Source organism: Pinus tabuliformis, chromosome J, assembly GCF_031772625.1.
Source record: "Pinus tabuliformis cultivar Carrire ecotype Pingquan chromosome J, CPIR1, whole genome shotgun sequence".
Lineage (NCBI taxonomy): Eukaryota > Viridiplantae > Streptophyta > Pinopsida > Pinales > Pinaceae > Pinus > Pinus tabuliformis.
In genome coordinates, this window is record NC_142295.1 from 1,367,242,490 (window position 1) to 1,367,530,847 (window position 288,358).

Sequence of the window (288,358 nt, forward strand, 5' to 3'; positions counted from 1 at the left end):
CACGTTGGTGTGATATTTCCTTTTCTACAGTTCTTTTTGGTTGGTTTTCTCCGCGTAGTCGAAGCAGGAGAAATGAACCTGCACCAGTGCACGCTGGTGTGATGCAGCAAGCTTTTCTAGTTTACTTCCTGCAATTTTATTTCTTTCATTAAACACTTTATGACAGGATAAATATATATGGATTGTTTCTTTATTTCTGCACTCTGTCAAGATTAGAAACATTCAAATTTTATGTGTGAAATTTGATTTAATAGTATAATAGCACTTGCAGTAACTAAGCACTCATTTTAAGAATTAAATGTTAAGTGAAAGAATCTCTGATCCGGTACAAGAACTAGTTTCTTGCCAGGGGATATGAGTGCTTTGAACCTGGAAAAGTTCAAGCCCTTGCAGGAAGTAAAACACCTTTAGTAAAGACACTATTTATACCCTCTGCATAAATCTCTGTTCTTGCACTAGTGCAAGAAGACTATGATAGTGCAAGACAAATTAGTGCAAGAAGGAAATCTCTAAAGGAGCAGGTTTAAAGGGCCCATCTAATGAGACTGCTAAGTGTCTCTGCTAAAGAAAAACAAACACTTAGTAGTTAAACAATAGTTAGCTAGAGTGATTGCCCTTTTATTTCTAAATCCCTTTTGCAAATGCATTCTTCCTTGTTCTAGTCTTAGATTATTTTGATGGTTCAAGTTTCCTTTTTCTTTTTAGTTTTCTTCTGCAATCTTTCCTTTAAAGAAAGTAGGGATTTACATTAGAAATATTCGTACCATCTTTGGCATTGCCTGTGCTTCGTCTCTAAGTTTACAGATCCCCCGGGTTGACAATTGAAGTGTTTGGGAGTTTTCTTAAGTGTAATTCCTTCACCCAACAATATGAAACCCTTGGTCTTGTGGAGTGATCTCCTTCCTTAAGGAGTAACTGTATGGTGTTTCCCTACCTGAAGGGTTTGATATTAATAAATCTTTGAAGTTCTATCATCTATTGTGTTATTTCTTGGTCGTATTTTCCCTTGTTTTATATTTTAAGGTCATATCTATTATGAATGCCCTTTGTTTCTCTACACCAATAAAACATCTCAATGTGTATAGACATTTTCAAGGCATATGCAAAATTCTTCAAAGTGTCCACCTTTACCAACAACACCTTTTTTCTTCAACCATATCCCTCATAAAGTGATACTAAATGTCAATGTTCTTTGTCTTCAAATGATAAACATGATTCTTTGCTAGGAAAATTACACTTTGGATATCATTGTTTATTCTTATAACAAGTTGTACCAACCCCATACCTAAACATAATCTTTGTAACTAAACTACTTCCTTGCCTAAATGGGTGGTTTCGATGTATTTATCCTCTGTAGTTGAAAGTTTTTCTATAAACTATCCCTTTCTCCTCCAACTAACTTCTCCTCCAAATAGGTTAAGCACATATCCACTTGTATATTTTTTCTGATCCATAACTCTAGCCCAGTCTACATCAACAAAGCCATGTACATCGAAAACATTGTCCAATTTTTGTCTTCCTTGGTAGAGAAACCCATAATTATCACTAGTGCCATGCAAATACCTTAAAACCCGCTTCACTGTTATCTAATGATCCTTCCCTACTTTTGACATAAACCTGCTCAATACTCCTACTACATGTGCAATGTATGGTCGACTATTTATCATTGCATACATCATTCTACCAAAGAACTTTCATATGGAACATAGGATATGCCCTCTTCCTCATCTTGTGCCTTGGGACATTCTTAAATAGGTAACTTTGCACCTACAAGAATGGGAACCATCATCAATTTACTATGCTGCATATTAAACCTATGCAATATTGTCTCAAAATAATTCCTATGGTTTAAATAGAGCTTTCTCTTTACCTTACCTTGTTTAATTTCCATGCCCAAAATATAGTTTGTAGGACCAAGTTCCTTCATGTCAAATTTATAGGACAACTGGGTCTTCAAATCATGGATAATTTCTTTGTCATTTCCAATCAGCAACATATCATCCACATATAAGAACAAATAAATAACACATTCAGCAATTAATTTAAAATACACACAACTGTTATCCATGAAAAAATTTCCTCATCAACTCAGAGGAGATTGCTATGATTTTGGTTGAAATACACCCCTCTACACCACTTTTTTCTAGCAATGGGCCATTCCCTTGATTTTACATGGTTTATCATCACCCAAATGAACATGTCCAAAATCTCCTTGACCATAGCCATGGAAATGTTTCCTATCAAGTGTAGCATGCAATGAAGACCCTAAATCAACCACCCAGGCATCAATAATATTTTCTAATGAAAGAATCAAAGCATATTACAACACATCACTTGTGACATTTGCTTCATGATTTTTCTCTTGTTTTCGTTCTTCTTCTTTTCCTCTCCAAGATTTGTAGTATTTCTTCAGGTGGCCTTTCTTCCTGCATTTATAGCACACTATCCTTGATCTCAATTTGGATCTATATTTTCTTGAATTACTGTGATTTCATGGGCTCCTTTCTCTTTCCATTTCTCTTCCCTTAGTCTCTCCAGTCAAATAATTACCTAATCTCTCACCTGGTATTTTTTGTCGAATTTCCTCGCAAATGATAGCACCAACAACATCATCAAACTTTAAAGTACTAGATCCAGAGATAGAGTTACTGATAGCCATAACTAAGACATTCCAAATTTCTGGCAATGAGCACAGAAACAATAGAGCCCTAACTTCATGATCAAAATTTAGCCCTACATAAATTAACTGACTGGTAACCATTTTAAATTCATTTAAATATTATGTTGGAAATAATACTAAGAGGCAAGGGGTGAATCAATATTAGCAACTTAACAATATTTCATTTCCATAAACAGATTTATATACGCTACTTCTATTAATGCAACTTGCATATATACGCAACTGCGTTTAGAGCAACCAACGTATACCTTGTAAACTTATTATTTAGTCAATTGATTCTTAATATGTTGTATTAGAACCATATAATCAGTAATAGGTACAGTAAAAACAGAGCAGACAATCACACACAAGAACACAAGATATAAGGTGGAAACCCAATGTGGGTGAAAACTACCTGTTGCAATTTGTCTCTATCTTCTTTAAATAAGAAACTTCCTTTTACAGTATTTTTGTACTTTTGCAGTCTTATGCCAATACACAAGTTTCTACCTGCAAGGCTACAACCTTCTCTCATTCTCCAGCTTCTCCTAGAAGGGAGCTACAACCCCCTTAGCTCTTGTACTAGCTGATGTACTAATACGTAGGTGTTGACCTACAAAAGGCTACAACCTTCTCTTTTCTTCCAGGGACCGCGTTTCATAAATTTTTAGACTGGATCCATCAATAGCATCAAAATATATCTGCATCAATCAATCTCCCTTGCACTTAACCAAAACTGAATCAAAAAATCACTTCTCTGAATGTTGTAACCAGAATACAGTAACAGTACCAAAACCTAGAACACTACAACAGTAAACAGAAGTAGCTAAAACATATTATATGAGATGTATGCTACTTCAATGTGCCTAACCTATGTGCATACATTGTGATATGAAGGCAAACCTATGTATACGCTATTTTGAATTGCCAAACTAGCGTGTATACGTGCTTTTGCTATACCGAACCTGCATACAGATCTGTAAAAGATGATTTAACCTTTACAACTATTCAAACATTAGTTATACCCAGATCATCAGGTTTACAGATTACGACATGCACCAATTATTCAGATAAAAGATCAAAAATACGTAAAGGTACTTGTCTTCGCGCTTTAAGATCTTGACCCATCAATAGAACTTATCCTTCTTCAAGCGCTTAGGTTCCTCCTTGATTCAGATCCAGCGATGCACCATAACCCAATGACTAGTGTTCTAGATCTTCTTCTTCATAAGATATTCAATACTTCAGTACCTTTGCCTAATGATCTCCTCCTCCTTTTATAATCTTAGGCCTTAATACCATGGTCCAAAACCACTTAGAAGCAATACCTTAGACCAAATACCTAGGGTCGACACTTTGGTCAAGATACCTTGAATCAATACCACGGGTCAAAATACTAGGGACCAAATACCATGGACCAAAACCAAGTTTTCCCACATGTATGTGCTTTTCCTTGCATGAAAGTGTGTGCATATGCATACGCGCCTTTGGGTCGGCGATCTCACGTGTATATGTGGCTTGGTTAAGTGGAACCTGTGTATATCTCTTTTTCTTTCATTCTAAGAGCCTGAACTGTGATATGTCATCTGAGTGAGTTTCCATCAAGGACAACACCTGTGTCATAGTGCCTAACCTATGTCATAATGCCGACAATCTCCCCTTTTGGACTTGATGGCAACCCCAAGTCACTCTCCCCCTTTGTCATCAAGGGTAAATGGTTATGCTCCCCCTGAGTACATGCTGAAATCTCTGATCTGCTGAAGATTGTTGTCCATGCTCCCCCCGACTGTAAGGAAGGTCTGCAAAAAGATGTTCTACAAGAAGAACATGACTCTTTACATCATAAATGACCTTTCTATCACCAAGGATTCATACATACATCCATCTCCCAACCAAGTGGGGCTATACCAAGATTGAATCATCCACCCAACCAAGTGGGGATATACCAAAATTTTATACATGATAAAATAAGAACATTACATCATCCATCCCAGGCATAGTGGGGAAACAAAATAGGTCGTTACATGACCTCGATAATAAAATATATACATGACATAGAGACAAAATATCTAAAACAAGACTATGATAGTCATCAACAACTATCATTAGCAGCATATGTCAATCATCATCCAGACCAACAACCATGATCTCCCTCTGCACCTATTCCACCTAAAAAAAAAATAGTTGTGAAATTGTACCAAGATCTTCTAAGATAATGCCAACAATGCATTATTAGAAGTATATGTTCCCCCTGAACCTGTGCCAGATGGTCTCTGTCAGACCCATATCAGACTCTTTTCATCCTGAGTCTGGCTCACTATTTTTTTTCTTCAAACCAACATATATGCAACTGTATCCACCAAAACCAGCGTATGTACACAGATTCTCTTCATGAAACTCGCGTACAACCACTTTCCTCTTAAACAGATAAGTGTCAACAACAAGATGATGCACCAACTACTCCCCGCTTCTGTCTGAGGTATTCAAATGTCTCCCTGGGTAGTGGTTTAGTGAATATATCAACAACCTATTCCTTGGAGGGAACATACTCCAATTTGACCTTTTGTTCAAGCACTTGTTCTCGGAGAAAATGATATTTGATAGGTATGTGTTGGATCTTTGAATGCATGGTTGGATTCTTTAAAATACTAATTGCACTTATATTATCACATAGAATGGAGATAGGTGGAGTGCATGTGATCTGAATGTCTTGCAATGTTTGCATCATCCAAACGAGTTGTTTGCAGCGAGATGCAACAACCACATATTCTGCTTTAGCTATAGATAATGCAATTGAACTTTTTTTCTTACTGAACCAAGATACTAATCTGGAACCCATATAAAATGCACCACCACTAGTGCTTTTTCTTCCATCCACACTTCCTGCCCAATCTGCATTTGTATGTGCATGAAGTGTAAGATCTGTATCCCTAGGATACCATAAACCAAAATTTTGAGTTCCTTGAAGATATTTGAAGATCCTTTTGACTGCCTGAAGGTGTGCTTCATTTGGATTTGCTTGGAATCTTCCAACTATTCCTACTGCATGCATGATGTCTGGTCGGGTACCTGTTAGATAGAGCAGACTACCAATCATGGATCTGTAGGTTGGTTGATGTACAACTGCTAATTCATCATTTGTGCTGAGGCCGCATCCTGTTACCATAGGAGTACATACTAGTTTAGATTCTTCCATGCCATATTTCTTCAAGATCTAATTGAGGTACTTGGTTTGTGATAGAAAAATGCTATCTTTATTTTGTTGAACTTGTAAACCAAGAAAATATGTGAGCTCACCAAGAAGGGACATTTCAAATTCTTTTTGCATTACCAAAGCAAAGTTTTGACTCATGGCTTTTTCATTACTACCAAAAATGATATCGTCAACATACACAACAAGTATTAGCAATTTATCATTGTCAATTTTTATATATAGATTGATATCAACTGTTCCTTTTGAAAACCTTGTTGATGAAGGTATTTGTCAAGACGATAATACCAGGCCCTTGGAGCTTCTTTTAGACCATAGAGAGCTTTTCTGAGTCTGCATACAAGTTTTGGATCATTTCCAAGGATGAATCCATCTGGTTGCTCAATATAAACTTCTTCTTCTAGATCTCCATTAAGAAAGGCAAATTTCACATCCATTTGATATACTTTCAACTTCTGAAAGCTAGAAAGAGCAAGGAACATTCTTATGGCTTCTAGTCTAGAAACAGGTGCAAAAGTTTCTTCAAAGTCTATACCTTCTTGTTGAGCATACCCTTTACAAACAAGTCTAACCTTGTTTCTAATAACTTCTCCATTTTAATTCAGCTTATTTTTGAATATCTATTTGGTTCCTATGACATTCTTATCATGAGGTCTAGGAGCTAATTCCCAAGTATTATTCTTTTCAATTTGCTCAAGCTCTTCATTCATGGCCTTGACCAAGCATTCATCTTTGCATGCTTCATGTACATTTTTCAGTTCGATGGAGGAAAGAAATGTTAGATAGCTTGAAGGTTCTGTGATAGTTCATATTGTCTTTACACCTACCTCTTTCTGTCCCAAAATTTGAGTCTCTAGATGATTTTTCTGAACATATCTGGATAGAGTCTTTTCTTCTACCATTATCTGCTTTTCTAGTGCTTCATTGGTTTCTTCTTCTTCAACATTAATCCGAGTTGATGTGGAAGGATAATCCTCATCTTCTTCCCACTCTTCAGTTTTTACCTGCTTTGAATTCTCACCTGCTTCATCAACCACAATATCAATACTTTCAACAATTTTCCTTAGTTTTTTATTATAACACTTGTATCCTTTACTTCAAGCAGAGTAACCAAGGAGAATGCCTTCATCTACTCTAGGTTCAAACTTGCCAAGTTTTTCATCAGTCCTTTTGATGTAACACTTACTTCCAAAAACTTTGAAGTATTTTACAGTAGGAGTCTTACCATACCAAAGTTCATGAGGGGTTTGAGTGCTATTTAGTCGGACATTTGTTTCATTGAGAATAGTGATGGAAACAAATGTAGCTTCTTCCTAGAAGGTTGCAGGAGTTCCAGACTCATCTAGCGCAGCACGAGCCATTTTTTGAATAGTTCTATTCATCCTTTCTACCACTCCATTTTGTTGAGGAGTCCTTGTGGTAGAGAATTCCCTTCTTCTTCCATGTTCTTCACAGAAGTCGAAGAATTCATCTGAGGTAAATTCCCCTCCTCGATCAGACTTGAGGCATTTGATTTTGCGATCTGATTCATTTTCAACCAAAGTTTTGAAGGCTTTGAAATTTTCAAATGCTTCATCTTTATGCTTTAGAAGTCCTATCCAACACATTTTGGAAAAGTCGTCAATGAACAATATAAAGTATTCTTTTCCAGGAGGTGACTTTTTCCTCGATGGACCACATAAATCAGTGTGGACAAGTTCAAGAGGCTTACTAGTTGATCCTTCCTTCTTAGGAAAATGTGCTCTGGTTTTCTTACCAAAATGACATGATTTTCATATTGTATTTTCTGGAATTCTGATGTCAGGAAGATCACGAATAGCCTGCAATTTGCATGCTTTCCTTATCTGAGGGAAACTTAGATGCCCCAATATTCTGTGCCATAGCCAATGTTCATCATTTTTGCTAAGATAGCACTATTGTTGTCCTCCCTTGAGTTATAAATTATTTGGAGTTCATCTGCCTTTGATCAATGTTTCTCCTGTATCAAGCTCACGAACAACATATCCATTTGATCGAAATACTACCTCATTTCCTTGATCACACATTTGACTGACACTCAATAGATTATGCTTTAAACCATCAACATACATAAAATTCCCAACTTTAACCTTTTATTTTAAGAGAACAGAGCCTTTAACTTTTATGACTGCAGGGGTATCATTTCCAAATGAGACCTTCCTTTCCTTTTCTAAGGCACTGTATGACTGAAGTTTTTCTTTATCACCTGTCATGTGTTTCGAGCATCCACTTTCGATATACCATTGATTTTCTTGTCCTTCTACATATAGGGCTATACCACATCTTTCAATTTCAAGTTCTTTATTTTTCCATGTTTTGGGACCCAATGAAGCTCGCTCCTTCTGAGATGTTTGCCGAAATTTACTCATGCATTCAGAGTCTTCATGACCGAAGTTGTTACAGATAGTGCATTATATTTCATTTTCAAGAGTAGAGAAGTTATTGTAGGTCCTTTTCATGATCCCAGTCACATTCCTTTGATTTCGTGCTTCTCTAGTCATGATGGTCTTGTAAGCAACACATTGAGTAGCTTTGTGTCCAAAGTTATGACAACAAAAACATTGGCCATTAAAGAAATTCCTACGATTATCGAATCTACTCACCTGATGATTGTAGTTTCCATTGACATTCATTCTTGAAGCAAATTGAGAATTATTTAACTATGGTTGGTTATAGCTTATGTTCATCCTTGAAGTAGATTGAACTCGATTTACCTGGTGATCTACTTTAAGTCTCTGCTGACAATTGTCAATCTGTTCATTTCTCCTTGCTGCATCAAGATAGCTTTTGGAGTTTGATGGCTTCTATGCTTGAGATGGTTCTTTAGTATATCCAAGAACTGTGTTTATTAGAGGATAATGCTGCACTTTGATGATTTCATCTAAAGTTTCTGATCCTTTAGCAAACCTAAGATTGAGAGCTTTTGTTTTCTCAATTTCTTTTTTTAGACCCACAATTTCACATTCTAACTTTTCATTGTGTTTTTCCATTTCAGCAAGTTGGAATGTTAGAGTATCTATAATCATACTCTTTTCTTCTAAACAAATTTTAAGTTTAGATATTTATTCATAGAGACCATCTTCATCTAAATCATCCAAAAAATCATCATCTTCAAAAGCCACCAGAAGTCTATAATCATTACTATTTTCATCTTCATCACTATTTGATAAACCATCACTATCTTCATGTGTATAGTAGCTCTTCTTATTTACACTTTGTTTTCTATTCCATTTTGTTGATTCCTTACCTTTATCAATCTTATCTTTGTGAGGACATTTGGCAGCATAATGACCTACTCTTCTACAAGCAAAACATTTGAAAGGTAGCTTACCTCTGAATCTTCCAGAACCTTGTTGAAGGTTCTTGACAAAGTTTGATTCTTCCTCTCCTTCTGACATATGTCCTGACTCATTGAGTTGTCCTCTTCCTGAAGCTTTGAATGTAGCTTCTCTCATAGTTGATGGACCCCCTTTTATCATGTCATAAGCAGTTAGGATTCCATGCAGTTGTGACATAGTAATACTCTGAAGATCCTGCTTCTCTTCTTTGGTAGAAACTTTTGATTCAAACTTAGAAGACAAGGATCTTAAAACCTTTTTAACTAAAGTAGCTTCTTTTATCTCTTCGCCCAAGTTTTTCATGTGATTAACAATCTCATCTATACGTAAGAAATAATTAGCTACACTTTCATCATTGTGCACTCTGAGAGTTTCATATTGAATTATGAGAGATTGTAGTTTTGCATGTTTTACCTGATCGTCTCCTTCATAGCTTAGAATGATCTTGTCCCATATTCCTTTGGTGGTTTTGAGCTGCATAACCTTGATGAATTTTGATTGTGACAGACTCCCCAATAGAGTATTGACAGCCTTTGCATTTGTTTCATACTGCCTTTTACCTACCATATCTGTAGGAGTTGTTGATGTAGATGTGTATCCTCCTTCCATGATATCCCAAACTTTTGTTCCAAGAGATTGAAGATAGGTTGTGGTTCTTACCTTCCAATAGATGAAGTTGCTCCCATCAAATATTGGTGGCCTGATGGATGCCTCTCTTTCGTAGTTGTTCATGATGATAGATCTTCCTTTAAGCGATCAAGCTTCTTCTGAAGGACCTGCTCTGATACCAATTGTTGGAAATAATACTTGGGGGAGGGTGAATCAGTATTAGCAACTTAACAATATTTCATTTCCATAAACATATTTATATATGCTACTTCTGTTAATGTAACTTGCGTATATACACAACTGTGTTTAGAGCAACCAACGTATACCTTGTAAACTTATTATTTAGTCAGTTGATTCTTAATCTGTGTATTAGAACCATATAAGCAGTAACAAGTACAGTAAAAACAGAGCAGACAATCACACACAAGAACACAATATATAAGGTGGAAACCCAATGTGAGTGAAAACCACCTGTTGCAATTTGTCTCTATCTTGTTTAAATAAGAAATTGCTTTTTACAGTATTTCTGTACTGGTGCAATCTTATACCAGTATGCAGGCTTCTACCTATAGAAGGTTACAACCTTCTCTCATTATCCAGCTTCTCCTAGAAGGGAGCTACAACCCCCTTAGCTCTTGTACTAGCTGATGTACTAGTACATAGGTGCTGACCTACAAAAGGCTACAACCTTCTCTTTTCTTCCAGGGACCACGTTTCATAAATTTTCAAACTGGATCCATCAATAGCATCAAAATAAATCTGCATCAATCAATCTCCCTTGTGCTTAACCAAAACTGAATCAAACAATCACTTCTCTGAATGGTGTAACCAGAATAAAGTAACAGTACCAGAACCCAACCAAAACCCAGAACACTGCAACAATAAACAAAAGTAGCTAAAACATATTATATGAGACATATGCTACTTCAATGTGCCTAACCTGCATGCATACACTATTATATGAAGGCAAACTTGTGTATAAGTTGTTTTGAATTGTTGAACCAGCGTGTATATGCGCTTTTGCTATACTGAACCTGCGTACAGATCTGTAAAAGATAATTTAAGCTTTACAAATCTTCAGACATCAGTTATACCCATATCATCAGATTTAAAGATTATGACATGCGCCAATTATTTAGATAAAATATGAAAACCACATAAATATACTTCTCTTTAAGCTTTAAGATCTTTACCCATCAATAGAACTTATCCTCCTTCAAGCGCTCAGGTTCCTCCTTGATTCAGATCTAGCAGTGCACCATAACCCAATAACCAGTGTTCTAGATCTTCTTCTTCATAAGATATTCAATACTTCAGTACCTTTGCCTAATGATCTCCTCCTCCTTCTATAGTCTTAGGCCTTACTAAATACCATGGTCCAAAGTCACATAGAATCAATACTGTGGACCAAATACCTGGGGTCAACACTTCGGTCAAGATACCTTGAATCAATACCATACGTCAAAATACTAGGGACGAAATACCATGGACCAAAACAAAGTTTTCCCACATGTACGCACTTTTCCTTGTGTGAAAGTGCATGCATACGTATATGCACCTTTAGGTCGGTGATCCTGCGTGTATACGCGGCTTGGTTAAGTGGAACCTGCATATATCTCTTTTTCTTTCATTCTGAGAGCTTGAACTATGATTTGTCATCTGAGTGAGTTGCCATCAAGGACAACACCTGTGTCATAGTGCCAAACCTGTGTCATAATGCCAACATATTCAACAACAAATCCACCTTCTGACATCTTCATATTAAATAGACATTTCATAAGAAATACCTTATTTGAGGCCAAGGGATTTTCATATAGTTTTTTCAATGTCATCATTAAACTTTCTATTGTCATTTCCTTTGAAATGTTGAATGCCATCGATACTGCCATGCACAACCATAATTTTCCTAGTGCCTTTCTATTGAGAATGTCCCTTTCTATGTTCGTCACACTCATCGACTTCTTTGCTTTTCCTCTCAATGGCAGTAAAAATATTTTTGATACAAATAATTTTCCATCTGCATCTTCCATAGCTGGTAGTTTTGGCTGTTCAATTTCTCAACTCTAAACCTACCATATTCTGCCATTAATCCCACTCGAAATAGGAACTCTTATCTCCTGAGAGTTTATTAGCCAAATAGAACTTCATATCTAATACCAATTGTTAGAAACTAATTTACAGACCAATGAAATACAAAACATATTGTGGAAACACAAATAGAGAAACACATAAAACAAGAGAGACACAAATATACGTGGTTCACCAAATTTGGGCTGCGTACACAGAGAAACAACTAGTCCTTCCTTTTATATAATCTAGAAAAATGAAGATATATAACCTAGAGCACATCCGCTATAATTTCCTCTTCACTCTCACATAATGTCATCTCTCTCTCTCTCTCTTAGAATAATCATACACAACCGCAATACAATTCCCTCATATAAATAAAAGGTTTCCTTCTAGGAAAAAAACCTAAATTAACATAACTTCTACCAGCATATCATTCACCTAATGAACGACACAGATTGACTACAAAATTACAATATTTTACAAGGAAATTTTTCATCTATTTTTGGCTTCGGTGGCACTACCCGTAAACCCCTATTGGGTGGCAAGGGGGCTCTTTTAAACTAGTTACTACCCCCCTGGTAACATTGCCACCTCATTTAAGAATTGGGATCCAATGCGGCTAATACCTTTGAATTAAGAAGATACTCATGCTCCACACCCAAGACCTTTAGCGCACAAATAGTGATGATTGTGGTTGGATTTTGTCAACTTCCTGCACCTTTGATCCTAATACAAAACTATAATTCACCCTACATGTTTTGTATTTCACATTTTTGAGTTAGTTGAAGGCTCCATAGAGAAGGAATGCATAAGAATTAGTTGAGAATGTAGAAATTTCAATATATAAGGGAAAATTGTTGCATAGTGAGTAGATCTGAAGCATGACGTAGAATAGATGAGATTTCAGTATGTTGTAGTAGAGTTTTGTTTGGAGGATTGGAGTAAATATTATGCTACTAGATGACCATAGTATTACATTTTTTATGCATAGATGTGAGCCACTATTTTTCTTACATTGAGGGCATGTTTATGGTGGTATTTTATTTGGTTTATTGATAGTGTCTTGCTGCTGAGACTCGGATTGCAGAGCTGAATTCTTGTTAAGTAGAGCATCTTGGATCAAGTTTGAAAATAGATGAAATGAGGTCCACATAGAGTAGAGGAGAGGTGACTTCATGGGTTTGGAGTAGTGATTGAAAAGTTTCAGTGAAAGGAACACTTTCTCAATCCAATGGTTTTTGGATAGTCCAATCAGAGTTGGGAAAGGATGGTTGATCATAGTGGTTTCCAGTGGATGGTAGTTCATAGATCCATTTAAGAACATAGTCTTCCAAGATGATCAGTCCGATAAAGTCTGCTGGATAATGGGAGTCAGTTGATTGTATATGAGGTCAAGTCTCCTAGCTCATCGGAGTTATCAATCTATGTAAAACACAAATTGCTTGACATAATAGAGATTCAGAGTAGAGAAGCAACAGTAAGGGTTTCCACTAGAAATCTTATGTCTCATGTGTGATGATGTGATTATGTGTATTTCTTATTGTTTATTTTTCAGCTTATGGTTTCTAGTTTCTGCTTATATGGTGCACATGTTATAATTTTTATTGGCTATTGGTTAACATATGTATGATTTAGTAACATAAATTTAATTTGGTAAATATCATATATAGATCACACTATTGATTAACCTACCCCCATCTAAATAGTTCTCAAAGGTTTCCAATAATTGGTGTCAAAGTAGGGTTGTAGGTGTTACACAAAAATATCGTCACCATGATTATTTGCAGTCAGTATGGGTCTATCATCACTTGTATTGTCCTCCTAAGAAAGTCTAACACCTCAGCTCTTCAAATCAAGCTTTAGAAGTGGGAGAAAGACATTAAATATCAATGTAACTCTGGTTTCGCACTTTCTCTCATGGTCACCTGTGGTCCCGCACCTTCTGTGTACAAAAGCTGTGTACCTACCTGCTATGTTCCTAACGGTGTAGGTGCAGACCCCTGTGAAAGTCAAAAGGCACAAATTTTATCTTAAAAAACTCACTTTGGGTTAATTCTAGAGTTTTCTAGAAGGAATTTTGACGTGGATTGTTCGCTCTGAGGTGGTTCATGCATCCCAAAAGAGAAGGAGCTAATCCCTTGACTAAAGGCTATCCCTTTGCTATCCCTTTGAAGGAGGACCTAGTAAATTCCCTCCATTGCACTATAAATACAGGCATTGGGGTGAGGACTAGAGAGGTTAGAAGCTGAACATTTTGAGGGTAAATGCTGGTGAAATTGAGACTCTTTGATTGAGCTTGAGAGGAGAGATCACATACCTCTTGGTTCCATTGGAGAGTGAGTGAAACTTGTCAAAGTAGAGGAGACATCTTGTTGGACCCTGGGAGGAGCTTGTACAGCGTCAAGGCAAAGGTTGTAAGGTTCTTCTTCTTTTGAATTAATACATTCAAACTCATTTTTCTCAACAAGTATCTTATGTTATTTATTTCATGGACTCCTTGACTTTCATGTTAAATATGTTTTATGCAATTGGTTTTTCAGGTGCTATTTAATTTATTTGCCTTGTTTGTGTTTGCAGATTCGCGAAAAGGAGCCCATTTGGATCAAAAGAGCGAGGGCATCCACAAGCTTGCGTTGGACCAAAGGTAGGCCTTAAAAACACTTGTTTGCTATTGTTTATTAAAGCATATTTAGAGAAAGATAGTGTCTGGTTGGTTTTCCCGTCATTAGGTCTTCTTTAGATTCTAGGAAGGTCTATCTTGTCCGCAAGATCGACACTTTCCGTGCGACAAAATGGCGACTCCGCTGGGGACTTGATTGTTTTCTTTGTCTATACTTTGACCTGAGAAACTGTATTTTCTGTTTCTGTTTTTGACTTGATGATTGTGGGATTGGGTGAATTTAGTTAATTTTGAGTTAGTTTTCATTTTTCATAGCTTTGGGAGAGGTACGCACCCTCTGAGTTAAGCACAGTGCGTACTTGTATGCACTTTTGCTTTGTGCACAGAGCGTAGACGCACCTGTGTAAACAGGTTGCCTGCGTACCCTGTCAAAAATTTGAAAAATTTTAAATTTCTCTTTTTTATCAGTTTAGAATTTGTTTATAGGTTTTAGCCATTGCCCAGACCTGCTTGTTCCCTGTCAAAAACTTTCCTTGGTTTAATTTCATTAGCATTAGGGTTTTAGGTGGAATTCCTAGGAATTTTGCTTGTTGGGTTTGTTTTTCGTTTTTGGTTGTGTAGTGGCTCTGAGCTTAGAAGCCGTAGGGACCTCAGATTGCCTTGGTGTCTACCAGTCTTCTTATGAGTCTGACCATTGATGAAATCTCCCCTTGTTGAGGAATCCGCTTTGAGTTTTCTCATTTCAAAATTTCGAAAAGCTTGTAGTTGAAAGTTTGGAATTTTCATTTAAAAAAAAAAGAAAACGAAAGATTGGTTGTTTTTTGACTAATTGTGATTCTGCATAAATTAGTCCTTAGCTCACATTTAGCTAAGTAAAACATCCTCAAAAAGACTCTTAGTAAGCTTTAACTTCAAGTAGCTTTTTATATATAGTTTGTAGCTCTCAAAGTTAGTCGTTTTCATTAGTTTTGAGTGTTTTATTTACAAAATATAAAAAGAAATCTCTTTTGAAAAGTTTGTTTTTTGTAGTGATTGAGTGCTTTGAAAAGAAACGGGAAATTGTGTGAAATAGCTAGTTGTCTCGTTTTGAGTGCTTTGGAAAGGAAAAGCTCTTCTTTAAATTTGTTTAATTGAGAAAGATTTGTGTTTAGAAAGTATTTGCATTCTCAAACTCTTTCTTAGTTGAGAAGTTCATCGAAGAGAAAAGATTGTTTAAATCATCTTAGGTGCATCTTTTTAGTGATTTCGAGTCGAGTCTTTACACCACGAGTTTCATCTCTGCCACCTCTTGACTTAAACAACAACCACTAAAATTAACGCTTAAAGTAAAATTCACCTAGTAACATTTTATTTCTAGGGCTCTGATACACCAACTTAGCTTAGGCTAGTGTCTTGGAGTAGGAGAGTAATTAACTCTCCAAGACAGTAAAAACAAACAAGTAGTTGTATCTTGTGGTAGGAAGAAATCTAATTGTTGCATTTATGCTCTGGGAAAGCTCCTCTTAAAGGAGAAGCACGAGATTGTGTCTGAACCAGTGTGGGAATCAATCCTTCCTCATTGGGAACGACGCTAGATATTCACGTATTAAAAACGGTAAACCTCGAATTAACCATTGTCGAGGAGCCTGGGGTCACTTGTTGGTAAACCTTGGATTATGTCAAGGAGCCTTCAAGGGGATTGAGCTTGCTACTCTACCCTTGCGTGCGTATCGGATCGTAGACTGTTCCCCCAGGTGTATTTATCTCAGTTGGTAACCTTAGTGGCCATATTCTTTAGGATTCTTCCAAAGGTGACAGTGGTGGGAAGATCCCACTGTACCTGGAGCAGACGTCGGCTAGACTCACTTGGATTTTCTGGGGGGTTCACTTCACTCGAGACGGTTAAGTGGAGGAACTTGGTCCAGTCTATTCATTAAGCAGGTTGCCGGGGTAACTGTTCCAACCGCCATTTCTGTACTAGATTCTGCGACGTTGGATTTCATCACCAACTAGTGTTTTCGGTTTGGAAAGTTACTGTTTGTGTGTGTTTGATCTCTAGATTCTTTAGGCATGTGATTCAAATTTGTTTGGTTCTTTAGAGGCTTTAGGTGTTTTTCATTGAGATTTTACTTTATTTGCGTGTGAAGTAGTTAAAAGTTTTTAACTGTGGTTGAATTACCAAGACAGTCCCGTAGACTTCGGGGCCAGTCTCCTGAGTTTGTAACCGTGGCTGATTTATTGAGGAAGTCCCGTAGACTTCGGGGCCAACCTCCTAAAGAAGTCCCGAGCCATCTTGAAGTCTTGAAAGTCCTCGTAACTCCTAGTGGTAGTAAAGTTGGGTCACCTGAAGAAGGAGAGTCTTTGTTGGTTGTACATCCTGATTACCAAACTCTAGAAACAGGTTATAATCCTGAATATATTTCGGTTTCCGAACTTGCTGGTAGCTTTTCATCTACTAGTGATATAGGTGAAGAACCTGAGATATCTGAACCTGTTACTCCAACATCGGGGTTTGTCTCTCCAACTTCTAGTGGTCCTAATTCACCTAGGGTAGAAAGAGTAATCACCGAAAATCTTCCTTCTGGTTTGATAGCTATTGAAGAACTTGCTCCAGAATAAGAAGTAGGCATCCCTATCCCTGAAAATCAACCGGTTATTGATCTAAGGGAGCGTGAATCAATTTTTTACAGTCCACCTAGAAGTACTACTTGGTATCTTTCTTTGACTAATTATTTGGAAAACCCAGTGTTAAGTTTTTCACCACCTCGTGCTCCTTATCACCCTAGAGGTTTTTATACTCCCGTAAATATGTCAGGTCAATCGTCCATGTTTACTCAATCGCCTGAATCTTTTTTGTACGGCGGTCCTTCTATTCCCTCTGGGTATCAGTCACTTTTTGGTACTTTTTTGGGAGCATCTCCTCAACCCATTGAACAAGGGTTATTCACTAGAAACAATGGTGCAAAGCCATTGAGCGTAGAAGACATTCTTATGATGTCAGGTTCTATTCCCAATTCTCAACCTCAAGGTGGCCAGTTACCGCCTGGGGGGCAGCCTCAATTAACGCCTGGGGGGCAACCTCAAGGTACACAATTTGCATCTGGGGGGCAACCTCAAGGACAGTACGTACCTACGGTACAATACGTTCCTCAAGGTCAACCCCAGACTCAATATGTACCCCAAGGTCAACCCCAGTATCAATTTATACCTCAAGGTCAACCCCAGTATCAGTACGTGTCTCAGGGGTATCTACCCCAAGGTCAATCTTATGTTCAAGGAACAGGAAATGTACCTTTCAATTATCAATCATACCCTCAACCTGGTTATGGTCCTCAATATTCTCAACCTGTTATGGGTCAGTACCCCAGAATGAACATAGTGTGGGATCCATTGCAAACTCAACAGGTGTTGCAGCCAAATGTACAGTTGTCATCTCAAACTGGACAACCCTTAGTTTCTGGTTCACCCCAGCAACCAGTCCAGTCTAATATTCAAACTTCTGTACCTTCGGTAGTTTCTCAGTCTGGGCCTACTGCGCCTCGTACTCCATCTCAAATGACTGCTGCAACTACCACAACATCTGTTCAATCTACCCCACCTACTTCTGGAGTATCGACAGCTCTGGTTTCTACTGTTCCTGTATCTACTCCTCAGACATCTGTACCACCTTCTGGATCCACGATTCAAACTACGGTTCAGATGCCTGTAGGACAACCTGGTTTAAGTACGGTTGTCACAAGTCAACCACAATTCACCTATCAACCGTACCAGGGACAGTACCAATTCGGTTCTGCTGTCCAGCAGCCAGTTTATCAGTATCAACCGTATCCTGGGTACACTTATCAACAACCTCAACAACCCCAGTACGGTCCGGTTAATCCTGGTTTTCCGGGAGGATACAATATCCCGAACGTGATTCCTATTCCTAGTTATCCTGGATATCCTCCTCCTGGGGCTGGTCTCATGACCCAGAGTTTTAGGGATCCTAATCGTTAGTTACCGTTTATCGCAACTTTGGACTTACTAGACTTGTCGCACCTAACGAACGATCCGATTAATTATCTTCCATTTTGGCCGCCAATGCCAAATAAGTTGCCCAGTGACATTCCCAAGTTCGAAGGTAAATCTGGTGAGGACTCGTCGAACCATGTGATGACTTACCACCTCTGGTGTGCGTCTAACTCCATCACAGATGATTCATCCGTCTTAGACTTTTCCAGCGCACTCTAATTGGTCTCGCGGCCAAGTGGTACATTGAGTTACCGCGAGGCACTTTTTATAATTTTAGTCAGTTAGCTACCTCGTTTTTAACTCATTTCCAGTTGCCAGTTCGATATGACAATGGCACGGAATTGTTAACTTCGCTAAAACAATCAACATCCACGTAAATTTCAGATCATATTCATGAGTGGAGACGTCGACGACGTTTAGTGAAGGTATTTATTCCAGATCAAATCTTGGCTGAGTGGTTTGTAAAATCTTTGTTGCCAAGGATCACTGAAGATGTTGCTAAAGCCGGAGTTGTTACTGAGGAGCAAGTGATTGCTCAAGCACAGTACCTTGACTTGGTCTATACTCAGTCAGGTACGTTACATGAAAAGATCCTCGATCTTCCCAAGTCAAATCAAATCACTGCAGCTCCTTCGGGATCTCATGCCGCAAATGGTATGATTGGTACGGTTAACACTAAAAGTAAGAAGAAGTCTTCCAAGAATTCTTCTCCTATCATAACCTTGCCTGATTCCCCGACAGGAGATTCTTCTGCAGAGGTTTCTAGCCGATATTCACGTTGTAGAGTCATCTACGGCTAAATCAAAATCCGATGGGAAGAAGAAAGGAAAGAAGAAGAATAAAACGGACAAAAGTTCAAAGGAGAAATCTGAAAAGGTGGAATCCAATGATGAAAAGCGTAAATGTCATTATCCATGTCTCATTTGTGACGAAGAACATTTTACAAGAGACTTCCCTCATCGAGTAGAGGTTGCAAAGATTGTCAAAGGTTCCCAAACTCCTGCTGTCTTGAAGGATCCATTTCCAAGTCAAGACAGTAAGATGATAGGTTCTTCCTCGAGTGCCAATGAAGAACCCATATTGATGATGTCCCATGGAAGGATTGCGACTCGATCGCAAGATTATGGTAGTAAAAGTCCTGTTGATGGCAAAGAAGCAGAATCTTCTCATTCTAATCCATCAACCTCAGCTCTCGGTTCCGATCCACTACAGATCGAGAAACCTAATCCAGACTTAGTAATCAAACCGCCCGCCAAGGGTATACTTCGAAAGTCAGCTTTCAATCCACATGCGAGAGCGGCTCAGAATTATAACATTGTTGAGGATTTAGCTGTTTCACCCTCAGCAATGTCGGCTTTGGAAGTGCTGCAATCATGCCCAGCACAGCGTAAATTACTTTTGTCGGCTATAGGAGCTATTGATGTTCAGGACCCGAACCTAATAATCTTTGATCATGAAAATAGTACACCGTGTTTGCCTCATCAAATGGCTTTCCAGATCCCAGTGATAGTAAAAAACAGGCCTATTCATCGGACTGTAATTGATGAGGGAGCCTCAACGTGTATTATGTCGATACAGTGTTGGAGATCGCTTGGTTCTCCTTCACTAAATCAATCCCCGACAATTCTTAAGGCCTTTGATGGCCGTGGGTTTCATCCTTTTGGCATTCTACAAGATTTGCCTATAGGGGTTGAAGGAAAAGCCGTTAGTCTAGATGTGGAGGTGGTTGATGCCCCTCTAGACTACAACCTTCTCTTGGGTCGAAGTTGGTCATACGCTATGACAGCGGTCGTTTCATTGGTCTTTAGAGTCATAAAGTTTCCACATAATGGAAAGATCGTAACAATAGACCAGCTGGCTTACTTTTCATCCGACCCAGCCTCTTCGGAGAGTATTCAGCATGTCGGTAAAACGACTATCCCATATAAGGATGTTGGAGTAGGATTAGTTAAGGATGTCAGTTTACTGGGAACTTTTCCTTTTCCTCCAATCAATGCATCATCTTCATTTGCAACAATTCATATGATTACATCAGACACTATTTTTTATGACGATCCTTGGATCGTTCCTTCTGAATCTGAAATAGACTCATTTGGTAATTCCATGCCTTTGAGTCCATATGAAATTGCTTATGAAGCCGTGCAGTCTTTTGCTGACCCGTGTTCAACCGAAAATGACTTAATGAATGTGGTCCGTGAGGAATCACTTTTCACATCAACCTCAGATTTAACTACGTTTTCTGAATTTGTTCACTCTGATGAGCAAATTTCTGAAATCCTATGTGTAGATGAGTTACCATGGGAAGATCTCCATCACAGATCTTCGTTTCTACTTGAGGATGATCGTTTTGAAAATGATTTCTCATCAATCTTTACGACTGAATATGTCAAGGAACCTCAGAATCCAATGAAACATCCCGATTCAGAGTTAAATTTGGGAAACATCTCTCGAACTATTCCCATTGACATTTCGGTTAAGCCCGGAATTGTTGAGAACATTCATATAGGTGCCTCGTGTACAGATGATGAAATTCAATTATATAAGGCCCTATTTCAAGAATTCCGCGACGTGTTTGCCTGGTCCGATGAGGAAATGCCAGGAATTGATCCCGCGATTGTTGTTCATGAGATCAAGACTTACCCGGACGCTAAACCCATCCAGCAACGTTTGCTTCAAATTCACCCACGAAAAGCTGCTGCAATTAAAGCAGAAGTTGAAAAACTGTTGAAAGCAGGTTTCATTTATCCAATCCCGTTAACGGATTGGGTATCGAATATTGTTCCGGTTAACAAAAAACAGGGGACAATAAGAATATGCATCGATTATAGGGACATTAATCGAGCCTATCCAAAGGACAATTACCCAACTCCCTATATCGATCAAATCATTGATGATTGTGCCGCCAGCGAAATATTTTCCTTCATGGACGGTTTTTCTAGATACAATCAAATCAACATTCTACCTGCCGATCAACCAAAAACGGCTTTCATTTGTCCATGGGGGACGTTTTCTTATTGCAAATTACCTTTTGGGCTTAAGAATGCCGGAGAAACTTTTTAGAGTGCGATGTCTTATGCGTTTCATGACATTAAGCACATTATGCAACCTTATCTCGATGACTTGCCTGCTCATTCATTACATCGAGCTGATCACCTCGTCCATTTACGAGCAATCTTTATGAGGTGTAAGCATTATCGTATTCGGTTGAACCCACACAAATGTGTCTTCTGTATAGAAACGGGTCGATTGGGGATTTGTAGTTTCGAAAGCCGGAATTCGTGTTGATCCCTCGAAGGTCGAAGCTATCATCAATTTGCCTCCTCCTTCGAGTCTTCGCCAACTCCAAAGTTTGCAGGGGAAAGCAAACTTTTTACGACGATTCATTCCTGACTACGCCGAGGTTACAAAGGGTTTTACACGGTTGTTAAAACAGAACACTCAATTCTCTTGGGATGAGATAGCTCAGAAATCCTTTGATGCACTCAAACACGCGTTGACCCATGCATCGTTGTTGCATCCTCCCAACTACAACCAAGATTACTTTTTGTATCTCGCCGCCTCCCATTCCACTATTGGAATGGTCTTAGTTTAGGAAGATGAATTCAGAATGGAACATGTGATATGTTACCTTAGTCGAACATTAAATCCAACTGAGCTAAAATACTCACATGTGGAGAAATTGGCATTGGCAGCCGTTCAAGCTGTCCAACGTTTTCGTCACTACATTTTACTACGTAAAACTACGGTAATTTCAGATTGCAACCTGTTACACTAAAATTTGTCACCGTGACTATTTGCAGTTAGTATGGCTCCATCAACTGTCATACTATCCTCCTTGGCAAGTATCATACCTCTGCTCCTCATGTCAAACTCCAAGAAAGAGAGAAAGTCCTTAAAAAGTCAATTAACTCTGGTTATGCAGTTTCTCTTGGCCTCACCTGCGTGTACGCACCCCAAGTTCACAATACCTGCGTACTTGTACGCTCTGTCTATAAAGGGGTGGGTGTGTACTCCTGTGAAGGTCAAAACGCGCAAGTTTCACTTCAAAAAAGTTACTTGTGGTCATTTCTAGAGCATTCTAGAAGATGGTTTGACGTGAATTGAGCACCTCCAGATGGTTCATGCATCCCAATGAAAGAGGAACTTATCCCATGAAGAGGGGAGCTATCCCATTGAAAGAGGGGCTTATCCCATTCATGGTGGACCTGATTAACTTCCTCCAAAGCACTATAAATACAGGCATTGGGCCAGAGGGAGGAGAGGTTGAAAGCTGAACATTCCTAAGGGTAGTTGCTGCTGAAATTAGGACTCCCTTATAGAGCTTGAGAGGAGAGATCCCAATCCTTTCTTAGCTTCATTTGGAAGTGGGTGAGCTGATCAAAGTAGAGGAGAACTCTTGCTGGACCCTGGGAGGGACCTGCACAACACCAAGGCACTGGTTGTAATGGTTTCTTTTGTTTCCACTTAATACAATTAAGTTCATTTTTCTCAACAAGTTGTTATATATAATTTGTTTCATATACTCCTTGGTCTTTATGATGAATATGTTTTATTTTATGAGTTATTCAGGTGCTATGTAATCGTTTGCTTGTTAGTGAATGCAGGTTTCAGAGAGAAGGAGGAGCTCATCTGGATCGGAGAGGCTGGACTACTACAAACAGCGTTGGACTAAAGGTATGTTTTAAACACCTGATTTCTTGTATTCTAAATGCATATTTAGGTAAAGATAGTACTTAATTGTCTTGTTTGTCACAAGAAAGCCTTAGCTTCTAGGGAGGTCGGTTTTGTCCGCAAAATTGACTCTTTCCGCATGACACAACTCTATGATCTACATTTTGACCAAACAATTGCTAGGGGGCAAGTACTCTAAATGGATCGTTATCCTACAGGAGTTCGACTTGGAGTTTGAGAAATCTAAGTCTAAGAAATCTTTAGTTTTTGCAGAGTTAATGTGTGACTTCCCGCGTGCTGACACAGAAACTGTGGTAGAGGAGCCCATTGCGGACGAATCTTTGTTTCTAATCAGCACTTTAGATCCATGGTATGGGGATATCATCGTCTATCTCCAAACCCAATCCTTTTGGCCAGAAATTTCAAGGTCGGAACGTCGGAAAATTCGCTTCCAGTCCCAACAATTCAAACTTATTGGAGATACTCTTTATCATCGTGGGGCGGACTCTATTTTTCGACATTGCTTAACTCATGAAGAAGCTAAAAGGGTTCTAAATGACTGTCACTCTGGAGCATGTGGCGGTCATATGTCTTGGTATGCCACAGCCCAAAAGATATTGCGCGCTGGCTATTTCTGGCCATCCTTGTTTAAAGATTGTATTACGGTGGTCTGAAAATGCCACAACTGCCAGATTTTTGATCGTAAGATGCGCGCTCCACCTGCTCCTCTCCACCCTATAATTGTCGTTGGTCCTTTTGCGAAATGGGGTATCGATTTTATTACATGTAACCCTCACTCGGCCGGGGGGCATGCGTATATCATCCTTGCGATAGATTATTTTACTAAGTGGGTCGAGGCGATGCCTACATTCGAGGCAGACGACAAACTTACAGGCCAGCTTGGTTTACGTCACGATAGTTCAACTCCTTATTATCCACAAGCGAATGGTCTGGTTGAATCCATCAACAAAGTTTTAGTTATCATGATCCAACAAATCATTGGGATTCATCGGTTGAATTGGCACAACATGCTATTTTCAGCGCTTTGGGCGTACCGAACTTCAGTAAAAATATCAACAGGGTTCACTCCTTTCCAACTAGTCTATGGTTTGGAAGTTGTGTTACCCATTGAGTGCGAAATCCCGTCACTGCAAATGGCCATCGAGTTACTTCCAGCTACTTCCAAAGAGGAAAAGTGTTTGTTATACTTAGCTCAATTAGATGAGAATCAACGTGATGCTGCATTGGCAATCGAGACTCACACAAAATGTATGAAAGCTCAGTATGATCGGAATGTGACCCCTCGAAATTTTTCGGAAGGAGACCTAGTGTTATTGTATGATCAAGCTAATGATAAATTAGGCGCTGGTAAATTCGTTCCTATGTGGCATGGTCCCTATATTGTTAAGCGAAAGCTAGCAAAAGGGGCCTATGAATTGGTAGACTTTGATGGGGACTCTTTGGGTAAACCCAGAAATGGCCTTTACTTGAAGAGGTACTATGCTTAAAAGAATGGGGTATGGAGATTTTTAGTTAGGATAGTTTTTCTTTCTAGCTGGTGTGTTTTAGTTTACAAAGTGTGCTTAGTTTAGAGAGTGTTTTTCGGTCATTATTCCTACTTATCTTGGTTTTACTCTGGATATTGCAGATGTTGATGCCTCTCCAAACATACATTGGATTTGCTGATGGTGCTTATCGTAATACACAGAACATCTCTTCTGCAGCTTGGGTTATCTATTCGCCCTCTGACGAGTTAGTTTCTATGCATGGGGTAAGCCTCGGTCAAACAACAAACAACATTGCAGAGTACAGTGCAATGATTGAGTTATTGTCTGAATCTATTTCATTTGGGATTCAGAGTTTGATAGTGAGGTTGGATTCTGAACTCGTTGTATTATAGCTTAATAGAGTGTATGCCATTAGAAATCCAGTGTTATTAAGATTATTTTTGAGAGTGCGTCTCTTGGAATGTGAGTTTGATTACATTGAATATCAGCATATTCCAAGGTCTTTAAATACATTAGCAGATGCAATTGCTTCTCGAATGTTAAATAGACATTTGCAATAATCATACATGTAAATTTAAAACCATTCCATAACATGATTTACAAGATAAGTCGGTAATAGTGATATATATATATATATAGGAGTGTGTCAAAAAATACATCGTCTTCGATCATAGGTTGAAAAACACCTTATGATCGGCAAAAATGATAAGTACAAAAACAAAAATGTCACATGTGCCCACAAAAGGCGATCATCCTATCACTGGTGATGATCTCTATAAGAAACCACTGCCCGGGCCACCTTGCAAAGGAACCTCCTAAAAGGTCCTGGGACTCCAATCACATAGTGCTGAAGTCGATGAGGAATGTCATCTATAGTGGTCTCAGGAATATCCCCTGTCAAGCGCTCAAGATGACCCTCCAACTAGGCCAAAACCTCTACTCATTCGTCCTGTGGGGCTGGCGTGGGAGCAACTGGTTGCCTCCTCTCGAAAGGCCGGAGAGCGGCTGGTCGGTGTGGACCCACATCTGCATTTGAAATTTTTACTATCAGTTTTGAGACGATGAAAAATAAAAAAAATAAAAATAGGAAAAGTTGAAAAGGATTTTACCTGACTTGTCCCACTGCTCTCCTGGTGGAAGAGCCATGTCTGGGTCACCACAGAAATCTATCCCAGCATAAGGGAAATCCTGAATGGAAAAGAACTGGTTTTCCAACCATTGGAAATACTCAGGTTTGAATCGAGCAACTTCTGTCCTCTCGTCCGGGTGACGGACCATGACTGCGACCCATCGCATCAGTTTGGGCTCTCGAGGAAGCCCAGTTCCAAGAGTAAGGTGCTGTGGGATCAGCATAGGAACCCTCTCCAGGCCAAAACTCACGACCAAAGCCCCATAACCAAAGGTCTTTAGTCGTCCGCTCTTGGCCCTGGTCAGTTGGCCTTTCACATTGGCCAACACAGCATTGCACCAGTTGAAGATGGTGCCTCGAAAGCAATCAACTGCCATACGCATCTGGGATCCGGTGGCAACATGTAATGCGGCAGCTCCGCAAAGTCTGGTGACGGTAAACGCAACCACGATGAGCTCAGGACGGATATGGTCTTTATGTCTATCCCTTTGTCTTTAGCCTGGCTGTTGCAATACTCTAGCCGAAGGCTATTGACAGACTGGCCACCTGGCCTAGTCCTGAATAGAGTCAAGTCTTTGCCTCTCTTAGGCAAACCAGTCAAGAAACAAATGTCCTTCGGCTCGATTTCGAGCCGGTGCCCGCCAATGAAGAAGCACTGGTCCTGTATGCTCCATCTGTCAACCAGCCACTGCAAAAAATCTACCTGAGCCCTCATGCCAGGAATGGTCCAGAATTTGTACAATCTGCATGCCCTCAAAGCATCAAGTGAAGGCTGATGATTCCATGTGGCAGTATCCACGTCCTCATGCTCTCGTTCACGCCAATCTAGCATGATATACTCTCTGCATCAAGTATAAAGATTAATTAAATTGCTAGAAAACATTTTGATTGGTCCATTTTTGAGAAATTTTGGGTTCAAAACCCTTACTACGGGGTACGCACCCTCCACGTTAGACACAGTGCGTGGGTCCGCACTTTGTCTACACGGAAGGTGCGGATCCTGAGCTTTTTCCCAATGGAGAAAAAGTCAGGGTCCGCGGGTCCGCAATGGTAAACCTGCGGACCCCCGCGCGCGGGTTTTGCGCCTAAAAACCCTCCCAAAAAATGAAATGAGGGACTAAATCAAAAAAACTAAACGGTTGAAAATGAAGAGTAGGATGATGTGGATTACTTGGAGAAGACGGCACTCGATTCCGACGGTTGGATTTTCCACAATCTTCATGGGAAGTTTTCTAAGCAAAAGCACTATTTTCTCACCCAAACTCGAACGGTAAAAATGAATTGACAAAGGCCCTTTTTATAAGTTTTTTGAGTAAATAAATCGCAAATTTGTTTATGTTTCACTTTGAAAAGGTATTTTGCAATGCTTTTATCCATTTCAAATAAGTATGAGTAATGTTTGTGTTTCTGTGCAGAATAAAGGATTATTCAGGCGAAATCTATTATTTTCAACGATAAAACAAGTAGAGTCATCTTTAAGCCCTTTTCTGACTCCTAAAATATGAAAAGATTGCCGAGCGTTTCTTTTACACTCGTTAAAACGGAATTAAAAGACGGTCCACTTACAGCTCTTTTCCGACTGTAAAAACATGAAAAGATTGCCGGATTTTTGTCGTTTCGAATTCGATATTGGTTATAAAACAACATGTCATTGATCACTTTTTTACTTTTTCGGATCAGTGACACTAATAACGAAAAATACTCCTTGGTCGTAAAAGATCAAGCGGTTCTCTCAAGTATTATTTTATACTTTTTGGGCTTGGGAGACACAAATTTACGAAAAAGGTCAACCCTGGAGTCTTCTTAAGTTTTTTCAGACTCTCTAAAATTGAAAAACGCCGAGTTTCTCCTATACTGGACTCGTTAAAATTTCACAGTAAAGGACCTGTTCAATTACAAACAAGAACGAACCACTCCTTCTTAGGGTTTGAATCTAAACTAAGTTGGACTCATCCGAAGGATGAGCTTATAATCAAGCAAATGTTATCCTCCTCAAGCTTGTCAAAAATAAAGAGGTACTTGCCAGAAATGGTGGGGGAAAGGAGAGAAAAATAAGTCTGTTTGTCATACCTTGTAACCACTCTTGAACACGACATTTCTATTCACCTGGGTTGGGAAATCCTTTGCCTAACAGTTGATCAAACCACATTGAAAGTCTTCAGCCAGTTTCTGGGTATTAACTTTGGGTCAATTGTCACCAATCCATCTGTCGTGTCGTTATGTGTTCAAGAGGTCACTACCAATAAGCCATTCATCTGCAAAATATCTGTCATCCATCTTGACCATCCCTGAGTCAGTCCTTGCAACTAAATTTCTTCAACTTGATCTATGATTTTGTGTTGTGGGCTTGCCTACGACGGATCGCTTTCTATCGACATCAGCTCATTATCTAGAAAGATGATCTAGAGATCGTCAGTACCTTGAGATCTGCATGCCTCAATGGCAGGTTTCTCGCCTTTGACGACAGTTTACATCATTGAATTTCGATCGAAGGATTCCGTGATATGTTCGACATCAACACATTTACTCACATCTCATGGATTGTACTAGGTACTTTGAGAGCCATTGACATCACTGGTGGTTTCTCTCACACTTGTTAACAGTTTACATCATTGACTGGTAGTCAAGTGGTTTCTACCATGTTCGACATCAACACATTTATTCGCATGGATAGAATCGTACTATTTCGGGAAGTAGAAATGAAGACCCTAGATCTAGTTTCCACCATCCAGGCTGCGAGGAATTTTGTATTCATTATGTTGTGGACTATTCATAAACAGATGGTTGCGTCCATACTGTCTTCACACGAGTCTATACTTATGATGTTACAAGATAATTCCTATATCAGAGCAGTAGATAGTTTTCTAGTTAGTTTTGATCTGAGTATGGGAATGCCTACCTCAGCGATGATATGATCTCATATATATATCTTGCATTGAATGTTTTTACAGGTTCCGACCAGGCTCTCCACAAGATGATCCTCGAAATGATAAAGTACTTCACTCTTCCTATATGATAAATGAAATCCTCATCTACTACAGACTTCGCACTTTAGGGGGCAATCTGTTACACAAAAATATCGTCACCATGATTATTTGCAGTCAGTATGGGTCTATCATCACTTGTACTGTCCTCCTAAGCAAGTCTAAGACCTCAGCTCTTCAAATCAAGCTTTAGAAGTGGGAGAAAGACATTAAATATCAATGTAACTCTGGTTCCGCACTTTCTCTCATGGTCACCTGCGGTCCCGCACCTTCTGTGTACAAAAGCTGCGTACCTACCCGCTTTGTTCCTAACGGTGTAGGTGCGGACCCCTGTGAAAGTCAAAAGGCGCAAGTTTTATCTTAAAAAACTCACTTTGGCTTAATTCTAGAGTTTTCTAGAAGGAATTTTGACGTGGATTGTTCGCTCTGAGGTGGTTCATGCATCCCAAAAGAGAAGGAGCTAATCCCTTGACTAAAGGAGCTATCCCTTTGAAGGAGGGCTTTATCCCTTTGAAGGGGACCTAGTAACTTCCCTCCATTGCACTATAAATACAGGCATTGGGGTGAGGACTAGAGAGTTTAGAAGCTGAACATTTTGAGGGTAAATGCTGGTGAAATTGAGACTCTTTGATTGAGCTTGAGAGGAGAGATCACATACCTCTTGGTTCCATTGGAGAGTGAGTGAAACTTGTCAAAGTAGAGGAGACATCTTGTTGGACCCTGGGAGGAGCTTGTACAGCGTCAAGGCAAAGGTTGTAAGGTTCTTCTTCTTTTGAATTAATACAATCAAACTCATTTTTCTCAACAAGTATCTTATGTTATTTGTTTCATGGACTCCTTGACTTTCATGTTAAATATGTTTTATGCAATTGGTTTTTCAGGTGCTATTTAATTTGTTTGCCTTGTTTGTGTTTGCAGATTCGCGAAAAGGAGCTCATTTGGATCAAAAGAGCGAGGGCATCCACAAGCTTGTGTTGGACCAAAGGTAGGCCCTAAAAACACTTGTTTGCTATTGTTTATTAAAGAATATTTAGAGAAAGATACTGTCTGGTTGGTTTGCTTGTCGTTAGGTCTTCTTTAGATTCTAGGAAGGTCTATCTTGTCCACAAGATCGACACTTTTTGTGCGACAGTAGGTTTCATTTTGATTGATGGAGAGTAGATATGGGGTTTGCTAGCAAAAATTGAAAAACAAAAATTGGAATGACTTCTCAAGGAAAGATTGTCCTCACGATTGAAAATTTCAAGGTATGGAGCAAAAATGTTAAATCTCATATTTTGTCTTGTGGATCGAACATTTGGAGATTAGTATGTGAATTTTGAGGCAAGGATCCAATTGTAGATGAAGTTTTGCAGTAGGATGCGCAAGCTAGATGCATAATCTACAAGAATCTTCATGATGATGATTTGAAGAAGCTAATAGGTTTGAAATATGGCAAGGAAATGTGGGACAAGCTAGAATCCATAGTTGGATATGGTACCAACAACAATAAGGAGTTTGACAAAGAGAGAAATCAAAACAAGAACAAGAAGAAGGGCCTTCAAAAGAAAGAATCTCAACCATAAGAGTCTCACTCCTCTAGTGCACATGATTCAGTTGATGATGTGCATAAATAAAAAGATTAGAAACAAAAGGTATTGCAACAAGATGAATCCAAAACTATAGATTCTAATGAGTTTCTTTTGAGATACAATTTTGAGGATTCAAAGTTTAATGATGATGAATTTTCTAGAGGAGATGAGAATGATATTAAGGGTCTTAGAGCTGGGATTTGTAGGCTAACAACTGCATGCAATGATCAAGAAAAATTATTGCAAATTTGTGACCATAAGGAGGCCAAAATCAAGTAGGAGATCATTAGCTTAAAGGTTAAGTTGGAAAAATCAGAAAGAGTTGAGGAAGGTATGAGTAAGGAACACCAAGAGAAGGAAAATCAGTGTGTGAGATTAGAAGTTGAAGTGGTGTCCTTCATAAAGCAGCGGAAGATGAAAAAGAGCATTCTGGCCTTGGATAGTTTTCTTGAGATCCAAATATCACCATTGGATAAATATGGTCATGGATTTCAAAAGGGTGAGTCTAGTTTACATGCAGGAAAAAACACCAAAGTAGAACCAAAAGAACCTATAGAAAATGACACCAACAACAAGATTAGCAAACAAAGAAACTAACAACAAGTCAACTAGTAGATCCAATAGAAGTAGAAAAGAAAACCTCAAGGAGAAAGTACATTTTAAAAGATCTTTTTCTCCTAGAAGGGATCATGGAAGATCTGTAAGAATTCATAGGAATGAAATCCCCTTCATTGCTTTGATGAGAAATGTTGATTGTTACAACTACCAAATGTTTGGACATGTTGCAACTAACTATAGGGGCAGAGTGTACAGATCACATCAGCATAGATTGCAACAATATCAACATCCAAGGAGATTTTCCATCAGGTATAATCATGGTTTTTATGTTTATTGCTTTTCATGTAACATGTTTGGCCATTAGGAATCTGATTGTAGATCTAACAAATGGAGGAGAAGAAAATTGCATGAAAGGTATAAATTTGGCATGACCAACATGATCTTTGGTCCTCTTGCTTAATATCTTGGCCATGTGGAGTGATATAGATGTCATAACTTTTTCGATATGGAAAGAGACTATTTTCTACCCCGTTATTCAAAGAAAAATAATCCGAAGTAGCAAAAGCAAGATAACCTAGCTAAAAAGTAGTGAAGGAAGAACAGAAGTAGCCAAAAACCATGTGGAGGAAGAAGGAGCAACAACTCTTCAAGTAGTGAAGGGCATCCCCTCTTGTAGTCCAGGATTATTTCTTGGATACTCATAGAGAATTGTAGACTTCATGATACATGAATAACCTCAATGTGAGCATATGATAGAAGCATGATATTTTCACGAGTACAAGTTGGTGCAGCATATTATGAGTTCAGTCAACCTCATGCATATTTAGATCCATAGGATCAAATTGCCTATTAGAGTTACATTAATCTTAGGGGGAGTTATGCCTTGTATGATATTTTCATGGACGTTTTGACTTTGTTCATCACTTTCACTTAGTTATTTTCAGTAGTTATATACATGTTTTCCTAAGTGAAATGGATACATTTTTCAGCCACCTATATGTTCTTGGATTCCACTAACATTTGGTTGAAAAGATGTACAACCATGCATATAATGGGATCATTGCTTCAACCATGTATAGATATGACATGAGATGTGGACACACCATGTAAAGGTTGTTATATGCAGTTTATTATAGCAATGTATTTACCATTGTTTCATCATTATGTATTGGTTGAGCTTCCAATCATTAATAATTTGAATAATCATGGTGACAGGTAAATTATCAAGGAGTCTTATCGAGTAATTTTTCATCCACATCTATCAGCTAATGTTGATGTAACAATCATGATGTATCATGTTTTTGGTCATTGGTCCACAGGATATTTTATAGCAACTATCTATTTCATTGATATATTCATGTAAAATGCTCATGGAGCCATGTACTTTTATTGTATGTATCATTGGGTCTTATAGTCATGAGTCATGAGATCATGTTATGGTCATATTTTTTTCATGTATGAAGTCTTCTCTTGCTGCTACAGCCATTTATGTACAATGTTAGATGTCATATATTCATGGTATTATGAAGTCTTGGTCCATTTGGTTCTTCTATTTGTGGCAAGGAAGCATTATTTGCAGCGAAAGAAGTTCATTGTAGGTTGAAGCTAATTTTAGAAATGGCATATGTTTAGGGGAAGCATTATTTGTTCCTATTCACTTCAGCCATCCATTGTTGTCATTTTTATTCACATGGAGGTATTCATGGTGTGCCTCATGCTATGATCATTATTTTTGGGTTTTGGCCTCATGTTATGAGAAAAGAGGTTAATGATGGCCATTGATTTTGTTGGTATGTGTATGCTATGTTGAGGAGTGTTTGTTGGTGTCTCTTGTGCATATTTTTCTATTGCTAGAGGTTGTTGGTTGGTGTGTTGCTCTGAATTTTTCTTGTTGTTGATTTGAGAGAGTTTAGATATATATCATTCTTCAGCCATAGACATAGAGATCGGTTTCTCCAGTGTTTATGCTTCCATTTTTACTTCCTTATCAAATGGAATTGACAATTTTCCATTAATTTAAAAGGGGGGTGATAGAGGATGATTGGTTTGGATTTTGTGTGTGGCTTCCATAAATTCCAAACGGGGATATTGTTTCCATTATGGTGTGCATGGTTCCAGCTAGTTGATGTTGGCATTGGCTCATGATGGAAGCTAGCTCATGTTGGCATTGATGTCAACTCTATGTAGACTAGCTGATGTTTGGATTCCTTCCTTGTAGCATGGTTGAAATTAGTTGAGTTAACATTGATATGGTTGTGTTGACATTGATGTCAACCATATGATGTCACATTGATGATGTTTAGATGATGGCATTTGTGTAGTTTACAGTTCCTCATGCGCTAGTGATGTCCATGGAGGTGTTTCCTTGTGTTTCCTTGTTATGCATTGATTGGAGGAATTAGAGATGCTACTATAGGGGAATGATGTAGATCTACAGGTGTTGGAGATAATGGATCAAATGGCATTCACGTTGTTCAACTAACACACTAGTTGAGTTGGCATACTAGGTCTTCATCTATGCTCATTAAGATGACTTGTTGCAGAAGTATGTTGGCTTGACGATGATATTACAGAGGTTCTACATAGTTTGTTTAGATGTGTTGTATCTTATGGAGGTGGTTGAGGAAAGTAGTAGACTTGTTAACACTCATGTCAACCTTATTTTTGTGGCTTCTAGGTTTACTTAGTGATGAAACTTGTTCATCATGTTTACCGTTGTTATAGAGTTGTCAAAAAGCTTGGAAGAGGTGTGGATGCTTGTATACATGCTTAGAGAAGAAGAGGATCAGTTTCAAGAATTTTGGAGCCAAGTAGAGTTAAAAACTTGTAGTTTTAATGGCATACACAGGTCTTGTGAAGGAAACTTGAGTATAGATAGATTTTATGAAGGAAAGTCACGTATACATCCTGGAAGTGAATTTCTTTCCATTCTTTGTACACATTGGGATAAATTCGACATATTGATTCGTGAAATATTCTAAATTAATTAGTTAATGTCGGAAATGGTTGAATAAGTCCTCCATTGGGTGTGAAAACCTTTAGTGCACAAGTAGTGATGATTATGTTTGGATTTTCTCAACTTTGTGCACCTTTGATCCCAATCCAAAAGTGCAATTCGCCCTACATGTTTTATATTATACATTTTGGAGTTGGTTGATGATTGGTTGGGTGTGAGAGTGAATGAGTGAAGGCTGCCTAGAGAAGGAATGCTTCAAAATTAGTTGAAAGTGTAGAAACTATTTTCACTCAAATAAAACCGTATTTTTGGTAAAAAACCTAACGTAACCTCTAACCTCTTTGGGATTGAAGCTATCCCTTCAACATAAAGGGGGATCTCTCCTCTAACTCAACCACCCTAGGTCATAAGGGTATAAGGTTTATTAAAATATGGTCAGATTAATGTGAAAAATTATTGATGTTGGTTGGAATCTAGAGAAAAAACCACACCATTTGGAAATGAGTTTCATTTGGATTGATGTAAGATCACACTAAAATATCTAGCAAAGGCAAGGTAGCTAAGAAAATTTGAACCATTGATTTACTGCGATGAAAGGAAAAATATAAGAAAAATATTCCACTCAGAAGCAACATCAAACAGATGAATTCGAACACTATCTTTAGAAAGAAGAGTGCAAACAATTAAATATATGAATAGAGCATCACAATGAATGAATTCTATTTATTATCTCTCTTTTAATCGTTAGAAGATGAGACGTGATGGAAATAAGAAGCACATTAAACTAGAGAAAACATATTCATATCACTTATCACATGAATAATTGTTATAGTTTTCAATTCTCTTTATTAAAAATATACCAAAATATACATAGCACAAAGTTTCTTCAACAAAAGCCGAACCCATCTGCATTCTAAAAACTTTATCTTTATAAGAAAAATTACAAACTAAAAATAGGTTTCCCATATGTTCTTAATTAAAAAAATTTAAACATAAAGAGTATGTATAGAATACATGAATATAATACCTAAACTCAAACATATTTATATTAAAAATATAATATTCTACAAAAAATATCAATTAAAAATGGTATTCGTTATGCAGCTCCTCCTTTTGAGATTTCTCGATCTGATAGTGATGACCAATCCACTGATGCTATTTCAAAACTTGATAAGGGTGAGGATATCTAATGAGTTGGTTATCAGTGCTTTTATAAAAATCCAGGAAAAATTACACTAACACTGAAACTGTCAGCACTTATAAAAAATTCACAGTGCAAATCACTGACATGTTAGTTATCTATCTTCAGTCAAAAATCCATCTGAAAAGTTGGTAATCAAAATTGTGTTGTGAAAATAACTAGCTGATTTTGCCAGATACCTCTAGTAGGATGTCTACATTAGTTTTTATTTTTTTCTTAGTACTTTGGGCCTCTATAGCAACCCATTTCCTTGTGCCTTCAGTCTTCCTGGTTTTCTTTGAGCTTGTGGACTCTTACTTGTTTATGATTAAGTCCTTTTGAGGGGTTCTATCTACATCAATGACTTCATTTTCCAACTCACTATTCAGCTTCAACTTAATGTTCAATCTTATCTTATTCCATGGTCTTGTATGTGGCCTCTTTCCACCTTTGAACATTTCTTCTATGGAGGGTTCTTCGTTAATTTGTGTCTGCTCTATCTCGAGATCAATCATTTTTCCCTTGCATTTCTCTGTTTGTTTAGTGACATTTTTTATGTTGGTAAAAGTAAACTAGGAGAAGGGGCGTCTTTTATTTTTCTCAACCTCTTACTTTGCCTTATATAAACCTTTGGTAACTTGGGAACTAAAGGAGGAACCGTTTCCACTTTCTGTTGACTCCTGGTTTGCATTGATGAGGTCTCCTGTTCTAGGTTTTTGGGTTGTTTTATTTTAGCATCCTTTTTTTCTGCCCTTTTTGGTTTTACATTTTCTTCAAACCCTCCCAGAAATAGAAAATATTCCCAAGTCCTACCTACCTTTCTCGAGTGGATTTCAATCAATAGCTTAATAAGAGCATTGTGATATATGAAATGAGAAGAGAGATTGGGTTTTACCCTAACCCTAACATACATATGTTTCAAACTCATGAACATAAAATAGGGAGTGTTCATTGTGATCTGACCTATGATGTGGGAAAGAACTCGAAATAGTATGAATTCACCCAGTTGAAGTTTCCCTCACATGTGAAACAATATTTTGTGATATGTAGGAGGCCATGCCATTCATCCTTTAACCAAGACCTCTGGATTTTTGAATACTAGCACCTATTCGTATATTTATCCTTAAGGAAAAAATCGCACATCAATTACAGCCAAAACATGAATCTTAAAGGCTCTTTCTCCATCTGCAGGGAGACACATGACTCTTGCAATTACCTCCTTAGTAACAAGAAAATAGATTCCCCCCACATTAACTTACTAACAATCAAAACCCTTCGCAAAATCTTGGAAACTCCTTTGTGATAACCTATATAGCGGAAGAAGAATTGTTCCCACTCTACCTCTCAAAAATGTTGATGAATCTCTAGGTATATTTCAAGTAGGTCATGTCCTTTGGGCTTGTCTTTGTGTAGTTTTCCACTCTTTCCCATAGCTTTATTCGTCAAACACTAGCACCAGAAGCAGGAGTGGGATTCGATCTGTGGTTTTCGGGATAGCTTAGCAACTTGTCCGCTTTTGGCATAAAACATACAACATGTTAATTGTGCATTATATATGTTTTACCATTTGAAGAAAATTATTTCATAACATGGCAACTGGTAAATCGTATAATGAACCTGACATGTGATTACAAAAGGGCTTTACATGTAATCATGACTTTTTAATAGAAAATTACCTCTCGATGTCGAAACCCTAACACCCATAACATCACATAACCGTCTGACTTATGAATGCTCGATTGATAGATTATTGCTCATTTTCTTCTGTGTGCTCCATCAACGCATTATTTTGGACATAAAACAAAATTTGAATTTTTTCTTTGGCACTAATACTCCAACTGTTAGCATTTAATTGGCTATTTTTACAAATATGGGCTGCTATTATGAATGCCAATGCTTTTCTATTTTCAAAACATACAATAAAACTGATATTCTATCTGTCAGCGCTTTAACCCTATTTTTTGCAAGTTGGTGCTGACACTGAAACTGTCACCACTTTTAAATTATTTTTTATAGATTGACGCTCACTAGAACTGTCATCGTTTTAAAGCTATTGACTAAAATTGTGATAACAGAACCTTCAATTTATGAGCGCAAATTGTTGCATAGTGAGTAGATCTAAAGAATGTTGCAAAATAGATTACATTTTAGTCTATTGTAGTAGAGTTTTGTTTGGAGGATTGGAGCAGAATTATGCTACTGGAAGGCCACGACATTATAGTTTTGATGCATGGATGTGAAACGCTATTTTTCTTATATTGAGATCATTTTTGTGGTGGTATTTTGTTTGGTTTATTGATATTGTCTTGCTATTGAGACGGATTGCGGAGCTGAAATTATTGTTGAGAAGAGTGTCTTGGATCCAATTTGAAAATAGATGAAACGAGTTCCACATAAAGTAGAGGAGAGGTGACTTCATAGGTGTGGAGTACTAATTGAAAAGTTTTAGCGAAAGGAATAGTTTGTCAATCCATTTGTTGTTGGATAGCCCAATCAGAGTGGGGAGAGGATCATTGAGCATGGTTCCCTTCAACAGATGGTAGTTTGTAGATCCTAATGAGAACATAGTCTTCCGAGCTGATCAGTAGAATCAATTCTCCTCGCTGATGGGATTCAACTGATTGTATATGACGTCAAGTCTCCTAGTTGATCAAAGTCAGTAATCTATGCACAAAATAATTCACTTGACAATATAGAGATTCAGAGTAGAGCAATAACATTAAGGGTAGTTTTTCTCCTAGAAGGGTTTCCATAAGAAATATTGTGTCTCATGTGCGATGATGTGATTGTGTGAATTTCTTATTTTTTATGTTGTTGCTTAGGTTTTTTAGTTTCCACTTATATCGTGTACATGCTATAATTTTTATTAGTTTTTGGTTAACATATGTGTGATTCAGTAAATGAAATTTAATTTGGTAAAAATAATATATAGTTCACACTAATTATTCACCCCTCCACCCTACAATAGTTCTCAAAGGTTTCCAACAATTGGAATCAGAGCGGGGATCTTGGTTGTAGCTTGATCACTAGAGAGTAGATCTAGGTTTTGTTCGTGAAAATTTGAAAACAAAATTTGGAATTACTTATCAAGGAATTACTATCCTCAGGGATGCAAATTTCAAGGTATGGAGAAAAAATATTAAATCTCAAATTTTGTCTTGTCGATCTAACAATTGGAGATTATTATGTGAAGTTAGTGGAAATGATCCAATTGCAAATGATGTTTTGCAGCAAGATGCACAAACTAGATGTGTAATCTACAAGCATATTCATGATGATGATTTGAATAAGGTAATAGGTTTGAAATATGCAAAGGAAATGTGGGAAAAGATGGAATCCATATGTGGAGATGGTATCAAGAGCAATAAGGAGTTTGAGAAAAATAGTAACGAAAATAAGAACACGTAGTAGAACAAGAAGAAGGGCCTTCAAAAACAATAATCTTAGCCACAAGAGTCCCACTCCTCTAGTGTACATGATTCAACTGATGATGTGCAGAAATCAAAAGATCAAAAACCAAAGGTATTGTAATGAAATTAATCAAAAGGTATAAATGCTAATGACTTTCTTTGAGCTACAATTTGGAGGATTCAAATTTTGATCATGATGAATTGCCTAGTTGAGATGAGAATGATATTAAGGGTCTTAGCGATGACATTTCTAGACTAAAAAATGCATCCAAGGATCAATAAAAAATATTACATATCTACAATGATAAGGAGGCCAAACTTAAGGAGGAGATCATCAGCTTAAAGATTAAGTTGGAAGAATCAAAAAGAGTTGAGAAATGTATGAGGAAGAAGCACCAGGAAAGGGAAAATGGGTGTGAGAGATTAGAAGTTGAAGTGGTGTCCTTTAGAAATCAACAAAAGATGGAGGCAAGAATTGTGGCCTTGGACAATTTTCTTGAGATCCATATATCCCCATTACATAAATTTGGTCTTGGATTTCAAAAGGGTGAGTCTAGTTTGCATGCAGGAAAAAATACCAAAGTAGAACCAAAATAACTTGTAGCAAACAATACCATAAACAAGTGTAGAAAATAAAGAAACCAACCAAAGATAAACCAGCAAATCCAACAACAATAGAAAATAAAACCTCAAGGAGCACCTACATTTAGAAGATCTTTTTCTCCAAGAGGACATCATGGAAGATCTGTAAGATTTCAAAGGAATGAAAGACCCTTCATTCCTTTTATGAGAAATGTTGAGTGTTATAAGTGCCACAAGTTTGGGCATGTTGCAGCTAATTATAGGATAAAAGTGTACAAACCACATCAATAGAGCTTGCAACAATATCAACATCCAAGGAAATTGGTCATCAAGTATAGTCATGGTTCTTATTGTTGTTGTTACTCATGTAACCTTTTTGGCCAGAAGGCATCTCCTTGTAGATCTAACCAATGGAGCAGAAGCACATTGCATGCAAGGTATACATCTGGCATGAGAAGCAGGATATGTGATCCTGTTTCTTCATATATTGGTCACGTGGAGTGCTACACATGTCATAAATTTGGCCATATGGAAAGAGACAATTTCTTGCCACGTTATTCAAGGCAAAATCGACCAAATAAATAAAGAAAAAGAGAACCTAAAAGAAAACTAGTGAAGGAAGAAACGAAGTAGTAAAAGACTATGTGGAGAAAGAAGGAGCAACAATTCTTCAAGTAGTGAATAACATCCCCTCCTACAATCCATGATTATTTCTTGTATGCTCTTAGACAACTACAGAGTTCATGAGAGGTGCATAACCTTGGGGGGAGCATATGAAATAAGTATGTTATTTTGATGACTACAAGTTGGTGCAATAACATATTATGAGTTCATTCAACCTCATGCACATTCGTGTCCACATGATCAACCTATTTATTGGAGGTATATTGAGCTCAGGGGGAGCTATGCATGGTATGATATTTGCATGGAATTTTTTACTTATGTTCATCACTTTGACTTAGTTAATTACAGTAGTTATATACATGTTTTCCGAGGTGAAATGGATACGTTTTTCAACCACATATGTTCTTTCTTTCCACTAATAGGTGGTTCAAAAGATGAGCAACCATGCATATAATGTGATCATTACTTCAATCATGTATAGAGATGACATGAGACATGGACCAGGCATGTAGAGGTTGTTATATGTAGTTTATTACTACCATGTATTTATCATTTTTTCATCATTATGTATTGGTTGAGTGCCCAATAATTAGTAATTTGAGTCATCATTGCAATAGGCATGTTATCAAGGAGTCTTATAGAGTCATTTTGCAACCACATCTATTGGCTAAGTTTCAGTGCAGTGAATTCATCGGTGTGGAGTAGTGATTGTGAAGTTTCAGTGAAAGGAACAATTTCTCAATCCAATGGTTATTGGATAGTTGAATAAGATTTAGGCAAGGATCGTTGATCATGGTGGCTTTCAGTGGATGGTAGTCTGTACATTCATGTGAGAACATAGTCTTCTAATCTGATCACAAGAATCAAGTTTCCTGTTTGATGGGAGTTAGATGATTGTATATGAGGCTAAGTCTCCTAGATAATCCAAGTTAGTAATCTATGTTAAAGGAAAATTTCTTGACATAATATAGATTTAGAGCTGAGCAGCAACAACAAGAAGGATGGTTTTTCTCCCGAAAGGGTTTCCACCAAAAATCTTGTGTCTCATGTGTGATGATGTGATTATGTGTATTTCTTATTTTTTATGTTGTTGCTTATGGTTTTTAGTTTTTTTTTATATGCCACACATGCTACAATTTTTATTAGATGTTTGTTAACACATGTTTGATTCTGTAAGTGACATTTAATTTGGTAGAAATCATATATATATATCTATATATATATATATATATATATATATATATATATATATATATATATATATATATATATATATATATATATCACACTACTTATTAAAACCCCCTCCTAAGTGGTGCTCAAATGTTTCCAACAGATGTTATCAATATAAAATAATAAAATAGAGATTATATGGAATTTAATTGAATTTAAATAAATTGCACACTTTTAAAGCAATAACCTATTACCATTTATCAATCGCTTAATTTGTTTCTATGCTAATTTTAACTTATCACACTGCAATGGCCTCCCAAGTTCAGCGATCATAGTGAGTCATCTACATCTAGAAGGCATATTAATGATGATCAATGTTATTGAGTAATGGTGTCAAACAGAAATTCCATTTATTAAAACATTAAAATATTCCAATTCTAATGAATATCCATGTTGAACTCAACTCCTTGCAAATATGGAAAGTTATTTACCAATAGATAGTTTTCATAATAGTATATTGCATCGATTTTGAACACTTGGTTACCCTCTTGTTTTGTAATCAATTTTTTACTTTTATTATATTTTTCATACAATAATTATCAAGGTTGTACAATGTGATTTCAATGGCTAATTCTATGTTTCCCTAACAATTAAAATGTAATGGACAACCCAAAGGAAAAGTTAATTGTAATTATCTATGTCAACGTAGTCATCCTTATTTCGAGTCTGGAATTTGAAGGCAAGAGAGAAGTTAATCTGTTTAACTGTACTTTGATGAAAAATGTTGTTATCAGTGTCTAAGGTAGTCCAAATGGAAGGGTAAATTTTATAAATAGATTGTTGACACCTAATCTTTGGGATTAGGTAAAACCATGTAAATATTGTAAATAGCAAAATAAAGAGAATTGGAAGACAAAGAGACATTGGGAAATGAAAGCGAATAGTCTCCCTATCCATGTATATATCCATGTTCCATCTCAATGCATAACAAATTTCAATCCGTGGAGTTACCTCTTGGCTGGACATGGTATCAGAGCCAACCCCTATTTTTATCATTTTCTTCCCTATAACGAATATCTACTTCCACTATTATCTGTCATATATTTTTCCACTTTCTATCATTATACTATATCCCTATGTGTTCCATCTATCTATGTGCTAATTCCAAAATATGCATTAAGGGTGGTATGTGTTGATTCTCTGCGTTGTTTTTGCTGAATGCATTGGTTGTTTTAATTCTGGTCAAAACCCCTATGAGCTTATGTATACTAGTGTTGAACCCGACGCGAAATGGAAATGTGGTGAAGCTAACTTGTGAAGTATACCTACGAATAATCGTTGAGGTGTCCTAGCATGTGCTGAGGGTAGCTATTTAAATCTTGAAGCCGTTGAAGCTGTAGAAACCTGCATCAATTTTGGAAGTTGTCGAATGATTGCATTCACTTATCTCTATAGTCAGAGTGGTTTTCTCTGGAAAAAATAACTCTTCTGAGTGGTCTTGGAAGATAAAACATGCCCCCATTTCTAATGAGTTATGGAAATGGGTTTGTGAAGGAGAAGGAGAAAATGCACCTCAAAAGTCCACTTCAAATAAGGAGTTTTCCATTTGGGAAAACAAGAACAAAAAGTCCTATGCCTCAATTGGAGTGCCAGTAAATGAAGAGGTGAGTCACCATATTTCCCCATTTTCAAATATCATTTAAGCTTTAAAGAAGTTGAAGGAATGGTATAACTAACACTCTGAACTTGAATTTTTTCAATTGATGATTAAGTTATTCAGTGTTGAGTTGAAAAATGATGTGTAGGTTTTAATCCCATACAGAAATTACCTACATACAAATTCTAAAACACATAAAATAAACAATGCGAGAGCATAACACATAAAACACATATACACAGAGATTTTCCCCGGATCCCAAAACCGGGACTACCATCTTGATTTTTCATTATATTCCTTTCAATGTCACAATACATATTTATACATGCCGAAGCATCCAATACCATGGACCGAAAACCATCGCGTCCAAAACCATGGACCAAAAACCATCGAGTCCAAAACAATGTGCGAAAATGATGCACAAAACCATAGGTAGGTCCACCCAACCTAACATAGGGTCCGAAACCATAATTTTCCAGGGCGCTACCCCAGACCCCACAGATTGGGGTTACCTGCACCCCTCAAACCCCCTGTGACTCCCACTACTACGCAATCGGTGCAACGAACGGGGGGCTCCGCCCCCCTTCTAACCCCCCGGTTAACTACGTGGGCTAGTCATGGAAAGAATATAGCACAACCCAACATTATCCCACTTGTCTTTTTCTTTCTATAAGGGGCCACAAGAGAGCTTAGTCATTTATCTAGCCCTGCAACACCCATTGTTTCTCTACACCAAGAGAACTTCTCAAAGCTCACAGATTTTGTCAATGCATCTGCAGTATTCTTCAAAGTGTCCACCTTTACCAGCAACATATTTTTGTCTTCTACCATATCCCTCACAAAGTGATACTGAACATCAATGTGCTTTGTCTTTGAATCATATGCAGGGTTCTTTGCCAGCAAAATTGCACTTTGGCTGTCACAGTCTATCCTTATAGCTCCCTGTACTAACGCCATATTTGAACACAATCTCTGCAACCAAACTGCTTCCTTCATTGCATGAGTGGCTTCCATGTATTCTGCCTCTGTATTTGATAGTGCCACTACAAATTGTTTCTTACTCATCTAACTGACTGCACCTCCAAATAGGTTAAACACATACCCACTTGTAGATATTCTTTGATCCAAATCTCCAGCCTAGTCGATATCAACAAAGCCACGAATATCCAACACTCTATCCAATCCTAGTCTTCCTTGGTAGCACAAACCATAATCACTAGTGCCACACAAATACCTGAAAACTCGCTTCACTGCTGTCCAGTGCTCCTTCCCTGGTTTTGACATAAACCTGCTCAATACTCCCACTACATGTGCAATGTCTGGTCTAGTACAGACCATCGCATACATCAAGCTATCGACTGCACTTGCATATGGAACATAGGACATGTCCTCTTCCTCTTCTTGTGTCTTGGGACACTGTTCAACAGATAACTTTACACCTATAGGAATAGGAACCTTCACTAGTTTACTATCCTGCATACTAAATCTCTACAATATTGTCTCGACATACTTCCTCTAGTTTAACCAGAGCTTCCTCTTTGCCTGATCTCTTTTAATTTCCATGCCAAAAATATAGTTTACAGCACCAAGATCTTTCATGTTGAATTTGGAGGACAATTGGGTCTTCAAATCTTGGATAATTTCTTTGTCATTTCCAACTAGCAACATATCATCCACAGACAAGACCAAATAAGTAACACAGTCACCAATTAATTTAAAATACACACAGTGATCTGCTTTGCTTTTGGTGAAGCCAAGTCCCCGTATAAATGTATAAAATTTTTGATACCGCATCCTTAGTGATTTTTTTAACCCATATAGAGACTTCTTTAACTTGCATACCAGTTCTTTCTTACCCTTCACTGCAAAGCATTCAGGTTGCTTCATGTAGATTTCCTCTTCCAGATCCCCGTGAAGAAATTTTGTCTTCACATCCATCTGTTCTACCTCAAAATCAAAAGTAGCAGCAACAAATAAAAGTAATCTAATAGAAGTTACCTTGGCAACAGGAGAAAAAATATCACCAAAATCAATTCTTGGCACCTGGGAATAGCCTTTTGCTACCAACCGAGCTTGGTATTTCTCCACCTTCCCTTCTACATTTGTCTTCTTCTTGAACACCCATTTGCTGCCAATGGGTTTCCTTCCAGTCGGCAACTCCACCAGATCCCAAGCCTCATTTTTGTGCAAAGATGCCATTTCATCAACCATGGCCTCTTTCTAGAGTTTTCTATCCTCTGAATCTACTGCTTCCTTCACAATTTTGGGATCGTCATCAATAATAGATAAAGCAAAATTTGAACAGAAAGCAGATGGACTATACCTTTCTGGATGCCTTCTTTCTCAAACTGATCTTCTTACACCCAGTGTTTGTGGCTCTTCATCTTCTGATTCTTCCTCTACTGTAGAGTCTGATTCTTCCTCCTTTAGCTCAAACTCTATGTTCTCAGGTTCCTTTAGTTGGAATTCATGTTTAATAACATATTTCACCTCTCTAAACACCACATCTTAGTTGTACACAACCTTCCTTGCTACTGGGTTCCAAAGCTTATAACCCTTTAAACCATCCTTATACCCAATAAAGATGCATTTTTTAGATTTACTATCCAACTTGGTTCGTTTCTCCTTTGAAACATGTACATATGCATCACATCCAAATACCCTCAGATGTGAAAGAGAGGGTTTCTTACCAGTCCATACCTCTTGTGGAGTTTTATCCTCCAACGCTGATGAAGGTGATCTATTGACCATGTAACATGTTGTCTCCACTGCCTCTGCCCAGAATTAGTGTCCTAACCCAGCACCACTGAGCATGCTTCTTGCCCTTTCCATCAACGTCTTGTTCATTATTTCTGCAACTCCATTTTGCTGAGGTGTATATGAAGTAGTGTTCTGCCATGCTATACCACACTTCTTACAGAATTCTTCAAATTCCTTATTACAAAACTCTCCACTGTTATCTATCCTCAACATCTTTATCTTCTTCTCTGTCTGGTTTTCCACCAGAGCCTTGAATTCTTTAAACCTGTCAAAGACTTCAGATTTCTTCTTATGGAAATATATCCATGTATTCCTTGTGAAGTCATCTATAAATGATACATAGTATGCAGACTTACCCAGTGATGGAACCTTCACAGGTCCAAACACATCACTATGCACAAGCTCTAATATATGTTTTGCCCTCTTACCACTAAAGGGGAAACTCACCCGGTTCTGCTTCCCATATACACAATTTTCATAGAATTCAAAATCCAGAGAGCTATTACTCATACCTTCTACCATACCTTTACCATGAAGTATTCAAAGGCCCTTCTCTCCAATATGTCCAAGCCTTTGATGCCACAACATAGTTTTCTCTCCAAAGACCACTAGATTTTCTGCTCCACTTTCAAAAACCACAGAACTGTTGCACCCATCAACAGCTGTGCTACCTTGTAGCTTGTACAGAGTTCCAATCCGAACTCCCCGCATCAATACCAGTGCTCCCCGAACTATCTTGCAGGTATCCTTCTCGAACACTATTTTTACACCTGCATCATCCAACTTGCTAATAGAAATCAGATTTCTGGACAATGCAAGAATATGCAGAACACCCGGAAGTGTTCTAACCCTTCCACCTTGCAACTTCAACTTTACTTTTCTGTGACCAACGATTCTAGCCTTCCTATCATCCGCTAAGAAGACATCACCACCATCATATTTCTAATACTTGCATAACCACTCTCTATGGGGAGTGAAGTGAAAGGATGCACCTGAGTCATTCAACCATGCCTCATGATCTACATTTGTACTTGAAGAAGCCATGTACACATCCCCACCTTCATCTGAGGTGGTTTTCGCCTCTACAGAAGGAGCATCATCAGATCCTTTTCCTTTATTAGGAGCTTTAGGTTTACAGTCCCTTTTGTAGTTCCCTTCCTTTCCACGTTTCCAGCACACCATCTTTACAGGTTTTCCTGGAGATTTAGATCTCCCACTCGATGACTTATTTTTGTTTCTGTTCTGGGACCGTCCTCGTACATACAAGGCATCACCATTCTAGCTCTCCGTATTTTTCTGTCTCATCTCCTTCATCAATAATGATGAGACTATTTCATCAAACTGCAAGGTAGTTGCATTTCTACCTATTGCAATAACTGGACTTTCCAACGAATCTGGTAGAGAACACAACAAACTGATGCACTTATCTTCATCTGAAATTTTAACATCAACAGATGCTAACTGACTTACCACAATATTAAATGCATTCAGATGCTCTATCACTGAGTCTCCATCTTTCATCCTCAAGTTATACAACATTTTTAGCAGGAACAGTTTATTCACCAGAGACTTAGATTGGTACAAAGTCCCTAACTTGTCCCACAAAGCCTTCGCCGTAGCTTCCCCTGATACATTCAGCAATACTAAATCTGAGACACACAATCGTATTGTGCTCTTTGCCTTCTGATCCAACTTCTTCCATTCTTCATCGAACACTCCCGTTGGTTTAGTACTTGGATCTACCGTGATCCACTGATCTTTATCCACCAACTAGCCCTCCATCTTGAGTTTCCACAACTCAAAAGTCAGACCATTAAATTTCTCAATCTCTATCTTTCCACTACTCGCCATCTTCTTTCACCACCATAATCGATCTCGTAGATCTCCCACTGAACAAGGTCTACCATAGGCCTGAGCAAAACCCCTCAGCAACAAAGGTGTCCCCTTGAAGCCAAAACAACTATGATACCAAATGTAGGTTTTAACCCTATACAGAAATTACCTGCATGCGAATTCTAAAACACATAAAATAAACAATGTGAGAGCATAACACATAAAACACATATACGCAGAGATTTTCCCCTGGATCCCAAAATCGAGACTACCAGCTTGATTTTTCATTATATTCCTTTCAATGTTACAATACATATTTATACATGCCGAAGCATCCAATACCATAGACTGAAAACCATCGCATCTAAAACCATGGACCGAAAACCATCGCGTCCAAAACCATGTGTGAAAATCATGCACAAAACCATAGGTAGGTCCACCCAACCTAACATAGGGTCCAAAACCAAAATTTTCTAGGGCGCTGCCACAGACCCCATAGAGTGGGGTTACCTGCACCCCTCAAACCCCCTATGACTCCCCCTGCTATGCAATCGACGCAACGAAGGGGAGGCTCCACCCCCCTTCTAACCCCCTGGTTAACTACGTGGGCTAGCCGTGGAAAGAATATAACACAACCCAACATGATGACCCTCTTACCTTAGCATCAGAAGTAAGATCCACATGACATTAAAGTCAATGGTGTTGAAATATATATTGTTCTCATAGATTATGTCAAGGCTCTATATCCCACCTATGCACATTATCTTGAGTCATGGAAAGCAAGTGGAAACCTTAAGGAGATTAAATTTGACTCTGTTGAGAAGAAGTTTGTTGAGAGAGAGAATCCTTTTGGGAAGAAAAAATCTCCTTAGTCTTCTAAAGAATTTGTGTACCTTGAAAATAAACAGAAGAATCGTGCACAAGGTTCTTCGAGAGGAAGAGGTGGCCAAAGAGGAAGAGGTAGTAGGAATTTTAGAGGAAGGCGGGTATACAATTATAAGGAGAAAATTTTGATCTCCATTTCATCTGATGCAATAGAGACAGACATGATGCTTCTACATGTAAGTTCCCTTGGGACAAAATTGAGTAGGAAAGGAATGAAGGAAATGGTAAAACAATTGACAAGGTGAAAGTTAAAGCACCTAAATATGCACATTATGTTGTGGCAGATTGCAACATTGGAGTAACTAAAGACTTATTTAGTGCTTGACTTGCTTCATCGAAATATGATTGGTTGCTTGATTCAAGAGTAACTTGCCACATGAATTTCAAGAGAGATTTCTTTGAAGAATTCACTAACAATGTTGATGGAGCAGTACACTTTGTAGACAAATCCAATCTCAAGCGATTATGGATTGGCACCATCAGGCTCAAACTTCCTGGTCTTCCAGACTTTCTTCTACATGATGTTATATACTTCCTGCAGCTGAGGAGAAATTTTTTGTCTTTGGTCCACATTCGCCAACAAGGACACTCCATTCATATATTTTATGGAAAGGTTTAGGTCATAAAAGAATGAGATCACTCACTTGTCATGATGGGGATAACAGAAGAAATACTTCTGAAGCTGCAGGGAACCTCTTCGCATGCACATAACTTTCCATACAGTTCTCACTATGATGAAGGTTCTTTTCCATCAAGTCTTTTATGACATGCTATATTTGGACACTTGAGTGATTAAAACCTTTTTTTGTTGAATAAAAATGGTGTTATTGGTTTTCCTACAATTCCTAGGAAAATTAAGCAGTGATGCTTGTATTCTAGGAAAGCACAACAAACAGTCTTTTCATGATTCTCATTCTAGAGGACATAGAAAAATTGAACTCATTCATTCTGATTTATGTGGACGAATCCTTGTTCCTTTTGCAAATGGTAGTAAATATATGATTACATTTATTGATGACTACAACATAATGCGATGGGTTTATTTATTGAAGAAAAAATCTGAAGCTTTTGAAACATTTAGGAAATTTCATGCATGGATTGAAAATGATGCACAATCTCATATTATCTCTATTTGTACTAATAATGGAAAAGAATAAACTTTAAATGAATTTGAAAACTATGTTCGCTAGAATGGGATCAAACATCAAACAATTGTACTCTATAATCCCTAACATAACGAAGTAGCTTAAAGAATGAATAGGACAATCTTAAATATGGTGCATTCCATGATGTTTTTCAATAATGTTAAACTGATGTTTTGGGTTGACGCAGTGCTATGTGTTGTGTATATAAATAATATGTGTCCATATAATGCTATAAAAAAAGAGACTCCCTATGAAATGTGGTATGGACACATTCCTTTGGTGAGGCATCTCATGATATTGAGTTCCACCTGCTATGCCTTGAAATCTAAGGAAAAAGGAAACAAACTCGGTGTGAGGTGCCGCAAGTGAGTCTTCTTGGGGTACTCAAATACCTCCAAGCCATACCATATCTATGATGAAGTCAATAAGAAGTTTATAATATCTAGAGATGTGATCTTTCTTGAATATTCTAAGGTTGGCAATGTTGTTGAGCAACAAATTGATCGCTTGGATATATTCCGAAATGCAAAATATTTTCAATACTTTAATAATGAGATTCCACATGTTGAAGCGAGGATTCCTATACTAGATCAATCTATGGAATCTTCTTATGAAGCACTCTTTCCCCCACATGAAGCTCCAACCACTAATGACACTTTGAGTGATGTGATTGACATAATTGGGAGACCAAATATTGATTCAGCCCCATCTCAGTCAACTGAGCAACTTGTGCCATCTCAAAAAGGTCCTCCAAAATGGCTAGAAAAGAAAATTCAAAGTGTTCATCCTGATTAGGTTGGAAATATAGGAAAAAAGAAACTCAACCAGATAGAATGGAGGTGATGTAGACAATCTTGATTCACTAGTTGATATCAATGTTTCTTATGATTATGAACTAAAATTTTCCACATATTTCGAACCAACTTCCTTTGAATAATTCACTTCTCATGATAAATGGAAAGAAGAGATGCATAAATAATATGATTCTTTGATAAAGAATTGAACTTGGAAGCTATTTGATCCTCCATTTCGAACCAAACCAATTGGCTGCAAGTAAGTCTTCAAAAACAATTATAAAGCATATGGCTCACTTGATCAGCATAAAGCCAAGCTTGTGGAAAAAGGTTTTTCAAAAAAGGAAGGGGTCGACTATGAGCATACTGTTTCTGCCACAGTAAAATGGACTACCATCCAAACATTCTTTTCCTTGGCATCTCATAATGGCTGGAAAGTCCATCAAATGGATGTAAAAGCTACTTTCTTGAATGGATATCTAAAAGAGAATTTTTTTATGTCACAACAAGAAGGATTTGTAGTGAAGGGTTAGGAACACAAAGTATGAAAACTTGTAAAATCCTTGTATGGCCTGAAGCAGGAACCACGATCCTGCTACGAGAAGTTAATTGACCATCATCTGAAAATCAACTTCAAACATTATGATCTTGATGATGCATCCTTTTCTTTCAAGAAAGTTGGAAAAATAATTGTATATCATGTGGTGTAGGTAGATGATCTTCTGATGATAGGGAAGAATGAGAGCTACATTGCATCCATAAAGAAGGAATTTAGAAAAGGTTTTGAAATGACATATTTGGGCTATGTTCAATACTATATTGGTATCAAAGTAACTCAACATTCAAAGTTTATATTTGTCTCTCAAAAGAAGTACATTGGAGATATGTTGAACAAGTTTGACATGGCTACATGCAAACATTTGACTCTTCCAATGGAAGAAAACTTAAAGCTTACATCCACTGAAGGAATTTTTTTTAGTATGCAACGTAGTATAGAAAGCTCATAGAAAGTCTCAACCACCTAACTACTACCATACCATACATTTCTTTTTTTTTTTGGGAATTCTCTCCAGGTTTATGAAAAACCCTTGTGAGGGTCATTGGTCTGCTGCAAAAAGAGTTCTAAATTACTTGAAGGGAACTCAAGACTTCAAACTTAAGTATACATAGGTGAGTGACTTAAACTTGATTGGATGCTCAGATTCAGACTCCGATGGAGATAAAGAAACTAGGATATCTACTTCAGGTTATGTTATGAGTCTTAGATTGGGAGTTGTCCCCTGGAGTTCATGCAAACAATAAGCTTGAAAAGATTCCACAACTGAAGTGGAATATGTGGCAATAGCTGAAGCAACAAAGAAAATTGTGTGGCTTAGGAAAATTCTCAAACATTTGTTGTAGAAAAAAAATTGCATTCAAATCCTATTTTGATTGATAACACTTCTGCAATAATGTTGGCCAAGAACCCAAAGTTCCATGATCGAGCAAAACACATCACTACAAAATACCATATGATTTGACATCATGTTTAGAACAACACAATCCACCTACACCATTGTTCGGCCAATGAACAGACTGTAGACATCTTCACCAAAGCACTTGGAAGAGAAAAGTTTGAAAGATTTAGAATGATATTGCTTGGACTCACCAACATCCCTTTAGATTAAGGTGGGGAATGTTGACACCTAATCTTTGGGATTAGGTAAAACCTTGTAAATATTGTAAATAGAAAAATAAAGAGAATTGGAAGATGAAGATACATTAGCAGATGAAACCCAATAGTCTCCCTCTCCCTATATATATCCATGTTCCATCTTAATGCAAAACACAATTGATTTCGTGGAGTTACCTCCTCACTTGACAGATATGTCCAATTAAAATACCTTTCTAATGATAGGCTTCATGCTTCTTAACTCTTCACAGTTAAAGAGAGATGAATTTTTTAAATATTTACATGTATAAACTAAATTAAACCTCAAGTTTACCCCTATCATAAAGCCTAACCAATTCAAATTTCAAGGTAATTGTTAGGGGACAAGTCAACCCCTAGATCCCCTACCCCCCAATTTAGTATATATAGGCCACTCATATGGCTGATGTGATCAAGGAATTCGAAATTTTGTAAAATGATTAAGGTTTAATGTGACCATAGGGGTGCGTTGAAGAATACAGGGCCGAGTTGGGGAAGAAAATGGATGAGCTAAAGAAGACAGGGCTAAGCTAAGAGAGATAAAGCTGAGTTGAGGGAGACATGTTGAAATTGAGGAATAGAAAGCAAGGGGGGATTGCAAAGATGAATTTTCTAGTTATTCTTTTGTGGTATTCTTCATTTTACCCATGTTGTTCTTAGAGGAGGATGAGACCCAGTTTATCTAGGTTGTATGCCTACAGGGCATCTTAGATTGAAGTAACAACAAACTTGTGAAGTTTGTAATAGCTAACTATGTGTTGGTACAACAAAGAAAACGACACAATTTTGGGTAGAAGCTTCTAAGTGGGAAGATATTCCATTTTAAGCTAGAAATTGACACATGAATAGTGAAAAACAAAGTGTTATGTAGAGTTAAATTGTATATGTCATTTATATAGGAATTGCGATCCTAAGAAACTATCAGTTGGTGCTTACAAAGGATTGGTGTCCTCATCTTCATGATAGGTTGGAGCCCACAATATTGTAAGTTGGTGCTTACACAGGATCGGTGTTCCCATAGGTGGTTTCTTGTAGCATTCTAATAAATTGAATATAGTTAGAAAAGCATTCTAGTGGTTTTCTCCCAGTGTGGCGTTCCACTTTAATCATTGTGTTCATGCGTTATGTTAATAATTGATTATGTAATGTGGCTATTTTTTTAATATTAATAAAGTCAAAAGGATCTAAATTAATGTAATATTGATTAACCTGCCCTCAGTATCAATGTATATTGTAATAATTGCTATCAAAGCTAGTGCCTTCAAGAACATGCAATCACTAGAAGGGAGATCCTAGTAAGTAGGCATGGATAGTTTCTCTTAAAAAAGATCTCCAATTTTTTATGGAAGGAATTACCCATTCTAGTAAGAAAGAATGAAAACCTATATAACATCTCTTGGATTTGACATTTACATAAATGTGTTTAATTGTTATAAAGATCCATCGACACCCCCAAAAAATGATTTTGTGATAAGGGCTAGTGAACTTAACGAAAAAAATTGTTATGAAGGAGGTTCTCATCAAACTTCTAGAAGTAAGCTTGTAGAAAATAGAATCATAGATATCAATGGATCTTTTAACAGAAATCATAATTCATTTTCATCATTATCAAGTATAGCATAGAGTGTTACAAATGCAAATTGTTTTGGCATATATCATGAGACTATCATACAAAATCAAGAAAATGGTTTTAAAGAAAAATTAGGAAGAACCACCAGTAGAAAAATAAAAAATAGTTATGTATGATCAAATCAATGAAAGCTAATTGTACATTGATAGTGGATGCTTTAGACATATGATGGGATATCAAAATAAATCCATTAATCTAAAAGAATAAAAACAAGGAAATGTGACTTTCAGAGAAATTAATCTTCAAGAAGCACCCAAAATGGTACAGTGACCCTTGAAAATGGTAGGAATAAAGAAAAAAAAAAATTATACATTGAATGACTCAAAATTAATATGTTAAGTGTCATCTAGATGTGTGATCAAGGTTATCACCTCACTTTCTATGTTAAAGAATGTGAAATAAGGATCCCTGATTCAAGAAGATTAGTGGGCAAAGCGATAAGGACCCTAGGCAATGTATATATTCTTGATGAAACTCAAAGAGAAAAATACTACATTAGACATACAAATGAAAATTGGTTATGGCATAAAAGTTTTAAAAACTTTATCTTTGACACTCTCGTAAAAATCAATAGAACACAAGTAGCGAGAGACATGCCCAAAATCTCAAATCCAACAAGCATTATCTATGAATCTTGCATACACTGAAAACAAACAAGAGTGAGACTCACGTCAAAATAATGCTCAACATCAAGATCACTAGAGCTTATTCACACAGATATATGCAAAACAACAAGAACACAAACTATACAAGGTGAAAGGTACTTTATGTTATTTATTGATGATTGTGCTAGAAATATATGGGTTACATTTATTAGCCTAAAATCAAAAGCACTAGATACTTTCAAATAATTCAATACCTTAGTTAAAAATGAAAGATATTAAGAATCAAATGTTTAAGATGAGATAGAGGAGGCAAATTTATGTAAAATAACTTTAATGAATTCTTTGAGAAATATGGAATTAAGAGACAAATTTTTGTTGCAACAACTCCACAACAAAATGGATTCATAGAAATAAAGAAGAAAGATCAATACAAGAAACAATAAGAATAATGTTGTTAGAAGCCAAATTACTAGATAATTTTTGGAAAGAAGCAGTTGGCTTGGTAGTTTACATCATAAATAGAGCACAACTCCTACTTAAGGGTTATAAGACACCATATGAGCTATGGAAAGGAAAGGTAGATTTAGTCAGGTACTTCAGAAATTTTAGAATTAAGTGTTACATGAAGATAAATGATGATAAATTGAGCAAATTTGACTCTAGAGTAGATGGGGGAATCTTTATGTGATATTTAACAAGAAGTAAATATTACAAATTGTAGGCTTTAACCATATATAGATAATACCTACAAATGAATTCTTTAAAAAAAACAAAAAAACAAAAAATATACAATGAAGAGAACAAAAAATAAACATAGATGTTTTTCTCCAAGAACCTAAAACCAAGAAAACTAGATTGATTTTTCATTATATTCATTTCAATGTTACAATACATTATGTACATGTCAAAGAATTCATAAACCCCCAGTACACTAACCTTATATTATAACATAACTATAATTCATTTGACCGGATCTACAAAACGATGTGCAAAACCATCATGCAGAAGAGAATGCACAAAACCATGGGTGGGTCCACCCAAATCGTTCTTTATGGATGCTTCCCCAAACCCCATGTAGAGGGGGCAGGGTGGGGGCGGCATAACCCTCACTGTGACCCCACTGTCGCATGTGACACAACATAACATGCATGGCATTAGTCATGAAAATAATATAACACATATCGAACACATATGTTATATTAAAAGATTACACAAAGTTGTAGAATATATTGATGTGGGAGTACATGAACTATGGCTAGAGAAAGAAGTTGAATGAAAAAATGAGAATTCAGAAGACACCATCTACGTAGACCAAGAACAAAATACTACAAATAAAGAGCAAGAAGAAGAAGAATAGTTTTAATCGAAGAGAACATTTAAATTTGTGCAAAAATGTCACCTAGAAAACCAAATTATTCGATATGTTGATGCAGATATACAAACTTGGAGAAGAATTACCAGTATCCGCAGAAAACTAGTTTTTCCTCTCTATCCAAAATATAGCCAGTATGGACTAGCATTGGGTGAATGTTATGGAAGAAGAATTGAATCAAATTGAGAAAAATGAACTTGTGTCCTAATTGAAAAAAAAAAGCATGATAGGGACTAAATGGGTATTAAAAAATATGAATGAAGATGGGAAAATTACTAGAAATAAGGAAGGACTTGTCTATACGGGATATGAAAAAATTGAAGGAATTAACTTCAAAGAAACATTTTCTCCAATTTCCAGGTTAGAAGCAGTAAGAATGTTTTTGGCATTTGCTTGTTATAAAGGCTTCAAATTCTATTGTGTGAATGTCAAATAACCCTTTCTAAATAGAGATTTAAAGTACCAAGTAAACATTGAACAACCATAAGGTTTTAACTTGTGTGAAAATAAATATTCTGTGTGTGAATTGAAGAAATCCCTTGATGGGTTAAAACAAGCTCCAAGAGTTTGGTATGCCAAGATTGATCATTATGTTCAACAAAAAGAATTCAAAAGAGGACTTACTAACACCAATTTATACATCAAGATGGAGTTGGACAATTTACTAATTATAATAGTACGTGTAGATGATCTCATTTTTGGAAGCAATAATGATGGTAATAGTCATGGATTAAGGAATTTCAAATGTTAATTACTCGATAATTTTCTTTCTTCCTTATACTACATGTTTCTCTAACCAGTGAAGGAATATTTATTGCCCAAACTAATACCTCAGGGATCTACTCAAACAGTTTGGAATGGCATAATGTGCATGAGTTACTACCCTATGATTACTCGATGCAAGTTAAATAAAGGTGATGAATCTGCTGGATTCAATTCAACACTTTATAGGTCTATGATTGGGAGTCTAATATACTTTATAGCTTCACAATTAGATATTATGTAGGTAGTAGTAATGACTACAAGATTTCAATTAGCACCAAAAGAATGAGATATGCAGCGAGTAAAGTTAGTATTTCGATACGTGAAGGGAACATTTCATTTTTGTCTTTGGTATGCTAAGAGTACATAATTTACATTGGCATTATACATAGATGTAGACTGGGAAGGAAGTATTCATCATAAAATCAACAATGGAAGTGCATTTTTTCTAGAAGAGTGTCATGTGTCTTGGTTAAGTAGAAAGAAACCATCAGTTCCTCTTTCTACAGTTGAAGCTGAATACAAAGAAACAACAAATTGTTGTACCCAAGTCCACTAAATGAAACAAACTTTGTAGGAATTCAAAGTGGAGTATGGTCAGCCAATTTCAATTTTCTATGACAACACTAGTGCAGTCAATATCTCAAAAAACCATGTCATTCACTGAAAATAAAATCACCATTCAAATAAAGTATCATTCCTTAGAGAACAATTCGTCGAGAAAAAATTCAATATGGAATATATTGACACCAAGAACAAAGTGTTGACGTATTTGTCAAACGTCTACCCAGAAAATTTTTTGAATAGCTCGAATATAAGTTGGGAGTGATCTCTCCTATATCTTAATAAAGAAATCACAAACTCAAGGGAATCGTCTCTTTACTATTGACGTCAAAGGGGTGTCAGAATGTAGACAGGGGCATAAAAAATCAATAAAATTTGATATTGAAGAGCTTCCATCAATAAAAAAGGAGGATATTGTTGAAAAATGTTGTTATTGATGTCAAAGAAATTCCGAATGGAAGGATGAATTTCATAAATACATGGTCCAATAAAAGACATTTCTGGTGATGCCTTGCATGTCTCCTAACTCTTCATAGTTGAAGAGAAATTAGTTTTTTAAATATTTACATGTATAAACTCATGTTGGCTTGAAGTAAGCCCCTATGATAAAGCCTAACTGATTCCAATTTTTAAGGTGACTGTTAGGGGACAAGTCAACCTATAAACCCCCCAATTTTAGTGTATATATGCCACTCAGGTGGACCACTTTAACAAGTAATTTAGATTTTTATGAAAGGAATAAGTTTTTAGGTGGCCATGACGCTGAGATGAAGGGGACAAGGCCAAGTTGAGGGAGAATATGGTCAAGTTTAAGAAGAAAAGGTTGAGCTAAGGGAGACAGAGCTATGATGAGGGAGTTAAGATTGGATAAGGATTAAAGAGCAAGAGAGTATTACAAAGGTAAATTTCCTAGTTATTATTTTGTGGTACTCTATATATTTACCCTTATTGATCATGGAGGAGGTTGAGCCCTAGTTTATCTAGGTTGAAATCATGTAGGGAATCTTAATGTGAAGTAACAACATACTTGTGAAGGTTGGAACAACAAAGAAAAAGGTGCAATGTTGTGTACAAGTTTCTAGGTGGGATTATGTTTCTTTTTAAGCCTAAAACTTAACACATGAATAGTGAACAGCAAATTTCTAGGCTAAGTTAAATTGTAGTTTCCATCTATACAATAGGTTGGAGCCTAAGTGGTTGTAAGTTAGTGCTTACATAGGATTGTTATCCTTATCAACTTAATAGGTTAGAGCCTACAATATTGTAGGTTTGTGCTTATAGAGGATTATTTTCCTCATAGGTGCTTCCTTATAACATTGTAATAAATTGAAGACATTTAGAAAAACATTTAAGTGTTTTTCTCCCCATTTAGATTTCCAATTTAATCTTTGGGTCTATGCATTATGTTAATGGTTGATTGTGTATTGTGACTTTCGTTTTAATATTATTATAGTGAAAATGATCTAAATTTATGTGATACCAATTCACACCCGTCACACTATCACTGTGTATTTAGAACACCCTCCAATCCATCTAAATCCAAAATATTCTTGAAACTAAAACTCAAATTCAATTGAAAGTGTTAAAATAGGGTATAACGAGAATTATTGATAATCCCGAGAGAAAAAAGAAATGAACATGAACCCAAGTTTTATCATGCTTATGCAAAAGTTATTTTCATATCAAGGATATTTCAATCAACATATTTAATACTATCTTCACATTTTTTCCCTTTTAGGATAAACGTTTTAGGCACCTTTTCCTGAAATTCGATGAAAAGTGAGAAAATTTTAGTTTTAAACATGTACGATGAAATTATTTTATAGGGCTTTAACGTTATTCTATGTCATTTTTAAAATTTTAAGAATTTCTTGGTATGTTGAACCCACAAGAATGCAACTCAATTAACGTAACATAATTTTATGATCTCACTACAAAATTGTGTATCCGAAAATCCATTGCATTATGATTCCTTTCAAAAGAAGATTGACAAGCTGACATATACAAGGTTAAATATTATGGTGTTTACTAGTATTTCATTTGCTTATTCTTCAAATATTGATTATTTTAAAATTATGTACGTAAATGATGACATTAATGTAATATTTATATATATATATATATATATATATATAAAAGAGCAATATTATATAGGATTGCAGAAAAGAGCCATAGATCATATTAACTGAAACTCGAAGATAATTATCAAACCATGAGGATCTAGTAGGATTTCAAGATTAGACTCCCTCCATAGTGTTATTACTCCAAGATAAGCATAAAATGTAGAAATTGTAGCAAGAAAGGCTACATTTGACTTCTGCCATAGTTAAATTTAGTAATTCGATTTTCCACATCTGTAGGATGACTTAGATTGTAGTTAACTTGTGTGGCATGGCCTTGTCTACTAGTTAGATCAACAAATTTGAGTTTCTAGGCTTGGAGTAGAGTTGTGCATGTGATGATTGCCAAAATTTAGTAATCTAGTTCAGTGGTTTTCAGTTGAACTGAGTTAACTAAGCTCAATCCATTAGTCGAGTCAGTTGATGGTCAATTGAGTAGTAGAACTATTGTTACCTTAGTGATCTCTTAGTTAAACTAGTTAATCAGCTAAAAATAGCCCAAATATGCAAGGAATTCAAATTGCCTATCTGGAGTCGAGAAAAACGAACATTGTAATTGTCAATTGTATACTAGTTGAGTGTACAGGATTGACAGTCAAGCAGGTGAATCATTACCTGGGAATTGGGTAAGAAAATAGGAGGAAATTCCTATCTTTTAGGAGCTAAATTCCTCAAGGATTGAGTAAGGAAATAGGAGGAAGTTGGGGCCTTAAATTGGCTATGTTTTGGCCAAAGCAGGAAAATTAGCAGGAGAACAAGTTTATAATGCATGGTGTTCTTGAGATCCGAAGCAAGACATTGTAATATTTAATCATTCTCATATGATTAATGAAAAGAAGTGAAGGGATTCGTCTTGATTGGGTTCCCCTATAAATCATTTCGTTCTTGCAATTTTAATGGTTGCATGTCATGCATTTGTTTCCAAATTGTGATTTCCATTCCGTAGAAGAGTAAAAGAAATATTTAATTTCTTGATTTTAGTTTGATTTCATTAGCAGTAATAAATTTATATTAATTTCTACATGCTGTTAGAGCATAAATCATAGTAAAAGATAGTCAATAGAACTTCTCCTTTAGAGCTTTCAAATTGCATATTTAGTGAAGAAACTTTCTTCCATGCGGGAAAATGTCTTTCAACAGATTGAGATTGGACCATGCAATGGAGGGAACCTCTAATTTCATAGATTTGAAGGACATGATTAAAGATATACTCAACGATAATGGAGTGATGGAGTATACAAAAACTGACATGCCAAAACCGACAACATCATATGTGCAATAGTTAGCTTAGTGGAAGAAAGATACTGCAAAATCCATGAGGATTATCCTAAAGGATGTAAGAGACCACATAGTCTCGAATTTACGTGGCAAGGAAAATCGATATGCTATGTGGAACACCCTCACTTCGCTATTAGAAAATGGCAGTGATTCCAAGAAATTGGCATTAAGGGACCAACTCAGAAACATTCGGTTCTAGAAAAATGAAACTGTTCCACATCACCTCTCCAAATTAACTTAGGTTTGAGATGAACTTGGAGTAGTAAGAGAAAATTCTCCCTCAATCAGGCTAGTGAGCCTCGCTCTCCTAGACCTTCCAAAATCCTAGCACAACTACTAGGACTCTATGAATCGAAGGGACAAATTTCCAAATTGGGAAAGGCTTTGGTCCGATTTGCTGCAGGAAGAAATTCAAAAGGACACCAGAAATGGAGTAACATCCCATGTTAAGGAGGAAGAAAATTTTTCCTTGCTAGGAAAGGGAAAGAATGCCCAAGGAAAGTGTGAATCCATCTAGAAAACTAGCAAGAAGAAGGACCTCAACAAGATAAAAAACTTTCACTGCCATGAATATGGTCATTATGCTACAAAGTTTCTGCACAAGAAGTCTAAGAAGAAGCCTTTAGGAGGAGCAAGAGATGAGGCACTTGCCTCACAATTCGAATTAGACTTCACCCTGATTGCTTGCATGGAAAGCACATTAAGAAGGACTCAGTGGTACCTAGATTCTATTGCCTGATATCATATGACAGGAAACAAGGAATTCTTTAGTGGCGTAGAGTAGAATGATCTCAAATTGCACATAGAATTTGGATATGATGGGAGATATAGGTAGAAAAGGAATTGTTATTATCACCTTTAAGAGGGAGTTAGACTCCGATATTCACTTGAAAAATATAATGTATGTACCCAGGTTCAAGAAATTTTTGTTTTTTGTAGCTATATTGGAGGACAGAGGTTATGATATTGTGTCCAGCAATGAAAAATATTTTTTGAATCTTGTTGCTACTACAAAAGTGAAATAGATTTGAGTTAGAGTGATAAATATCTACAAGCTAGATGTATATTTTGCCATTAATGCACCATGCCTCTAGGAGTGAGGTGGGGAAATGTAGAGCCTTAGTACTATAGTTGGAAATATTTGGGCAAGGTCCATATGAGAGGAGTAGCAGTTGCAATATACTCTTCTTATGGATAATTAGCATTGCTACAGGGGCCCACAATATTTAGTAGCAGGAGGATCAGTGTTAGTTGGAGAAAATATATATTGATGAGCACATAGTAGTGTTGACAACAGAGGAGGAGGCTCAGTATCAAAGTCAGCAGCAACGCAAATTTCCCAGTAGATAATAGAGAGACTATTCATAATCTAATGCTCAAGAGATAGTTATAGCTTTGAGACACAATTGATTCGGTATTTTGGATGCTTCTTAGTTCCAGTTGTTGGAGTAGAAACAACAATAGTGAGAGGGAGTGTTAATTGCGTTATAGTACATTCCACTGAAGCGAGATTGGGGTTGTGAAGAATAATTTTCTTGCTAAGAGGGAGTGTAGAGGTTGTAGCAAGAAAGGATAAATTTGAGTTGTGGCTTAGTCAAATTTAGTAATTCAATTTTCCGCATCAACATGATGACTCGGATTGTAGTTAACCTGTATGACATGGCCTTATATACTGGTTAGATCAAAAAATTCATGTTTGTAGGCTTTGAGTATAGTTGTGCATGTGATGATTGGTAACATTTAGTAATCTAGTTCAGTTATTTTTAGTTGAACTTAGTTAACTGAGCTTAAGTCATTAGTTGAGTTATTTGAAGGTTGTTTGAGTAGTATAACTATTATTAACTCAATGATATCTTAGTTAAACTAGCCAATCAGTTAAAAATATGCCAGGCATGCATGGAGTTTGAATTGCCTAGCTGGAGTGGAGGAAAAGGGACATTGTAATTATCAATTATATACTAGTTGAGTGTATAGGGTTAACAATTAAGCAGATGAATCATTCCTTAGGAATTGCACAAGAAATTTGAATAATTTCAAAAAGGATTGTACAAAGAAATTAGAGCAATTTGGGTCCTTTAATTAGCTAAGTTCTTGCAAGAGTAGGACAGTTAGTAGGAGACAGGTTTATATTGCAGGGTGTGCTTTAGATTCGAAGCAAGACATTGTAATAGTTTATAGTTATCTTATTAATGAAAAGTGGTGGAGGGGTTTTTCCCAGTTGGGTTCCCTTGTAAATCATTGTGTTCTTGTGGTTTTGATGGTTGTATGTCATTGTACATGTTTCTAAATTGTGATTTCCATTCCACAAAATAGTAGAGGAAATTTGTAATCTCCTAATTTCAGTTCGATTTGTTCAGTAGTATCAATTTTCTATTAGTATCCACATAAAATACTTCACAATGGGTCTTTGGATCTATTAGAAAAATCTCATCTCCCTTTCCTTTCACATCATAAATTTTACACTAAGAACTCTTATCTCGAAAGGATGAACACTAAAGTTAAAGGTTCATACACATCTTAGATTCCCACACCCATCGGCCATTGGTATACTATAGAAAACACTAACTATGGGGATTATAGAGTAACCAAGTTGAAGGGATTTTTATTTATCCAATAAAAATAATAAAAGTTATATTTATTGCTTATTTGGGTGAAATAGTGCCTTCATTTGATATTTAGAGTTTTAATGTAATTTTTAAATTGTTGATAAGCTATTAATAGATCTAGGATTTAATAAAATCGGTTTATTTATTACTTTACTTGGAAAATGGATTTGTTTGGTGGGTTGTATTAACATCAAAAAATGATCACCTAGCCATGTCTAACTAGGTGGATCATAATACACCATGTAGGATTAATTTTACCATAGTAAAATCGCTTTCACCATGGGAAATAATTTAGTAGACCATTTTTATTAAATTATTTTCTGATTAAAAAAAAATTGACAATAATTAGATAAATCATTGTTTATTTAATTTTCTCTAGGAGTAATTATTAAATCATTATATGATAATTATTCCTTGTCACATTTGACTAAATCCCCTAGGAATAATTAAATAAATGATCATTTATTTATTATTCCTTAATTATATTATAGGAATAATTGTTAAATCACTATTTAATAATTATTTCAATTTCACACCATTCTTAATCCTCATGAAATAATTGATAAATCATTTTGTTTATTAATCATTTCTAAATAAAGGTATTTGGCCATGTTGAATATCTTTTCCCTATCCAAAAAATATAATAAATTATTCCTAAGGATTAGAACTTGATTTGGTCAACATTATTTTATTATTCTCCATTTTCGAGATTAACTTGATACTTTGTTATAAATAGGATGGTTTTCCATGCATTATTCACCATGATCATTATCATCATCATAATTATTGTCCCTTTTCAGTTGAGATCCCATTTGAGTTCTCCACATTTTTTGGGGGGTTTTCACACATTGAGAGAGAGCACCGATTACTACATCATCAAGGACATCAAAGGACCCATCCCATAGAGTGGGATTTGCAAACCATTTTTGTAGATCTCCTTCACCATGTGTTATCAATAAAAGATTTATTTATTTTATAAGTCCTTCCATTTTGGTTATTACATTGGATATATGCATGGTTGTTTGTTGTTTTGGATTGTATATGTTGTTTTATTGCAAATATGAAATGTAAGCAGCCACAAATTGTTGTTAGGGTAATGTGTCACATAGTGACTTAAGTGGAACTTTTTTGGTACTCCTTCCAAGAAATTTCATAGTAATAGGTTGATGTGGAAATATTAACTTTGTGGTTACCATGGCTCTGATGAGTTTGATATATTCATAGTTGAATTCCAATGCAACTAGGTTTGAACCTTCCAAGAGTTCACACATTGGGCACCAAAGCTCTATCCTTTTTACTTATTAGACAATTAGGATATCTTATAAATTCATGCCCTACATTTCATGTTATATACCTTCCATATTTAAAAGTGGGTGTAAACTTGTTTTATTATTTATAATATCTTTCTTCAATATAATGGTTCTGTGCAAACTATTGAATAATTTTTCGAAATGTTAGGGCGGTTCAAGTAATCTAGATTTGGCCACATTACAGTGGTTTTGGGCTCTAGTTTTATGAGAAAGCTTGGTTTCTTCAATGATATTCATCTCCAATGTAGCCTATTCAAAGGCCCAAAAACTCCATGTTAATTTGTCCTAGTTGCCATTAGGGTCCAATCAATGTTGTCTTTAGAAACCACCACTTCTCTTAGTGGTTTTTGATCCTAACATTTAGTATTATAGCTTCATGAATATTTGAGCTAGAGGCAAGCATGAAGCGTGAATGGTCTGATAGAGTATATATGAAAAAAATCATGCAAAGGTCAAGGAATAAGCCAACCAATGTTAAAGTTTTGTAGTTTTTGTTTGAGTAGGTGCAACCAAAGTAGAGTGGAGTGGTTAGATATAGAGCTAGAGTGATTTTCAAGTAAGGAAATAGTGGCTACATTACAAGGTCAGTGTCAATTGATAACATGAACATGGTTTGCATGAAGAAGCTAGTGGTGAGTGTAAGTAGTTGGTGGAGATGTCATGGATACAATAGGTCTCATTAAGGGATCTAGAATAATGCATGACAACATTATTAAAGATAAGATAAGGCCAAGAATTAGTAGAGTGCTATTTCAATTAGTCAAAACTATAGAAAAAAACCTAACCCCATTGAAGTGTAAGAAACAAGGTCAGGAATTTGATGCTGCAATTGATGCCTCATAATGTAATTAGAAAGACATGGATTGCATTCTCTTCAAAAGATAATTCTACATAACAGAAATTAGAGCTTAGTGAACCCATAATTTTTTTTATTGTTTGAGGGCAAGCTCATGGTCATGTGAGGCACACATGATTTTTGACCCTATGTCATGAGGAGTGCCACCATGCAAAGAATAATGTGGATTCTCTTATAGCTATTTCAAAGTAGTGGTGTGGAGGCATGAATTTACCAAAAACCCCAAGGTTATCTGTTTGAATCTTTAAGGTCTATTTTGGCTCCATGGTTGATACAAAGAAAACATTTCATATCTCTGTTGGATGAAAGGCTCCCGGGAAGTAGCACACCATCAAGGTTGCTCATAAGTCTGCTACAACCATCAGTGGAGTGAAGCTCAAATACATAGATACCATCTTAGAAGTATTTCTCTTCATGAAATTAAAAAATATTAGAAAGGTACCAAGTTTCTTATTTGAAAGCTTCCTTTTTACAGACTAGTTCAAGAAATAACCTAATATTTTAAGAAGTATTTGGATTTCCCTAGCCATGCCATTTTATCTTTACACGAGGTTGTTGAGGCTTAACCCATGGGTCTATTCAAGGATATAAACTTATGTTCTATTCATGCTAATAGGTTGGCTATTAATCCAAAGAATATACAATTTCCCTGAAGGATTCATGCAAATTTGGGCCAATGAGAGACCATTGAGGTGAATGGAATTGTAAATTAATGGAGTTACTAAATGATGGATGAATATGGTTAAGTGGATGGAGAATGAAATTCATGTTAAAATTCTAGGTTAAAATATGGAATGGCACAAATATATAAATGTAGTGAAAGAGTGGCTGTATGGATGAAAAAATGAAGATGGATTCAATGATGTTTAAGAATAGTGAAGGATCTAGTGTGTGATGGAAGTACTAGTGTGATAACACCCTAAGGGTTTGGTCCAAGGCATTTATATTTCCCTAAGAAGTTGTAAGACATGGTTTTTAGGCTTACACGTTGCATAACATCACACATTGTTGTAAGGCCTTAAGACTTTGATCAGGCATGCATGTAGTGCAATGGTGCATGGAGTCATCAAGTTGCAAAATTGACCACTTGGATAAGTACCCATGCGGTAGGTGTACTTCTATCCTAGATTGAGGGGCGGAATGTAAGATCTCAAGTAAGAGGGTTGATAAACCATGTGTATATAAATGTGTCCTAGATATTTGGTGGATACAGTGGCTAGTTACCCATGTAATATGGTAGATGGACGTCTTTTTATATGGAATTCAATAGAATGCGAGTGGGACCATGTTAATCTCCTTGAGTCAAGTTTAAGGGGGGATTGTTAGAGTGGTTCAAGTAAACTTGACTTTGTCAAGTTATCAATGGTTTTTAGGCTCCACGTTTATTAGAATCTGTGGTTTTGTCAATGGTATTCATCTCCAATGCAACCTATTTAAAAGCATAAAATCTCCATGTTAATGCGTCTTAGCGACCATTAGGACCCAAGCAACGTAGTCTTTAGACATCGCCACTTCTTTGTGTGGTCATTCAACATGATTTTTATTTTTTTTTAAATTACATAAATGATCACAATACATAATTACACAGAAAACCATTCTCTAGTGTATATGTTCCATTTTTATAAAATAATATAAAAAATGTACATTCACCATATTACTTGATTGAATATTGTTTTATGGTCAAATTAGAAATAAAAACATTCCAAATAAAATAAGAGCACAATTTTTTTTATTATAAAAAATATTATATTCACAACAATTTTTTTTTAACAAAAACACAAATAATATATAACATTTAATTTATGAGTAACTCACCTAGCCCCTAGGGATCAGACCTCTTGAGGTGCAAAACCTGAATAAATATTTGCACCTTGAGTGATTTGATTCCTCTCGGAGCTTGATATATCTCGAGTTAAGATGTATCTAGGTTGGTTCAATCATTAGTTTTGGTTTTTATTTTTCATTTACTTTTTAGTTTTTTGTAATTTCACTATGCCAAAGTGTTTTAATTAATAATTTTCTTTTTATGTAATTTGAGTGGATCAAAGTCTTTAGATAACATAATAGAATAAACATTAAAGCATCTCTTCTGTACTAAGATGGAGAGTGTCTCTAGGCCCAAAAATGTAATAAAATTAAAATTAAAAAATATATATATTTATAAAATATTTTGATTGTGTAATGAGAGGTGTTTTTTTGGTATTTTGTATTGATGAGACATTGTTTTGGCCTATGGAATGGTGTGGTCAATAATATCCATAGTAAAGGGGGGTGAGTATCCATGGTTAAAATTCTTTTTATATTGTAAGTATTATTTTGATTGTGAAATACAAGACATTTTTTGGGCATGTGGTATTAATGGGCCATCATATTAGCCCATGGTATGGTATGGTTAATAATATCCATGGTAAAGTTGGGGTGAATATCCATGGTTAAAAATATTGGTATATTGTTTTTCTTTTAACTAAAACGGTTATATGATTTTTATTTATCTGGAAACAAATGGGACTTTTTCTTGTTGTCCTCCATTACATTGCATTTCTCTGGATACTGCCTTTTTTCCTCTATTACAAAATTCAGGGCATTTGCATAAAACTATTTTCGTTAACGAAGATAAGCCCTTTCATGATTGCACTTCCTTTGTTTGCCATTTTGTCCGCTTCACTGTTTAAATTTCTGAGAATATGATAGAATTTGCAATTGTCAAAGAATTGGAGTACTCTTTTCAGTCTTTCCAGCATTTTGTTGAGGCTAGGATTGTTGAATCGATCCCCCATATTTAAATTTTTTATTATCAATTCTGAGTCTCCGAAGACTTGCAGCTTTTTCACTCCTTTATCTCTTGCAATTTGACAGGCTTTGAGAAGTCCTAATAGCTCAGCCTGGTTATTGGACTTCTGTCCTAATCCCCAGTAAAAGATGTCTTTTGAGTCACCGTTCGGAGAGTAGATGACTCCCCCTACTCCAGCTGTCCCTGGATTCCCTTTTGACGCCCCATCAAAGAAGGCTGTGTGTATTTTTTGTGATCTCCACCAATTCTGAAAGTAGTCCTCTTTATCTCTTAATCGCCATTCCTGATTGTTACTTTGTGGTTTAGGATGGTTTCTGCTCGGATAAGGCACTAGAGAGCCTAACCACCTCTTTTCTTCTGGCAGAAGCAAGGAATCTTCTTTTATATACTATTGTTGGGCTGCTTCCATCAAAAAGGCCTTAGCTTTTGCAGCTATTTGCAGCGATGTGTGTCTCACCTCATTGAAAATCTATTGATTGCGTGCCAACCAGATCTGCCAGCAAACGTATTTGGGAATCGCTGTCCAGATTCTGTTCCAGAAGGATTTTTGGGGAATTTGATGTGGGTAATGATGCTTCCATGAGGCAAACAGGTCAGTTGCGGAGTTAAAAGAAGGAACAGTTGTCTGCAAATCCATTAATATGAGTTCCCAAACTTCTTGAGCTATGTTGCATTCCATAAAAAGATGATGGGCAGTTTCTGAGTTGTTTTTGCACATAGCACACCTATGAGGCCCTGCTATTTTCCGCTTCTCCAGGTTATCTCCCGTGAGAATTTTGTTATGGATCAGAGTCCAGCAAAAGAAATTTACCTTTGGAGTGGCAAACGAATCCCATACGCTTTTCCAGAAAGTTGAAGAATGATTGCTATTTCTTATCCCCTGCAGAATGCTATAGCCATCTGTTGTGGAGTAAACTCCAGTTTGACCCCACCCCCAGCAGTCTTTTGCGGCTCTATGAACAGGGGCGGCGTCCTCCAGGTATTCTTCCAGCAGTGTTTGTTGATTTTTCAACCTGTTCGGGACTCCAAAGAGGTCCCAGCCCTCCCACTCGCCTCGCTGATTCCACTTCGATAGATCGTAGAGTCGATTGACTCCCGCGCGCTCTAACCAGGTTCTCAGCTCTGTTATATCCACTCTATCTGCTAAGGGGGCGTTCCTCATTATACTATCCGTCCATATATTGATATGCTTGCCACTTCCAGGGATACGATACAGGTGATTTTTGAAGTGTTGACTGCTTTTACAGCACAGGTTCCAGAGTTGCGTGCTTTTAGCTATGGATATATGAGTTACGTTGCTGAGGTCTTTGCTTATTCCATACTTTGACCGCAGAGTGCTACTGACAGGATGGGTGGGATCATGGATCAATTTCCACAGGATTTTTCCTCCCAGGGCCAGGTTCACAAGATGAGGGTCTCTTATCTGTAATCCCCCCTCTTCCTTCGTTCTCTTTACAACATCCCAATTCACCAGATGAAATCTTTTTTCACTGCCTTTCCCTCCTTGCCACAAAAATTCTCTGAGTAGTTTGGAGATCTGCTCCATAACATTGCGAGGGGCCAAGAGGAAAGCTGCCTGGAAGATTGGGTACGCTGACAGCACCGATTTGATCAAGACAACTTTGCCACCCTTATTCAACCAGTAACCCCCCCATGCTGCGATCTTGTTTTTCATTTTTGAGATTATTCCACTCCATAAGGCTCTTTTATTGATTCCAGAGATAATAGGCAGGCCAAGGTAGGTGAATCTATCCCATTCTGTGTGTCCTTTGAACCCAAGAATGGATGTTATACCAGCTAGTTCATGCTGATTTATATTCCAACTAAAAACTTCGCTCTTGTTGTTGTTAACTGTCGCTCCAGTGACTCTGCAATAGCTTCTAAGGACCGAGTCAAATTCTCGGGCTATTCTTGTGGATGCTCCACCTAGGAGGAGTGAATCATCTGCAAAAAGTGCATGGTTCGAAGGCTCAGTTCCTATTGTTGTTTTGAGGCCTGGTAAGATACCTGTATCTCTTTCTGCATTGAGCTTTCTGCTTAGAGAGTCTGCCATAAGAATGTACAGATAAGGGGAGAGTGGGCATCCCTGTCGTATGCCTCTCTTAGCTTTAAAAAAGTTTGTTGGTCGACCATTAACAAGGGGCGCGATCCATGGATTGTCAATGCAGGCTTTGATGAGTTGAACAAAAGTAGGCGAGAAGCCAAATGTGAGAAGCACTTTGCTAAGGAAATTCTGGTTTACTCTATCAAACGCATTTGCCATGTCTAATTTTATCACCATTCCTTTCTCTTTCCTCTGTTTGCTGGAGTGGATTGTCTCTTGAACCTGGATTACATTATCTAGAATATGTCGACCTTCAACAAAGCCACTTTGGGAGTTGGATATCACCCTTTTTAGCAGTGGCTTAATTCTGTTTGCTAACAATTTGGCCAATATTTTGTAAGATGCATTACACAACGATATTGGTCGAAATCTGGAAAAAGTTTCTGGATTGGAGTCTTTGGGGATTAAAGCTAGGTAAGTAGAGTTGGTACCTCCACCTATCTTGGCTTTTGCCATAAACCCTCTTATCATTTTCTGCAGGTCTTCCTTGATAATATGCCAGCATGTTTTATAGAAGTGGATTGTAAATCCATCGGGCCCCGGTGCCTTGTCCGCTTCCATGGCCCAAATTACATTTATGATTTCCTTTTCTGTTATGGGTCTGCAGAGGGTTGCATTTTCTTCAGGGTTGATGAGTGTGGGGATATTTGAAAGAAATGCAGCAGTTTCCTCTTCGTTATTTTGAGCATCTGAATTGTAGAGATTCTGGAAGTGTGCTTCAGCAGCTGCCTTGACTTGATTGTATCCTTTACAGACTTGCCCATCTGCTGTTTTAATTTCTGCTATATAATTTCTTGACAGTCTTGCTCTATATTGCCTGTGGAAGTAAGCAGTATTCCGATCTCCCGCCTTTAACCACAGGCTTCTAGATTTTATTCTCCAGTATTCTTCCTCCTTTCGGAATGACTGATGTACTGATCGTTGTGCTTGAGTTTCTGTTTCCAACACTTCTGTTGTGATCTCTTTAATTTCCATGTCAGTTTGCAGTGCTTGTAATGATTGAACTGCTTCTTTTCTTTGTTCTGTTGGCGTATGGATTGGTTTCTTAATCCAGTCTTTCAAGGCTTGTTTGGTAGCTTTTAACTTTTGTTCCCAAACATAACTAGTTGATCCATTGATGGGTTTGGACCAAGCTTCTTTTACCGTGTCTAAGAAACCCTCTCTCTCAATCCACTGGGGACTGAAGCGAAATGGGATTGGTCCCAGATCTTCTTCTTCTTCTAGGAGGAGCTGAACTGGCTTATGATCTGATGTAAGTTTAGGTAAAATTTTTGTGATGATGATTTTTTTCGCCATCATTATGGAGCTTTGCACTAGAAAGCGGTCAAGTCTTGCAGATATGTGATCTGAGCCAGTCCGGTTATTGGACCAGGTATATATACCCCGTACTGGATTGAAATCCAATAGGTCCCAGGTTTGGGTGAGTTCCTCAACCATGGGTAGCAAGGGGTCCCTGCTGTCTATTCCTCCTCTCTTCTCTTTTGCTTTCATAATAATATTTAGATCGCTTGCTATAATGATATTGTTGGGAGATGATAATTCTAAAAAGGCAGAGAGGCTGTTCCAGCATTCTCTTTTTTCAGTATAAGAAACTGGCACATAAAGATTAAATAGAGATATAGTTAACTTACTTGCTTTGTGTTTCAATTCCGTGAAGATCCAGTGCTGGGTTGCTTGGAAGTTATTCAGTTGGAAGAGCTCTTCAGACCAAAGGGTTGCCAAGCCCCCGGAGGTGCCTCTTGCACTGACTGCTTTACCTGCTTTTTTATTCCAGTTTGATTTACTGATCTCTAAAAGGGCTTGCCCTTCTAGTTTTGTCTCTTGGAGCATGAGAATTTCTGAGGGTTCATCTTTCAATAGGTCTTTGACGGCCTCGATTTTGGAGGGATTCCCCAGTCCTCTACAATTCCAAGAGACTAATTTCATTATTTACTATTTTGATTGATGATTCCTCCCTTGGAGGGCTTGGGCCTGGTGTTTCGCCCTATAGACATTTCTATTGTGGGCTGACTTCCTTGTGTTTTGTGTCTTTCTGCCTCCTCCTCCCTTTTTTCCTTTTGGGATTTCCTTCCTGCTTTTTTTGATGGGCGCTCGTAGATTTCATCTTCCGAAGAATCCGAGCTCTCCCTTGGTTTTTTCTTTGCCATATCAGCATATGATAGGTTGGTGGGACTGCCCTGATTGGGTTCGCTCAGTTCTGCTTCCTCTCCCTCTTTGTGCAATGGAGTATTATTTTCCTGCTCCTCGTGCTCCTTTGTTGGGTTCACTTGGTGGCTCTGCTGTTCGCCTTCTATCCCTTTTGATCTTGCTTCTGTTTCTTGGTTTATTTTGGGTCTGCTAGTTTCTCCATTCCTATGCTGTTCACTTTGTGTCTCATTTGGATTTTCTTCCTCCTCTTGATTTATTTTGGATCTGCTGGTTTCTCCATTCCTATTGCCTTTTCCTGTGCCTTTTTTTGCATTTGCATTTTTCTGCACTAGGGTCCACTGATCCCCGTTTTGTTTTCCCATTTGATCCTCAGTCTTTTTCTTGCAGTGCTTTGCGAAATGACCATGACCATGGCAATGTCTGCATTTAAACGGCAACTGCTCATAGTCTAGCTCCTGTACATACGTCCACCCAGCTACTGTAAGTTTGATGGCTTCTGGGAGCCCTTCTTCCAGGTCCACTTCGACACAGATGCGTGCACAGGAATATTGGTCCTTCCTTGCTGCTTGATCTATGTATTTTCCCAAGGCATTCCCTATGATCTGGAGGTGATTCCAACAGTGGAGGGGCAGATGGGGAAGCCTGACCCAAACCGGGACAGCTGAAGGAACGTCTTGAGTAGGATCAAAGTCAGGCGACCATTTGTTTAGGTAAAGGCCCTGAGGGCCCATGAAGTAAGGTCCATTTCTGAAGATTAATCCTTTATCATCAGGGCTTTCGAATACAAAAACAAAGAATCCCTTACCCACGAAGTAGCTTTTGACACCCTCTTTAATGAGAGGCTTCCAATTCCTTTGAGTCCACTCCTCTACCGTTTTTGGCGATGGCCAGAGGCCTGTGAACTGGCCTATGAGGCCTTTTTCAGCCAGATTCAAGGCAGCTTTGCAAGTATCTTCTTCCGATAGAGCCACTGATGGGATAGTGTCCATCTTTTTGACAAACTTCTGCATGGTCGCAGAAGGAGGACGCTTGGGGCCAGAAGCCGCTAACGACTTGAAGGCCAGGACCTCCGATGGCAGGGGATCCATGATCCACCCGTATCAGACCAAACACAGCTGTGTTACACTGGTACTATCATCCTTTCTCACCGCTGTAGATGGCAGAGACGCAAAGAAGTGGGGGCAGAGGGCCACCCCCGATCAGATCGGGAAGAACTCCAACAACACCGACCAGAGCAGCTGAGCACCTGCAGCGCAGACAACCTCAGGCCCGGGCCTAAGCGCCTCTCCGGCAACCCTGATCGCAGTCTGACCTAGCTCGTTTCGCAGAGCTCTTCCGCGCGCGTCTTGCGAATGCAACTGGTCATTGGTCAGTGAAGATCCTTTTTATTGGTATATTGTAACTATTATGTTTTTATGTGTTTATTAATGAAATTTAAGCATGTCTACAGAAATAGTATTTTTATTTATATGGTAAAATCAATCTTAATTTAAATATACAATTTATATCTTATATATTTTAATGCGATAGAGGTGTAGATGTATCCCAAAAGTAATTATAATCCTTTTACTTTTAGATTCAAATAAAATATTCAGATTGTGAAATGAGAGATGGTTTTTGGGCATGTTGTCTTGATGAGCCATCGGCCCATAGTATTGTAACAAAGTCTATTTACAATTTAATAACATCTATGGCAAAGTGGATTTGAATATCCATGGTTAAACATATTGCTATATTATAATTATTAAAGTTTTTATGTGCTTATTAATTAATTTTAAATATGGTTAGAGAATGATTATTTTAGTTTATAAGATAAAATGGATTTTAACTTATTGTTGTTACTTATAAGTTATATGTTTTAATGTAATATGTATATTATGATTTTCTTTTATCTAAAAAATATTGTTCGTAATTTTATTAATAACAACAAAATTAGAATGTAACAAATTGAATTTTAATATTTTTATTATTTTTAATAGGACATATTAATATAAATTCAATATATTAAACTGAAATGTAAAAATATTTACAAACTTTTTTACATTACAGCGACACATCACTCTCAATACATAATAATATTAAAAATAATAAAAAATACCATTATTAAAAAGAAACCTACCGTAGCCATCAAAATGTATATGCACCTAGTGTATTAACGTAGCTGTCATGTACTGATTGCAAATGTGCAAAAAGCACCCAAATGAAAAGACTGGTCTATAATATTAAAAGGTCATGAGAAATCCATTAGTAAAAAGGAACATCAAGTGTATGTCAATTTTATGCATCTAGTGTATGTACGTAGCTGTCATATACTCATTGCGAATGTGCAAAAAGCACCCAAATGAAGAGATTTGTCTACAAATAGTAAGAAAATATCGAACCAAGCTTATGAATATCCCAAAACACTACGAGAAAGAATAAGCGAGTTTGTTATGAATAACCAAAAACATTTCTGTTGAGAAAAAAATTTGAAGAACAAAAGAATATGTTTTTCGTTACTTGAAAAATTCCTATTGATAATAGGGAAAAAGCTTTTAACAATAAAATCGCTCTCTAAATTTTTGAATACTCTTTTATCAAGAAAGTATAATTTTATCATTTAAAAAGCATAAAAGCTGTTTATAGTTTTTTCTTCTCTTCAGTGAGCCCGGAGTTTTTAATGTGATCCAACTTCTTACGGTTAAACAGAAAACTGAAAGTTGTCTAGGATGGTGGCTTCTAGTGACCTAATCGCCATTAATCATATTGGTTCTCTAACTTCTAGGTGCATGCAATTTGTAAAGGTCCTTCACTCTAATGCACATCTATCCAGTTTATTTATTTTCAGGTCGATCTTGCCTTGGTAATTACTATATTATTGTATGAAAAATATAAAATTTAGTCACATATTTATAAAAATATAAGAATTTATTAAAATAAAATTAATATGGGTAAATATTGCAAAAACTAAATTAGCAAAAATAAGTTTTTTGAAATTTATCTTATAATGTATTAAAATACTACTTTGTAATACCTCTTATATGCTATTTTGTAATATTTTTTATATAGTTAATATTAAAAATATGGTAATAATTAAAATTAATATGTGTTAAACGTATATAAATATATAAAGTTGTAAATAGCTTTCTAAATTATAAATTCACTCTATTTTACTTAAGAAATTGATACCACATTTTTATAATAATCAATCTAATTAAAATGGTAAAAATGATATAACTCTTTTTCAGTTAAATATTGACCTGTAATTTATGACTACTATTAAGAATATTCTAAAATATTTTATGAAAGTGATATTCCACTGAATAATTATGAATAATTAAATTAAAATTCTAGAAGTTTTATTCCAAAGCTATCAAACTAATCAAAATGGTAAAAATGATATAGCTATTTTTCAGATAAATATTGAACTGTAATTTATGACTACTATTAAAAATATTCTAAAATATTTTATGGAAGTGATATTCCACCTAATAATTATGGATAATTAAATTAAAATTCTAAAAGTTTTATTCGAAAGCAAACACATCTATCAACGTAAGATCATTTTGAATAGTCATTAAATTTGATAATATTTCTTTATTTTATTTTATTTAATAATTCATTGTAAATCATTTTAAATCTCTATTTAATTTTTAGTTAAGTATATTAACCAGCTTAGATCCACCTTAATTTCGGATCTACCAAGTGCCTGAGAGGGATCAAATACTTTGACATGCAAACATTTCCTCAAGTTTTGGATTAAAAAATAGGTTTGCTTATTAAAATATTTGATCCCTCTCATCCTTTGGTAGATCCGGAGTTCAAATGGATCTATGCTGATTTATTTTTTTACTTTGAGAAAATTTAACTCACACAAAGACGTTTTTAACTATGATATGCTAATTATTATTTACTTTGATAAAATTTACCTCACACCAACATAATACAATTTCACTTAAAATTTTACATGCAATAAGAGTTGACTTGTGATTTATTAGTTTCACTTTTTGATAAATAATCTTAAATTGATTTTTTGCATTACAGACAAAATCTGATCTGATCTGATTGGAATGCGGAACGGGGAGTTGGTAAGATTTACAGTTTGCTGAGTTTCTTGTCCCAATGTGAAGCAAAGCAAAATTTACAAATAAATAATATCATTTCATTACTATAGGTTACACATTATATAGGTTAAGAATTTTTGAAGATAAAACATACCTTAAATGAAATTGAACATACCTTAACAATATATTTTATATATGCACTTTTTCTTAAAAAAAATAGTTCAGCAACATATTCATTATTATTCTTTATTTTGCATTACTTAGCTGACATATGTGTTCAGTTTTTAACATCAAATTATGCGACAACATCTCTCTCATATTTTTTATTTTTTATCAATTAGTGGACATAAATTTTTTATTTTTTTTAACATAATGGTATGACAACATGTCACTCATATTATTTATTTTTCATTAATTAACTCACATATATTTTATTTTTATTTTTTTAACATAACGTTACATGACAATATCTACCTCATATTCTTAAGTTTTGATTATCATTAATTAACCGACATATAATTTTAAATCTTTTTAATGTAACGTTACATAACAACATCTCTTCCTTAACGCAATAAACAGTTACCCATATAAATTCTATATAATATAACCTAACTTAATAGAGCTTTGACTCGTATTAGAACAACGGTAAACAATCTCCATATTTGGATAATCGATCAGCCCCGTAGATAACTATGGGGTATGTATAAACGTATGCTTTTAAGGTAACCAACATGGCTCCAATAATGTGGTCTTTCTTTTCACGTTGAAACAATAATGGGTAACTTCATAATAAACCACAGCAACCTGGTTCTTCATGATATTCTATGGTTACACGTTGGCTTATGATGATGCTCATTAGGGCAGGTCTGGATTCGGACTCTCCTCTCTCCCACCCGAAAGGGACTGTTTGTGCTAGAGGAGAGAGGAAATTTATTCGTATCCATAAATTAGAATATATGATGATAAGTTCTATGTAATCTGCGAAACATATCATAATTAATTAGAATACCCTCCATTAATAAAAACATGATGAAATTACCAAAAGTAATTTAAACTTTAAGTAAACAGGCTGTATATAATAAATGACTATTACGTGATTAGCTAAAAAACAATATAGAATATTTTTTGATGAGGGTCTTAATGATGATTTAATGGGGCTTGGAAGCAGTGCTAACCACTCCGTAGTATGTCTTTAGCATTAAAAGAGGGGGACATGGCCTCTCGTCTCATGCATGTGTGTACAATGTTCTAGTTGGTTGGGATTTTATAAAATGGCTTTGGAGGATGATGCAGCAGTCCATGGTAGGTTGATTGGAGCCAAGGAAAGGTCTTTAGCCTCCTAAATCTAAAGCTTTATTCAAGTTGAGTGTGCATGTTTCTCTGTATTGTGGGTAGCTTCGAGAATTCAAACGTTGTGAAGGGGTTATCCTAGCCAACAAAAGTGGTGGTTAATTGTTTTGGGTTTCCTAGTGGCATGGTATTTTGCATGATCGCTTGGAATTTGTTTCTCAAAAGGGTTTCAAAAGATGCCAAGTATCACAAAATGTGAGTTCATTGGTTTTTTCTTTCTTATGTTTGGTCTCCTTCTTTTGTTCTTTTGTCATGTTTGGGTCTGAGGTGTTAGGGCTTCAGTATGTGTGTCTTAATTTTGAACTTCAGTTTATCGTCTCACCTTGGCTTGCTTGTCAATTTTGTAGGCTTTATACTTGTAGAAAAGTTACTTGCAAACGAATTTTTAAAACAGAAAAATACATAATGACGAGAAGATAAAACAAATATACACAGAGATTTTTCTCTAGATTCGAAAACCATGACTACCAAATTGATTTTTCATTATATTCCTTTCAATGTTACAATACATATATATACATGCTAAAGCATTCATAAACCTCAATCCACTAACCCTGGATTAAAAAATAACTGTATTTCCCTTGACTGGATCTACAAAAAATACCATGGAGAGAAAACTATCATGCACAGAACCATCTGCAAAATCCATGCACAAATCGATGGGTAGGTCCTCCCACTATCTTAGGGTCCACATAAAAAAAAAATCATGGGGTGCTTCCCCGGATCTTTTGTAGGGGGCAGTATATGGCAGGGGCGAAAACCCCACCTATAACCGCCCCGCTGCACTCGATGCAACCTATAACACATGTAAGGATTAGTTTGGGAATGACAATCTAGTATGGCTTGAATTATGGGGGTGTTGTAGTGTTAGGTCATGTCCCTAGTCGAACAAGCTCTTGTCGATCCAGTATTGTGGTGGTTCATGTAATTCTGGTGCTCGAAGTCATTTATTCCTTTTGTTTATGTTATCCCATTCAATGGTCAATGTTGAAGGGGTCTTGGTCAAGGATGGTGTATCCTCTATCTCCTTTGAAGGGGCATATGTAGAGTCCAAGGCATGTTCTTGGATTTTTGTGATGACATCGCTTGTTCGTACCTTGGTATTGTAGGGGGTGGGTCTCATTTGTTCTCTTGTTTCTTCACAAGTAGATGTATACACAATAGTTGTGACAAGTGTGCCCCCCGAGTCTTATATCTGTTGCTAAGGTAGAGAATGAGGTGTAGGCATGTGGGACGTGGTAGATCCGAGTTGGGGAAGCGAGGCACAAGATTCTTTACCCATGATTCAACTGCCACTTATTTCAATGTTGTTTCACTATACAATATGAAGGAAAGTCGCAAGCTTGAGACCCACGGGGGATTTGAAAGAAAACTCATTCGAATTCAGAGATCATGGAGGACATGTCAGCATGGGTTCCTAATCTGGAGGATACTAGGGGCATGAGGAAGTAGTACTTAAACTTTGCGGCTCTTCATTAGCAAATGAAGACCTTGTTAGGTATGCTCTTGAAGGATAACCAAGTGGGGAATTATAATGTCTTCATGTCTTCACCTTCCCGGAGGACATGAAGAGGATGGCTAGAAATCAATGGTTTTGCCTGGACAAAATTAACTCTCACATGGCGCACGTGGAGAGCCATATAACCTAAGAATTGGATAATGGGGACCTAATGAATCCTCCAGGTTCTAGTACAAGCGCTCCAACAACCATTTCATCCTTAGATAATGATCAATGAGTTCGGTGGGTTGGTGGGGCAATTCGACAAATTTTTCATGGTGGTTCCTAGCCAGCAGTGAATTTGGTTTTTTCTCTTGTCTCCTCGTTTGCTTAAATGTTGATTGCAACTCTATAGCATTACTTTTGTTGTCCGTGCAGCGTCAATGATAATTTTGTATGGTTTTATGTTGGTACACTATTATGATCCTTTAAGCGAGTTTCAACATTTGTTTATGGTTATTTTGGTTGATGGGGCAATTTGACAACTTTTTTGTGGTGGTTCCTAGCCTAGCAGTGAATTTGGTTTTTTCTCTTGTCTCCTTCTCATTTGTTTAAATGTTGGTTGAGACTCTATAGGATTACTTTTGTTGTTCGTGCACTACGAATGATCATTTTGTATGGTTTTATGTTGGTACATTGTTAAGATCTTTTAAGCAAGTTTAAACATTTGTGTATGGTTATTTTGGTATAAAATGTTGTCTAGGACTGCATGGTAATGGGTAAGGCTAGTTATGGCCTTGGCCTTAATGTAATTTAGGTTATGAGAATCATCAACACTTTGGGTGTAAATGGGAATTTTCGCATTCTGACCATCAATTGTAATATGTTAGAGAGACGCAGAATCCTCCGTGGTCATTTTTCGAAATCCATGTAAATATGTTTTTTTTATTAGTATACAACCTTAGTTCACACACAAAAAAAATATAGAATGTTAAGAGATGAGATGGATAGTGTTAAGGAGGCATATAATTCTATTACTCTTGTGCATATGGACAATGGGTTGTCGTGATGGATGGCCCACATATGAAAATGTAAGTTTCCACTCAAACTAAAATGTGTTGGTTGGTTAATGTGGAAAAATAAAATCCTAACATGTGATAATTTATGCAAAAGAGGTCATAATGGCCCAAGCTAATGTGTGATGTGTGCCTCATCTAATGAGGATGTGGAACATCTTTTTTTACCATGCCCTTTTGTGATTTCCATCTAGAATGGTTTTTTGGATTTATTAAAGGTATTTGTCATTTGGAATTGCGGCTCCATGGAAAATTGTCGAAGGGACTAGTTCTCGAACTGTAAGGTTTGGTGAACACTCCCTTTTTATATTTTCTAGGGTATTTTGCATGAATGATTGTCTAAGAGACTAGTTCTTGAAGGGTAATGTTTGGTGCACACTCCCTTTTTATATTTTTGGGGTATCTAACATAATACGAATGTCTTTTTTTTAGGCTACCCTCCTGGACGTCTATAGTACTTGGTTACAGATTGCTCCATATTTCAATGAGATACAGCCTATAGTGGAGAGCATTATAGTGGAGGGCATTAGTGATAGACAGATTCAGCACATCCAATTTTGGGATAGGTTTTTGAGATAGGTTTCTTTTAGGTTTTTTTGATGGGGCACCATGAAATGGGTTTTATGGGACCGTGGCTTATATCGTCATTGAGCCTCGTGCTTTCTATCACTTTTCATGCAATATTGGAATTAGCAGAAATACTCGTGCTGAAATATTTGTTCTATGGGGAGTTCTCTTTTGTGTGAAATGGCTTCACATTAAGCATATGATAGTTTTTGGCGACTCCTCTATGGGGAGTTCTCTTTTGTGCAAAGTGGCTTTACATTAAGCCTATGATGGTTTTTCGTGACTCCAAAGTGCTTCTGGATTAGGTATAGATGCAGTTTACTTTCCAGCAATATAGATTCATTAACTGGATGAAAAAAGTCAAGGTTCCCCGTCAATGTTATACAGGGAACGTTTAGGGGATTAACTTTCTCACATATATACAGGGCTTAGAATTCAATTGCTTACCCATTATCTAAGGAGGGCGTACACAAACCACCTTGGGAGATACATTATATGGCTACACATCGGGAAATTTCACATGCCATAGTAAATGGTCGTTATGTGGTAAAGCAATAGAGTAGTATGTTTATTTTGAGAGCTTTCAAATCACTGTTTCAGTTACATATATAGATTTTTTCCCAATTTAGAACTATAATACTCTGGCTATATAATTTGGATGTAATGTTTTGCACTATATGATGTAGTGATAAATCACACAAGGGTGGATGTAATGTTTTGCACAATAAGATGCAGTGATGAAAGTGGTTCTTTACAGTTTTACACTGTAATATTTTTTTATATAATAGAAAGATGTGAATTTTTTTTATTAGTAATATTTTTCTTTTTTTTCCCTAGTCACAAAATAAGGGTCCTAACTGCCATATGCAGAGGCTTGGGCCCATAAGTCATGCGGTTCAATCCTAACCAGAATATATATGCCTGAGAGCTGTTTCAATTTCTTCAATGGAAAGGAATGGTCCCATTTCTTCAATTGGGAAAAAATTCGCAACGGCAATTACCATCATAATCACGAGGGGTATGGCCGAGTCGGTTCCCTGAATTCGTGTAACTAGCAAACATGTGGAGAAGTACAGCGGGCGACTCGGTTTTTCAAACAACGGGAAAATATGGACAGGTTTCTCCCATAAAGTTTTCCAAGTTGATTAAACAACCGGAAAATATCCACAGAGTTGGTACCTACTGAAAACATGTATCCGGCTTATTAAATCACGTGGTTACGGTGTAACAGGGAAAGCCGCCAAATTTGAATCTAGAAACCAAGAAATGCTGAATGACGCGTTTTTGATAATGTTTGATGCCTTCTAGATAATACTTTATTGTGCCAGTACAATGCATGGGCATGGGAAAGGTCATTATTGTGTACGCAAAAAGGGTAATTGTTATTATTGTACACATAAAAATATGTTGGCCAGTAAACTTTATGCAGTTACATTCAGCATCTTCTCCGCTTTGATTCATTTTATTGACATGATGCGATCGCTTGACAAAAATTTGATGAGGCCCTATGAGCACTACTCAGTGGGGCTCTCTCTGCCTGACGACAAACTCTGAGCGCCCACTATGCTCACTGTTTGCTCGGTGTTCTCGGGTCCCCAGCATATATTTAACATTCTCAGATACATTAATGTCATGTCATGCTGAGTTGCAGAGCAGATTTTCAAAAGTTAATAAAGGCCCCGCCAGAGTCTGAACCCGAAGAGAGAGAGCACTTCCTTTCCTGTTAAACCTGCAAGGATCCATCTCACATGTTTGTAGTGGAGAAGAGGAGGTGCTCTCTCCCTTCAAGCTTAGGCGCTTCCGGCGATATTTACGATGCTGGATTGTTTGTTCAGCCTCTTCCACAATTTCTTTGGCCTGGGTGAAGGAGTTTCGATTATGTTAAAGGTATTTTTACGTCCATTGTAGATTTTGGAGATATTTTTACTAAATTTTTATAATGTTTACAGTTATATGTTAAAGCTCAGTTATGAAGTTGGGCCATATCACAAAAAATTAGGAAATACATTAATTGTGTTTAATAAAAAATTACTAAATTTTTATAATGTTTACAGTTATATGTTAAAGCTTAGTTATGAAGTTGGGCCATATCACAAAAAATTAGGAAATACATTAATTGTGTTTAATAAAAAATTTAATTTGAAAATAGCAAGTTTTGTATTATGGAGCTATAAGGAAGGAGATAGCAGGTCAAAAAACAGTCAGTTCCATATATAACATGAGAATTTTTAAATTAGAAATGTTGAAACATAATTTTCTTATTTTTTATAGTTTTTTTTGGGAAGATCGTAATTATAATGTTGGATTATATGGCAGTTTGCTGTAAAATGAGGATTATTGCTGTGGAATTTTATTTGATAAATTTATTTTGTGTTATTCATCACAATGATTAGTTTGCATAAATTTATTGTTGAATAAATCTAGATAAGATAAAATAGCTATCGAGAAATAAATTTTTTGGTATGTAGATATCTATTGAAGCCTATTATTAATATTTAATATCTTATTTTTTTGTATTGGACTAGGTTTTGAGTTTTTGTTACTTATATTATTAGATTTTGCTTATATATTTTCTCACACTATAATTCAAATAAATTTGATGTATTTTGTATCTTAATATTTCTAAATCATCTTAAGTAAACAAAAATAATTAATATTAAACCTAAATAAACAGAAATTTTGAAGAAAAATGTAATGGTTTTTTTTTTAATGTTTTTGAGTATAATATTCGCTTCATTTGCATTTTTAAATTATATCTAATTTTTCCCGTTGGATTTTATAATATTGATTTTTTGGGTATGGAATTCAAGTTACATAACTATGCATTATAGACATCTTTATGTTAATTGAAAATTCCAGAAATAAAAGTTAGAGCACATATGTACTGCAGATCAATTTGGGGTATTGAAAAGCTACATCCAGTGTGTATTTATGTTTGGGTATTATTATATTGATTACATAGTCATATTCCGTCCATTTAACAGGTATGAAACAAAGTTAATCCATATCTGTTGGATGTCGGAGTATACAACACAGATAAAGTTGAACTTTGGGTTTATGTTATATAATACATATAAACCCTAAGTTTATGCTATATAATTACAGAGTGCTATATAATTACAGAGTCATCATGTGCATCCCATGTCAGGATCATCATGTGTATTCTATCTCAGTAAACCAAATTACTAACAAGTCCCAGCAAGATGTGTTGAAATTATATTTTCTGGTTACAGTTAAGTATCATCTTGTGTGCGCCATCTCATTAAACCAAATTAGTAAAAGTCCCACTAATATGTGTTGAAACTATATTTTCTGGTTTTAGTTAGCCATAGTAAAATCCTATTGATGAGTAAAACGCTCAATCTGTTGTTCTTCTAAGCAATCTCCTTTCTGTTTGAGTATAAGCTAAAACTGCAAACGTTGAGAATTATCTTAAGCATCATACATATGCAGTATTTTAAGACTGATACAAATCAAGTTGAATGCAAAGTGTATTTTAGGTTCCATGCATATAAATACGAAGATTGGTTTTCTTGAAATTGAATGAAAGTCTGGGTAAGTTTTTTAAACGTATAAAGCTGAATGGTCGGTATGTTTTGGGTTTCAAACATATAAAGTTGAAGGTTCGGTGTGGTTGAAATAGAATAGAATGTTCTTTTCAATAGGTTTGTTTTTTTTTAAGATATTAGGAAAGGGTGGGTTGAAAATTTTAATTGATATGGAAGTATGATTTAAATTTAGGTTAAATAATTAAGTTTTAATATATATAATAGTGTTATTATATATACTGATTTAGAAATTATATTAACAAAAAATTAATTTATAATTATAAATATTAAAAAGGGAAAATGTGTTTTTAACTTATTTTATAGGAGTTGGAATTTTTTTTCAAAAAAATCTTGTAGAAACAATGTTTAAATCGTGTTTTTGATGGTGGAAATGGATTCAGCACCATCAAAAACATATAAGGCACTAAAATTATGAATTTTAACCACTTTTATTGGATTTACAAAATCCCTCCCGGGTTTTTTTTCAAAATATCGCTGAAATTTCCATAACTTTCAGAGCAAAAAAGCATAATTGTTAGGCTATGGCTATTTGGCATATCTATTTTAATTTATATCATAATCGTTGGAAATGTTAATGTTGATACAGAATGAAGATTGCTTAAAATATAGAAAAATGTCATTTATTATTTACTTTTTAAAATGTATATATATATATATATATATATAAACTATGTATAATTTTATTTTATTGGATCATAAAATCTTATTTTTGATTTAATTTTGTAAAATTTAGGGGGGGAATATATGATGGAAAAGCTAAGTTTAATATTTTATTTATTATTATTATTATTATTATTATTGTCGTTGTGGATTGTATAAAGAGGGTGTACATCATACTGTGTTTAACATTGAGATGCAAACATGTATATTATAACATTTGTGTACATAGGGATGAAAATGGACTTACCTATAGCATCTAGAGGTTCTATACAATTTGGAATCTAAAATTTATTGTAATGTCGGATCCTATTTTGTTAAACATTTTGACTTGACTAAAGTACATAAAAATAAAAATAGAATAATATTTAAAAAAAGAAAAGAAAACAAAAAAAAAGTAATTATTATTATAATTATTAAGAAAACATTCTTAATCGGTCAACTTACATAAAAAGAAAAGAAAAGAAAGAAAAATAATAATTATATTGATAATTAATTATAGAAAAATAATTAAATTAGTTTGGATTCATCGTAACTCTTCATCTACCAAGTCCCAAGAGATCAAATCTCTTAGCTGTAAAACTCTTTTACAGTGAAAAGGTCCGAAATTTAGATAAATTTAGGCTAGTTTATTATAGTGGTTACTTTTTTAGAGCGAAAAAGGATTTAGAATTAAAATGCATCTAGGCTAGTTTATTATAATGGCTTGTATAGATAATGTATACAAGATATTGTAATTTTTGCATTTAACATGTATATTATAATAATGATTTTAATTTATTATATAAAAAAAATAATCTTTATCAGTTATTTATCACAATTGAATCAATATCATTATCTGTTTTCTTTACTTATTAAAGCTATAAAGATATTTTAATACTTTTAAAAATACTTTTAATACTTTGCGTTATTTAAAGAATAAAATTTTATTTGTGATATATGGTTTTTTGTCTTAAGATATTAATATAAAATAATAATGTCAAAAATTATCTAAAAATATCTCTAGATGAGATATTATTGAGACAAAATCGGGAGTGGGTTGGCACCATCCTACTTGACCAAAGAACCCAATGACATGGTAAGACGCCCCCATGATAGTTTTAATATCCTTGCACTCGATCATGCCAACCATCATTCAACATAACATGCACCTAAAATTTGGCATAATTCCAATTGCCTCAATGATGCATTTCTCTAGTGAAGGATGCATTTCTCTAGGCCTTGGGGTATGCACTCTAGACTATCACTAGCTTTATTATGCTCGGCAGTGTCTGTAAATGGCTTTTTGAAACTATCGATTCTGGTATCAGTTCTACTAGCATCTTATCTCTACTTGGAACTTTGGTGCTTTAGTTGGGGAAAAACACTCTCTTCAACTAGAATTTCATTATTGCCAAGATGGTGTTGAGTCTCACTTTTGTTTACAGTGCAAGGAGGATGGTATCATTCCTTTCGATCACCATTTGCTTCCTTTTTTCCAGTCATCTTCATCTTACAAGTTGATCAAGTCTCGAGTTGCTACTAGGCTCAAATCCTTATGTTCGCTATGGCTTCCTTTATGAAATATTATTTGGTCCTCAAGATTCTTCATGCCCACCTCCTCTTCACAACTCGGCCTCCTCTCTGGCTAGGTTCTCCTTCTTTCTTCCTTACAATTCTCTTTGACCTCTCTTCCTTCTCGCTTCCACATACCACCTTTGGGCTCCAGTGGTGATTCATTCCTTATCCCTTCGCAGCTAGCATTTTCCTTTTCCCTACCATTAGTCCCCTTATCATTGTTGGGCATGAGTAGAAGCTTCTTATGGAAATCATTCCTTTTATAATTTTCTTCCTTCCCTTTTTTGTGTGACGTGGAGCCTCCTTGAAGCTAGCTTAGCCTCCTTTCCATCCTCTCTATTTCATATTTCTCTAGCTTCTCAAATTCTATTTCCATGCCTCCTCAATCAACCCATGTGCAAAACAGGGTAGTCGATTATCAAGAGAGGGCCCAAAGGGGAAACATGTATATGCATCATCATTTGGAGGAAGTAGCCACCCAATATCAAGACCTCACTGAAGGCCTATCTAGGAAGAACTCACCTATGTCGAGGGACAAGGCTCCTCTTCTAGACTTCACCTCTTAGACAAAATTTCTTGTAGAGTTGGTAGATTGAGTTCCCAATACTAGTCACACTCAGGGAAGGTATAATTAATACATCAAAATACTTTATCTCTATTGGCATATGAAATTCTTGTTAGGTAGAGTTCTTTTGGACTAGCATGACCATCAAGCGAACATTCTCCACTCTCTTGAGCCCCTACATTGGCATATGAAAGCCCTATACTGATGGATGAAGTTCATAAAGAAGCATTTCAGAATCCCACCCTCAATGGGGAGTATAGCTAGGGAAAAGAAAGATCTCATCCAAGTTGTTGTTATGGACATAGAGCCACCTTCTTGATTGTAAGTCATGATCTCATCATATTGGTTATTTTGTCCTAATGTTTTCTTTTGGCTAGTTAGGCTCGATATTATCTATTGTGTTCTTAAGACTCAACTACTTAGTATCCTATACCTCTCTATGAAGAATTTTTTTTGGCTATGGTTGGGCCTCCCCTACCAGATACTAACATAAGATTTTTAGTAATTCTGAATAGCTTCTAATACAATTCACCATAAAAAAAAATTCATGTAAAAATATATAATAAATATATTATTATAATATTTAATTGTTTTTACACATTTAAGTATAATCACAAAGTTGCATTGAAATTTATGAAAACATTATATTTTTAGTATTAAAGCTATTCCTTTCTTTCTCTGTATATATAAAATATAATATTTTATAAATGAGATGTAATGTTATTAATAGCCTATATTTTATTTGATATTTTATGATGATTTTTTAATAAAATAATTCTAGAGTTTAAAAATTGGTTTGTTAAATGACTTTAAAATAAAAAAATAAAAAATTCCATATTTAATTGTTAAACTAAAAAGCTTAGGAATTTTTACATTAAAAATATCTACATTTATAACTAGCATTTGCATCTAATGTTGCAAAGGAAACGTCGTAAGGCGTAAAGTATGGAAGAATAGTGACATTTGAATGGGCATTGTTGAAATCAAGGGTCGATGGTAATGAGTTTCAATTGAAATTGTTAGTTATGTGTATGCTGAATATGGATATTTTGTAAATAAAATTAATGTGTAGAAGTATAGTGACATATGAATGGACATTGTTTAAAGCAAGGGTTGGATCATATTGAGTTACAGTGGGAAGTATTAGTTATGTGTGTTTTGAATATGGATATTTTGTAAGTAATAGTAGTGTTTGGAAGAATAGAAACCTCTGAATGGACATTCTTGAAAGAAATGGTGCATGATGATGAGTTATAGTTAATGTCATGTAGAGGTTACCCATTATCCATGTAGTAGTTGTTGTTTATGTGAACATGTATTTGTTCATTATTTTAAGGTTTTTTTTTCGTATTTGGAGACTATGTTTTTCCATATGTTACATATTTATGGTGTTAAAAACTACTAGTGGATTGTAATAGAAGAGTTGAAATAAACAATATGACATTGCGAACAACCTCATGGTTGTTATTCTATAGTTGATTTTTTTTTTAAGTGATGTAGAAGTATTATTAATATTTGAAATATGTAAATTAATTTTGGAAGTTCGTTAGTAGTAGTTTACATGGGAAAGGTTATTGATAATAATACTTAATAAACAAGATTTCATGTAACGGTGGAAGATGAAGAAAAGTGATATACATTAGGTGGAATTTACAGAAAGTGCAATGTTTGTAACGATGAATGATTGTTGATCTTCAAAGATCCTTTTTAAAGTTTCAATTGAAAAACACAGGTAGTAGATTGTAATGGATGAGGTGAGAAAAGAAATACATTATAGTGAAGAACATTGTGGTTGTCATTCCATATTTGAAGATGCAGTGAAATTTGTTGGAGGCATCGAACACCTGAAGAAGTAGAAATGCACCAGGAAAATGAATATTTTGTTAAAATCTCTAATATCTAAATTAATTGTGGATATTTATTAGTAATAGTTTGCATGTGAGTTGTGTTAAAATAAAGTTGGGATGAATGGAAAGGAGCTTCCCTTTGTCATGGGGATTTAAATATTGTTAGTTGAATATGCAAGGTGAACAATGGCATATCAAACACCATTGGAGATTTATGCATAATTGGAGATGCATATTTCTTGATTGTCATTATGCCTGTATTTTTTGCATTCTATCACGTTGATGAATGTAGTTTATGCATTTCACGGTAGATTTAATTTGTAGTAATAATTGTATAGTTGGATGGAGGCGGTATAATGGTAATGTTGGATTCAGTATCGGAAGAAATATGTTTTATATATCTTGCAATGTAAGTATTGATGCTTCAATTTCATCATAATAGTTATATAGTTGTGTTATTTCTGAGTCCATATGCCCTGTTGCAAAAGAAAGAAAATGTGCGAATCAAGTGTATAGAAAATATAATGAAAATGTAATATTTGCAACCATGTATTAATAATGATTAGATTTGATTAGTGTTGAAAGATATGAAAGGCATGCTATGAAATATATTGAGCTTAATAAATAAAGGAAACATTTTGGTCATGTTAACGTATAGATTGGAGCAGATTGTTTGGAGGTGGCATCGAATGGAGAATTTCCTCTGTGTATTTTCTGCGAGCAATGTTTTTTTTGTCCTTCATTTTATTGTAACGATCAAAATTGAATGCGGGGAAAATATGGAGATCTTGTAGAGAAGGTACTCTTGAAATTTCTATGAATGTGAGACCTTGGTGTTCAGGTTTCCCAATGTCAATTATTACTTTTGGTTGTGTCATACTTTGAGATTTATATATGGTTAATGCCCAAGTCATCTTTAGGGGAATTTATGTACGTCCATTTATTTTTATTGTTGGAACAAGCAAGTGAGTGGGATTTGTTTCATCACAGGGAGGACTGATGTATTTTGGAAAAGTTACGACAACAAATGTTGGAAGTTGTGGAGGTGCGTTTAATTCTTTGTAAAAGATGGTTATAATTTCTTTGAGGGAACCATTAATAAGTCCTGCTGAAACCCAAAAGTTGGAAGTTAGCATCACTTTTTGGCCATTGCATAGTAACATAATTCGCTCAAGCTCCTTGCCCTCTGAGGAAATGTTGGAATATGTGTTGTTATCTATAGAAATGGGTCTTGTGACTAGAGTGTTTTGAGATTTTATCATTTGTTTATTATGGACCGTTGTTTGAGCATTTATTGGAAATAGATGCATGAAATCATGGAAGGAATGTATTTCATCTTCTGATAAGAAGGAATCTATGTGTGACATGAGTATGTTGTAGTCGTCAATTGTTGGATTTGCATTTCTAATGTTCTGGATGATGTTCACAAAAGTAACATGGGCGATGTTGTCACCTTGTTGACGAAATATTGTGTCTAATGTGATGATTGTGTTGAATGTGTTGCACAATGCACTTCCATGGCTTGTGCCTACATATAGAGGTCTGTCTTTAATGGGCAGTAACTGGCCAAGCTCACCAACCAATATAATGGAATAACCATTGAAAGGAGTGTTTCTATACAATGGAAATGCCTCTCAAAGACATTCGTCAATATGTCTTAGAAGCTTTGGCCCAATGAAGCCCATTTCATCGATTAGTATGTACCTTATATGCTTGAGTTCTTGGAATTTTGCAATAGCATTGCCTTCTAAGGGCGTAAGATCCTTTATAGGAAGGTGGAGGGCAGAATGGATTGTCTATGCTTGTATGTTGAAGGCGGCAACGCCTGTAGGGGCAAGGAGCATGATCGGTGCAGGTTCTGGGCTTCTAAGGGTTATGAGCATATCTTTGATGCAACTCATAAGGAGGGATTTTCCTATACCAACAGTGCCCTGCATTATCATTTTGAGAGTAGTTACAATATCCTTCTTAGAAAAATGATTAGAAATAATATTTAGAGCTTTTCTTTGCATTGGAGATAATGTACTAAGGGTCATGAGGATATGTTATTGTGTTTGAAGAATGTGTTGGATGGAGTGGCTATTCTCAATCAATTGTATGGCATTATTTTGTAGATCTAATGGGATAGTAGTATGATTCCAGTTATGATTTTCATCAAAGTGACGAAGGCCAAGCATGTCAAGGTCATTTATGAGGAGCTCGTTTGTAGGGTATAATTGGGAGAGTAATTCCCATTCATTTATTTCCATGGTGTCTGGACGATTGGCTTCATGAATAGTTGAGTTATCATTTGAAATAGATTTAATATTAGATAGTGTGTGGTGTTGATGTCGAGGTTCGTAGAAGGGATGAAATGTTTTCCAGTTTGTGATGAATTTTGCAGCAGAATATCATATATCTTGTTCGATATGGTGAAAGGGTTTGTATAGAATAAGTTCAAATCTGCAAAAGTCAACATAGAAAGGTTCTGTTGTGGATGGTATAGAGGAGTAGCATGGTATGACTTGAATAATTGCTTATGTAGGTCGAAGTTTCCATTTGTTTGTTTTCGACAAGGATCATATGACCAAGATCTTGCTACTTCTATAAGTGATGTGCATTCTAGGGTAGATGGGCATTAGATATATGTATCTATGATGTGTGGGGATGTAGAAGAGGTGGTGTTAGTTTTTGGAAGGCACATATAAATTTTTTGGCTTACATTTAAAGAAAATAATGATCAACTACACAGTGTTAATGGTAATTTTTATAGCATATGGCAGGTTTCTTGTGCTCCAATATCACAATCAACAAGGGTTTCTGCAAGGAATTTTCGAAATGCATATGTTGCTGGGTCAGTAATGGGTGAAGTGAGGACAATTCTACGTAGCATGTGGTTGAAGCTTTCAGATTTTTTTCCTGCTTTGGATGCATATTTTGCGATATATTTTTGTACAACATGTATGGAGAGCACTGGGTTAGTAGTCAACATCTGCGTACGAAATAGATAGGATGGTAGGGTTATGGGTATTGAGTCGATCATTTTTGTGAGTAGGGTGTATATTTTTTGGCAATTGGAGCGAATGAATAAGGATGATTTTGGATGTAATTCCCATGGTGCTTTATACCGACATTCAAGTGAGGATCCTTTCTTTCTTAGGCATGTGCTTTCAGTTCATTTTGTGTGACGTTCAACGGAATTGATGAGTTTTTCATAATCATTGAAAGGATTGATTCTGAAAATTTTTGGCGTGGAAAATAGATAAGGGTCTTCTGGATTTGTCTGAGCAATTGGTTGGTTTGAAAGCAAAGGAATATGAGGGTTCCAAGATGAAATATACTTGTCGAAGAATTTCCTAGCAATATCAAGTGCTTTGTGTCTTCCCAATTGAGGCTTTCCATATCAGGTGCATTTTCTATCCCAAGGAAACCATGGATGTGTGGAGATCCTCTATGTTTCCATTCATACCTGTCAAGTATGCATTTGTGTAAGATAATTTTGTAGTAGATGAGTTATGATTGATTTGGAATTGATCTAAGACAAACAATTAAGGTATTACATACTCATGTGCATGGATGTGCCTATGTTATTTTATGCGACAGATCAATAAGATTGTGAAATACATAGACACTGAAGCAGTTAGAGAAACATAACAGGAAAATATGTAAACATAACAAGTTTACTAAGGAGTTCACCCAATACTCCTGGGATACATCTCCCAGTCTAGCCTTCAATGGTGGCCTCTCTATTATGTTTTCAAAATTAGAGTTTTTACAACAGTGAGCTCAATTTGAGTCTCACATAGTAGCTATGAATCAAAAAGGTTGTACTTGGATCCCCCAAGTCTCTAGAGTACACAGAATCTACTTACTAAAACTCGACCTCTATTGGTCACAGTAGTATGAGCCCAATCTGAGACTCATACATGACAAGCATATACAAAGGAGTTCACTTGAACCTCTCAAGCCTTCTCTAGAGTACACAGACCCTCTAACTCTATCTGGATCTATCTGGCTCGATGCTACCTTTGCTTCTGTAGGTCAACTTGGCTCCTTCTCTCTACTCTTAGCTTTCCGTGTCTAACTAACTCTCTCTCTTTCTCTATCATTTCGTGGCCTTAAAGCTAATCTGCTTTCTGACTATTCATTTTCACTTCCTAGCTTTCAGGCTTCCCTACCTCTGTCCATCTAAATCTCTCTGTTCGGTGTAATCATTACTATATAATGCCTCACAGGGAGGTGGCTACCTATTATGTAATAGATAAGTGTGTCAGGTTCACTAGAAATGTTTGAATGATTGTTTTATCCATTAACTCCAAGAATGCCTGCGAAATATGAATCTCCACCAATGCACCATCCATATCGGACTTCAAATCTTTTATGATCCTGCCTGTTGACCACGTCAAATCCAGTCATCCATCAGAATGTGTCTCTGCCATTGATATGGGGCCTCAAAATCCAACTGTCATCGTTCATATCGGGCGGATAGGTAAGATGACGTTTACCCATTCAATGTGAGCAGTTTTCTCTCTCTTCTGCCAAACGCGTGGCACCCCTTGTGTGGCATCAGGCAGGACTCGGTTGAAACTACATACTGCTCGAAACCCTTCTGATATTCTGTCGATTTTTTGTGGGACCCTGCCTCTAATGGAATTGACTCGATATCCGTTGCATTTTATAACTTTTTGGGTCCAGGCGCTTAGGGCTTTTCCTTCTTTGAGGGGTTTTCCCAGTGATATGTCAGAAACTACCCACGTTTCTTAATTTTACCTCTGGTTTTGCTAATTTGTGGCAGCACGCATTACCATGGGCTGATGGTTTGCGCGCTTGACTGAGGGTCCTTGTTGCTCTATGCTGTTCACAAATTGCAACTGTTTCGAGGATATATCTGATAAGCTTGATCTTTATAAGACTTTGAAACTTTGGCATGATTTTTAAGAGTTCACAAAAACTTAGAGAGTGTTCTAGGATCCAATTCGAATCACAGCCTTCCCACTGAGAAAGCTTTTGGAACACCAAAAGTTGGTTTTTAAGCATCAATCAAGTGAGGATATAGATTCCTCGCTTGCCCAATTTCTATCCATTTCTCACTACTTGGTTTTGAACCTTTGAGTCCAATCTTGAGGTACTCAACATCCCCTCTATGCATAGTTCTCACCTTCCTGTCCAACGCTGTATCTTCTTATAATTCATTGAGATATTCAGGAAACAGATCATCAATAGAACGAAATTGGCTCTACTCTTTGGGATCTTCAATCAATGAAGGTTCAAATAGTCTCAAGCTTTCTGCATTAACTATGGAATAGATGTGCATGTAAGCTGGCAAATCAAGGTGAAAAGCATTTTCACCAATTTTCTCAAGTATCCTGAAAGGTCCATACCTTATTGGCTTCAGCTTCTTACCTTTACCTTGCATTCTGTCTTTGCTGATATACAGCCAGACTTGATCACCAACTTGGAATCTATGCTCAATCCGATGCTTATAATGCCTTTCCTTGTACTTGGCTTGGCTCTTTTCCAGTTGTTCCTATACTGCCTAGTGAATATCTTGGATTTGTTCAATGAACATGGTTTCTGTGTCCACATCACTGTGTCCATCAACTATTATGTCTTTACCAAAGTCAAAATCCAAGGGAGACCTTGGTGTGAAACCAAAACAGGTCTCAAAAGGAGATCTTTGTGTAGAAGCATGTTTAGCTCAGTTGTAAGCATGCTGCACATAGCATAGGTGTTCATCCCAAAGCTTGGGATGCTTGTTGCAATAACCTCTGATCAACTAGATCACTGTCCTGTTGATCACTTCTGTTTGGCCATCTGTTTGTGGATGAAAGGTTGTGCTCTTCTTTAGTCTGGTGTCCATCAATTCCCACAGACTCGACCAAATTTCCAAACAAATTGGGAATCTCGATCAAATACAATGGAAGTGGGTAATCCAAAATGAACCCATACATGTTGAAAGAACAACTTTGTTGTTTGTTCAGCTGTAATATGTTTGTTACAAGGTATTAATATACACATTTTTCTAAACCTATCCACAACAACATATAAATAGTCATGACCTTTTCTAGATTTAAGCAGTCCCCCAACAAAGTCCATGGAAACACTTTCCCAAGGATGAGAAGGAACTGGTAGTGGAGTGTACAAGCCTATTTTTCTATTGTTGGGCTTGCTTTTAGCACAAATGGTACACCCTCTTACATATCTAGAAACTGTTTCATGCATTTCTTGCCAATAACAAAATCTTTGCAACGGTGCAACTGTTTTACTTACACCAAAGTGACCTAATATTAAAGAAGTGTGTGCTTCTAGAATTATCTTTACTCTTTCGGTTTGAGGAATGCATAACTTTCCAAAATGATACAAGAGTTGGTCCTTAACATGATAATCAAATTCTTCTACTTGTTTTCTATGACTTAAAGTTGCATATACATCTTTAAAATCTATATCTTGAGCATACTGTTCAATGTAGCTTCCATGCAATACTTAATTATGCTTAAGTATAGTAGATGCATTTATGATTGGTCTGGACAACATATCTACAACTTTATTATGTATGCCATTTTTATATCTGATGACAAGATGAAACTGTTGTAGAACACCCATCCACCTATAGTGTCTCGATTGCTGCAACTTAGTTTGTGAATGTAAATATTGAAGTGGTTGATGATCAATATGTATAACTGTCTCTTTGCCCATTAGATAATGTTTCCACTTTTTCACACTCTATACTAATGCATATAGTTCCTTATCATATGTGGGATAATTAACTACTGCAAAATTAAATGTCTCAGAATGATAACAAATGGGTTTACCATGCTGCATCAACACTGCTCCCATGGCATAGTCACTTGCATCGGTTTCAATGTCAAATGGTATTTGAAGATCAGGCAATGCTAGTACTGGTGCTGTACTAATATTTTCTTTTAAGGTATCGAAGACTTTCTACTATTTTTCTCCCCACTGAAACACCTTGTTCAATCCTGTTAAAGCATGTAAGGCAGCTGCAATCAAGGAAAGGTTAGAAATAAACTTTCTCCAATATTGCGCTACTCCTAGGAAGATTCTAACTTTAGTAGCAGATTTGGGTTTAGGTCAATTTACAATGACTGCAACCTTAGAGGGATCTATCTTCAATTCACCACCCCCTACAATATGACCCGAATAATTCAAGGATGTTTTGACAAATTCACATTTTTGAGAGCTTAACATAAAGATTTTCTCTTTTCAAAACATCTAGAGTCTGCTTTACATGCTTCAAGTGTTCTTCCCATGTTTTATTAAATATAAGAATGTCATCTAAATACAAAATGAAAAAATCATCAATAAAAGGCCTGAGTACATCATTCATTACTCTCATGAAAGTAGCAAGAGAATTAATTAAGCCAAGACGCATAACTAACCACTCATACAATCCCTACTTTGTCTTGAATGCAGTCTTTCATGCATCTTTCTCTGCGACTCTGACCTGATCGTAGCCACTATTATTATAGACATTTTTGGGCACTGCAACCCCAATCATATATGTCAATAAAACAAGGGCTCTTAAGTCCCTAAAATTGTTGTTCCGACCCCTAAAAGAACAAGGTCAATTGATTACATCTTCTCCCAGAGGTTCTCCATGAAAAACTACTCAGAACTGGTAAAAACTAGACCATTTCACCTCCTCCATAGGCAAAGTGTGTTTCATCCCACCTGAATACACATAGTAGGTACGATGCATGTCAAAAATCCCTTCTATGGGGTGGGATGGGTGAGAAGGGACAAATGGCAGGGTCAATCGGCAAGGTGGAGGAGCATGGAATCTTCCAGAAACTTCTCCTGTGACACTTGCCTCTCTACATTCAACCAGGGATGAGTAAGAGATCATCAATCTCCAAGTGGAATCAAGAACTATCAGAGAGAAGACACTAATCAAATCTCAAAAGCTGAATCACCCTCCTTGCAAACATCTATATATGGATCCCTCATCCCAGAGATCCAGAGGCTGGAATTTTGCATCTTGTAAGGAAGTGCTATTGGTTTCTTGGTGCAATATCATAGTGTTGGGGGATCTAAGCTTTTCATGAGGTGAAGAAGGGCTTCTTGCTGAGAGGATGATGTTGGGTTAGAACAATTGGTTGTAATTCTCTTGGCTCCTTCTTGATTATCAATAAATCTATTCAAGTTTTCCTCCACATGTTTGTATGATTAATGTTTTATGCATTTGCGTGGTCAATGTACATCTGATCCTATATTTTTTATGATAATAGATCTATGTTCTTGGATAGTATTATGCTGCTTTGATTCTATAGGTACCCTGTGAAGCTAGCTGGACAAGGAAGCGAGTAGCAAGAGATCTATCAGAAGGGAGAGGAATCGAACAAGGAACCAAGCGTAAGACAGAGGTTGGTCTCCTTTATTCTTCTCTCATCTATCTCTCATAAAGGAAAATGAAACTAGTTTTAGTTTGTTTGTTTCTAAGGTAGCTACCAGTCTCAGTGGGATTAGCATCTCTGCATAGACACTATTCCCGATAACAAAATGGTGACTCCACTGGGGAGTGAGTAGATTGCTTGTTCATCTACATTTGTTTACTTTATAAACTTACAGACGGAGCCTGAAGTCAAGCCAGCTAGCCTTCAAACTGCATTTGCTATGCAAATGCAAAGTAGATCAACGCTTCTTCAGTCAATCTCTAGGTTTTGTTTATGAATTAAACAATTGATTTACAAGCTCTCTAATTGCCCTTTTGGTGGCTCTAGTAACCTCCTTAGATCTACCCCTGTGATTGATTTACTGATTACCACTTGCTCGGCCAAAATCCCTGAACTGAACTACGAACTATGACCCGGAACCCAATCAAAGTCTCGTCCCTGGTCCAATGCACTTTATGTTCTGTTAACTTCAAATGCAGCACACTTCCTGAGTGTACTAGGTGCGTTGCATTTCAGTTTCGCTGTGTTACAGGTGCACTGATCAGACAAGGCCTTGTTCCTAAATTTTGGTTTCTGTGTTCATTCTTTTCAGCTCTATTCAGGAGTTTTGTTGTCTGTAGTCAGTACACCTCTGTTTGAAACCCCTTTCCTTGCTGTTATTCCGCCTCCATTGTGCAAAGAACTGTAAATGTTTTTATGTATTTTTTGAGTCATTTTCAGTTCTCCTTTACAAAGAAGTAGCATAATTGTACTGTCGTTTCTTGATTTGAAAGTGTTGCAAGTGTCGTTTTCAGTCATAGAAGAGAATCTTATTGTTCTTGATAGTCGATTACACTGTTACTCTTGTATTTGATCTGAATTAGTAGTTTTTTCTAGTGTCGAAAGAAAGTTTTCTATTCCAAATCGCAAAGTGTTGTCATTGTCCTCATTTTGTCTTGAAAAGAAACTTGTTAGTAATTGTCGCTTTGAAAAAATAATTCAGATTTGCACTTAGCTTTCTTTTTATCATTTACACATTAAGAAGGTTGAAAACAAATACATGCATGTGCATTTGCATTTAGACTGTTTGTTGGTTTGATTTAGGACAGTGCATATAGTGTGTCCTCTTTGCTCTTTGTTGAAAGAACACCATTTCTCTTTCCTTAGTAGCTAAGATTTTCATTTGCAAAAAGAAGACTAAACGATTGTTTATCATCTTAGAGTGCATTTCAGGAATTGTACATCTACATCACGTGGTGAACCTGAAAGGAAAATTTCTTAAGCAAGATCAACTATAAAATAAATTTAATGAATCTAAAAACGCTTTGGAACGTAACGCACAACATCTAGAAGTCTAGGTTAGAGACGTATTCCGGTGTCGTAAATCCTGGTAACTGTTGTTTTCACTATTGGTTGGTTGATTCCTCCACTTTGAGATAATAAGTTCTAGTACGGCCTTGTGTTCCCACGTACCGTCGAGTATATTTTTGGAGACCACAATAGGCTTAATACTTTATCCATAGGAAGTCGTGTCTACTACCATATCGATCGCAATGCACTGAACATAGCATTCGGCAAGATTGACTGCCATACCGTAAAAAGTATTCTGTAGTTTTGCGATTGGTTTGGTAATCCCTCTGTCTAGATTTCCAAAGCAGTCCCTTTCGTTCCTTTTCAGACTCCTTAACGGAAAAGGTCCATCTAAGCACTTGTCACTTTAGGCTCATTAAAAATTGAAGGCAACTAGAGTCATCTTTTGTTTTTTCTCGACTCTTAAAAATTGAAAAAACAAGTTGTGTCAGTGTCTAAAATTGATTTTAAACGGAATAATCATCACCTTTCCTACGTTGGTCTTAGGTTGAAGAAAATGGAGTCCACCAACCAAGGTGTTCCCCTTGGAGGAAATCCTAGTCCCTTCTCCTCTTTGGGAGATGTTGGTGTGCCCCATATGGCCACATTATCACTTCCAAAATTGACAATTGGCTTACCCGTATGGCTTTTCTCAACCTCTATTGTTCAGAACACCGTGATTCCTAAACAATTGAGTTAGCAACTAAACGATTCCAGAGTTACCCCCCAACCCTCTACTTCGTCCAATTCTTCCTCTCCTCCTTCCTCTTCACTTGATGAAGCTGGTAAAGCCAAAAATCAAGTACCTGAGAAGAAGAAGGAAAAGAAGAAGAAAGAAAAGAAGAAGAAGGAGCCAAAGGCGAAAAGGGGAAACCAAGCATCGTCTAGCGAAAAACCACACACTGCACTGACCAGGCCTAAATCGCCATGTGTCATTTGTAAAGGAGACCACTATCATTGAGATTATCCTTGCATCCCTCGGATCTTAAGGGACTGATCTCCTCGTTTGCACAATCTGGTGTCATCAACCTCTGACGATCATGTTGAGCATACACCGTCAACTAGTGAAAGTGAAGCCCTTGGACAAAAAGGAAAATATAAATTTCCTTGTAAATTGTGTGAAGGCGATCATTCTGTCCACCATTTTCCCTTCTTAGATGAGGCTAAAAGATTTTTTGATGACCGTCTGGTTATACCGTTAGGGGTTCCTCCTGGATATAAGAAACTCTTGCCGAGTCCATCACTAGTTGAAAATCTGGCTGACACGCCCTTGTGGTCAGCTGAAGCATCTATCATTGAAGATAAACCATCTGAATCCACAGCAGACGAAAGTCAAAAGGTTGAGGCAGCAGTTGACCCGGTCTTGCCTTCAGAGGTTCCATCTTCAGATGATACAATCATCGAAGAGAACAAGGATGACGCCGTCCAAATTCTTTTCGTAAGATAGACTCCAATAAACATGGGGGCAACTTACCCGTTCCTTTACCACAGGAAGGAAGTTCATCAGAGTCGTACCCGTCTGTCTATTCGGTCCCACCTCCAAGCAACCTGGTTGTTTCCTTTGACTGGAATCTATTAGGCATACCCCATTTATTGGCTAGTGTACCATTCCGAATCATCACTCAAGTATATAGAATGGTTATGGCCGGTACCATTCATAGATGAAGGGGCTTCTGTGAGTATCCTTTCCTCAACTGCTTGGAAAGTGCTTGGTTCGCCATCGCTTTTGCCTGAAATGAGAAATCTAATAGGCTTTGACAAAGGAACCAGTCGACCGTTAGGGATCCTTCCCAATGTGCCCATAACATTGAGAGGGAAAACCGTTCACATGAACGTAATGGTAGTCCAAGGACCCCTGGATTATAATCTACTCCTTGGACGAGACTATATTTATTGCATGGGAGCCATTGTCTCATCACTCTTTAGAGTAATGTGTTTTCCGCACGAAGGAAGAGTGGTCAAGCTCGTAGACCAACTTTCATTTCCCGGTTCACACATAGCAAATAGTCATATACCAACCCTGAATGGTCTTTTCACGCAGATAATGTCTCATCAATCCCCAGTCCATCCTCCTGATGAGTGCGAGTGATTCGAAGGATATGACTGAAACCCAAGGGGCATGCACCGTGGTCTGCTTCGACAGGAAAACTTCAGGTATAGGGTAGGTTTCCGCGAGGGATATATTACTAGTCTGACACACCCGTCCATTTTGGAAAAGGGGATTAGACTAGAATAATATTCCCTCGTCAAAGTTATGTGAGTGGAGGCGTCTGCGCCACTCGCCTTTGTCTATTTCGGTAGACATTGCCGAAGAAGTGTTTTGTTTGTAACACAGATAGAACAATCTTTGGTAACCTGAAAAAGGTAGGCCTTCCCTGATAAAACAAACGTTTTGTCTACAAATTGAGGGGTAACCTCGAAACTCTATTTCTCTATACCTGGGGGCATGCAAACCTTTTGGCGTGCAAGCGAAGAGCGACTATTTATTTTTTAAATTTGTAGGTCCTCTAACCCTCTAAACTCGTAGGATTGGTCGTTTCCTAACTTGCATAAAGAAAGGATGTGGGGAAAAGCTTTGAAAAAATGCCATTTTTAGATGAGACATTCTTATTATACAACTGGATCGAGCAGTTTTAACGCAGACTTCAAGCTCGTTAAAAAATAAACATAAGCAATGAGCAAGTGTTTCCCCCAGCGTTTAAGCTCATTTTAAAATTAAAAAATGAACCAATTTCCGGTAAATAACCATCGTGAATGTAGTACTTCAGCCTTTGAAGCCTTGGTCGTGTTCTCATCATCACCTCCACTCTGTATTGGCCGATTATTCACCTCCACTTGATTGTTTACCCCTTTTGAGGAACAGCTACAAAGATTGATCCTGTTAGCCGTCCTTGTAACACTGCCGTGATTGGAAAATTCCAAACCTTACTTGGAATCAACTGCTACCCGAATTTATCACTCGTTCCTCAAAGACGAGTCTCCTTTAAGCTCTTTTCAACTGAATCGTAAAATATGAAAAGATTGCCGAGCCATTGGCCTCTGCAGCTCGTTAAAGTGACCGGAAGTGCTGTCCCTCCTTTAGATTTTAATCTTTTTGGACTTGAGGGATTATTACACAAAAAGATCAAGCACTTGTTTTGTTCGACTCGTTAAAAATACTGAAAATCCATCGCTTTTGTATTATTTTATACTTTTTCGGACTTAAGGGATTAGATGACGAAAAAGGATTTTTGGAGTTTCCTTTACGTCCCTTTTCAGACTCTCTAAAATTGAAAAGGACCGAGTTATCTTTGTCCTTAAACTCGTTAAAACCTAATAGCGATAACTTGTCCATAACAGACAAGAACGAGTTTCACTATCGCTAGGCTCGTTAAAACATAGCGATGGGTTTGCCCGAAGGGCAAATTATAGAACAAGCATATGTTATCCTCCTCAAGCTTGACAAAAATAAAGAGGTATTGGTCAGCAATGACTGGGGAAAAATTGGGAAGAAAACTTGAAGAAACTTTGTCGGTACCAAGTCGCTCTTGAACATGACACTTTCACTCTGCATCCGAGTCGGGTTGGGTTGTTCCATTCACTGGTCACATCACCATGGTTCCATCACACCATCCATGTTTGGGGTTATTGCTACCAATCCATCATGTCAGTGTTGCTGATATGTTCAAGAGAAGTCACTCAGAGAATTCACCTGTGTCTCACCCACTATAATACATTTTCGCTCCATTCTTTCATGACCGCCACCCTGAACCGTATATCACTATATCGTTTTCACCTCCATTAAAATCATTTGCTCTGTTCCGTGTCATTGATGTGGAATTCACTAAGGCCCTCCTATGATAGATCGCTTCTTGTCGACATCAGCTCATTATCCAAGAAGTCGATCTAGGAACAACCCTTTCAGTACTTTGAAGCTTGCATGCCTCAATGGCAAGATTCTCACTTCCGGTGACAGGTTTACATCAATGGCCTTCGACCGAAAGATTTTGTGTGGTGTTCGACGCCAAGTCCTTTATTCACACCACATGAATTGTACTGTAGTATCTTGAGGGTCATCATCATTATCAGTGATTCCTCTCGCACCTGTTAATGGCTTACATCATTGGTTGGTAATCAGGTGATGTCTTTCCATGTTCGACTCCAGAACATCTCTCACATGGATCGACTTGTACTTTGAGTGAAGATCGAACGAGATTGAAGACCCCGGATCTAGTTTCATCCATCCGGGCTGCGATATATATTCAGGAAAATAAGGACATCAAATGTACATCATTGCTGCACAGATAATCATCCAATCTAAGGGGTGATGGCTCTACCAGAATCATCAGTCTACACTCAGACAATTGTCTGTCTCATGTACATGAAAATGAATTTATAAATTTCAGCATGGGAATGCCCACCTCAGCTAGATCATGAAAATATTATGAAGATAATGTATTGTATTGTATCTTATTACAGGTCTCCTTCCAGCTTGAAAGAACTTCAGATCCTCATGATAAAGCATTTCACCCGACATTGACAAATTAACGACCTCATGCTTTAGGGGGCAACTGTTATAGACATTTTTGGGCACTGCAACCCCAATCATAAATGTCAATAAAAAAAGGGCCATTAAGTCCCTAAAAGTGTTGTTCTGACCCCTAAAAGAACAAGGTCAACTGATTACATCTTCTCCCAGAAGTTCTCCATACTCAGAACTGGTCAAAACTGGACCATTTCACCTACTCCATAGGCAAAGTGCGTTGCATCCCACCTGAATACACATAGTAGGTGCGATGCATGTCAAAAAGCCCTTCTATGTGGTGTGATGGGCGAGAAGGGACAAATGGCAGGGTCAATCCACAAGGTGGAGGAGCATGGAATCTTCCAGAAACTTCTCCTGTGACACTTGCCTCTCTACATTCGACCAGGGATGAGTAAGAGATCATCAATCTCCAAGTGGAATCAAGAACAATCAGAGAGGAGAAACTAATCAAATCTCAAAAGCTGACTCACCCTTCTTGCAAACATCTATATATGGATCCCTCATCCCAGAGATCCAGAGGCTGGAATTTTGCATCTTGTAAGGAAGTGTTGCTGGTTTCTTGGTGCAATATCATAGTGTTGGGTGATCTAAGCTTTTCATGAGGTGAAGAAGGGCTTCTTGCTAAGAGGATGATGCTGAGTCAGAAAAATTGGTTGTAATTCTCTTGGCTCTTTCTTGATTATCAATAAAGCTATTCAAGTTTTCCTCCACATGTTTGTATGATTAATGTTTTATGCATTTGTGTGGTCAATGTACATCTAATCCTATATTTTTTATGATAATAGATCTATGTTCGTGGGTAGTATTATGCTGCTTTGATTCTACAGGTACCCCGTGAAGCTGGGTGGATAAGGAAGCGAGTAGCAAAAGATCTATCATAAGGGAGAGGAATCAAACAAGGAACCAAGCGCAAGACAGAGGTTGGTCTCCTTTATTCTTCTCTCATCTATCTCTCATAAAGGAAAACGAAACTAGTTTTAGTTTGTTTGTTTCTAAGGTAGCTACCAGCCTTAGTGGGATTAGCAGCTCTACATAGACACTATTCCCGATAACAACTATGCAAGTCCAACTTGGAAAAGTAAATAGCTTCTTTCAACTGATCTAATAGATCATCTATGTGAGGAAGAGGATAACGATTTTTTATTGTTATCCTATTCAGTGCTTGGTAAGCAATGCACATTCTCCATGAGCCATCTTTCTTTGTCACCAAGATAATTGGAGATCCACATGGTGATGTGCTAGGTCTTATGAACCCTTTCTCGAGCAGCTCCTATACTTGCTTCTTGATTTCTACATTCTCTAAAGCATACAACCTGTACATTCCGATGTTAGGCAATTGAGCATCTTGCTGCAAATTAATATCATGTACTATTTCCTTTTTGGGTGGTAGACCTTTAGGTTCTTGAAATAGTATATCATATTCTGAAATGACTTTTTCCAAATCAGCTTGTTGTTTAGCATTAAAACCCTCAAATACATTGGTTTTGTTAGCCCTGAAGTGCAGTGCTGACTTTTTGGAGGTCAACGGAAAGATTCGGTCAGTTTTTCTATTCTTAAAGGGGTCCCACATGGGCCATTTTCCCCTTCTTCCCTTATCCTGCTCACACTTTACCTTTCCCGCTTCCTTTATTAACCTTGTAATCCCGATAAAACACCCCTTTGGCCTTAGCCCCAAGCATGAAAGCCAAAAATACCCATAAAACCTTACCCATATGTCTTACGCACTTATAACACATTCCCTGAAGACATCTCGTACCTTCACCGCATCCCCGTCGTCAGATGAATTCCCGCCAATCCTACGGCCCACGTTCCTCCTAATCAATGGATCATGCCTGACCATTCCCCACCATTAGATCAACTCCACTAGATCTAACGGTCAAGGCCCATATCTCACAGACAACAATCGCGAAAAGTACCCGCTCGATGAGGGCATTTCTTCTCTTTCCCCGCTGCTACGTGTCATCCATTGAATGGCATCGAGCGAGTTCTGACATTTTCCTCTTACCGCCCGATGCCCGCCCGATAAAAGTTGTTTCCACTTAAACTAAACCACCCCGAGTGTTACCGTCCGTGCATCTCCACTGCTCGATAATGGTCCGATGTGCCTACTGGAAGATCCAATGGCTTGGACATGTTCCACTCCCACCATGACCATTAGCCTCCAAAAAAGCGATCCCTAGCACACATCTCCCTTGATCCGATGGCCACCATTCATGATCACTCACAACCATTCATCTACCCATGCACTCCATACCCCACATCTTGTCTGTTATGCTAAGAAGAAGATGGTTGACTCTGTCAATCTGGCAACAGTCTGACCATGAAACTGAATTAAAAGAAGAGCATGGCCAAAAGAGAAAGGGGCATAGCACGACTCAGCAACCAAATTAAACAGTCATGGAACTCCACTTCCATGATCAATCTAACCACCTGGAGGACAGCACGGTACCATAATTGATCAGGTTTTCATAGTGGAAAAAGCAACTACATTCAAAGACGCCATCAGATAGTTAATGGTGGTTGGTGGTCAATTAAGACCCCTCCATACATAAACGGCTAAAATCCATTGTAATGATAGATTATAAATAGCTGGAAGAAATATGTAATCATGGTTGGCAATTATGCTTTGGTTCAACTTCTGGGGACTGTAGATATTCTGTAACTTGCAGCGTCTCATCTTCATTTTTAGCAGTGAAAGCTTCTTTTGCTGTTAATTGCTTAATGCCCATTTCTCCTCTGTTCTAAGCTTGATTTCTTCTACATATAATGCTAGATAAATGTCATCTTATCTCTGGATTGGACCATTGAATGTATCAGTGAGTAGGTCACTTAGGTTTCTTTTGTATCTAATGCAAGATAATTGTCATCTTATCTCTGCATTGATAGATTAGATTTGCAAGTTTCTTTACTAGTTGCAGTTGGCCATCATACATTCTGTATGCATCTACTGGTGTGTTAGCTTTCTTCAACTATTCACCTAATTCCCAAATTGTTAAGCATTGGTGGTCCAAAGCCTTGTAGTCTGAGGGTGTTCATGCATGTCTGGAGTGAAAAAAGAGTAGAAGTGGTTATCTGGCTTGAAGCAAACCATCACCCATCCCAATAAGTTCCTAGAACCATATTGAAGATTATATGTTACTAGGCATCTCCGAGCTACAACTTAGGAGAGTTTCATGGAGTGTTAACATAATTAGCGCTGTTGCCGGGGAGAGGAGATTGAAGCTCAGCTTCCCTGGGAGAATGACACAGATCCAGCTTTGATGATAGACAAAGTCTGCACACATTTTTGGTTGTAATCATCTATCTAGAAACTATACTGAAGGACGAACCTCTTGGTGACTCCACATCATAGTTCTAGCTCATTTTGTGAGGCATACTTGGAGAAATCCTCAAAAATCACCAGTTGACCCAGTACCTGACCCTGAGAAGATTATCAAGGAACGAAAGACATTAAAAAATGGAGCATCAGGATCAGGTAAGCCTAAACAATCCTCTATACCTCTGCAAGAAAAGCCAGTAATGAAACAAATACATGTTGAGAGTATAGCCTCTAACACTAGAAGTGAAGGAAAACTTTCAGAGATTCATCAAGATCCTTATTCTTTAGGTTCTCCTCTTGCTTTAAGCCTGAAGAAAACCTCGCCTCCTATTCCTCATATTCCTTTAGTCCTGTCAGTCACCCCTTAGATTTCTATCATCTAGACTGCTAGCACTCTTCTGTCCACCATAGCCATGGCGGGTCCACAAGCACTCACCAAAATGGAAAGAATCACAGCTGCTAGGTATGGACCTCTAGTACTACCCACTCCTTTGAATGGAATGCCTATTGGAGAATACAAGAAATACATGCCTAAGTTCACCAGGACTGAAGGAATTACAACTGAAGGACATCTTGAGTCCTTTTATAGCTACGTTGATAATCTAGACATTAGTGAAGATGATGTGTGGATGAGAGTATTTGTCTAAAGCCTAGATGGAGAGGCAAGAAATTGGTTCAGAGAATTGACCCCTAGATCTATAATAGATATTAGGGCCCTAGATGATGTGTTCCTAAAGCATTGGGGTGATAAGAAAGATCTGCTCTACTATCATACTGAGTTTGGGAACCTAAGAAGGGAAAATGGGGAGTCATTGTCTGATTTCAATAAAAGGTTCAACCACATGTACAGCAAGATACCAGCTGAAGTGAAACCTACTCCCACCTCTGCCAAGCTCACCTATGCCAATGTTTTTCATTCTGGCTTCTGCCTGCTATTGAGAGAAAATATATGTGCTTCTCTAGCTGAGATGCAGGATGCAGCCTTGGAGGTAGAATCTAATATTATTGTTGTAGAGAAACTCAAAGGACATGTTGATCAAAGGAGACAGAGGGGTGAATCTTCTTCATTTTCAGTCCCCAAAATAGATAAAATGACCAAGATGATAGAGTCATTGTCCTCTGAAATCTCCAAGCTGAAGGTTGAGAATCATTCAGGGAATGGAAGCGTTCCTAATACATTTGCTTCTAGGCACTCTAATCCATATAGAAGAGAAAATGAGCAATTGTAGATCATGCAAAGGAGCAAATATGTGAATGAATACCAAAGAGTGAAGCCCCCTTTCCAGAATGTAATCATGGAAGAAGAGCAATTTGAAGAAGATGATGAGATCCATTGCATGGAAGACAAATGCAATGCTCCCTTTTTGACCTTGGTTGCCTATGAAGAGTCATTATTCAGGGGCCAGACCAGCCAAGGTGGGATGGTGAAGCTGTTCCATGAATAGAAGATAAATGAAGATATAATCTGAGGTCAAATATGAATAGTGCCAAGGAGACCCCTATCCAAAAGGCTATTGTTCCTACAGAGTAGCAAGTTAACAAGCTAAAGTGACCATCAGCTGACCCAACATCCTCAAAACTCTAGCTCGAGAGGTGAGAGGCCCTGACAAGTTCCCTTCTCCTTTTAGTTTTGAATCAGAAATCCAAAAGCTAAAAATATCTATACCTCTGATGGAACTAGTAAAAAATGAATCCTTTAAGAGACCTATCCTTGAAGCCCTTGAGCTTAAGGTCACACAAGCATCAAATGACTATGTTAATTTACAAGATGACAAGCCTACAATTGTGCTTAGCCCAATCATTGAGCCTTCTGATGACAATTCCCCATCATTCTATGTCTCCTTGAATATTCATGACAGAACCCTTCACAACTATCTACTAGACACAGGTGCCAGCCATAATCTAATGCCAAAGGCTATCATGGATGAGTTGGCCTTGACATCACCAGGCCTTATCACGACTTGTTTTCTTTTGAATCCAAAAAGGTGAAATGTCTGGGGTTAATCATAGACTTGGCCATCACCTTATCTCAGCTGCCCATGAAGAGAATGATGATGGATATTGTAGTAGCAGATGTCCACCCTAAGTTTGGCATGCTACTTTCCAGAGAATGGATTAAGAGGTTGGGTGAAACATTGCGAAATGACCTGTCCTATGCCATTGTTCCGATTTTTGGGGGAGAAAGTAGAAGGCTATATAGGGAAGCCCAGTTGGCATATATCATCAGTGGTGAAAAGAATCCCACTAATCATGTCGTTTATGCCATGGACATTAATTTTGGAGCATGTATTCTCCAAATTGAAGAATCCTAGCTAGCCTTAGTGTAACTCAAGAAACCAGTATGCTAGGTCACGGATGAATAAGGGCCACAGATTTGGGACATGTTCTTTGATGGAGCTTGCTCTAGGGAAACTGCAGGAGTAGGTGTAGTTCTGATATCCCCAACACAGGAATGCATACATCTGTCTTTCAAGCTGACTTTTCAGGTCACCAACAATATAGCACAGTATGAGGCTTTGATATTGGGCTTAAATTCTGCTAAAGAAATGGGCATCAAACATCTGAAGCTATTTGGAGATGCAGACCTTATTATTCAATAGGTGAACCAGACTTTGTAGGCAAAGCACCCCATGCTGAAAGCATACAAAGATGAGGTATGGAGGCTCAAAGATTCTTTCAATAGCTTTTCTATTTCATACATTCCTAGAGTCAAGAATCAACTTCCTGATTCCCTTGCCATGTCTTCTAGTATGTTTGTTCCTCCATTACCCCCGAGATTGGCTTATGAAATCCAAGTGAAATACAGACCAACATTGCCTGATAATGTCAAGTATTGGAAAGTCTTTGAGGATGATGATGAAGTCAATAGGTTTCTACAAGTCATTGATGAATTCTCTGAAATGCAAATTGGTCAAGATAATGAAACCATGGAGGAAAGCAATCAATCCCAGCTGAGAAACAAAATTGGTCATGACATCATAGTACAATTGCCTAGTAACCATATACCTAAATGGTCGGTGCCTCTAGAGAAGTTGTTTGACCATAGTGATGTACCCTATAAGACTACCCAAAAAGAAAATGAGTCTGCTATCCTTAGACATAACATAGGGAGTCTAGACCACCCAAAGTGCGTAAATCTGTCCACCTACTTGTCTATTGCCCAAAGTTCTGAATACTGCACCCTAGTGAAGCAATTTGCCGACATCTTTGCTTGGGAGTACAGTGACCTTAAGACTTATGAAAAAACATCATTCAGCATAAGATCCCACTGGAGAAAGATACCATCCCTTTCAAGTAGAAGCTGAGACCAATAAGCCCTCTTCTACTCCCTTTGGTTGAAAAGGAAATTAAGAAATTGTTAGTTGTCAAGATCATACTTCCCCTGAGGTATTCAAAATGGATAGCTAACTTGGTGGTAGTAAGAAAGAAAAATGGAGAAATAAGGCTTTGAGTTGACTTCAGAGATCTGAACAAGTGCTCTAAGAAAGACAACTACCCTTTGCCTAAGATGGAACATTCGCTGTAAAAAGTTTTAGGGGCTAAAGTCATGTATTTCTTAGATGGATTTTCAAGTTACAATCAAGTTGTTGTACATCCAGAGGACCAAGAAAAGACTACCTTCACTACTCCTTGGGGCACTTTCGTGTACTCCAAGATGCCTTTTGGACTAATGAATGTCGGGGCTACCTTTCAGAGGGCCATGGATATAGCTTTTGTGGGAGAGAAGGTCAAGTTTGTTCTATTTTACCTTGATGATATAACAATTTTTTCCAGCAGTCACTAGGATCAATTGTAGCATTTGAGGAAGGTGTTTCTAAAGTGCAGAAAGTTTTGGATTTTAGTAAATCCTAAGAAGTCACAGTTTTCTCTAGAAGAAGGCAAGCTTTTAGGACATATTGTTTCTACTACAGGTGTCAAAATTGATCCAGAAAGGGTTCAGGCCATACAAACATTGTCCATCCCAAGATCGAAAAAGGACATTCAATCTTTTCTAAGAAAGATTAACTTTGTGAGGAGGTTCATTCCAAATTTTGCAGAACTAGTGAAGCACATCACCTCCATGTTAAAGAAGGGGTCAGAGATTAAATGGACAGAAGCTGCAAGAAGATATTTTGAAACCATCAAAAGAGCTATCATGGAAGATCCCACTTTAGTTAGCCCATACTACACTGAGGACTTTTGAATTTTCTCTCTTTCTTCTTATGATACTCTTGCAGCAATCTTGTTGCAAAAAAATGATGATGGTATAGAACACCCAGTGGCCTTCTTCAGGAAGACTTTGAGAGATGCCGAATTAAGGTATGACCTCATTGAAAAGAAAGCCTATGCTCTCATAAAGTCTTTAAAGGCATTCCAAATTTACATTCTGCACTCCAAGGTAGTTTCCTATGTACCTTCAACTTCAATAAAGGATATCTTAACGCAGCTAGATGTTGATGGAAGAAGGGCCAAATGGATTGCAAAACTCATAGAGTTCAGCATAGAGGTAAAGCCCACCATGCTTGTCAAAGGCCAAGGCCTGGCTAGGATTATGGCTGAGGAAAATTGCAGTCTACTAGACATAAACTACATAGGTGCAGATCCAGAGGTTGAACAAGCAGAGGAGGCAACAGAAGAATGAAGGCATAACCAGTCATTAGCCAAGAATTTGGCTTCTTGTGATTGGTATTCTAGTATAGCTTATTTCCTTTTGAAGCTAGAAGTCCCTCCAGGGCTTAGCTCAAGTCAAGCCAGAACCATCAAGCTCAGAGTAGCCAAATTTTGTATTAGTAAGAACCTGCTTTATTGGAAAGACCCAGCTATAATCCTCTTAAGATGTCTAGACAAAGAGCAATCTGTGGAAGTCATGCACTAGTTTCATTCCAGTATCTGTTGAGGGCATCGTTATTGGAAAACCACAGCCCACAAGATCCTGAGAGCTGGATATTATTGGCCCACTCTATTCTCTGATGTGTTTTCATTTGTGAAGTCTTGTGACAAATGCTAGAGGTTTGCAGGAAGACAGGAGTTGAAATATTTGCCCCTGAAACCAATACACACTAGTGGCCCTTTCCAGCAGTGGGCTTTGGATTTCATATGGGAGACTAATCCACATTCCAATGGCTAGCATAGATGGATTTTAGTAGCCACTGATTATTTTACCAAATGGATCAAGGCCATCCCCACTAAGAAAGCTAATCACCAAGTTTTCATGAAATTTTTGATAGAAAACATTTTCACCGAGTTTGGCTGCCCAAACAAATTGGTTACAGACAATGCAACAGCTTTCAGGGCGAAAGAATTGGTGGACATGTGTGACTCAATGGGCATTAAAATAGTGCATTCCACCTCATGTTATCCTCAAGGTAATGGCCTAGCGGAATCATCCAATAAAAGCCTAGTAAGGATAATCAAAAAGCTGTTGGAAGACAACAAGCGGAGCTGTGATTCCAAGCTAAAGTTTGCATTGTTGGCTAACAGGGTCACCACCAAGAAGTCCATAGGGAATTCTCCATTCAAGTTGGTATATGGAACTGAGGCTATTTTCCCAATCCAATTTATCCTCCCTGTGGCCAAATTATTGCAAGAAGAGTGGAACGAGGAAAGTGACATGGCAAGGAGGATGAGTGACTTGGCTGAAGTTCATCAGATCAGAGATCAGCTGATTGAGAGATCTGCAATACATCAAAGGAAAATCAAGGAAGCCTTTGACAAAGAGGCAAAGATGGACATTTTTTAGGTTGGTGACTAGGTCCTCAAATGGGATGCACTGAAGGAAAAGAAAGGCAATCATGGTAAATTTGATGCTCTATGGACATGACCATTTGTCATCTCTCAGGACCGGGGAAACAATACTTTCATATTGCAAAGTTTGGAGGGAGAAACTGTTTTTGATGGCCCAATCAATGGGCGGTTTTTGAAAGTTTATTTTGTTTAAGGCTTTCAGGCCTCAGTATTGTAAATATGTTATTTTTCAAAGTTTTAGTGTAGGCTTAGATAGACTCCATGCCCAATGGAATACTAGGTAATATTTCTGATCTTGTTTCTTATGTAAAAGGCCATGGTCTACAGTTCTTGAAACCTCACAGGGAGGATTTCATCCCTAGAAGGAGCTAGTGTTAGCCCTGAAGTGTAGTGCTAACTTTTTGGAGGTCAACCGAAAAATTCAGTCAGTTTTCCTATTCTTAAAGGGGTCCCACATGGGCCATTTTCCCCTTCTTCCCTTATCTCGCTCACACTTTACTTTTCCTGCTTCCTTTATTAGCCTTCTAATTCTGACAAAACACCCCTTTGGCCTTAGCCCTAAGTGCAAAAGCTGAAAATACCCATAAAACCTTACCCATATTTCTTACGCGCTTATAACACATTCGCCAAAGACATCTCGTACCTTCACTGAATCTCTACTATTAGATCAATTCCCGCCAATCCTACAACCTATGTTCCTCCCAATCAATGCATCATGCCTGATCATTCCCCACCGTTAGATCAACCCTACCAGATCTAACGGTTAGCGTCCATATCATGCAGACAACAAGTGCAAGAATTACCCGCCCGATGAGGGCGATTTTTCTCTTTCCCCGCCGCTACGTGTCATCCATTGAATGGCATCGAGCGAGTTCTAACATTTTCTGCTTACCACCTGATGCTCGCCTGATAAAAGCTATTTCCACTTAAACTAAACCACCCCACATGTTACCATTCGTGCATCTCCACCACCCGATAACCGTCGGATGTACCTATCGGAAGATCCAACGACCCGGACATGTTCCGCTCCCGCCATGACTGCTAGCCTCCAAAAACGCTATCCTCACCACACATTTCCCTTGATCCTACAGCCACCATTCACGATCACTGATAACCGCTCATGTGCCCATGCACTCCATACCCCACGTATTGTTTGTTATGCTAAGAAGAAGATGGCCGACTTTGTCAGTCTGGCAACAGTCTGACCATGAAATTGAATTAAAAGAAGAGCATGGCCAGAAGAGAAAAGGACACAACACAACTCAGTAACCAAATTAAACAGTCATGGAACTCCACTTCCATGATCAATCTGACCACCTGGAGGACAGCATGGTACCAGAACTGATCAGGTTTTAGTAGTGGAAAAAGCAACTACGTTCAAAGACGATATCAGACAGTTAATGGTAGTTGGTGGTCAATTAAGACCCCTCCATACCTAAATAGCTAAAGGCCATTGTAATGATAGATTATAAATAGCTAGAAGAAAGATGTAATCACGATTGGTAATTATGCTTTGGTTCAACTTCTGGAGATTGTAGATATTTTGTAACTTGTAGCGTCTCATCTTCATTTTCAGCAATGCAAGCTTCTTTTGCTATTAGTTGCTCAATGCCCATTTCTCCTCTGTTCTAAGCTTGTGCTTGAAGTGTTCTATTCATGATTTCTTCTATGTCTAATGCTAGATAACTGTCATCTTATCTCTGGATTGGACCATTGAATGTATCAGTGAATAGGTCACTTATGTTTCTTCTGTATCTAATGCAAGATAACTATCATCTTATCTCTGCATTGATAGATTAGATTTGCAAGTTTCTTTACTAGTTTTAGCTAGCCATCATACATTCTGTATGCATCTACTGGTGTGGTTAGCATTCTTCATCTATTCGCCTAATTCTCAAATTGTTGAGAATTGGTGGTCTAAAGCCTTGTAGTCTGAGGGTGTTCATGCATGTCTTGAGTGAAAACAAAGTAAAAATGGTTATCTGGCTTGAACCAAACCATCACCCATCCAAATAAGTTCCTAGAACCGTATTGAAGATTATATGTTACCAGGCATCTTCAATTTACAACCTAGGAGAGTTTCCTAGAGTGTTAACAGGTTTTATCAAGTTTCTTTTCCTTTACAACCATGAGTAAAAATTATTTCCATGAATTTACAATTCTTTTCATCTGCCCTGAGTTTATGAGGATATAATTATCCTTGAGTTTATAAGCTCTTACAATATATTCAATTCCATCTTTAATGAGTTGATACTTGTTTTTTTCCCTATAGAAAATGGATTTTCTATCATACAAGTAAGGACTTTTAAAAACAATTCCACATATACCCAAGGGAACAATATCTAACTCAAGCTCATCTACAAATGTTGACCTAAAAGAAAACCTAAGTTTACATTGTCTAGTCACTTGTAGCTTTTCTTTATCACATAACCAACCTAGTGGATATGGTTTCTTGTGAGGCGTGGTTAGTAATCCCAACTTCTTTACAATTGCTTTAGAAATTAAATTTACTTTTGAGCCACTATCAAACAAAGTATCAATCTTTTGATGCTTGGAAATAACTCTAATATGAAAAAGCTCATGTCTTTTCCTCTCATTTTTTCATTATCAGTAGATTGTGCAGAATTACTAGTAGATGCTTCAGAATTTTTACCTCTTATACATATGGCTGTGATTGTTGTTTCGTCATCATGCCCATCCTTCTTGCAATGAGTGCACGAAGTTTTGGTCTTTTGTACAGCATTTTCCTTCCTCTCTTTCCATTTCTGCTTTTTCTTTTCCTTATTCTTGCTTGTAGTGGGTTTTAATGATCCCCCAACTTCTGGGTTCACATTCTTGCCTCTAGCCTCTAGATGTGTAGCCTGAATAGATACCTCATCTATGCTAGTGGGATTAAACATGAGAATGGTGTGCTTTAAATAGCTATGTAGACCACCTATATACTTCAGCAAAGTTTCAGGTGAGTCTAAAGAAATTCCTAGAATCAAAGCTCTTTTCCTAAATTCTTGGGTGTGACTTTGTACACTTTGCCCTTTCAATTGTTGAAGAGTTTGCCAACTCATCATGGCTTGTTGCATATAAGCTAGTGGATAGAACTGTTTTTTAATTGCAGAAACAAATTCACTCTAGACAGAAAGAATTTTACCATGCTTCTTCATGTCAGCTTATGTCCTGCCTTCCCACCATACCAAGGCAGTGTCTCCAACGCATAGGCTGGCCAGCTGAATCTTACTACTATCTGAATCAATGCTCTGCACCCTGCAATACACATCAATCTGTCTAATCCAATTATCTAGCTTCTCTACATTCAACTCTCCATCATATATTGGTAAATCAAATTTAACATCTAATTTAATCAAAAATGCCTTCTTTTTATTTTCAGGGCTATTAGGAGGTGTGGGAAGCTTTTCTTCTTTCCCTTTTCCTTTAGAATGGTCATTGAGGAGAGATTATTCTGCTCCTTTGTCTTGATTTGAGTTTGATGAATCTTCATCTCTACCTTTCTTAAATTCTCTATACATTTCCTCTACCATGGCTCTCATTGTCATGAAACTATCCATGAACTGAGGGTCTGATTCCAAGGGAATTTCTTCTGCCATTTTCCTCTTAGGATAGACTCTTCCAATTTCTGGGTTAGCTTCAACCAATTCTCCTTCTCCTAATTTGAGCTTTGTCCTAGTTACAATTGAACAACAAAATCTAGCACAAGATTTTCTAACCTCAGTAACCTAGTGCTCTGATACCACTTGATCTTTAATTGATCTAAGACAAACAATTAAGGTATTACAGACTTGTGCATGGATGTGCCTATGTTATTTAATGCAATGGATTGATAAGATTGAAAAATACACATACACTGAAGCAGCTAGAGAAACATAAAAGGAAAACATGTAAACACAACAAGTTTAATAAGGAGTTCACCCAATACTCTTGGGCTACATCTCCTGGTCTAGCCTTCAGTGGTGGCCTCTATATTATGTTTTCAAAAGCAAAGCTTTTACAACAGTGAGCTCAATTTGAGTCTCACACAGTAGATATGAATCAACAATACTGTACTTAGATCCCCCAAGTCTCTGGAGTACACAAACTCTACTTACTGAAACTCGACCTCTATTGGTCACAGTAGTATGAGCCGAATCTGAGACTCATACATCACAGGCCTATACAGAGGAGTTCGCTTGAACCTCTTAAACCTTCTCTAGAGTACACAGACTCTCTGACTCTCTTTGGCTCTATCTGGCTCGATGCTGCCTTTGCTTCTGTAGGTCAGCTCAACTCCTTCTCTCTGCTCTTAGCTTTCCGCGTCTAACTAGCTCTCTCTCTTTCTCTATCAGTTTGTGGCTTTAAAGCCAATCTGCTTTCTGACTATTCATTTCCACTTCGTAGCTTTTAGGTTCCCTACCTCTGTCCATTTGAATCCCTATGTTCGATGTAATCATTACTGTATAATGCCTCACAGGGAGGTGGACACCTATTCTGTAACGGATGAGTGTGTTAGGTTCACTGGAAATGTTTGAACAACCGCTTTGTCTGTTAACTCCAAGAATTCCCGCGAAATACTAATCTCCACCAATGCATCGTCCATATTGGACTTTAAATCATTTATGATCCTACCTGTTGACCCCGTCAAATCTAGTCATCCATCGGAACGCGTCTCTGCCGTTGATCTGGGGCCTCTAGATCCAATGGTCATCGTACATATTGAGCGGATAAGTAATATGATGTTTACTCGTCTGATGTGAGCGATTTTCTCTCTCTTCCACCGGATGTGTGGTACCCCTTATGTGGCATCGGGTGGGACTTGGTTAAAACCGCTTACCGCTCGAAGCCCTTCTAATATTCTGCCAGTTTTTTGTGGGACCTCGCCTCTGACGGAATCAACATGATATATGTTGCATTTTATAACTTTTCAGGTTCGGTCGCTCAGGGCTTTTCCTTCTTTGAGGGGTTTACTTGGTGATATGTCGCTAATATCATATCAGAAACTACCCCTGTTTCTTAATTTGACCTCTGGTTTTGCCAATTTGTGGTAGCACACATTACCATGGGCCAACAGTCTGCGCGCTTGACCGAGGGTCCTCATTGCTCCAGGCTATTCACAAATTGCAACTGTTTTGAGGATATCCCTAATAAGCTTTATCTTTATAAGACATTGAAACTTTGGAATGATTTTTAAGAATTCATGAAAATTTAGAGAGTGTTCTAGGATCCAATTCGGATCAATGATGTTTAGAGAGTTATGAACGTAATGTGGTAGAATGCAAACCTATACCAATAGTCTTTTGTCTGCAAGTGTTTCTCTAAGATAACTTCACGAAATGTTGTGAATCTAGAGTGCATATATAGTGATGTTAAATGTGAGTTAGAGATAATGTTATTTTTTCTCCATTTTTGTGTTTTGCAATATTAGAAGGTTGAAATCTGGGCATGACTACATGAAGATCAGGCCATTTAGTATCATCTACACTTAATGTGAAGAAGAACACTGAACGACCGAGTTGAGATATCATGTCCGTTAGTTCATTTTTAGCTTTGTGCCAAAAATATCTTGTTCCACGTAAAGAGAAATCGAATCACATGACTTGCTTGCTCTACCAATTGCTTGTCTAGAAATTGTTCTAATCGGATGTTCAGATCTTGAATAGATGTTGGAAAGTTATCTGCAATGCTCTTTTTCAGAAAAAATGGAGGTTGTTTCTTGACTGTAATGTCGCATCATGAGATTATATATGTAATAACGAAAGCGTGGGTGTTTGCCGAAACTATTATCGTAGTAACATATGAGATAAAGTGTGTATTCATGTAACTACACTACTTTCATTCTTGGTTGATTTGACATTGCACCTCTTATGGGGAAAAGGGTGGGGAAATCCATAGAGTAGACCTTATGTGTTGTATTCATTGATTGGGGATAAGCCAATTAGTGGCCATTCAATTATAGTATTAGAATGGTGGTTGTAAGGATGTAAATAATGTCGTATTTCTTGGATTTATGTATTTATATTGGGAATAATGGGTATGAATGATGATGTTTGGTGTAGGGATGAGTTTGCAGAATCTTTGGTGGGCTCAAGTGGTGGTTAAGGTGAAAGGTGGATAGTTGTTTATGTGGTATTGGAATGGCAAAGGGACGAGGAGACATCAGTGGGGATTGCTAGTAAGGATGCTAGTGCATTGTTATCAATAAGAGCATTTTTATAGTATGGATAATTTGTCAATTTGTATTCTAATGCATCGAGAACACGGTGTCTACTGACATGCAATCATAAGCATGATGGTCATTACTATGATGGGTGACAATTAGAATGTCCAAGTCTTCAACACGTCATGGCGACATTCTTGCAATTTTTGTAATGTCTTGTGGAAAACAAATTGTGTGGCCATTGTATTTATATTGACCACCACGTGTATGTGTTAACTAGAGTATAGGGTTAACCATAGCAATGAGAATTTCTTCTATTTTTGAAAGAGATGTAAGGACAACTAGTTGAGGATTAGGGTCCATGTTGTCTGATAATGAGAAGTGATGACACTTTGTTTCAGATATGCAACTAAAGTAGCAATACATTTGGTTCGAATTGCAAATATGTATTCTAGGATATGATTCAAGACAAATGGAGAATGGTAATTTAGGTGCAATTTTATCAATCTTTGCATGGAATGCTCAATGCGCTTCAATAGTGTAAATGTTGCTGAAAGCATGTGCAAAGGAACGGTTAGGGCAATGAGGTATGGATATATTTGTTTAAGAGGTTTGATGAAAAGATGGGAGTTTGATAATTGCAAAAGAGGATTGCTTTCAGGATGGAATTGGGAAATACGGAGAAGTTTGATCGAAAATGTGAATGTTCACCATACGTTTCGGATGATGAATGTCGGCTTTCCTTCTGCCTTTTTCTTTTTTGACATTCTATGATGCCTTTTTTGCTTGATAAAGCTCACGTCGACGTGGATTTATTCGTTCTTTATTTTCTGCATGGTATCTTTGAGTGCATTCATCATTACAAAAAGAAGACATTTGCAAAATTTATGGTACATATAGGCAAGAGAGGGGAAACCATCAATGTTATTTGGAGAGAACAACCATGTTATTTTATAAAAGTGAAATAGGAGAAAGAAATTGAAGTTTTGAATAGTTTTTTGTGAATTTTTTATTTCAATAATGTGTTTAAAAGAACATTTAAGTCATTTTCATTTATACATGTAGATAGTTGCATGTGTAATGCAGCAAGTTACATCATTTGTTAAAAGAAAGAAGATGAAAAGAATGTGAATATGTGTACATACACAATGCTAGATACAATGGAGGACAAATATTTATTTCAATACTAAATAAGAGAATTTGGCAAGAAGGCATGCAATAGTATATGGTGCAAAATTGTATTTATAAAATAAGATAATAGAAACTGTCAGAAAGTGAGAAATACATCTTACAATATCTATATACGATATCGACATCTTATCAATTGCTCGAAGGATGTTGTTTCATTATGTTGTGAAATACAAGATTTCTTCTTTCATGATAACACATTTCAACCGTGGTATTCCTTTAAATGTTTCTATCTTCACTGATAGAGTGAAGATATGATTTGTCCATAGTTGTTTGGATACAATTTCCTTGATTAGATCTCGATCTAAGGATAACAAATAGAAGTCTTTGGAATTATTCCCAAGAATTGTAGATCCCACATCTTCAAAAGACATAGTTGAAGCTAATTCACTAGTGTGATCTTGTATGTCGATCTTAAGTAAGTATCTGTAATCATAGTTAGTTACTTTAGTGTTGCATTTTGGCCAAAACCACATATCCGTATTTTGTGGAATAAGCTTTTTCATGCCTTTTTTTCTCATTAATGATCGACGGGAAATAAATCTAGTAAAAACTGTCCATCCCAATTTTGTTATTGTGCCCTTCAATTGGAATAATGCTAGTTTCTTTGAGGAATCCATACTGTAAATATCAACAATTGTTATTTTTTTTCGTTGATTGCCAAAAGGAGATGAATATCTTGTTGTCAAGGAGGTATAGCAGGACTGAAAATTTGCACGTGAAGAAACTGTAACTTTCTTTATTTAAGATGGATCTATATTGGTCCTAAACCAATCAAAAAAACTTATGAAACTATTATAGATAGACCTATTGACATCGCATTTCCACTAAACATCCAAAATAAGATAGTGACTATGTAAAAATGTCCTGGGACAGAGTAGGAAAAAAATTCAAAAAGAACTCAAGTTTGTCCGGAGCCATAGAAAAACTTAGGCATAATAGGACTACATTGGAGCTTTGTCCCGAGGTATAGGTTCTTTCCACTCAAGCTGCAAATTATACTTTGTGAAAATTTTCAAATCAATATATATATAGTGGAAAAATTAATTTCTTACTAACGTGTAAAGACTTGCATAAATAATGGTGGGTAGTAACTATAGGTAACTATGGTTTAATGTTGTAATGATGGGCACTCAGTAAGTATATTGTACAATAGCATTAGGCATTTTGTAGAAATACCTCGATAGATCAGTGGAAAATTCTATAGGTTCGATAAAGCAACCTATAAATACCTAATTAACTTTCCAATTCCTAATACACTTGTGAAGATATTTTTTGAAAATAGGAAAACTCGTTGTATTTAACCATTTATATTAAAATTACAATCATCACACAAATAGAAATATTTAAATAAAATAAGAGGTACTTATCACAATGTAGAAATATACTCTCGCATTAGAGTCATAGATGTATCATCTTTCTTTTTTTATAGTTACATACCATTAACATTATAACAAAGATACGACAGAGAGCACTCTGAACATGGCTATCTAGTGTTTACCCAAACTCTACAATGGAGCTCTACTCTGAGCACGACGCCCCTAAATCATTACCCTGCAACTCTTGGCGGCTACACATGCCAGCTAATAGTATAGCCTCAATGGCAACCCTGACAGGGGAGGACTTTGGGCCTCACCCCATGGTGAACCCTGTGCTTCTGGCCAAGAACAGATTTGACAATGCCTTTGCCTCACAGACACAAACAGATCAGCATAAACATGATATACATAATGAACCACAGGATACATAAGCTATACCCCCGGACAGGCAGTAAAGCGCTATAGGCGATGACGAAATGCCTAAAGTAACCTCTGTGACCTGCAAACCTGTAACCGTAGAACAACCAACGATTGAATTTCCCAGTCAAAGAATCAACACCCAAATCCAATTCATGAAAGATCATGCCCTTATTGGGAAATTTATTGGGTTTTTGCCAACAGAGAAGGCCTTACAGGGCTAGATAGCAGCCAAGTGGAAACCAAAAGGGCACATCAATTTGAAGTTAGGACCAAATGGGTTCTTTACAATGATATTCAACTGCATCGAGGATCAAAATAGGGTCATAGACAATGGCCCTTATTTCTTCAACACTATCAGGCTTTATCTATGTGATTGGATCGAAAGATTTAATCCGGACAACAAAGATCTGAGCTAGGCACCAGTTTGGATCCGGTTATATTCTCTCCCGCTGGAATATTGGGATGAAGAGTCCTTAAAAGACATTGGAAACGGCTTGAGAGAGTTTATAAAATTTGCAGAAGAAACAAAACTCGGAAGGTATACCTCCTATGCTCGCATTTGTGTCTACATGCATCTGAACAAAGCTCTTCCAAACTTGGTAAGTCTATTGTATGAGGATTTTGAATGGATTCAGATAATAGATTATGAACATGCTCCCTTTAGATGCAGAAAATGTCATGCTCATGGACATCTATTCAAGGATTTCCCACTAAATGCCAAGCCCTCCTCTAATGCCTCCTCAGGGAAAACTGATCAAGATGGATTTACCAAAGTGAACTCTCGGAAAAGCAGCCATAAAAATCCTTCTTCTCAACCCAAAAATCCCCATGCCAACAATTCTACTCCCTCTACGAGCAATAACTTTGATATTCTAGCTCAGCCTGCCTCAATGGTCTTTGAGCCCCCATGCACTCTTATGAGATTCCCAAACAACCCTCTAATAACCCTCATTCGGCTTCATCTCCTGACCAATTCCCCGAGCAAACCCAAGTTCCCCCCATCACCTCTTCCATTAAATATTTGGCCTGGAAACCTAATGGTATGGACATCGATACCTTTCTGATTGATCCTAAGCATGTAGCGAACATCATGGCTGACAGCAGTGAACTAAAGTAGATGGATGAAGAGCCTAAAAGCATCAACCTAAGAGACTTGGACATTTTTGGCCTTGAGCAAGCATGCAAGCAGAAACAATTTGATAAGATCCAGGCAAGATAACTAGAAAGTCTAAAGGTTATCCTCTCCAGAGCACATCAAGAATGATCTTTATGAATTCAATTAGAAAGTTAGTGGGATGGAAAGAACATGTTCAAGGATACCAAGAAATGAGGGAGAAAGATAGATCTACAAAGAACTATCCTCATTGGGGAAATGTTGGTAGAATCTGGTAGATATTCTAAACTCACAAAGTACTACAGGCCACTCCCCAATCCTGAACCATGAAGCTCACATCATGGAATTTAAGAGGGCTAAATGGCCCTGGGAAATACATAATGATCAAACACTTGATACAGCAGGAGAAACCTAATATCTTCTTCATGCAAGAAATGAAATGTAATAGTACTTTTCTCAGTACCATTCTTTCAAAAGCATGGCCTAGTAGTCACTCAATGGCGGTAGATGCAAAAGGAGCCTCGGTAGGATTAGCAATAGCATGGAATGCATAGGCCATTGCACTCACAAACTTCCATGCAAACCATCACTTCATTCAAGCCAACTTCCATATCATAGGGACCAATGTGCACAGTCACTTTACCAATGTTTATTTCCCAGAAGCTGTTGTGGACAAATCAACAACTCTAGACACACTCACGCTACTCAAGGCCACTCGGACTCATCCACTCTAGATTATGGGGGGTGACTTCAATATGATCACTAAATTAGAGGAAAAACTAGGAGGCCGAATCAAACTAGACAATGAAAGTGAGTATTTCAAGGAGTTCATTCAAAGCAATTAGCTAATTGATTTGCCATTCAACAATGGAATCTACACATGGAATAACAAAAGATCTAGTCCCCATCAAATTGCTTCAAGGCTAGACAGATTTATGATCTTAGATAATGCTATCCACCTGGGAGGAAACCTCTTAGCCTCATTTTTTCCACTTTTAGGATCAGACCATTGGTCCATTTCACTTCAATGGCAAAGACCAGGAAACTCCACTCGAAGACCCTTTTTCTTTGAATCTTTTTGGTTGACCCATCCAAATTTCAAAGATCTAGTTCAGTATGCATGGAAAATTTTCCTTCCCCCTGAAGGCTCCAAAATGTTTCAATTCTAGCAAAAACTTAAATTCCTAAAAGCTCAAATCAAATAGTGGAACCATGCAACATTTGGAAACATTTTCCAAGCTCAAAGAGCCCTGGCTTAGGAGATGGAGAAACTCCAACAAGCCATCATAACAGAAGGAAGTACTGAAGCCCTCATAGAACAGGAAAAGAACCTTCAGACACAGATCATAGAAAGAGAAAAACAAGAGGAAATCCTCTAGAAATAGAAATCCTGAATAAGGTGGTTAAAGGAAGGTGAGAGGAATACAAAATTCTATCATCATTCTACCATCCAGAGGCGAATGCATAACTACATAACCCACATTCATAATCAGCAGGGAGACCGATTGGAAGATCATGGGGAAATTTGAAAAGAACTCCTTAAGCACTTCAAAACAGTCCATCAAAAACTTGACATCAACAGACATCTAGCAATTGACAAGATTCTCCCACACATCTCGAACGTGATAACAGATAAACACAATCAATTGCTACTTCATCCAGTCTCCTTACAGGAGGTTGAATCAGCTATGAAATAGCTCAAGGAAGGAAAAGCTCCTGGTCCAGATGGCTTCACCTCCACCTTCTTTCATAGATTCTAGGATGTTATCAAAGAGGAGGTATGGCAGGTAGTGGAAGAATCTAGAACACTCCATTGGATGCTACCCTCTCTAAATGCAACATTCATTACTCTCATCCCCAAGGAGGAACACTCTAACACTCCGAACAAATTCAGGCCTATAGCCCTTTGTAATGTCATCTACAAAATCATATCCAAAGTTATAGCTTCCTGATTGAAGCCATTGCTTCCCCTGCTCATCTTGCCAGAACAATCGAGATATGTCGAAGGAAGGCAAATCATATATGGCATCATCCTCACCCATGAAATCATCCACTCTCTCAAGCACCACAAGAAAGCATGTATGCTTCTAAAAATCGACCTCTCAAAATTTTTTGACAAGTTGAGTTGGATGTGCATTCAAAAAATGTGAATAGCCTTTGGCTTCTCACATGTTTGGGTACGATGGATCATGAGCTTAATCTCCTCATCTTTCTTCTCCATTCTGGTTAACGAAATTCCTTCCACCCCCAAGGAGATCCATCAAGGAGATCCCTTCTCTCCTTTTCTCTTTGTTCTTATGGCTGAAGGGTTGGGTAGGACCATCAATCATGCTCTCTAGGAGCATTAGCTTCAAGGTATATCCCTTCATAATTCCTCTGCCACCACCCACCAGAAATTTGTGGATGATAACATGTTATTTGGGATCCCTCGATCCAAGAAGCCCGAAAATTCAAGTCCCTCATTAACGACTTCTCAGCAGCCTCTAGAGCTAGCATCAACACCATTAAACCCCAGATATTCTTTTTTCATACTCTCACCATGACTCAGAACTCCATAGCCCACATTCTGGGATTCTCTGTTGCCTCTCTCCCTTCCAAGTACCTTGGTGCATCGTTAACTAATTCTGTGCTTAAGCACTCATCATGGCAAGTGCTCCTAGACAAACTTGAAACCCGCCTCACTTCATGGACCTTTAAAGCCCTAAAAATGGCAAGTCGACTAATCCTCATCAAGGTTGTACTGCAATCTATGCCTCTTTATCTCTTCTCTGTTCTAGCAGCGCCTAAATGGGTACTCAAAAAAATCAAAGATCTTCAAAGGAATTTTCTATGGGGATCTGCTGGACATAATCGCAAATGGGCATTGGTCAAGTGGGCAACAGTTTGCCTCCCAAAAAACCTTGGGGGAATCAGTCTTCAGGACCCTCAACATAGTAACACAGTCATGGGAGCAAGAATCTGGTGGATGTGGCTTTCAGCTCCACACACGCCCTGGGCGATCCTATGGAAAGCCAAATATTCCAACAACAAATTGAATGAAGACTTGATCAGGCTCACAGATATAGGAAAAGGCTCCCTAATTTGGAATGCGACTAGATTGCACAGACACATGATCCATCAGCACAACTTTTGGGAAATAAGGAATGGCAACAATGCCCGCTTCTAGATGGATTCATGGTAGCAAAGACCCAGAATCAACAACTTAATCTCACTACCTCAAACAGAGGGCGAGGAAGCTCATCAATGGAAAACGGTCAACCAGTATTGGATTCCCACCCTCGATCAGGGATATAGACAATGGCAAAAAGTAGAGCACATCATTAGGCAAGCTACTGAGATAATATATAAGGAGTTGGACATAGAGCTAACCAATAGGAGAATCAGATTCTTTGAAGAAAAAGATATCCTATGTTGGGGATACAAACCACGTGGGACTTTCACCACACAAGAGGCATACAACCTTATTATTAATACTCAGCATAACAAGGACCCTCTCTAGGACAAAGTGTGGTCTCCTAAAATCTGGCCCAAGATCTCCACTTTTCTATGGCTGATATGTCATAAAAGAATTCTTACCTGGGAAAAATTAAGGAAAAAAAAATTTATGGCCCCTCAAGATGCCCCAACTGCAAGCAACAGGAGGAAACTATACAGAATCTCATGGACTCCTATTATTTGGCAAGAAAACTTTTGGAAAAAACAATATTCAGATGTCAAAATGATGGTAGAGTAAAAGAAGACATCACCAAAACCGTATGTCACTGGGCTAAAAATCTGTACAAAATTCCCTTGCTTAACTCCTTATGGAGAATCGTTCCAGTCCTCCTCAGCTGGAAAATTTGGAAGGAAAGGAATCAGTGTATCTTCAGGAATCAAACCACCCCCATCGAGATCATATGGAGCAATCTATGCAGCAACCTTCAGGAAACTCTAGCACTCCAAACTTGGAGCGGTGATGACTTTCCCACCGACCCACAAGAATGGACCATCTGGAAGAATTGGAACCTCAGGCTCATCCAAACTCAAGAGCATCCCAGTAGATCCATCCCTTCCCACCACTCTTCTAGTAAATGGTGCCCTCCACCTCCAGGATTCACCCAGTTAAACTTTGATGGCGCTTCTAAAGGCAATCCAGGCCAGGCCGGACATGGAGGAATCTTCAAGGATCACTATGGCAATCCTTTGCTTCTCTTCCTAGGCACATCAGAATGGGACACAAAGAACTCGACTGAACTAGAAGGATTGTGGCAAGGTCTCCACCTCGCTAAAAAACATGGCTACTTTCCCTTAATAATCGAACGAGACTCACAAATCCTCATCAATATGGCCAATCAAATTATTCAGGGAACTCTAGTACATAAGCTATCCTCTAGCTAGAGACTCGCAGTTTATTTACAACACATTGAGCATTGGCTTGCAACCAATAGAGAAATCACCTTCAAACACATCAAGAGAGATGGCAACAAAGTGGCCGGCCTCTTAGCCAATTTAGGGGTGAACAATGATCGAACTATATACACAGGCTCACTGGATATAATAAAAGATGCCAAACACCAACAGGAATATGACACACTGGTGCAAAATGATGCAATACCCCTGGATGCAGGTGGTAGATGAGCATTCAAGGTGGATACGACGCCAACCTGGTAGGTGGTCGCGTCACATGGTAATCCATTCCTTCCCCTATGGGAATTTAAGGTAGAACTATGCCCCTTGGCCACCACAATTACTCCATTGTGTCGATCGAGACTTCCCCTGCAAGCATAAAATCATGGAGCCAAGCTCTCGACTCATCCATTCTGCCTCTGAACTACCCTTGTCACCCTGCCATTGCAGAGCCAAGCTCTAGAAATGCAATAGGAATGCGTTGCAGACTGCTCTGCTACGTTGACCTAGGAAATGGTTATCACTTCTCCCAGTCTATACACTGCACCCTACAAATTGAGGCCTCGGCCCCTGCATCCATCCCAGACTTGATATCCCCTATTCTTTTCAGTATCACCTTAGCTGCTCTCGCCCTGCGTCCCACCACTTTGGCTCCCTTCTCGCTACATCATCCCACTCGGAGCAATATGCGTCGTCGTCATCATATGAGATGCAAGCGTGGTGGTAGCCGTAGTAGCACCATCCGCCACTCCTTGCTGCCCCCCACCGCTTCATCTTCCCTGTCAGCCTCCCCGCCCTCTAGTCCTTCCTCTTCCCGCTACCATGGCAGATATCCAGATACACATAGTGGAAGAGGATGAGCTCGCCCATATGAGGCTCGTCAAACTAATGGAGCCACCCAGTCAACCAATCTCACTGCTACAACCCAGTATGCTCAATTCCATTTTTCTTGCTCCATGGACCGACCGGTTGTCATAGCCACCGTCTCAGTGGATTTTAGGGACGAAGCTAGCTCATGCATTGCCCCAACCTACAGCCCTGCTAAGAACCAGGTTCCTCAACCGCATGAAAATATTCAGAGGGAGTCGAGCTCAAGCCATCCACAGAAAGCTAAGGAATATCCATCCATAAGCGGCTCAAAGATGTTGGGTGGCAGTGCCACCAGCAAAGCCAAAGGAATTCAGGTTGATGATAGAGAGCCACAGGACACCACGGGTGGCAAGTAGGCAGAGGATACAAACTTAGAATACTATGGGTGTTCGATCGTGGAAGAGAAGCCACCATCCTAAGACACCTAGCGTTTGCATGCCACAAGTCACGTGTCAAGCTCGGTTTCTTGAGTTTTTTTCTTTTTTTGATCTTTTACAGTGGTTAATTTTGGTAGTCAGTTTTGAATTTTACCATGACAGAGTATTTTGATTTCTGGAATTCTAGCCCCTGCATGGGTAGAATGTACCTATCTTTCTCTCTTTTTCGGACTGGTTTCCCCTCCGGGGGCAGTCTCGATTTTAAGTCGTGTTGTTTAAAATGGTCATATGGCTGACCTAGACCTGCAGAGGCTAGGGCCTCACTATACATTATGTTTCGATTAATAGATTTAGTTTTACATAGGAACAATAACATAATAACAAAGATAATATTATGAATGTGATTGAAAATTGGATTCTCAAACCATTCAAAACAATGTGATCGAATACAGAGCAGACAATTAGCATGCTAGAATATATATGAACTTAATCATTTGAATCGAAATAGGAGGAAATAACGTAAGAGCATTTTTCTTGCATAAATTTTACAAGAAGTCCATAAAATATTTACCATAGTGATTGTGTAAAAATGACCTAAGAGCATAAGTCCAACATCTCAAGTTCAAGAGAAGGTTTCCATTGATCCTGAAAAGACCTATGTTACATGGTCCTAGTTAATGATGGATTGTCCTTACGTTGTGATCTGTGCCATTTAGGTCTCTTTGCTCCCTCTTGTGAAGCATATTTTTTAATCCTACAAAAAAACTGAAACTGCATGGATGTAGGTTGAGTCTATTTCCCCTTTACCAGACTCATGGACATATAATCTAGTGAGGAATGAAGGAATGAACTCCCTTAATTACCATCATTACCAAATCCGAATAAAAATACTTGAATATGTTGAAAGACTACCAAGACATCGAAATTAGCTTGTGTAAGGGTGAAATTTAGAATTCAATCATTCGAACTCAGAATTGAATGAATTGTTTGGCCCAAAACATTCTGCCAATTAAATCAACAATTGAATTTATAAAGTAGTAAGAACCTGCCAGATTAGACAAGATACTACATTATATATCTCTAGATGAGAAATCTACTTGAGTCCTCTCTATCTGACCATTTTTGTTTCTACCACTGAGTTGTTTATATTAGAATATTTTCTCCTAACATTTCGTGTATAATTGTTGTGTATTGAGTCTAGTCTAAACAATAAACAACATTGCACAGAGACTGCATCCAGAATCCAAACCTCCCTTTGGTTGAACTGTCAAAATAGACCAACCATACCCTATACTGTAATCAAAACTACATATTTCAAGTTTTCAGTAAACCGTTACTCTATTTTTTTGTAGCCATTGGAAATGTCTATTACTTCTATAAGATCTGATACAAAATTAGCATTACAAATCAATTTTGGAAGTGCCATTACACTTCATAGAAATTTCAACAATGATTTATCATTTCTTCTACCCAAAGATGAGATTGGTAATCAAACATTGGCTAGAATAATTGACATTAATACCCAAAGCCAAGCTCTTTGTGCTAAATGGATCATTAGAGAGTTAAGCATGTTGATCTTCATTGATGGCCATGGACCTTGGAATTGGATTCGTTCCAAAAAACCTAAATATTAAATTAAGCATGTTGATGCTTACTGATGAATGAAGGCCATTCCATAGATTAACTTTGCATCCAGGAAGCATAAGTCCAAGATATCAAGTTGGAGAGAAGGTTTCCACTGAACCTGAAAAGACCTATGTTACACGATCCTAGTTTATTATGGATTGTCCTTATCTTGTGATCTGTGCCATCTAGGTCTCCTTGCTCCCTCTAGTGAAGCATATTTTTTACTCCTACCAAAAAACTCAAACTGCATGGATGTAGGTTGAATCCATTTCCCCTTTACCATACTCATGGAAATATAATCTAGTGAGGAATGAAGGAATGAACTCCCTTAACTACCAACATTACCAAAGCCAAATCAAAATACTTGAATATGTTGAAATACTACCAAGACATTGCAATTGGCTTGTGCAAGGGTGAACTTTAGAATTCAATCATCCCAACTCAGAATTCAATGAATTATTTGGCCCAAAACTTTCTGGTAGTTAAATCAACAACTGAATTTATAAAGTAGTAAAAACCTACCACATTAGACAAGATACTACATTATATATCTCTTGATTAGAAATCTACTTGATTCCTCTGTATCTGACCATTTTTGTTTCTACCACTGAGTTGTTTATATTAGCATATTTTCTACTAACATTTCATGTATAATTGTTGTGTATTGAGTCAAGTCTAAACAATAGACAACATTGCACATAGACTACATCTAGAATCGAAAACCTGCCTTTAGTTTAACTATCAAAATATACCAACCATACCCTATATTGTAATCGAAAATACATATTTCAAATTTTTAGTAAACCATTACAAATCAGTTTTGGAAGTTCCACTACACTTCATGGAAATTTTAACAATGATTTATCATTTCTTCTACCTAGAGATGAGATTGGTAATCAAGCATTGGCTAGAATAATTGAGATTGATACCCAAAGCCAAGCTCTTTGCAGTAAATGGATCATTAGAGAGTTAAGCATGTTGATGTTCATTGATGGCCATGGACCTTGGAATTGGATTCATTCCAAACAACCAAAATATTAAATTAAGCATGTTTATGCTTACTGATGAATGAAGGCTAATCCATAGATTAACTTGGCATCCTAGAAGCATAAGTCCAAGATCTCAAGTTGGAGAGAAGGTTTCCATTGAACCGGAAAAGACCTATGTTACGCAGTCCTAGTTAATTATGGACTTTCCTTACGTTGTGATCTGTGCCATCTAGGTCTCCTTGCTCCTTGTGAAACATATTTTTAATCCTACAAAAAACCTCAAACTGCATGGATGTAGGTTGAATATGTTTCCCCTTTACGAGACTCATGGAAATATAATCTAGTGAGGAATGAAGGAATGAGCTTCATTAACTACCAACATTACCAAAGCCAAATCAAAATACTTGAATATGTTGAAATACTGCAAAGACATCACAATTGGCTTGCATGAGGGTGAACTTTAGAATTCTATCATCCCAATCATCCCAACTCAAAATTCAATGAATTCTTTGGTAGAAAACTTTATGCCAGTTAAATCAGCAATTGAATTTAGAAAGTAGGAAAAACCTGCCACATTAGATAAGATAATACATTATATATCTCCAGATTAGCAATCTACTTGAGTCCTCTGTATCTGACCATTTTTGTTTCTACCACTAAGTTGCTTATATTAGCATATTTTCCGCTAACATTTCATGTATAGTTGTTCTGTATTGAGTCTAGTCTAAACAATAAACAACATTGCACAGAGATTGCATCCAAAATGAAAACATTCCTTTGGTTGAACTGTCAAAATAGACGAACCATACCATATACTCTAATCAAAACTATCTATTTCATATTTTCAATAAACCATTACTCTGCTTTTTTCTAACAACTATGTTAAAAGAATGAATTTCAAAGCTTACTCTATAACTTGAATAGTTGAGCTTGTTGGAAGACACTGCAACATTAAGTGGAAGATTATATGACCACATGAAAATTATATGTGAGGGTTAATGATAAAGGTAGAGAAGGATGATAACATTACAAATGTAAAAATGGATAATAAAACAAATAAGAACATAAAAAGTGCAATGATTTCTAGGATGAAAGCATTTTAACATGAGGTGGGTAGGTATTTTATAAAGCATTTCACATTAAAGAAACCTTCCAACTCATTCAAAAGAATGTATGATAAATATTATTCATTTATATGATGAGAAAATGTTCTTTAAACACTGAGAAAATGTTCTAGGAAATATATCATTTGCATATAGGAAAAAAATTCCATAATATAAAAAGCATATCACTCTTATGTTTCAAATGAAAACTTATGAAATTGTTACAGAAAGACCTATCGACATCGCCTTTCCACTAAATGTCCAAAATAAGATAGTGACTATATAAAAATGACCTGGGACAGATTTGGACAAAAATCTATCCAGTTCTCCCAAAGAATGGTCACAAACCCAAAAAACTCTGAAACTCTAATGGTTGATCATCTCCTAGTTCTTCTTTATATGTTTGTTGGTTCTCAATACCAAAATGATGAATTATTTCAAAATAAAGTGTTGGGTTTGAAATGAAACACACACATGTTTGGTTTTGTTTGTTGTTTCTAGCTTGTTATGAGTATAAGCACATGCATTCTGGTGAAGAGGGAACATGAAAACTAAATACAAACCTTACTCCTTACCAACATTTTAAAAATATGAAATATAATGTAGGAAGAAAGAAAGTGGTCCATTCCCTGTGTCGACAAGGCAACCCGTGAACTTTATCTTTACAGTCAAGCCTTGTTAACTATTGTATGGAGCATTTGAAGATGCCTCTGCTTTTCATGAAATCCCTACTTGAGTTATGGAATTTACAATTATGGGCATATTCTCATATTCAAGGGCCCTATCAACATATGTTGATCCCATTTTTTGTGTCTAGGAATTGCCTTTCTCATTGCAGATTGGCTACACAAGGGTTATGCTTGGCCTGTTTTCGAATCTGCTAGAAAATGGCTAACCTAGTTGAGACCCCCACCTTAAGCCAAGATTCTTCCACAGGTTTTGATGCCCTTTGTACAGTATCAGAGGTTAACAAAGTGGATAATAGAACTACAATGGGTTAGAGCTTAATTGCTTGATGTTGTACATAAATAACACAAATTATAGAGAGAGACACTAACCACATATTTCAACTATGCAAATATCTATGCAGGTAAAATGATGTGATATATATTTGTAACTAATAAGGTCATCCTTTTCCAGATTGAAAATACCTATCAAAACTACTCAAAAGTACTTTATTCATTCATAGTTTACGATAGCTATGATAGTAGTAGTGAGATGAGTAGTTTTTACAAACTCTTAAAGTTTTGCAAAACTTAATCATGCTCTATTTCATCTTCAAGGTAAATAGAATACATCAAACTATTCAGGATGTGACTGACAAATTACTCTATATTAAAGATATTAACCACCAACTTAAAACTCAAAAGGCGCAATCCTCCTTTGAAGTCTCTTGTATTTGAATGACAAGACGCTGCAACAAAACTCAATTCATATAGGTTGGGTTGAATGCATAAGATTTTGCTTGGAAGAGAAATCTAGAGGTAAATTAATAGTTTTTATTCAAAACAGAGTATGCAAGGTTCTATTTCTTGCTGACTGAAAAAGCCAGGGGACATAGGCTCTACATTTTACAAAGCAATATCATACCCTGTTTATTGGCCAATGCTCATTGTTGCCATTTTAGCAGCCATTGTAGCAAGTGAAGCATTTCTTAACCATAAAACAGTCCATGGCTCTTACCTACTTCCCTCAAGTGAATATTGTGCATACCTCACAAGATTACGAGGGTCAGAGCTATTCAGCTAAAGTTAACTATGTTCTCATGGTTATTTGCCTTTTGCCGTAGTTTCTATCTACTAAATATGTGTCCAGAGTCGAAAGACTCGAGATCCATAGCTGATACGTAGTCCATCTATTTGACGCACGGTAGAATATGGCTCTTGGACTCATAATATCTGGGCAACTGCCATTGCCCTTGAGACTGGGAATAACATTCCACGCCATGGAAGGTAACCGATGTGTCAGTGATCGAATACAGAGCAGACAATAAGCATTCTAGAATGGATATCAGTGATCAGTGTTGTAAAATAAAATGTGTGACTAACAAAGTACTCTATATTAAATACATTAATCACCAACTTAAAACTCAAAAGGCGCAATCCTTCTTTGAAGTCTGAAATTTAGATGGGACAAAATTGCTTCTGGTATTTGGGAAACATAAATTAGATTTGTAGGAATTTTGGCATGGATGCTTCACACCATGAAAAACTAAATAACATTTCTTTGAATAATTGGAATGAAAATTCAATTTCTTAAATGGAATAACCAAACCGTTATGTTTTCACTGTTCCATTTAATTCAAGACCACAGCATAACAACGAGCGTCCATAAATTGAGACCCTCGACCTCATAGATTTTTAATATATATAACAAGGCCTGAACAACTCAGATGCAAAAACAGCTGGGGTCTTGCTTTTGTCCTAACAAAACAAAATTCCATTGCCACATTAACCACTAATTTAAAACTCAAAAGGCGCAATCCTTTACTGATACATAGTAATGAGTGTCCATAAATTGAGACCCTCGACCTCATTGATTTTTAATATATATAACAAGGCCTGCACAGCCCAGATGCAAAATCAATTGGGGTCTTTCTTATGTCCAAGAAAAACAAAATTCCATTGCCCTTTCACAAAATGAATTCATCCCGTCTCATCCCCTCATGGTCACTTTGTTCTTCGCTAATGGTTTGGAAAATTTCATTAATTTTCAACAAGATCTCAGAAGTGTATGGACCCTAGCATCCATTTCTGCTCACCATGGGAATTGACCACTGCTAGACATAGAACAATAACCGCCATTGATATGCATGGAAAATATTCTGTAGATAGCAATCCACAGCTTGATATTGAACAACTAAGGGCGTTTATTATGGAGTGCTGTCATGAAAGGGGTATGTATCTTTATGCCAGAACAACTCACTGTCCAAGTGCATATCCTAATAGGGAAATTACACCTCATAAAAATCCTATGACAACCTTCAAAGGGTTAGGGACCAACTAACTAAATGCTTCATTATTGTGACAGACCTGCAATTTTCTATCTCCTAAGGGATTTGCATGGTTCTTTGGCAATAAATTATAAAAAAATTGACCAACAATTCGCTACATTGCAGATAAATCCTTATGAAATTCTTTCATGTTAAGGTGCTCCCAATGTGCATGAGGTTCTAGCATATAGCTCCCAATTACGACTTCCGTTGGCCTTGAGACTGGGAATAACTACCACTGCTGAAGCGTCCAGAGTTCAAAGGCGGAAGAGCCCCATAGATGATACCTAGTTCATCTATTTGACGCATCGTAGAATATGGTTGTTGGACTCATAATTTCTGGGTAGCTGCCATTGGCCTTGAGACTTGGAATAGCATTCCACTCCATGGGAAGTAACGGACGTGTCAGTGATGGATATTAGCAATGACTGCTCTAAAATAAAATGTGTGACTCACGAAGTACTCTATATTAAATAGATTAACCACCAACTTAAAACTCAAAAGGCGCAATTCTTCTTTGAAGTCTGAAATGTGGAGGTAAATGAACTAACATGACAGGTGGAACGTTAAAAATCTGCCGAAGGATGCTATGTGAAGGCCGCAAACCCTGCAAATCTACCGAAGGCTATTATATTATGTGAAGGTTGCTGTTATGTGAAGACTGCAAGAAGGCTCCCAATACTGCAAATAGTAATATGAGATGTGCAAATAGTAATATGAGATGAGAAATGAGAACAGTAACACTACAATGTATATCATAATCTAATAACTACCATCATAACCAATTCTGATGCAGAGATGGCAAAATCTACGAACTATTAATATCTTTCTAGCCCTCTTCATCTTCCTAGCCCTCCTCCTTCTGCAGAAAAAGCCGCCTTATGCGACCCTCTTCATCTTCGTGCAGCGAAAAAGAAAGCACTCACCCCTGCCCTCCTCATCCTCTTGCAGCAAAGGCATTCTCCCTCCTCTCCATGCCCCCGCCCTCTACAGCCCTCCTCATCCTCCTGCAGCAAAGGCATTCGCCCTCCTATTCATGCGCCCCACCCTCCTCTGCAGCAAATGCAGCGATCCCCGTGTGCACCACATACGGGCTAGTTAGATGGACGGGCTGGGTAGGCGGACAGGCTGGAAAATTAATTAATTTTTTATTAACTAATAACCTTAACAGTTTTGATGTTTTCTAATTAAATTAAATGGCAGGTTATTGTTGAATCATCTAACAATAAATTTTACGGTTAAGAATAGAACAAAAAAGCATTTTGGGGTGTTTATTTTAAAGGGTAATTAAATTAAATGGCAGTTATTGTTGAATCATCTAACAATAAATTTTACGGTTAAGAATAGAACAAAAAGGCATTTTGGGGTGTTTATTTTAGAAAGGAACGCCTTACAATATAATATGGTCTTTCTTCAAAATTAAACTATTTAATTTAAAGAAAATTAAATCATAAAAGTTGTTTTATTAATAATTCAAAAAAAATATATCCATATAAAAAATTCCTTTCACCTTATTAAAATAAGTGTGACAAAGGCGGAGAACAAAAACAAGAGTATTGGCATGAAAACACTTTTTTTTTCAAAATAATTTTTATTAATATATTGTTTTTAATGTATTTAAATATTTGAAAAATTATAAATAATTAAGCATATGTAACATTCATTTATAACAATGTCATAGTTTTTATTAGGTTCTGAATCAAGTAAAATTTAATTTAAAAATGTTAAAAGTTATTTTGTTTTATATTTATATATTAATAATATTTATTGTATTAAAGTGTTATCTAGTTTAGCATGAAAGAGATCTTGTATTAAAGTGTTATCAAAGTGTTATCTAGTTTAGCATGAAAGAGATCTTGTAAGGTTTATTTAGCTAAGTATTTCAAATAATCAAATTATATAAAAATGAAAATAAATATAAAAAATAAAAATAAAATATAATTTTACTAAAATATTTTAATTTTGTCAAATTATATAAAATTTAAAATAATAATAATAAAACCAAGATAAAATATTCAATTTATTATTAGTGGTTTTTGGGTTACAAGTTTTGACAATTTATTGTTTTGCCAATCGTATATATATACACACTTTGGATCAATCAAATCTCTTAAATTGCAAAACTTTTTTTGGTTAAAGAGATTTGATCCCTTAGTGTACATCAAAAATTAAAATAGCTCTAGGGTTATTTTAATTAAAACTATCTTTTAAAGAATTTTATGAAGATTTTTATAATCATTTATTATTTTAAACATTTATAGTAATTTTTATTTTTTTTTTTTTATTTTATTGTAAAATGTCTTTTTATTTTTTTATAAAAATAATTATTCAAATTAAAATTTATTAAATTCATCAATTTTGAATGTTTTATTATTAAATTTTGAATAATTCAATCATTTAACGTAGTGTAAGAAATAATAATTTAAATCATAAATATAGGATTTGTTATTTTGAAACTTGGCTTCTCTATTATCAATTATATGAAATTATGAAAAATACATTTTTTAATTAAATTTGTATCACCTTTTTAATATATATGGTTGGTCCATTTTTATAACAATATTAGAGAGATTTAAAAAAGTTGTGTTTTTTTCCTGATCGAGGTGCGAGTTGATGATTGGGCATCGCCGGGATCTGTGCCATGGACACCATTTTGATCAGAAAGGATGGTCAGTGGTCATATTACGATCCTCACAAACTGGCCTTCAACCGAAACATGGCAATGAACTTGGAAGATATTAATGGTGATTGGAGAGGAGGAAGGGACATCTCCTTGGTGGGGGTTTATGCTATGAGCTTTGAACGATTAGGAGTTATTGCTATTGGAATGGTTATAGGTTTGATGGAAAGAGTTAGGACGCATGTGAAGGCTCTTCACGAATTCTGCCACCTTGGTGCAGACAGCCTCACCCTCCTCCCTATGGTCAACGATAGTGGGTATGTTCTCTCAGTGTGTCTCTCTTATTCCCTTACCAATGTGATTCAAGTCTATCTGATATTCCGATGGAGAAGAATCTTTGAGACAATGTATTGGGTTAGAACGGAAATCTTCCATGAAATTTCGGAGGAAAGTGTTGTTTTATCTAACGAGCTGTCTAAATATTGTAGAATTGTCTCTATCTGTTATGGAACTTAACTTTCTCATATATACATGTATGTGAGGTATGAGAACTATATTTCAATATGCATTCCCTGCATGGATGATTTTGTTTGTTATATTTTTTTTTTGTTTCGATGTAGCTACTGGAATTTACATGAAGGGGTCTCCTGCATAAGGATATGCCTGGATGGATTTTATGTTTTGTCTCAAGATGGCTTAGGGAGCCCTTGGTTGATTTGTTCAGCCTCTCTTGATAGGCCCATCCCATATTCGTGGGAAAAAGTTTGGTTTATTTCCTTACTGCTTAGTTGTATGGAATTTTGTTATGGCATACATACAAGTTTTAATTCTCAGTGTGTGCACCGAGACCTTAAGCTAGTCAAACACCTTGGGTTGGAGGTCTTGGTTTTCTATTTTAGTGTTCCATATAATATTTGTGGTTGCTAAATTGAAACATGGTGCATCCTTCCTCTCGCAGAGACACCTTGACAAGTGGAGGTTGGGGACGTAATTGAAGTGTTGGTTAGCGACGGGGAAGTAGTCAACCCCAACCACGTCCAACTCATGGTTAGGGTCGTAAATCTAATTCGAGCATCATTCGGGATTTTCCTCAGGAATACTAGACTGGCACACAACCTTAGATTTGCCAGTTAATCTCTGGCTGGGAAGCAGAGTTAAACTAATAGGAGGCTCGTGAGGACTTAGATATGGAGGAATGTCGAGACTTGTTTTCCATATTCTAGACACTCTAGAGGTCTGTCCTCTCATTACAAAAAGATTGTCTACCTTTACTGGTTGATGAAGAATATAATGGAAGGAGCCTTGGCGACTCCTTCAGCTGGTGCTTCCAAGACTGATCCTAGACTCTAGGAAATTCATAAGGAATTCCAACTTATTCAATTCTAGATTCAACAACATAATGCTCGCCTTAACCGCATAGAGAAACATATTCCATGTCTTCCTCACACATAATTACAGGGTTTGAATGTGAGAGACCCAACACCTGTGGAACCTTTAGATGATTAGTAGCATGCTTTGCATAGTTTGGCTTTTAATTTTTTCTCTGTATAGATGAAGCCTTTACAAACTTTGATTTTATGTCTTACTTATATATATAATAAGAGAATTAACGATAATTAGACATATATAGCTTTGATAGATAGTCTTAATCTATGATATTTTTGAATGGCTTATAATACAGTTAGGTGGCCAATAGACCTAGTTTGCCAATGGGAAGGTTGAGGCCACCTAACCATTTGAATATGGATGTAACCTGCCTATTTTTTATGAAAATGAATTAAAAAATTCATGCCAAGCTTACAAAAAAAAGGTTATCTTTTCATTATAATAAACTAAAAATATTTTATGAGCTAAATATTTCACTTTTATTTAATTAATAAAATATTTTATGAAATGAATATTTCTCTTTTCCTTAATTAAAAAAATATCGTATTTTATGTTGGCATTATGATTCAGGTTTGGTGCTATGGCACAGGTGTTGTACTTGATGGAAACTCACTCAAGTGGCAGATCTCTGTTTAGGCTCTCAAAATCATAGGAAATGAGATACCCGTAGGTGATCCTAAAAGAAGCTGCAGACCTGCAGGTACGCCGACCAAGAAGTGTGGACATATCTGCAGGTGCTCCGTTCAGAAGGTGCGGACCCCAGTTCACTCACTCCAATGCAGAAAAGCGCACACACGTGGGGTTTCTTATGTTTGGCCCTTGGTATTTGGCTCGTCGATCATCATCCTATGGTTTTGGTCTATGGTATAGGATCTAAAGTATTGAACCCCGGTTTGGATCTCTTGTATTGGTTTTCGATGGTTTTGTCCCATGGTGTGAATAAGGGCTTGCTTATAAAAGGGAAAGGAGATAACTTGGCTAGTCACTTGTGAAATTTGAATATCTTAAGATCTGAAATTCTGGGTAATCGGTTTTAAAAGCTAGATCTAAATCAAGGGGAAATCTGTAAAGTGTAAGGCTGATCTGTTGGTAGGTCGTGATCTCTTGGGCGCATGATCAGAATTGTGGATCTGACAATCTGTGGTACATTGGAGGACTGTTAATTTTGGCTCTATTTGGAGGTCCGCAGGCGATCCACAGCTCAGGTGCGGAGGTATGCAGCACGACAGAAGGTGCAAGTGCAGATGTACGCAGCACGACAGAAGGTGCAGTTGCGGAGGTGCACTGTCAGGCAGACATTGCAGGTGCGGATCTGGGTAGAGGTACGCAGTCAGCAGAAGGATCAGTGCGGATCGGTGCAGACTAGGCACGGAAGAACTGCGGATATCCGCAAGCTGTTATTAGTAAAGTTGCAGACCCCTTTTGGAATAATTATTGACTGCCTTTTTATCTATTGCTGCAGAGTTCTGGGTTTAGATTACTGGTATTAATTTTCTGTTTACAGCATTCTGAGAAGTTGGGTGATTCATTGGTTGATTGTATAAGGAGATTGGTTGATTCACATGCACTTGATGACTATTTGATCTTCTTGGATCCAGTCTGAAAATTAATGAAACGTGGTCCTTAAAGAAGTAGAAGAGCTAAGGGTTTGTAGCTCCCTTCCAGGAGAGACTGGAAAACGAGAGAGGTTTGTAGCTCTCTGCAGGTTGCAGCCTGCATACTGGTAAAGGACTGCACCAGCACAAAATCATTGTAAAAGAAGTTTCTAATTTGAAATAAGATAGAGACATATTGCATCCGGTGGTTTTCACCCACATTGGGTTTCCACCTTATATATGGTGTTCTTTGGTGTGATTATCTATTTTTCGTTCTTGCTCATTATTATATGGTACTGACATACAAACTAATGATCAATATCTGAAGAATAATTTAAAGTATAAATCTGGAAGATTTATTGAAAAGAATTTTATAATACTGATTCACCCCCCCCCCCTCTCAGTATTACTTCCAACAATTGGTATCGGAGCAGGTCCTTCAGAAGAAGCTTGATCGCTTGAAGGAAGTTCTTTCATCATGAGCAACTATGAGAGGGAAGCATCAATCAGGCCACCGATTTTTGATGAGACAAACTTCGTATATTGGAAGGTAAGAGTTACTGCCTATCTTCAATCTCTTGGTACAGAAGTATGGGATATCGTAGATACAGGGTATGCTTTTCCATCAGCAACTCCTACAGATCCGGCTGAGAAGCAGAAATATGAAACAAATGCAAAGGCGATCAATACTCTATTAGGATGTCTATCTCAATAAGAATTTGTCAAAGTTATGCAGCATAAATCCGCAAAAGAAATATGGGACAATATTGTTATGAGCTATGAAGGAGATGATCAGGTAAAACAAGCAAAACTTCAAACCCTCAGAATTCAGTATGAAAATCTCAGAATGTACAATGATGAAAGTGTGGCTAACTATTTTCTTCGTGTAGATGAGATTGTTAATTGTATGAAAAATTTGGGTGAAGAAATAAAAGAGGTTGTTGTGGTTGAAAAAGTTCTAAGATCTTTGTCCCCTAGGTTTGAATCTAAAGTTTCTGCAATAGAAGAAAAAGAGAATCTACAAAACCTTAAAATGTCACAGCTGCATGGAATTCTAACTGCTTATGAAATGAGGAAAGGAGGTCCATCAGACAGGAGAGAAGCTTCCTTCAAGGCTTCAGGCAAAGGAGAGTACTATGAGTCAGGACACGTGTCAGAAGAAGAATAAGAATCAAATTTTGTCAGAAATCTTCAACGGGGTGCTGGACGATTCCAAGGTAAGTTACCTTTCAAATGCTTTGCTTGTGGAAGAGCTGGTCACTATGCTGCCAAATGTCCTCATAAAGATAAGATTGACAAGGGGAAGGAACCTGTTAGATGGAACAAGAAATAGAATGCAAATAAGAAAAGCTATTACACTCATGAAGATAGTGATGGACTTTCAAATAGTGACGAAGATGAACGAGGTAATAGTTATTATAAACTTTTAATGGCTTTTGAAGATGATGATTACATGGATGCTATAGATGAAGAAGGTCTTTATGAAGAGATTTCTAATCTCAAAATTTGCTTAGAAGAGAAAAATGTGATTATTGATTCTCTGCAATGTCAACTGGCTGAAAGGGAAAAACATCTTGAAAAATTGGAATGTGAAATTGTTGGTCTTTGAAAAGAGATTGAGAAAACAAAAGATCTTAATCTTAAATTTGTTAAAGGATCTGAAACTCTGGATGAGATTATCAATGTGCAGCGTTCTCCACTAATCAAGACAGGTCTGGGATATAATGGAGAATCATATCAAGCATCCACCTCCAAAATTTATCTTGATGCAGCAAGGAGGAGCGAGCAAAGGCCTAATAGAAATCATCAGATAAATCAGGGACATTTTACCTCAAGAACGAACAAAGACTATCAAGAAAATCGGGGCCAAGCTACCTTAAGGACAAACAGAAGCTACAACTAGCCACAGGTAAAATCTTCCCAATTTGCCTCAAGAATGGATGTCAGTAGAAACTAGAATTGGTTGGATGATAGAGTTGACAATCACAGGAGTTTCTTCAATGGCCAATGTTTCTCTTGCCATAACTTTGGTCACAAAGCAGCTCAATGTGTTGCCTATAAGACAATCATGACTAGAGAAGCTAAAAAACAAAGAAGTATGTCTGGAATCACGAAGAGGACCTATAACAACTTTTCCGCCCTTGAAAGTGAAATTGAATGTTCTATTTGTAATAACTTCGGTCATGAAAAGTCTGAATGTAGGAGCAGGTTTCGGAAGATAACTCAGAAGTAACAAACCTCAAATGCCAGAACATGGAGAATGAAGGAACCGCAACCAGAAAGATGTGGGATAGCTTTATATGCAGAAGGACTGGGAAGTCAATGGTACATCGACAGTAGATGTTCGAAGCATATGACAGGTGATCAAGAAAAACTTGAATCATATAGTGTTTTAGAAAAGGGAAAAAAAGTTTCTTTTGGAAATGATACCCCTGCAGTCATAAAAGGAAAAGGCACTGCTCAATTGAAAGAAAAGGTCAAAGCTAGAAATGTTTTGTATGTTGATGGCTTGAAGCATAATCTTCTGAGTGCTAGTCAGATGTGCAATCAAGGAATCAAGGTAATATTTCGATCAAATGGATGTAGTGTTCGTGATCTTAATACAGGAAAAACAGTGATCAAAGGTAGAAGAACTCCAAATAACTTATAAATATTTGAAGAAGGACAACAACAATGCTATTTGAGCAAGGATGATGAACACTGGTTATGGCACCGGAGGTTGGGGCATCTAAGCTTTTCACAAATAAGAAAAGCATGCAAATACCAGGCAGTTCGTGGTCTTCCAGATATCAAAATTCCAGAAAACACCATATGCAAATCATGTTAGTTTGGTAAGCAAACCAGAACCAACTTCCCTGAGAAGGAAGGATCAGCCAGCAGGCCTCTTGAACCAGTCCATACAGATGTATGTGGTCCATTTAGGACAAGGTCACCTCGAGGAGAAGAATACTTTATATTATTCATTGACGACTTCTCCAGGATGGTTTGGTTAGGACTTATGAAGCACAAAGACGAAGCATTCGAAAAATTCAAATCCTTCAAAGCCTTGGCTGAAAATGAATCAGATCACAAAATTAAGTGCCTCAGGTCTAATAGAGGTGGGGAGTTTACCTCAAATGAATTTTTCGATTTCTGTGAAGAACATGGAATAAGAAGGGAATTCTCTACAGCTAGGACTCCTCAGCAAAATGGAGTGGTGGAAAGGATGAACAGAACGGTCCAACAAATGGCTCGTGCTATGCTTGATGAGTTTGGAACTCCTGCAACCTTTTAGGGTGAAGCTGCATTTGCTGTGGTTGTTATTCTCAACAAAACAAATGTCCGAGTGAACAACACTCAAACCCCTCACGAGCTCTGGTATGGTGAGACTCCTTCGGTAAAGCATTTCAAAATTTTTGGCAGCAAATGCTATATGAAGAATAATGATGAACAACTTGGAAAACTTGAACCTAGACTAGATGAAGGCATTCTCCTTGGGTATTCTCCCCACAGCAAGGCATATAAGTGTTACAATAAAAGACTTGGAAGAATTGTTGACAACATTGATGTAGTGGTTGATGAAAAAGGATACATTCCTAGGCAAGTAAATTATGAAAATATCGAAGAGGATGAAGACTACTCTCCAAATCAGACTGATGATGAAGAAGAACCTCAAGAGGCACCAGAGGAATAGATAAGGATAGAATAAAAGACTCCATCCCGGTACGCTCAAAAGAATCATCCAGAATCTCAGATTTTGGGGCAGAAAGAGGCAGGTGTACAAACAAGAAGAACAATTATAGAAGCCTCAAGCTATTTGGCATTGCTCTCTTCCACTGAACCTCAAAATGTAAAAGAGGCATGCAAAGATGAATGTTGGGTCAAGGCAATGGATGAAGAACTTGAGCAGATAGAAAAGAATAACACTTGGGAGTTGGTTCCAAGACCAAAAGATAAGAATGTCATAGGGACAAAATGGATCTTTAAAAACAAGTTGAATGAAAATGGGGAAGTGATTAGAAACAAGGCCAGACTTGTTTGTAAAGGGTATGCTCAACAAGAAGGTATAGACTTTGAAGAAACTTTTGCTCTCGTTGCTAGACTTGAGGCCATCTGAATGTTCCTTGCTCTCTTAAGCTTCCAGAAGTTCAAAGTATTTCAAATGGATGTGAAATCAGCCTTTCTGAATCGAGACTTAGAAGAAGAAGTGTACATTGAGCAACCAGATGGCTTCATCCTTGGGAATGATCCAAATCTTGTATGCAGACTAAAAAAGTATCTCTATGGTCTTAAACAGGCTCCAAGGGCTAGGTACTATCGTTTGGACAAATATCTTCATCAACAAGGTTTTTCAAAAGGATTAGCAGATAGAAATCTTTATATAAAAATTAAAAATGACAAATTGCTAATACTTTTTGTGTATGTAGATGATATTATCTTTGGCAACAATGAAGAAGCTATGAGTCAAAGCTTTGCCTTGGTGATGCAGAAAGAATTCGAAATGTCTTTGCTTGGAGAACTGACATATTTTCTTGGTTTGCAAATCCAACAAAATGAAGACGGTATCTTTTTGTCTCAAACCAAGTATCTCAAGCAGATCTTGAAGAAATATGGCATGGAAGATGCAAAATCAGTATGTACCCCCATGGTTATAGGATGCAGCCTCAGTGCAAATGATGAATCAGTAGCAGTGCATCAGCCAACCTCTAGATCTATGATTGGAAGTCTAATTTATTTGATGGGTACCCGATGAAACATTTATGCATGCAGTGGGAATAGTTGGAAGATTTCAGGCAAATCCAAAGGAAACTCATCTTTAGGCAGTGAAGAGAATTTTCAAGTATCTTCAAGGAACTCAAAATTATGGCTTATGGTATCCTAGAGATACAGATCTCACACTTCATGCTTATACAGATGCAGATTGGGCCAGAAGCATGGATGACAGAAGAGCACAAGTGGTGGTACATTCTTTATGGGTTCCAGATTAGCATCTTGGTTCAGCAAGAAACATAGCTCGATTGCTTTATCTACAGCTAAAGCGGAATATGTGGCTGCTGCATCTTGCTGCACTCAACTCCTTTGGATGATGCAGACCTTGCAGGATTTTCAAATCACTTGTACACCACCTATCTCCATCTTATGCGATAATACAAGTGCTATCAACATTTCAAAGAATCCAGTCATGCATTCAAAGACCAAGCATATACCTATCAAATATCATTTTCTTTGGGAACAAGTGCTTGAACAAAAGGTCAATTTGGAGTATGTTCCTTCTAAGGAACAAGTTGCTGATATACTCACCAAACCATTGCCCAGGGAGACCTTTGAATACCTCAGGCACAAGTTGGGGGTAGTTGATGCATCATCTTGTTGTTGAATCTCATATGTTTTGTTAGAATATTATATATTACGGAGCAATGGAACACATAAAATATTGCAGAAATATAAACATAGAAAATGCACAAAACAAGAGAGACACGGATATACGTGGTTCACCCAGTTTGGGCTACGTCCACCCAAACAGCCAATCCTTCCTTTCTATTATCCAGCAAAATGAAGAGACACAACCTACAACAGATCTGCTGTAATATCCTCTGTTTTTTCTCACAATCTCACCTCTCTATTTCTCGCTCACTGAATACACATCTATTACATAGCCTCAAATACAATGCCCTCATATAAAGAGAGGGGTTACCTTCTAGGGCAAAAAACCCTAAACTAAACATAAGTTCTACCGTCAGATCATCCGCCTAATGAACGGCCCAGATTGACTAGAAATTACTATACTTTTACAAGGCAATTTTACAGCTATTTTTAGCTTTGGAGGCGTTGCCCCCGAAACCCCCCACCAGGGGGGGATCCCAAAGGTCGTAGCCACCCCCCCTGGACCACCCCTGTAGCGAATATTTTACGGGCGGCGTTGCCGCCCCCATTTTGAACTGGGGTCCAATGTGGCCATACATTTGAATATAGAAGATAATCAGGCTCCACACCCAACATGTTTCAGAGATTGTTGGTTGTACGCGAGTTTCATATGGGGTATACGAGTACATTTGCTGGTTTATGGATTGGTCGAAGATCGAATGGCACAGGTTCAGGGGGAGTATATATTCTTCTAATAATGCATTTTTGGCATTATGGTAGAAGATCTTGGAGGAAGTACAGAAGGAGAACATGGATGTTGATCTGAATATTGCTGCTAATATGTCTCTATCTCTCTTGTCAATGTCATTTATGGTGTTTGGTGGATTATGGTTCTTCTTGAAGAAAGTTCATTTTACAGATCTGGTTTATAGTCAGGGGGAGCATGATCAACAGAGCAGAGACTTCAGCATGTTCTCAGGGGGAGCATAACCCTTTGCCCTTGATGTCAAAGGGGGAGAATGACTTTGAGGACCTTGGGGTTGCCATCAAGTCCAAAGGGGGAGATTGTTGGCATTATGATTCAGGTTTGGCACTATGGCACAGGTGTTGTACTTGATGGCAACTCACTCAAGTGGTAGATCATTGTTCAGGCTCTCAAAATCATAGGAAATGAGATACCCGCATGTCATCCTAAGAGAAGCTGCGGACCCGCAGGTACGCCGACCAAGAAGTGCGGACATATCCGCAGGTTCTCCATTCAGAAGGTGCGGACCCCATTTCACTCACTCCAATGTAGAGAAGCACACACACTTGGGGTTTCTTATGTTTGGACCTTGGTATTTAGCCCGTCGATCATGATCCTATGGTTTTGGTCTGTGGTATAGGATCTAAAGTATTGAACCCCGGTTTGGATCCCTTGTATTGGTTTTCGATGGTTTTGTCCCACGGTGTGAATAAGGGCTTGCCTATAAAAAGGAAAGGAGATCACTTGGCTAGTCACTTGTGAAATTTGAATATCTTAAGATCTGAAATTTTGGGTAATCGGTTTTAAAAGCTAGATCTAAATCAAGAAGAAATCTGTAAAGTGTAAGGCTGATCTGTTGGTAGGTCTTGATCTCTTGGGCGCGTGATCAGATCTATGGATTTGACAATTTGTGGTACATTGGAGGACTGTTAATTTTGGCTCTATTTGGAGGTCCACAGGTGATCCACAGCTAAGGTGTGGAGGTACGCAGCGTGACAGAAGGCATAGGTGCGGAGGTACGCAGCGCGACAGAAGGTACAGTTGCTGAGGTGTGCTGTCAGGCAAACAGTGCAGGTGCAGATCTGGGCAGAGGTACACAGTCAGCAGAAGGATCAGTGCGGATCAGCGTAGACTAGGCATGGAAGAACTGCGGATATCCGCAGGCTGTTATTAGTAAAGTTGCGGACCCCTTTTGGAATAATTATTGACTGCCTTTTTATCTATTGCTGCAGAGTTCTAGGTTTAGATTATTGGTATTACTTTTCTGTTTACAGCATTCTGAGAAGTTGGGTGATTCATTGGTTGTTTGTATAAGGAGATTGGTTGATTCACATATACTTGATGACTATTTGATCTTCTCGGATCCAGTTTGAAAATTAATGAAACGTGGTCCTTAAAGAAGTAGAAGAGCTAAGGGGGTTGTAGCTCCCTTCCAGGAGAGACTGGAAAACAAGAGAGGGTTGTAGCTCTCTGCAGGTTGCAGCCTGCGTACTGGTAAAGGACTGCACCAGTACAAAATCATTGTAAAAGAAGTTTCTAATTTGAAAGAAGATAGAGACATATTGCAGCAGGTGGTTTTCACCCACATTGGGTTTCCACCTTATATCTGGTGTTCGTTGGTGTGATTATCTGTTTTTCGTTCTTGCTCATTATTATATGGTACTGACATACAAACTAATGATCAATATCTGAAGAATAATTTAAAGTATAAATCTGGAAGATTTATTGAAAAGAATTTGATAATACTGATTCACCCCCCCTCTCAATATTATTTCCAACATTTTAAAATAGTAAAAGTACTTCTTTTATTTAAATTAACAATTTTATAAAATAAATTTACTAAAAAAATCATAACCCAAAACATTTTTTTTTTTGTAAGCTTGGAAAATCCTTTTCATTCTATTTTAAAAAGTAGGCAGGAATTACAAAATTATTATCCACATTCAAATGGTCTCAGCCCGCCCATTGGAAAACCATGTCCATTGGCCATGTGGCTGCATTATAAGCCATCCAAAATATAAAGAGTTTGAGAATGTCTAGTAAAACACTACGAGCCTGAATGTTCTTATACCTCCTAATCTCTATATCCTTGTTACTGAAAAAACATTTTGATTGACTGGTCATATATACATATCAAAATTGATTGACATAACTAAACTAAAAAAGAAATTTATCCTTCTGAGGGCTCAATTACTGTCAGATCTTTAGCAATAGATCTCGACAGCTCAAATTGTGGAATATAGGGGATATGTTTTTCAATGTGGGCTAAACAAAAATTTTGCAATTGTATCTGGTGCTGAATAAGTTGAAATTCCTAATGAATATCCTGAATTTCAGTTTTTGTCTCCACCTTTCCTGCAAGAAGCGATGAAATTGCTTTGGCTAAGACAAATTTTGTTATCCAAAAGAGATGAAGTGTTTGCTAATATTTGGTGCTGTGATCTCTGGTATGACTAGAGTCTAGAACGAGAGTTTTCCATTCCCCCAACTCTATCACATTTTCCACCATCTGTTGGTTGGCTTATTTTTCCCATACATATATATCATTTTTCTTACCCTGGGGTGCACTTGTGACTGGTAGGCATCAACAATGTTTTTGATCTAGTTCTAAGATATTTTGTGGCCTCTTCCTTTGGTAGTTCTAGAGTTGGGTAGCTATGCCTCATTCCAATCATTTTATCTATGGCCTTGTCCCCCCTTGGTTCTTTGTTGCGAGAGGTTTAGTTTTTTGAGTTGGGTAGCTATGCCTCATTCCCATCATTTTATCTATGGCCTCGTCCCCCCTTGGTTCTTTGTTGCGAGAGGTTTGGTTTTTTGGCGATGTTATGAAACCAACTATTGATAAAACTAAAATACATAGACTATTTGGGATAAATGACTCCTTCCTTGTCCAACATTTCTCTGTAGCAGACACACAAAATTGACGGTGTCTATGGAGTAGATGTCACCATAGTGATGGAAGGAGTTGATGTGTGAAAGTTAGGGGCATAAATACAGTTGAGATAAAAAAAACTAGGGAAAAGTCCATGATAACCAGATTCTCAGTTCCTCGTGAGACAGTTAAATTTTTCATCCATATAATTGCTATACAAACCAGTGACAGAGTACCCATACACACGAGGGTTCCATCTAGAAGTTGTAGAAAGGAAACATATATAATACCCTTGAAATCCCCTCCCGACACATTCATACCAAGTAAGATGGGGAGTACTTAAGGAGTTGGGATGAAGCCCCCCAATATCGCCTATGACCATCGTAGACTCAATTGATCAGTGGTGCTTGAGGACACAGTTAGACAAAATACCATTACAGAGAAGAAATTAGCTAGAACTAAACCACATGGTACCAAACTAACCATCACTAATATCGGGCTCAACATTAAATTCAAACATATATATGATATTTCTCAGCAGAAGACTCAAGGCTGATAAAAACCACAAAAAAAAGGAAAAACTACATAGATTATGGTCGAATTATGATATGAGGGCTTCATTGTGTTAACATACTCGTTTTAGGAATTATGAGATGGTTTGAACCCAAGGAAGCCTAAATAGTCACCTGATTATCCTGTATCCCTAGCCATAACAACCTGAATTTCCAGTGCTCGTTCTCCTAAAACTTGCCTCACTCCCTGTGTGGAATTTGATTAAATTGGGTGCATGACTATCCAAATGTCGACACTGTGTGGTAATTTCTCCCCTGACCACCTCGTACATGGGAAATATTGTGTTTGGGCTTCTCCATATCCACCAACATTTCCCAATATTCAATATCATGTCAGAGGCATAGATCCCTCTGTGACCATATTGTCTTGTCTTACCTCGATCGAGGGCATAACCCAAAATATTTAAATTGATTTTTTTATTTAAAATATTATTTAAATAATTTTTTATTTATATATGATAGTATTTTTATTTTAAATAATTTGTTAAGCCACATTTATTTATATATAATAATAATATATTTAAAATGTTATTTAGATAACGATTTCTTTAAATTTATGACCAAATATGGACGTAAAATGTCTAAAACTTCTCATGATGAGTAAACCATATTTTATCTTCTCTTGAATGTAATAATAATTAAATTTTATTTAAAACATGGTTTTATTGAATATCACATGGTTGCTTGCATGGTTATATTTATTATTTACCAAAAGCATTTAACGTTAATTAATTAATGTTAAATAAATATAGCATTATTTCATTATCAACAAAATTGTTTTTCATATGTCTTTTTAAATTAAGTAAGTTTTTTCCTTTCCGCCTCCGCAAGAGGCCAAATAAGACCTCAATATTATTCATTGGGTCTCGAAAAGCATGATCAATATTCAATAGGTTGGGAAACAGTACACTGTCTTAAAAATTTAGGTTGAATGTTTTGATTTGTCTTTTAAGGTTTAGATTTTTGTGTAGGTTCTAATAATAAAAGTGACTAATTACTATAGTCTTTGTTGCCTATGGTAGGGACTAATAACAGAAAATCGTACGAGTTTATTTTGTTTTTCAATGAAATGGTTATTTGTCAGTGTTATTCATTTTGTTTTTCAATGAAATGGTTATTTGTCAGTGTTATATTTGAAAGTATTGAAATTTATTTTATACGTTATAAAAAAAAATATTTTTGGAAGCTTTTTACAATTGATAATTTAGAGAAATGTTGTGATTATAAATTATTAGTACCAGTGCTATTACTATTGGTAATAATAATTTATAATCATGACATTTCTCTAAAAAAATCTTCCTACTCGTCAATGATGGACTTAGTAGGAAGATTGCAAAGGTTAATATTGATAACATTTTAGTTGCCTTACAAGTCACTAGGAAGATATTCATTAGTCACTTGATGTTTTTTTGATGATGTAATCATATTTGGACAAGTGTCCATTTTCCAGTGGAAATGATTTTTTTACATCATCACAAATTTGGGGGATGCTTCAAGACTTTACATGAATGGTGAAAAATATCTTATCATCTATTCCTCTTATCGATAGGAGATAATCACATAAATTTCACACCTCTTTGATGTGGGTATTGCACCTAGGGATGATGTTTTCTCATACAATGGATAAAAATTAAAGACTAATAGATATAAAATTCATACTAGTAGTGGTTAATTTAAAAATTTGAAATTAGATTAAAAAATTTGACATAGAAATGGTTGTCATTGGGGGAAGGATGATCCTTATACAGTTGGTTCTACATAATCAAGAAATATATTGGTTGCATCTATTTCATTTACCTAAATCGGTGATTAAAAAGATCAATGCCATCATAGAAGGATTCTTATGGTCTAGGGCCCATGGGGAAAAAATTACACCTAGTTTGCTTGAGCAAAATTACCAGGACAACTGACTCCTGTGGTTGTGGTTTATTAGATCTACAAATATTTTGCTGGGAATTGCTCTCCAAAAGTTTATGGAGGGCTATATATGGCATTGGGATTTGGAAAAAAATAATAAAGGAAGAGTATCTGAAAATTTACATATATGTCAAATGGTTCAGGCATTATAAGAAATGAAGGGATCTAAATATTGATTAGTATCATGAAGGTGAAAATATGGATCAGGGAAAATCTATGCTTGGAGATTGGCATAGGATCATCTTTATGGGTGGTAATTGTTCCTATCTTGATAATGTGAGGCACTTTTACACTACTATAATCGATCCTTTACCACTTATAGGGGATTGGTGTTACATACATAAATAAAATGGGGATCCTCTTGTACATTCCCAATATATAAGGAAATGGAAAGTGGTTGTATCCCTAGGAATCAAAGGCAAGAATTCTATGCTATGGAATAATTACATATATCAATTAAAATGGGTGGGGATCATGATCATTTTTTAGGATTACAAACTTACCGAGGATGGATCTCTCATTCAGGGTGAAATAGTTGTAGCAGAGTTATACAAAAGCATAAACCTTTCCCTCTATGGAAATAATACTAAGTGTATTTATTGGTGTGTGTCGTCCTCGTCCATGTCTCTAAAAGTGAAGATTATTTGTTGGCTAGTGTGGAGATACTGAATACTAACCTCAAACAACTTGAGTAGAAGAGGGATCACTAGCCTTGGATGGTGTTATCCTTGCAAAAATAGTGTGGAAGATGCTATACACTTGCTCATAAATTTCCCATAGGCCTCAATTATATGGGATATAGTACTTCATTATATAATTATAAATATGAGATGGTGTTTTGGATATTTGAATGAAGCAATTGATAGAAAGTTGAGTTACATTAGGGAATAGAGGATCCTCCCCTTTCTCATTATTTGGGAAATCTAGAAGGGAAAGAATATCATCATTTTTTATGGGGAGACATACAACATTGATAGGCTCTGTAAGGGTATATGTTCCTCTTTCAAGGAATAAGGTCAGACTAGGCTGAGTGATAGGCCTCATAGATCACTGGCAATTCCCCCAATTTCAAATTTCCGAGATGGTTTTTTCGATGGGGAAGCTTAGATGGAGGGTTTGGTTACGGGTCTCAAATAGATGTATCTACATCTCTTAGATATAAGTTTTTCTAATGAGGAGGTTAAAGCACAAATTCTAGAGTGGATGTTTTAGCACCATGGGGTTTTCTTCAATGTGCTTGATTTCTTGATATTGAATCCATCCACATATTTAGAGAACCAAGGGTGGTTATTTAATGGATAAATGGAAAATCTACTTTTGCACACCCTTATCTGCAAAACTATAGAAGACCAATCTTGATGCTAAGGAATTACTTCTAGAGGATTTCTTTTTATCATATATATATTAGTAACAACTATTCTACATATCTAATTTACAAAAGAGATGTAAGGGTACAACTAGGATACATTCATTTTGAAAAATATCATATGGCTTCAAGATTCCATGTTGGCATCTTGCCCCATGGAATCATAACTATCAATTATCAACCTTTACTTTCTAGAATGCCTAACCACAGATGTCTGATTAGAGACAATGATGGGTTATTCAAATCTTATTTTGTGATGGAGGCATAGGACCATTTGGTTCAACTCATGGAACATAAACACCTATAATATTTCTTTTTTCTTGGGTTTGAATGGATATGTGATATATAATTATTGAATATAATATTTGCTTCTTTTTTGATTGACTATATAGGTGCACAACCTCCTAGATTTGGCACACATGAACTTTCTATTTTTTCTGAGCAATGTAATGGTTTTTTAAATCTTAATATAAAAACCATAGTTTTTTCTCCTGGAAAAAAAGAAGATTAGTACCAATATGTATTATTGATATGAAGAATATGGAAAAGCAAGGTGTATACTTCTTTTCAAGTATAGAAATTTGATTGTATATTGGTCTCATAGACTAGATTGGCCTTGGTGGATCATCATCATCATCGTCGTCATCGTCGTCATCATCACCATCACCATCATCATCATCAACAGCAGCAGCAACAACATCATCATCATCATCACCATCACCATCGGCATCACCATCATCATCATCATCTATTTTTTAAATATCATTTATTAAATGTTTGAATGTTTTTTATGTTTTAAATATTTATATATTTTTTAATAAAATTTTAGTGATCTTAAAAATATTTTTTTTTCTTTATATATAATTTTAATTAGTTATTTTTAGAAGAAATAGCCATAAATTATGCTAAGTATATAAGAAAAAATTAATCTATAAAATTTGATATTATTTAAAAATTTAATAGATGTCTAGGTCCCATGAATTTCATTGAGTTTAAGCTTAATAATGGAAGAAATGTTTTAGAAATATGGAAATAGAAATAAGCTAGTTTAATAATTACAATATATCACTTTATCATACAACTTAAGCTACCTTATATGAATTAGAGGATATTTTATATGTTAACCTGATGGTTCTATGTATAATGTTAACTTATGCATATTAATAGAGGTTAAAAAAATTATAACTATAATTTTCTTAATGACTTATTGAGATTATGGGGTATTCATTTTTTTTTTGATTAGCTAGAAAATAAGTTCTCATATTACTTTTGCCACACACACCTATTAAATTTATCCTAACCACATTTACAAGAAAATGATTTCATCTCCCATACATTTTGTGAAAGACTTTACATGTAAAGATTTCTTTAAATACTTTGTATACAACCTATTGATTAGTATTTTTCCTTTAGAAATTTGTCAAGAATTTTATATGAAATAAAATAAGAAACATTCTCTAATTCCACTCGTAACGTACTAATTAAAATATATCACTTAATCCCTGCAACTTTTGAGACACATTCCTTCAGATGCTTTGCATGGAAATGGGAATAGGTCAACTCCACCAGTACTATATAAAAATTTAATAGATATCTAGAACCCATGAATCTCATTAAGCTTAAGCTTAATAGTGGAAGAAATGTTTTAAAAATATGAAAACCGAAATAAGTTAGTTTAGTAATTAAAATATACAACTTAAGCTAACTTATATGAGTTAGACAATATTTTATATGTTAACATGATGGTTCTATGTCTAATGTTAAGTTATGCACGATAATAGAGGTTAAAGACATTATAAATATAATTATATATATAATTTTTTAATGACTTACTGAGATTATGGGGTATTTGATGAGCACCAGTATTGCAGCAAGAATGCTGCAACTCCTAGGGCTACCAACATTACTTCATCAACTCGGGGTTCGTACAAACTAGGAGGTGACAATGCTCTATACACAAATAGATGCAATGGCTGCACTCTTTTTTCACTACTGAGCTAGGTGATAGGCCACTAGGGTTTCTCAAACCAGCCTTCTATTGATTTAGAAGAAGCTTGATTACCAATTGAGAAATGATAATTTTACCCTAATTGAGAGAATTGAAATGCCACCTACTGCAATAGAAGAATACTGAAATAGATGCTTAAAACACACAACTCATCTAGCTATTTGTTAAGATACCTTTCTTCATAATAATCCTAAGCTAACACATGTGAAATCCTAACTAACCTAAGCATGCAAACTAATAATCTAATCAAACACTTAACTGTTGTCCACATGAATAAGCATAACAAGCTTCTTCTTTTTATATTTTTTTTGAAAACATGAATGCTAATCCTTTTTCATTGTATGGCAGGTGGGTTAGGTGCAAACATAGATGGTTTTGATGGGTCATATGCCTTGGTAGTCAAGCAGGGGTCTTCTCCTATCTTTCATGATGCATTCCTCACAAACCGGCTCAAAACAAGCCACTATAGGTCGTCCTATAGGATGTCTACAGGATGTCCTAATTCACCTACAAGATCCCTTGTTTTCCTACAGGAATAGGCCGAAAGAATAAGGTATGATTTTGATAGTGGTATGGGGCTTGGCGAAGGTGAGTGACAAAAGGAATAAGTCAAGGAAGTGGTTAGGACTCCCTCAGAACTCAAACCAAAGTTGTATGATGGTTGGATTTTCTCAACAAGCATGGAAGGTTGTCATTGTGAAATGATAACTCGGATTATGGACTTAGTGGATTTTGTTGTTGATGGATGGGTAAGGTTACGCTGAGGATGCTGATATGAGGTCTTCCTGCACTATGGAAGCTCCTGCAATATACACATCATTGTTGGCATTTATCCATAAATCATGTCAAAACAAGAAAGGTTTCCAACAACATAGGAAAGCAGAATTTCATCATTTATTTTCCTAGTTTATGCATGGAAATGATTCAAACCTATTATGAAAGCACCATGAAATCTAATACAAAGCTTAAGATATCATAAATGACAACCACAACCTATCTTTTAAAAGTGAAAGATGTTGACCTAATTAGCAAAAAAAAAAAAACCCTAAATTTCATAAGAAACCAGAATTCTGTCTTTTTGGACTAAATGAGGGTTTTTCTTCAAACCATGGTTCCTGAAGGGAGGAATGAGGCAAGATCCACCTATTATCAGCATTTTCGGTGTTTATTTATCTCTCTAAATCTATTGTTAAATCGACGCACAAATGGAAGCAAACTAAACAAATTCACCAATACTTGCAATGTAATAATTCCAAAACCAATTCAACAAGTAATCTATAAAATAACCTAAGCATACAAGTACAGTAAGAGGAACCTATACTGCTAAGTTTGGGCCCTAATGCAAGATATTCAGCCCTCTAAGTCAACTCAGTGCTAGATTAGGGGAATGTTCATTTGAATTAACATATCAAAAAATACTTAACAATGTTTTTTCACAATCCTTCAACTCGAAAGTTCTTAGTTATCTTGCATAAAAATATGAATCCTAATGAGACCCTAGGCCTCCTTATTTATACAAATAAAGTTTCCAACGACTTCCTTAAAACTAGGGAGGCTTGGCTACCAATCTCAAGATAAGATGGTTCTTAACTATCACTTGCTTGCCTGCCAATGATCGTCATGACTCAGCTACCTGCAACTTTGAGCCGATGTGATTTGATTGAGGGATATTCAAATGAGTGAGGATTTAATGAGGAAGATCCATCTCCTATAATCTCTCCTTCTTTTATCATTAGTGTTCCTGCACCTTAATTAGCTATAATTTTCCATAATTTTCTCCCAAAAACCTGCAAACAGTGCACAATAGACCACTAGACATAACATCTTACTTTTACTCATCTCATTAAGAAAAATATAATTAAAACATGTAAGGAATTATGAGAAGAGTTGATTTGGTAAGATTGGAGGTGTATTAAGGTCCATATATTTTACCCAATGATGAGCCTCATCATCATCCCCTACTGAAAGAGTTGCTCATCCTCTGAGCAACTCAATCTATTTCCATGTCCTTCATTTCTCTGATGGCTTCCCTAACATCCAGTGCTTCTATTGTAGTCTCTTCTTCATGTGAATAAAATATTGTCTTCCTCTCTATCTCTTCCCACTGATTTCTTTCTTATTCTTCTTTCCTTCCTTCCGACATTCCCAAAAGCAATGGTGGACCGAGCCTTAAGCCAATCCAATTGACTTTGAGTCTTTGTGGTGCCTACTTATACATTGTGGTTCTATATAGTGCCTCTCTAATTTTGTCAGGAGAATGATATTCTGCCATTTTTAGGTTGTAAGGCAACGTGTCCCATCTCCTTTGGAAAGCTTGATGGCTATCATCTCTTATAAATCTAAACATGTATTCAAAGTGTGTGACTGCATGTTCTTGTTCAATAAGGTACCTTGGTGCAAGCTTGGGATAAATTTCAATGAGGTTGTGGGTGCTGATGACAACCATTGGGTTAGATTGTTCTACTCTGATCATAAGGGGTTATGTATCCTCTAGCTATTGCCTCCTCATGATTCATCCATGTTGCTAAAGCCATTAATTGTAAGTCCCCTAGCTTTGGATTTGGTTCCCACACATTTAAATCTGTCAAGGCCAAATTGTGTAGGTAAAACTTAGATATTTTTGCTCTATCATCCAAGGTGCTTTGATCACAAAGATAAATGAATTGTATATAGTCTTGGAAGGGCATAGTTCGTCTTTGTGCTAGGGTCTTTATCTAGAACTGTAGCCATTTTTCCTTGAGGTACAAGGCATAAGACTTTGCTGGCATCCTTCACTCGATTGCTTCCATGGACAAACTGGCCATAGTTTCCAATTGGCTTTCCCTTTCATATAGTTTTTTCATTACCCATGTGTTCTCAACCTATAGCTGAGATTTCATCATTGCTTCTCTGTCTCTTATACTGCTCAGTTCTTTGCCCATCTCCTGCAATTTATCTTCCATGTGGCCTACATCCTCTACCACTTTTGATTTGGAAATTTTCATCCACCTATGTGTCCTTACCCTCTCTTTTTCAAGTTCAAAGAATAGGGGAATGGAAAACCTCTATGGTATCACCCTACCTTCTTTAATGTGTTGGCACTATGATACATGCTTGGCACTATGGTACAGGTATTGTCCTTGATGGCAACACACTCGGTAAAGCACTCGGAGGATAGTTCAGGCTCACAAGCTCTCAGAATAAAGGAAAATAAGGTATACGCAGGTTCCCGTTGATCAATCCACGTAAACATGCGACTTCACAGACCAAAAGGTGGGTATGGTTATACATGCACTTCCATGCACAGAAAAGTGCATACAGTTTGAAAAAACTTGTTTTTTGGTCCTTAGTATTTGGGCCTATGGTTTTGGACCATGGTATCTCGTCTGAAGTGTTGAACCTAGGTATTGGTTCTAAGTGGTTTTGGACCATGGTATTGAGTAAGGCTTAAGACTATAAAAGGGGAAGGAGATCATTAGGTAAAGGCACTCAAGGATTGAATATCTTATGAAGAATAAGATCTAGATTACTAGTCATCAGGTTATGGTGCATAGCTGGATCTGAATGAAGGAGGAATTTGAGTGCTAGGAGAAGGATAAGTTCTATTGATGGGTCAAGATCTTAAGGCTTGAAGAGAAGTATCTTTGTGTGATTTTGATCTTTTTCATTTGGCGCATGACTTGATATATAAATTTGCTGATCTGGGTATAACTGATGTCTGAATAATTGAAAAGGGTAAATTATCTTTTATAGATCTGTACGTAGGTTCAACATAGTAAAGGCGTGTATACACGCAAGTTGGGCAATTCAAAAAAGTGTATATGCAGGTTTTCCTTAATATATCAGCGTATGCACGCAGGTTCTACATATTGAAGTAGCGTACATCTCATAAAATCTGTTTTAGCTACTTTTATTTATTACTGCAATGTTCTAGGTTCAGAATTGGTTTCTAGTTACTGTTACTGTATTCTGGTTACAACATTCAGAGAAGTGATTGATTGATTCAGTTTTTGGTTGGTGAAAAGGAGATTGGTTGATGTAGATATATTTGATGTTTGATTGATTTTATTAATGGATCCAGTCTGAAAATTTATGAAACGTGGTCCCTGGAAGAAAAGAGAAGGTTGTGGCATTCTATAGGCCAGCACCTACGTACTAGTACATCAACTAGTACAAAAGCTAAGGGGGTTGTAGCTCCCTTCCAGGAGAATTTGGAGAATGAGAGAATGTTGTAGCCTTCTACAGGTAGAAGCCTGCGTACTGGTAGAATACTGCACCAATACAGAAACATTGTAAAAAAAAGTTTCTTATTAAAGGAAGATAGAGACGAATTGCAGCAGGTGGTCTTCACCCACATTAGGTTTCCACCTTATATATTGTGTTCTTGTGTGTGACTGTTTGCTCTATTTTACTGTACCTAGTTACTGTTATATGGTTCTGATGCATAGATTAATGATCAACACCTGAAGAATAAATTAAAATATAAGTCTGCAGGTTATACGCTAGTTTCCTTAACTACAATTGCATATATACGCAGTTTTCACTAACTGAAGTAGCGTATACAAATCTGATTGTGAAATAAAAAATATTTGACTTGCTAACACTGATTCACCCCATCCCATCTCAGTATTATTTCCAACAATTGGAATCAGAGGAGGTCCTTCAGAAGAAGCTTAATCGCTTGAAGGAAGATCTATCATCATGAGAAACTACGAAAAAGAGGCATCCATCCAGCCACCAATTTTTGATGGGAGCAATTTCGTCTATTGGAAGGTAAGAATCATAACCTATCTTCAATATCTTGGAACAGAAGTTTGGGATATCATGGAATGAGGATACACATTTCTAGCAGCAACTCCTACAGATACGGCAGGTAAAAAGCAATATGAAACAAATGCAAAGGTTGTCAATACTCTATTGGCGAGTCTATCACAATTAGAATTCATCAAGGTTATGTAGCTCAAGATCGCCAAAGAAATATGGGACAAGATCGTTCTAAGCTATGAAGGAGATGATCAGGTAAAACACGCAAAACTACAATCTCTCATAATTCAATATGAAACTCTCAAAATGCACAATGATGAAAGTGTAGCTAATTATTTCCTACATATAGATGAGATTGTTAATTGCATGAAAAATCTGGGTGAAGAAATAAAATAAGTCACTTTAATTGAAAAGGTTCTAAGATTCTTGTCCTCTAAGTTTGAATCAAAAGTTTCTACCATAGAAGAAAAGTAGAATCTTCAAAATATTACTATGTCATAGTTGCACGGAATCGTAATTGATTTCGAAATGAGAAAAGGGGGTCCATCAGACATGAGAGAAGACGCATTCACAGCTTCAGGAAAAGGAGAATACAATGAGTCAGAACATATGTCAGAAGGAGAAGAATCAAATTTTGTCAGGAACCTTCAATGGGGCTCTGGAAGATTTAGGGGTAAGTTACCTTTCAAATGCTTTGCTTGTGGAAGAGTCGGTCACTATGTAGTCAAATGTCATCATAAAGATAAGCTTGATAAAGGTAAGGAACCGACTAAATGGAATAGAAAACAGAAGGTAAGTAAGAAGAGCTATTATACACATGAAGACAGTGATGGACATTCAAATAGTAATGAAGATGAACATGGTAATGATTATATACTTTTGATCGCTTTTGAAGATGATGATTTCTTGGATGCTATAAATGAAGATGATCTCTATGAAGAAATTTCTAAACTTAAAATCTGTTTAGAAGAAAAGAGTATGATTATAGATACTCCGACATTCCAACTTGCTGAAAGGGAAGGGAAAAATACAATGAAAAGTTAGAATGTGAAATTGTGGGACTTAGAAAAGATATTGAGAAAACAAAAGCTCTTAATCTCAAATTTGCTAAAGGATCTGAAACTTTAGATGAGATTATCAAAGTGCAACGTTATCCTCTAATAAAAGTAGGTCTTGGATATACGGAAGAAGCATCTCAAGCGTAGAAGCCATCCACCTCCAAAATTTATCTTGAAGCAGCAAGGATAAGTGAACAGATTGACAATCGTCAGAAAAGGCATAAAGCGGATCATCAAGTAAATCGGGGTCAATCTAATTCTAGGATGAACAGAAGCTACAACCAACTGCAGGTAAATCATTCCCAATTTTCTTCAAGAATGAATGTCAATGGAAATTACAATCACATGGTTAGTAGATTTGATAATGGCAGGAATTTCTTTAATGGCCAATGTTTCTCATGTCATAACTTGGACACAAAGTTGCTCAATGTGTTGCCTACAATACCATCATGACTAGGGAAACACAAAATCAAAGGATTGTGACTAGGATCATGAAGAGGACGTTCAATAATTTATCTGCTCTTGAAAATGAAATAGAATTCTCTATTTGTAACAACTTCAATCATGAAGATTCTGAATGCAGGAGTAAGTTTTAGCAACCATCTCAGAAGGAGCAAGCTTCATTGGGTTCCAAGACATGGAGAAAGAAAGAACCGCAAACAGAAAGATGTGGTATAGCCTTATATGCAGAAGGACAGGGAAATCAGTGGTACATCGATAGTGTATGCTCGAAACATATGACAGGTGATAAAGAAAAACTTCAGTCATATAGTGCCTTAGAAAAGGAAAGGAAGATCTCATTTGGAAATGACACCCCTGCACTCATAAAAGGTAAAGGCTATGTTCTTTTAAAATAAAAGGTCAAATCTGGAAATGTTATGTATGTTGATGGCTTAAAGCATAATCTATTGAGTGTTAGTCAAATGTGTTGTCAAGGAAATGTGGTAGTATTTCGATCAAATGGATGTATTTTTCGTGAGCTTGATACAAGAGAAACAATGATCAAAGGCATAAGAACTCTAAATAATTTATACATACTCAAGGGAGGACAGCAACAATGCTATCTAAGAAAAAATGATGAAAACTTGCTATGGCACATAAAATTAGGGCATCTGAGCTTCCCTGAGATAAGGAAAGCATGCAAGTATCAGATTGTTCATGATCATCCTGACATCAAAATTCTAGACAATACAAGATGCAAATCATGTCAGTTTGGTAAGAAAACCAGAACACATTTTTTCTGAGAAGGAAGGATCAGCTAGTAGGCCACTTGAACTTGTCCATACTGATTTATGTGGTCCATCAAGGAAAAAGTCACCTTGAGGAGAAGAATATTTTCTATTGTTCATTGACGATTTTTCCAAGATGTGTTGGATAGGACTTCTGAAGCATAAAGACGAAGCTTTCGAAAAGTTCAAACCTTTCAAAGCCTTGGTTGAAAATGAATCAGATCGCAAAATCAAATGTCTCAGGTCTGATCGAGGAGGGGAATTTACCTTGGATGAATTTTTCGACTTTTGTGAAGAACATGGAATAAGAAGGGAATTTTCTACTGCAAGGACTCCTCGGCAAAATGGAGTGGTAGAAAGGATTGTCATGCGGAAAGAGTCAATTTTGCGGACAAAACTGACCACCCTAGAAACTAAGGTTTTTCTAGTGACAAACAAAACAATCAAGCACTATCTTTCCCTAAATATGCATTTAAAATAAAAGCAACCAGGTGTTTAAGGCTTACCTTTAGTCCAACGCTGTTTGTAGCGGCCAAGTCTCTTCGATCCAGATGAGCTCCTCTCCTTGAAGCCTGCATACACAAACAAGCAAACGATTACATAGCACCTGAATAACTCATATAATAAAACATATTCATCATAAAGACCAAGGAGTTTATGAAACAAATTATATATAACAACTTGTTGAGAAAAATGAACTTAATTATATTAATTGGAAACAAAAGAAACCTTACAACCAATGCCTTGGTGTTGTGCAGGTCCCTCCCAGGGTCCAGCAAGAGTTCTCCTCTACTTTGATCAGCTCACCCACTTCCAAATGAAGCTAAGAAAGGAATGTGATCTCTCCTCTCAAGCTCTATAAGGGAGTCCTAATTTCAGCAGCATCTACCCTTAGGAATGTTCAGCTTTCAACCTCCCTTGCCTCTGGCCCAATGCCTGTATTTATAATGCTTTGGAGGAAGTTAAACAGGTCCACCATCAATGGGATAAGCCCCTCTTTCAAAGGGATAGCTCCCCTCTTCATGGGATAAGTTCCTCTTTCATTGGGATGCATGAACCATCTCGAGGCGCTCAATCCACGTCAAACCATCTTCTAGAATGCTCTAGAATCGACTGCAAGTAAGTTTTTTGAAGTAAAACTTGCGCCTTTTGACTTTTACAGGGGTACGCACCCACCCCTTTACAGACAGAGAGTACAAGTACGCAGGTATTATGTACTTGAGGTGCGTGCCCGCAGGTAAGAGTAAGAGAAAGTGCGGAACCAGAGTTATATTGATTTTTTAAAGGCTTTCTCTGTTTTTTGGAGTTTGACATGAGGAGCAGAGGTATAAGACTTGCCAAGGAGGACAGTATGGTTATTGATGGAGCCATACTGACTGTAAATAGTCATGGTGACAAATTTTAGTGTAACAGATTGCCCCCTAAAGTGCGAGGTCTGTAGTAGATCAGGGTTTTATATCATCTAGGAAGGGTGAAGCACTTTATCAATTCGAGGATTATCTTTTGGAGAGCCCAGTCGGAACCTGCAAATATTCAACACAAAATACATATATGAGATCATATCATCGCTGAGGTAGGCATTCCCATATTCAGATCAAAAACTTAACTAACAAACTAACTACTGCTCTGATATAGGAATGATTTCACAATACATCATAATCATAAAAACATGTAGACACAGTATGGACGCAACCATCTGTTTATAATTAGTATACTGTATAATGAATAAAAAACTCCTTGCCGCCTAGATGGCGGAAACTAGATCCAGGGTCTTCATTTCTGCTTCCTGAAATAGTACGATTCTATCCATGCGAATAAATGAGTTGATGTCGAACATGGTAGAAACCACTTGATTACCAGTCAATGATGTAAATTGTTAACAAGTGTGAGAGAGACCACCAGTGATGCCAATGGTTCTCAAAGTACCCAGTACAATCCATGAGATGTGAGTAGATGTGTTGATGTCGAACATGTCACGGAATCCTTCGATCGAAAGTCAATGATGTAAACTGTCGTCAAAGGTGAGAAACCTGCCATTGAGGCATGCAGATTTCAAGGTACTGATGATTCCTAGATCATCTTTCTAGATAATGTGTTGATGTCAATAGAAAGCGATCCGTCATAGGCAAGCCCACAACACGAAATCATAGATCAAGTTGAAGAAATTTAGTTGCAAGGACTGACTCAGGGATGGTCAAGATGGATGACAGATATTTTGCAGATGAATGGCTTATTCGCAGTGACCTCTTGAACACATAATGACACAACAGATGGCTTGGTGACAATTGACCCAAAGTTAATACCCAAAAACCGGCTGAAGACTTTCAATGTGGTTTGATCGACTGTTAGGCAAAGGATTTCCCAACCCAGGTGAATAAAAGTGTCGTGTTCAAGAGTGGTTACAAAGTATAACAAATAGGCTCATTTTCCTCTCTTTTCCCCCACCATTTCTGGCAAGTACCTCTTTATTTTTTACAAGCTTGAGGAGGATAACATTTTCTTGATTATAAGCTCATCCTTTGGATGAGTCCAACTTAGTTTAGATTCAAACCCTAAGAAGGAGTGGTCCGTTCCTGTTTGTAATCGAACAGGTCCTTTACTGTGAAATTTTAACGAGTCCAGTATAAGAGAAACTCGACGTTTTTCAATTTTAGAGAGTCTGAAAAACTTAAGAAGACTCCAGGGTTGACCTTTTTCGTAAATTTGTGTCTCCCAAGCTCGAAAAAGTATAAAATAATACTTGAGAGAACCGCTTGATCTTTACGACCAAGGAGTACTTTCATGATTAGTGTCTCTTATCTGAAAAGTAGAAAGCGATCAAGGACACATCGTTTTATTTCCAATATTGAATTTGAAACGACAAAAATCCGGCAATCTTTTCATGTCTTTTACAGTCAAAAAAGGGCTGTAAGAGGACCGTCTTTTTAATCCTGTTTTAACGAGCTAAAAAGAAAACTCGGCAATCTTTTCACATTTTAGGAGTCAGAAAAGAGCTTAAAGATGACTCTGATGTTTTTGTTTGTAAAAAATGACAATTTTCCCTGAAAATCCTTTATCCTGCACAAAAACCAACACATTACTCATACCTGTTGAAGATAGATAAAAATACTTTGAAAAATACCTTTTCATGGTGAAAAATAAACAAATTTACCATTTATTTACCCAAAAAACCAATAAAAAAGGCTTTTACCAATTCATTTTTACCATTTTACCATTTGAGGAGAGAAAAAGGGCTTTTGGAAAGAAACTTCCCGTGGACATTGCGGAGAATCCGACCGTCGAAATCGAACGTCGTCTCTTCCAGGTAATCTACAACATCCTCCTCTTCAATTTCATCCATTTAGAATTCTTTTTTATGCCCCAGATTTCATTTTTGGGAGGTTTTATGGTTTCAAAAACCGCCTCTTGGGGTACGCAGGCGCCACACTAGGGACCCGCAGACCCCGACATTTTCTCAGTTGGAAAAATGTCAGGGGTCTGCACCCTGCCTTCAGGGACCCTGTGTACCTATGCTCTGTTCCTAAAGGCGGGGTGCGTACCCCGCGCAACGAGTTTTTAAAACCTAAATTCTCCAAAATGGACCAAATTTTTTTGATTTTATGGAATCTAATGGATGTTTCATGGCATGTAGATTGTTCACCATGCTTGATTGGCGTGAGAGAGAGCACGAAGATGTTGATTTGGCCGCCATTAATCATCAACCATCAATTGATTCTTTGAAGGCATGCGACCTTTATAAATTTTGGGCCATACCTGGCATGAGGGCCCAAGTGAGCTTTTTAGAGTGGCTGGTAGAAAGATGGAACGTTCAGGACCAGTGTTTTTATATTGGAGGGCACCAGCTTGAGATGGAGCTGGCAGATATCTTCTTCATCACTGGTTTGCCCAAGAGAGGCGAACACTTGACTCTGTTCGGGACTAGGCCAGGTGGCCAGTTTGTCACTAGTATCCGACTAGAGTGGTATAACACTCAGTCTCAGGAGAAGGGGATAGAGATCAAAACTATATACCGTCCTGAACTTATGGTGATTGCCTTTACAGTTACCAGACTTTGCGGGGTTGCCGCTTTACACATTGCCACTGGATCCCAGATGCAGATGGCAATTGATTGCTATCGAGGTACCATTTTCAACTGGTGTGATGCTGTGTTGGCCAATGTAAAAGGCCAACTGACTAGAGCAAAAAATGGACAGCTAAAGACCTTTGGTTATGGGGCTTTAGTTGTGAGTTTTGGCTTAGAGAGGGTTCCGATGCTGATCCCATAGCAGCTCACTGTTGAGGTTGGGCTTCCTCGAGAGCCCAAATTGATGCGATGGGTTGCGGTTATGGCCCGTCATCCTGATGAGGGGACGGAGGTCGTCCGATTTACTCCGGAGTACTTTCGCTGGTTAGAAAACCAGGTCTTTGCTATACAGGATTTTCCTTATGCCGGAGTTGATTTTCGTGGAGATCTGGACATGGTTCTTCCACCGGGAGAACAATGGGATGATACAAGTAAGGGCATGGCTGGTCATCTTCCTTCTTTATCGGACAAGAGTCAACATAGATCGGGCGGGGTACCGGGGGTGAGGGATGGTCCTAACTTTCTTTCTTTGCATCCATCCAGCTGGCCATCCAATGAAATGTAGTTGAATTCCGGTTGAGTTAGCCGGTGCCTCCTAGTTAGGGTAGGGTTGAACAATCTGGAGCCACACAGGATCTTCAGCCTTCTATCTGGATCCTCGACCTTAGCATATCTACATTTTCACATAGTATATATCTCAGCATCTCTATGTCCTGGCCATGAACACAAAGACTCATAATTCAATGTGTCCATCTATTTTCATTATACTAAATGATTGATATGGCCATCTCTACTTGTTTATATACTAGTTTTATACGGTGATACTGGCATATTTACGTTAGAATTGCATATCTACTATGGGGCCAGTCATTTTCACAAGTTTTTTAAACTATCTATTATTTTTGTTTGTTTTATATCGTCTCAAAACTGATAGTAATAATTTTCAAAATGCAGATGTAGGCCCACGACGTCCAGCCAATCTCCAGCCTTACGAGAGGAGACTACCAGCTGTAGCGGCACCGACCCCACAGGACGAGGCCACAGAGACTTTGGCTGAGTTGGAAAGTGACCTGGAGCATCTTACAGCAGATATACCGGAGACTACCATAGATGATATTCCAATCAGGCTTCAGCGCTATGTAGTCGGGGTCCCAGGACCTTTTAGGAGGTTCTTCTGTAGGGTGGCCCGTACAGTGGTGTCATATAGAGATCATCACCAGTGATTGGATGGTTGTTTTGTAGACACATGTGACATTTTGGTTTTTTGTACTTATCATTTTTGCCGATCATAAGGTTTTTTTCAACCTATGATCGAAGACGATGTATTTTTTGACACACTCCTATATATATATATCATTATTACCGGCTTATCTTGTAAATCATGTTATGGAATGGTTTTAAATTTACATGTATGATTATTGCAAATGTCTATTTAACATTCGAGAAGCAATTGCATCTGCTAATGTATTTAAAGACCTTGGAATATGCTGATATTCAATATAATCAAACTCACGTTCCAAGAGACGCACTCTCAAAAATAACCTTAATAACACTGGATTTCTAATGGCATACACTCTATTAAGCTGTAATACAACGAGTTCAGAATCTAACCTCACTATCAAACTTCGAATCCCAAATGAAATAGATTCAGACAATAACTCAATCACTACACTGTATTCGGCAATGTTGTTTGTTGTTTGACCGAGGCTCACCCCATGCATAGATAACTCGTCAGAGGGCGAATAGATAACCCAAGCTGCGGAAGAGATATTCCGTGTACTACGACAAGCACCATCAGCGAAACCAATGTATGTTTGGAGAGGCATTGACATCTGCAACATCAAGAGTAAAACCAAGATAAGCAGAAATAACGACAAAAACACACTCTCTAAGTTAAGCACACTGTCTAAACTAACAAACACACCAGTTAGAAAGAAAAACTAACCTAAAAAATCTCCATACCCATTCTTTTAAGCATAATACCTCTTCAAGTAAAGACCATTTCTGGGTTTACCTAAAGAGTCCCCGTCAAAGTCTACCAACTCATAGGCCCCTTTTGCTAGCTTTCGCTTGACAATATAGGGCCCATGCCACATAAGAACGAATTTTCCAGCACCTAATTTATCATTAGCTTGATCATATAATAACACTAGGTCTCCTTCCGAAAAATTTCGAGGGGTCACATTTCGATCATACTGAGCTTTCATACGTTTTGCGTGAGTCTCGATCGCCAATGCAGCATCACGTCGATTCTCATCTAATTAAGCTAAGTATAATAAATGCTTTTCCTCTTCGAAAGTAGCTGGAAGTAACTCGATGGCCATTTGCAGTGACGGGATTTCACATTCAATGGGTAGCACAACTTCCAAACCATAAACTAGTTGGAAAGGAGTGAACCTTGTTGATGTTTTTACTGAGGTTCGATACGCCCAAAGCGCTGAAAATAACATGTTGTGCCAATTCAACTGATGAATACCAATGATTCAATGGATCATGGTAACTAAAACTTTGTTGATGGACTCAACCAGACCATTCGCTTGTGGATAATAAGGAGTTGAGCTATCGTGACGCAAACCAAGCTGGCTTGTAAGTTTTGTCATCATAACGTTTCGAAAATGGCGCCCATGGTCAGTGATTATCGCTTGTGGGACACCAAACCTAGCAATTATATGATTGAACATGAAAATTGCAGCTGTCTTGCCATCTGCCTCGAATGTAGGCATTGCCTCGGGCCACTTAGTAAAATAATCTACCGCAAGGATGATATATGCATGCCCCCCGGCCGAGTGAGGGTTACATGTAATAAAATCGATACCCCATTTGGCAAAAGGACCAACAGAAATTATAGGGTGGAGAGGAGCAGGTGGAGCGCGCATCTTTCGATCAAACACTTGACAGTTGTGGCATTTTCGGACCGCAGTAATACAATCTTTAAACAAGGACGGCCAAAAGTAGCTAGCGCGCAATATCTTTTGGGCTGTGGCATACCCAGACATATGACCGCCACACGCTGAGTGACAGTCAAGAACCCTTTCAAGTTAAGCAACGTCAAAAAATAGAGTCCGCCCCACGGCGATAAAGAGTATCTCCAATAATTTTGTATTGTTGGGACTGGAATCGTATTTTCTGACGTTCCGACTTTGAAACTTTAGGCCGAAAGGATTGGGTCTGGAGATAGATGATGATATCCCCATACCACGGATCTAAAGTGCTGATTAGAAACAAATATTCGTCCGCAATGGGCTCCTCTGCCACAGTTTCCGTGTCAGCACGCGGGAAGTCACACATTAACTCTGCAAAAACTAAAGGTTTCTTAGACTTAGATTTCTCAAACTCCAAGTCGAACTCCTGCAGGATAACAATCCATTTACAGTACTTGCCCCCTAGCAATTGTTTGGTCAAAATGTAGATCATAGGGTTGCAATCCGAAATGACTGTAGTTTTACGTAGTAAAATGTAGTGACGAAAACGTTGGACAGCTTGAACGGCTGCCAATGCCAATTTCTCCACATGTGAGTATTTTAGCTCAGTTTGATTTAACGTTTGACTAAGGTAATATATCACATGTTCCGTTCCGAATTCATCTTCCTGAACTAAGACCATTCCAATGGTGGAATGGGAGGCGGCGAGATACAAAAAGTAATCCTGGTTGTAGTTGGGAGGATGCAACAACGGTGCATGGGTCAACGCGTGCTTGAGTGCATCAAAAGATTTCTGAGCTATCTCATCCCAAGAGAATTGAGCATTCTGTTTCAACAACCGTGTAAAACCCTTTGTAACCTCGGCATAGTTAGGAATGAATCGTCGTAAAAAGTTTGCTTTCCCCTGCAAACTTTGGAGTTGGCGAAGACTTGAAGGAGGAGGCAAATTGATAATAGCTTCGACCTTCGAGGGATCAACGCGAATGCTGGCTTTCGAAACTACAAATCCCAGTAATCGACCCGTTTCTATACAGAAGACACATTTGTGTGGGTTCAACCGAATACGATAATGCCTACACCTCATAAAAATTGCACGTAAGTGGACGAGGTGGTCAGCTCGATGTAATGAATGTGCAGGCAAATCATCGAGATACGGTTGCACAATGTGTTTGATGTCATGAAACGCATAAGACATTGCCCTTTGAAAAGTTTCTCTGGCATTCTTTAGCCCAAAAGGTAATTTGCAATAAGCAAATGTCCCCCATGGACAAATGAAAACCGTTTTTGGTTGATCGGCAGGTAGAATGTTGATTTGATTGTATCTGGAAAAACCGTCCATAAAGGAAAATATTTCGCTGTCGGCACAATCATCAATTATTTAATCGATATAGGGAGTTGGGTAGTTGTCTTTTGGACAAGCTCGATTAATGTCCCTATAGTCGATGCATATTCTTATTGTTCCCTGCTTTTTGTTAACCGGAACAATATTCGATACCCAATCCGTTAACGGGATCGGATAAATGAAACCTGCTTTCAAGAGTTTCTCAACTTCTGCTTTAATTGCAACAGCTTTTCTTGGGTGAATCTGACGCAAACGTTGCCGGACGGGTTTAGCGTCCGGTAAGTCTTGATCTCATGAACAACAATCGCGGGATCAATTCCTGGCATTTCCTCATAGGACCAGGCAAACACATTGCGGAATTCTTGAAATAGGGCCTTATATATTTGAATTTCGTCATTTGTACACGAGGCACCTATATGAATGTTCTCAACAATTCTAGGCTTAACCGAAATGTCAATGGGAATAGTTCGAGAGATGTTTCCCAAATTTAACTTCGAATCGGGATGTTTCATTGGATTCTGAGGTTCCTTGACATATTCAGTCGTAAAGATTGATGAGAAATAATTTTCAAAACGATCATCCTCAGGCAAAAACGAAGATCTGTGATGGAGATCTTCCCATGGTAAATCATCTACACATAGGATTTCACGAATTTGCTCATTAGAGTGAACAAGTTCAGAAAACGTAGTTAAATCCGAGGTTGATGTGAAAAGTGATTCCTCACAGACCACATTCATTAAGTCTTTTTCGGTTGAACACGGGTCGGTAAAAGACTGCATGGCTTCATAGGCAATTTCATATGGACTCAACGGCATAAAATTACCAAATGAGTCTATTTCAGATTCAGAAGGAACGATCCAAGGATCATCATAAAAAATAGTGTCTGATGTAATCATATGAATGGTTGCAAATGAAGATGATGCGTTGATTGGAGGAAAAGGAAAAGTTCCTAGTAAACCGGCATCTTTAACTAATCCTACTCCAACATCCTTATATGGGATAGTCATTTTACCGACATGCTGAATACTCTCTGAAGAGGCTGGGTCAGATGAAAAGTAAGCCAGCTGGTCTATTGTTACGATCTTTCCATTATGTGGGAACTTTATTACTCGAAAGACTCATGAAATGACCACTGTCATAGCGTAAGACCAACTTCGACCCAAGATAAGGTTGTAGTCTAGAGGGGCATCAACCACCTCCACATCTAGACTAACGGTTTTTCCTTCAACCCCTATAGGCAAATCCTGTAGAATGCCAAAAGGATGAAACCCACGGCCATCAAAGGCCTTAAGAATTGTCGGGGATTGATTTAGTGAAGGAGAACCAAGCGATCTCCAACACTGTATCGACATAATACACGTTGAAGCTCCCTCATCAATTACAGTCCGATGAATAGGCCTGTTTTTGACTATCACTGGGATCTGGAAAGCCATTTGATGAGGCAAACGCGGTGTACTATTTTCTAGATCAAAGATTATTAGGTTCGGGTCCTGAACATCAACAGCTCCTATAGCCAACAAAAGTAATTTACGCTATGCTGGGCATGATTGTAGCACTTCCAAAGCCGACATTGCTGAGGGTGAAACAGCTAAGTCCTCAACAATGTTATAATTCTGGGCCCCTCTCGCATGTGGATTGAAAGCAGACTTTTGAAGTATACCCTTGGCGGGCAGTTTGATTACTAAGTCTGGATTAGGCTTCTCGATCTGTAGTGGATCGGAACCGGGAGCTGAGGTTGATGGATTAGAATGAGAAGATTCTGCCTCTTTGTCATCAATAGGACTCTTACTACCATAATCTTGCGATCGAGTCGCAATCCTTACATGGGACATCATCAATATGGGTTCTTCATTGGCACTCGAGGAAGAACCTATCATCTTGCTATCTTGATTTGGAAATGGATCCTTCAAATAGCAGGAGTTTGGGAACCTTTGACAATCTTCGCAACCTCTACTCGATGTGGATAGTCTCTTGTAAAGTGTTCCTCTTCACAAATAAGACAAGGATATCGAGGTTTGCGTTTTTCGTCATTGGTTTCCGATTTTTCAATTTTCTCTTTTGAACTTTTGTCCGTTTTATTCTTCTTCTTTCCTTTCTTCTTTCCACCGGATTTTGATTTAGTCGTAGATGATTCCACAACGTGAACATCGGTGGAAACCTCTGCAGAAGAATCTCCTGTCGGGGAATCAGGCAAGGTTATGATAGGAGAAGAATTCTTGGAAGACTTCTTCTTACTTTTAGTGTTAACCGTACCAATCATACCATCAGCGGCATGAGATCCCGAAGGAGCTGCAGCGATTTGATTTGACTTGGGAAGATCGGGGATCTTTTCGTGTAATGTACCTGACTGAGTATAGACCAAGTCAAGGTACTGTGCTTGAGCAATCACTTTCTCCTCAGTAACAACACCAGCTTTAGCAACATCTTCAGTGATTCTTGGCAACAAAGATTTTACAAACCACTCAGCCAAGATTTGATCCGGAATAAATATCTTCACTAAACGTCGTCGACGTCTCCACTCATGAATATGATCTGAAATGTACGTGGATGTCGATTGTTTTAGCGAAGTTAATAATTCCGTGCCATTGTCATATCAGACTGGCAACTGGAAATGAGTTAAAAACGAGGTAGCTAACTAACTAAAATTATAAAAAGAGGCCCGTGGTAACTCAATATACCACTTGGCCGCAAGACCAATGAGAGTGCGTTGGAAAAGATGTAAGCGGATCGAATCATCCGAGATGGAATTAGAGGCACACCAGAGGTGGTAAGTCATCACATGGTTCGACGGGTCCTCTCCAGATTTACCTTCGAACTTGGGAATGTCACTGGGCAACTTATTCGGCATTGGCGGCCAAAACGAAAGATAATTAATTGGATCATTCGTTAGGCACGACAAGTCTGGTAAGTCCAAAGTTGCGATAAACGGTAGCTGCCGATTAGGATCCCTAAAACTCTGGGTCATGAGACCAGCCCCAGGAGGAGGATATCTAGGATAACTAGGAATACGAATCACGTTCGGGATATTGTATCCTCCTGGAAAACCAGGATTAACCGAACCGTACTGGGGTTGTAGTGGTTGTTGATAAGTGTACCCAGGATATGGTTGATACTGATAAACTGGCTGCTGGACAGTAGGACCGAATTGGTACTGTCCCTGGTATGGTTGATAAGTGAATTGTGGTTGACTTGTGACAACCGTACTTAAACCAGGTTGTCCTACAGGCATCTGAACCGTAGTTTGAATCGTGGATCGAGACAGTGGTAAAGATGTCTGAGGAGTAGATACAGGAACAGTAGAAACCAGAGCTGTCGATACTCCAGAAGTAGGTGGGGTAGATTGAACAGATGTTGTGACAGTTGCAGCAGTCGTTTGAGATGGAGTACGAGGCGTAGTAGGCCCAGACTGAGAAACTACCGAAGGTACAGAAGTTTGAATATTAGACTGGACTGGTTGCTGGGGTGAACCAGAAACTAAGGGTTGTCCAGTTTGAGATGACAACTGTACATTTGGCTGCAACACCTGTTGAATTTGCGATGGATCCCACACTGTGTTCATTCCGGGGTACTGACCCATAACAGGTTGAGAATATTGAGATCCAAAACCGGGTTGAGGGTAGGATTGATAATTGAAAGGTACATTTCCCGTTCTTTGAACATAAGATTGACCTTGGGGTGGTTGGAATCCTTGGTTCGAGTACTGACCTTGGGGTAGATACCCTTGAGGCATGTACTGATACTGGGGTTGACCTTGAGGTATAAATTGATACTGGGGTTGACCTTGGGGTACATATTGAGTCTGGGGTTGACCTTGAGGAATGTAATGCACTGTAGGCACGTACTGTCCTTGAGGTTGCCCTCCAGATGCAAATTGTGTACCTTGAGGTTGCCCCCAAGGCGTTAATTGAGGCTGCCCCCCAGGTGGTAACTAGCCACCCTGAGGTTGAGAATTGGGAATAGAACCTAACATCATAAGAATGTCTTCTACGCTCAACGGCTTTGCACCATTGCTTCCAGTGAATAACCCTTGTTCAATGGGTTGAGGAGATGCTCCCGAAAAGGTACCAGAAAGTGACTGATACCCAGAGGGAACAGAAGGACTGCTGTAAAAAAAATATTCAGGCGATTGAGTAAACATGGACGACTGACCTGACATATTTACAGGAGTATAAAAAACCCTAGGTGTCGGGTGAAAAGGAGCTCGAGGTGGTGAAAAACTTAACACAGGGTTTTCCAAATAATTAGTTAAAGAAAGATACCAAGTAGTACTTCTAGGTGGACTGTAAAAAATTGATTCACGCTCCCTTAGATCAATAACAGGTTGATTTCCAGGGATAGGGATGCCTATTTCTTCTTCCGGAGCAAGTTCTTCAATAGCTATCAAACCAGAAGGAAGAGTTTCGGTGATTACTCTTTCTACCCTTGGAGAGACAAACCCCGATGTTGGAGTAACAGGTTCAGATATCTCAGGTTCTTTGCCTATATCACTAGTAGATGAAAAGCTACCAGCAAGTTCGGAAACCGAAATAGCTTCAGGATTATAACCTGTTTCTAGAGTTTGGTAATCAGGATGAACAACCAACGAAGACTCTCCTTCTTCAGGTGACCCAACTTTACTGCCACTAGGAGTTACGAGGACTTTCAAACCTTCGTAATGGCTCGGGACGTCTTCAGGAGGTTGGACCCGAAGTCTACGGGACTTCCTCAACAAATCAGCCACGGTTACAACCTCAGGAGACTGGCCCCGAAGTCTACGGGACTGTCTTGGTAATTCAGCCACAGCTAAAAACTTTTAACTACTGCACACGCAAACAAAGTAAAATCTCAAAGCAAACCGCCTAAAGTCTCTAGAGAACCAAACAAATTTGAATCACACGCCTAAAGAATCTAGAGATCAAACACACGCAAACAGTAACTTTCCGGACCGAAAACACTAGTTGGTGATGAAATCCAACATCGCAGAATTCAGTACAGAAATGGCGGTTGGAACAGTTACCCTGGCAACCTGCTTAATGAATAGACTGGACCGAGTTCCTCCACTTTAACCGTCTCGAGTGAAGTGAACCCCCCAGAAAATCCAAGTGAGTCTAGCAGACGTCTGCTCTAGGTACAGTGGGATCTTCCCACCACTGTCACCTTAGGAAGAAACCTAAAGAATATGGTCACTAAGGCTACCAACTGAGACAAATACACCTGGGGGAACAGTCTACGATCCGATACGCACGCAAGGGCAGAGTAGCAAGCTCAATCCCCTTGAAGGCTCCTTGACATAATCCAAGGTTTACCAACAAGTGACCCCAGGCTCCTCGACAATGGTTAATCCGAGGTTTACCATTTTTAATACGTGAATATCTAGCGTCGTTCCCAATGAGGAAGGATTGATTCCCACACTGGTTCAGACACGATCTTGTGCTTCTCCTTTAAGAGGAGCTTTCCCAGAGCATAAATGCAACAATTGGATTTCTTCCTACCACAAGATACAGATACTTGTTTGTTTTTACTGTCTTGGAGAGTTAATTACTCTCCTACTCCAAGACACTAGCCTAAGCTAAGTTGGTGTATCAGAGCCCTAGAAAATAAAAAGTTACTAAGTTAATTTTACTTTAAGCGTTATTTTTATGGCTTTTCTTTAGGACAAAAGGTAGCGGAGATGAAACTTATGATGTGTAGACTCGACTCAAATCCACTAAAAAGATGCACCTAGGATGAAAAACAAAACAATCTTTCCTTTTCAATGAATTCCCTAGCTAAGAGAGTTGGAGAATGCAAAATTTATAAAGACAATTTTCTTAGCAATGAAAATCAAAGAAAAAATCTCTTTATCTTTTCCAAAGCACACAACACAAGACCACTAATTATTTCATGAAACTTCCTTTCTCTTTTCAAAGACTTCAAACGATACTAAAACAAACTTTCTTCAAAAGAGATTTTGTATTTTTCCTATTTTAACAAAGCATGTAAAACTACTCTAACAAAAATCAATTTTAAGATCTATGAAAATCTAAGAGAAATTTATCTAAAAGCAAATCCAATGAGGTAAAAGCCTACAAAATATAATTCTAGGTTGTTTTACTCAGTTACAATTCAACCAAGGACTAATTCATGCAATATCATAAATCAGTCAAAAACAAAAATAAAAAGCTCTTGTTCTTTATCTTAAGAATGAAATTCACAGCTTAACAAACAAGCCTTCTCGAAATTCTGCAAAGAGACAACACAACGATGGTTTCTCAAACAAAGGTAGATTTTACGAATGGTCTAACTCCTAAGAAGACTGAAAAGACTAGGGATATCCAAGGTTTCTACAACTTCTAAATCCGGAGTCACTACAAGACCAATACAAAAATCAAACCTAGGGCTAGAATTTCTATGAACTTCACTAAAACCCTTGATGCTAATGAAACAAGCCTAGATGAAAACTTCTGACAGGTAACTAGTGGATCTGGGCAGCAATAAATAAACTATAAACAAGATCTAATAGGTAAAAAAGGAAAACAAAAATTGAAATTTTCTAAACTTTTGACAGGGTACGCAGGCAGCCCGTTTGCACAGGTGCGGCCCCGCTCTGTGTGCAAAGCAGAAGTGCATACAGGTACGCACTGTGCTTAACTCAGAGGGTGCGTACTTCTCTCAAAAACAAGAAAAATAAAAAACTAACTCAATCCTAAGCTATTCTACCCAAATTCACAGTCAATCAGTAAAAAACTAGAAAGAAATCAACGTTTCTCAAATCAAAGTATCAATCAAAAGAGAAATCAATCAAATCCATGGATTCCCCAGTGGAGTCGCCATTTTGTCATGCGGAAAGAGTCAATTTTGCGGACAAAACTGACCTCCCTAGAAACTAAGGCTTTTCTAGTGACAAACAAAACAATCAAGCACTATCTTTCCCTAAATATGCATTTAAAATAAAAGAAACCAGGTGTTTAAGGCTTACCTTTAGTCCAATGTTGTTTGTAGCAGCCAAGTCTCTTCGATCCAGATGAGCTCCTCTCCTTGAAGCCTGCATACACAAACAAGCAAACGATTACATAGCACCTGAATAACTCATATAATAAAACATATTCATTATGAAGACCGAGGAGTTTATGAAACAAATTATATATAACAACTTGTTGAGAAAAATGAACTTAATTGTATTAATTGGAAACAAAAGAAACCTTACAACCAATGCCTTGGTGTTGTGCAGGTCCCTCCCAGGGTCCAGCAAGAGTTCTCCTCTACTTTGATCAGCTCACCCACTTCCAAATGAAGCTAAGAAAGGAATGTGATCTCTCCTCTCAAGCTCTATAAGGGAGTCCTAATTTCAGTAGCATCTACCCTTAGGAATGTTCAGCTTTCAACCTCCCTTGCCTCTGGCCCAATGCCTATATTTATAATGCTTTGGAGGAAGTTAAATAGGTCCACCATCAATGGGATAAGCCCCTCTTTCAAAGGGATAGCTCCCCTCTTCATGGGATAAGTTCCTCTTTCATTGGGATGCATGAACCATCTTGAGGCGCTCAATCCACGTCAAACCATCTTCTAGAATGCTCTAGAATCGACCGCAAGTAAGTTTTTTGAAGTAAAACTTGCACCTTTTGACTTTTACAGGGGTACGCACCCACCCCTTTACAGACAGAGCGTACAAGTACGCAGGTATTATGTACTTGAGGTGCGTGCCCGCAGGTAAGAGTAAGAGAAAGTGCGGAACCAGAGTTATATTGATTTTTTAAAGGCTTTCTCTGTTTTTTGGAGTTTGACATGAGGAGCAGAGTATAAGACTTGCCAAGGAGGACAGTATGGTTATTGATGGAGCCATACTGACTGCAAATAGTCATGGTGACAAATTTTAGTGTAACAAGGATGAATAGAATGATTTAGCAAATGGCTCATGCTATGCTTGATGAGTCTGGAACTCCTACAACCTTTTGGGGTGAAGCTGCATTTGTTGCCATTACTATTCTCAACAAAACATATGTCCAGGTAAACAACACTCAAACTCCTCATGAGCTTTGGTATGGTAAGACTCCCACTATAAAATACTTCAAAGTTTTTGGAAGAAAATGTTACATCAAAAGGACTGATGAAAAGCTTGGCAAGTTTGAACCTAGAGTAGATGAAGGCATTCTCCTTGGTTACTCTTCCCGAAGTAAAGGATATAAGTGTTACAATAAAAGAATTGGTAAAATTGTTGAAAGTATTGATGTGGTGATTGATGAAGTAGGCAACAATCCAAAACATATAAAAACCAAAGATTATGAAGATGATGAGGACTATCCTTCAACATCAAATTAGACTAATGATGAAGAAGAAACTTATGAGGCACCATAAGAACAGATAAGGGTAGAAGAAAAGACTCCATCTAGGTACGTCCAGAAGAACCATTCAGAGACTCAAATTTTGGGGCAGAAAGAGGGAGGTGTACAAACAAGAAGAACTAATACAGGAGCTTCAAGCTATCTAGCATTTCTCTCCTCCATTGAACCATGAAATGTTAGTGAAACACGCAAAGATGAATGCTGGGTCAAGGCCATGAATGAAGAACTTGAGCAGATTGAAAAGAATAACACTTAGGAGTTGGTACCTAGACCAAATGATAAGAATGTCATATGGACAAAATGGATATTGAAAAACAAGCTAAATGAAAATGGATATGTTATTAGAAACAAGGCCAGACTTGTTTGTAAAGGGTTGCTCAACAAGAAGGTATAGACTTTGAAGAAACTTTTGCACAGGTTGCCAGACTTGAAGCCATAAGAATGTTCCTTGCTCTTTCTAGCTTTTAGACGTTCAAAATATATCAAATGGATGTGAAATATACCTTTCTAAATGGAGCCTTAGAAGAAGAAGCGTATATTGAGAAACTAGATGGATTTATCCTTGGAAATGATCCAAAACTTGTATGCAGACTCAAAAAGGTTCTCTATGGTCTTAAATAGGCTCCAAGGGCTTGGTATTATCAAATGGACAAATGCCTTCATCAACAAGGTTTTTCAAAAGGATCAATAGATAGCAATTTATATATAAAAATTGACAATGATAAGTTGCTAATACTTGTTGTGTATGTTGATGATATCATCTTTGGTAGCAATGAAGAAGCCATGAGTCAGAACTTTGCTTTGGTTATGTAGAAAGAATTTGAAATGTCCCTGCTTACGTATTTTCTTGGTTTACAAGTCCAACAAAACAAAGACGATATATTTCTATCACAAACGAAGTACCTCAAGCAGATCTTGAAGAAATATGGCATGGAAAATTAGAAACCAGTATGTACCCCTATGGTAACAGGATCCAGCCTCATCCCAAATGATGAATCAGAAGCAGTACATCAACCAACCTATAGATCCATGATTGGTAGTCTGCTCTATCTAACAGGTACCTAACCAGACATCATGCATGTAGTGGGAATAGTTGGAAGATTTTAGTCAAATCCAAAGGAAGCTCATCTTCAGGCAGTTAAAGTAATTTTCAAATATCTTCAAGGAACTCAAAACTATGGCTTATGGTATCCTAGAGATACAAATCTCACACTTCATGCATATACAAATGCAGATTGGGTAGGAAGCATGGATGACAGAAAAAGCACTAGTGGTGGTGCATTATTTATGGGTTCCAGATTAGTGTCTTGGTTCAACAAGAAACAAAGCTCAATTGCTTTATCTACAACTAAAGTATAATATGTAGCTATTGCATCTTGCTACACACAACTGCTTTGGATGATGCAAACATTGCAAGACATGCAAATCACTTGTACTCCACCCATCTCCATTCTATGAGATAATACAAGTGTAATCAACATTTCAAAGAATCTTGTCATGCATTCCAAGACCAAGCACATACCTATCAAATATCATTTTCTTCGAGAAAATGTGCTTGAACAAAAGGTCAAATTGGAGTATGTTCCCTCCAAGGACCATGTTGTTGATATATTCACCAAACCACTACCCAGGGAGACATTTGAATACCTCAGACAGAAGCTGGGAGTAGTTGATGCATCATCTTGCTGTTGAAATTTATCTGTTTCAAAGAAAACTGGGTGTACATGATTTTCATGAAGAGTATCTGCGTACATATGCTAGTTTCAGTGGATAAAATCACGTATATGTTGGTTTGAAGGAAAACAGTGGGCTCGAATTTGGATGAAAAGAGTCTGATGAGGGTCTGATCATCTGGCACAGGTTCAGGGGGAGCATATTCTAATAATGCATTGTTGGCATTTCCTTAGAAGTTCTTGGTATTATTTCACAGTTGTTTTAGGTGGAATAGGTGCAGAGGGAGATCATGGTTACTGGTCTAGATGATGATTGACAGATGCTGCTGATGATAGTTGTTGATGACTATGATAGTCTTGTCTCAGATATGTAGTCTCTATGTCATGTATTTTTTTTATTATCAAGGTCATTTAATGAACTATCTTATCTCCCTACTATGCCTGGGATGGATGATGTAATTTTCTTGCTTTATCATTCCTAAACTTTCGGTGTACCCCCCCTTGGTTGGGTGGATGAGTCAATTTTGGAATATCCCCTCTTGGTTGGAAGATGGATGTATGTATGAGTCTTTGGTGATAGGAAAGTCATTTTTGATGTATAGAGTCATGTTCTTTCTTGTAGAACATATTTTTGCAAACCTTACCTATAGTCAGGGGGAGCATGGACAACACAACATAGTAGATATTTCAGCATGTACTCAGGGGGAGCATAACCCTTTGCCCTTGATGAAAAAGGGGGAGAATGACTTTGAGTGACTTGGGGTTGCCATCAAGTCCAAAGGGGGAGATTGTTGGCATTATGACACAGGCTTGGCACTATGGTACAGGTATTGTCCTTGATGGAAACACACTCAAAAAAGCACTCAAAGGACAGTTCAGGCTCACAGGCTCTCAGAATAAAGGAAAAGGAGGTATACACAAGTTCTTGTTGATCAATCCATGTATAAATGCAAATTTACAGACCAAAAGGTGCATATGCATATACACGCACTTCCATGCAGAAAAAAGTGTGTACAGTTTGAGAAAACTTATTTTTTGGTCCTTGGTATTCGGGCCTATGGTTTTGGACCATGGTATTGAGTAAGGCCTAAGACTATAAAAGGGGAAGGAGATCATTAGGTAAAGGCACTCAAGGATTGAATATCTTATGAAGAACAAGATCTAGAATACTAGTCATCGGGTTATGGTGCATAGTTGGATCTGAATCAAGGACGAACCTGAGCGCTAGGAGAAGGATAAGTTCTATTGATGGGTCAAGATCTTAAGGCTTGAAGAGAAGTATCCTTGTGTGATTTTGATCTGTTGTATTTGGTGCATGACTTGATCTATAAATCTGATGATCTGGGTATAACTGATGTCTGAATAATTGAAAAGGGTAAATTATCTTTTATAGATCTATACGCAGGTTTAGCACAGCAAAGGCACATATACACATAGGTTTTCCTTAATATATCAACGTATGCATGCAGGTTCTACATATTGAAGTAGCATACATCTCATAAAATTTGTTTTAGCTACTTTTGTTTATTAGTGCAATGTTTTGGGTTTAGAATTGGTTTCTGGTTACTGTTACTGTATTCTGGTTACAACATTCAGAGAAGTGATTGATTGATTCAGTTTTTGGTTGGTGCAAAGGAGATTGGTTGATGTAGATATATTTGATGTTTGATTGATGCTATTAATGGATCCAGTCTGAAAATTTATGAAACGTGGTCCCTGGAAGAAAAGAGAAGGTTGTAGCCTTCTATAGGCCAGTACCTATGTACTAGTACATTAACTAGTACAAGAGCTAAGGGGTTGTAGCTCCCTTCCAGGAGAATATGGAGAACGAGAGAAGGTTGTAGCCTTCTGTAGGTAGAAGCTTGTGTACTGGTATAAGACTGCACTAGTACAGAGACATTGTAAAAGGAAGTTTCTTATTAAAAGAAGATAGAGACAAATTGCAGTAGGTAGTTTTCACCTACATTGGGTTTCCACCTTATATCTTGTGTTCTTGTGTGTGACCGTCTGCTCTATTTCACTATGCCTGGTTACTTTTATATGGTTCTAATGCACAGATTAATGATCAACATCTGAAGAATAAATTAAATTATAAGTCTACAGGTTATATGCTAGTTTCCTTAACTACAGTTTCATATATACGCAGTTTTCACTAACTGAAGTAGCGTATACAAATCTGATTGCGAAATAAAAAATATTTGACTTGATAATACTGATTCACCCCCCTTTCAGTATTATTTCCAACATAATAAACCTGTAGTAGGAGTTGATGTTTGGCTATGGGCTAGGTTCTCGTAGTTCTTGGTATTCTTCCTTTAGTTCTTATTGAGCAATTCCTTCTTGGTCTCTTTTCTATGTTTCTTATAGGTTTGACATAACTTCATGTAGAATGGCCTCTGCTTCCTAGAGGTTTGTATGTGTCTCATGTAGGAGACCCTTTCCCTTTGATGAGGTTGACCTTACGATAGGCCTCCTAACAAAGGTAATTGGAGATTGGGGAGAATGTTGTTTTGATGATCCTTCTCCTTCATTTTTCTTTAAAGGGGTTGCCTTCTCTTGTTGCTTTGGTGAATCCTCAATGAAAATTGGAGTTTTGGTGGGGTTTTGAGGTCTTCCTTATCTAATCCTAGTGCTCTTTCTTTTCCTAAAGTACAGTGGGGTTTGTATTTGCCTATTCCCGTTTGACTTGACAATTGTACTTAGGGAAGTAAGAGAAGTTGTTGCCTCTTTCTCTGTAGGCTCTAGGGATACCCATGGTGATTATTCTTCCTCTTTGTCTTCAACTGCATACCTATGTTCCTCCTTATGTCCTTTTTCCTCTTTTCCATTTTCTTTCTCATCCTCTTCTTTGTATCCTCCTTCCTCTTCTTTTCCTTCCTCCATTTCTTCACTCTACTTATCTTTTTCTTATTTTATTTCCTCCCCCGTCTCTTCTTCATTTTCCACCTCTATTTCTTGTTCATTATCCCCCTCTCTTTCTTCTCCTATTTCCTCTTCAGTTTCTTCTTCTCCCTCACTAGAAGTAGGCTTCTGTCATATTCAACAGCTTGAATTTCTCCTTTTGCCTGCATATCTGTAAATGTTGTCCATGCAATAGGGAGTCTTAAGTTTTGTAGAGCATCTTCAAGGATGAGTTTGATCAACCCATGATGGGATACCTGTTGATGTTTTCCCTTGTGCACTCTGATGCTCATGTCTATCATGGATTTTAGAAGAAAGTAGGGTATACTCAATCTTCTATGAGGAGGTGTGTTGTCTCCAAATGTTAGTTCTTGGAGGAGTCTGGAGTGGTATCCATACACTACACTGTATCTCCCTTTACATCAAATATATTTGATGAGGTGGCAACTAAATTCATTCCAAGGGTATGGAATTATTTCCCTTCTAACCTCTTGTAGTATTCAACAACCCCCCATTTTTTAATAACAATAGTTAACGTCACATTAACTAAATCGGGACCCTTTAAAATTTTTCATTCAAAAAAAAAAAACTTAGAATTTAGTCATTTCTTTTATTTTTTTGAATAATGCAAAGATAAAAATCAAAACCTTTTTAAACTACTCAAGACTTACCTTTTCATATATAGCACGTCTAGAAACCCACTAAAGGACATTTCTAAAAACCTCCAAAAATCAAGCAAAGAATTTAAAATCAGGGCTCCATGGTCTAAATTATCATAAGATTTGACGAAAATGTAAGTCCTTAAACTTTTTAGGCTTAAGTCTCACATCGCATATCATGACCCATAAATATCTCTCTTAAAAACGATATAGCAAGATTTGCGAGTTGCGAAACTGCGATGGTGCTTTGACTTTTATCACATCTCATTTCAGGTATTCAAGCAAACACTTTGCATTTACCATAAGCCAATATTGTGAAATTTCATTTGCGCCCAGACCCACACCATAGAGTATTAAAAGAAAATATTTCGAGTTCGTCAAGTCTACTGCCTAGGATGAGCATAGTAATTAACCAAGAGGTAAGAATGCTAAAAGGCACACCTTGCGATATTGCGATCTACGATATTGCTTCGCAAATCACACAATCACTATCATCGCAGTATAATGGCTTGCCACCCTAGAAAATTTCATCCCGTTTTTTGACTGAAACATTTATGAGCAATAAAGCTAAGGGATAACGAATCATTAGTGGGAATTAGTGGGAAATAACTAAATTTATGTGTGAAAATCTATTTAGCTTGATATGATATCTTGTTACATGCATCCAAATAATGCTTCTTTTACCACCTTTACAAGCTATCTGCATTATTTCATTTTTACTTTCATCTTTGAGTGTCCGATAGCTTTTGTTCTTCATTTCAGGAAAAACCTGCAGAGCAGAGCATTAAGAATAATGGGGAGGAAAGGAAAGGTTGTACCCTCTGAGAAGACAAAGATGACTCCCCTGTCCACAGATGCCACATGCAGTATAGAGGGCAGAACCTCTACATGGGAGACTATGTACAACATAGTGCAAGAGGAACAACCGAGGATTATGGAAACAAATATTACAGTTGACAGCCGAGATTCCTCAGATGCTTCCATGCTAGAGATAGATTGCTCATTTTTGCACTGCATAGCTGCTCGGCTGAAGATAATCCTTTATACAGATATGGTAAAATGGGTTATCGATGAAGTAGATATTTCAGACAGACAATTCAGGATGAGAAGCCAAGGGGTCATCGGATCTTTTACCCCAGACAATTTATGGCTTATGTAACACCTACCAGAGCCACAGGTCATCTATAATAGGTAATTTGTAGAAACTTTTGCTAAAGAGAACAAGGACCCAGTGGATTGCACCCGTTCCTGGTGGAATAATGAAGAGAAAATCAAGAAAGACAGAAATGGTATGTACACTACTGCATCTATTGTTCCCCTTATAATTTTGCTACACCTATGTTATGTTGAATGTTTGGTAAACTTGATAGTACCAACTTCTCCACGGAGTGGTTGTCGTTAATAGAAGCATTCATTAATGCAACTATCATGAATTGGGCCCAAATCTTGTTAGATAATTTAGCAAAAACAATTATCGAGTATAGAAGGAGAAGAAGTATTGCTTCAAGGGTTTACCCTCCATTTTTTATGAGCGCCTATGTTATGGATGCTATTTGTTTTAGTTCAAAGTTCCCCATCATGGGATGGAAATGGACTATTCAAAATCCACGTTCCATTGATGTGTACCATAAGGTCCTGTGGGAATCCAATTTTCAACCACATTTTTTCAAGATTTGCCATGGAGTTATGCTCCCTATTTACAAGCGCCTGTATAATCGAGATGCCCCCAGATTTTCCCAAGAAGCTGAAGTTGACATCCTCCTAGTGGCCAGATGATTAAGGGAGGAAACTTTTACATATATCAAAATTTTTTGCAGCATCACCTCTCCCCACATCCTCCCATACTATGTTCTGGATAAATTAATGGCTAGGGAGATAGCCTATCAGAGAGCTAGTGAGGGAGGAATGAGCCATACACTAAAAGATTCAAAGAAGGCCATTTGGCCTACATTCCCTATATAGTGCAAAGAATTTGCACTACATGACCTGGGACATGCGTTCAAAGAATCAAGAACATTCTATCTCTCCAATTACCCAAATTCCCTGAATGGTAGTATGACCCATTTGGCACAGTCAAGAATTTCACCACCATGGTGAAAATCAAAGTATTCACCAATGATGATGATGCTTTTGATGATATTTTTTTTGCAAAAAAACACCTTCTCAGAGGTGAAACATATGGCCCAACTAGTTTTCGATCGTGAAGATATGGAAAAGTTTTACAATTACAGAGAAAGAAGGCTGGTAATGGTCCCATTGGACCAATTGTTAATTGGACCAATAAGGGAGCCTACTCCCAATGTGATTATAGAAGGTGACTCTAAAGAAAACTCCAAATTTGATCCAGGAGCAGAGTATCAAGGAAAATCTATCAGGGAATCACGACATTCATCACAGAATGGCAAAAGCATCGAGGATACAGCCCAATCTACACAAAAGATAGTTGAACAAGCTTCAACTAGCAAGCAGGTTGAGATCCCTACTACCACTGTGCAACCAATAAAACCCACAGTAATTGACTTAGAGGAAGTGTGGAATAATTTTAATAAAAGTCTCAATATAGAAGAACAGGTGCCAGAGCTACAAATGCTACAACACAAGACAGCTCTGGAAATTATAGTGGAAGAAACTACAAATGAACCAGAAGTAGAGCATATCCCTGTTACCCCTACCTCCGAGATAATTATAAAAATTGAAGAAATACCCCATCTGGATGTATTCTATAGCCCAAAACATAAGGCCATGGTGAAAAGGAAAAGAAATAAAAGAAAATTGGACTCTATAGGTGTTACTACCCCTGAAAACGAACTAATGGATGTTCTATGGAAGGACTCACTTGTTGATTCATCACCAACTTAACTAGTCTCTCACAGTTTGCAGGTGCTTATGCTACATTGACCATAGACAAAGCAACATAAGTCCAAATGTTGCTTAGAGAAAAGGGAAATAAGATAACGTCACTCGAGAAATAGTTACAGCAAGTCAAATCCAACCAGCAGGCAGAGATACAGTTGGCGAATCTTCAACATGGACATGAAAATATGCAAATAGAACATTGAATCAACTTAGCCGAGAAGGAAGCACAACTGTAGGCAATAACTAATATTCATAAAGATGATGCAAAAATTGATCATTTTATTACTGAACCACTCAAACTTAATTCCCAGTTGACACATCAGAAAGAATTATTATGCTAGAAGATTTCACACTAGAAATCTTATTGGGAAACATGGGATAAATTGACAAGTCAAGTCGTAGAAATGCGACTTGAATATGATGAGATCTTTAAAAAGGTCTCTGATCACATTTCCTGGAAAAATACATAGGAGGGGAGAAAAGCCGACCTACCCAAGCTGGAAGAATCACATAATGGAATTTTGTTTGCAAGCTAGGATTCATGACTAAAATAATAAGAAATGGAAACTGCAGACATAGCGGCAATATCAAACATTATCATAGAAAATATCAATGAGAATTTTCATGGTTCCAATCTAGTAGCAGAGTCTATTCCAGGGTTTCTTCCAGATGCAAAATAGCTCGAACAACAATGGAAACAGGTAGCGGAGGAAAAATCAAAAGTGATAAGGCAAATGACCATGCTAGACTGGGAGGCATATTGGAAACATTTGGTCAAGCCTCACCACCAATGGATGACCCTGTGATGCCTAACCACTTCTACTGAGAAAATGGTGCCAACACTGACCGATGCCGTATAAAATGGACAGTAGAAAGTTGAGGTCGACCAGCCAAAATAGCTGAAGCCTATGGTGGATATTTGCGATCTCAAGGATCGATTGCAACACAGTTATCCACCCTGTCTACTTTAATTTTGATTTTATTTTTGCATAAATTGAGGCAGGTCATTTAAACCTCCTTAAATATTTTTGTAATAATCTATTTTTAGTTTTATAGTTTTAGTATTTAAACCCCTCTCATGCATTTAGAGAGGGGTCCAAAATTTTATCAGAAACTCTCTTCAAAACATGCACTTTTGTCCCTTTTAGGAAGTTCTGGTCAAATATATGGAACAAGATTTATTTTTATCTAACTTAACATCTTCTACTGAAATTGCACTTTTCTACTCCTAGATGATGTTGAATCGATTGAGGATAGATCAATATTGTTGAAACACATGAGTAGGACGTATTATAAATGGTACTTTTATCTCCTAATCCTTTTTACTTATGTATTAAGCAATCATTTCTTTTTGAATTATTTATGTATGAAAGTATGAATTTTGATTATCGTTATTGCACTTCTATATGATGATGATCTTTATTTTATGCTGAATATATGAATAACTCTTTATGCCATATATTTTTCACAATCATTTCAACTAACTTTTTATATGAAAAAAATATTGTTAAAACAGAATCACTTCTAATAGTAAATGAATGATTTTTATTACCAATTTATTCTAGAAACTATTGTAGGTCACATACATCAAGGCTTTTTTCCGGATATTATGATTAGATAGATTTTAGAAATTAGAAGTTAAATGCATTTGTGATTGATTAGTTTAGAATAGATTACCATTAGCTTAAAACGTTACTCCAAACACATCAAACATCACCCCATTTAGTACAAGCATTAAACAGATTGGGAAATTGGTCCCATTATCCCCAGTCAAAGCCACTATTCCAAATGGAAAAGGAGTTTCTTTAAGATCTGGACTGGGTGGTTTTCCCCCATGTTGAGGCCACGATTTTAAAGGCTTCAACATTTTGGTGATAGAAGGAGGACCTGAACTATGAATGGCAAGTAAATCCAAATTAACAAGCCATTGTAAGCCTAAAACTCCCTCACCCTCTCCTCCAACTTCTCGAAAGTCTTCTAAATCCCTTGACCCTAAGCGAAAAGTTGCATAGGATGTTATAGAACTCATTTTTGAAAACCAAATTGATCTAGAACTTTCTTCTCTTACTCAGGCCCCTGAAGTTCAATCTTTGATTTGCAAATTACAGGGGATTTCTCTATCACAAGAAGGATCTAAGATATCTTAGGATAGTGTTACTTCTAAGATGACTCCATGTCAACCGCTAACTAGAGCACATAGTGCAAAGTTCGGAATACCATTGTTCGAATTTCCTCTTCCAAGCCAAAAGAATGCTAAGAAGACACCATCCGAATCTCACAGTGAGGTTTTATCATCACCTTCATCCATCTCATCTATACCCTCACAGGATCAATCACCTATCTCACCACTCCAGATCATGATTCACACAGGTACAGGAGCTATATCTTCCTCTACCCAATCACCTTCAAATCCCATTGCAACACATTCCCCTACCCACATACCAATAGTGGCACAGAATGCCCCACAAAATCCTCTAAGGCCATGGACAAACCCAGGGGCTGTAAGGATGGTTTCTCCTTTACATCAATTACCAGTGTATCCAGAAAAATGGTTGCCCAAATTCAGTCCTGATCATGGCCTATTAGCTGAGGAAAATATAAATAATTTTACATTGTCCATTAACTTGAATCAAGTAGACGAGGAAGACGTAGTTGTAAGACTATTCCCATATACTTTGTAAGGAGCAGTAGGATCATGGTACTTTCATTACCATTAGGTTCTATTAACAATTGGGATGCTTTTCAAGAGTAATTTTTAACAAAGTTTGCAGATGAAGGATCTACAACTACCTTAATTAAAGATATCTCCAATTTGAAAGCTGATCTAAGAGAACCTATCAAGGACTTCAACTCCTATTTCAATAAACTATCAAATAAAATACCAGTGGCATCTAAGCCTAGCGATGAGGTCCAAAATGAGTGGTACATCTCTGCTCTACCATCAAACACAACTATTGTTGTTGATAGAGCTGCCAAACCAACTTTGGTAGAAAATATGAAAGAGGAAATAGATGTAGAAAAATGCATCCTAGATGTCGAAAAAAGAAATGTATTAGAAGAAGGGAAATCTAAGAAGGTAACCTTCAGAGATGACTCTAAGAAGAAACCACCTAAAGATCCTTTTGATCTTCAAGGATTATAGAAAGTCCTCAAAACCATGTCTAATGAAATGGTTGATATTAAGAAACACGTAGCAGAGACTTCCTCTAAAAAACCTTTTAGACCATTCAAAAGGAATTCTCCTGCTGATCCTAAGCCTCCAAATTCCATAACAAATGATGATTTAGATGAGGTCGAAGTTTCACCTAGTGAAGAACAAACAGACGAGGAGGAAGTAGCAGAGTTACAAGGGATGTTGGATTTTATACTTCCTGATGAAGAAACTCAAGAAGCTTGACATGTCTCTACCCGAAGTAAAAATCACGTCGAACTATCACAAAATAATCCGAAACAGAAGGCTTCAATTCCACCCCTAGGGATAAAGAAATAGGTAAGAAATATGTATCGAAATCCACTCAGACAACTCCTACTCAATTAGATCCTTCTCCTTCATCTAAAACTTTAATAGTTTTTGATGAAACAGAATATAATATTATCGATGATATGAAGAAAACTAGGGCAATCATTACATTTCATGAGCTTAGAAAATTGAAACATCAGTGGAAGCTACTTCTTAAAGAACTTAAAGCAGTACCTACTACACCACTTCCTACTGTCATAATTTCGCAAGTTGCCCAAAAAATGGGAAGACTCCCTAGTGCTTCTTTGAATAAAATAGATCGAGATGACATAGCTTTAATTGGAGGAAGATCAAAATCACACACTCTGCCTTTTCTTCTTACTTTCAAAGTCTTTAACAAAAACATACACAACTGTTTCGTTGATTCTGGAGCTTCACCTAACATATTTCCCAGAACAGTTTATGAGAAGTTGAATGTTGAGCCTCAGAAATGTGTTGTACAGATAGCTCAATTAGATCACTCTCAAGTCGAAGTCATCGGGGAACTTAATCAAGTAACCATCATACTTTCATCAAACCCCAAAGTTTGCCAAGTTATTGACATACTTATAGCTAAAATTCATGAGTTTTATGGTTTAATCTTTAGTAGAGACTCGTCAGAAAAAATTCATGGTTGTTTTGTAACTGACTGGTCTAACCTATGGCTTCCCTATAATGGTAAACCAAATCAAATAAGGGTTGATAGTGAGAAACATCAGAAGTTCGTAGTGAAAGAATTAGAAGGAGAAAACGAACCAATTGCATACAACATTAATATCATCGGAAATCATTCTGTAGAATCATTTCTAGGGAATTTCAATGCTTATACTTCACCTTTCTTAGAAAACTCTATTGTCTCTCAAATTGAAATTTTTTCTCAAACAGACACTTCTAAATGTGTAAATTTTGTAGATAAACCTGTAGTTAAATATTTTTTTTTGAAATTATTTTTTGATGGATCTAAACCCAATGATGTAGCAGGAGCAAGTTGCGTCTTAGTCAGCCCATAGGGGGAGTAAACTATGCTAGCATGCATACTTGAATTTTATTGCACCAAGAATACTACTGAATATGAGGCACTAGTTCAAGGTCTGTATAAGGCAATTGGCCTTAACATAAAAGATCTCGAAGTGTTCAGAGATTCAGAAATTGTCATAAAATAGGTAAGAAACACTATACATTGTTTATCAAGACACTTGAAAAATTATCAATCGTTATTTCAAGATATGACTCTACACTTTACTGCGTTTAATATTTCCCCTATCCCAACTCTAGAATGCTAGTGCCGATCTTCTAGCTAATGTTTCTTCCAAGCTTATCCCTCCAGAAGATTATAGCCCAGATCGATTCTCCATCGATTTAATCTTTAGGCCTTGCATCCCTGATAATATCACCAATTGGAGAGTCTTTAATAATGATCCAAATATTGTAAACTTCCTAACCTTAGAAGGCTCATACAATGACTAGATAGTTGATGAAGACCAGCATGATAACCAACTTAAACAAGAAACGATCATTAATTCTATACCAAAGTCCATTCAAAACTTCAAAGTTAAACTATGAGGTTTGAATTCGTCAATCTTGGGACTGATTTAAAGCCTCAAAACATTAACTTAGGTCTAGGTCTTACATCAGACAAAGAAACAAATTTTATAAGTTTGTTGAAAATATATAAGAGTATCTTTGCGTGGAACTATGAAGTTCCCAAAACCTACGACACCTCTATTATCCAACATACTATTCCTATGATATCTAATGAAAGACCTATTCAACATAAATGAAGGAAAATCCATCCTAATTTAGAAAATCAAATCAAATCTAAGTTGAATAAACTACTGAAAGCCAAAATTATGTTTCCTATCAGACATTCCCGATGGGTTTCCAATCTTGTCCCAATCAGGAAGAAGAACAATGATATTCGAATATGTATAGATTTCGGTAACCTCAATAAAGCTTGCCAAAAAGACAATTGCCCATTACCTCCTATGGAGTAGATTTTGAAATTAGTAGCAGGCTCTGAACTAATGTCTTTCTTGGATGGATTCTCAGGTTATAATGAAATTTTAGCACATCTAGATGACCAGCCAAAAACTACATTCAGGACAAAATGGGGCACTTTTGCCTATCAGAATATGCCATTTGGACTGATCAACGTTGGTGCTACTTTCCAGAGAGCCATGGATATAGCCTTCAAAGGTTTGGTAAATAAATCAGTAGTGATCTACTTAGATGATATAATAGTATACTGCAAAAACTGCAGTAATCATCTAAGAGACTTGAAACAAATATTTGAAAGTTGCCAAAGGTAAGGAATTTCTCTGAACCCCAAAAAGTATTGTTTCGCTTTAAGTGAAGGAAAGCTTCTTGGATTTATTGTTTCCAAAGTAGGAATTCATATTGACCATGAAAGAATTAGAGAAATTTATGAAATACCTTTACCACATAACAAGAAATCAATGCAATCTTTCCTAGTTCAAAAAAATTTTGTTAAAAGATTTGTCCCTGACTTATCAAGAATTGTTTTACATCTTCAATCCATGATAAAGAAAAATTCTTTGTTTAAATGGGGACATTCCGAACATGAAGATTTTGGCTTGATAAAACAAGTGATTATTAAGGCCCCATCTCTAGCAACCTTGATTTTTTCCAATCATTTCATTTTATACACTTTTGCTTCGAAGAAATCATATGCGGCCATATTGACACAAGAAAATCAAGATAACGTTGAAGCTCTAATCTCTTTCTTTAGCTCCAATTTGTAAGGAGCTTAATTAAATTACTCAGATGTTGAAAAACTGGCTTTTGCTGTTTTCAGTTCTATAAAACACTTCAGACCTTTTCTCCTCAAGACGCGCACTAAAGTCATAGTATCCTTCTCAGAAGTAAGAAATCTTTTAATACAAAGGGATGTAGGAGAAAAAAGAGCAAATTGGATCACCACCCTGCAAGAACATTACATAGAAATTAAACCAGCTAAAATTGTAAAATGTCAAGGTTTTTGCAGGATGTTGGCGGGCACTTCAAATCTATCAGAGTTGCAGCATTCGGGTGACAATGTACAAATCTATGAGGTAAGCCTCAACGACACAGAATCAAGGTACATTGATATCATATTTTACTTGAAAAATGGATATGCACTGCCCCAATTGAATTACACAAAGAAAATAGTCCTCAGATTAAAATCAAGGCAATATCAGACTGTCAATAATGTGCTTTTCATGAGAAATTATGATTCTATTTTTCTTATATGTCTTGAAAAATTTGAGGCAGAGAAGGTGTTGCAGGAACTTCATGATGGACCAGATGGTGGTCACTTTGGAGGTGACACTATGGCACATAAAATCCTACATGCCGGCTATTACTGGTCAACTCTGTTCAAATATGTGCATAGTTATGTAAGAAGATGTAAGGTTTGTCAAACATCTACTGGAAGACAGAGAAAACCCATGCTACCATTACAACCCATCAACATTGACCAACCATTTGAACAATGGGGATTGGATGTAATAGGTGAGATCGTTCCTCATTCTTCTAAACATCATAAATACTTTCTTACGACCACTGATTATTTCACCCAATGGGTAGAGGCAATCCCACTTAAGGTAGCCAATGCATAAAACATTATTGAATTTATAGATCAATTTATCATCACTAGATTTGGCTTACCATCTGCTTTAATGTTTGATAATGCATCATATTTTTTAGGAAATGCCATGACAGAATTTTCTCTTAATAGAGTTTTTAAGCCTAGGTATTTGGAAAATTATTATCCACAAGGAAATGGACTAGCCGAACCCACAAACAAAAATCTCATCTAGATCATTAAATGTACTATTGACCAAGGCCAAAATAACTGGCATAAGTCTTCAGTGTTTTCTCTATGGGCTGATCGAATAACTTAGAAAGCCTCCATTCACACTTCTCGTTTTAATTTGGTCTATAGGAAAGAAGCAGTATTACCAACAAATGTAGCCATTCCCTCCCTAGCCTTAGTTCAATTCATTGGAGAAACCCCTTCCTCATCTATGCAAGTTAGACAATTAAAAATTCTTAAGCTTGAAGAGGAGAGGGAAAAAGCGAGGACCACGCATGCACATCATCAGCAATTAGTCAAAGCCTCCTTTGATTCAAATTTTGTAGCATCAAAATCTTTCCAACCCAGAGACCTAGTATTAAAATGGGATAAAGCCCATGAAGAGGAAGGTAAGCATACCAGGTTCCAAAAATGTGGCTCGACCCATTTCATAATGTGGAATAGTTAGGCCCATAAACTTTTTTGCTACATGATTTATCAGATAAAAGAGAATCTCTACCTGTTAATGGATAGGTCCTAAAGAAATACTTTCCATAGAGGATGATCTCTTCTATTCACTATATATCATTGCCCATAGTTAAAAAAATAAAATAGAAATAATAATACCAATTCAAAATCATTCAATTTCGGTTTTACAAAGGATAGTCTCTTTTTAATTTTGACTTTTCGCTTGTATAAGTAAATATTTCTATGAAAATAATCTTCACATATCAAATGTATAGTTAAGTTTTATTGATTTTAAATTGACTGTCTTCCTCCTTAATTATTTGATTTTGATGAAACTTAACTTTGAAAGAGAAAATACTCCTTTATATCAGTCTAGAAAAGTATCTATACAAAGAAAAGAATCTCTCCAGAAAGGCATCTCTAAAAACTCTACAATTGTCGTCCAGAACCTCTTAAGGGGCCAATGATCCTCCCCACTTAGTTAGTTTTCATTTTTAAGTGTAATTCTAAAATATACCTAAACTTAAGCGATAAGAGGTCTCATCAAGAGTCGGCTTACGATGATCATAATATTATAACTCAACTAACGTTACCAAAACTGCATAGCAAAACATGGTAATGGCTTATGATTATAATAAGAAAAAGACAATGGGTCTCATCATGAGCTAGCTTGTTCGGTTAAATTACGAATCAAGTGAATGGCATTGTCAATGTTGGTCACCAAACCAAGACATTGTCCTTTAAGAAATAAATATGAAAAGCTGAAGCAACAAATGAATTACTCCAAAAAATAAAGAAAGCAATAAGTATACTTATGAGCTTATCTTTAAAATTGCATTATCATTTAAGTGGAATACTGTGTCATTGCTAGATAAAATGTAACCTTGTCAAGGCTATGAACGCCTGCTAGAACCAGAGGCTCTACCTACGACAATGGAGTAAACCAAAAAACCAATCTGGGGAGAAACTCATGGCTTTATCATTAAAAAACCAAGAATGATGTATACAATGTTACTTTTTATAAGAAAAGAATGGTAGCTAGGCATATGATTGTTTTAATATGAAAGAAATAATTCTTACCTTATATTCCATATAATCTATTTTATTTTCAAAACTATCTTTATTTTGGAAGTCTTAGAAATTTCAAAAAACTCTCAGAGATAACTGGCTCTTCCAAATGAATCGCCAATTGTTGTACTATTCAACAACCCCCCATTTGTTACTAATAGTAGTTAACGTTACATTTACTAAATGGGGACCTTTAAAAATTTTCATTCAAAAAAGAACAAAACTTAGCATTTAGTCATTTCTTTTATTTTTTTGAATAAATCAAAGATAACAATCAAAACCTTTTTGAACTACTAAAGACTTATCTTTTCATATATAGCATGTCTAAAAACCCACTAAAGGACCTTTCTAAAAACCTCCAAAAATTAAGCAAAGCATTCAAAATAAGGGCTCCATGGTCTAAATTATCATAAAATCCGACAAAAACGGAACTCCTTAAACTTTTTAGGCTTAAGTCTCGTAGTGCATATCATGACCCATAAAGAGCCCTCTCTTAAATACAATATATCAAGATTTGTGAGCTGCAAAACTGCGATGTCTCTTTCACTTTTATTGCATCGCATTTCAGGTATTCAAGCAAACACTTTGCATTTACCATAAGCCAATATTGCGAAATGAGATTTGCGCCTAGACCCACAGCATAGCGTATTAAAAGAAAATATTTCGAGTCCATCAAGTCTATTGCCTAGGATGAGCCTAGTAATTAACCATACGTGAAATAGCTAATGGACAGCTCACATATCACATCTCACAGACACACAGCAGGAGGTAAGAATGCTAAAAGGCACACCTTGTGATATTGCGATATGCGATATTGCTTCACAAGTCGCACAATCGCTATCATCACTATATAATGGCTCGCCACCCTAGCAACTTTCATCTCGTTTTTCGACGCAAACATTTATGAGCAATAAAGCTAAGGGATAATGAATCATTAGTGGGAATTAGTGGGAAATAAGTACATTTATGTCTGAAAAGTCATTTATCTTGATATGATATCTTGTTACGTGCATTCAAATAATGCTTCTTTTATCACCTTTACAAGTTATCTGCATTATTTAATTTTTATATTCATCTTTGAGTGTCCGATAGCATTTGATCTTCATTTTGGGAAAGACCTGTAGAGCAAAGCGTTGAGAACAATGGGGAAGAAAAGCAAGGTTGTAGCCTCTGAGAAAACAGAGATGACTCCCCTGTTCATAGACACCACATGCAGTAGAAAGGGAGGAACCTCTACATGGGAGACTATGTACAGCATACTACAGGAGGAACAACCAAGGATTATGGAAACAAATATAACAGTTAACGGTCGAGATTCCTCAAATTCTTCCATGCTAGAGACAACTTGCTCATTTTTGCACCACATAGTTGCTCGACCGAAGATAATCCCTTATACCGATATGGTAAAATGGGTTATCGATGAAGCATATATTTCAGACAGAAAATTCAGGACGAGAAGCCAAGGGGTCATCGAATCTTTTACCCTAGACAATTTATGGCTTATGTACCACCTGCTAGAGCCATAGGTAATTTACAACAGGCAATTCGTAGAAAACTTTGTCAAAGAGAATAGCAACCCAATGGATTGCACCCATGCCTGGTCAAATAATGAACAGAAATTCAAGAAAGACAAAAATGGTATGTAAACTACTACATCTATTTGTCCCCCTTATATTTTTGTTGCGGGTACGCTATGTCAACTTTTTGGTAGACCTGATAGTACAAAGTTATCCCCGTAGTGGTTTCCGTTAATAAAAGCAGTCGTTAATGCAACTATCATGAATTGGGACCAAATCTTGTCAAATAATTTAGCAAAAACAATTATCAAGTATAGAAGGAGAAGAAGTATAGCTTCGAGGGTTTACCCTCCATTTTTTATGAGCGCCTATGTTATGGACACTATTTTTTTTAGTTTAAAGTTCCCCATCATGGGATGGAAATGGACTATTCAGAATCCACTTCCCATTCACGTGTACCATAAGGTCATGTGGGAAACCAATTTTCAACCAAATTTCTTCAAGATTTTCCATGGAGTTATGCTCCCTATTTACAAGCCACTATATAATCGAAACGCCCCCAAATTTTCCCAAGAAGCTGAAGTTGACATGCTCTTAGTGGCCAAATGGTTTGGGGAGGAAAGTTTTACATATATCATAGTTTTTGGTACCATCACCTCCCCCTACATCCTGCCATACTATGTTCTTGATAAATTAATGGCTTGGGAGACAGCTTATCAGATAGCCAGTGAGGGACGAATGAGCCATACACTAAAAGAGTCAAAGAAGGCCATTTGTCCTGCATTCCATGTATAGTGTGGAGCATTTGCACTACACGACCTAGGACACGCATTCAAAGAAGCTGAGAACATGCTATCTCTCCAATTACCCAAATTCCCTCGACGATGGTATGACCCATTTGGCAAAGTCAAGAATTTCACCACCACGATGAAAATAAAAGTATTCACCAAAGAGGAGGATGCTTTTGAGATATATTTTTGTGGAAAAACACCTTTTTAGAGGTGAAACATATGGCCTGACTACTTTTTGACAGTGAAGATCTGGAAAAGTTTTATAGTTACAAAGAAAGAAAGTTGGCAATGGTCTCATTGAACCAATTATTAATTGAACCAATAAGAGAGCCTACTCCCAGTGTGACTATAGAAGGTGACTCCAGAGAAAATTCCAAATCCGATTCAGGAGCAGATTCTCAAAAAAAATATGTCAAGGAATCGCGACATTCATCACAGAATGGTAAAAGTAGAAGCATCGAGGATACGGTCCAATCTACACAAAAGAGAGTTGAACAAGCTTCAGCTAGCAAGCAAGTTGAGATACCTACTACCTCTATGCAACCAACAAAAACCACGGTAATTGACTTAGAGGAAGAGTGGGATAATTTTAATAAAAGTCTCAATATAGAGGAATAGGTGCTAGAGCTACAAACACTACAACATAAGACAACTCTGGAAATTACAGTGGAAGAAACTACAAATGAGCCAGAGGTAGAGCATATCCCTGTTACCCCCACCTTCAAGATAATTATAAAGATTGAAGAAATAACCCCTCTGGATGTATTCTATATCCTACATCATAAGGTCGTGGTGAAAAGGAAAAGAAAGAAAAGAAAATTGGAATCTATAGCTATTACTACCCCTAAAAACGAACTAATGGATGTTCTATGGAAGGACTCGCATGTTGATCCATCAGCCAACTTAACTAGACTCTCAAAGTTTGCAGGTGCTTATGCGATAATGAACATAGGAAAAGCAACAAAAGTCCAAATGTTACTTAGAGAAAAGGAAAATAAAATAACCTCTCTCGAGCAATAGTTACAACAAGTCAAATCCGATCATTTGGCAGAGATACAATTGGCTACGCTTCAACAGGAATTTGAAAAGATGCAAAAAGAACTTTGAATCAGCTTAGTTGAGAAGGAAGCACAGGTGTAGGAAATAATTGATCTTCATAAAGATGATCCAAAAATCGATCATTTTATTAACGAAACATTCAGACTTAATTCCCAGTTGACACATCAAAAAGAATTACTATGCCAAAAGATTTCACACTGGAAATCTTATTGCGAAACAAGTGATAAACTGACAAGTCAAGTCGTAGAAATGTGACTTGAACATGATGAGATATTTAAAAATGTCTTTGATCACATCACCTAGCAAAATATAGAGGAGGGGAGAAAAGCTGACCTACCCAAGCTAGAAGAAATACTTAAGGAATTAATGTTTGCAAGATGGGATTCTTGGGTAAAATAAGTAGAGAAGGCAACAACGGACGTAGCAGTAGCAGAAAAAATTATCATAGAAAATATCAATGAGAATTTGCATGGTTCCAATCTAGTAGTAGAGTCCATTCCAGGGTTCCTTCTAGATGCAAAACAGCTCGAACAACAATGGAAACAGGCAGTGGAGGAAAAAGTAGAAGTGATAAGGCAAATGACCAGGCTAGAATGGGAGGCATATTGGCAACATTTGGTCAAGCCTCACAGCCAATGGATGACCCTGTGATGCATAACCACTTCTGCCGAGAAAATGGTGCCAACACTGACTGATGTTGTATTCAATGGACAGTTGAAAGTTGAGGTCAACCAGCATACACAGCTGAAGCCTATGGTGGATATTTTCAATATGAAGGATCGAATGCAACATGGTTAGTCACCCTGTTTACTTTAATTTTGATTTTATTTTTGTATAAACTGAGGTAGGTCATTTAAACCTCCTCAACTCTTTTTGTAATAATCTACTTTTAGTTTTATAGTTTTAGTATTTAAACCCCTCTCATGAATTTAGAGAGGGGTCCAGAATTTTCTCAAAAACTCTCTTCAAAACATGCACTTTTGTCCCTTTGAGGAAGTTCTGGTCAAATATATGGAACAAGATTTATTTTTATCTGACTTATCATCTTTTACTGAAATTGCACTTTTCTACTCTTAGATGATGTTGAATCGAATGAAGATAGATCAATATTGCTGAAACACATGCGTAGGATGTATTATAAATGGTACTTTTATCTCATAATCCTTTTTACTTATGTATTAAGCAATCTTTTCTTTTCGAATTATTTATTTATGAAAGTATGAATTTTGATTATCGTTATTGCACTTATGTATGACGACGATCTTCATTTTATGCCAAATATATGAATAGCTCTTTATGCGTTATATTTCTCACAATCATTTCACATAAATTTTGATATAAAATGATTATTGTTAAAACAGATTCACTTCTAATCATAATTGAATGATTTTTATTACCAATTTCTTTTAGAAACTATTGTAGGTTGCATACATCAAGTTTATCCCGGGTATATTATGATTAGATAGATTTTAGAAATTATAAGTTAAATGCATTTGTGATTGATTAGTTTAGGATAGATTACCGTTAGCTTAAAATGTTACTCCAAACACATCACACATCTCCCCATTTAGCACAAGCATTAAACAGATTGGGAAACTAGTCCCATTATCCCTAGTCGGAGCCACTATTCCAAATGGAAAAGGAGCTACTTTAAGGTCCGGACCAAGTGGTTTTCTCCCATGTTGAGGCAACTATTTTCGTGGCTTCAACATAACCCCATTTTTGTCGTCTATTGGTTCTTTTCCTTCCAAAAACAAACTTTTCTTTGCAAGGGTGTTGTTTCCCTTGTCTTCTTTTCTCCATGGTAACCCTAGGGGGAGTGTAGTGATTCTGCTTATAACCTTAGGGGTAATTGCTACTCATAAAATCTTCACCACAACAATGGCATTGGTCCTAGTTAGGGGTATGAGTGAGAGGGAAAATTCTCTGGCCACATCATCATCGTATCCTCTCATCCTCTCAAAGAACCCCATCCATTGATGCCTTGTGAAAATTTCCACCACAGGAGGATGTTGGTGGATCCTTGCTGTGTTTGTGGGTTCTCTCTTGTTGAAACCTCCTATCATCTTTCCTTGGTATTTGTAGAGCCTTGTGTGGATATAGTTGAAGAATTCTGGTATGTGAGGAAGTTTTTTAATTTTAACATGAAATACAAGTATTCTATCTTGATATGCATTGCAAATTCTTAACCAAATTGAGGATTTCCTTTCTTTTCAAATGGAAAACATGGAAGGTATGGCTCCTACCTTAGTTTGTCGTGTTACTGTGAGGATAACTCTAATTTGACCTCCCTTAGTGTCCATTGTAAGCTCTGTAGACTGATCCATTTGTATCCTGTAGGCTTCTTGTAGGTTTCCTACACTATAGATGATGACCGTATCCTGTAGGTGCTATTTCAGGAAGGCTAAGAGTAACCCCTTCATTCGATGAATTCTCGAAGTTGATTTTTTCTCTTTTTGTATGGGAATGAATGTTTTGTTTCCATATATGGATGATCATGTTGGGTGGTGTGTTGGATGTCTACGTACGAGCACTCCTTTTAGACCATTGGTCCCACTATCAGTCCATCATTCCACCTTACCTCGTAATTATATCCCACTCCTATGTTCTATATCTTAACATTTTTGGCTTTATTCCCATTTTATTTTTATTTGACTTTTGCCATGTGTGGAGTGGTCTAACTCTTTTCTTCTCATCAACTGGTAGAAGGTGGCCAAGGTAACTGGCCACCTTTACTTATAAAACCAACTCTCACATAATCCTACAGTTTTCGTCATATTGTACTAACGAGATAGCATGAGTAAGATGACATACCTGTCGGTAAGGTTCTTCATTGATGATGCATGCTGGAGAGTGGTGCCTCTTTGTTGTGCTTTTCAATTTGCATATTTTTTGTGTATTTTCCTCTTTTAATGCTTGTTCCTTTCAATGTGCAGGTCCTGGACCTTGCTGTTTGTGATCTTCTTGCTGTTGCTATGCACTGGAGGATCTTCCTCATCCTTGTAGTCCCAGTTCTGAATACAGATGCAATCTCTATGGTTTCCTTTGTGGGATAGGTTGCTACAAGATTTCCTACAATATACCTACAGGATGTCTTGTAGCTACCTCTCCCTTAAACATTCACACTTTTTTTCTCAATTTTGAAGCATAAGGAATGTTGAAATCAATGGAGAAAGGTGGGAGGGAATGGTAGGTGAGATATGTTTCATCTGGGTGTGGTTCCTCTTTCCCTCTTATCTCTCTCGTCTGTTTTTTCTTCTTTTTTCTTTTTGTAAACTGTAATTTTTTTCGAATTGATTTCTTTTATGGATGCAGGGGTGACATGGTGATGAAAGGAATGACTATGGTGTGGTGGAGTAAATGGTTTTTCATCTAAACATAGGTTTGTGTCATCACCTTGCTCTAAGACTATCCTTGTTGTGGTTTTAAAGGTCACTGTCATTCCTACAGGAAACTCCTCTAGGATAACAGGGAATATTGTAGAAAACATAGACTTTGACTGAGATGAGTTGGAGGGGTTTATAAATGGAAGACTAGATGAATAGTGGAAGATATGAGATGGGAGGATTAAAACATGGCTCTTGTACGTCCTGCTATCCTTCTCATGTTGTGCTTATCCTCCTCTTGATGACATGCAAAACTAAATTTCCATCTTTTGTATCTTTTCTCTTTTTTCTCTATTTTTCTTTTTTGTGAAACAACTATTCTGCCTCAAAGGAGGTTGTCATCCTAGTTGCATGCCCTGAGTGCCTCAAAAGAGGTTTCCACCTAGAGATCTATTTATTTTTCCTCTTTTTTTTAAAAAACACCCTTGGGACACCTCAAGAGCTTTTCAACCAAATAATGGGACTCAGATGCCTCATGGACATTTTCACCCGAGTCCCTTTATCTTTTCTCTTTTTATCTTTTTTTTTTCTTTATTTTTTCTTCTTCAGGGACTTGGTGGGGTGGACGCTGAGACTTGCTCCACCACCATCACTATCTTGTTGATGCTATTGATGAATTCTTACTTTGAAAAGGGCTTCTTATATATCTTTAATCTATACCCATTGACAAGAAAAAGGATAAACTCTACAACAATGGTTCTTATTTACGTAGAACCATTATCATGACACTTTTCTATTACATAAGGCCATAACCATCTAGTTCTTAACCTACCTTTAAAATCCTTGTACCAGGAATCATACAACAAAGCCGTCTTGAAATTGTATGTCTTTTATATTCCTATCATGCCACATTTTCCTTCAAACTTTAGTCACCTCTATATGCAAGAGGGCCTGCAACCTAAATTCATCTAGCCCATTCAGCTGGAGAAACCTTTCGTGTTGTGCCCTAGTGATATCTAGATCTAGTTGTGCTGCCGTCCTTAAGGTGTTTTATTCAAAGCTAATGGACATTGGGATTTCTTCCCATAGACCAACTCATAAGTGGTGAAGCTAGTGGTGGTCTTCCAGGTGGTATTGTAGGCCCAGGTGGCCTCAAGTAATCTATCTGCCCAATCCTTTCTGCTGCTACTAATCACCATGGCCAGAATGCCTTCCAGTGCTCTGTTGGTTACCTCCACTTGCCCATTAGCCTATGGGTGGTAAGGAGTGGATGTTATGTGCTTGATCTTGTGCTCGCTTAACAAATTTTCAATCATGTGGGATGTCAATTGACTGCCTTGATTAGTGAAAAACTCTCTAGGGTACCCAAACTTATAAAACACATTTTCCCTTAATAATTCAACCACCCTTTCATTTCTTGTTGCTTTTATGGATTTGGATTTAGTGCAATAGGTTTAATAATTAGTGCAAAAAATGATGTACTACTTTTGTTTGGATGGAGGGTTAATGGACCTAATGAAATCCATGTCCCACTTGTCAAATCAATCGAAAGTCACTTGAGGTTGCAGAGGCATCTCATCGCTTGGGGTAGGTTTCCCCATCCTTTCGAACCAATCACGTTGATTGGTATACCTACTCACATCTTGGTGAAGAGTGGGCCAATAATAACCGGCTTGTAGTACCTTGAATGTTGTCGTTTTGGCTGCAAAGTAACCTCCGCAAGCCCCGTCATGACAGGCTAGAAGGATGTCGAAGACATCCTCCTCCCTAACACATCTTCTTAGAATTTGATCCCAACCTAGCTTGAATATATTCCCCCCAATCAAGCTGAATGGGGCACTCTTTCTTATGATCATGCTCGTTTCCTTGGAGGACAAGTTTCGTGGAAACTTTGCAGATGCCAAGTACATTTCTATGTCAGCAAACCATGGAGATAGAACTAAAATGGTGAATAAATGTTCATCTGGTAACTGATCATCAAACATTCCTTCCTCCCCTGTAGGAAAAGCCAATCTAGATAGAAAATATGCAACAACATTCTCCTTGCCAGGATGATCAATAATAGTTAAATCAAACTGTTGCAATAAAAGTAACCACCTAATAATGTAGGAATTTACATCAGGCTTATTCATCAAGTATTTAGTTGTAGCATAGTCATTATGTACAAATGTTTGGTAATGGTAATGTAATTCCTGAATTTATTCGATGAATGCACAACAACTATGAGCTCTTTTTCAGTCACTGTGTAGTTCAAAACGACTTTCGACAGATTCTTACTGATGAAGTTAATGGCATAAGGTAGCTTGTCATCTATCTAGCCTAGAGTTTCTCCTATGGCTTTGTGAGAGGCATCACCATGTATATGAAAAGGAAGAGCCCAACTTGGGCCTCATAGAATAGGTGGAGTAGTCAACTTGCCCTTTAGGGTGTCCAAGGCTTCTTGATATTTTTCTAACCGTAAAAATCTGGAGTCCTTGCCCAATGACCCAAATAAAGGAGAAGATAAATTAATAAAATATTTTATAAATCTCCTATAGTATCTAGCTAAACCTAAAAAACTTCTGACATCCCTTTTCTTTTATAGAGTTGGGACCCTTTTGATGGTGGATATATTATTTGGGTCTACTTGCAATCCTTCCTAGGATATTGAGTGACCTAGAATAGTCCTTGTAGTCATCAAGAACTCACATTTTTTGGGACTAAGGGATAAGTTCATTTCAATGCATTTGTTTAGCACCTTACCCAAGTTAGAGAGAGCCTCCTGGAAATCACACCCATAGGGTGTAAAGTCATTCATATAAATTTCTACTACATCATGGGCTAGCTCTGCAAAGATACTCGGGACTGCCCTCTAGAATGTGGAAGGGGCATTGCATAGACCAAAAGGAAGGACCCTATAAGCAAAATTATCCCAAGGATAGGTGAAGGTGGTTTTATCCTAGTCCTCATGGCTAATCTAGATTTGATTGTACCCATTGAACCCATCTAAGAAAGAAAAAAACTTTGTCCCTACCAGACTATCTTACACTTTGTCAATAGAAGGTAGAGGGAAATGGTCCCTCTTTGTTGCTTTGTTTAACTCTCTATAATCAACACAAATCCTCCACTTTCCATTTTTCTTTTGAACCAACACCGAAGGAGATAACCACTCACTATCCGAGATAGGCTAGAACAATCCTCCATTCATCAGCTTTTGCACCTCTTCTTTGACTATATCCTTGAGAGTTGGATTCATTCTCCTTTGGGGTTGTCGAACTAGTTGACAACCTTCTTTGATATAAATTTTAAGAGTACACAATGAGGGGTGCGCTCCCTTCATCTCTTTGTAATTCCAAGAAAAGGCATCCAAATTCTCTCTTAGCATATTACATAAATCTTCTTCTTGGTGTACAAAAAGAGATGGGTTGATTTTTAGTGTTCTTTCAGGGCTAAGTTCTATTCTCTTGACATGAGTAGGGTTTCAATAAATGAAGCATAGATCAATTCGATGGTTGTCCTTGGTTTCCTTGACTACTTCCTCTAGATGTAGGGTGTTGGGAGTTGGATTTTGGAGGATGTGTTCAATCAGATCATCTTCATTAGGATGTCCCCCTCCCATGGAACTTTCTAGGGTATAGAGTTGGGCAGAGTAGACTTCATCTTCTTCCTCCTCTTTTATCCATAAAGGTAATTCATGTTCAACAGATGGCTAAGCAGGAGGGTACATGACCAACTACTTGGATAGATGCCCATTTTTTATAGTCATGTTTCCAAGCTTTGCAACTAATGTAGGCATCGACAGTGGCTAATGAAGGCTTCCCAGGTGAGAGAGGATAACCATTAAATTTTGTCTTAGGCTTGCTAACTAAGAAGTCTGTAGGGTACTCCCAAGAGTCAATGGAGACCATCACATTGTCAACAATCCCCTCAAGGGCTACTGTGGATTGGTCTGCAAGTTGCAAGACTATCGTTGTCTTTCTTAATGAACCCTTGAGATTTAGCTTGAGCACGGTGTCCTTATTCATTACATTAATGGTAGCCCCAAGATCAATAAAGATATGTGGGAAAATGGTGCCATTGATGTTTAGATATACTACAGGGCTTCCAGGGTCTAAATACTTTGGCCAAATTACATGTCGCGACATTAAATTGGATAGTTTTCCAATGACATTAATGTTAGGGGTCTCTTTTTCACCTTCCTGGATGTTTGAAACAATTCTCTTTAATCAGTTTGTTGTAAATAGGTACATCCTTAATAGCTTGGAGAAGTGGAATTTTGATGCATAGATTTTTCAATTCACCCATAAGTTCATTCTCTTCTTGGGTAGGCTAGACTGGATGACTTAATCTCTAAGGAAAGGGTGGTGGATTCACTGTAGGCATAATTTACTCTCTTTCTTCCTCACTCTCCCTAGGTGGAGATGGAGGTTGATTATCCAGGAGAACTCTCGCAAATATAAGGTTTATTTCCTGAATTTCCACAGGATAAGTAGGGTAAGATGTCTCTCCACTGTAGACCTATTGTCCCTATCTATTTTTCGGGTTTGGGTTTGGTTTGGAAGGAATCTGAGGTTTTTTAGGGTGATCAAGGTGTAAAAGATATGGTTGAGTAGAAGGTGAAGGCAATAAAGCTAGAGCATTGTTGTATGGTGGCCTCCACCCCTGGGGTGGTGCATTCCACTGAGGTTGTGGAGGTGTAGATGGCTGAAATGGCTGGTTGGTTGGCTGGGAATGGTAATAAGGTGCAAAAACTAGGGAGAAGGAGTAGACCATGAGGGTTGAGCAGGGGTACCCCAAGAGGGAATGGATGTGTTTTGGTTAGGGTTGTAATATGTATAGCATGAACCTTGCATGCCCTGCTAGTATGGTCGAGGCCCATGAGGCCTCCTTTGATTTATGTAGAAGATTTCTTTAGTCACCCCTTCACTTCCCTCATACACAAATTTTAGTCTAGGTAGAGAATGGCACTTGTTTGTGGAGTGGTTTTCTTCACAGACCGAGAAGATTCATATAAGGTTTAATGGACATTCATTCCTAGGGTGCCTCCTTATGCATCTGGGGTAGAAGATGTCTAATGCTCTCTCTGCTTCCTGCTAATTCCTCTTGATTTGCATAGTTTCCATCTGTAGGGCAAGGGTTTGTAGCATTTCACTCTTAAAATATTCCAACATGTTTCCAATTTCACCTTTTATGGATGTGTTGGAAGAGGATGAGCTAGCCACTGTCTGACTAACCCTACCCTTTTTCCTTGCTACCCAAGAATGGTTCTTAAAAATAGTCTTGATATCCTCATAGAATAACTGGTAGATTTCCCCTCCTAATAGTAGGTTTATGGCATCCAAGAGATCTTCCTTGATCCCCCAGAGTAGGACTAGCTTAAGTGACTCAAGATCAAGTGTACACCTGGCCCTTTTATAGATGAGCTAGAATCTTTCCTCACAATCCTCTAAGGACTCAACATGCCCCAAGGTCATCCTAAAAATTTGCTCTTTGGTGTCATTGGACCTATATTAGTCCCTATACTTGTTGTTGAAAGCTTGCTGCATCTGAGCTCAGGTGGTGATACTATCCCCAGGTAAACCCATGAACCAGAACAATGCTACATCCTTAAGAGTGGATGGGAATAATTTCAACTTATGATCATCAGTGGTGTAATCATAAGTTCTACATATGAAAAAAAATTCAAACAAGAAAGTATCTGGATCTTCCGAGGCCATGCCATGGAAGTGAGGAAGTGAAGAGGAGCTTATGTTCTTCATCTTGGCATCCCCATTGGTTTCTCTTGTGGTAAATCCACGCTCAATTCTTTCTCTATATCCCCTTTCGTTTCTATTTCCAGACATTATGTTAGTTGGAATAGGTGCCTCTTCTTCCCCTATAGGCTCTTCAAAAATATATGGTTGCTCGCCTAAGGGGTCCTCTAATTCACAATCACCGAAGAAGAGTAAAGGTTGGGCGTTTGAAGTGGTGGGGGTATTTGGTATAATTTTTCCTAAGTTATCCCTATTCTTACGAGGTATGAAAGAAGTGTTTTTTTTTTTCAAGCTTTATGACTAATTTCAGAATAGAAAAGACAAACTGAATTGAAACTAGTTGTTGAATGAAATGACTTGCAGAATGGAAAGGAAGGTAAACCAACTTACAACTATCTTGAAAAAATGAAACTAATAATAGAATGAAAGAGATAAGAAATGGAAGAAAGAAATCATAATCACATCTACTCAGACACCTCCCCGACAACTATGCCAAAAAGTGATGAGCACTAGTATTGCAGCAAGAATGTTGTAACCTAGGGCTACCAACTTTACTTCATCAACCTGGGGTTCGGATAAACTTGGAGGTGATAGTGTTGTATACACAAATAGATGAAATGGGTCCACTATTTTTTCATTGCTGAGTTGGTTGTAGACCACTAGGGTTTCTCAAACTAGCATTCTATTGATTTAGAAGAAGCTTGATTACTAATTAAGAAAGGATCATTTTACCCTAATTGAGAGAATTGAAATGCCACCTACTGCAGTAAAGAAATACTGAAATAGATTCTTAAAACACACAAGTCATCTAGCTATTTGTTAAGATACCTTTCTTCAAAATAATTCTAAGCTAACACATGTGAAATCTTAACTAACCTAAGCATGCAATGTAATCTAATCAAACATTAAACTGTTGTGCACATGAATAAGCATAACAACCTTTTTCTTTTTTATCGTTTTTGTGAAAACATGCATGCTAATCATTCTTGATTGTATGGAAGGTGAGTTAAGTGTGGAGAGAGATGGTTGTGATGGGTCAGATGGATTGGGAGGCAAGTAGGTGTCTTCTCCAAGCTTTCCTGATGCATTCCTCACAAATTGGGCTCAAAACATGCCACTATAGGTCGTCCTACAGGATGTCTATAGGATGTCCTAATTCACCTACAGGATCCCCTGTTTTCCTATAGGAGCAAGCTGAAAGCATAAGGATCTATTTGGTCAGTGTTATGGGGCATCGAGAAGGTGAGTGATGGAAGGAATAAGGCAAGGAAGTGGTTAGGACTCCCCTAGAACTCAAACCAAAGTTGTATGATGGTTGGATTTTCCCAAAAAGCATGGAAAGTTGTTCTTGTGAAATGATAACTCGGATTATGGACTTAGTTGCTTTTAGCGATCATGGATGGGTAAGGTTAGGTCGAGTCTTCTGATATGCAGTTTTCCTGCACTATTGAAACTCCTTCAATATACACATGATTGTTGGAATTTACCCATAAATCATGTCAAAACAAGAAAGGTTTCCAACAACATAGGAAAGCATAATTTCATCATTTATTTGCCTAGTTTATGCATGGAAATTCTTGAAGCCTATTATTAAAGCACCATGAAATCTAATACAAATATTAAGATATTATAAATGACAACTACAACCTATCTTTTAAAAGTGAAAGATGCTGACCTAATTAGTACGAAAAAAAAACCCTAGATTTCATAAGAAACCGGAATTTTGTCTTTTTGTGTTTAATGAGGGTTTTCCCTCAAACCATGGTCCCTGGAGGGAGGAATGAGGAAATATCCACCTGTTATCATCCTTTTGGATTTCTTTATCTCTCTAAAGCTATTGTTAAAGCTAGGAACAAATGGAAGCAAACTAATCAAATTCACCAACACTTGCAATGTAACAATGCCAAAATCAATTCAACAAGTAATCTATGAAATAACCTAAGAATACAAGTATAGTAAGAGGAACCTCTTCTACTAGGGTTGGGCCCTAACCCAAGAGGTTCAGCCCTTTGAGTCAACTTAGTGTTGGATCAAGGGAATTCTCATTTTCATTAACATATCAAAAAATACATAATAGTGTTTTGTCACAATCGTTCAACTCAAAAGTGCTTAGTTATATTGCATAAAAAATCTGAATCCTAATGAGCCTCTAGGCATCCTTATTTATACAATTGAAGTTTCCAACAACTTCCTTAAATCTAGGGATTCTTGGTTCCCAATCTCAAGATAAGTTGGTTCTTAACTATCACTAGGTCGGCTGCCAATGATCCTCATGACTAGGCTACTTGCAACTCTAAGTTGGTGTGATCTGATTGAGGGATCTTCGAATGAGTGAGGATTTAATGAGGAAGATCCATGTCCTATAATATCTCCTTCCTATCTTATTTGAGTTCTTGAACCATAGTTAGCCATAATTTTCCATAATTTCCTCCAAAAACCCTACAACCAATGCACATTAGACCACTAGACATAACATCTTACATGTACTCATCTCATTAAGAAAAATATAATTAAAACATGTAAGGAATTATGAGAAGAGTTGATATTAGTAAGCTTGGAGGTGTATTAAGGTCCATATATTTTACCCAATGATGAGCCTCATCAGTATTCAAAATTATTTTTTTATTAGCTTTGAAATAAGATTTGATATTACTTTGTCACACACCCCTATTAAATTTATCCTAACCACATTTACAAAAAAATGATTTGCATATCCCATACATTTTTTGAAACACTTTACATGTAAACATTTCTTTAAATGCTTTGTATACAACAAATTAAGTTGTTTTTTCCCTTCAGAAATTTTGTCAAACATTTTATATGAAATAAAATAAGAAATGTTCTCTAATTCCACTTGTAACATACTAATTAAAATATACCACTTAATCATGCAGCTTTTGAAACATATTCATTCAGATGATTTGTATGGAAATAGGAATAGACCAACTACACTAGTACTATCATACAACAATGCTTACATACAACAATACTATCCCCATAATCAGAATATACCATTTGATCATGCAACTTTTGAAACACATTTCTTCAAATGATTTCCATGGAAATAGACATAGATCAACTACAATAGTACTATCATACAAAAATTCTTACATAGAAATACTATTTCCATAATTAAAATATACCACTAAATCATGCAACTTTTGAAGTACATTTCTTTCGATGCTTTGCATGGAAATAGGCATATATCAACTACACCAATATGATCATACAATGGGGTATTTCATCAAAAGTTTGTCTGCAATGAATGATTAAACCATTTAATAATTTATTCAAATACTTTGCCTGCAAACTGATATAGAAACTTCCTTTGGGAATATGTCCTAAATTATAGTAGTGCAAGTTCTAAAAGTTGAACTAGATGATCAATGAGAGTTCCCCTAAGTATGTTCCAAGTTTCAAATTGTAGAATCCCCTAGACGAAGAGTTATAGAAGAAATTCAAACATGACCTAATTTATGCATGATTTAAGGAGCTTTCATAAAACTCGAATTCTTCCAATCATATAATATAAAATATCATGGCCCAATATTTTAAATTTGTACTGGATGATCAACAAGAATTTCCTTCACTATTGTCCAAGTTTAAGCTTTCGGAAGCTCATAGAAGAATGTTAACATGAATTGTTTGATGCATGAGTTGAAGGGCATCTACGAAGCTCAAATGCCTCAAATCATATTTCCTAAAATATTGTGACCCAATATCTAAAAGTTGGACCATATGACCAGTAGCATTTTCCCTGATTATGGTTGAAGTTTTTGCTTTCGGAGCCTCACCGAAGATAATTTATAGTATAAATGCCAACATGGCCTATTTAAAGAATAATTTAGGAAGCTTATCTTCCTCAACCAACGTTATTACAAAATTTAATATATACAACAATCTACAAATAAATAGTATAATAGATACAAGAATTATAAATTTCTGGAAGGGTAAATGAATGTACATATAAACTTTCTAGATATAGAAATTAAATAATCATGGATATAAATAATCCATATATACCAAAAATTTGACTAACACATAAATAAATATTTATCTATTGCAACTATAAAACATATTCGAAACTAAAGTTGGGTGAGTCATGTTCCATGCCACCATAGGATTAGTTGTGTTGCAATGTTTTTCATAGATGGTCACCCTCATGCCAGATATTGATGCCTTTAGGAGAACTTAACTTATGGGTCTCTCACAAACTTAGATCCATAATAGATTTTAACACTAGAAGTGAAGGTTATTGTCCTTCACAAACACATAGTAAAAGTAATTTATCATCCTTTCCGTATTTGACCAAGCTCACATTCACAAAAGGTCCATGCAGTTCTGCATATACCAAGGGATTTATTATCTAATTTAGGTAGTCCCTTGGCCCTAACCTCTTCAATACTCTTTGTGTCACAATCAATCATAACCATTCCTAGTCTTTAGAGCCATCTAGTCCAAAGAAAAGAATTTCCACACCTTCATGTCCTGTCACATAAGCTACCACTCACAACTCTTATCCAATCATAAGTTATGAACCTCTATGTTTTCTATCACCAGTCATTTTTCAAATTTAAATTTTCTATATGAGGGAGAGAGATGCATGAGAGAGTAATAAAAGAGTTAAAGACTAGAAGCTTAATAACCAAGAAGAAGAACCACTTGACTTATCCTCCATCTTATTTTCATAATCAAACCTTAATCGTTCATCTTCCCAACCTTTCAACTTCTTATGAAGACTAACTATCACATCAAATGGAAATATTTACACAAAGTATACTTTTCCTCTTAAGTCAAATTTTCCCCCTTCCCAAGGAATCATAATATGTTGGTTGACCGCTTGCTTCAACTCTTGAATGTCTATTAATAAATACAAATTACATCATATAATAGACTTTGATATCATAGAATCAATAACAGCACCCAAAAATATATGTTCTTAATCAAATTAAAAAAAAAATTGGGTAATGAAATGGGTGTCACATTACCCTACCCATTTAAGGAGCATCATTCTTGGTGTTATACTATCTATAAAACCATTACATGCATAATATGGAATATGCCACTTTCATATTAGCAATACTTTCCATGTCCTTATTTCCACTTTGAGCAATGCCATTCATTTTTCATAGTCGTGTTACATTTAAACCTCTTGGAATTTGAGCACATTCCTACATGCTTTTCCAATGCTTCACAAGCATTTCATAGGGAACAAGTTTAGCTCATGGGTGAATGCATGAAGATGGTTTACACTTTTGGGCCAAATGTGGTGACGAAATTTCAAAATTTCTCTTTTATCAAATTGAAGCCATCAAAATTCATATAAGTGTTGTGAATTTTGATTCAGAGTAAAATTAAAATTTGTGGATAATTATGTTGTTTTCCTAAAGATATTTGTTTCAAAAAATTAGTATTTTATAATCTCTCAATTTTCCATTAAATGAAATCCTTTTCCTTGCAAAGTTTTGCACATCTTAAGAGGTATGTGTGTTCATGTATCATAACTTAGTCTAAATGTGTATTTCTCTTTTAAATATATGTATGAGCATGATCTACATAGAGAGAGCTAAGTTATGAATTTTAGAAGTTTTTTTAATGCAAAATTATACTTTTTATTATTTTTCAAAGTTGGAAAAGTAATATTTCATTTGAATTTTGTAGACACATGCATTCAAGTAATATTTTGTTCTATTATTTAAATAAATTAAATAACCAAGAGTACCCTTTTGAACAAGACTTGTGAATGAAGATATTTGTATTTTTTTTTGTATATTTTATGTTGTTGATATTTTTTCCATCCCTTATGAAAGTGTCCAAAAACATTTCAAGCATTATGTTTAAAAGAAACTACATGAAAAATATCATATGAATTCGATAATGTCAAACTCGTATGCCATTTGATAGAGGATCCCTTCACAAAATCCAAGATGATCAATTCCACCACTTAAGGAAAAATTCCTTACGAAGTCTTTTAGGGTACAAAATGGCATTGTAAAGAAATTTGCAGAAGGGGAACTAAAACTATGTTTTCTAGGCCCTCAACAACTCGAGCATTTAAGGTAAAATTTGAAGTAGCTCCATTTCACAAACTCTCGATCGTTCTCTTGACATGGATAAAAAATGCCTTGATAAACCTATGGCTCAATTAAGCCCTTTGAGCCATAAAATCACCATTGTGGTTTTGGTGGGAAGTTTAAAAAAATAGCTCGATAGAGCTCATATGTAGCTGTGCGTTATGTAGGAGCTCAAGTGAGAGTTTAATTTTAAGCCCTCAAACACCTCGACTGAGCAATATACTATAGATCGATCGAGTTTATTTTTCTCCCTCACAACTTGTGCACTCGCCAAAAAGGGTAACCCATCTTCATGCATTCACCCTCATTGTTTTCTTGGACACACCCAATGCATTCATCATCCTAATAATTATGTACATGAATATTTTAAAATAAATTCATTCAAGTCTCCCATTCGTTGTAGTCACACAAGTTCCAAGTTCAGGCATCCCCTTCTTGGGCTCACATATTGCTTAGGTGATCTATTCCTTAGTAAGGCTTCCTCACACATTAACAATCTTGAGATTTATGAAGTTTATAACCAAGATATACCTATCGGTTGCTCTAAATAACACAAATTGTCATAGAATTAACTCATGGTGATCAATGTATATCATCAGGTTCCAATGTCACCAGAATGGATTTACACATAGGATTTTTAGCTTCAAAACCATCATCCATCTTATTTTCGACCTTGAGTCACACTACATTGTCATGTAGTGCAAATCCTAGGAACATCTAAGTGCAATCTTGGTTTGTTATTATGTTAATGATTTTCAGCGCATGTATCCATCTAACATTATCTTTGAATATCGCTAAATGTAAGTTCCTTATGGTTTATATGCTTAATTGTCTAGTTAATTCATTCTTGGCCTGAAAGCCCAATAAGGAAATATAAATGATCCAAAATTATATTAAATAAGACCATATATTGATATTATTCATGTCAATGTTTTGTTATGAAATGATCATATAGTTTTATCTTGAACCCTGTCATTTGTTTTGTGACTTAGGTTGTGTTCGAATGTCATTCACTTTATTTTCTTCTATAATTTGTCAAAAGAAAATAGAGTAGAATCAAGAACTTATATTGTCATGAATTAATATTAAAATCTTTGTGCAAATATATATTTACAACTGTGTTAAATGTATTTAGCTTTACCAAAACCAACAAAACTAATTTTCACATGAAATTAACATCTTACATACATCTTCACATTCAAAATGGTTTTGCTTCAAGAAAGTGAAAATGACAATGAATAAATCATGTCCAAATTAAGCACTAATTTTGTTTCAAATTTGATTTTATTTTAGAGAATTAGGGTTAAGGGAAAGCTTATCAACCATTAACATAATTTTTTGTGAGGTTGCATTTCCACTAATCATAATTTGGGTAATTCATGAACCTTCCATTTGACATGAGGAGTGGAAAATCTAAAAGGTGGGTGAAGGATGAAGAAAGTAATATAACATATTTAGAGTAATTATGAATTCCTTTAAATATTCCAAAACTTCATGGGCAACTCAAGAACTAAGAATTCAACTACTAGAATACACATAACTTTTGAAAATTTTCCATTCCTTGTAAAACCCTTGCAAAACCCTTGTAAAACTAAAATAAGTAATCATAATTATGTCAAGATCTACTTTAGTTTAACAATTTCGTCTAATTAACGTAGAAAATCAAGTTTACAACATAAACTGCCATGGAAGTTGCATAAAATTATATACATTTGTAGAAAAAATTTAGAATATGATAAGGGTATATGAAATTACATGAAAATAAAGGATAGACAACCCAAGATTCATTGCAAACTTCCTTCTCTGAATAACTTCAAAATATCTTAACAATTTCTAAAACAAAATGACACAGTTTCCTTACAACCCAGAATTTTCTTCCCTCAAAATACAAAAACTAGGCTTATATATAGACAATAAAGAACTAAGAGCTCACCCTAAACCAGTAGTTGTATTTTAAAAACCACCAATATTCTTTACAAACTTTTCTAGCTTTAGTATAACTAACTTCTTCTAGAAGCTTCTTGAAAGATCTACAAACTATAGAGTGGATCCCTTTAGACCTAGATATAATAGATCTTCATTCTCTCCCTTGTCTTCTTGATTGACCCTCTCTCTCTTGGTTGTTGCTGCTTGAGGTGGGAACTAATCTGGTTGTGCGACCTATGGTTCCTGTGGTGGCATCGACACTAGTGTTGAGGTGAGTATTGATGCCAATGTTGATTACTAAAGTTGCACCTGATATGAAGAATGCATCCAGCTAGAATATTCTTCTATTGAGGCTTCTTGTGATGCTAGTGCAAATAATTTTTGAATAGCCCATTCATACAAGTCCATAAGGGTCCTCCACTCCCTATTATATGGGATGTCACATGACTAGGCACCTATGATAACACCTTCCATGTGTAATGTCTTTATAATTCATTTTTCCTCGCTCTTTCAAATATTTTTTTACAAAAAACATAACTTCATAATGATCATTATATAATTTCGTAATATCCCTCTGATGGAGAGTGCATTCCTTTCCTCTAAGATCCTTGTGGCCTTCTTCAATTGCATCCAATACTTTCATGAAGGAATATTTGCGGAGAAAGTTCCTCTCATCATGAAAGAAGGTTTGAAAATTCTTTTAGTGGAGCACCTCACATTTCTTTTTAAAACATTCTATTTCTTCCATCGGAGCTTTTGCCTCTTCTTTGGACATCACCACTAATTCATTTTTCTTTATTATCTGGTTCGCTCTCATCATCCATTCAAACCTGTTGAAATTCAACTTTGTCACCTCTTCTTTATACACCTCTTTAAGGGAATTTATGATTACATCAGCGTCAGAGGGAGAATCTCCAATAGTGTTCTCAATGGATTCTATCTTCCTGTGTGCTCTCCTCATCGAAGTATAATTGTTTGAGGCCAATGATGAATGTCTAGCCTTGTTCTACCAAGTTAGTTGATGAGAATTCTTACAGCTATTTCACAGGCATATTAATGAAGTAGTTAAACCCTTTGCTTCCCCTTTTAGTTGGAGGACAACCCATGTGGGGAACTTGAAAACAAAAAACAACTTGGAATTCATAGTAGCAGAAATGCAAATTCCTTTTGAATGTGAGTGTTGGTATAATATTTTCGTGGTCTAAAATGTTGCACTTACGAAGCTCCTTTCCAACAGGAACTATGAGTACAATGTCAAAGGTATGCATGTGTTGTCTTTAAATCCAAAATGGTGTGATTTGTTGTACTTGATTTGTCAGTATATAACTCGTGAAGGGTGGTATCACATAGTTCTTATCTATCATATCAAATTATAATGGTTTTCCTATGACAAAAGGTAAACATTCCCTATTATTTGATGAAGACTTAAATGAAAATGTATCGGTCCTATAAATATTAACACAAGATCCCTAAAATGTTTTTATTGCACCACATTTTGATTTACATATTAGAAAGCATCATTTGGCTCAATTGGGTGATAACAGGGATTACTTTATTGCTCATAATGGCTATGATAATCCTATGTCATTTAGCCCTGCTCATTTTTCTGGTAGATTGCCCCTAACCCCTCTCCTGCTAGTTCAACTCCATCTCCTACTAGTTTAACTCCATCTCTTGCTTATGAGTTTCGAAAGGATGAATGTGAGGCATCTATGTAAGCACCATGGTCACCTCTTTATGATGATAATCAAGTTTAAGTTTTAAAAGTTTGAACTCACTTCGTGTTAACAGAAGTGTGGAAAATGCCCACGATTTGAAACCCTCCACATAGTTTGATGAGCCCAAATTAGAGTCTTCCCAATCTGCACAAGAACATGCAATTCGTCAAACTAATGAAATTAAACAGGACATGGTTAAGGAAAAGAAACTGTAAAGGAGAATTGCTCAAGCCAAGATAAATAGGCACACAATTTCCCTTGTGGATGTTCCTTTGGTTGATTTGTAAACCAATCTTAAGCCATCGTCAAAAAACAACAAGCCTAAATCTGAGGGAGTTCCTTGTTTTAACACTGACAAGTCTGATTGTTATAATTCTTCCATAGGTGCTTCTCATTCCAATGAACTTATTGCCAATATGTATTGGCATTAGTAGTATATGGTTATTATTCCTCATTTGGAATATTGTATTATCCAATTAATTTATCAAAATAATCAGATTAGAGCCTTATTATAAGTAAATGATAAATCTAAAGAACAAACTTCATACAGTGTTAGGGGTAAAACCCAACCAAAGGACACCCACATTGTGATTAAATATATGAATCTCAAAGTCATAATTTCCTAATAATTAGAAGGGTCAGATGTAGATAAATAGTGAATTTGTTTTTATCTATACATGTGAGGTGCTTTAGGTATGCTTTATTTTCATCTATTTTTCTATTTTTGAATAAAATTATACTATAGAATCAAAGATTCCATAGAAACGTCATTTTGTTATCATTATGAGATTGTTTAATTTTAGTTTGTCTCTATGATAAGTTTTCCACATATGCAATATAGTTGTGTTGAACTTTACAACCAGGGATACTCAGAATCACTATGTACCTACTATTAGTTTCATATGGAAACTTTGTCTGCAACCTATTTCATTCTAGATTTGTCATTCGAATGAGTGGGAGACTTTTGCACAAAGAATGTTGGTTAGATTCTAACTATGGAATAATTTTAATACAATTTTATTAGGTTAATTATATTTAGACTAGTCCTTTTTCTTTTATGTTTCATTGTGATGTTTAATATCTTCTTTATTCTCTTGTTTTTAATTTTCGAGATCTAGAAGATAGATGTTTCCTATGATTTTATTTCTTAAGCAAACAATTGTCTTCATTTCATTTCTTTCTTGATAAAGCATTCTTTTGATTTGTAATTGTTTCATTTGATTGATATTCTTCTTCAATGAAATGTGTCCTAAGAAGGGCTATTGATCTAGACATTAGTTCAATTTGGACATCTGTGAATGTATTCTAAATATTCAAGTCGACAGAAAAGGTCATTTCCTATTTACAAATTGATGGCAACGTTGTAGTTGTAGATGATTGTCTCATTCATATCATTACTTTTTCTAACAGTTTATAGATTGTTTTCATAAGCCAATGATTAAAGTACATGAAATTTAAGGAGACCATTTGCGCCTATCCCTTGTATCTGTCTTGGCCAAGAAATAGTTAGTATTATATATTAGTTATTCTTTACATCTATTTCTTAATGTAAAATCTGAAACTAAATATAACAATTGGTTTGTTTTTGTATTTCATTATAAGGAACCCTGTTTTTTATAGTTGTATGTCCTTTTATTATTTACATTGTGAATTAGTTCCAGTCTAACTCATAGTTGCATGCAAAAACAAAATTTGATTTTATTTCTTTCGATATCTTTTGTAAAGTTTAGGAATAATGCATATTTCATTATCAGCCAGTTATGTTCTGTTCTATCCTATTTTGTTTGTTGTAATATAAATCTTGTATATAATGTATCATAGCTTGAACTTTGTATTATAATATTCGTTTTCTGATTCTCCAACTTGATTCTATCGTAGCATTCTGTAATAGAGTTGTTGTAATATATTTCATAATTCTAATTTCTAAAAGAAATATATGAATTAGAATGATTTATTATATTGTAGCTTATTAACAGTAAAACACGTAACCTTTTTCTTTCATATTCATATTAATTTTAACTTGTTTTATTACCACAATTTCATGGCTAACCTGATAATTTTATTGTAGCTCATTTTGTTGACATTATGGCTAATGTTTTGTTCATGATGGAAACTTACAAGTCAAATATGTCCTTGATGTCAACCTAGTTATAATTTGATGTGTTGTCCTTGATGAATATAGAACTTTTGTAGATGATATCAATATTGGTACAAGTATTGCAGAAATGAGGAAGTGGATTGGTAGCCTTGTCACAAGTTTAATTTGAAAAAATATGAAAATGTGAAGTTGTAAAAGTATATCTGACCTCTATGAAGAAAACTCGCATACATATGCAGTTTTAATTAAGAAGAGTCGCGTATGTGACCCTAACCATGGAAAAAACAAAACCATGAGCTTTTCTCATGGTTATCTCCCATAATTTTTTGACTAAAAAGGTTATTTGATCATGTCAAACAATTACTAATAGAAAACCCAAGGGATTTTCCTATGTTATTGGAAAGAAAAATAGACATAAAAGGAGAAGGAGACCAAGGTGTTTTGTGTGCATTTAATGGATTATTCATGTGTGATATGATCTCGAACATGTGTGCACCATGGAGCAAGGCGAAGGCTAAGATATGAAAGATTTGAAAGTGTATTGGAAATCTAATTGATATGCTTGATTAATTTTCTTGACGTAGATGATAAATATAATGCTTGCATAGAAGGTTTGATGTGTTTAATGAGTTGATATCTCTAAGTTGGTTGTATTCCTAAATGTGACATACAAATGTGGATTTGATTCTGAATAGTCATGTTTCTTGTTTGAGTAGTTGTGGTTTGATTAATGTTTGTATTTAGATGAATATGGGCTTTAATGTTATCAATTGATGATTGATAGAGGTTGATGAAGTCATTGTGTTGGTTGATTTACTACTAGGTTTTGATGAATATTAACTTGAGATTTGTATGCAGTTTCCATGAATAAGTAATGTGTATATACACAGATCCATCCTATAATAGTCGCATATATATTCTAAATTAATAAGCCATAATTTTTGTTGCTTGAACTGGGTTATAAGAAGTTGTCTTGTTGTTGATTGATGCTTATGATAATGGTAGATAAAGTTTTCTTTGAAGAATTAAAATGGCTTGGTAATGGAATTTAGTGAACTAAGATATGCAAATAGGTATTATGCATAGAATGAATGTATATACACATATCTTCTTAATGACAGTCACATATATGTTATGATTTGATCAAGGTTTGCAGTGCTACTTGGTTATGATAGTATGCTGGTTTTGTATTATTTGTTGTTGATTATCAAGGATGTCATGATTAAGATGTCTAGTATTTGATAGTATGACTAACGATTTGAGGTTGGTTATTGTATTTGAGTTTATTTAGTGTTTGGTCATGGCTTGGTATATTGTTTTGATTAGTGTTATGGTTGCAAAAGTGAAATTGGTTATTCAGTGATTCAAAGAGGTTACTAGTTTTCAATGTTTGAGCATATTGTTGGATGTAGGTCTAGTTTGAAAATTTGATGAAAGTTGGGTTTCTTGTTTTTATGGTTGATTGAGATAGGTGGGTCTAGTATGAAAAATCTGAAATATGGTCTAGAGAAGTGTTGAGGGTTGGAGGCTTTAGTAAGGGAGTCAAAGCTTCCTTTCGGTAGTAGCTAGTAAACTTGATCAGGGGGTAGTAGCTCACTTCCAATAGAAGCTAAAGAATGAGAGGATATTGTAGCCTCCTGCAAGTAGGAGCGTTTAGGCTGGCAAGAGTATGCACTAGTACAAAATTGCAAAATACTTTTTTTATAATAAAATAAGAAGACAAATCAACAACAATTGTGGTTTTCTCCCACATTGTGTTTCCACCTAAAATCTTGATGTCCTTATATGTTTATGTATTTCTCATGTGTTATGATTTATCTACTCTTACTGTTCATGGTTAATGAAAATGAATGACTAATGAAATTGTGACATCCCCAGGTGAAAAATCCATGTAATAAAGTTAATAAAAGAAAAATAATAACCAAGGTCATGGGATACATATTCCAATCTAAATGTTAAAAAAAAAACATAGTGACGAGGATCAATTGTGATTAATTAATGGCTATGGAAGTTGGCAAAGTCAATGGAAAAGTCTTTGGAAAGGCATGAGGCATTTATTGGCATTTTATTTATCAAAATAATGGAAAATTAGAGAAAAGGAGGGTGAAAGGTCACAAGTTCCATGTGAGGAGGAAATTGAAGGAAAATAATACAAATGAAGAAAATAAAGGCCTCATTAATAAAAAGGATTATGAGGATCAGTACACATATTTTGTCAGTTTAGTCTTTGGCACTTTAATTCTATTCTCTCTCTCTCATACTCTTGGAAACATATAGTTTTCTTGGAGCACCCAAGGAGGAGTGTGGCATACTTTAGATTTGGAGCAAGAAGGCGAAGGAAAAGTAGGAAAGCACAAGAGGACAATAGGATTAGCAACTATAGTAGGATTTTCTTGCAGGCATCGAGTTGAATGTATGATTTCCTTGCTATTTTTTCCATGTGTGGCACATGCATGTTGTTTCTTAGTTATGATCTACCATTGGCATGGAGGATTTCCTGGATTGACAGTGGTTTTTCCTAGCCTTGCCATTTCCTAGATAGCCTTGGCTTTGTGGTTTTTACCTTTTGTAGTATGGTTGGTTCTCATGTTCCTTATGGTTGTGGGTTGAGTTATTAGCTCCTATAGACTTTCTTGGAAAAACGCTCTCGAAGCCCTGTAAGAGATTGGGTTAAGTTGATAGTCTTGGAAGCCTTAATTGGACAAAATAGCTTGAGCCCTTGGTGAGTTTAGTTACTAGTCCTGGAATCCTTGGTTGGAAAAATTCTATAGAGCCCCACGATAGCTGTGGGTTGAGTTACTAGTCCTTGAAGCTGGTTGGAACAAACACTCTAGAGCCTTGGATAACTTAGATAGAGATCGATCCAGTGATAGTTGATGATGTCCAAACGTGAAGTGGAGTCACTAGTTGAGGGTTGAGGTGGTTTGGCCTATGGAATCCTTATTTTGGTTTTCATTGGTTATTCCATGACATCCCACATTCATGTTTGGAATATAGTGCCAGGGTTATTGATAGAAAGAGAGATTTGGTTCAACCCAATTTATGGTCGGGTGGTATGTGGAAGTCTCTAACTTCACAAGATTTTGATATGTTAATAAGAGCTCCTTTCCTCTTATGATATATTTGTAAATATACTTATTATTATATGGCTTTGATGGATGTTCTATTCTTGTTATTTATCTGGTTATATGATGGTTATAAGTATGGTTTAATGACAGTCTTGAGTTATGGATCTCATCATGTTTTGGTTAGTAGATGAAATGTTAATGAACGAATGCCTTAATAGATGATAATGTAGTTAATGTGAGAGGGAATCATACCTTCCTGATGATTCTCAGATAAGTATGAGGTCCCTATGTTCAAATGCGTGTTTATGACTTGTACATTACATGTTCATGATGTGTTTGACGAATTTTTTGTCATGGTTAGGGTGAGTTAGGTTAGTTATTTGTTCAAGTTTTGCATGAGTGGAATTGTATTCTTTTTATTTATCATTTTAGATAATTTCATCAAATTCTCGGTAGAGACTTGAGTCCCATCCTTAAAAATGTTACTCAGAATTTGGGTCACTGGCACAAAACAACTTGAGAAAGACTGCAATCACATGTAGGCCTTCTTATGGGAGGAAATCGATGGTTTTGATCACATGGAGGGCTTTTCATGGGAGTGAATAGGGGTATCTTTTAGTCAAAAGGAAATTTAACTAAGGGGTTGGGCACTTGGAGTGCTTGGTTAGCCTATGGGGTTATCGTAGCTTCTGAGGAAGGTCAATTTGGTTTTGGTTTGTCAACTCCACTTCCTTAACTGTAATTGGGGAGTTGAATCATATCATAGTAACTATTAATCACATGTTTACCCTGGTGGACCAGTTATCTTGGGTAAATGTGGGAGGATTGTGGTTACATATTGGTGTCAAAGCATGGATCAAGCATTGGACTTAATGGGTGGAATGTGTTTGTTGTACATATATTTTGGTTGCATACGTGTTCATTATGCTTGTGGTCTATGTCTTTGTTATGTATGCATGGAGGTTGTCATTGTTATAGTTGTGTTGTCATGTAGAAGTTGAGAGGTTGTTGTCAGGATGTGTTTGTCATGAATGCATGTCAGTTGTATATGCATTGGTTATGTATGTCAGTGTTTATATGTTGTTGTGCATGCATTGTGTCTAGTTGGTGTTGTAGTTGTGACATCACACATGGTAATTAGGATGAGGATTGAGATGATGTTTACATACTGCTATGATTATGTTTATACATCTATTGTGTTAATGTGGTTGATCTTGCAAATGAGATATCCTCCCCTAAACTATACTAAGGTATGTTGGTTATGTTTATGTTTTGGTTTAGCTAACATGATATGCTTGTAGGAAGAATAAGATCAAAGATGACTAAAAAAATGGTAGACTATAGTTCAAGGTACTCTCCCTATAGATCAAATGAGTAGCATGGTGATGGGTACACTCCTGACATAGAAGATAATTTGAGAAGTTTTAAGGAAGAAAATAAGTAGTTGTAAAGAAGATAATGAAAAATAATTCAATCACAATAGAGACTTCCCACGACACAAGAGAAACAAGAAAATATTATGCATTCATCCTTCAGAGCTTTTGAGACTTTCAGAGATAGGGACCACTTAGGATCAATCATGGATAAGAGGACATCAGTAATGGAACATATGGTAGAAAGTCTCATGGTGGGCACGGGTCATATAACGATGACACAGTTAGAGATGGTAGGTTCTTAGATACACCTAATAGACGAGGCAATGGACATGGTATTTAATCTAGTTTTGGTTTAGACAGGTACCATGGTCATCATCACTATCATCCTTACAGGAGGAGTGACAAGGGATATTTACTGGATGAGTTGAAGAAAAAAAATCCACCTACATTTGTTGGAAAAATGAAGAACTTGTAGGATGCAGAAGCATGATTTCTTGGGATGAATAAGTTCTCAAGGTTATATGATTGCTCAGAGAACATGAAGGCACTAATAGCTACATTAAGTCTTAAAGGTAAAGCAAACATTTGGTGGGAAGATGTAAAGAATATCAGTGGTATTCATGAAAAGGAGTTGATTGGTAGTGAGTTTGAGACAGTTTTTATTAAGAAGTATCTATCAGAGAGATACTATGATGACAGAGAAAAATAATTCTATGAGTTAAAGATGGGATACATGACCCATGAAGACTACACTACTAGATTATTGGAGTTGTTGAGGTATGTTCCTTATCTAAAGGAGGAGAAAGAGAATATTAAAATATTCATCAGTGGGTTACCCATAGCATTCAAAGACAAGATTGAGCTTGATAATCCTAGATCATTGGAGGAAGTCATCAGAAAGCTAAATCATTGTTCTGAACAATTGAAGTGCATATATGAAACTTAGCAAGATTAGAAAGGTATTGAGAGGAATAAAAGAAAATTAGATAAGACATGAACAAGACCTCAGGACATGTGTAACAAAGAGAATTAAATGTCACCTAAGAATTTCAAGGCATCTAACAAAGGGAAGGTATTTCAGTTTGAAGAGTAGAACAAAGGTGATTGGAAGAAGTCTTTACAGTGTTGGAATTGTGGTAATGATCATCAAATGAGATAGTTTCCACAACATTAGGTTGGTAGACTGCGTATCTATAGTTCTTAGGAGGCATATATGGTGGGGAATGTTGGACAGAGTATTCCTCGGATTTATGCAGCACTGGATAACAGGTAGACATATCACTAGGAATCTATTATCGAGATGGACAATAAGATTTGTGATGTTGTTTCTATTTTGATTCACCCTGGATATAATTATAATTATGTTAATCCTGACTTGGTGCATAAGAGTGGTTTGAATAAAGAAGAACATGCAGAGTATTGGTTAGTTCACTTGGCTACAGGTACTAAGAAGAGAGTTCATCACTAGGTAAGAGCTTGTGCATTTAAGTTGAATGGTATGCCTAAATCAAATTGCCTAAATCAACACATTTGAATGTGCTTCCACTGGGATCATACAATATATTGTTGGGTACATACTGGCTGTATATTGATAGGACCAATGTGGGTTATTATGACAAGCCTATTGAGTGCTTGAATGACAATGGAGAATAGAGGATCTTGTAAGGTAAGAAGAAGGAAACATCAGTTAGAATGGTTACAAATATGCACGAAAAGAGCACTCATAAGAAAGGGTGTGTGTCATTTACACTACATATTTCTAGTGATAAAGGTAAGGATGTCGAGGATGCAGAAGTTTTGAAAAAGTACCCATAGACATTTCAGGATTTCCTCCTGACAAGGAAGTGGAATTTTATATTGAGTTAGTATTAGGGGCAACACCATAATCAAATGCACCATACATGATGAGCACACTAGATTAGAGGAATTAAAGTTTCAATTGAATTAAATACTTGACAAGGGATACATTAGGCCAAGTGTATCACCTTGGGGTGCACCAATGTTAGTTGTGAAGAAGAAGGATGGTACTCTTAGGTGATGCATTGACTAGAGGTAGTTAAACAAGGTAACCATAAAGAACATGTATCAATTGCTAAGGATTGAAGACTTGTTTCACTAGTTGAAGGGAGCAGCTATTTTCTCGAAGATTGATCTGAGATCAGGATACCATTAGGTACACATTAAGGAAGAGGACATCCACAAGACTACTTTCCAGACCAGGTACGGGAATTACGAGTTTGTTTTAGCTCCTTTTGGTTTGACTAATCGTCCAAATACTTTTATGTGCCTTATGAATAGTGTCTTGCATCCTTATCTAGACAATTTTGTTATTGTTTTCATTGATTATTTATTGTTATATTCTAAGAATGAGGAAGAGCATGTCGAATAATGAGCAATAGTGCTGATATTGCTAAGAGAGAATCAGTTTTATGCCAAGCTTAGAAAATGTAGTTTCTTTAAGACAAAGGTACATTACATGGGGTATATAGTTTCCAAGGAGCACATAACAATGGATCCGAAAAAGATAAAACCTATCATGGAATGGGAAACTCCTAGGAATGTGGATGAGGTAAGGTCATTTATGGGGTTAGCAAATTATTATAGGAGTTTCATCATGAACTTATATTAGATTTATTATCCTATTACATCATTACAAAGGAAAGGTAACAAATTTTAATGCACAAAAGAATGTGCAACTAGTTTTGAGTTGTTTAAGCATATGTTAACTAATGCCCCAGTTCTAAAGATTTCATATTTGGATAAAGATTTTGTGGTGTGTATAGATGCCTACAAGAGAGTACTTGGTGGATTCTTGATGCAAGAGTGATAGGTTGTATGTTATAAATCATGGAAACTAAATGAGAAAGAGAAAAAATATGTTACATATGACCTTGAGTTAGCATCTATCATCCATGCATTGAAAATGTGGAGGCACTATCTTCTTAGCAGGAGGTTTGTATTGATGAGTGATCATAGTAGATTGAGATACTTGTTTGACCAACCAAATCTCAATGTCAACCAATCTAGATGGCTAGCCATGATCAATGAGCTTTCCTTTGAGATTAGGTACATTAAAGGGAAAGATTATAGGGTGGTAGATGCTGTTAACAAAAGAGAGCAAATGCATCATATAGAAACTATGAGTTCATATTAGATATATTTACAGGATGAGATCTTACAAGTAGGTCAAAAGGATGACAGGTATGGGGATCTTAGTTATAAGTTATCGTAGGATACATGTAATTAGGATGTGGACTATTGTCTCACAAAATGGTTTGGTGGGATTTAGGAATTATATCTATGTGTTGGACAATAGTGAGATCAATAATCTTATCTTGAGGGAATTTCTTGCTAAGCCGTATTCAAGTCACCTAGGATATTAGAAGACATTGACATCGATGAAGAAGCTATATTATTGAATGAACTTCAAGAAGGAAGTGACAGAGTTTGTGTCTAGGTGCTTAGAATGTCAACATGTAAAAGCAGAGTATAATCATCTAGGTGAATTACTACAACCAATTCGGATTCGAGAGTGGAAATGGGAGGTCATTTCCATGTATTTAATTATAGGTTTTCTGAGGGCATCTAGAGAACATGATCTATCATGGGTGTGGTGGAAAGATTGCAAAAGGTATCACACTTCATTCCAGTGAAGTCTACTTATTCAAATAATGATGTAGCAAAGGTCTTCATCAGAGATGTAGTAAGATTATTGGGATGGGGTCCTCTGGGTCAGTTTTGGGGTTAAATACACATGTTTTGATGTAATTGTCGTAAATGATGTAAAGTCTCCATGAATTGTGGATGTGGAGCGTGCAGATGATTAGGAGTAAAAGGGGTTTTAGCCCCTTGTTTATGTAAAGGTTTAGATAGTTTTGAGATCCACCCATGGTCTGTGGACGATGGAATTGTAAGTTAAAAGATATAAGTAGGGCTGTCTTAGAGAATATAAGGGATACCAGAGCTATAATGGGTGAATAGAAGAGGAGTCTTAGCACAAAGAAGTGTGTCCGATATGATAGAAAGGCTCTACATCTGAGTGCCCAGAGGCCTAGGTAAGATCTGCAGCTGGTTGTGTAGGGTAGTCTTGAGTCCGTAATACCATATTAAGATCAATAAAGAATATTGTTTAAGAATTCTCATGTTTATCTATTCACTTATATTGATTTATGATTGCAATATATGTTGTGAATGAATAATATGTTTATGAAATATTGATATAATGATGCACGACTCTATTGAATAATTGTTAGAAGATATACGTAAGCATGTCTACATAATTTCACAAAGCCTTTGATGAAACATCTACTCTATTTATTTATTCTTAGGTAGATTTGCGCAAGCTCAAATCTAGGGTTATTCTATATTGCACCTAAGTGGATGAATATATTGTTAAGGGTCCACAAAGACCAATCGTTGACCTTCACGAAGGTATGAAGACTGTTTAGATAGAGTTGCAGTACCGATCCCTAGGGGCTTATATATCCATGCAAAGGAAGATCTAGGGAAATAAAAGACATCACACTGATTTATGGATGAAAAAACTTGGTTCCAGCATCCCCCCATACTGCTTCGGGTGAGACTGCAGCCTGTGCTAGGCAGGTTGTTACCGAAAGGGCCAGTAGTGTAGGGTTTTGTTGGTTGGTGCAATTAACTCTGAACCTGTGTTAGGACCCCCAATCAGTTGGATCGATTCAGTGAACATGGCATTGATTCCACCAGATAGGTTGGCAGAGATGGAAAAGGAAATGCAGGTAATCAAGAAGAAATAAAAGGCAACAAAGGACAGGAATTTTTTTTATGTAAATTAGTACAGGGAATTTAAGGAGCTTCAAGTTGGGGAGCATGTGTACTTGCCCATCAAGCCTAATAAAAGCTCCTTGAGGATTGGGTCATATTCGAAGATGGCACGTCAATATTATAGGCCTTTTGAGATCTTGAGAGGATTGGACTAGTCGCATATTGACTTGCACTTCCTCTAACAATGAAAGTCCATGATGTTTTCCATGTTTCATTGCTTAAAATATATGTGAAATATGTTTATCATGTTATTGGTTGATCTATATTGTAGGTGGAGCTAGAAGGCGAATTACAAGTGGAACCTCAATGCATTTTGTAAAGAAGGGTGTTCATGCTCTAGAATCGAGCAATCATGCAAGTTAAAATGTAGTGGAAGCACTTTGGGCCCGATGAAGCTACATGGGAGATGGTTGATCAGATGTGGGATATGTATCCTTCATTGTTTGTTAGTGGAGGAAAATGAGGTTTGGTATATGTACATATTTATATATGGTTGTCAATGTAAATATAGTAACGAGTTGTGTCATAAAGCTCCAATAAGTGGTATGGTTCTCATGCTACTATGTTTGACATCATGTTGGTTTACATTTTGGTAGGTTGTTCATTGTAAATACTACAATGAGCTAAGTTATAAATATCCATGGCCAATATGTTTTCCTTTTCAGTTTCTTGTTCATTGTAGGTTTCATTGAACACCGAAGATGGTGTTCCCATAAGGGGGAGGGGTTTGTAACAACCCCGAGTTAAAAATCCATTTGATAAAGTGAATAAAGGAAAAATATTAACCAAGGTCATGGGACACATATTCCAAGCTGAATTTTGGTAAAAAAACATAGTGACAAGCATCACTTGTGATTAATTAGCGGCTATGGAAGTTGGCAAATGCCATGGAAAATTTTTTGGAAAGGAATGAGGCATTTATTGAAATTTTATTTATGAAAATAATGGAAAATAGGAGAAAATGAAGGTGAAAGGTAACAAGTTGCATGTGAGGATGAAATTGAATGAAAATAATGTTAAATGAAGATAATAGATGCCTCATTAATAAAAATGGTTCTGAGGATTAGTACACAGGTTCTATGAGTTTAGTCTTTGGCACTCTCAATATATTCTCTCTCTCTCTCTCTCATACTCTTTTGCACTTAGATATTTCGTGGAGCACTCTTGGAGGAGTGTGGAATACTTGGGATTTAGAGCAAGAAGGAAAAGTAAAAGTATCAAAGCATAATAATAAAATTAGATCAATAACTACAGTTCATTTTGATTGCAAGTGCTGAGTTTCATGTATGATTTCCTTGCTAGTTTTGGCATGCGTGGAACATGCATGTGGTTTCTTAGTTATGATCTATTATTAGCATGGAGGATTTTGTGCATTGACATTGGTTTTTCCTAGCCTTTCCATTGCCAAGATAGTCATGGTGTTGTGGGTTTTACCATATGTTTTCTGGTTGGTGCTCATGTTCCTTATGGTTTTGGGTTGAGTTATTAGCTCCTCGATCCTTCGTTGGGAAAATGATTTTGAATCCCTATAAAAAATTTGGTTGAGTTACTAGTCTTCAAAGGCTTGGTTGGATAACCAGTCTGGAGCCTGACAATAATTGTGGGTTGAGTTACTAGTCCTGGAAGCCAAGTTGGGGCAAATTCTTTGGAGCCTGGAAAACTTGGATAAAAACAGATCTTGTGATGGTTAGTGATGTCCAACTATGATGTGGAATCACTGGCTCAGGGTTGATGTGTTTTGACCTATAGAAGCCTTGGTTTGGTTTTCGATTTTTTATTCCATGAGATGCCACACTCATTCTTGGAATATACCATGGGGATGATTTGATGAAAGAGAGATTTGGTTCTACCCAATCTAGGTTGGGTGGTACATGGAAGTCCCTGACTTGGTTTGATTTTCATATTTTAATAAAATCTCCTATCCTCTTATGCTCTATGTGTAAATATACTTGTTATTATAAAGATTTGATGGATTTTCTATTACTGTTATTTATCTATTTATATGCTAGTTTTAAGTATGGTTTAGTGACAATATTGAGTTACGAATATCATCATGTTTTGATTAGTAGATGAAATATTAGTGAATGAATGACCTAATATATGATAAGGTAGCTAATATGAGAGGGAAGTGGACCCTCTTGTTGATTCTCAGATAAGTATGAGGTCCCTATGTTGAGATGTGTTTTTATGACCTGTACATTACATGTTCATGATGTGTTTGAAAAAATTCCCATCATGGTTAGGGTGATTTAGGTCAGGTCATTATTACAATTCTGCATTAGAGGCATTGTCTTCTTTTTATTTATCATTTATGAGAATTTCATAGTTCTGGGGAGAGGCCTGAGTCCTAGCCCGGAAAAAGGGAGATTAGAATTTGGGGTCATTGGCACAAAACTACCTAAAAGATACTACAGTCTCATGGAGACTGGTGAGCCCTGGTATTGCACCAATAGTGTTGCAACTCCCAAGGGATCCTCAACTCCATTTATCAACCCAGGGTTCGTACAAACTTCGAGGTGAAAATTCTATATGTATAGTAGATGAGATTCTACCCATGCTGCCCTCAACTAGGACATTTGATTAATAGTGCTCCAAGACCATCCCTCCTACTAAATTAGAATGAAAACTAACTGATGAAGGTGCAATTTAGAAGATACCTCTAATTATAAAAAGGAAAATTCTTTTGAACTTCAACTTGTAAATGTTATTGAATCAATTCGTGAAAAGATAAGAGCTACACTACTTGTAGAAAGGGAACTACATTATCTTGCAATTGACCATCTAGCTACCAAATATACTTGTAGATAAGAAGCTAAGCTATCAAATCCATACTCAATATTCTATGTATCATCTATCTAGCTCACATTTGCATATGAATAAATGTTGTATTTATGCCAAATCTGTGATAAGGAAAATAACACTATTTTATTTTCCAATGAAGAAAAAGGAGGGTTTGGAGTGGCCTAGGAGATACCCTTGATCATGCAGTCACAACTAAGGGTCAACCTACTTCTAAGCTAAGTTTAAATTGCAGCAATGGTAAAAAATGGTGAGGAAACAAGCTGCTATAGGTGTAGGGGGCTACTATAAGTGCCCTGTATTGCTACAAGAAGGCATGTAATGTTACAGGAAGGATGTGGAGAAGGTTTAGGAGGTGGAAATGATGGGATCAAGAGATGTAAAGGTGGATGGAGGTTGAGTTAAATGGTTTAATGGTGGAAAAAACCCCTAGTCAAGCTTAGAGCCTTTTGAAGCCCTCTTTTGCACTAGGAGAGCTGCTCACGGTGGTCTAGGAAAATGATCTGAAGAAAAAAACATTGAAGACAAAATTTGGGATTCATAAAGAAGGTGAGGAAGTCTAATATGGATATGGTGAAGGTTCCCTTTCATATAGTTCCAAACATCCCTGCAATCATCACATGCATATACCCTTTTATCATTGACAAAATGAAACAAATAGTAGTGGAAAATATGAGTTGAATTTGAATTCCATCTAATATATGCCAAAAACTCTGATCTAGTCAATAAATCAACTCCTAAGCTATAGTAAGCACATGAAAAACAAGATGACTAACATAGATATTCTTTTAAGAAATCATAAACATAGTATTTTTGGGTTGTGATTGTAGATCCTTTTATTCATGCTCCCATGGGAGAGATGAGGTAGAGGTTGCAATCACAAGATTTTTGATGGGTTATTTTCTAATGAAATGCAAGAAACTAATAATAAATTTGAACCAAAAGGAGATATAAATATATAAGAGGGATGTAAGACACTGTGGTTAGGCCCAAACCCAAGAGCGCCAATCCTCTACATCTAAGTCAATGATGAAGCAATAACCAACTTCTCATTATCATTGCATCAATGTCTAATACATCATATAACAGTAAAAAATAGAAGTGCCAAGTACTTGAATTCAATAGATACATAGCTAAAAAAAAAAACTCGAATCCTAATGAGCTCTTTTACATGTTTATTTATACAAGAGGGTAGCTACTAGCAATTGGCTAGAAAATAGGAATGTTTGTCTCCCATAACTCGATAATGGTGGATTTTATCTTAATTAAATGCACTTTCTTGGTTGTCAATGACCTCATCTTCCTTGGATTCCAATGACCTTGAGTTGATGAGAGAGAGGGTTGTGATCTTGGGTTGATTTAAGGAGTTGAGGAGGTGGAAATATTCCTAGAATCTCTCCCTACTATCTACTCCGAGCTCCTGCAAGGAAATTATCTAAAAAATGCTCCATTTCCTGCAACTAAACCATATTAGGACACATAACATAGAAAAACATCTTTTACCCCTCTCACTAAGCATAATATAACAAAAATTGTAAATAAATGTGAGAAAGAGATAGTTCTAAATCTGGAGGATGGCATTATGTTCCTTATAATGTGACTATTGATGGGCCTCATCATCACCCCTTACTCAAATTGATGCTCATCTTCTAAGAAACTCAGTTATCTATGTGCATCTCTTTCACGGCCCTGGTGGCCACCTTGACATCCCAGGGTTCCTTAGATGGTTTTCCTTCTTAGGGATTGAAGCATGCATTCTGTTCTATTTTTCTCCACTCCTTATGCTCTTTTGCTTCATTTCTTCCTTCCTGTAGGCCTAGAAACAAGGGTGGACTAAGCTTGAGTTCTATCCACTTAACTTTTGATCTTTTCATGATCATTTTGTATAGGGGTATCCTCTCCAAAGCTTCCCTCATCTTTCCAGGAGAGTGAAATTCTATGATATGGAGGCTATGGGGCAAGGCATTCCACCTCCTCTGGAAGGCTTATGGGCTTTCTATTCCCAAGAATTTGAATGTGTCTTCAAAATGTAAGATAACTTGTTCCTAATTGGGAAGTTATTTAGGTGCTAAGTCAGCATCATTGGAGATGATGCTAAGATTTCTAATGACAACCATTGGGATTACTATCTCTGCCCTAATATATAATGGTTCATTTTCTTCCTTTTCCATGACTCTCTTCACTTTCGCATATCATGCCCCCTCACGAGTAATATAGGATGGTAAGGCCATCAGCTGTGTATCCCCCAATCTCGCATTGGGATCCCAAATATTCATATAACTCAAAGTGAGGTTATAAATGTAAAACATAGCCAATTATTCTTTGTCATCCATGTTAGCTTGGTTGCAGAATTCAAAGAACTATTTGTAGTCCAGAAATGGCATAGATCCATGTTGTGCTAAGGATTCGATTTGGAATTGCAACCACTGCTCTTTGAGAAAGAGTCCATAAGACTTGTATTATTGTCTGCACTATAATACCTCCATGGAGAGGCTTGAAATGGTGGAAAGTTTGGTTTCCTTATCCCGCAACTTCTCTCTCATCCACATATTTTCTACCTATAGTTTCTCCTTCATTGTGGACTCCCCATTCTCAACTCACTTAATTCTTTTCTCATTTCAAGGACCTTTTATTCCATGAGGCCAAAATCATCTACGTTCTTAGACATAGAAATTTGTATCAACCTATGGATTCTTCCCCTTTCTACTTCTATCTCATAGAAAAGTGGGACTGCAATTGTTTAGGGAATAATTCTCCCTCCTTCAAAGAATTTATAATAGGAGCTTAAGCTAGGTTGTGGACTAGGTTCCTGAACTCTAGAAAGTCCTTCTCAAATGTGTTTTTGGAGGCTTCTACCTCATGTAGTTTTTGTGTCATGTTATTACCCTCTTGTTTCTCATTCTTTCCCTCTTGTAGCATCCTCTTCCCCTCTTATAGCACACTCTGTTTTTCCAGTAGCATACTCTGCCCCTTCTGTAGCTTCCCCTTTTCTTCTTGTTGGAGGGTGCTTGGTGTCTTGGGTTGTTTGAAGGAGGTTGATCTGATGGTGGGACTCCTTACATATGATATAGGAGTCTGTGTTATGCATTTTGGGGAGGTGACCTCTTCAATGTTTCTTTCAGTTGGTCCCATGTCTTCTTTCTTTCCTGGGGACTCCTCAATTGTTAACCTTTGTGGGAGTTTGTGGACTCCCTTTCTTGATCATCATACTTTTCCCTGTCTTAAAATATATGGGGGTTTTCCTTTGTCTCTTCCTTTTATGTTTTACTATGGTGCTTAAGGTAGATAAAGTTGTATCTACTTCCTACTCAGTGGTTCCTTGAGACAAACTTGTATGTTTTGGGGGTATATCTATTTATCTGGGCTCGGTAGTTTTCTCAGGAATTGATTTTTCATGCTTTTCCTCCTCCTATTTTTCATCTTGTTCTAATCATACCTCTTCCTATAACTCTTCCGCTATCCTTTCTACTTCTATTACTCTTCCCTCTTATGTCTTTGCCCCTTCTTCTTATTCCTATGTTTTTCCCTCTTTTCCTCCAACACTCGAGGTTGGGGTCTCAACTGGTGTTAGGATTTGTGTTTCAATGAAGGTGTCTTTATCCATGTCTATGAATTTAGACCAAAGGACATGGATTTAAACTTGCTAAAGGAATCCAAAACTATCAATTTAATGAGGCCATGGTGGCATAGGTGTTGGTGTTTTCCGTCTCTCACGTATTGACTCATGTCCCTAATGGACTATAGGAGGAAGTATGGCATACTAAATCTTTCTGAAAGAGGCAATTCTCCTTGGAACCTATGTTCATGAAGTAATATGAATTGGTAGGCATATACCACACTCATTATTCACTCAAAAGAGTTTTATTTCATAATATAGTAGGCTACCTCATCCCAAGGAAAAGGTAAGCTTTCCCTCCAAACTGCTTTCCTATCCTCAACATGCTTTTCATTGGTAGTGAATAAATTCGTCTTAGCAGTGACACTGGTGGCTTTGTCTTCTCTACTCCATTTGATCCCTAGAGGTAGAGTTGTCACTTTGCTAATTATTTCAGGGTTGAGTGAGATAGATAGACCCCTCACCATAGTGGTGGCACTATCCTTTGTTTGTGAGTTTAGAGCCATGGAAAATTCAAAGGAAAGGTCATTGTCACACCCTAGCAACAACTTGAAGAATCTTAGCCATTGATGTCTTCTAAAGATGTCTACCACAAGAGGGTGTAAGGGGATTCTCTTGGTATCATATGGCTCCCTTCCATTAAATCCTCCCCCAATTTCTTCTCTATGTTCTCAATCAAGTGAGAGAGAGATACTTCTTCAGTACCTTCAGTGTGTAATTTAGTGGTAGCAGTGAGTTAAAAATTCTTTGTTTATGACAATTGCCTATATTTCCATGACTCTACTACTCAAAAAGGCCTTTTAATTTCATAATCCGACTTCTAGTACCTATATAATTTGAAGTGAAATTTGTATGCAATCTGATGTGTGGATGAAGGAAATCATGGCACATACCTTTTTTCAGGTAGGCTGCGATGAAGATGGTAATTAAGAAATCAATTCAAACCTCTGTGGATTTCCTCCAAACCCTCAATCTTCTTGCAACATCTTCTCGGCCCTCCTATAGTAGTTTTAGGTTTTCCTATAGCTCCTTATTGTAGCAATTGCAGAACAGGTTACAAAACTCCTCGATGGAATCCGAAGCTTGTCCTCTCCGCAAATGTTTTTGAAATGAGCAATTATGCAAAAGAAATTGAGACCCGGTACATAATATCCCATTTTTTTTAGGATTCAAGTGTTGTGGTTACTTGGCAGTCACGTGGGGTTTCCTCTTTTGGACCATTTTCCACACTCATAGTAATTACTTCTTCTTTCCATGCAATCACCACCCACTATTTGTGATCCCAACTCAGCTGATTTTACATCTTCCGGTTGCCTGAATACTTCCCATCACTTTTACTTTACTAGCTGAGGGTGGCCAAGTTAAATGGTCACCTCCATATTATTAAAACATCTCCTCTATATATTTACACATTTTTGTTATTCAAACATAGGGAGAAGGTGAGAGTTTTCTATACCTATGCCTACCTAATGATCAATTGATGCATGTATTTTCATGCTGGAGCAAGACCACATCATTGGCATCAAGGGAGTTGACTTGCTAGCTTATTTCATGTGTATTTCTTCATTTCTCCTCACGATATTTGACTATTGTGTTTTTTGTGCGTGCATTTATGTTGTTGATGTCTAAGATGCTACTGCTAGTGTAGAGTCCTTTTCTAAGTAATATGACTACTTTAGAGTGGCCTCATAAGTTTCCATCACTCCCATATTGATGAAAACAAAATCAAGATCAATGCTTTCTATGATTTGTGCACAGGCTGCTACAGGAGGAGGTTTTCTTGTTGTAGTAATCCTCTCCTTTTCCTCTAGGGTCTTCAATCTGCATGGGTGTGATTGGAGAAGTTGTAAAAAGTCCTGAGGAATATTCTATGACCTTGAGGGAGTAGTGTAGATTTGTATAAATGAAGCTAATGGCCTCTATGTATTTTTCCAAATTTTTAACAGGGGTAAGACAAAGAGGAGGAATTGAGTGAATGTTTTATGAAATGGGATATATGAGTGATATATGGATGATGGACCGTGGTGGAAGAACCTTATTCATCATTCCCAAGGTCATAGGGTCCCTTTTTCACTGTCATTGTCCTCGAATATCCCTCCTGTAACTTTTTAGAACCCTTTTGTAGCACTACAGGATCTTCCTATAGAAACTATAGGTCCTTCCTGTAGCAGTCGAGAGAGGGGGTGAAACTTTAATTTTAGGCTAATGGGATGATGGATAGGAAGTGGATGGATGGAGGAATGAAGGAAATATTGAGAATTATGACCATGTAGCCATGGAATCTGTCACTGTATATAATCATAAAAAATGACAATAAATATTAGTAGACATGGTGTAGATCTGTTTCTTGTGTTTTCTTCTTCTACTTTTTTTTTTTTCGAGAGACACAAGCTACCTCAAAGAAGTTTTTCAACGTGTATGCCTACCCTAGGTGCCTCAAGGGATGTTTTCTCCTAGGGATCTTTATTCGTTTTTTTTCTTCTCTTTTTTTCTCCTGAGCTCCGTTAGAGAGGTTTTCAACACAAGAGTTGGCCTCAGATTCTTCATAAAGGTTTTCATCCAAGCCTTTTATTTTTCTCTTTTTGTTTTTTATTTAAACAAAAATATCTAGGGATTTTGTGGACTAGAAGCTATGACACTCCCAACCACATTGAATTTTCTACTGATTGCACTACCAAATTCTTCCTTAGACATAGGTTTTTTGTATATCTTCAGCCTGTAACCATTTACAAGCAAGGGAATCCCTTCCTCATCAGTGGTCTTGATTTGAGAAACTCCATTATCGTGACATTTTTCTATCGGTTATGGGACTAACCATCTTGTCATAATTTTTCCTTTGAAATCTTTCAACCTAGAATCATATAATAATGCCCAATCCCCTTCTTGAAAAACCTTTTCCTTAATATGCCTATCATGCTAGACCTTCCTTTGCAATTGTATAACTTCGATGTATAGGAGTGCTTGCATTCTAAACTAATTAAAGCCATTCAATTCAAGCAACCTCTCTTGTTGTGCTTTGGTGACTTCTAAGTCTAATTGGGTTTCCATTATCAAAGTATTATACTCAACGTCAATAGAAAGTAGAAATTTCTTTCCATAAACCAGATCATATGGAGTGAACCTAATAGTTTTATTCCAAGTGGTGTTATAGTCCAAAGTGACCTCCACTAATATTTATGCCCAATCTCTCCTTGTACTACTCAAAACCATAGTGAGGATTCTCTCCAATTCCCTTTTTTAATCTCTACTTTCCCATTTTCCTAAGGGTGATAGGAAGTAGATGTTATATGTTTGATATGATGTTTCCTTAAGAGATTCTAAATCATATGTGAATTGAATTGAGCTCCCTGATTGGTGGCTATCTCCTCGGGGTACCCAATTTTGTAAAAAATATTTTCCCTTAAGAACTCACCCACTTTCTCCTCTATTACTACTTTGACAGAGTTTGTCTTAGCCCAATTTGTCAAGTAACCAGTGTAGACAATGATGTAATTTTTATTCCCTGAAATGCATGCCCCAATTTTCAAATGACTCTAATTCCACTTGAGTTTATAGAGGCTTTTCATCCCTAGGTGTGAGTTTTCGCATACTTTGTCAAAGATCAGGTCAGCTCGTATACCTTCTTGCATCTTGGTGTAGAGTTATCTAATAATAGCCAGCTTCTAGAGCTTTGAAAGTTGTTCTCTTGGGAGAAAAATTACCTCCACACGGCCTATCATGGAAGGCCGAGAGGATTTCAAAGACTTCCTCTTCCATGACACATCTTGTTAAGATCTGATCGGGACCCAGCTTAAAAATATTTCCCCCGATCCAAGTGAAAGGGGCACATTTCCTTACAATTCGTATCTTCTCCCTAAATGATAGATTTGGAGGAAATGTTGCAACAAGTAGGTTGTCTGATATGTCATAAAAAAGATGGAGAGAGAACTGAGATAGAAAATAGGTTCCCATACGGAACCTAATCATCGAACATCCTGTTATTACTCAAAATTTTCTCTAAAAGTTATAAGAAGAAAGAAAATGTTGGAGGTAAACAAAAACCAACTTTTAGGCATAGGCTCTGGCCAACCTAAGTCAAGAGAAGGCTCTCTCTATATGATTTATCTTTGTTTGTTGGGATTTTAGGCTAGTTCTAAATGTTCAGGGGGTTTTTTGTCTGTATTGGAGATTAGGTGGTGGGGTTCTTTAAATAGATGGATAGAATGTTGTCTCTAGTCCATTGGGATATGGAGTCAACAAAAGAGCAGCAGGATTGGATGAAATCGCTAAAGGGAATGTTTAAAGGAAAAGATAATAGAGTAGAGTGTAGGTCTTTAGGCTAGAGGAATGAAAAGGTTTTAACTAGGGTGAGAGAGAAATTAAGAATTCTCAGACCGTGATTGAAATGAGGAACAATGAGTAATCAGAAACAAAGGGAAATTAAGAATCCTTTTCTATAGATTAAAAGAGACAACCTAAACTAAGGAGAAATTAAGAATTCCTTAACTTACATTATCTGTAGAAAACATATATTTTCCTAACTATTATAACATAGTATAACTAAACAAATTTTGATACAATACTCCAATTGTGGCATTCAGATTTAGATCAATAGTATGAAAAACTTTAAGAGATAACAACAACATGAGAAAATACTTGTCTACACTTCGCTCTACACATGAATCCTTTAAAATATCCGATATTTATTCATCAATCTAGCTTGCTCGCTCAAACAATGCTCCAATGGATTTACAGTCTTTCAATCAAGAAATATATAGAAATGTCTAAGAATCCACCCTACATATTTCAAATTGTGAAGTATTTATACTAAGGTGTTATTACAAATATCTCAAACTGACTTGAGATTTAATCTAGGAAATAGAAATATCTTCTCACAAGAAGATAAAGGCAGCTAATGAACTGCTTTCATGATGTCCCTTTTATTGTGGTATTGCTGGCTGTTATGGTTTGTTTCTAGCTCTTTCTGCTCTTTGCTGTTTGAATCATTTACGCTAGAGTTTTTAGTTACTTATTTCTTTCATTTGAAACTCTCTGTCACTGATACTCTTTCAATCTGATGACTTGTCTTTATCCTTTCTGTGTTTCTTGGTCGATTCATGGAGTAAACAGGTTCCGTGACTAGTATCGGAACTATTTATCCAAGCTCAAATTTGGTTGATTACCTGAAAATTCAATAATAATTAAGAAAGCACCGGTGTGCTGGAAGAGCACTTGATGGCTTCATTTGCACAGGAATGCTTGGGAAATGGGTCATGGTAGTGTTTTGGATGTGAACAGAGGTGAAATCACATCACAGAGGTTCAGGGTGGTGTTTAGGGGTTTCATAGGCTTATATAGTTAAACCAACGAAAGTCTTGAAAAAATAGGTTTTCAAGGTTTAAAGTCTAACGGGCGGATTTTCAAATATGGCGTGAAGTTTCATATTTTTGGAGGATTGGCAATTTATTGGAAAGGTGGGGAAGCGGTATTGAGGGTCATCACACTGCATTAGTGGCCTGGGCAGTTTTGAGGAGGGGTAACCCGATCTACGTCGAAGCATGAGACTAGCCATCGGGGGTCAGGGAAAAACTACTTTATCAAGTAGGTAAAGGTATTCCATTAGGCCTGACTGATATGGCTGTGGGACATTGGATTTAGGCGATTGCGATCTCATGGCAGTCGGGTGGAAGAGCTACAAGAAGGAAATGAACGGGAGTTGGGGGTGGGGAGGGGGTGGCAGGGGTCTGAATCACGGAAGTTTGGGATTATTTTAAGGGATTAATCATGGGATAATCGATCGGGCGGGGCTTGATCGTAGGATTAGGGAGTTGGGTGAGGTTAATGTCAGGATTAACATAGGTTCAGTGGGATTAGGTAAACTAAGTAATGTTATATCGGCATATGGGTGATTTATATAGTTTTTATTTAAAACTAGGGTTTGGGAAATTTACATAGGGGTTTATTTATATACGGGAAAAGGGTTATATCGGGGTTATACAATAACATTAGGAATTCATACGAAAATGTGATGGGTGGGGGTTTTTCCTAAGTAAAAGGGTAAAAGATATATATTGTCGCACTTTGCTTTATATATGCTCAATACTTAGGATAAATGCTTATTTTGGGTTTTTTGAGCGGAAAGGGATTTACATGGGGGGGTATAATTTTTCTTATGTAAAAGGTGTTTAAACTTAGGAAAAACGGTTTTCTTAGGGTGATGAGGGGAAATGGCTTGTATGAAGGGGAATCAAGCATTTGTGTCCATAAGTCATAAAGCCAAGGGTCTGGTCCCTTCAAAAGTCAGAGATATGCTCTGAGCCTCTTTGACTTGTAGGATTAAAAGTACTTGGAATATACTTGTAGATAGGAAATTAATAAGTAAAAGGGAAAAGTGAATGAGGGTGAGTTAATCACATGAATTTGTAAACCTTTGTATTTGCTTCCATAGTTGACCATACATGTTAAAAGATGTATATAAGCATGATGAATGTGCTTTGATCCAATTAACTTTGTAGTTCAGCAACCTTTCTTCTACTTACCCATTTCTTACCTCTAACATATTTTCTTCATTTCTTTGGGTGCATTTAGGCTCACAAACCATTATTCTATCTATTTTTTGGAAAGTAATCTATCTATTTCTAATCTTATATCATCCAAGGGCTCACATTAAGCTTATGAGCTCCTTTTATTTTATCTCTACCTAACTATGATCTACCAAGATTAAACTATTTGGTCAGATTTTATTCTCTAATCTATAAACATAAACTTCAAGGCATGGAATAACCAAGATTAAATAGTTTGATTACCATTAATTGTGGCATGAATAACAAGTTGCACACAATCAATATTATGCATAAAAAGTAAATAGTAGTGTCATTTAAACTTGCAGACTTTCATGATCTTTTTGTTTTGGGGTTCATATATTTTCATCTTTTTTGACCTTCTCTTATTCTTTTTGTCCTTTGATTTTTCTTTTAGGACATACCCTCTTTACATTTTTTAATTTTTTATAATATGGAAAACATTTGAAGAAAACAAAGGAATGTACAATATTACAAGGCTTAACCTTAGTCATTCAAAATTATGACTCCTATTGGTATAGGAACCTAACAGTGGCTCCACTTGGGGATGTCATTTCCTTGTGAAATGTCAAAAACTTTAGTGATCATTAGCCTTTGAATTGTTGTTGATGTTGCCTTACAAAGCGTCCTTCTATGAATCTTCATTATTGATACTTATGATAGTGAAACTTTTAATTTACTCCATGATATCACAAGTAGTAGATAGACATCATCACACAAGGAAACAAGGGTTTCCTGTAAATGGGGGAAGTGCAGGAGACACTAGGATTTTCAGACCTAGTTAGGGAAATCTCAGCATAATAACCTTTCTCTCTCTTCTCTCCTCCCTTAGGCCTTTCCATTGAAGCATTTTTATACTTCTCCCAAAGTAGTTTTTTAGTTGGGAATTCTTTGGGAACAGTTGGGCCATGGGCACTAACAAGTGATCAGCAGGTAAAACCCGCAATCTCCACCCAAAATTAAGGAGATTTAGGTTTTTTAAAGTGTTTTAAGGAATATACGTGGGTTGGGTATACACAGACCCACAAATACACGTGTTTAGCTCAGGGCAATGTCGCGTATAGGGAATGAAACATTGTTTTTAAAATTTTGGACTAGGTCTAGAAGGAGGGGTTGCCCTGGGCCATGAATGCAGCATCACAAACCACAAGAGTGAGATTTGGAGCTATAACAGATGCCCCCTAATATATGAGGTCAGAAGGGGTACATGATGGCTGAAATGTATTAAGCAAGTACATGGAAATGAAATCTGTCAAAAACTGAGAAGGACTTCACCAGAGTTCAGCCTGCCAAGCCACGAAAGGAGATAAGAAAGAAACACTGTCTGAGGCCGGCATACCCATGCTCAGAAAAAGTAAATCATGTCTACATATCAAGTACAAGCAGATCCACTAAGTATACAAGTATAAAGAACTGGAAAAACATAATGGATCATTTGATCATGATCGAACAAGTACATGTCTAAATATCACATATAAGAATGTCAATGATGCTGAAGGATGAACCGGATCACTGATATTGAAAACTGATCACAAAAGGTACCAACTGAACATGATGGAATAGGATGGTACTACATTGCAAACTCAGGTTCCAACATATAGAATGTCACCATAATTGACTGCAACATATAAGGTGGAATGGTATCAACTAGCAACAACAGGAGCAACTATCAAGTGAACCAATGAATGCTGATACAACCGGAGGTCTTCACAGACCGTTGTGGTACATTTCTACACCATGGGAATAAATGATCTAAAGTCGACCATGTGAGAAATTGTTTTATTACTGGTCATTTATCTATACCGTTAACAAATGCGAGACTACTCACCGATAATGATAATGAGCGTCAAGGTACCCAGTACAATCTAACAAGTGTGAATAGATGAGATGGAGTTGAACACCTTTAAGAATCTATCAATCAGGAGACAATGATGGTTTCCCACTATCAATAGCGAAGGATCTGCCACTAATGACTGCAAACCCCAAGGTACTGCCAAATGGACTCTAGATCTTTGCCCCAAAGCAATGAGTCGGAGTCGATAGGGAAAGATTCGCTAGAAGGAAGGCATTAAGTCATCCTTCATCAATCTAGTGCGAGTGTAATCCGTAGGCCAATAATGTGGAAGGAATCAGACGAAAGAGATGTAGTAACCCGATCGAAGTACATTTCCGGTGTACACAAGATGTGGCTAGCACATGACAGAAAGCCTCTGAACCAACCAATAATGGAAGATGACACAGAGGTGAGGTATCCACCAATTGGGTCAAATGGAAACCAAGGTACTACACGAATCCCAATGTGTGATAATATAAGCTGATGTCGAACTCAAGGGAAACCACTCAGTCAAAGACCCATGATACTGATCGATGCTGAGCACAAGGTGACCTATCAATAATGAAAATAGGGCCAAGGTGCAACTCTAGGATTGTCCTTAGAGCAAGATGTCATCGTCGATAAGGACAAGACACGCCAGAAAGAAGTCAATGGAGACCTTCTCAAACTAGCATGAGTAAAGGACCAATATAACTAATGTGATGATAGACATGATACTCACAACCAGGGATGGCCGAATGAAAAATGAGTCAAGAGACACCGCAGAGAGGCCAACTCAGGCTAACTTCCCTTGAACAAAAGCATGACTCAATGTGACTATGTGGCAGCATATGATGACTCTATATAAGTTCGTCATGTAGGAGGCACGAACAAACCCTCCATATGATTGGAAGAGATAACCAATCGGGGGAGAACTGACTCAATAACAAGGTTAAGGCATACCCAAGTCAAACTAAATCCCACCCAAATGGAGGATACTTTGTTTTTAGTGCTTTGTTCAAGGGCGACACGAATGACTCTAGCTGCCAACAATAAATGGAAATATTGTCCCATTCCCACTCTTTTTGGAATATATAATTTTTTTGTCTTTTTCTTTTAAGATGGAAAAAGAATAAAAGAATGCTACGGTACAGTGGAAGGAACGAGTGTCAGTGAAACAGATGATCTAGTTCCTGGGATTGGAACGTTCCTATACTCAATGCAGGGAGGTGAAAACTCGTCAATGACACTGAAAGGTGTGTTCCTTCCACGGGTCAAGGTGCGTCAAGTTGCAGAAGTTAAAGGTATGCAAGTTTGGTTTTGCAGTTAGCATGGTCAAAAGTTGGCTTAAACGTGAGTCCAAGTGAAGCCGGCTCAAGGCCAAAAGGTGCAAATGGTCAAAATGTAATGCAGTGGTACAACTCAACACAAAGGAGCCTCTAGGGTATAAGGCTAGAATGGAACGAATAAGCAAAGAGGAATGAGGCTTCATCGCATAAGTCATGGTGGGACTAAAGAGGACTCCCGAGCCTACTCAGATCGGAGTAGCATGGGCAACAAATGTTAGTGAGGTGCTAACTACGATGCCCATGTAAAGGATGGCTTCTACCATCGTGTAATGATTTAAAAAAGCGGCGAGTGAAGATGGCTTATGAACCATAACACGATGGGATCAACCCTATGGTATATGTATCGACAAATGGAGGCTAGTATGCATAATGCAATGGAAAAATGGATTCCCTAACCTATATGCCAGTGAGAAAACGATACCTGCCATGACGGGTAAGCAGTCATGGAAACGTTTTGAAACTATCAAAAAATGTCCAAAATGTCCTTAAAATCAAACAATTCTCGACATTCCAAGCTCCCAAGTTAAAAGTTACATGAGGCCAAACAAAATAAAATTTTGAAATTTTTTTGCATTTTCGAAACCTATAAAAGAGTTTTTTGGACTCACCATTTTCACCATTTGAGTTTGAGAGCAGAGAAGTGGAGAAAAATAAGCAAGTTGTCCATACACCAAATTCAACCATTCAGATTCTTCCAAAATCCCCAAGTAACTCTTATACTTGTCTTGCAATCCATTGTGACTAGTTTTAGAATTTTTAATTTATGTTTTACTGTTGAATTTTTCGCCAAAAATTTCACCGCGGCGTATACGTGGGTTGGTAATATGAAACCTACGTACACGTGGGCCCTATACACGACTGTGTGCAAAGGGACCCGTGTATACGCCGCGCAAATTTTAAACAAAAAAACTAACGGTTGAAAATCATTTTTTCTTTCAGGATGCCAGTCATGTGGCGAGAAAGAGAGCATACCACAGTGGATGATGAGGTCATGAATGATCCTGATGCTTTGGAGGCCCTACGGGGATGCGGTTTGCCAAAATTATTCAAATTGCCAAATATGAAAGCAAACACACATCTGCTTTAGATTCTCATTGATTACTGGAGTATCGATGATGATGCATTCATGATTGACCAGATGCCACTCAGGATGGAAGTGGATGACATCTACTTCATCACAGGCCTTTCTCGAAGGGGAGAGGTAGTACATTCTAGGGGTAGGACATGAGGCAGTCTCTCGATCGAGGATTATGTACATATCTATTGCCCGAGACATCCAAAAAAGGTTGGAAGTCAGATTTCCATCACACATGTGGAGAGTCTATCGCTGAGGATAATCATATTCACCATAGCTAGAGTGAACGGATCAGCTTCTCTACACCAAGCATCACGGCTAACCATAAGCTTGGTGGTGGACTGTCTCACCACTGTATTCGATTGGTGCACTCCTCTTCTGGCCAGCTTAAAAAGCCAGCTCACTTCCATCAAGAGAGGACAGACCAAAAACTTTGGACATGGGACTATTCTGTGTTCTTTCTTTTTTAAGAGGGTCCTTGCACTCTGCCCTAGGGTAGCAGTTTCCATAAGCACCCCACGAGATCCATGCATGGGTAGGTGGGCCAACCTGATGAAATATCTAGGGGGTGGGGATGTCCCGCGGATTGCATTTGACGATGACTTCTTTTCCTGGTGGGATCAACAGATCATCGCCATAGATGACTACCCTTATGCTGGGTTGGATTTCCGATGAGATCCTAATCTAGCATTACCACCGATTGCAGCATGGGGCAACATTGGTAAGTATTTTTGATTTTATGATATTTTTTTTGGATTTTTCAAATATAATAATGAATTTTGAAAAACATTTTTGATGGGATTCAAATGACTAATATGATGATCATGTTCCAGATATTGGGCCAGTATGACCAGATGGGTTCCCGCGGCATGGACGGCACAGCCAAGGAGCCGAAGAGGTGGCTGCTGATACAAAACAACTTCTTCATATAGTTTAGCGACACTTTGTGAGACTAACTCATCGAGTACCGATGGCTACCATAGAGGACCTTCCTGAGGATATGCAGCGTCATGTGGTTGGCATGCCACGTGATTGGGTTCGCACTTTTAGGCTTGTAGACAATGCGATAGCTACCTACTTAGCTACTCATCCTGAGCCGGGGCATTAGATATACCAGAAATGATATGGGCATTTGAGTCCCAATTTTGTATTTTTTTGGACAGACTTATGTACACTCGAGATGTTTTATGATATATATATATATATATAGAGAGAGAGAGAGAGAGATATATATATACAATTTGGCTTTTTGATGCTTGATTTTATTGTGATGAATGATTGATGTGTCAGTCTAATGCTTGATTAGCGATAGAATCCGCTAACCAATTATGAGATCTCGGAATGTGCAAATAATTAATATAAGTAAATGATCTTTGCAACAACCTCACCCTTAAATACTGGCGATATAAACATGAATCCCTTACCTGATAAATGTTGTTCAATTGTGACACTATCAATTGTGAATCAAGATAAACTACCAATGAGTCAATTCCATAAGAAATTGCCTTGGATAACAAATTAATGACGGTAGTATACTCAGCCATGTTATTTGAAGCGGGACCAATGCATATGCCCCTAGATACCATCAATTTACCAGTTGGATAGTAGAGTACCTAAGCTGTGGAAGCGAGATTCCCAGTGTCCCGACTAGCACCATCGATGAATCCAAAATAGACCAAGTCATCCATCAACACCTGCCATAGCAGACCAAAAAGTGTTGATATCAAAAACTCTCGATGACATATGTACAAATATACATAATGTACAAAGAAGCCATTGCCTAACTTCTAAGCAAAGTAATCCTTAAGGTAGAGCCCATCAGGGGGTTCCGCCCACTTACTCCTAGGGATGTTTATCGGTACAATTATCGAACCAATCAATATACTTCCTTTGGCAAATGACTGTGTTGGAGTCAAAGGGACCGTACAAACATCGCTAATCCGGTTGGAGGACCTGGATTCAACTTCATGCAAAGGGGAATGAAAACATGACCGATGATGTAAATCTTCTAAAGGTCAATCTATAGCCGTCATTGCTTCGAATATCATTTCATTGGATGGAAAAACAATATCCGAGCAATGCAACACAGAAGTGGAATCAAGGGTCCGAGAATGAGCCACATCACCATCTATCTCTTTCCCAGAGGAAGCAGTAGAATGGTTATCTACAGAGTTATCGATAGATTCACATCTAGGCTCTATTGCAGACATAAGCGATTCTATTCCACCCACTTTGCTGTCATCTGATGTGGTCATAGATGAAGATAAGGTTCCAGGATCCAAAAAATGACGAGCTTGAACAAACTCTTTTCGTAAGGGGACCCGGGAGGATGAAATTGTATCTATTCTAGCAGTAGGAGGGGGATGATCAAAGGTACCCATCAATGAAGAGTACATCCTGACTCCTAGATTCTCAGTAGGTGGACAGGGGTTATCCACTAAGGGAACAGTAGAGTCCGAAGTTGCTTGAGGATCGACTAGAGAATAATCCAATTGATCAACCTTAACAATTTTCCCTTCATAAGGAAAGCAAATGACACGAAACAGAGTCGAAAAAACGGCTTCCATTTTGTATACCCAGTTCCTTCCTAAGAGGAGATTATAGTCTAGGTTAGCATCAATGACTTATACTTCAATATTAACGACCTTCCCTCCAACACATATAGGAAAGGCCGGGATAATCCCGTATGGCCTATGAGAATGACCATCAAACGCTGTCAAGAGGGTAGGTGAAGGAAGAACCGACGGTGATCCAATAGCCTTCCAGCATGACATAGACATGACACACGTGGAAGCTCCCTCATCTATAACTATCCAAAAAATATTCGTTTTCTGGTAGGTAGACTTTATCTGGAAAGCCATGTGATGAGGAAGTGTCTTTTTGACATTATTCATATCAAAAGTGAGAGCTAAGGAATTACTTGGATCCACTGCCCCCATTGCCGATAGCAAGGCACTTCTTTGAGTAGGAAATGACTGGGGAACCTCTAAAGTGGACATAGCACAAGGACTATGAGACAGATCCTGACAATGGAGTAATTATGGGCTGCTCTAATATTAGGGTTGATAGTCGCGCGTTTAGCGGAACCTTTCGATGTCCGTGGTATAGTCTCGACAGAAGGTCACTCAATATGAAGTGGGTTGGTAGTTTCGGGAACCGATTTATCCTTAGAAGTTCCAGCTTCACCATAATCGTGTGACTGTGTGGCCACATTAGCATGAGAACCCATCATGAAAACATTTGATGATTTGTCCCCTTCCTGGTTGCCCCCTGTGGAGGTATTAGGGTTTGAACTCGTGCTAGCAAGAAGTTGCTGCCCTTGGGGAAAAGGGTTGGTGAACACAACTTGAGAACTAGAAGTCCCTTACTGACCTAACAAGTGCTAAGTGTCTTGAATCTTGGGGCAGAGATGAGCTAAATGGTCTCCACCGCATAACTTGCATGGAAACTTGAATTTCTTTTTAGACTCATTTCTACCACCACCAGCATTATTGCTAGGATTATTGGCATCAGTCTTCCCATCTTGACTCTTTTTCTTACCTTGTCCTTTATTCTTCCCATTGGAATTTTGATTTCCTTTGGGGTTGGATTGGATGGAATTAATTGAAGAAGATTGGGAAGATGAGGGTTTAGACGATGTGACATGGTTGTTAGGAGCAGTTTGCAAAGAAAACTATTGCAATTGGCCCAACTAGTTCACCGCATTTGTGTCTACCGATCCAACGAAACCATCTGCATGGGGACCTAGCTTCGACTTGGCTATATCAACCTTAGACCCAGGAGAATCTGGTAAGTATTTTTGTAGGATCCCAGACTGAGAGTAGACCAATTCTAATTGCTGGGCCCTAAAAATGGCTTGCTCCTCAGAATAGACTCCGGACATGGAGACATCCTTAGAGATCTCAGGTTGTAAAGATTTCAAAAACCATTCAAGATGGTACTCCGGAGGGATTTCGGCTTTAATGATCCTCTTTCTCCGTCTCCATTCCTGAATATGATCAGAAATGTGAGTTGTCGTGTCTTGACGAAAATTGTCCAGAAGTTCAATTCCGACATCATAATGGATAGGCAACTGGAAATGATTTAAGAAAATATTAGCTAAGTCGAAAAAAGATGTAAAGCTACCCCTTGGCAACTCTATATACCATTTGGCCGCATTACCAGTCAAGGTGCGTTGAAAAAGTCTCAACCTAACCGAGTCATCGATAAGGGAGTTAGATGAGCACCACAAATGGAATGTGGTTACATGGTCGCTTGGGTCTTCACTGCTCTTCCCTTCGAATTTTGGAATGTTTGAAGGGAGTTTGGTTGGGACTGGAGGCCAGGATGGATTATATTTGATTGGATCATTTGTTAATTTCATGAGATCTGGCAAGTTCAAAGTTGCCAGAAAAGGAAGCCTAGGAGGACTTTGGGGATTCCACCCGGACTGGGCAGACTTCCCAAAGTTATGAAAAGATTGGCCTGGATTTTGGAAGGCACTAGGCTACCTGAAGTATCCATTAGAACCAGATAAACCAAAAGGCAATCCTTGTGATCCAGCAAAACTCGGAGTTTGACCAACTCCAGCCGCAAAACCTCCATAAGCAACAAAGCTTCCTCCTAAAGGATTATAAGGAGTCGATAACCCCTAATACGGATTCCAAGCAAAAGATAAGGGAGGAATACTTTGAAATGAGCTAACTTTGGAGTACAACCTATTCCCTTGTTGGTCAAAAAATGGATTCCCAGTTCCCATGCCACTAACCGCAGGGTTAGTCCAACCTTGGAAAGGATTGTTGCTTTGTCCTATAGAAGAAAAAGGCATAGATCCTACTATCAGGTTGGAATGTGGTATATTACCACTTCCGAAAAGAAAACCCTGGAATGAATTCAATCCACTCATCATGGATGTGGAGACACTAAACAAAACTGAAGGAATACCCTATGAATGGGTGCCAAATGGGAAGAATCCAAAACTAAAAGAATTGGTTTGGGAATTTCCACTCGTGGAAGGAATGGAGGTAGACCCAACTAAAGATGTGCTAGCAAAAGACCCAAACAAAGAAGCAAAGGAGATGGAAATCATTCCTCCCCCTTGTACTGATGTTGGAGTCTACATAGTTGTAGCACTTGTAGTAGAAGCCATGCTTCCAGTAGTGGTCATCAACGGTAAGTGCGTAATGTGACCTGGACTTGACGGTCTATGCATCAGAGTCCCAATGTATTGTAATACTTCCGGATAGCTAGATGGTAGGGGAGAATTTGGAGCCGCTAACAACTCTGAGAGTTCTTCTACCTCTATGTTATTCTCTGTTTGAAAGAGAACTCGAGAAAGAACTGGAGTGTTCCTCTCTTGTTCTGTGGAAGTGCCAGGCCTTACTTGAACACTAATGCCCCCGAGAGGAGGATCAATCCCCGATGCGTCAGCTGCCATGGGACGAAACCCATCAGCAGTATTACCTCTGCGCCTTCTAGGAGAAGGCTCTAAACTTGGTGGTGAAAGACCATAAAGTCTTCGAGACCGTCTAGGTGATCGGTCAACCACTTTGAATTTTTTATTAAGATCTAACTAAAGACTCAAAAAATTGAAAGCTAGGCCAACTAAGAGCACAGAGCACCCACTATAAAGTCCCTAAAATATATCAGCCAATCAAACAACATCCAAGTATTTCCACTCCGGGTGATTAGGACCGGAAAACAAAATACAAGAAAGTGAATTAAAGGGGCCTTCTGAAGATAGTCTGGGATAATGATGGCCCAGTCCTATCAGTGAAGGTAACAGAGCAAGTTACGCTAACCTCCTAACAACGGCCTGCGTTGGTGCAAGCCCCCAAGCTTCGCAAGGCTTCCCTCTAGTAGTACCGTTGAGAGTGATGCAACGTCAACCTCAGGTGCCACGGTATTCCCCTCCACAGCCACCTGTGTAGATCCCTAGGAGTAGCAACTATGGATACCAACTCATTGCAGAAGCTAGGCAGAACAGTTGTGAGGTAAGATCAGACAAGTAGGAGAGGGGGTATCTCCCTTCCCTGTCTTCAAAAACCCTCGTGCTTAACTCCCAGATCTGGAGCTTTCCTGGTCTCCCTAACGATATTGGATTTTCACTCACTATTCAGACTCCTATGTTTGACAGTTTAAATGGCCTTGGAGAGTTATCTCTCCACTCACCTAATCGAAGGCCCTAAAATATCCTAAAACTTGTTGGTGTGTCTAACTTGACAATTATAAAAAGTTCTAGTATATTTTAATTAGCACTTGTTTTTAAATGGGTTGTTCTTTAATTCAAGGGATAAGTGAAAGTGAAACTAGTGGTGTTTTGATGCAAAAGAAATTAATAAAAACCAAACTACATGCAAATGCACTTGTTTTCGTTTTTCAATGAACAAAAATTTCTACAGGGTTTAGAGGAACTTCAAGAAAAACAATAAATTTTCTTTTCTTCTCTTTTACTCACGCTTCACACTCACAGAAGTTAACAAAGCTATGGATGCCTAAAAATATGTGCAAATCTATCCTAATGCAATAAATACATGCTGATGCAAGACTTAAGACTACTCTAAATCAAGAAATGAAAGTTACTTGTTAATCAATTTTTATTTTGCCACTTAAAATGTTTAGATGGAATATGAGTTGCTACCATTCATTTCGTCTAAACACTAAAAACAAGTTTCAAGACAAACAAAAATGCACTTTCATTCAGTAAAAGGAAACCAAATCAAAACAAAGTTCAAGAAAGCAAAACCAAGTTTTTCAAAACGTTTTCTTCAAAAGCAAAATAAAAAATGTCTTTTCAAAAATGCTCTCAACAAGACTGAAACTTTATGATTGAAGAATAGGCAACAAACACTTTCGCAAGTTGACAACACAAAATGGATGAAAACTTATCAAAAAAAAAATGTGTTTAAAGATGCTCTTAACAATCAAAAGCAGCAATGAAAGCTTTGGCAACAAAGACCAAAAGATCAAAAAGACAATTTTCAAGAAAGTGCCAATCAACAACTTTCATGAAACAAGAAAAGTAGATGGTCACAAAAAGTAGTTTTGTCAAGCAAACAAAAATGTCATCAAAACAAGATTTGACACAAAGATTGAGATCAATCTTCCTGCCCTGATGAATCAGAGCAGCCAATATTTCCAGCAAGAAATCTTGCATGTTTAAAACAAAAAGGATGACACTTGCGAACACAAAAACAAGACCAACACTTCTTGCAATCAGAGAGAATTTGAAATCAGATACTTGCTGTAAAGCTAGCAATAGACACTAGAAAGTAACTGTTTAGGACTGAATCAAACCAACAGATAGACCTTCAGAGACAAAAAGATTTGAAAAATCTTGAAAATTTTAAGATATACGTGACTGTACTGATGTACAGTTGCGTGTATACACGACTGTGCGTAAGGAAACCTGCGTATACACGGTTTCACTTAAGGAAACATGCGTATATATGCCTTTGTAAACAATAAAAAAAACGTATATAAAATATTTCAAGAAAAAATAAAAAACAATCTGAAGAAACTAACCAACCTTACAATTCAAGTTCCTACAGGAACAAACTACACAGCAACAACAAGCAAATAGACAACTGAGCCCTAATTGGCTTGAACACACCCAAACTAGGAACAACAATGGTGTTGTCCCTAGTGGAGTCACCAATTTTGTTAAGGGAAAAGTTCCCTTAGGGTCTTGGGCTGATACCCTAGCAGACTAAAAGTTGTGTATACAGAGAAACACACATTCCATACAGCCATGATGCTAGTATAAGCAAACTCTATGATAAGGGGCATACCTGAGGTCCTACATTTGAGAATGTCCTTCGAGGTTCCAAACCCTTCTTGGAGTTCCTTTCGCTCCTTTGACCTGCAAAACAAACAATTCAAGAAAGTACAGTAGTATATGGACTAAACATCATAAAGAAATCATCTTCATAATATATTGAAAGGTAGTTAGTTATGCAATTAAACAACCATTCATACATGAATCATAACATGGATATCATAAACATGAAGAATACTTATATCAGGAACAAAGACATGTGTTTCTTTTATTATAGACAAATAAAGTATAGAAAGGAATAATTTCACCTGATTTGTCCTTTCACAGGCTCCAAGCGGAACCGTCCTCTGGATTTGTCCAGTCTCAAGCCTTTAACAAATTCCTTCCATGACTTACTCCATGATATCACAAGTAGTAGATAGACCTCATCACACAAGGAAACAAGGGTTTCCGGTAAATGGGGGAAGTGCAGGAGGCACTAGGATCTTCAGACCTGGTCAGGGAAATCTCAGCATAATAACCTTTCTCTCTCTTCTCTCCTCCCTTAGGCCTTCCCATTGAAGCCTTTTATACTTCTCCCAAAGTAGTTTTCTAGTTGGGAATTCGTTGGGAGCAGTTGGGCCATGGGAACTAACAGGTGATCAGCAGGTAAAACCCGCAATCTCCGCTCGAAATTAAGGAGATTTAATTTTTTTAAGCATTTTAAGACATATACGTGGGTTGGGTATACACAGACCTGCATATACACACGTTTAGCTCAAGGAAATGTCACGTATAGGGAATAAAACACTGTTTTTTAAATTTTGGATGAGGTCTGGAAGGAGGGGTTTCCCTGGGCCATGAGTGCAGCATCACAAACCCCAAGAGTGAGATTTGGAGCTATAACATAGGGCCTTCTCTTCGGGCTTCAACTTCAAAGATCATTATCCAATCCAAACTAGACTTTTGAAATGGAATATATACAAATGAAAATTAGTAATTAGGTTCAAATTAACATTTTAGCATTTGACCATTCACTGGCCCACCTTTTGCATCTGTACCATCAATTTCTCTCAAGAAGAAATCATTACATCCTCTATAGGCGTAAATGACATAGGGACTGTTCCAGAGGAAATCAAATTTCGCCTGTATTCCTTTATCTTCCCTCCTTGAGTCCCACTTTAGCACTTTGTCACCAATGTAGAAATCATCAGCCTTGGTTCTCTTATAAAAAATCTTCTTTATCTTTTCTTGCACAACTTGAGACTTCACATAGACCTCTTCTCTTGTTTTTTGTATATGTATAGTTTGGTTGATTCTTCTTTGGATACTATTTGGTTCAACTTTTATTTCTTGAAGTGTCTTCATTACTGGTACTCCTAAAGAGAATGGAAAGACAACTTCCATTCCATAAACTAGTTGATAGGGAGAAGTACCAATTGATTTCTTAGTAGTTAATTTGTCTACCCAATAGCATTGACTATCTTTTTATTCCAAGTTTTATTATTGTCCGCTAGTAACTTCTTGATGATTTTTACTAGGCTTTTGTTTGAGGATTCTGCCAATCCATTACCTTGAGGGTAATATTCTATGGAATGGCCAAGGGCAATATGGTATTTATTGCAGAAACCTATCACTTTTTTGGATTTAAAGGCTACAACATTATCAGTAATGAGCTTAGCTGGACATACAAATCTTGATATAATATTGGTTTCAAGGAAGGTTATGATAACAATATTTGTGGCTTGCCTTGAAGGTATGGCTCTATCCATTTTGTAAAGTAGTCTGTGGCAGTAAGGATCCATTTGTCTTGGCCAGAGGATGGTGGGTGAACTTCACCAATGAAGTGTAGACCCCATTGTTGAAAAGGTATTTCATCGGAGATTGGCTTGAGGGGTAATGGTAAGAGACTTTTCCTTCACTCAAAAATTTGACATTTGTGATAGGAGGCCACATATTTTTTGACATCAACAAACAAGTTAGGCTAGTAGAAGCCAACTCTAAGGATTTTATCTATAGTAGTCTTCCAGAAAAGGTGTCGTCCATAGTCACCTGCATGAAACTCTTGTAAACAATTGTCAACTTCTTATTTTAATAAGCAATTGAGAAGAATACCTTCATGGTCTCTCCAAAACAAAACATTGTCTAATATACAAAATCTTAAGTATTTCATCTTTAAGTACTCGCTTTTCTTCCTAGATAATTTAGGAGAACCTTGTAAATTAAACATAAATAATATCAGCATACCATGGTGATTCAAGAAAGGACTGGCTGGTTAGTGGAGTTGCCATCTCCTCTTGATTATCTATTGCTGCAATAAGTTTATATCCAAGGCCTGATAGTTTGATTTAGCCATGAGCTTGGCTAAACCTTGGCCCTTAGTTAACTTTGTAGGTTTAATTTCTATGTCATACTCTAAAATAGTAGCAATCCACTTTCCTCTCTTTCCATCAGGACCATCCTGAGTTAGGATGTCTTTTACTACAGAATTAGGACCGTAGGCTTCTATGTGAGAATATAATATTTATACCCTAAAATATTTAATGGCTTTGACCAAAGCCAAGGCTTGCTTTTCCATTATATTGTATTTCAAGGGGGCATCTCTCAGGGCTTTGCTAAAGAAAGCAATGGGTTGTTCATAGCCCTAGTCATTTTTCTGTAATAGGGCTGCAATTATTGTGTGCTCTAAAGCAAAAGAAAATAAAATGAAATCTCTATCAAATTTGGGACTAATTAGTATAGGTGTTTTAGTTAAGGCTAGTTTGATGTCTTCAAAGGATTTCTTGGCCTCAATAGTCCATTTCATGGTGGAGTCTTTTTTCAGCATATTGTTTAGTGATTAATTAATTCTTCTAGGTTACATATAAATCATCTAGGAAAATTGATTTTTCCTAACAAAGCTTGTAATTATCTAATGTTCCCGGGGTGTCTTATTTGTAAGATGGCTTCTATTCTTGCAGGGTCTATTCTTATACCATCTTTCAAAATTATGTGACCTAACAACTTTCCTTCCTCCATCCCATACAAGGACTTTTTGGGGTTCAAGGAGATTCCAAACTTCCTGCATTTAATAAAGACTTGCCTTAGATGATCTAAATGTTGTTTGTCAGACTCTGAAAAAATAGTAATGTCATCTAGATATATCACAAGGAAATAATGAATTTCTTTAGCAGAGGCTATTTCCATAGCCCTCTGGAAAGTGGCTCCTACATTCATTAGCCGAAAAGACATTTTCACATACATAAAAGTGACCCAAGGAGTAGTAAAGGCAGTTTTGGGTTGGTCATTAGGATGAACTAAGATTTGATTATAACCAAAAGACCTATCCAACAATGATATTCTGGTTGATCCAACTACTCTCTCTAAAATGTGATCCATTTAGGGAGAGGGTAATTATCTTTCAGTGATACTTTATTAAGGTTTCTGAGATCCACACAGAGTCTGATCTCACTAGTTTTCTTCCTAGTTGGCACTAAGTTTGAGACCCAATATGAAAATGTAATTGGTGCAATTATTTTAGCATCATACATCCTCTGAATTTCTTTTTCAATAGTAGGTAATAAGACAGGATTAATCCTTCTTAGTTTTTGTTTGAAAGGCTTTTGATTCTCTTTTATAGGAATTGTGTGCTAGATGATGTTGGTGTCATAGGATTTAAGGTCCTTGTAACTCTAAGGAAAGACATCCCTAAATTCTTTCAACAACTCAATGTATTTCACTTTTTTCAGTTGGAGGTAATGATTTTGAAAGTTTAATTAATTTTTTATTTTCATCAATGCCTATATTACATTCCTCTACATCATATCTTAATGGATCCATTTTAGGTTTCCTAAGAACATCATTTGAATCAAATAAATCTTCCAGAGGGGTTAATCCCTTTTGTATGAAGGTATCCTTAATATTAATTACTTCAGTTTCTTCGTTGATCATTTCATCAATCTCCATTAGTTCTAAGTTATCTACATCTGGTTTAGTAAATTTAGTTGGGTTAGGTCTGTCTATCTTATCATATTCTATGTCATTTACTTCTATATTATCCTTAGTGTTAAGATCTATGGATGTATCAATATCTATGTTGTTATTTACAAACTCTTCTTTTGAAAGTAAAAAGTTATTTATCTGTTTATCATTTGAAAAGATTTTCTAGTTCTTCAAATTATCTGGAATTGTAGGTCTGTGCCTAACTTTAGTAGTGTATTGATAGTTAGGTTGGAAGGGTAATTTAAAAGTGTTGGCAAACATTGCTAAACTATTGTTGTGGGGAAAAATGCCTATGCAGGTCGATCCTATCCACCTAAGGTGTGACAGTGCCTTAGCAACAAACAGACACAGCTATTCTAGTGTTCTTCCTTTATGAATTAAGAATGAAGAGAGACAGACGAACTAACCGGTGTCTTCCGTTTGTCCCTCGATCCGGTTTCTCTTCTCTTTGAGAGTTCCCAGCTACTTGCCTTCTCGCTCGCCCAGCTTCAACAGGTCCCTGCAAGACACAAGAAGAGAACACTACACAAAGACATAGATTCATATTCATAACTAGCTCAGGATTAGAAATAAACTAAAAATACTAATGCAATCATACATCAAAGATACATCAGTATATAGGAGAAACCAAAGATAGCTTTATTGATGAATAACAAGGTTCAGGAGGAGATACAACCAAGAGAGTTCCAATCTAGCATCTCCTTCCCAGCAAATGAAATTCCTATCTTCACCTCCCTTCAAAGCATTAAGCACCCAATGATTCCAATCTCAAACCAACAACAATTCTTTGCAACAACAAAATTCCAGCCTCTTGGACCTCATGGAAGAGAGATCCATATATAGATGTTTGGAGAGAGGATGAGTCAGCTTGAGATCTGACTAGTGTCCTCTCCCTCTGTCAGTTCTTGCTTTCCACTTGGAGACTAAGAGCCTCTTACTCATCATTAGTCGAATTCATTGAGGCAAGTGTCATTGGAGAAGATTCTGGAAGCTTCCAGGGTCTTTTCCACCTCGTTGAATGAACTTGCCATTTGTCACTTCCCTCTCAGCGCACCTTGGTAGTGCCTCTACCTGCGTTGGAGTGCACCTAGCCAGTGTAATCTCTGCATTTCAGTGCAGATAGCTAGTGGAGCCTCTGAATTGATCCTGAATTGACTTGTTTTTGAGTAGTTTCTGGTGGAGAACTTCTGTGAATTGCTATGATTTGTTAGCCTTGTTCCTCTAGGGGTAGGAAAAACATGTTTAGGGACTTTGGATCCCTTAGATTATGGACATTTCATGCTTATAGCTGTAAGGCACAAAAATGTCTATAATAGTTGCCCCCTAAAGTATGAGGCCGTTTATCGGGTGAAATGCTTTATTAGGAGGATCCGAAGTTCATCCAATGCTGGGAGGAGACCTGTAATAAGATACAATACAATACATTATTTTTCATACTGCTTTCATGATTTAGCTGAGGCGGGCATTCCCATGCTCAGCTTTATAAATTCATTTTTCTGTACATAGAACAGACAATCGTCTGATGGTAGACTGATAATTTTGATGAAATTATCATCCTTTGGGTAGGATGATTATCTGCTGCAATGATGTACTTGTCAATGTCTTTATCTTTCCTGAATATATATCGCAGCCCGGATGGATGAAACTAGATCCGGGGTCTTCAAACTCGTTCGATCTTCACTCTAAGTACAAGTCCATCCATGTGAGAAATGTTCTGAAGTCGAACATGGAAAGACATTGCTTGATTACCGGTCAATGAGGTAAACCGTTAACAAGCGCGAGAGGAATCATCGATAATGATAATGACCCTCAAGGTACTGCAGTACAATTCACGTGGTGTGAATAAAGGACTTGGCATCGAACACCACGCAAAATCTTTCGGTCGAAGGTCATTGATGTATACCTGTCGCCGGAAGTGAGAACTTGCCATTGAGGCATGCAAGCTTCAAAGTACTGAAGGGGGTGTTCCTAGATCAACTTCTTGGATAACGAGCTGATGTCGACAAGAAGCGATCCGTCAAAGGAGGGCCTTAATGAATCCCACATCAATGACACGAAACAGAGCTAATGATTTTGATGGAGGTGAAAACGATCTGAGGACATATGATTCAGGGTGGCGGTCATGAAAGGATGAAGGATAATGTACGGCAGTGGATGGGACACGATTGACTTCTCTGAACGACTTCTCTTAAACATATGGCAACACTGATGCGATGGATCGGTAGCATTACCCCAAATATGGATGGTATGGTGAGACCATGGTGATGTGACCGGTGAATGAAACAACCCAACCCGATTGTGGTACGGAGGAAAAGTGTCATGTTCAAGAGCGACTTGCTACCATCAAAGTTTTCTTGATTTTCTCCCAATTTTCCCTAGTCATTGCTGACCAGTACCTCTTTATTTTTTTCAAGCTTGAGAAGGATAACATATGCTTGTTCTATAACTTGCCCTTCGGGCAAGCCCATCGCTATGTTTTAACGAGCCTAGCGATAGTGAAACTCGTTCTCATCTAAAGACAAGTTTGTCGCTATTTAATGATTTTAACGAGTCTAACGACAAAGATAACTCGGTCCTTTTCATTTTTAGAGAGTCTGAAAAGGTACGTAAAGTCAACTCCGAAAGTCCTTTTTCGTCATCTAATCCCTTAAGTCCGAAAAAGTATAAAACAATACAGAAGGGATGAGTTTTCGATAGTTTTAACGAGCCGAATAAAACAAGCGCTCGATCGTTTTGTGCAATAATCCCTCAGGTCCAAAAAGATTAAAATCTAGAGGAGGGATAGCACTTCCGGTTGCTTTAACGAGCTGGAAGGCCAAAACTCGGCAATCTTTTCATATTTTACGAGTCAGATGAAAAGAGCTTAAAGAAGACTCGTCTTTTGAGGGACGAGTGATAAAACGGGTTAGCAGCTGATTCCAGGTACGGGTTGGAATTTTCCAATCACGGCAGTGTCACAAGGATGGCTAGTGAAATCACTCTTCGCAGCTGTTCCTCAAAATGGGTAAACAATCATATGGAGGTGAACGATCGGCCAATGGAAAAGTGGAGGTGACGGTGCAAACACGACCAAGGCTTTAATGGCTGATAATGTTACATTCACAGTGGTTATTTACCAGAAGATAGTTCATTTTTTAACGAGCTTAAACGTGGAAAAACACTGCTCAGTCTTATGTTTATTTTTTAACGAGCATGAACTATGTGCTAAAACTGCTCGGATCTTGCGTTTATTTTTTAACGAGCATGAACTGTGTGCTAAAAATACTCGATTTTCCAGTCATATGATAAGAATGTCTCATGTAAGATTCCATTTTTTATGGAGCTTGCGCCTCACAAAGCTATGCTCCTGGAATCCTTTCTTTATGCAAGTTCAGAAACGACTAATCCTACGAGTTTAAAGGGTTAGAGGTCCTAAAAATTTAAAAAATAAATAGCCGCCCCTTGCTTGCACTCCAAAAGGTTTGCATGCCCCCAGGTATAAAACAGAGTTTCAAGGTTACCTCTACTTCACTTCTGCCAAAACAATTGTTTTACCGAGAGAGGCCTACCTCTTTCAGGTTACCCAAAGATTGTCCTGTTAATCTTTCAAACAAAACACTTCTTCGGCGATGTCCACCGAGATGAACAAAGGTGAGTGACTCTGTTCTGTCAAACACATAACTTTGACAAAAGAATCTTATTCTAGAACAACCCCTGTCTCAATCACGGACGGGGTACGGACTAGTCATATTCTCCCGCGGAAACCTACTCTATACCCAAAGTTTTCCTGCCGAAGCAGACTAGGACGCATGCCCCCTGGGTTCCAGTCATATCCTTCTGAATCACTCGCGCTCATCGGGAGGACGGACCGTGGGTTGAGACATTTCTTGCGTGAAGAGACCATTTAGGGATGGTGTATGACTATTTGTGATGCGTGATCCGGGAAATGAAAGTTGGTCCATGAGCTTGACCACTCTTCCTTCGTGCGGAAAACACATTACTCTAAAGAGTGAGGAGACGATGGCTCCCATGAAATATATATAGTCTCGTCCAAGGAGTAGGTTATAATCCAAGGGTCCTTGAATGACCATCACATTCATTTGAACGGTCTTCCCTTTCAATGTGATTGGCACATTGGGAAGAATCCCTAAAGGTCGACTGGTTCCTTTATCAAAGCCTGTCAGATTTCTCATTTCAGGCAAAAGCGTTGGTGAACCAAGCGCTTTCCAAGCAATAGAGGAAAGGATACTCACAGATGCCCCCTCATCAATGATGGTGCCAACCATTACCATTCTGTATATTTGAACGATAATTCTGAATGGTATGCTTGCTGGCAACCGGGGTCTGCCTAGTTGATTCCAGTCGAAGGATACAACTAGGTTGCTTGGTGGTGGGACCGAATAGACAGCCGGGTATGACTCTGATGAAGTTCGTTCCTGCGATAAAGGAATGGGCAAATTGCCCCCTTGTTCGTTGGAGTCTGTGTTGATGAAGAGAATTTGGACGGTGTTGTCTTTATTCTCTTCTGTGATGGTATCATTCGAAGATAGAACCTCTGAAGGCAAGACTAGGTCAACTGCCGCCTCGACCTTTTGACTTTCGTCAGGTATGGATTCGGACGGTTCATCCTCAATGATAGGTGCTTCGGCTGACCACCTGAGCGGGCCAGCCGGGTTCTCAACTGGTGAAGGACTTGGCAGGAGTTTTTGATATCCAGGAGGAAGTCGCGTTGGTAAAACTGGGCGATCTTCCAAAACTCTTTTAGCCTCATCTAAGAAGGGACAACGGTGGATGGCATGGTCGCCTTCACACAGTTTGCAGGGAAATCTAGCTTTCCCTCTCTGTCCTGTGGCTTCACTTTCACTAGTTGATGGTGTGCTGTCGACATGGCTATCAGAGGTTGACGCCACCAAATTGTGCAAACGAGGAGACCAGTCCCTTAGTATCCGAGGGATGTAGGGACAATCTCTGTGGAAGTGGTCTCCCTTGCATATGACACATTGCGATTTAGGCCTAGTCAGTACTGTGTGTGGATTTTTGTCAGACGACACTTGTTTGCCCCCAGTCGCTTTTGGCTCCTTCTTCTTCTTCTCTTTCTTCTTCTTTTCCTTCTTCTCCTTAGGAACTTGGTTTTTCGTTTTACCAGTTCCATCAAGCGAAGAGGAAGGAGGAGAGGAAAAATTAGATGAAGTAGAAGGCTGGTGGGTAACTCTGGTCTGGTCTAACTGTTGATTCGACTGTTCAGGAATAGTGGTGTTCTGAACGACATTGGTTGAAAAGAGCCAGACCGGCAAGCCAATTGTCAGTCCTGGAAGCGACAATGTGGCCATATGGGGCGCACCAACATATCCCCAAGAGGAGAAGGGACTAGGATTTCCACCAAGGGGAATTCCTTGGTTGCTGTGCTCCATTTTCTCAACCTAAAGATCAACGCAGGAAGAAGGGGTGATTGTTCTGTTTAAAATAAATTTTAACGACGCTTTAGACACAACTTGCTTTTTGAATTTTAAAGAGTCGAGAAAAAGCTAAAGATGACTCTAGTCTCCTTCGATGTTTTAACGAGCCCGAAGTGACAAATGCTCGGATGGACTTTTTCCATTATAGAGTCTGAAAAAGGCCAAAAGGAACTGCTCTAGAGTTCTAGGTAGAGGGTGTGCCAGACTTTTCACAAAACCGCAGAATACTTTTTAAGGTACGGGCGGTCAATCTTCCTGAATGTTGTGTTCAGTGCATTGCAATCAGTAGGGCGGCCGACACGGCTTCCTAAGGATAGAGGTTTTATGCCTATAGGGGTCTCCCAATATATACTCGACGGTACGTGGGAGCACAATCCGTACTGGCGCTATCATCCCTCAGGAGGAATCACCCGCCATCAGCGAGATCAACAGTCACCAGGCTTTACGACGCCGGAACACGTCTCTAGCCTAGACCTCTATGTTGTGCGTTAAGTTACAAAGCGTTGTTAAGTTCATTCAATTTATTTTAGGTTGATCTTTTTAGAAGTTTGCCTTTTTGGATCACCACGAGATGTATGATACAATTCCTAAATGCAGTCTAAAGATGATAAGCAAGCTTTTATATCTTTTCAACAATGAAAATCCTAGCTACAAAGGGAAAAGAAAGACACCATCTTTTCTCAAAGAGCAATCAGCACACTTTAATGCACTTTTCCTAAATCAAGCATGCAAACTATCAAGATGCAAATGCACAATGCAGGTGTTTGTTTTCCGCTTTCTTAATATTGATGCCTAAAAAGAAAGCTCTTTGTACAACTTTGAATTTGCTTTTAAATGACAAATACAAACAAGTTTACTTTTTCGAAATCAGAAAGGGTAGAAGAGAATACAACACTTTACGACCTTCGAAATGAACACTTGTTTCGACATTTAAAAGAGACAAACTCAAACCAAAAGCAAAAGTAAATGTATAATCAACTGTAAACAGCCAATGAACTCTCTCCTAAGATCACAATCAACAGATCTGAATCAAGGGCTACAGGATGATTATTTCACTCTTGCAAAGGAAAACTGTAAATGACACCACAAACACATAAAAACACTCACAGTCTTTTTGTACAAAAGGAGGCGGAATTTAAGCAGAGAAAAGGAGTTATCAGACAGGTACCTATGCTGGTTACAGGCTGCAAAAATCAGAGATCAAAACAAGGCAAAACAGAGTAGAGAACCCCAGCTGCACAAGGCCTAACTGGATCAATGCACCCTCAACACAGAGGTTTTGACATTCAGCGCAGGTAGCCTTCACGGGACCTGCGTTGAAATGCAGAACCTCTTCACAGAGTCTGCGCTGAAGGAGAAACGAGAGTTCCTCACTGGGTTCTGGGTCACAGTTTGCTGATTAATCTACGGTTTCAGGCCAAATAAAAGCAACAAGCAAGGTACAATCAAAGGGATGCTTTGAGGGAGGACTAAGATCTATCACAAAGGATCATCAAATCATTTGTGAGTCCATTGTTTAGATCATAGACAAATCCAGTGATTGGATCAAAGCAGCAACTGTCTACTTTGCATCTGAGAATAGCAGATGCAGTTCGATTGTTGCTGTTGAGTCTATGAAACAAACAATGATAGAGACACAAGTAAAATGACTAAACAGATCTCCCCAGCGGAGTCACCAATTTTTTGTGGGGAAAAATGCCTATGCAGGTCGATCCTATCCACCTAAGGTGTGACAGTGCCTTAGCAACAAATAGACACAGCTATTCTAGTGTTCTTCCTTTATGAATTAAGAATGAAGAGAGACGGACGGACTAACCAGTGTCTTCCGTTTGTCCCTCGATCCGGTTTCTCTTCTCTTTGAGAGTTCCCAGCTACTTGCCTTCTCGCTCGCCCAGCTTCAACAGGTCCCTGCAAGATCACAAGAAGAGAACACTACACAAAGACATAGATTCATATTCATAACTAGCTCAGGATTAGAAATAAACTAAACATACTAATGCAATCATACATCAAAGATACATCAGTATATAGGAGAAACCAAGATAGCTTTATTGATGAATAACAAGGTTCAGGAGGAGATACAACCAAGAGAGTTCCAATCCAGCATCTCCTTCCCAGCAAATGAAATTCCTATCTTCACCTCCCTTCAAAGCATTAAGCACCCAATGATTCCAATCTCAAACCAACAACAATTCTTTGCAACAACAAAATTCCAGCCTCTTGGACCTCATGGAAGAGAGATCCATATATATATATGTTTGGAGAGAGGATGAGTCAGCTTGAGATCTGACTAGTGTCCTCTCCCTCTGTTAGTTCTTGCTTCCACTTGGAGACTAAGAGCCTCTTACTCATCATTAGTCGAATTCATTGAGGCAAGTGTCATTGGAGAAGATTCTGGAAGCTTCCAGGGTCTTTTCCACCTCGTTGAATGAACTTGCCATTTGTCACTTCCCGCTCAGCGCACCGTGGTAGTGCCTCTACCTACGTTGCAGTGCACCTAGCCAGTGTAATCTCTGCATTTCAGTGCAGACAGCTAGTGGAGCCTCTGAATTGATCCTGAATTGACTTGTTTTTGAGCAGTTTCTGGTGGAGAACTTCTGTGAATTGCTGTGATTTGTTAGCCTTGTTCCTCTAGGGGTAGGAACAACATGTTTAGGGACTTTAGATCCCTTAGATTATGGACATTTCATGCTTATAGCTGTAAGGCACAAAAATGTCTATAACAACTATGGGCTTGCATTTTATGTTTTCTAGGGATTACTGTAAGCTTTGTTTCCAAGAAAGTGTTGATTATTTCGAAAATAGTATCTCTATAGCAACTTAATCTAGGGTATTTAGTCATATATACAGCATCAATCTGTTTTACAATTAATTCAGATCCTCCCATAACAGAAACTCTTTTAGCTCCTATATCCCTAACTAACTTAAGACCTAAAATTAATGCTTCATATTCAGCTATGTTATTTGTACATTTAAAATTCAATCTATATGCATGGCCTTCTGAGTAATTGTTTTCCAAATTATATATCCACACTCCTGCTCCTACTCCTAACCCATTTACTAGTCCATCAAATAATAAATTCCATAATATCTCATAATCATAATTTTCACTATCTGGTGGAACAAACTTTTCATCATTCACAACAATTAGACCTTCTTGTTCATTGAATAGCTCTGTAGTTTGATTAGTCTCATCTGGTGTAGAAATTGCAATTTATTTTGGTTCTATATCAATACTATCTAAAAGTGTTTCTTGAGTTTGATCATCATTATACAAAATAAAAGAGTCAATGTTTGAGTGTATGGAGTAGATGAGAAATTTTTGAGGCCGATCTTGGCCACTTACAATATGTTTCATTAAGGTTTATCAGTATAGTTTCTTAGGTTGTCCAAAAACATAAATTGTTGTATAAAACATATCTAGTTGTAGAGATCCCTGATGTTTGGCTCCCCATGATCTTGATAACAACATTCCATAATTTGGTGGGATGTCAGCAACTACAATGTCCATTAGGATGCTTTTGGAAAGATATTGGACTAAAGTAACACATAGGTCTTTGATTAATCCTAGACACTTTACTTGAGTAGAGTCAAATGAGAATAAGTCTTTGTAAGGCCTTGTAATATCTAGGTTCAATTTTTCCATTACTGATTTTGGCACTAAATTGTGAGAGGCCCCTGAATCCAACATTGCACTGTGTGGAATTTTGTCATGGATACTAAGGCTTATGTAAAAAGGTGGAACTCCTCCTTCTAATGGTTTGCCATTAACATCAGGACCAAATATGATTTCTGGTTTATCATCAAACAAGTTAACTGAATCTTCATTTTTAGCAATGTTTAAGGTTTGGTTTATCTATGATTTGCAAGGTTCATTCTTGATTAGTTTTGTTAAAGGGGATGAAATCTTTAGCTTTGCTATCTAATCTCCCAAATTGAAAGGCAAAGAAGCTCTTTCTAATTGAGGGTTTTGAGTTTTAGCAGCAGGGATTTGTGTAGGATTGTTTTCTTTTTCTTTATTGGCAATCTCTTTATGTAGATTTTCAAGTGGAATTGAAGTGGATGGTTGATTAGAAGAAGGCTGATTGATGCAGGAGCATCTAGACCTAGCCAGCAATGTGATGAAGTGGTCACATGTTGAGGCTAATGCAAGCTTGGAGGAAGACTTGGTTCTTAATTTGTATTAATTTCAAATAAATGCAAGTAGTTAATAGTGGCCTAATTCTGAACAGAATTGGGAGTAAAATGGGAAATGATCATCCCTGCATGGAGATCAAGCCAAGTATTCTAGTTTGTTAGCTTAGGATAGGATTTGGATTCTAAATGTGTAATTTATTCCTCCAATTATGGAGGAGATGGTTAGCTTAGCATGTATGTGTTTCCATTTTTTTATTTTTTATTTTTTATTTTTTATTTATTTTTATTTTTTTTTTCTGAAGGAGAGATGCAAGAGGAGAGATAGAGGAGGAGAAGACCTGAGAGCTCTATAAGCCTAGGGGCTGTGTAGAAGAAAGAGGCCATTAATTAAGAGAATGAGGCCAGAGGAGGGAGAGAGCCTCAAATATAGTTTTGTATTGATATTTGTGTGCAAAGAATTGATTTTGGGAGTAGAACTATGTAAAGGATTGCATTGCTTTTGTGACAGAGGTGTTTAATTTGTAAACTGGGCAAGGTCGAAGGCTCTGTTATTTGTTTACTGTGAATAAATAATGTTGTGGGCATAATTGTGTAACTATCCCATGGAGGCATGAAGGCTTGTTTTTCTCTGTATGTGGATGATTTTTGGCATTGACTTTGTGTTTTCATACATTACCATAGAAATTCCCCTGACTAAGGAAAACTTCATGTAATTTGGGTCTGCAAGTGGAAAACCCATTTACACAGAGAAACGACGCGAAACACTTAGTGAATTTGGCAAGGTGGATTTGAAATAATATAAATCTTGCCTTTGGACCTTATCAGGTCCAATATATAGATCGCATCGCATCGGAGGAAGGGAATCGGCGAGGGAGATCGGAAAATTCTGATATCACGACCCAACCAGACCTGAAACAATATAGGAAAGACTGGATAGTCTGTCAGGTCCGCAAAGCTATCGCATCAGAGATATTGGAGTGGGATGGAATATTATAAGCTACATAATGATGTTGCCGATAGCGATTACGCTATCGCATCGGACCCCGCCAAAGGAATAGTGCCAACAGTGTAGTCCATTGGGACCTCTAATCACTGATAAGGTGATTTGATATGGACCGTTAGATCTTATCGCACTAGATCAATGGTCATGAATGCTTGGTGCGTTGACTATTCGCATATGGTAAGCGCATCGATGTAAAAGGTAAAAGATCAATGTTTTTCTATGGTTTTCAGGCATTTCCCCGTGTTTTGATATATAACCAAGGAAAGGTATGGTCCCAGGGTTTTAACCATGTAAATGCTTCCGATACATATATATGCATACATGTGGGCATAAAGTTTCAAAGGGTTGTTATTAAGGGAATTTTAAGTCTTGATAACTTGTAGATCATGTGGCAGCCTTAGGGTTGCATAATTTTTGGTATCAGAGCAAGAAAATGAAGAATTTTCCTGTGAAGAGATGTTTTCTTATGAAGATTTAAGACTACAGAGGTATGGAAACAACAACATGTTGAATGAATGAAGTTTGGTACCAGATTACAACAACGAGACTATAGAAGAACTTTTGGTAAGTTCTTAGAGATTGTAGTAGAACTTGTAGATGTAAGAGACAAAGGAAATCCATTCAAAACACAGGTGACAGCATAATAAAGTGTGAAGACTGCAACACAATAGAACAAGAGAAGTTGTGAGAGAAGAATCATATGTGTTATTAAAAGCAGAGCAGGGAAAGCACTCAAAAGTGGTAGTGAACCTAAAGAATCCAACAAGAGATTGGATAGAGAGGACAACTGAAGTGTTCTCGAAAGAGAGAGTGAGAGATTGCAGAAGCCTAGAGGGAGCAAAGGTGTTGCTCAAGAGAAGGTTCCAGATAGAGGACTGTCCTTATCAAAAGACTGAGTGAGGAGAACTTAGTGAGGTAAGATCGCAGTAAGGAAGAATTGCTGTTATAGAGGCTTGTTGTAGAGGAGAAAGGAGATCATGGAAAGAGAGGAGAAGAAGATTACTATAGATAGTCATAGTAGAGGTTCAGAAAGAAGCCACAACAGAAGGAAAGATGCCAAAGCAAATGGCATGAGGATGAGTCAAGATGAGTTTGATAGAGAGAAAGCTGAGATAGATTTCCAGATTGGAATATTAGTGGAGATGCTGCAGAGAAGTGATGAAGACTAGAAGCATGGTTAGACCATGAGGAAATGAGTAAAGTGGCAAAGGCTACAAGAAAAGAGAAATCAAAAAGTGAAGTTAAAGATAGCAGTAGAATTGAGAAAGATTGAGCAGATATTGAGTGCTCAAGAGGAATTAGAGGAACTCAGAGAAGCAAAAGAAGAAATGGAAGTTTCTATTTGTAGACCAGAATAAGGTGAAATGTTGGGTCAAGAGGATAATGAGAGATCAACTGAAGATCTCATGGTCTATTGGCATAATTCAGAACAATTTGAAGATATGTTGACAAGGGAAGCAGATGAGGCAATGAAGCCTTGTGATTTTAATTCTCATAGTTTGTGTATGTTTGCAGGATATGCAGAGGATGATGGACAGTCTGGTGAAACTGTCATGAGTAGGAATGAAGCTCCTGAGGTTAAGTATGATGGAGAATCCCTTTTAGAGGAAGAAGGTGCTGATCTATTGCAGTAGAAGGAGTTCATAGATGATATTCTGTTTGGTGTGAAACAATCAAATGAGGTTGATATAGACCACAAGTCTAATGACAATGCCATACTAGTACTACAAGAAGGTAAACCAATGAATTTATTTAATGGAATTGATGAAAGATGCTTGCAATATGATAGCGTAAGAAACAAGGCAACTCATGAGGATTTCCAAGAGGAGAATGAAGCTGGGAATGGAAATTGTGATGGACTGTTGCAGAGATTTCACAAGGAAATAGAATTCTTGGAGAGATTTCTCAAGGAACCTGAAGGAGAAATGAAGCTTGTAGAACCTGATGGAGAAAAAGGTGTGGAAGGAAGCATTAACAAATATGATGTTGAAATCAAAGAAATTGAGTAGAGATTATTTGAAGGTGAGATGAAAGATTAGGAGCAGCAAGGAAGTTATGTCCTCAGAGACATGAAGGAGACAGAAGTATTAATTCAACAAGATGAAGATGGAAAGAACCAGCAATTTGAAAGGGATGATCAACTACATGAGAGTGAATTTGAGGAAGGCATTAGATTGTAGAGGTATAGCAACTGGCAACAGAATGAAGAACCAAAGATTAGTCTAGTAGTAGAAATAAAGACAAGTGAACACCAAATATACATATGGAGAATGAAGAAAAGAGTCAAGTGGAAGCTATTGCAATAGAGGTGGAATGGCAATATGATAAACAAGTTCAAAGAACTTGAACAAATTCATATTGATTTGTTAAAGGTTGAAGGACTCAGAGAAATAGAGTCACAGCAACAAGAATCTGCTGAAATCCAAAAGATCTATGATGGAGGATTGGAGCTTGAAGCATCAAAAGAAAATGAAGGGTATTTTATTTTGAAAATTGAAAGTTGTTGTGTGTTTGCGGGCATATAAACTTGAGGAAAGACAAGCAGTTATTGGAAACTGTTATATTAACAAGTGGAGAGATGACTACTCATAGTCATATGTAGAATAAGGAGGGAAGTTACAACCAAGTGCAGGAAGATGTCTAGTCAGATGGCATCCAAAGGATAAGTCAAAAGGAGGATGGCAAAAGAATTATTGAAATCAAAGGATACACTGAGGTAAGGCAACTATTTAGTGTTGTCATAAGTGAAGGAAACTCACATAATTATGTGATGTAGAGGGAAGAGCAGCTTCTGAAGATTGACATAGAAAACTTTGTAGATGTTAAACAGTCATTTAGGATCATTGACCTTGAAGAAAGCCAAAGTAAAGAAGGATTAAAGACAGATGATGCAGACAATGAAAATTATGCAGAACTCTTGGAAGAAATTCCAAATAAGATGACAAATTTGTGGCATAAGTCAAGTCTTTTGAAGAGGAGGTAAGAAACCTAAGCAATAAGGGATCAGACTGTACACCCAAAACTGAATGAGAAAGGAAAAGTTGTCATGGATGAAAAATATGAGGAAGAAGTTATCAGAAGTATTGGCATAATGAGGAAGCAAGGTAAAGTATTTTTGTTTAATGAATTGCTTGAATCTGATGAAGATTTATATGCAGGTACAAGGAAATGTGAAGTCAATATAAACCAAGGAGTTAATTCTGAAGAACAGATCGAATTAATGAAGGGTGAGATCAAAATGTCTCAAAAAGATGGAATGATGTTGAATCTACAGTATGGAATTGTAGAACTAGAAATGAGTTCAAGAGGTGATAGTAACAGAATTACTATTATACTACAGGGAATTATTGGTGAAGAAGAGGCTAGAGGTGACATTTCAGGTGTAGACAAGTATAATGCCATAATCCTTAAGAGTGCATAAATGAAGTTACTTGAAGATGAAATATTCCAAGTAGCTAAACATGCAGGAAAATTTTTGAGATTTCAAGAAATTTGTGGAGTTATAGGTATGCTAGAATTTGAAGGAATGATGAAGTCATGAATGAGAAACCAAAAGAAGGACCTGGGATTATTGTAGATAATCAATGGAGAAGGCATTTGTACATTTTAGAAATATATATGGAAGGTTATTGGCATAGGGATTATGATGTTCTATCTCAAGAACCCAATCAGTTGCAGGGGAATAGTATTCAACATATGAGAAGTGAAGTGGAAAAAGAATTGGATGAGTTATGGAAAATCGTACAACAGCATTCCAATAAAACAAATACAGGACAAAAGAAGAAAGGAAGATTGACTGGGAGGAATGGTACAGGTGAATGGAATGGAAAACTACGAATTAGAGTGAGCAAAACAACAGCAATAGCCAAGGACAGACTACCAAACCAATTATGGGATCCAGGAGGACACAGATTAGAAGTGCATGATCAGGAGATCATGATTAATTTAAACCTTGGGAGTCTAATGCAAGAGAATCTAGACCTAGCCAGCAATGTGATGAAGTCGTCACATGTTGTGGCTAATGCAAGCTTGGAGCAAGACTTGGTTGTTAATTTGTATAATTTCAAAAAATGCATGGATTTGCGTAGGATTGTTTTCTTTTTCTTTATTGGTGATCTCTTTATGTGGATTTTCAAGTGGAATTGAAGTGGATGGTTGATTAGAAGAAGGTTGATTGATGCAGGAGCATCTAGACCTAGCCAGCAATGTGATGGAGTGGTCACATGTTGTGGCTAATGCAAGCTTGGAGGAAGACTTGGTTGTTAATTTGTATTAATTTTAAATAAATGCAAGTAGTTAAGAGTGCCCTAATTCTGAATAGAATTGGGAATAAAATGAAAAATGATCCTCCCTGTGTGGAGATCAAGCCAAGTAGTCTAGTTTGTTAGCTTAGGATAGGATTTGGATTCTAAATGTGTAATTTATTCCTCCAATTGTGGAGGAGATGGTTAGCTTAGCATATATGTGTTTCCTTTGTTTTTTGAAGGAGATATGTGAGAGGAGAGACATAGGAGGAGAAGACCCGAGAGCTTTGTAAGCCTACAAGCTGTGTAGAAGAAAGAGGCCATTAATCAAGAGAATCAGGCCAAAGGGGAGAGAGAGCCTCAAATATAGTTTTGTATTTATATTTGTGCATAGAGAATTGATTTTGGGAGTAGAACTATGTAAGGGATTGCATTGCTTTTGTGACAGAGGTGTTTAATGTGTAATTTGGGCAAGGCCGAATGCTCTATTATTTGTTTACTATGAATAAACAATGTTGCAGGCATAATTGTATAACCAGCCCGTGGAGGTCTAAAGGCTTGCTTTTCTCTGTATATGGATGATTTCTGGCATTGAGTCTATGTTTTCATACATTACCGTAGAAATTCCTATGACTAAGGAAAACTTTGTGTAATTTGGGTCCGTATGTGGAAAACCCATTTACACAGAGAATCAGCATGAAACCCTTAGTGAATTTAGCAAGGTGGAATTGAAATAATATAAATCTTGCCTTTGGACCTTATCGGGTCTGATAAATAGATCACATCGCATCAGAGGAAGGGAATCGGCGAGAGAGATTGGCAAATTCCGATATCGCAACCAAACTGGACCCGAAACAGTATAGCAAAGATTGGATAGTCTGTCAAGTCCGCAAAGCTATCGCATCAGAGGTTTTGGAGTGGGGTGGCATATTATAAGTGAAATAATGATATTGTTGATAGCGATTACGCTATCGCATCAGATCCCGCCAAAGGAATAGCACTGATAGTGCAGTCCATTGGGACCTCCGATAGTCGATAAGGCAATTTGATCTGGACCGTTAGATCTTATCGCTCCAGATCAACAGTCGGTCAAGAATGCTCGGTGCATTGACTATTCATGTACGGTAAGCATGCTAATGTAAAAGGTATAAGATCAATGTTTTTGTGTGGATTTCAGGCATTTCCACCTGTTTTGATAGATAACCAAGAAAAGGTATGGTCCCAGGGCTTTAACCATGTAAACGCTTTTGGTACATATATATGCATACATGTGGGCATAAAGTTTCAAAGGGTAGTTATTAAGGGAATTTTAAGTCTCGATAAGGTGTAGAGAATGTGGCAACCTTAGGGTTGCATCACTGATTAGAGGTTATGTCTACAATTGTGGGGCCAAAAGGATTTGGGTTTTGCCTAGGGAAAATTTGGAGGATCCTTGAAACAGGGGCTTCTTTTATTTTCTTGGGTTGATTTTGGGTTGTTTTCTTGGTTTGGTGAGGGACATCTTCATTCCTTTTGCTTCTTAGATTATATTTCTTATGGAATTTGAAAATAATAGAGTCATATCCTTGTTTATAATCAAATGATTCACCAGACTGTACCTGTAATTGCTGCAGCGTATACAGTTCTTGCTCATCTTGGGTTAGAAAAACAGTGTCTTCATCATTTACTCCAATTAGGATAATTTGTGTATCATGCTCTGGATTTTCTGGCTTAGATGTTTCTTCATAATTTTCTTGAAAAGGAGGCCTTATGTTCTGATCTGGTCTATTTTTCCCTATGTTTTGGTTATTTCTGAAATTTGCGTTTCTAATTGGAGGAGCTTGTTGGTTTTCCCATTGGGGTTTCCTTTCCATGTTACATATTCTTTGCATTAGTCTTTCCATGTTTTTAGTCAATTTATCTATTTTAAGATCAGATGGTGAAGTTTCTTCCTTAGCAGTTCTCTTTTCATTTCTAACTCTAGCCCTTTTAGCTAACAAATTTGCTTCTACACTAATAGCTACACTTTTCATTTCTTCTAAAGTGGCGGGGTTTCCTTCCCTAAGTTGGTATGACATATTAGTATCAAAGCCATCAGGGAACTTTATTAACGCTAAGTTAGGTGCAGGGCTAAGGTTAATTGGGATTGCATTATATATATTATTCAATCTAGTGCAGTAATCTTGATCAGTTTCATTAGGTTCTCTCTTAATATTTTCATATTCTGAAAGGATTTGTAAGGGGTTCTTTTTCTTTTCCCACCTATCAATAAAAAACCTTTGGAAATTTGGTAGGTCTGCTACCTGATTGGTAGGGAATTCTTTAAACCACTTCTTAACATCACCAGTCAAAGATTAGGCAAAGAGTCTCATCTAGACATCAACTTCATCTAATTCATGTAGTTCAAAGAAGTCAGACATCATGTTTACATGTTGTTGGGCAGTGTACTGACCAATAGCATCAAACAAGGTAATCTTACTATGATAATTTGCAGGCATAGCGTGAAGTTGGGCAGGCAAAATAAGAGGAGCATATCTATTTTCCATTGTTGTTGATTGGGAGGGGATAAGTTGTGGGGTTGATGTAATTGGGATCAATGAAGTGGTGGACGAAGAACCAAGACTAGTAGGGGGTGAATGAGTAATGATAGGTTGGTGAGGGAGTGAAGGTGTAAATGGTGGTGCAGTATGGAATTTAGAAGGTGTTGAAGTCGAAGGGAATAATGATGAACTCAAAGTAGTGGAGATTTGTTCAGAAAACTCAGGGGTAGTAATGGTATTAATGGATGATTGTGGAGATTTTAGAATATACTCCTCAATTGATCTGTTGGCCTGTTGGACTTCAAGGTCTATAATGAAATTAGGATCTAGAATATTTTCGTATATTTCACTTTTAGAATTTGTTTTAAATAATGAAAGACCAAATTTCTCATCAAAGGGAAGATCTTCTAAAAATAACCACTCATCAGGACATGAATTATCTTTAACTAAAGGTGTTTGTCTAATTGAACTTTCTTATTTTTTAGTTTTTCTTGAAATCAGGTCGGGATTATCAAATACTATGGGAGGGTTGGGATCTGGATTAGCCCTAGTAAAATGAGTCTTCCTAGAAGCCAAAATTTCAAATTTTTTAATTGCTTTTGTGAGAATTTTCAATATAATTTCTAATAAACGAATTTAAGAGGCTCAAAATATAGAATTAGAATTTTCTTAAAGCTTTATTAGGACTAAGGAATTGTTGGTCCCCAGTGGAGTCGCCACAATGTTATCACTCAGAATTTTCTCTAGAAGTTATAGGAAGACAGAAATTGACCAAGGTAACCACAAACCAACGTTTAGGCATAAGCTCTACCAAACCTAAGTCCAGAGAGGGCTCTATCTATATGATTTAGCTTTGTTTGCTGGGGGTTTAGGCTAGTTCTGAATGTTCAGGGGGTTTTTAATCTGTATTGAAGATTGGGTGGTGGGGTTATTTAAACAAATGGATATAATGATGTCTCTAGTCCATTGGGCTGTAGAGTCAACAAAAGAGCAGCAAGACTGGATCAACTCAATAAAGGGAATGTTTAAAGGGCAAGATAGCAGAGTAGAGTGCATGTCTTTAAGCTAGAGGGATGAAAAGGTTTTAACGAGGGTGAGAGAGAAATTAAGAATTCTCAGACCGGGATTGAAACAAGGAACAAAGGGTAATCAGAAACAAAGGGAAATTGAGAATCCTTTGCTATAGATTAAAAGAAACAAACTAAAGTAAGCAGAAATTAAGAATTCCTTAACTTAGATTATTTGTAGAAAACATATATTTTCCTAACTATTATAACAGAGTGTAATTAAACAAATTCAGATACAATACTCCAGTTATGCATTCAGATTTAGATCAATAGTATGAAAAACTTTAAGATATAACAACAACATGAGAAAATACTTGTCTACACTTCGCTCTGCACATGAATTCTTTAAAATATATGGTCTTTATTCATCAATCCAACTTGCTAGCTCAGACAATGCTCCAATGGCATTACAGTCTTTTGATCAAGAAATATATAGAAATTTCTAAGAATCCACCCTACATACTTCAAATTGTGAAGTATTTATACTAAGGTGTTATTACAAATATCTCAAACTGACTTGAGATTTAATCTAGGAAATAAAAATATCTTCTCACAGGAAGATATAGGTAGCTAATGAACTACTTTCATGATGTCCCTTTTATTATGGTATTGCTAGCTATTATGGTTTGTTTCTAGCTCTTTATGCTCTTTTCTGTTTGAATCATTTAAGCTCGAGGCTTTAGTTACTTCTGTCTTTCATCTGATACTCTCTGTCACTGATACTCTTTCACTTTGATGGCCTGTCTTTATCCTTTCTGTGTTCCTTGGTCGAGTCATGGAGTAAACAGGTTCTGTGACTAGTATCAGAACTATTTATCCAAGCTCAGATTTGGCTGATTACCTGAAAAATTCAATAATAATTAAGAAAGCATCGGTATGCTAGAAGAGCTCTTGATGGCTTCATTTTCACAGGAATGCTTGGGAAAGGGGTCGTGGTAGTGCTTTGGACATGAACGAAGGTGAAATCGCATCGCAAAGGTTCAGGGTGGCATTGAGGGATTTCATAGGTTTATATAGCTAAACGGGCAAAAGGCTTGAAAACACAGGTTTTCAAGGTTTAAAGTCTAATGGGTGTATTTTCACGTAAGGTGCAAAGTTTCATATTTTTGGAGGATATGCAGTTCATTGAAATGGCAGGGTAGCAGTATTTAGGGTCGTTGCACTGTTATAGTGGCCTGGCCAGTTTTGAGGAGGGGTCACCCGATCTATGTTAGAGATTGACATGTAACCATCGGAGGTCAGGGGAAAACCACCCTATTAGGCGGGTAAAGGTAGTCCATCAAGCTCGACCGATATGGCTATGGTCTATTAGATTTGGGCGATTGCAATTTGATGGTAGTAGGGTGGAAGAGTTGCATGGAGGAAATGAACGGGAGTTCAGGGGGGGGGTGTGTAGGGGTCTTAATCACGGTGGTTTGGGATTAGTTTTAGGGATTAATCATGGGATAATCAATCGGGTGGGGCTTAATCACAAGATTAGGTAGTCCAGTGAGGTTAATGTTGGGATTAACTTAGGTTCACTGGGATTAGCTAAACTAAGTAATGTTATATCGAGATATGGGTGATTTATATAATTTTTATTTAAAACTAGGCGTTGGGATACTCACATAGGGGTTTAGTAATATATGGGAAAAGGGTGATATCATAGTTTTACAATAACATTAGGAATTAATATGAAAATGTGATGGGCAGGGGTTTTTTCCTAAGTTAAACGTAAAAGATATATATTTTCGCACTTTGCTTTATATATGCTCAATACTCAGGATAAAAACTTTTTGTGGGTTTTTGAGCGGAAAGGGATTTGCATGGGGGGGTATAATTTTTCCTTGGTAAAAGGAGTTTAAACTGAGGAAAATGGGTTTTCTTAGGGTGATGAGGGGAAATGGCTTGTATGAAGGGGAATCAAGCACTTATGTCTATAGGTCATAAAGCTGAGGGTCAGGTCCCTCCAAAAGTCAGAGAAATGCTCTGAGCTTCTTTGAATTGTAGGATTAAAAGTACTTGGAATATACTTGTAGATAGGAAATTAGTAAGTAAAACGGAAAAGTGAATGAGGGGGAGTTAATCACATGAATTTGTAAACCTTTGTATTTGCTTCCATAGTTGACCATACATGTTAAAAGATATATATAAGCACGATGCATGTGCTCTGATCCAATTAACTTTGTATTTTAGCAACCTTTCCTCTACTTACCCATTTCTTACCTCTAACATATTTTCTTCATTTCTTTGGGCGCATTTAGGTTAGAAACCCCTTATTCTATCTATTTTTTGGAAAGTAATCTATCTATTTATAACCGTATATCATCCAAGGGCTCAGATTAAGCTTATGATATCCTTTTATTTTATCTCTACCAAACTATGATATGCCAAGATTAAACTGTTTGGTCAGATTTTATTATCTAATCTATAAACATAAAATTCAAAGCATGGAGTAACCAAGATTAAACAATTTGATTACCATGGATTGTGGCATGAATAACAAGTTTCACACAATAATTATTATGCATAAAAGGTAAATAGTAGTGGAATTTAGACTTGCACACTTTCATGATCTTTTTGTTCTGGGGTTCATATATTTTTATCTTTTTTGACCTTCTCTTATTCTTTTTGTCCTTTGATTTTTCTTTTAGGACATGCCCTCTTTAGATTTATTAATTTTTTATAATATGGAAAACATTTGCAGAAAGCAAGGATATGTACAATACTACAAGGCTTAACCATAGTCATTCAAAATTATGACTCCTATTGGTATAGGAACCTAACACATCCATTCATCAGCTGCAGGTAAAACAAGTCTAGACAAAAAATCTAGAACTGCATTTTATTTTCTTGGCTTGTCAATCATAGTTAAATCAAATTATTTTAAAATTGGCAACCATATAATGTTATAGCATTAACATCAGGCTTGTTCATCAAATATTTAATAGCTACAATATCATTATGTGCAAAGTTTTGGTATCTAGTGATGTAGTGTCTAAATTTGTTTAAGGCGTGTATAACAAGTAAGAGTTATTTCTCAGTCGCAATGTAGTTCAATTCAACCTTAGGTAGATTTTTACTAATGAAATAAATGGCATAGGGTAACTTATCATATATTTTCTCCAAGGCTACCCCCATAGCTTTGTAGGATGAATTAACATGGATATGGAAAGACAGAGCCCAATTGACACCCATAAGTATGGATGCAATGCTCAATTTCTCTTTCAAAATATCAAGGGCCTCTTGGCAACTACTTCTCCAACATAATTCAAAGTCCTTGGACCTCCTATAATAGCAAGTTAAGCCCAAGAAACTCCTAACTTCTCTCTTCTTTTGAGGAGTAGGGATCCTTTTTATGATGGTAACCTTGTTTGGGTCCACTTGTATTCCCTCCTGAGATATTGAATGGCCAAGGATAGTCCCTTCATTCATTAAGAATTCACATTTCTTAGGACTAAGTGAGAGGTTCATTTCAATGCATTTTCTTAGGATTTTTCTGGGATTAGAGAGAGCCTCCAGGAAGTTTGTTATGCAGCAAGCTCAGAAAATTGAAGAAGAGATAGATGAGCGACTTCAAAATTAGCCTCTTTGAGGAGGAATCAACCTTTACATTTTTATAAAAAAAAATGATCATCTAGCCATAATTTACAGGATGGATCGTAGTAGACCATGTAGGGCCAATTTTCCCATAACTAAATTTCTTTCACTGTGAGAAATTACTTAATAAACAACATTTGTTAAGTCATTTATAATTAAACCCATGAAGAATAATTAAATAAAGCACTATTTATTTGATTATCTTCTAGGAATTATTAATTAAACCATTGTTTAATTAATATTCCTTATCACATTTGACCCAATTATGAGAAATAAATAGATAAATCATTAATTATCTTATTATTCTCTAGGAATAATTAATTAATCACTAATTACTTATTATTCCTTGTCAAGTTTGACCAAATACCTTAGGAATAACTAAATAAATCATTATTTCTTCACTATTACTTAATCATATTTCTTGAGATGATAAATAAATAATTTATTTCTTTATTATTTTTAAATAAAAGTTTAAATACTTTTCCCCTCTAACCAAATATAATAAAATATTCAAAATGGTTATTTCTAGAACGGGGTTAATAAAATTTTATTACTGCTCATTATTTGAGGATAAGCTAAGACTTTATTATAAATAGAAGGGTTTTCCATTCATTATTCACTTTTGATTATTTTCATTGTTGCACTCACTATTGTAACTCTAATTATTATCCTTATCGCACACCATTTTTATTTTCCATTTGAGTTCTCACTGAGCTCAAATATTTTTTTTGGTTGGCTTACACATTATAGAGGAGAGAGACTTTACAAAAGATGAAGAAATTTGAGGATAGCCAAGAACCCATCCCATAGAGGGGGACTGGAAACATTATTTGTTCCCTTCACATGTGTTGTTTAATAAAATATATTCTTTATATATATGGTTTCCATTGGATTATTGAAGTTACTTGCACTTATTTTACTATTGAATTTTGTTGTTTAACTATGATTGTGGCATAGATCATGGCTTTGACAAGTTTTTTTTCTACCATTTGCTGTAGACCTACAATGTTTAGCATCCATTTTCATTGTTAGGGTTTTTTGTCATCCACAACTTTAAGTGGTTTCTTTTCATACACATTTGAGAATAAAACACAATAACATACATTACACAAATAAAAAATTCTTGGATGAGTCAAATGAAAAAACATACTTTCTATATATAGGAGTGTAATGGGTCACAATATTATGAGATTTGACATAACAATAGTAATGTAAGAGAACAACAATAACAGTAGTGGGCTTGTATGGGGCACAATACTAATAATATGGGAACTACATCGTAACGACAATAAAAATAAGGGGGATACACTGACAATAACAATGAGGGAATACACTAGTATTATAACGACCTAAGATGCCCCTCTACTTCAAAAAATCATTGTCCTCAACGCTTTAGTATTTTTGGATGCTTTGGTATAAAATTCTCATCCTCCTATATGGAATCTCCAGCAGGTGATTTCTTCCATTTGATGAGATACTATGAAATTGATTAATTTCATAGCTATCAATTTCTTGTTTCACTGACTACTTCAGGTTCCAATATGATTTTTCCTTTCTCTTCAAGTTTTGATATATTGTTTGGACTAGTAGCTTGTCACCTATAACATTCTTTAAGCATGAAACATGGAAAACTAGATGCAGTTGAGAAGATGCAGTAAGCTCCAATTTGTAAGCCATAGTACCAATCTTTTGCAACACCTTGTAAGGACCATAATAGTTCGGGGATAATTTATTATCATTCTTAGCGTGCTTGGGGGACTTTTGTTTGTATGCCTGTAGCAGTAAAAACACCCAGTCACCTACATCAAAGCTTATTTCATTGTGATGTTGATCTTCTTGTTGTTTCATTCCATTTTGTGCCAAAGAGAGGTTATCCTTTAAGAGTTGGAGAAGGTGTTGTTGATTCTCAATGTGATCTTCCACTACTTGAACCTTATAATTTTCTCTTAAATATGATATGATGGATGGTGGATGATATCCATAGAGTGCCACAAATGGGGTCATTTTTGCTGAAGTGTTGAAGGAAGTGTTATACAACCATTCAACCAGAGGTAAGCACTTGACCCATTATGTCTGTTTATCAAATAAAAAGCAACAAATATATCCTTCCAAACATTTTTTCATTATCTTAGATTTCCCATTAGATTGATGATGATAAGATGAGCTATGATCTAATTGAGTACCCAGATAAGAAAATAATTATGTCCAAAAATTTCCAGTGAAAATGGGTTCTTTGTCGCTTACAATAATATTTAGGTTTCCATTTAGATTTTGAATTGTTTCCATAAATGCAGTAGAAACTATACTGGATTTAAATGGATGAGATAATGCACAAAAGTGTGTGTACTTGGTATGTCTATCAACTACCACAATGATGACACTCTTTCCTTCAGACTTGGGTAAACCTGTGATAAAATCCATTGAAACCTCCTCCCCACGTTGAATTCAAATCGATAAGGGTTCTAACAGACCCAAGGTCTTAATTGTCTCAACTTTATTGTTTTTTGCAAACCAAAAATTCCGCCATAAAATTTTGAATATCATATTTAACGCCATCCCAAAAAAATTCCTTCTTAACCTGGTGGTAAGTTTTTAAAAATCTTGAGAGCCCTCCTAAGGGAGACGTGTGCAATTCTATAAGAATCTTTTGTTTGAGTTGGGAATTCTTACAAAGGTATAAGTGAGCTTTGTACCATAATGAATCATTTTCTGAGCCAAATGTATCAAATGTACTGGGATAATGCTGCAATTTTTCAATGAGTGCCACCACTTCTTCATCATTCTTCCACTCATTTGTTTCTTTGATTATCCAATCTGGTTGGATAAAATAAATGGCACAAAGTGATGCTTCTACATTCTCATCCTTTCTTGAGAGTGCATCTGCAACAACATTTTTCTTCCTTTTTTTGTAGATGATTTCAAAGTCCTAACCCAACATCTTTGTGACCCATTTTTGTTGCTCTTTTTAAGATAATCTTTTTTCTAAAAGGTATTTAAGACTATCATGATCTACTTTTACCTTAAAGTGTCTTACCATTACGTAAGGTCGCTATATCTTAAGTCCATGTACTATTGCCAACATTTCGTTCTCATAAATAGCTTTGTGTAAATATTTTCCTTTGATAAGATGAATTTCAAAAGTAATGGGTCTCCCCTCTTCCATTAAAACAAAACCAATTTCATTTCCTGAGGCATCACATTCTGCGATAAACACTTTTTGTGAAGTCTATAATAGCTAAGACATATTCTTGGCACATTGCCTCTTTAAAATGTTCAAAGGCATTAGTTGTTTCTAGGCTCCAAGAAAATTCATCTTTCTTTATAATGTTGTTATAGGTGCTACTATTCTCCCCTAATTCTTAACAAACTTGCGATAATGCCCTGTCAACCGAAGAAATCCTCGCAGATGATTTATGGATGTGGGGATTTTCGATTCTTTAATGGCTTTAACTTTATTAGGGTCCAACATAACACCCTCATGAGATACAATATGACCTATATATTCCACCTTGTTTACTCCAGTGAATCATGTGGAGGGATTTGCATATAATTGTTTCTCCACCAATAGTTTGAGCATCCTGTCAACATGTTGAACATGATGCTTCAAATACTTTCTATGAATTAGTATATCATCAAAAAATACTAACACAAATTTTCGAAGGAAGGGTTTGAAAATGGAATTCATCAAACCTTGAAATGTAGAAGGTGCATTGGTAAGGCCAAAAGGCATGACCCAAAATTCATAGTGACCCTCATGAGTTCTAAATGTTGTTTTTGGAATGTCTTCAATCTTCATTCTTATTCGATGATATCCTGAACGAAGATCCACTTGGTGAAGTAAATTTCTCCATGTAATTCATCCAATAATTCATCAATGAGAAGAATGAGAAATTTATCTTTAATAGTAAGCTTGTTGAGCTCGCTATAATCCAAACACATGCACCATGATCCATCCTTCTTGTGCACCAATACTACTGGAGTTGAGAAAGAGCTTTGACTAGGTTGAATTATACTAGCCTCTAGCATTTTTGAAACCATATGCTCAATTTCACTCTTTTGGGCATATGGATATCTGTAAGGCTTGATGTTTGGAGGAACACTTCTTGGAATCAAATGAATATCATGATAATGATCATGAATAGGTGGGTGCCCTCTAAGAGTATCAAATACCTTGGAATGATTGTCCAAGTACTTTTAGACATCTAGAGAAATAGATGATTTCAATGTTTGAACCTCTAGTGAACATAATTGTGAAATTACGCACCATTGTTATTTATTTAGAAGATTTGTCATGCCATTAGAGTTGATTATTGTTCGAAATAATACTAAGAGGGGGACTGAATTAGTATTATCAAGTCAATTATTTCCTTTTTCAAACCCAGATCATATACGCTACTTCAGTTAGTGAAAAATGCGTATATACGCAACTACGTATAAGGAAACACACGTATACCATGAAAACTTATAATTTAATTTATCTTACAAATGTTGATCATTAATATGTGTATCAGAATCTAATAAACAGTAACCAGAAACAGTGAAATAGAGCAGAAAAAAATCACACACAAGAACACAAGATATAAGGTGGAAACCCAATGTGGGTGAAAACCACCTGTTGCAATTCGTCTCTATCTTCTTTAATTAGAAACTTCTTTTTATAATGATTTTGTACTGGTGCAGTCCTTTACCAGTACGCAGGCTGCAAGCTACAGAGAGCTACAACCCTCTCTCGTTCTCCAGCTTCTCCTAGAAGGGAGCTACAACCCCCTTAGCTCTTGCACTAGCCAAGATACTAGTATGTAGGTGCTAGCCTACAGAAGGCTACAACCTTCTCTTTCTTCTAGGGACCACATTTCATAAATTTTTAGACTGGATCCATGAACATCAATCAATCATCAAGAATCAAACAATCTCTTTTTCACCAATTAGAACTGAATCAAGTAGACACTTCTCTAACAGTTGTACCCAAAACACAGTAACAGTAAGCACACACAAAATTCTGAACCCACAACACTGCAGCAATAAACAGAAGTAGCTAGAACACAACTCAAGAGATGTACACTACTTCAATAACCCGAAACCTGCATGCATATGCTTCTGTATTTGGACCAACCTGCGTATACGTTGTTTTTACTGATAGAACCGGCATGTATACGCACCTTCGCTTCACTGAACCTATGTACAGATCTATAAAGGATAATTCACTCTTTCAAATATTCAGACATTAATAACCCAGATTACCAGATTTATAGATCAAGCACGCGCCACGTATAACGGATCAAAATCATACAAAGATACTATTATTCAAGCCTTAAGATTATGACCCATCAATAGAACTTATCCTTCTCTTTGCGCTCAGGTTCCTCCTTCATTCAGATCCAGATCTGCATCATAACCCAATCACCAATATTCTAGATCTAGCACTTTATTAGATATTCAATAATTCAGATGATCCATTGCCAAATGATCTCCTTCCTCTTTTATAGTCTTAGGCCTTCCACAATACCACGGTCCAAAACCATAACAAAACAATACCGTGGACCCAATACTTGGTATCAACACTCTTGATGAGATACCATGGCCCAAAACCATAGGTTCAATTACCAAGGACTAAATACCACTGACCAAAAGTAAGTTCTCCAACATGTATGCGCTTTTCTTTGCGTGAAAGTGCATGTATACGCATACACACTTTTGTAACGTATAACACGCATGTATACGCACCTTCATCTAGTTGAACCTGCGTATATATATTTTCCTTCATTCTGAGAGCCTGAATTGAGATCTGTCACCAAAGTGAGTTGCCATCAAGGACCACACCTGTGCCACACTAGTGCCATAGAGCCAACCTGTGTCATAATGCCAACAATCTCCCCCTTTGGACTTGATGGCAACCCCAAGATCCTCAAAGTCATTCTCCCCCTTTGTCATCAAGGGCAAAGGGTTGTGCTCCCCGTGAGTACATGTTGAAATCTCTGCTCTGCTGTGTTAACCATGCTCCCCTTGATTGTAGGCAAGATCTGGAAAAAAGATTTTCTTCAAGAAGAACCATGACTTATACATCATAAAAGACCTTCCTATCACCAAAAGACTCTATACATACATTCATCACCCAACAAGTGGGGATCATCCACCAAACTAAGTGGGGATACATCCGAAATTTACATATGACAACTAAGTACAGTACATCATTCATCGCAGGCATAGTGGGGAAACCAAAATAGGTCGTTACATCACCTTGACACCATAAAAGAGATACATGACATAGAGACGAAATATCTAGAGCAAGACTTATGAAAGTCACCAATAACTGATATCAGCAGCATCTGTCAATCACTATTCAGATCAACAACCATGTTTTCCTTCTGTTCTCCCTCTGCATTTGTTCCACCTGAGATCAACAGCTGTGAACCTGAACCAAGAGCTTCTAATGTAATGCCAACAATGCATTATCATAATTTTATCTGCTCCCCATGAACCTGTGCCAGATGCTCTCTGTCAGACGCATATCAGGCTTTATTCAACCAGAGTTTGTCCCCACTGACTTCTTTCAAACTGCCATATACGCGACTGTCTTTGCATAAACCAGTGTATGTATGCGGATCCTCCTCAGGCAGCTCGCGTACTGATCCGGATTTAAACAGGAACGCAACAAATTACAGAGATAACCATATACACAAAGATGCAGCGGAAATAATACTTCATTTCATTAATGGAAAATACTGAAATATGCTTACAAACAGAAATGGCAATAAACTAGCTAGGGCGATGGTAGCTTATCTCTGAGAAGAGATGTGATGGCTACATGCCTCTGAACTGTGTTACAATGAGGCTCGAAGGCCTATTTATTGTTGAGAAACAATGGACAACCCTTAACATTCCAAAACCTAACCCTAGGAGATGAAACGCCAAACTGTGGGCCCCGTTTGGGTAAATTGGTACATCAACTTCCCGGGTCGTAACTTTGGCATACGATCTCTGTTTGACGCGTACAATAGCTCGTTAGAAAGATCTATCCGAGCACTACCACTTTGGGAAGGGCAACATAGGTCCATGGACCCATGTTGCCCCCAGATTTCCCAAAAAACGTCGTTTAGGGCCTCAAAACGGCTCCGGAAGTTCAGGACCCGAAAAACTGCTAAAAATAGTAAGTTGTGCTACAATTAAGGAAACTGAAAATGCTGAGAAAGACAATGGTGGGGGTCCAGGTGGACTTGGCAAGTGGCCACCAATATCCACCTGGATCATTCCTCCCCCCTTAGGAAGCAATGGTCCCCATTGCGTTGAGCTCCTCCATGAGATGAGGAAACTTCTGCTGAACTTGTTCCCTGGTGAGCCACTTGCCCTGCTGAAGGAGTTGGCCCGCTTTGACAACTCGATACAGTTGGACATTCTGTTGGCGAGTGTTCTTGATCTGTGTGTCCATGATCCGATCAGTTGCAGCTTGTTCCATGCAATCTGGATTTAATTCTGTGGGTTTGAGCTGTTCTGCAATGTCGGATGTGTCTAACAATGGTGGAAAGTATGGCCGAAGGCGGTCCACATTAAATACTGGGTGCAGGCCAAGGAATGGGGGAATGCTGAGCTCAAATGCATTGTCTCCCATAGCCTTAGTAATGGTGTAAGGACCATATCGGAGTGGTCTCAATTTTCGATAGGCTCCAGTAAGGCGTTCCTTTTGCAAATGCAACCAGACTTTGTCGCCCACCTGAAACTTGTGTGGCACCCGATGTTGATCATGTCGCTGCTTGTACTTGGCATTTGATTTCTCAAGAATGTCATGGACCTGCTGGCGAATATGTTGGATTCGCTCAATGAAGCTGGTGGCCTTATCTGTTTCGGACTGGACATGAGCTGAATTCATGTGAGTAGCTGCAAGTGGCATGGCCACATCAATGGGGCATAGTGGCTGGAATCCCAAACCCACCTGAAAAGGGCTATGGCCAGTGGAGCTGTGAAGAGCTCGGTTGTAGCTGTGCTGAACGTAGGGGAGGCTCTCGTCCCATGTGCGTGGATGCTTTGAGTTATACATGCGCAGAATGTGCACAATCATCCTATTGACAACCTCCGTCTGGCCATCAGTTTGAGGATGGAAGGCTGTGGACTTCGTGAGTTTGGTGTCCAGCATTGACCAGAGACTGGACCAAAAGGTGCTGAGAACCGACTGTCCCGATCTGAGATGATAGACTGTGGGATCCCAAAGTGCACCCACACTCGTTCAAAGAAGAGTTTAGCAGTGGCTTCTGCTGTGATATTCTTCTTGCAGGCCATCATAATGGCCATCTTTGAGAACCTGTCGACGACCACAAAGACACAGTCATTTCCATGCTTAGTGGAAGGAAGGCCTGACATGTAATCCATGGAGATGGATTCCCAAGGTCGACTAGGGGTAGGCAACGGGGTATAGAGGCCTTGCTTCTTAATGGTCGGTTTGGCAATGGCACATGCAGTACATGATCGGATGTACTTCCCAACATCCTGTCGAAGATTCGGCCAATAGAAATAGTTTTGCAGTACTGCCACTGTTTTCTCGACCCCGAAATGCCCAGCAGCCCGACTGTAGTGTGCTTCCCAAATCATCTTGGCACGCTCGCTTGAAGGAACACAGAGGTGACCGAGGTGGCATAATAGGGCATCCTGGAGGTGAAAATCTGCAACTTGCCGACCCTCCAAGAGTGTCTGGTATGTGTGGCCGAATTCTGGGTCGC